Source organism: Falco cherrug, chromosome 2 (assembly GCF_023634085.1).
Source record: "Falco cherrug isolate bFalChe1 chromosome 2, bFalChe1.pri, whole genome shotgun sequence".
Taxonomy (NCBI): domain Eukaryota; kingdom Metazoa; phylum Chordata; class Aves; order Falconiformes; family Falconidae; genus Falco; species Falco cherrug.
In genome coordinates, this window is record NC_073698.1 from 110,743,940 (window position 1) to 111,032,297 (window position 288,358).

General features: G+C 38.3%; 1 protein-coding gene and 1 long non-coding RNA gene across 5 annotated transcripts; one reads left to right on the plus strand and one right to left on the minus strand.

Annotated features, from left to right (window-relative positions):
- Window positions 1-62,029: 62,029 nt before the first annotated feature.
- GBE1 (1,4-alpha-glucan branching enzyme 1) lies at window positions 62,030-229,319 on the minus strand. 2 transcript variants are annotated; one of them, XM_055701155.1, is made up of 17 exons: window positions 229,072-229,319; window positions 189,875-190,044; window positions 180,663-180,778; window positions 161,104-161,229; window positions 158,990-159,125; window positions 156,494-156,584; window positions 155,132-155,341; window positions 129,660-129,775; window positions 129,279-129,406; window positions 125,496-125,594; window positions 122,581-122,691; window positions 119,475-119,646; window positions 87,975-88,159; window positions 86,736-86,866; window positions 74,489-74,606; window positions 72,664-72,726; window positions 62,030-64,064 (listed from the first exon to the last, which is right to left on the minus strand). In XM_055701155.1, exons 1-17 carry the CDS (start codon window positions 229,173-229,175, stop codon window positions 64,008-64,010), a joined length of 2,133 nt encoding a protein of 710 aa, XP_055557130.1. In that variant the 5' UTR covers window positions 229,176-229,319; the 3' UTR covers window positions 62,030-64,007. The 2 variants fall into 2 exon arrangements, with proteins under 2 accessions (XP_055557130.1, XP_055557131.1); XM_055701156.1 differs by lacking the exon at window positions 72,664-72,726.
- LOC129735315 (uncharacterized) lies at window positions 227,445-242,149 on the plus strand. Of its 3 annotated transcripts, XR_008730749.1 has the most exons (3): window positions 227,533-229,103; window positions 230,042-230,167; window positions 239,314-242,149. It is a non-coding gene; the product is annotated as an uncharacterized LOC129735315 (long non-coding RNA). The 3 variants fall into 3 exon arrangements; XR_008730748.1 differs by lacking the exon at window positions 230,042-230,167 and having other exon boundaries at window positions 227,445-229,103; XR_008730750.1 differs by lacking the exons at window positions 227,533-229,103; window positions 230,042-230,167 and adding an exon at window positions 229,406-229,541.
- The last annotated feature ends 46,209 nt before the right edge of the window (window positions 242,150-288,358 follow it).

Sequence of the window (288,358 nt, forward strand, 5' to 3'; positions counted from 1 at the left end):
GCTGAGGGACATGACTCTTCCCTCCATGACCCAGTACAGCCAGTGGTTAGTGAATTCATTTTCCAGTGAAGCCGTTTGAGACCAGTGGTGGAGCTAACAAGCTTACCTGTCTCAGGCTCCCACAGGAGGGGTAAAGACAGCTTTTCTGTCCCTCTCCTACCCTAAAGGATGCTAGGCTAGGTTACTGTTTTAATGAAAATGCGTCGCCACCCCCCGCCCCCACCAATGCTTTTAAAATTACAATAGCAATATACATAGGCTAGGATGATTTAAAAAAGGGTACCTGTTCCTGTTATTGATGTCCAGAACAAAGCCTCAACCAATGAAAAAAAGTGCTTGCTTTTCCTTTTTCATTAAAAACTGTGGAATAAAGAGACTGATCAATTTTATTCCTCGACAGTCTTTAAAGTATGGCTGTCTAGCTTGTGGCAAAAGAGAAGCTTAGCATATGGTGATTTTTATCCCAAAGATGAGTCCTTCCCCACTGTTTGAGGATTCTTTTTTCCTTCCCCCAAAAAAACAACATTTGATAGCTAATTCCTGACTGAACTGCACACGGTTGCCTTACACCATACAGCGTGACCCAGATATGTAGCTTACTGCTTTGCAGAGCACATTCTCTTGCACTGACAGACAAATCAGTTTCTTGTGGCTGCTTAAAAATAGCTGCTATAGCTGTTGAAGAAGTTCTCTGCAAGTGCAGCCGAAACATGAAATTGTGAGAGTAATCCACCACGCTCCCAACAAGCCAAAGGACAGCCTGATGCACATGCATCCACCAACCCCCACATGCAACCCCACTGGCATAGCAACAAAGCTGAAAAATCCTCGAGGTACAGCGAGGGCAGTCAGCAGCACTAACATGGTTAGTCAAGGGGATCTGCTTGTTTTCCTCACGCAGACATGTGAAGCACAAGTATCGCTCAACTTGGGCACTCCTCTTAACTGGGTCATCTCTGCTGTAGGCCCTAAGCTGACATAAAAGCCTTTGATCCATGCTAATGCTGTCAAAGCTGCCCCAATAATCTTGTCACTTTTCCTTAGGTGCCAGCATAACTGGGCTTGGCCAAGAGGTAACTCACCTGCTTGTGTCTATGCCGTAGCTTGTAGCTGAGGGTGCCTGTTCCATTTCACTCTTATGCCACGTTCCATTACAGGCAAGCCCTTAAGTACACCCGAATAGGTAAAAAAGGCTTGCCCAAATGATATTTTTTCCCCACGCTGAGAACATTAAAGACCAAACAATGATAAATAAGTGAGAAGAGTCTCCTTCTACCTAACCTGACTTAACACAATATTTCTCCTCAGACGTTCCCCTAAACCTTTTGGCACTGGAAGCCCTAAAATACAAGCAACAAACATTACAAAAGAGCTAGCGGTAGTAGAGTTGGCTGTAGAAACTAGTGGAGTAAGGGGATCTCAAATGTAATCCTTCACCTAGTCAATATACTGTTTCTACGGTATCTCTAAAATGAGCGCTGCCTGCTTTTGGGGTGTGGTGTGGTTTATTTTATTTGTTTGTTTCAAAAGACTGAGGAAGTCACCAGAAAATGGAAGCTGGTGATGGTGACTACCTGATTTTTGCTACCTATCCTCCTTTCTGATGTGAAAATAATATTTTTTATTTGTGCATGTTGTGTGCCATAAGGCCTATGATGGATGTCTTTAAAGGCCAATATAAGCCTCAAGTGAAAAACTTGAGCTGTGCAAGAAAACATCTTCAGAAATGTTAATTCATCCACTGGAGTAATTAGGTCAGTAAAGACTATGAGAAGGTAAACTATTCTTGCTAAGTGTTTAATCACTTGGGATGAATAGGAAGTATGTGCACATATAAACACTAATGAAAAGAGCAATTCTGTAGCGATTGATTCCCCTGAAAATATCATACTGGACTTAGACTATCTACCCATTCAATTTGATGGGTATGTTTTTTAAATTCTAGCATATTTTCCTTGAAGCCTGTCAGATCTTGAATATTCACAGTAAGTTAGTCAGGGTAGGCTAAAGGCAGTAAAAAGAAAATGAAACTCCTTTCACAAGTTAAGTTTTGTGGCACGTGCTACAGACGGGAGATCAAGTTCTTACCAGAATAATCTATTCTGACCTTAAAAACCTTTTGAACAATGTGAAAAAACTAGTATGCCTAGGTTTTTCTCCACACTGCATACTGTCCTGAATGAAATATTTTAAATGGTTCTCCAACCATTATAAGCAAGATTTTTTTTTTTACCACTTGTCCACCCCAGTCATTTTAAAATAAAAAGTTAATTACAAATTAAAGTGTTTTACCCTTATTACTTCATAACACAGCAAAAAGTAAATATTCTCTCAGTTACAGCACACTAGATTACATGAAAAAGACAAAAGAAATGGAATATTTTTTCTGCTGCTTTTCATTGAAGACACCATTGTTGTTTTTTTTTAATTTCTTTATATCTTTACACACTGCATAATGTTATCCCCACTTTACTCTTACTAGGGAGATCAGTCAGACAAACTCATTTCCCCACGGGTACTAATTCTAGTGGCTTGTCCTCCAAATCAATAAGAAACAAGCCAGCTCTAGTCTGGAAGCCAGAGTGATGCGGAGTTCAATCCAAACTGAAATGCTGTGTTTGTCATCCAGCTTATGGCAGGGTCAGCCCTGAATTCATGCACTTGTGAAGCTTCTAGATCCCAGCTGATCGTCTCCAAGCGTGGGCTGAACGGATGCATGACTGCCTCTGTCACAGGAATACTAAATCACTGAAATTGATGCTCATGTTATACAGAGGCTGCATATTTGTAGCCTACTTCTGAGCCAGTTCTGCTTGCTGGGATTTGGCATCTTAAGATGGCCTCACAGATACTTCTTTTGGCAGCTCCAGCCTTAAGCCTCTTCTTCCCTTGCATCTCCTGTGTCTGTTATGCTCCAGTAATACCACCCATGTCAGTAATCAGTACAGTTTGTGGAAGCTGTGCAGGAAGCCTCCAATTAATTGATACTAGTATTGCAACACTGGTGCAAAGGTGGCCTTAGTGGTATTCAAGCAATAAACCAGAAAAGAGGATGAGTAATTGCTGAAATTAATTGTTGTTAAAAAAAGAGGGAGGAGCGGAGGGGACAAAAGAGTGCTTACTCCCAGAGTGCTTACTCCTGCTAAACTGCAAATACACTGTTAGCAGCTAACTTTAACCCTTTTCAGAGCTGCTCTGAACTCAATAAAAGCAGGTGCAGATCCTTTAAATGCAGGCTAATCACTTCCATGATGAGGATCATCATTTCCAGTATCATTATCAGGAGAATTAGTGGGAACATCACAGTTCCCAGCATCTTTCACTTCATTTCTGGCAGCATCCATGGCGCAGTGCTGCTGAAGCTAATTCCTCAGCTAGATCAATGCAGGATGGTTATCTGCTCTCAGCTGACAGATTTACCTTTAACTTGCCACTGGAACTACCAGGCTTTTAACCAGCTGCAGATTATTTGTCTTTGAAAAAGGAACGCCAAATAAAAATACCAGCCATTTCATTCAAGATTACTCCCATATAAGATACTTAAGCTACAAGAATGTCTTTTGTTTCATATACTGCACGTACAAAATCCAAGAAGACTTATTGGAATTTTCCTACTACTTTTGATGAGCTGCCAGAACCTACACGCAGAAAGCAGAATGGGTAAATAGTAGCAGTCATTTACAGTTCTGCAAGTATCTTATACTCAATACTTAGGAACCTACAAAATATTAATAAAAGAAAACCTCAGTGTTTTACTAAATGACATCAAGTATTCCTTCAATAAAATGGTCTGTCACTTTTGACTTCAAATCAACACCTAGCTTTTAGCTAATACATGCTTCATTGGTAAGATTTAGTTGTATTTCTGTAAAAGGCAATACTTATTTAATGAAGCCTCCCAATATCTTTTTGGAATCAATAAATATACTCATTATTCTTAAGATGAAAAAACAAGGCACAGAGTTTCTGTCATAAAACATAAAAGGAGTTTATAAAATAAACTCCTTGACTTTATTAACCTATGGCATGGTTACAGGAATCCACACCACTCTCACACTTGCTCTATCAATAATCCTTAAAGCTTTCTATCTTACTAACCATCGTCATGCAAATTTAGAACACTTCATAGAGGAGACAGCATTCAAAAAAATCTTCAAGACATCGGTGAAGCAAAAGACTTAGATTGGAACCACCTGCCTTTATGCTCTCCCATGACTCAGAAAATTGCCAGAATTTTAGAAAGGCAAGAACCTCTTGAACTGAAATAGGAGTTGCTTCCATTTATATTATTCTAAATAAAGAAGAAGGGGTAGGGGGGGTGAGGGTGGAGAAAAAAAAAAAAAAAAAAAAAGAAAAAAAGAAGAAACTAAGAAGAAACTGCCGTGCTGCCTGGCACTGCGATAGATGGTTTACATTATAATTCATTATAGGTATGTAGCAAATCCCCAAGTCTTAAAACCTGTGACAATTCAGGTTAATCTTATCTCTGCAATTCATATCTAGTAGAAAACCTAGTAGTTGTATCAGTCACTTTAAAACAAATCTCCTTAAGAACTGATCATATTTTTATTTTTCTGCAGCTCTGGAAACGCACACTAATGGCACAACTCCATTATTACCATGAAGCTGTCATCTAATTCGTATATTCTGGTTGTTCTCCAATGCTAATCATGCCTCTAGCAAACCAGATCTCAACCTATTAGCACAGATTTTAATCATATCTCTCTCCTTTTTCTCTCTCTTTTTATTTTTTATATTATCCCTTTTCAAGTGTTTTCTTTTTTGGTCAGACATTACATTTAAGTTGATGCAATAACATAAAACATAAAACATGAACATAAAAACCTGTATTATATCAAAGGGCAATAAATACATTTAACTTACAGATTTATTTCTTTTTTAGCCATGTGTTCTTCCCAGTCACACTCCAAGGTTTATTGTAATACATCTGGCTAAACAATCTTGTTTTATTTTTCAGCAAAAATATGGATTCTTGCTGACAGCAAAATTTTAGTGTAGAAGTATTGGAAAGTAATATCTGTTCACTACAACAAGGTCCCCTGAATCCATGCTATCAACCAGAAGCCTGTTGTGGGCCATTTGTTTTGTCTTTTTTCCCACTCTTTCTCTCTTAAGCAAGTGTAATTGGAGCAGGAGCAAAAAGGCATCCTTGAAGGACAGGTCTTGAATGGCCAGCCTTCAAAAATGTTAAGCAGTATATATTACCTGACTTATAGCATCCAAACAGTCTGCCTCAATTCCCTCTTACATGAGAAGACTGTCTGTCTCACATTTCAGTTGCATTTTGACAGCTGGAGTTTCCTTTAAGGTCTCAGAAATGAGAATATTTCCTGACCCAATACACCTGTTCCCATTAAAAAAAAAAAAAAAAAAAAAAAAAAGAAAGAAATAATAACAATCTCAAAACACACGAGCAAGAAATTATTCTTTACTAAGACAATTCATCTTGAGCTCAGAAAATCAGACATCTTTTGAACAGAGCTGGATGTATTTCCTTTGAAGTAAGCATGAAATCTCAGCAAAATACACCCGTCCAAATTCTTATTTATCCACAGCAGGTTTTATGAGAAAGGTGTTTAAATCCCTTATGGAGCATATTGAAATGGAGGAATACATATTTAGCTGATCTGAACTATCACCACAGTAAGAGCTGAAAAGCAAAAGAACCAGTGAGCAAGCTCAGCCAGGGATGGGGTACTCACTGACTCCAATATAATTGTGGTGGCACTTCAAAGAGCAAAGACAGAAGCACAGGTGTTTAATTTAACAGAAATGAGAGTTGAAGTGATGCCTGCACTCCAGTCAACAAATCCAGTCAACAAAGTCACGAGACCAGTAGACTCTCTTCTTCATGTACCCCAGACACCCATCTGACCTTTGTAGGCACTGAAACAGATCCATAAGCCTATTTGGGCACTTACTTCCTAATGATTATTATAAAATGGGATAACTCAACTCTTTTGTCGAGCTTGTAGGTTGTTCAGAAATGGCCTGAATCATCATGCACTATCCCACACCTACTGTAACTGAACTCATTGGTGGAGGGTGACAGAAGGCCTTGACCAATGCAAAAAAAATAAGCACACTTGGTAGAACAAGCTGCAGGAGTTGCATTTGTTTGCCACAGCTGGAGTGATACTGGCCTTCCATGTTTAGCAGCACTTCAGCTCACCATACTGTAGCGATTCAGTCTTCGCTTCTTTGAGTCCATCTCTCTCTGCTTTTACCTCATCTTGACCCTTGCTTATTCTCAACCTCTTTAAGCTTTTACCCAGGAGAGGCTTAGGAACACATAAGAGAGGATGTTCCAGCAGTAGGGGGCTTCTCGGGTACTTTGGTCGGAGGTGATTTATTAAAATTCAATAAGTACAAATATTCTTCAAATAGATGCAATAGTGCCTCAGGATGTGTTATACAATAATGATTTAAGGCACGTATACATACTCATGCAACACACATATTTGCCTGTCATAGAGATAACTTTCTTCAAATCAACATAGTTGTGACAAGTTGATCATGACAACTCAAGAATCAGAGAGGAAAACAGGAAGCTCTAAAGAATGAATTATTGTCTTTCAAGTGGTTGTGTATTTTGCCTTAAAAAAAATAATATTGTAGCATAACAGATAAGCATCCTTGTGTATCTAGATCCAGAATCTTTCTCCTCAGTTACTGATATTGATCAGATGGGCTATAAAAGAAAGTGTCCACGTGTTCTTCATATGCTTGTATTATCTTCAATGCATGCTCTGCCCTGAGTTGATCAGGATCAGCAAACTTTCCTTATTATGTAAATGGTCAGTGTAGCAAAGATAAAAACTAACTATGAAGAGCATCCTGTTCATCAAACATTATGTCAGGAGAGATCATGAACCCAGAGCAACAGTGATGGATTTCTCAAAGCCTTCAGAAGCATCAACCATATAGAGTCCATGACCTGGACCAACAGAGTACAGTGGAAATAACAACAAAATGTGAACAGAAATCCAATTTGAAGTAGAAGTTGACCTGAAGGATATTAGCTGTCAGCCACTTTAAATTTAATTTCTATCTGTGTGTTCTCTTATGAGCAACTATCCTCCAGATGGGAAGCTTCGGCATAAATTTTTGTTGGGACCATTTCAAACACACTATGTATGCACTGAATCACAATAGTGTTTCAGTGAGGCAAGTGTTTAAGAACACATTTGAAATAAAAGTGAAAGCAAGATATTTTTTTGATCTAAAGAAAAAAAAGCATGACAAGAAAAAATGGCTCAGTTCATATCTGAAACTAAAAGGAAATTCACCAGCTATTAACATGAAAACGTTATGTATATTGAAAAGTCAAGTTATTTTTTCATAAGATATGATAAAGACAAAATGATCCACGTATCACCCTGACTTAAGCATGTCATTATTATTCTTTACACCTGAGAATACAGACGATTTTCACTTTAGAGGCCTAAAAATCTAGAGGAACATACCTTACATACTCATCCCCATTTATGCAATTTTGCTTGGGAATTTCATAATGAACTTCTAGTTTACATCAACCTGAAACAGCTTAAAATGCTAAAGATCTAGTTTAATATATATTCTAGGCTGTTGAAATCTGGAGGGTATGTGTAATATATAACAAGTATCAGAACAAACTAAACCCAGGATACCTGCTGTAAGATAGCCAACACAGGAGATGACACTGACCTTTTTCTCTCGTGCTGCTCTGCCCTGTAATGAAAGGGGGCAGAAAACTAGACTTCCAGTTTTGCCAGATTCAGAACACTGTCTGATAAAGGAGCATCATCTTCAGGGAATCAACGCTGAGCCAGGATCTATTTATCAATACAAATAGCCTATAATTTTTAATTGTAAATATTTTTTTTAAAACTTATTAGACAAGCCTAGAAGGGATCTGACCTTTTTGCTATAGTATACCTTGAGCATCCACTCCCTCTAATGTAGAATGAATTTAAGGATTGGAAGCATAGACCTTACTCATTGGCCTGGATTTACTTGTAAGGGAAAAGGAAATTTCCAAAACATCCCTGCAAAAACCCTTGAAAATCAGGCTGGTAAATCTATCCTTCATGAATGCCAGCTAGTACCAACAGGACAGGGAGCAATGAATTCTTTTAAACTGAATCCTAAACATTGTTGTCTAAATAGAGATTCCAAAGGGGACTGTAAAAAGTGGTAATTTATCTTGAAGTCACTTAAGAGAAGCTGTTTCAGATAACAAAACAAAATTGCCTGAGAGTTTCTTGCTGATACTGTACATATTCCAGATTATGACAAAAAAGCCTCACCCTTATCTACCATATTTATTAAATCGAACATTGATCTATGCTCAGACATCTAAGGGTTTAACTTGATCTTCACTAAGTCTAGGAAAACATTTGCATCTCTGTGTCTCTTACCACAGGCAAAGAATTCCACCACCCCGAAACACCCTTAATCTGCAAAATGCGTCTATGAATTAATTGAAGTTTTATGAAAAAAACGTATTGCCTTCTTAAAAGCAGAATGTCTGTACAGCAATAGTGTCTCCTCAGGTAAAATGTCAGGCAAAAGGATGCCTGACCATGCCACCACACAGCTGGAAGAGCACACAGTGCCTCTCCAGTTCTAAAGGCAGCACCCGTATTGTCCAAAGGTCCAGGCTCTTCTATTCCTTCATCATCTCATATCTTTCAATGCAAGTCTATTTAAAAGCCTCAAGGCTTGCAGTCTTAGTGAAGGCTGCAAAAGTGGAGCAAAAAAACCCATTCCAATACATTTTAAAAAGCCAAGAGGTGCTTCATGGGGAAAAAATGCACGTGAAAAATAATTTGCAACCTGCCTGCTCTCAGCATTCTTTTTCTAACTTTTCTCTTAAATACAATAGCGACAATAGACTGACTCTAGAGGATTAAAAAGAAAAAAAAGCTGGTATGACTTTAATGTCATAGCTGTTTGAAACATTCACCTTTCATAGATGGCAAGGAGTTGCTGTTAATAATTTTATGACATTATTAATAACTTACATTAAATTTGACCTAAATGACTAAATCAATGCTCTTCAAAATCAGGGTTATGCCTTCATCTAGTACCATATGAAGTCACATGCCTAATTTCACGGTGGTGAGTCATCCCCTCTTATTCAGTGCATCTATGTCCATAAAGAGCACTGCAGCAGTGCATTAGACACCCAAGCTCATTCCAAGCACAGTATACACCAGGGCAGAGCTCTTGGATTTCAAAAACATTGCAGCTGTGTTGGGAAGGTATCACAATTTGTTGAACTGATATACTGTTTCTGGTTATAAAAACAGAGTATTGAATACTGCTGCAGGGATCTGATGCGGTTTGCTGCGCTATATACTAAAGGCATCTAAATAAAACAAATCTGACGTTGTTCACAACCTCATTTAAAGGCCTTGTCTGCTGTGGAAAACTATATCATGCTAGAATATGGCTTGAGGAATACTAGGAATTAGGAGAGGTTTAAATGCACCATATCAAGAAGGACTGCTAAATTTAGCAGTATGTCAGATAGTCACGGTTAATTCAAGATTTAATCTTTGCTAACACTGAGTACAATCCATTTGAAGAGATCGCATTTTTTCAAAAGAAAGAAGCTTCTCTGTCCTAACAAGTAATGACTGATCCAAAAAATATTCCCAGCAAAAACAAGAGTACTTGTACTACTACTGGTCATTAGGTCAAGACACACTGTAGTCTTCACCACAATGTTTACCCTCAACCTGTGGATAACTGGCTAGCTGAAAAAGTTCACATAGACATAGTCCAGCTGGCTGGACAAAAATGCACATTGCTCTCAGCTTGTCTGAAGTAAAGCAAAAATACACTGTCTTTGGCTGTCCTTGTTACACAGTAACAGGAAGATTTCGGTGGGAAAAGAATGTTGCAGGTGGGAACAGATAACTACAGAAGAGAAACTAGGGGCGGGCTTGGTATTTAGGCAACTAACCAATAATGAGCTTAACTTTTGTAATATGTATGAGCTAATTATAACAAGGCATAAAAGGTGACTGTAAGGGACAATAAACGAAGTCTGCTGATCACTCATATTGAGCGACTGTGTCTTCCCTCCGTCGCGACATCAACCTAATACTAAAACGCCATCCTTTACTAAGATTTCTATTGTATTATTTACTACATTATGTAAGCCTATAAAAGCTTTTCTTTTTTTTTTTTCCTCCCTGCTATGGGTTTGCTCTGTGTGTGCAGTCACATTTTATACTGCCTTCAGTACTTGAGCTGACGGGGTGCTCCAGCATGATGTGATTTTTACTAAAAAGCCAGGACTGGGCAGGTCACACACACTCTGCTAACTTCTCCAACTCCCCCATGAACGCAGGATGAGAAGACTCTGCAAAGGCAAGTAATTAAAAAGCTGCATAAAGCTCTGTATGGAGTTGTATACTCCTTACCATCCTCAAGGCACAGAAGCTAACAAAAGGAATGATTTCAAGAAAGCATATACCAAGCTAACAAATAAACAACAAAAAAAAAAATCCTTTCAAGCTCTAGCCCCATTTAGTCATTCTGTACATAAGACTCGTTGTAGGTCTAGCACCTATAATGTCAGCTTTAGGGGTATTTCATATTCAGCCTTCCCGTGTACGACAGTGTGCAGTGATTTATATGTAGATTCCATAGCAGTGAAAATCAGGACAAGAGCTTCCATTCAGACCTTGGATGGAAGCCAGCCAAATGTAATTATAAATGGAATTAGGAAGAGTCATCTGCTTCTACCCATCTATTCTAAGATTTTATTGGGAAAAAAAATGGTAAGAAAGATAACAAGCATGCTGAGAATCTCTGTTAGGCCTCTGTGTAGAACCTCTGTTCTGCACATCTTTTACTCTGCACTCTATTTTAGCTTTTTTTTTTTTTTTAAGGTTATATTTCAATACTGCCTTCCTGAAAGAACAAAATTTTTCTATCTTTCTTTAAAATAAAGCAAACACTGTATAGCCAGGTCTTGAAGGGGTAGAAAAGTCAAAGCACACATAATAGACAAATGAACTGTTTACTACAATGTAGTAATTAGAACGCTGAGGTTTCTCCTTGTTGCCACTCTGTGCATATATTATGATCCCAAATGAACAGCCTATATTTTCAAACACCACACAAAGTGAATTTCCAGCAGAGCTACAAAAAAGATTGGGAAAAATCACCTTGCAAGTCAGTTCACTTTATTTTTAAAAGCTCACCAAGGTCACAAGCCCAAGGAAAGCTTAATTAAAGTCGATGGAAGATGCAGAAGCGAGGCAGAAAGAATAAGATGGCAAGAAAAATCATTTTTTAAAACATATTAGATTATGTGAAGCCAGAGAGGCTTGACACCATCGATTTCAGAAATGGGTTAAAGATAAGGAACCAAGTATTGTAGGAATTACAATGAGGCAAGGCTGGGCTGGGAAAATCTGCTACATACATCCACTCTCTAATTCCAAGAGATACAATGAAGGCTAAGACTTAAGGGTGCCTAAACCCAATAGACTTTCATTAGGAGCCACATACTTAATGCCTGGGGCTCCATTGAAAAAAACCCACAACACACCAGTCATGTTACTGAGCAAACTTTTCTCTTGTTAATTGCCAGTAAAAATCACAATATTCTGCACACCTCCCCCGCCACAATGCTACCTCATTGTTTTACCTATGCCACTCTACCCCCACTGCTAGTCCTGGAAAAGATGTGATCATAATTATTTCTTCTCCAAGAAAACAAACATAGCTTGCCAGCAAGCTGAGAAGCTGCCTTAGGAAGGAATAGAAAATGAAACAACCCCCAGGCTGAACTAGCACTTATTATGCATAAAAATATTGGCAACACGTGATACTTTCAAGAAGCTTACTTTCAGCAACCAAAAAAGCTTCTACAAGTAATATGGAGTTACATTTAAAGCAGACTTAAAACTGTAATCTTAAACTGACTTGGATGATGTAAGGTCAATGCTCAAAGGCGTAATCCCCATCAACAGAGCTATTTTCATTATCGGGGTGAAGATTTTGCATCTTAACCTCTAAGACACTCAACACTCCAAGCACTCATTGTCCACCAGTGCATTCTGCGGCACTTAGCAACACAACACAGGGACAAAAGCTGGGTTTGAGATAAAGAATGGGAATACCTCACATGCTGTCTGCCAGCTGTAGTTAGCAAGGCCAACTACAAACTTTGGAAACCAGCATAAAGGAAAGTCTTCTAAGGGTTTGCACAGAAACACAGAGGTCTGGGAGCCCATGCACCACTGAACTCAGCGGCCAGGTGCATTTGTAGAATGAAGATGAGGAAGGGTCTATGTTCAAAGAACTCCCCAGAATTTCCCAGGTAGTTTTCAGATGAAAGGTGAATAGGATTATTCCTTTGCTTTTTAAATAGCAAAACAATGATTGCTCTTTTTGGAAAAGCATTTGAAAATGCAATTCAGTATTTTATAATGCAGAGCTAAGACTCTTGAGGAAGCAGAAGAGCTGTCTGATGCTAGCATGTTAACTGCTTTTTAGCTTGAGGCTGTGCTGGCTAGAGGAATATTAGATTTTCAATCTATTTTTACTGGCCCCTCTGTTGTTTTCCAGATGTGCATATTGAATATTCGTTTCAAACAGTAATACTTAATCTGAATAAAATATAAGTAGTTAAGAATTACACAGACAATTATTTAAAAACAAAAAACAACACCAAAGCACAATATGGATGAGTTAAAGGGCTGCACATATACATATGTGCATATACAGCTTGCCTTCAGGAAAACGCAACACTTGCTCGATAGCCAGATAAAGTACGAGTATTAGGAAGTTACATCCACCTGAAAATACTGGAGAACTTTGAAGTGACCTGATTTCTCTTAGAATCATCTGTCTTATTATTAGCCAAGGAAAGAATTTAGCCAAATACCAATACTGTAATAGGTTCAATACTACTACATTCACGAAATGCATTCTCACTGTTGATTTGGCCACGCTGACTTGCATGTTGACCACCAGTCAAGATACTCTCATTACTACTGAAGCCATTACTTCTTAAGTAGCACATGAACTATACATTTACTACTGCCATTTGTCCTGTATATAGGCTATGTAGAGCAAACTATTAAATAAATAAATTGTTCACAAACATACTTTTATTTTTATGAATCTGACTGCAGGTCATAATTATTTGGAGATCTTATGTCAGCAACGTTTGGCCTATGACATGCTCTGAAAGCGTATTTAGAGAACTAATATTGCTGTTTGTAGTAGGTCACCTTGGGATATGTTTCTGCTCTTTTCTTTCTTGATGATATATTTCATTATATTTATGTACATTCATGAAGGAAAGAGACTGAAGCAAAGGCAATCAAAGGAAGCCAAGTTAATGTATTAAAAAGTTTGAGGGGTATGGGCTTTTCTTTTCCAAAACCATGTCTTTCTGGGCCACTTTATATATCTCTGGCCAGATGTTTTGGATTATTTTAAGGAAGTTAGATGCAATCCTAAATGTTCAGATTGTTATTTCAAGAATACGTAGCTGTGTCACTTGGAGTCAAGTGTACGTGAAAGGTTTCTGCTTCAGCTGATGTCAAGCTGTGCGATGAGGTGCCTGGCCACACAGATGTACCTCTTTGTATGGCATAGGGATGCCTTCGGCAATTCCTGGCCTCGCCACACATTCCTGGCCACATCATGACTCTCAGCATCATAAGGTAACTTTTAATGTGTGTACCTGGTGAGCTGACTGGAGCTACCTCACACCCTGCTGAGGAAGGGTCTATGGTTAATGCAAACTTGCTCACTGCTGCAGCTCAGGGGGCTGCTTGACTCACACTGCAGTCTGAGTGAGAGCAGAATAGCTTTCCTCACAGACTCCTCTGTCAACATGGTGCAGCAGCATTTTGATTGCACAGAAAGAGCATGCATGAATATTTTGGTCTTCACAGTCCTATTACTTACCTCTCTTCACCAGGACCGCTGTGACAAGCTAGCTGATTAACTGTGTCCAGCCCTCCCCAAGGAACTAAAGGGAAGTACCCATATGTATTACAAGAATAATACCTTCTTGCTGAACGTCTGGAAAATTGTGTTTCAGTGAAGATTTTCTTGGTTCAAAGAAAAACTCTTTTGATATATCTTCCTTATTCATTGGCAGATATCACCTGCACACAAGTGGCAGAAAACAGCAAAGGCAGAGGGATGTGCAGGAAGAGAGAGGAAATTTCTTTCAGCAGGCTCTCCTAGATCTTGTTTAGATATTCAAGAACAAGATTCAAATTGTTATCAACACCATGTCCTTCTCAGCCCACCAAGACCATTCTTTTTGGGAAGAAATGTACAATAGACAGAAAGAAAGAGAGATAGTATAGAAAAAAACACAATGACGATAGATTAACTGTCACCCTAGGGAAGGATATAAAAGAATTTTTACAATGGGGCTGTTAAAACATCTGATCTAGAACGAGTTTCCTATAATTATTCTAAAAAGCAAAATATTACCTATGTCTCATCATTGGAGATACTGAATTGCTATATGGAGTATTGAATTGCTCTATGGAGATATGCAATAGAGGTAGTTGGGACAACAAGGGACTGGGTTTCATAGAATCATTTAGGTTGGAAAAGACCCTTAAGATCATCGAGCGCAACCATTAACCCAGCACTGCCAAGTCCACCACTAAACTTTATCCCTAAACGCCACATCTACATGTCTTAAATACCTCCAGGGATGGTGACTCAACCACTTCCCTGGGCAGCCTGTTCCAACGCTTGGTAACCCCTCCAGTGAAGACATTTTTTCCTTGTATCATGGCCCATTCTTACTCTGAGTTCTAACCTAAGGAAGAGAGAGTGAACAGGGGAAGAGAGAGAACAGTGCCTTTTGACAAATTTAATTGGGAAACCAAAAATCTATTACTTTTACTTTTACCTGAAAAGGATTCAATATACTATGAAACAGATTTCAGCTTGCAACCTAAAAATCTAATTCTAATAAACTTTTGTACAAATAAAATTTCACTCACACAAATACAAATATTTGTGAAAAGATAGATATAAAAGGCAGGAAAACATGGCCAGCTGTTTCACTTTCCAAACAATTCCAAATATTTGTGATTTATTTTTCCTGTTATTTGCCCACCTTTAAGTTGAACTTGAAGCCTAATTATTCATAGCCTTTAGGTGAAAGCACAAAGGTATTTGTTCCAGGTAGGCTAAAGCAATTCTCTGTCTACACAACACAGAAGTTTTACCATTTAGTTTGTTGAGCTCTATAATCCCTTACCAGACTCTAAATACTACACCTACATTAAAAGACATAACCTTTTAAAGACACCTTAATTTTGCTTCTAGATATTAAGCTGGCACAGTGGATTGACAACTTTGGCTTTTTATGTTTTTCATGGGGCACTTCATTTAAAATCTCCCATGTCAGGCTCAGGCAGTTCTCACAGTACTCCATAACGTGAAAATCTGATGCCAGAAACTGCCCTTATAACCGTAACTCTTAACAGTGATGATTAAATGAGAGAGAAAAGCCACTTCTACTTTGTCTTTAGTTTTGATAGGGTAATAGACACAGTGTAATCTTAGTGAAAACCAGGGATGCAAAGCATGGTTTGATCCTGGAAGTCATTTCATTGCTGGAAATGGATGCTTTCTGGAATAATGCCCAGTGAACTGCAACTTTCACAAAGTCAAGAGACTGTCCTATTAAATCTAAAAGGTTGGCTTGGCTGGTATGCAGTAGGGATGGTACTCAAATTACAAAAGTAAGATTGACTTATTAGGACATTTTTATCTGCTGGAATGATGGTCCACCTTTTGCTCTGTTCTGCTGAACGACCGTGCTCCTAATCAGATCTTTATGCCTAAGGAGGTATATGACTGACACCAGGCAAGTGTCAGCCCAGAGATCATGAGGCGCATGGCAGAATTATTATCACTTATTTTTCCCCATTTAGGAACTAAAAGCACATATAGCGTTTAAACATTTAACAGGAATATTACTTTCTTTCCAGGACTGACTTTTATGCTGCGTGACCCATTCCTTTCTCTGGTATGAAGCTTCCTGCTCACTTACCCGTGATGAATTATGAGGAAGAAGGCAGAACATAATCTAAATTGTATTAAAACCCAAGGTATACATCCACAAAGTACAGGAAGTAGGGGAAAGGAGTTGCTGTGAAGTTTTCTGAGAATTTTCTGAGCATTTGTGCAGGACTTGGCCCATTACCAGAAACCCCATACGGGATGCTGTTTCATTGCATCTTGATGGCTAACTCTAAAGTGACTTCTGTGGTCCCAAATAGAAGTTTGCATTCCACAACATTCCAATCTTTCTCTGAGGAAAGCAGCCAGAGGTACACCAACCCCATTATCTCCACAGCCCTCCTGTTTCTACAGGAAAGAAATCTAGCAAGCTGGACAAGAGCCACATAACATCTCAGCTGGTGACAGAGCACCTAGGTTGCATGGTGGAGTGCACTCAAAGGTCATATCGAAAAAAAATGATTGGACTTGGTCATGTAATTCCTTCTCCTATGCTAGCATCTCAGAAATACTTGTTGCAGAGCCAGGTCTTGCCCTTACTTGGTAGTCAGCAAAGAATACTAAGTCATGTGATTTCACAGATATTGGAGGTGCCACCTGGCCATCTCCATCCTCATTCTCCTTCAGTCTCAGACTGAAAATGAGAATGAAACTGAAAGAGGAAATTAGCCCTTAGGTCGCAAGTATGAACATGTGAATGGGATCTGTGTCACCAGTGCAAACAGCTTATTTCTGCTCTTCCTTGAAAGCATTCTGGAAAAGTAGTGTCAGATTCCTAAACCTTGTTCTTAGTTTTAATGAGCAAGAGACAATAACACTGAAAGGACTTGTACATTTCAAGTTGCAATACATCAGGCTGTCAAAAACATTGAAATGCTACATACCCTAATCTTTTTCTCACTCACCATAGCACAGTCAGTACAATTATCTTGTGGCAGAAAATTGGGGAAAAAGAGTAAATTAGCTTATAAAAGCTATAAAATCTGCATTGCAGGTTGTCCCATTTCTTATTAAAACTAAATAAAAGAATATTATGAAAGAAAATATGGATGTGATTTTTTAACAAGCCTACTTCTTCTTTCCGCAGCATTGCAAATGCTTTTGGTGCACAGTCATGACATAATCTGTAACACTATCGGTGACAAGGAAAGAAGAATAATAAAACTGGATGAGGCCTGTAATTTTAGAACCAATATGTAACAGCAAACAAATCTGATGGAAAATGCCATTAATGGTGATTGTTTGCTTGCCAAAGGTATGAAGGTCAGGAAAAACACTGGATAAAATTTAAAAGATGGGAATACATAGTGGGAGAAAATAAAATTTGCTATTCATGCAGATACATTTCTCAGTCAGCATGAGATTCTCTTTGCATCTTTAAAGTGTTAAGTGTACTCTTCACTAAAAATAATTAATGGTAAATAATTTGAAAAATCTTACCTCTTTTTAGGTCCCTGGTGTTTATGGCACTTTTCAAAACTGCCATGCCGAACTCGTCAACCTCTAACTGCTCACGGAAGCGCAAGAGCCACATGCAATGCTTGGATACTCCATCACCAAGAGCCTTCTATCATAATTTTAGAGGTACAAACCTAAAAGCACATGGACAAATCCAGAAATAAATGAGTAAAATCCCGTTTGGTCTTGTCAGCATTGTTAAGTGAGGAAAGTGAGAAGAAAATACTAGAAACGCAGGCTGAGATGACATATTTGAGCATTTTATATAAAACTGTGAAAAAATAGGCTATTTTTTGTCAGCAATGGAGCACTCTTTTGGAAGCTGAGAGCTGTGTGTGCCTATGCCCTAAATATAATGAAGTTCATCGTTTTAGAATAGGGCTCTTAGGGGTTGTTAAAATAGCTAAACATTTGTCAGTCTTAACACTTACTTCCACCAAGGTGATAAAAGAAATTATTCCAAAATTCAGTTGTCCAGAGTTTATATATCAGGTAAGTTTTGGATTTTGTTTTGCTCCTGAAGGACTTTGTAGTGAGCAATGATCTTTAGGAGATCTGCTAACGATTCTCCATGGCTGCAGTCTGTTGCGGCTCTGGAACAGATGAAACAAGTGCCGTGATTCAGTTATTTTCTCTAAACATATTACTTTTAACTGTTCATTTGGTTTGGAGTCTGATTCTACTTTTAGTCAGGCCATTGAATTGCCAGTGAATCCACAAAAACTAATTCTATTCTTAAAAATTACCTTCTGATAGTGCTTTTGCAGCTATAGTAACTTAAGGATGCAAGCCAGACTAAGTTTTTAGGATTGATGCTACCTTTTATTGGGCCGATATTAAACTATATGCCTTTATTTCCACCAACACCATTTATCCATAGAGACTCTGGTGCTGGATTGGGATTAATAATTTGGTGCTTCTCTTTCTCAGCGTAAAACCAGAGTATGTTCACTTGGGTAAACCACATCCATTGTTTTTTCCTAGAAGTTGAATGAAACTATCATGGATAATATCTAAAACCACAAGCATCTGCTGAATGCAACGTACCTGTGCTCATACCTACCCTAAACTGTGAGGCTGTTCGTGCTGTGGTGCCCTTCACGCACCGACCCGGCAGGAGATCCCCTGGCTGCCCACCAGCACCATGACCTCTCCTGGCTTCATCACAACAAAACCACGTGGGACATAGGAAGACTCATGCCAAAGTCTCATCTTTAGGTAGACTTAGTGAGTGGCTGAGGCACATAACTCAGGAGCGCAGGACTTCTTGATGACATGTTGGAGATAAATCTTCAGCGTATTTGTTTCCAGACTGAGCTGAAGGAGCATCGTTTCTTAACTAGATAGGCAAGTGTTTCTGTGGGTGAATTATGCACAGAGAGGCAGTTATGTACTATGGTAATGGAAGCCATAAAAGATCTACAAAACAGTTGCTTCTGTAATTATATCATCCATCTCAGGGGAATCAAGAAAAAAAACTGCAAATGGACGCTTTTGAAAATGAAGAAAAATTAAGCGGTAAAGAAATGTTTAAAACCCACACATGGTAAATAAGTTTTCCTTTAATAGACTGAATACTTTGTCCTTAAAACAAACAAACAAACAAACCAACCATGAAAGCTGGAGTTACTCACTTAGTACTCACTTGGTCTATTCTGCCTGGCTTAGAATAAGAAGTTTAGGAATTTCAAACAAGATTTGAATGAGGTTTTTTAATTATTATTTATCAGTTATCTTCCATCATATGAAAGCCCACAAACAGATGAATGATAATTAGCCATTTCATATTTGGACTGGTTGGTGCATTATTCACGTGTACAAAATTTAGCAAGTCTTTGTTGTTGCTCCCGTCCTTTTAGGAAGGCTAAAATGGCTTTTGTTAGTTCACTCTGGCACCCTCCTACTTGAAAATATCTTTTTCCAATTAGATAAGGCTCCTTTGTTTCTGTGCAATACCACCACTGTGCAGATTAGGGAAGGCGTTTGACTGTATTGGTGAGCCCTGCACAAGGGGCTGCCTTCAACATCTACATTTAATCGATTTTATAAACACAAAGAAGACCTTGAAAAGCAAATTCATACTGAAGTGGCTAAGCCTTTTCTGTACATCCCTCTAAACTTCAGCTTTCAATTCCAACTAAGAAAGATCATATTCTTCATGAAGTATTCTCCCCTCTTTTTTGGTGATTAACTATAGAATGCAGTAAAGTGCCTGATGTACCACATTAAGAAGGATGCTAAGCGGTTTACAAGTCTCAGTAATTAATGACTATTTTTATCACAGAGAATATAGACTGCTTTCTTATATCTATCTGAAACTCAATATAAGCCTCTACAAGCCTCCAGGCTGCATAATTGGTGCAATAGAGCTGAAAATGAGATGGAGGATATAATACAGCTCAAGTAATCCTGCCTTTAGCTGAAATGGAACAGTGGAGGCTCTGAGCATCCAGAAATGTTGTTTCCACTAAGATTTAAAGCCAGCCAGCTGCCGGCTGCTGTAGTGAAAATTGTAGTGTTATTTACTTTCCTTGGTATATTTCAAATATTTAAAGTAAGACAACAAGATTTATGGGCATTTTTTTTTATCTCTAGCAACTTAAGCAATGTATACTTTCACATTTTTTTCTTGTTAGGGGACAAATGTGAGTATATTCTTCATAAAAGTTTCAATTCAAGCACTCTGGAAATTACCTCAGGTTACAACATCCTGGAAATGAAGAAATTGGTTTTACCTTCTCTACGCAGTAGCTGTAAGAAGTAAAATCTTTTTTAAATCATAATGGGTTTATAAAGGGTTTAGAGGACAGAAGGGAACATTGAAAAGGTTTACGCGGTGGTGACATTTTAAGATTGAAAGAGAGTGCTTGTTATACAGAGACCTGATGAAATCTGTCAGGTTGGGATTTACTGTTCAGCACATTTACCTCAGATGTAAAAAAAAAAAAAAAAGAAAAAGTTAAAAACCATAAAGTAAAAAAAGCCCATCGATCTCACCTTCTATTACTTTAGTTTGCATTGCAGAAAAGATTGGAATGGACCAATGATGATAATGACAAAATAATTAGTCTACTTTTCTGTATTTCTTTATGTCACTTATTAGTAAATTGTAGTAGTAAATAGTATATTGTATCTCCTTTCTCTGTGAGAGCATTGGAAACAATCCCTAAATGCAGTGTTCTGGCTGAAATATATTCAGTTTAGTTTTCCTCGATTTTTTTTATCTCCAGAGAAATCTTGGTTATTTGAAAGTCGGAACAGATGAAGTACAGTCTATAACCTATGCTTTTGGATAAGGATTATCGGGGGGGGTTTTGGGTTTTTTTTTGTTTTTTAATTGTGTGCAAGGAACCTAGCAGAGTAGAGCCCTGGGGCACCACTGTAAAACAATCATTAAATAACATTAAACCTATGGCAAGGGAAAAGGAATCAGTATAATCATTGTACATCTTTCCTCCCAGATCCACCCTTAGCCTACAGTCTAGCTCTTGGTCTGCTGGAAATGCCATCTTCTGATTGCAAGGGAAAAATCTGTTAACGGTTCTGCTATTGCCACAGTCCTAACTGTGTTTGTCCTCGTGACAGATACATTATCATGTTCTGCTTCATCATCTCTGTCGCAAAAATAAGAACACTGATTTTCTATCTCAGGGATACATTGTGTGCTTTCATTAGTGATAGTCATGCATTTTGGCACTGCTGGACTGAAAACGATGTGGAACAGCAGAACTGTTTAATAATGCTGAATGATATTTAGAGGCTTCCTGACTCCTGCTCAGAAAGTACAACCACCTCTCAGAACAGAGGACTGGTAGGCAATCACTAGGCAGTGTGCTTCGTCCAAATGAGCTATGTAAGTAAGCTCTCCTAACACTTTGGCCACAGCGGCCCTTCTTTGCTACTAAGGGAACTGCTGTCGTGCTACAAACCATACTTCATGATCACTTACACATTAAACTTTTGTCCTTGGACAACACTGTGGGACTGTGACCAGAGACTGTCTGGAAGAAACTGGGCAGCCAGCAGTAGCTGGTAAACTTACTGTTACCTCCATGACCTGGACTTAATTCATAAAAAAAATGGATTTCAGCTTAGACCTTAGAGAAAAGAACAATTTACCCTACAAGAAAATATACACCTTTCTCGGTGCTTTCAACCACAACATGGATAGGTTAATAAAAACACATTGATCTCAGAGACCCTGAAATTCTGTATTTTGCTGATTTTAACCTAGGCAGAGTGTCACTCAGAGCTATGAGAATTCATTTTCAAATGCAAAGATGGTGAGACATCCTGTTCTTTGTAGATGCACAGGTCTCACCTTGGTATCTGAAGATGCTTCCTTTCATGGCCCAGCATGGACCTCAAAAGGAAACCTACGCCTTGTATTCATCTCTTCTGTGTACTGCATCTTTTATGTATTATTTTGCCTTTATGGATTACACTGCCAAAGAATTGCTAGGTATTATGCAAAGAGATAATATAGAATGTTATGCTAAAAACTGGTTTAGCACACTTACATTAAGTCAGTGTTATCAAATATGCTTTGGTATTCACTGTGGCATAGAGAAATGCTTCCCCTTTTTATGTTAAATTTTTACAGTTTTTCCAGCATCAGATTTGAACTGCTTTGCCTGGCTGGTTTTTTCAAGCCCCAGGTGAACTAGGAGTGGGGGAAACTTTCATCAAATGGAAATTTTGTGAACCTCACATTATTTTCTTTGGTTCACAAAGCCCGTTTGACTCTATGAAGCATTTCCTACAGGAATTTAAGACTACTTTTTCCGAGAGGTGACTTTACTTGTAAGAGACAGACTTGTGAGCTGCAGAAAGTTTTGATGATGTTTCTGGAGCTATAGGTGACCAAGGGAACAGTAGTTTGATTAAAAGGAATGCAGTATTGCTACAGAAAACCTTCAATTAAAAGAAAGGAAAAAAAAAAAAAGGCGAGGAGCAGGACTGAAAATCCACTAATAAAAAAAGTGATAGAGCTGTCCTTTTGAGAACATGTTCTCATTCATGTCTTGAAATAACTTGTTAAAATTTTGTTTTTATTACTAAAATCTCTCCAATTTGCTCTGTAGGTCTTCATAGATTTAACATTTGTATATTTAAATACTCACCTTTCTAGTACCATCTTTTTCTTTGGAGTTCTCAGCAACGTTATCTACTCAGTATCGCTTAATTTACTTTTCCTTTTCCTTCTCAATATTTTCCCTTTGTTTCCTCACTGTCTTGGCCTATTTTTAAGAACAGATTCTCTTATTCTGAGAAGGTGAATTCATCAGCGTACACATTAGAATTAAGTTTTCAAAATCAACCCACAGGGGAACAGAGACACAACAACCTTTAGCACTGTCATACAACTCTCCCTTCCTTGCAAAAAAAGCTCAAGATGACAATATTGCTGGCTCGGTATTTATATATATACACACACAGCTACTGGCTTTTAACATCTCCTACACCTTTATGTGGAATGCAGGATGGCATACAGAGAGATTACTCATTACACCCAAGTTTAACAGACTTCCGTCGTGGGGAGAAAGTTCTGTTAAAAACATCTTTAAACATTTACTTTGTCAAATCAATTCTTGCAGGTAAATGCAGAGATCCTAAAGCTCAGTAATGCAGAACTGTGCATTGGGTTATCCATTTCTGAATGTTATGGAAACATAAATGTTGGAAATGGTGCCACCTGCCCACAAGATAATGTGTACCTGCGCTTTTTGAAGCAGACTGCCTGCAGACCTGCATCATCAAAGATGTATTTGACGCATCAGGGTGGTGCTAGGGAGAAGAAGAGAAAAAAAAAAAAAAAGGAAAAAAGTTATCTGCAATCAGGAAATAATTATGGAAGAGGACAGTTATTCTGTAATATATTATTAAAACCATAGAATCTGTATCTGCTGAGAGCATTAGATGCCATATAAACTGTACAAGGGTGATAGTCAAGGCAGCATGTGAATAATCTGACTAGGTCAGTGTGGGAAACTGATCCAAGAGGCTCAGAAGGTGGGAGGCTCGCAGGAAAACATGCATTTGTTTTCCCATAAGATTATCAGGCCCAGCTTGGCACATCCAGTCACCTGGAATTCCATGAACTTCCTCTGTCCTACTGAAGTACAACACAGTCTCACACTGCATGCAGAAGACTAGGAGAAGCGTTTACATTTCAACTAGTTTGACCTTGATATGTCCACAGTGTAAACTCTGACCCAGTCTAGGTCTGCCTTCACAAACCCACCATGTCCCACTGCCACGTGTACTGGTCTGCAGTGGCAAAGGCAGGGGACAGGCAGCTCTGCTACCTCTCCCCAGGGAATCAGCAGTGCCACACATCAAAGGGCGACACAGAAACCAGCGGGGAGCTCACACGCACTGCCAGGCAAAAAGGTGACTTCTTTTACTTCAGTGAGCCTGCAGCCTCGTAGGCCAAGGGAAGGAAAAATGCTGAGATGGTTCTGCTGTTTCCCATGTGAAAGTTATTTATGTATTTTTGCCAGTCTAGCACTATGTGTGTGTATATATATATATAGAGAGAGAGAGGCATGGTGCACCTGTGTGGGTGCATCTGCACAGGAGAGTGCATGAGAGCATCACCAGGTGCACAAGAGCTGAGGACCAGCTCTGCCACCACAGCACTGCACAGCACAGGAAAGGCCATTTAAATTCATGCTGGCATGGCAATACAGCACCTGGGGCATCTCTACAGACCTCCATGTTGCTCTGAAAGGATGTACCATGCCAGCCAGCCTCAGCTCTGACCCCCCTTGGTGCATCACATTGCAACAGAGCCCTGTACTTATGTTCAGAAACTCAGACATCAAGATGCTCTATTTTTGCAGTTTTGCTCAAGAAGGGCATTTGTGTATAGCCTGAACCGGACACAGTCACTTGTACTTTGGTGTCTGGGATTTCAAACAGAAGGGAACGGAGCTTTTATCAGGGAGAGGGAGGGATCAGGAAGCAGGTAACGGAGCGATGCCCTCGAGGAAGAGACAGGGCGCTGACCTCTCCTCTCCCCTTCCAGCCAGTGCCGTAAGCAGGCTGGTTGCATTTAACGTGGCTGCTGAGCAGCAGGCCTAGCCACCATCCGCACACCAACAGGAAAAAGATAAGACAAAAACAGTAAAGAACCAGTATTTATTTGTGTAGTTAAAGGAGACTAAAATGCGGTAGAAATACCTAATCTCCGCAAGAAATCCCGTAACCAATTTCCAACATGATTAAACTCGCATGGTTGCAAAATGAAACAATCTAATCAACAGTTTGTGTTCTAATTACGTCTACCTGGTCTTGAAATATTTCTGAGCTTGTTTATATCCCCAGGCCTTTTTATCTTGACGTATTGTAAAATCATTTCTAAAATGAATCAAGTAATGTGTTTTTCTTTCCGTGGCAGGTACAGTGTTGTGAGCACAGGGAGGTTCAGAGACCACTGCTATGACATGATGATTGAAAATCTCAGGCAAGTGGGGGGAGCAATGGAGAGGGAAATGAAAGTGCTCAAGGGGAAGAAACATACCTAGTGCTGGAAACAGAAGGAAAATACACTGTATACAAATGAGTGTACAGCAGACTAACAGGATAAGAAGAAACCGTACAGTGCAGGAAAAGAAGGGAGAGCAGAGAGATGAAGGCAGGGAAATCAGAGGCACCTAGAAGTAGGATGGAGGTAGTGGAGAAAATTCAAGGCTCCCTTTAAATTACCATCAATTAAGTGTCAAAAATTCACATTTCTATCTCTTACTCACACTGTATTATTTTATTCATTTAAGCATTTCTTTAAACCTGAGCTTTGCTCTCATAATCATAGGAGTTCAAACAGTTAATGATGGTTCGTTGAGAAGGAGATGGATGAGAGGCAACATATTAACATAGCTGAATAGTTAATACTGTAAAACACGTATTAAGTTATTTCCAAAAGATAGTGAAGGACAGGGGTTTCGGAAAGTGGAAAAATGGTGCTCTATTTTGCTGTACAGCAAAGGTTTTGATCATGATACTGGCTTCTGGATGCTACAGCAACACAGAGCATTAACAAATATGGCCATGGCAGTAGGAAAAGACAACATGCTTTAAATTTGAAAGGCTAGAGTTTTTACCCTTAATACTTTTACCAGCAGACTAATCACATAAATGATGAAGAGGGAAAAAGAAATGCAAACTTTCAAGGTTTTATTTTCCATTATAAATTCTTATAAACCCCAAATTACTTAAAAAACATTTCCCCACACACATACACATTTTAATTCCAAGGTTATGATTTAAATCAAGCGTGCTTCCTGGAGTGCTGAAAATCAAAAGGATCTCTAGCATACAGCCAGAGTCCCAATTAGAAAAGCTCCAGACAAAACACTGCACACTGCTGCCCCTCATTTGTTTAACAATAAGGACTTACCTCAGGTAAGAAAATGGACAGTTACTTTTAATAAATACGACATGAGCAAGGCCATTTGGACAGGGGAAAAGGCAGAGGAGATACCTTTCAACCAACAAACAAGCAATTTTATGCACTTGTTTGAAGGCAAAGATTACTACATTCTTTAACACTCATAAACGCTTCAGAGTTTCATTGCGAAACACTAGCTCCCCTGCTTTCTTGTTTCTGTGTGTATCCAGAAGCAGATACTGCAGGAGAAGATACAAGAATTCCTTGTTTAACGTATGTGGAATAAAATTCACTGCATAAAAGCTTTTTACTCCTCATCTTTTTAGTTTTAGATCACTGAGATTTAATGCCTTTCCCATCATTAGTCACTGTTAATAATAGCAACTTTTTATTATTGAGATCAGTATCTGAGAGGATGGTCTGCCCTCATCGAGAAGCAGCAGGGTTCTGAAATTTTGGCAGGCTTCCTCTGAAGCACATCTAGTGGCCCTTCACTGCAAATAGGTATTCAAAGAGATCAGCTGGAAAACTGAAGAGATTAAAAAAATATTGTTTTGCTAATGACCTCTATATTGTGATCAAAACAAACAAAAAAAAAAGAAAAAAAAAAGAAAAAGAAAACAAACAGCAGCTCTACGAGCTGTCACCAGGAAATATCATGGGTGCAACTTCAGAGCTAGAAGAGAGGAAAAGCCTGGCTCAGACTTCCACATTTACTTTGTACAGGCCAGGAGCATGCAGTAAGATTAAAACCACCTTTCCATGTGGACTAATTGGCTTTGCTGAGAAACCACTGTGTAATACTCACATCCCACAGGAGATTTTCCCAAGGTCTAAAGGGCCTCGGGTGCCTGGTCCAAAGGCAAAGCAGGAAGAGGCTTGGAGAACAATTCGTTATGGGGGAATGCCAGCAGGGATCAGACTAAGATGGTCTCCTCAACAGTTAAGAGGCAGAAGGAAAATGAGAGCAAAACAAAAAAAAAAAAAAAAAAGGAACAAAAAAATTATCTGGGTTAAAAAAAATAAGCAATCCACAGTTTTAGAATAAGGCTAGAAATTCCCAGAAGTACTTACACAACCTAAATGGCTTTCGTTCAAGTCTACCAGTGCCTATAACACAACACAGAGACACTTAGACTACCTTTATACTAGGGCAGGCCTGATTACAGCTAAAAATCTAACTGTGGCTGCACAGACGGCAGCATCTAATCACTTATCTTCTTTGCCTCTCCTCGTCTCCACTGACTCCAATGTATGTATTACCTGAAGTGTTCAAATCTCATTTTGTTTGTGTACTCCACCTTTAAGAAGCTGTCTGAGCTTATTGAGGCTTTGCTGTTTCTCCAAACACAGGAAGACAGAGAAACAGGCTGATTATAAACCTTCAATTATGCAAAAAGTTGGTTTAGTTGCTGATGATTTATATGTTGTTTGATATTTATAGGTCATCTTAAACGTTAACATTTAAATTATTTGAGAAATTCTGACTCTTAAATTGGCTGTTTCAATAACATTATTGCTGCTGACTCCCTCGAGTGCTTGTGCTCTTAGTTTCCTGATTTTAATTATTAATCCACCACCGCACGTTGCATTTCTCTGTAGCAACAGAAAGGTTAATATTCATAACTGATTTTTTAGGTTATTTTTAAAGGCAGGAGAGGAATAGTGCAGGGGAAGATGGAGGAGGGAATCAAGTTTTAATTACTTGTTAATATTGCTATCTAGGTTGCTGAGCTGATTGCAGCTCTGCTTCTTCCCAGGCTCTTTAAGTGCCCATCCAGAAGTGCAATTCCACTGGAGGCTGAACATCGCTCCCTGCCCCTCCGAAATTACCTCTGTGACAGCTGCTTTTGGGAATCTGTGACCAGCAGCTTTTATAATACTAGTCTGCTGAAGTAATAAATGAAGCAAGGTATTAGAGAATCGTTCATAAAAAAAGCAAGCCTATACACACATGTAGTCTCATCTAATCTTATGCTTCATTACAATACAAATAAGGCAGACCAGCTTTTTTTCTGCGGTTAGGAAGGACCAGATTCAACTTCCACGCTCTAGAAAGCCACAGAGCCTGTTGGAGACCCCAGCTTCTCTCAGCTCTATTCCTTAGTGTCTCTCAGACTGATATTTCTCCTGAGGGAAATCTAGACTTAAACAACTGCCACAATTTCTTTCCTGCTGCCTATTTCTGATTCTCCGGAAAGTGCGAAAGGCTTTTTATTCTCTCCTCCCTCAAGCCACACTAAGAAATCTTCCTCTCTCTCACCTAGGTTCTCCTTCACAGACTTGACTCCACATTTATTATCAGAATGTAATATTTAGTCCTTTCTCAACAACAGATGTACTCAACTACATCATTTATTGTATAGAGCAGTTGAAGTGGGAAAGAGGAAAAGGAGAAAATCCTTTTACTAGCAATCTTTCCTCCAGTTTTTTCTTCAGGAAAAGGTAAAAGCAGTTCACAATTAGTCAAGTGTAGAACTTGAATCAAAGCTCTGAGTTGCCTGAGACAGATCTCTCTAAGTCCCTGCACAACCTCTCTGTGTTCAGATGGGGAGGCTCCTCCTGAAATTCTCACTTCCATTCTACTTTGAAAATAAAGATGTAAAAGGACCAAACTTGTACCTTCCTGTCTTTTAAACATACAAAAGAAATTTAGACCCCCTTACTTCTGCGCCAGTTTAAATCCTCGGTCCATGCAGAACAAGACCAGAGGCCACTTGCTTCCACTGCCCATTCTCCTTCTATTGCCCTCAGAGATGCACCAACAGGAGCTATAGGGTATAAAGTTTTCCCTAGGAAACTGAGATAACTGGGATCTAAAAGGTATCTCAGCAGATATTTACGGACAACAGGGTGGGATACATACTATAATATTTTTCCTCATCGTACCCAAAGGTTCAGGATCATCTTTGTACTAAAAAAGCCCCAGATCACAAGCATTACTCAACTAAAATTAAAATTTTAATGTTTACTTGGCACTCCTCCTGTATTCAGTCATGCAAAATGCATTCTAAAGCCCATTCTGCCAGGTTTTAAAGTGATGTGACTACAGTCCTGCCACAAAAGTTAAATGCCCATTGCACCATTGCAGTCCTGACAAGAACCCCATGTCTAAGTGATGAACAAGCAAACTAAGGATCAGAGATCTTTTTTACCTTTTTTTTTTTTTTTTTTTTTTTTTTTTGAGGAGGAGGGGTGGAATTTGATGTGATAAGATGTTTTTATTACCTTGTAGGATTGTTAACGGAATTCCTTTCTACAGAATGAACCTCATTAGCACCATCACTGCTACTCTATTTTACTTATTTTCTTTTTAAGTAGAAATGTCTTTGTTTTCAAAATTATAAAGCTTTGTTTAACTACCTGTTAAGATACAGGTAGGCCCTAGGAAGAAAAATCATTACTGTGCGCTCATTCCTCGTATTTTAGATAGTTTCAATCATCTATATTCACAAAAGGACATTTACCTATGGCTTTGATTCACTTGTTTTTCTTTACTGTAAAGATGATGCACATACTTATTATGCAGCACCATTTGAAAAGTCTTTTTTATGTTCTACATCAAAAAGATGGAGTGACTTAAAGTCTTGCTATACACACACAAGGTAAAAATTCTAGCCTGTAAACTGCAAGTCCATTTGAAATCGTTTTTTCAGCTCAGAAAAATTATGAAACTAACCTCAGCTTATTCCCTGTCACCCGTCAAATCATACACACCTGCCCATAGTTTCATGCAGAAAGATCTAACTAAGGTTGTGTACAGACAAAATACTTGCAGAGATACGAATGCGATGTTTCTCTGAAGACTTTGAAGTGTTATTTCTGCTCTGCCAGAGACCTCTAGATGGCATACTTTGGTAAACTTTTATGATTACACACATTTTGGCCTCTGCAGTTTACACTGTTTTCACCAATGTTTTTGAATTAATCTACTGTAATGACTGTCAGCTTAATGAGTTATTAAAAGATATTCTTGCTTTTGTAGTGCAAAGTGTAGCAAAAATAAAATAAATAACATTTCATTTATTACAAAAGTTCCTGGAATAAAATATATTCCTCTCTCTTTCTGAACTGCATTGCAGGCTCTAGGGAAAATAAAAGCAACAGTATTTCAAGCAATAAAATATTTTCTCAAACAGGACACGTGCCTGCAAAAATGACAGTAACCTATCTTCCTCCTGAAGTCAGTAAGATCTTTATAAATAAGAACTTCACAAAGTTTGAATAGTTTATCTGGTAGGGATCTCTGAATGGTTTTATAAGCAGAACATCTAGTAAACAAAATGGAAACTTGCTGCTAGGAACCCTGCTTAGTATTACATCAGAATGCTGCATTAATTTGTAGTAGACCCCCAAATGTCAGTCTCATACAAATTCCTATAAAACACAGGCTCTCTGTTACTGCTACATGGAGGCATTTGGCTATAACCTATCTTTCAATGCTATGCACTTTGCAGAATGAGATCCCAGCAGCAAGGCAACCTGTCTGGAAAAGGGTAAGTCAAAGAGATGCCAAATGTCGCTGCCTTCAGACAAGGTGATAACGTCCAATTATAAGTATTTATATATCTATAAAAATATACATATCTACACACATCTATGAACTGAGACTCTTCTGCACCAACTCTGCCCATGAGAACTGGACCCAAACACTGTGATTACCGCATGGTTTATCTCCCCAAGTCACAGAAAAGCAACGCTAGTACAGGCTCTCTAGGACACAGAGTCATCTTAGGCCCAGATTTCCCACTGAACAGTGCAAGGTCTGGGCTGGTTCCCTCATGCCCATGCTGCTTCCAAGCCTTCATCAGTGCAGGAGGGCTGAGGGCTGCGCACAACCACGTGCTGCCGGTTCCCAGACCATCAACATGCAGCCTGCCTTCTCTGCACACGCATGCTGCTTTCTCACCTCCACTTGACTGAAGGTGCCTCCCCAGTCACCTCTTGTACTCCCTGACCTCAGCTGCCACACTCCTCCCTTCCTCCTCTTCCTGCAAAGTCCTAAAGGCTTTGAAAAAGACAACAGAGAACTTCTACCTCCCTCCCAGGAAGCTCTCAAACATTTAACTGGATTATAGATCCTGACCCGCACAAAGCTGCGTAATAATTATTGCTCCGGGGTATGTCTGCAACTCTACACACTTTGTTTTGGAATGTAGATGTGAGGTGAGCAGATTTGAAAACCTAACCCAGAAAACTGAATCATTAGTTATGTTTGATTCAATAAGTATGCAAGTGTTTAGCTTTTTAACCCCCCAAACTTAAGCCATATATGACCTCTTCTCTGTATTCTAGCAGTTGGAATCTACTACATGCCTTATTCAGAATACCGTAGGAAAAAAAAAAATAAATGAACAAACGCTATATAAAAAATAACAAGCCAAAAATACCCTGGGGTTATTGCAAACTCCAGCAGATTTTTGCAGGTGTTCTGGGCTTCAACAGCACAGTGAGACTTTTTCATTCATGTTCTGCCTGCTTCCTGGAAAACAGCACTGATGTGAATATCCAAGCTAAAGAAAACAAAACCCAATGTATATTTCAAAAAGAGAACTGTTTTATATCCCATTGATTATTATATAGCTGTGTTCACAATCTGTGCCTAGGCATCTCAGGCATGTTGAACTGTTCAAGCATAAAGAGAGCCAAGATTATTTATAGTTCTTTTGTGTCATATTGGCTGAGACTACGTTTCAATTGGACAAATAATAGGGCCCAAGGTGATACATACTATAATATTAATAGAGGGGCAGAGGGAGAAATTACCAAATTGAAGTGCTTGGAATTCTACAACCTATAGCAAGAACAACCAATGTCATAAGAAAGTCATTTCTCTCTAACAACGCATGGATTCAGGTTCCTTTTAATCATTTTGTCTAGTTGTGTACTCTGTTTTATGATGGTTTAATTGTAGCTGTACTTCAAATGTGGTGCACTGATGGGGGACAGCAGGGGAGCATTAGGCATAAAATTTAACTGCAAAGCTCAATGCAATCCTAATTATGGTGCTGCTATGATACCTCCATAATTACTCATTCTTATCCACTGGCTCTACTAAAATAATTCACAAGACAAAAAGCAAGCTGAGAATGCCAGCATTGTCACTGCAGTCCAAATCTGGACAGGACTAAAACATGTGATGGTTGGCTTTTTGACACACACGTCCCTCCACAAAATTTACAGAATCCTTATTTTAAGTACTCTGTTTCTGTATAATTCAAAAATCATCTAAACTAGCTTGGAGGAAATGTGGAAGTGAGAAACGCCTGAAATCTTATCTTTCTCAGCTGTCTCTGTGTGAACTGTGTTAGTTGCTTTTAGGAAGTCAGGATCCACAGTCGTGCAGGACTTGGGAACCTTTTTAGCACACGCAAGCAGCTTACACTTTTCCTCTTAAAAATAGCTAGAAATAGAAGTGGAACTTGTGCCACTATTTTTCTAACAACTTAGGAGCAGTGCATTGCATTTATGGACAAAATAAATAAGCATTGTCATGCCTTCGTCCCTCTCTAGACCAGGACTGCAGCGACAGGGCTGGCATCCTCAGCTTGCTTCTTGTCTTGTGAAACACTAAGTGGAGACAGTGGATGGGGAAGAGTAACGATAAATGTATCATAGCAGTGCAGTAATTAGGATTGCACCGGGTTTTGCACTTGATTTGGGAAGCATGGATCAATCTTCAGTCCTCCCTTTGCCTGGGGAATGCCCTTATCACGGGACTGTGGAGACAATTCTTCACTTTTTCTGAAGACTGGCCAATGTAGCCTCCAGCTTCCCAACTAGGACACTTTCATGGGAAAGAACAGGTGAGGGTTTGCATTCCTCAGGCAGAGGATCATTTAAAACTCTAACCTTCACATCGTAATGCAGTGGGTGTGTATCACATCTACCCCTCAGTATTAGTTCCTCCTTTTATTTCCAGCCACATTTCAAGCCTAGACAACTACATATTTTTTTATAAAGACAGCAATCTTGACTACACTCATAGAAAAAAAACACATCTCTAGCTACCTTGAATAGTCCTCTAAAAAAGCCCCATAGGTATGGATTCACAGGCCCTTCAGTACCAAGACAGTTATTCTGTGCACTGCACTCTTGTACTTGTGATCCATTTCACATGATTTTGTGTTTTATAGTTTATGTCTCAAAGTATGATAAGGGCTGGAGGAGCTACAGAGAATCACAGAATCATTTAGGTTGGAAAAGACCTTTAAAATCATCAAGTCCAACGATTAACCCAGGACTGCCAGGTCCACCACTAAACCATGTCCCTAAGCACCACATCTACTTATTTTTTGAACACGTTCCAGGGATGGTGATTCCACCACCTCCCTGGGCAGCCTCTTCCAATGTTTCACCACCCTTCTAGCGAAGACATTTTTTTCTTAACATCCAATCTAAACCTCCCCTGCCATAACTTGAGGCCGCTTCCTCTTGTTCTGTCCCTTGTTACCTGGGAGAAGAGACCGACCCCACCTTCCTACAGCCCCTGTCAGGCAGCTGCAGAGAGCGATAAGGTCCCTCCCAGCCTCCTTTTCTCCAGACTAAACTCCCCCAGCTCCCTCAGCCGCTCCTCATCAGCCTTGTGCTCCAGACCCTTCCCCAGCTCCATTGCCCGTCTCTGAACACGCTCCAGCACTTCAAGTGTCTTTGCTGTAGTGAGTGGCCCAAACTGAACTCAGTGTTCAAGGTGCAGCCTCACCAGTGCTGAGTACAGGGGGATGATCACTTCTCTTGTCCTGCTGGTCACGCTGTTTCTGATACAAGTCAGGATTCTTGGCCACTGGGCACACTGCTGGCTCGTGTTCAGCTGGCCACCAGCCAGCACCCCAGGCCCTTTCCCACCAGGCACCTTCCCAGCTGCTCTGCCCCAGCCTGCAGCGCTGGTGGGGTGGTTGTGACCCAAGGGCAGGACCCGGCACTGAGCCTTGTTCAACCTCATACAGTTGGCCTCGGCCCATCAGTCCAGCCTGTCCAGATCCCTCTGCAGAGCCTCCTGCCCTCCAGCAGATCAACACTCCACTGCCAAAATTGGTGTCATCTGCAAACTGAGGGTGCACTCAATCCCCTTGTCCAGATCATCAATAGAGATATTAAACAGAACTGGCCGCAGCTCTGAGCCCTGGGGACACCACTTGTGACTGGCCACCAGCTGGATGTAACTCCATTCACCACCGCTCTTTGGGCTCGGCCATCCAGCCAGCTTTTAACCCAACATAGAGTGCACCTGTCCAAGCCATGAGCAGCCAGTTTCTTTGGGAGAATGCTGTGGGAGGCTGTGTCAAAGGCACAGGCAGACAGCATCCACACCCTTTCCCTTGCTCACTAGGCAGGTCATCTTGTCATAGAAGGAGATCAGGTTCATCAAGCAGGACCTGCCTTTCATAAGCCCATGCTGGCTGGGTCTGATCCCCTGGCTGTTCTGCACATGCTTCAGGATGATCTGCTCCATAACTTTCCCTGGCACTGAGGTCAGGCTGACAGGCCTGTAGTTCCCTGGATCCTCCTTCCTGCCCTTCTTGTAGATGGGCATCCCAACTGGCTAACCTCCAGTCTGCTGGGACCTCCCCAGTTAGCCAGGACTGTTGATAAATGATGGGGAGTGGCTTGGCGAGCTCCTTCACCAGCTCCCTCAGTACCCTCGTGTGGATCCCATCTGGCCCCGTAGACTTGTGCGTGTCCAAGTGCAGAAGCAGGTCACTGACCATTTCCTCCTGGACTGTGAGGACATTTTGCTCCTCATCCCAGACTTCCAGCTCAGGAGGCTGAGTATCCTGAGGGTAACTGGTCTTGCTATTAAAGAATGATACAAAGACGACATTAAGTACCTCAGCCTTTTCCTCACCCTTTGTGGCAACATTCCTCGCTGAATCCAATAAAGGATGCAGATTCTCCTTGGCCCTCCTTTTGTTTCTAATGTATTTGTAAAAAAAAAAAAAAAATAAATGTTATCTTTTACAGCAGTGGCCAATCTGAGCTCTAGCTGGGCTTTCTCCTTTCTAATTTTCTCCCTGCATAACTTCATAACATAACTCCCAATAACCTGTAACACATGCCCTGAGGTATGTAAAATGGCAGCAATCTCTTCTATCACAAAAAGGTTAAAAGCACTTGTTTTGGGTGCACAGAAAAGCTTGAGGAGAATTTCCAAACTCTCATTGTTGCATCTCAGCCTTTGTGCCTTCTAACTTTTAGAGCAGTTTAGGTAGGATACAAAACCATTTATTGAACCATGAAGCAAGAGATCTTTAAATGTTGGGGAGGGTAACAACAGAGAAACAGATTTCCTCTAGTGGTGATAACTCCAAGTCATTAAAAAACTCCATAGCTTGGTTTGAAATAATAAGCTTTAGGAATATTTTGGAAGCAGTGAAATTTTTTTTTCCTGTTTCTATGTTTTTCCCTTCTAAAAGCAAAGACTACAGACTTCACAAACCCTAAACCAACGTATAAACAGATTGTCCAATACTAACATAAACAATAAGTTTGCAGCGCTGTCCCTGCTCAGCTCATCCATTTCCAGAGTGCAAGGCTGGCTGATAGGTACTGACAGCAAAGGTTAGATCAAGTTCCCAATCTGCTCGAGGGTGCTTAAAAGATTAGTACCCAGGGACTTAATACTATCGAAAGTACTTGATTCTCTCTGCTACTTCTAGGTTATTATGAGGAGCTTCTTCCCTCTGCCTACACAACAGCAAAATACCGAAACAAAGGTAAAATCAGGCACACTTGTTTCATTTCCTGATTCTTTCACAGCTGATTTCTGAAAATTGAGGCCCATTTCTCTTAGTCAAACTTGTGAACCGATCTGAACTCAAAAGGCAGAGCTACTGACCAATGTATTGGAGGCTGAGGTCAACTACAACTCTAGAATATGCATTGTTGACTCTAAATATGGTTACTGTGAAACAAATGCACATTTTTAAAGTAACCCCCAAAAATATTCCTGAATCAATTTTTTCCTTAAAAAACAATGTGGACCCCCACTTCTATTATATATGCATATACACATATAGATATATATACAATGCATGTATATATACACAACATTAGTGTTCCCTGAAGTGTTTTCTAAATGTGAATTAAAATTCAAAGATACCCTTTTATGCACCCTGACAAAGCAAGGCAAAGGAAGTTTAAACACTTTTCCCTGAAGTTGGGTTAAAAGTTATCTGACTGTCAACAGACATCTATAATGTAGATGGATAGGTGAGAGCTAGTCAACTAGACTTTTATTATAGTCAGCACAAAAACAGGCTTATTCAGAGTATGATTGATCTCAGCTGAAGGTAGAGGTCTAGATGAGACTAAAGGTCTAAAAATCTGGTAAGAGAAATAACTCTCTAGCCCATTTGCAGATCCATCTCATAATATGAAAAATGGCAGCAGATTTGCATTAACAAAGAAAAACAAGTAAAATTCAAACATGTTCAGAACTTAAACCTACAACCTGTACTGGAATTATCTCTGTCTTGCTTTTTCTTAAGACCTAAAAATCAAATAGCAAATCATCCCTTAAACAGCATATTGACAGCTCTTCTGATTCAAAAACATATGGAGAAATCCAAAGTTTCAAAATTTTCTTTGCTCTCAAAAATATCATTTCTGATCTGAAGCCAATCATGGAACACAGCAAACCAAAAGGGATTTGGCTGAGGAAGCGGTGAACAACTGAAGTGAGAATGGTTAGTGAAACACAGCCCTAAATACAGTCATACTGCATCAGTGCAATATGTATATTTCAGAAGTAAACTTGTTACTAAGAAAGCTTTTTAAAATACATGTATTTATAATGGAAAAATTCCTGAAGAAACACATTATCTATCATTTCTTTATATTATATTTTTTCCCCCTATGTGTCTGGAGAATACCCACCTACTGCCCGTTACCTATTGTAAGCGTAGCAGCAAAGGACTGGATAACTGCACACGCCTGTAGCAAACAGGGAGCAAGGGAGACGTTACAGATGCATGGAGACACGTTCAGGAAGATACAGCACAAACAGAAGAAGAACTAAAAATGTGGTAATTTTTTTCTGAAAAATGAATGACATCCATGGCTCACGCAAAGTGTTCCATTTCATTATTAGTTTTTCACAGACAAAAGGTAAAGTGCACTAAGAAAACTCCTAAGCCTGAGTTGTTTCAGTAATACAGAACAGAAATAAAAGTCTAAATCTCCATATGTAATTTATTCAATGAACAAATGTTTCCTGTCTACTGTAAAAATACTCATATATACATAGGGGGGAAATGGATAATTATGGTGGTGACCTATGTTATTTATCTAAGAAGGAAAATTCGATGCACAAAGGTAAATTTTGTGTATTCTGTAGGAACAAATCATTCTACTTACCCTTTAACAATCCATTGTGACTTTTTTTTTGCCAGTAGTTCAAACAAACAGCTGAGGGTATTTGGTAGTTAACTACAAGTTTCAAGGTGCAAAATTCAGCTATCAGTTTGTTTCTTCTGAAAAAAAAAAAAAAATCAGAACATTCAAATGATCTTGTTGGCTTTGTCTTATATTTCCTATGTAAACCTGATATTTTAGGATCCAGAATAAACACTGATAGTATTAACTAGTAATGGCTGATACAGGCCCCATGATGCTAAAATGTGAATGCTCCAGCAAACCAGGCCATTACATTAGATTCCTACCCACTACGCTGCCAATAAGGCAAATCCAATGATTTCATTTATATAAATAAGTGCTGTTATTTACAGATAATGGAAGCCTAAGCTACTCGGTGTGCAGTAGGCCATTGGAGAAACAAAACAAAAATAAAGCACATTGCAGAAGAATCAAACAACCGTGCAGTTCCATGTTTGGGTTATACAGAGAGTGGCCATGGTTTCTGGTGACTAGCGTGAGCACGCAGGTGAACAGTAACTGCATGGATAAACAAATGTTTGCAGTATCATTCGGATATTGAAAAAGTGGCCCACAGACCAAACCTGCACAACCTTGAGCATAAGTAGGCTTTTTTTTTTTTCTTTCTTTTTCCTTTTAATGCCTGCATGTCCCAGATAAAGCTGTACTACCTGCAGCCAGTGACTAGAACAAATGAATTGGTTCAAAGGGCCATTGTGAGGTGCTCTTTTACTATACGACAAAGTACCATTTTTCCTTTGCATGCTCAATGCCATCTCTAATCTAAAGCAATTGCTCTAAGGTGCCAGATGTATACAGCACGACAGCCAGCAACAGCAAGTAACATTAATCTGCTTCCTCCAGATACTAAATGTTGCTGGACAGAAAACTCATGCCATATTCTGCCTGTGTCCCACCATTCCAGAAGAATTTCTAAAAATTCCAGATGTTGCTTCTCAAATAACCACAGCAATTCTGTAATGAATGTGGCACTAAGGAGAGAAAAGTAACGGAGATTCATTCAGTAAAGAAAATAACAGTAATGCAAGTGGGTTCAAATACATGCTTTAGTTTTGGACAGGTCATGAAGCTGAATTTTTGCCCTGCCACTGCAGCAAAGATGTTTAGCTGATCACCCAGCAGATTTCAAACCACCACAGTTTACAGTGCAACCCTGCAGTGTAAACGGAAGTAGTTGCTGATTTACACTGAAGTTACTTATACTCTGCAGCTGAGGGCAATAACTTTCTCTGCTGTCTTACGCAAGCTACCCATGCTCAAGTAGAAACCCAGGGGACAGAGTGAAAAGTAGTACATAAGGGGATTATTAATAAATGATCCTAGAATCAACTGTTTGCCAGAAGATGGAGGACTCCACATGTCATGCTCGAAAGTGGGCAAAATACTAGAAAAAGCAGTGAATGTGGATGCTGGGTTCTCAGGCTCCATGTCAAAGGTCTCTGAAGCCTCACTAGTACTTCCCCGAGGTTAGAAAAAATAAATATTGAAAAACATTTAAATATGTGAAAGGCACAAAATACTGGGGGGAAGAAATGGCTTTGTTGGCAGCTCAAACCACCTGTGATGAGCAGGTACTCCAGCCTCCAAAAGGCCAGTGTGAGGCAAACCTTGAAAACTCCGAGAGCTTTGCCGTTGGCTCTCTTCTTGTCTCTGCCTGGGGGACTGACAGTTTAAGTGGTACAGCAAACGGAATTACCATTAGGAAGCTTGCGGAGAAAAGTTAACGTCTCGGATTATCAGGACTCACATAGCATAAGGCTTAGAGGAATGAAAGTGAACCATGATGTTAGCAGCCAGACCATTTGGTATCACTGAGGAAACACCATCCCACCAGCAGAAACTACCACACAGGCACGGCGAAGCCTTTTCCACCTTCTGAAACATGACAGTTTTCTCCCAACAGCAACAGCATAAAGGTACCTGAGATTAATCTAACTGGAGGGTTTTTTTTGTTTGGTTGGTTGTTTTTTTTTTTTTTCATATAAAACCAGTTAAGAAAGGAGAGCCCACCTCCAGGCCAAGGTGCAGCCGAGCAGAGTGAGGCCTGGCGGCCACTGTTCATTAAAGAGGCAAAAAAAAATCTCCTGCTTCCAATGCACAACTTTAGAGGCCACATCTCAGATGGTGGAAATGAAAAAGATTAGTGCAGCTTCACCGATTGTACTGAAGTTATCTTACTAAAGGTGTTCTTCCAAAATCTACCACACCACTCAAAGTGATGAGAAACGGCTGGGCTGCCATGCGCTTAACATGGCAGGGACAGAGAGGAACTAGGAGTCAGCGTCAGCGAACAAGAGAGATCGAAGCACAGTTGCCTTTTTAGTCAAAAAAGGGCCTGATTTCAGTACTTTATTTGCAGCATTGCCATCAGCCATGACCTTGGAAAGGTCACTTCTTTGCTTTGCTCTTTTGCCTTCCCCCCTGTAGAGCAGCTTGAGAGCGGCTGCTTATGTACCAGTGTCATCTAAAACCTACAAGTTATTCTTGCAACCTACCATCTTTCATAATTCAATTTGATGGATGCAATTTTGATTTTAAACCGTGTTTTAAGTCTTTCACATATCTCACTAGAAGCACAGCTCTTATTTTTAAAGAAAGACTTGACTTCTTTGTTGTTAATAGTACAAGATGTATCTGTTCCTCACTAATATCTGTGATGTAGAATTTAATTTACTTTCCACCATTTTACTTTTAATTATTGCAAGACTCCCAAGCAATAAACTGAAGCAACATATTGATGGGACAAGCCTTTTAAATGAGACATAATAATTATTAATTACAACTTAAAAGTCCCTAGAAGCACTTTTTTGCTATAAATACTGGCTGACTTCAAAAGCTGGAAAAGACTAGCATTGTGTAACAGTCAATTAATTAGATATATACTGCAGATACCTTTGTTAATGAGTTTGATTATTAACAGAGCAACTCTCAGATTGAAATATTGACTCAAGTGTTAGCATCCACTTCCCCCCCCCCCCCCCCCCAAGGATGAATATATTAGCATGTACAGACCACCTAATTAAATTGCAAATTATTATTTTCTCTAACGTGTAGTGTATAGTGTATGTGTAATTCACATTTTACACTTCTACAAACAGCTCAGCTAGGTGGCAAAACCTTAAATCACCCACAAAGGCAAACAATCTTTTGCATTTCTTTGCTCTGTTCTTTTCTGTGGAACATGACAGAATTTTATTGTTAGCCTGAACAGGAGAACAGGATTGTAAAATAGCACGCCTGTCATGAGTAAATCAACAGTGTACCCTTCATAAAACGTATTATGAAAATGCTTAGCAAGTCTCTGTTTTAATCCCAAGAATGTTTGGGAAATGGTAATTCTTTTTCAGAATGAATGTCTCCACAGGTAGCAAACTTTGTCAGTTTTGTGAAAGAGCTTTTAATTACCTGCGTTTAATTGAGTCTTGCATATACACATTGGGAAAAAAGTTATGAGGTTTCCTGAGTCTACAGCATAGCTCACAATAAATCGCTCTTTTCTCTATTTACCAACCCCACCTACTGTCTTTGAGCCATTGTTTGTTGGTGTTTTGTTTTGTTTTTTTTCTTTTCAAGAAAAATGAAAAGCACAGAGATATGGTCTTGTGGTATCAGTGAAAGCAGCAAGCAAGGGCCAGGGATTAAGGCATGTGGTCAGAACAGGATAAGTCAATTTTCTTCTTGGCTGTACCAGTTAAACAGTAGGAACTGGACAAGCCATGTCACCCTCTGTTTGGTATTTGCATCAGTGTAAATACAAGTACTTTCCTCATTTCTGTTGCAGTCTTCTGGGAAGTGGAAAACCAAAACCTGCCATATAGGTGTAAACCAGTGTGTGACTGCTTTGTAAAAGACCAAACACCAACTCATGCTAAGATAAAACTAAGCATGCATTTTCTAGTTTGCTTCTATTTGCAAATTGGATTAACTTTAGAAAAATCCCGTAATTTCCAACTGTGGTCACAACTTTCTGCAAAATGAAAAGGAAGGGAAGACAGGTGACTAGATGCTTGAAGAAAAATGCAAATATTTGAATTGCAGTCGCACCCAGAGGTCCCAGGAAAGACCAGTAGAAAAGCGCCTCAGTTCTGATATGCTGCTCTCAGTGGATAGGATAGAGTAGCTCTAGTATTATTTTTGCCAATTAGTGTCTTAGTTGGCTCTTTGTTTTACACAAGACATGAAAACTTTTTTTTGTTTTTGAGAAGTCAGAGCACAGAACACATTAAGAATAAAGTGTTAAACATACTCAGGACTTGACTGCACTGGCTGTAACTGTGGGCTCCAATATCTTCATGATTGAGAAGGGTGATGCTGCAGTGAGAAAGGATTTTTCTGCATTGTTACCTCAGGTAGTGTTTACCAGGATAAAAACCACTAAAATATATGTGATGCTAACTGCAAAATGAATTGGTGATGTCTAATTTCTGCAAGAAAAGCCACAGAAAACATAAACCATACAACCTTGACAGATCCTTCCTCCCGCTCCTTAGCTCTTGACCTCATGAAATTATGATACAAAGCAAGGCAAAACCAAACATATATATATATATATAAAAAACACCCACAAACCTGGCACAAGACTGTGGTACTAACTGTACAGGTATACTAATCTCTCAAAAAATTGTATATTAAAAGTGGCTTTAATTCCTTGCGAAAACTTTAAGGCATCCTCCTTGGGGGGCAAAAAGAATAAAAATCTTACTGAGAGAGACAGAGAGTATCCTAATCATATTTATTCTCAGTTCTTCTCCCTAGCCCTAATTAGAAGGGGATATTTGCATTGAAACAATCTCTTTCTCTCCTTCATTCATTTGATCAACTGCTTATCCCTCACCTGGAGCCATAATCTCTTGTCTGTAGCTTCATAATCTTCAGCACTGCTAAAAGGATTAGGCATCCAGGTGAAGCATAAACAGCGGGAACAGATGATCACATAGGAAAAAAATACTATTCTGATTTTTCAGATGCTGCTTTCCCCACTGGTAATTAAGTAAAAAGAAACTCTAATCATACCTCCTCTTTGACAGTAAAGGAGCATCCCTGCAAACATAAAAGAAAAAATACCCTAAACCTTTAAGACACAGGTTTTAAAATAACTCTCCCCCAAATTACAACTGCATGAAAATACAAAATTAATAGTATAAAGAGAATAAGAAGATTAAAAGAAGAGTGAGAGAGAGAAAGAGAGAGAGATTCTAACGCTTTAACAAAACTGCTGCAATCTTTACAATGCAAATATTTTCCATTCTGAAAATAGATGTCTTTTCCCTCTGGGCTTTCTAAAAGAATGGCAAAGCTGAACTGGGGGTGGGAAGGTTACATTCTCAGTCCATAGTTTTCACTGGGCAAGACTGAGTCTTCCTCTTTACAGCCCATGCTCATTCCTTTTATAACGTTTCAGGGCATTTTTCGCATCCAACTTTTTTTTTTTTTTTTTTTTTTTTTTTTTGTTAAGGCCAGTATACTTGTTGAAGTAAAACACAGTGTTGCCATAACCTTCCACTGTGATCAAGAATCATTATGATTATTTGTGCTCATTAAAAATGGATGAGCAAAACTTTTGTAAAATTCAATATGCTTTTCAAAATGCTAAGACTGAAATATAGCAAATTCATGCCCTTTTGACACACCCTTTTCATCTGATTTTGGAGTAGTTTCTTTTGTTACTTACCATTTCAGTTTTCCTTCAACTAGACTTCTGACATTAAGCTCAAATACAGCTCTTGCTAACACACTGTAAAACTGGAAAATTATCAGAAATTGCTTTGATTGCCTAATTTTGTGAAAAAAGAAAAATATTTTGAAATGCATTATGCTTTTTTTTATTAAGCCTAGATATGCAATAACTTTTACAAAAGCCAAACAATGGCAGATGAATACGACTTTTGCTTATTCATTTGCAATTCTATGTGGGAATTGGGTAGTCTCTCTCTGAAGCAGGCAGCATCACCTGGAAAATGAAGCCACCGGAGAAGTGAAAAAGAAAGTCAAGGGATTCAAAAACATATACATCTTCATACCTCCCCTCTTCCCTTCAAGTTAAACATGGTCCTACTTACTTATCTACTAATATTGTCTGAGGCTTAACGGTGTTGATTCCTTCCCTATCAGCTTAATGAGGAATAGTTATGTTTCTCTCCATCACTAGCTTATGGAGAGTCCCAGCAAGCAAAGCAAGCAAGCTAAAACCTGTTCCTGAGAACTTTACTGTCTCTTTTATCAATTAGAATAAAATCTAGTAAGTGACTGGATATAATAGGTGGCATAACATTGTAAAAGTTTTAAAAGTCTGCAAAAATCCCAGTCAAATATAGATTGAGTTAACATAGTTTTACTGATCTAACCAGTCCTTTCAGTACTCCTACCGACAATATACAGACAGCGTCTAGAGAGCCGTCAGAAGACTAGCTGAGCAGACAAAAATGAACACCTGAGCCAGGGGAGCTGATATTTGCCTACGCTTACATTTCTTCTGAACAGCTCTTTAAAATCTTACCATTTAGCAAAATTGACTGAAAAATAACACCCCAACGGATCCAGACTTTACCTGGCAGTTCTCTCTACTACACTGTTACAGACAACTTCAAGCACTCATTGTCAGGCATAGATATACCAGGGGCATGAAACTGGCAGCAAAAATTCAGCGACGTAGCAATGGTTTCGGCAAGACGGAAGGCATGTGCTGACAAGGTGGCGAGGGCTGCTTCAGCTGGTATACACATAATCAGTACTTCAATCTAAGGTTAAGCCTATTTCAATACAAAATAAAACTGCAACACAATAAATAGAATTGAACAATGAAAATAATGCAAAAGGACACAGTCTAGGGGGATTTTTTCCTTTCTTTATTTTTCTTCTTTTTTTTTTTCCCCCTGTTAAAACAACACCAGTCCTGCAGAAGATGCATTCACTGCCTGGAGGTTTACAGGGAAAGTTACCCTACCTGAGCTATTTGCTGTGATCTCAAAAAAAAAAAACAAACAACCCCAAAACCAACCAAAAAAACCCAACCCTCAACTCCAGCTGTGGTCAAAGGCACAGGTACCTTCTAAATGTGGGAACGGCTGTGAGCAGGGATTGCTGCACAGGCAGCCACAGCACTGGGCTCATTCCCCTTGCTCCTCGGAGCAGCCCCAGGCCACTGACCTTCCAGAGTAAGCTGCAAAGCTCATTTCTTCCCTTGGGTCACAGAAATGGAAAAGTGACTTGGAAGGCAAAGACCTGAAACTGAAAAGGCTATGATATGGAACAAGCTGCTTTTTTCCCCTCTTTGGCATTTATATTCATTGCTTTAATCACAGGGTATACCAGAAAAGCCTAGAATCTAGGACAGATGCCTTAAATGCCATACATAACTCCAACCAACTAAACACCTCAGAAAATTGGAACATCATCAGTGATTGCTCAGGAACTAATTAACAAGAAAGGACAAAAATCACTGAAAATGTGCTATTTGGCCAAGAATTGACTAAAACGCAAAGTGTGGAAAAGAGAGTAGGTGTGCTTTAATGAAACACTCAACATTTAAAGGCTACAAGTACCTAGGAAGGAGGCAAAGTTATACTTTCCCAGACTTCCTTAAACAAAAAAGAAAAGCTACACAAATTTAGACATCATTATTAAAAAAAATAATCTGTTTTTGAGCAGCAGAGTTTTAAAAATATTCATATGTAATTATGAAAGAGTGAAGGCATCAGATTATAGAAAAGAAGAACTTAAATTAACCTGGGCTTTATACTAAATATTAATTTTTCAAAACCAAATCCACCACCTATGCTGTTCAACCAAGAAAATACTGAAGACGGGTGTGTCATATATATCACTTGAAAAGTGCTGTTGCCCAAGCACTTGTAAGTTGCTGAAAATAAGGATCTTTTTAAAGGTTACAGCTTGTACACGTTTTCATTTTTCAGAGTACGCATAAAATCCTCTTAATGTTAGCACGCAACATTTAACAGCCATATAAGGTTCAAGAACAAAGACCAGCTAATACATTGCTTTATAGCAAATAGAAAAAGCAGTCCTTAAATTTGGTAACTTATTAATTAGAAAACAACAGAGAAAAAGGAACTAAAATACACTAGAGAAAAAATAAAATTATAGAACGACAATTTGATATTCAACACTTCCACAAGATAAATATAATAAAAGGTATCAGATTTATGTTGCTAGAGAGTGGATATTCAGTACTGAACAGCACGTAATCTTTCTTAGCAAAGAAGAAACTGTGTTCTTATTGAATCTCAATTGATTTGTGCTACATTGCTGCCAACACAGACAAATACAACAGATTAGTAAAGGAGAAAATGCTTATTTTTTATATATATATATCTCAGGATAAAACACGATCCATCATCCATGAAAGCACATACTGTGTGTCTCAGCTGAAACTGCTTCTTGCAACTGTCTGATCTAGACTATTCACCTGGTCAGTCTCAGCAGGTTTGGTGCCTTGGTGGGTATTCTGAAACCTATTAGTGCTGTTTGGGCATCACCTCCTCCTGTTCTGGTGCACAGTCAAGGAAATTTGGCTCTGACACAGGTGGAAACAGAACAACATGCATGCACAGGAGTGCACAGAAGGGAACAAGGTGGATGAAAACAACAGAACGAATGACACAGCGAGTGGGGAAAGTAGCAACAAGTTTCCCAGCATAAAGGGTTAAAACCTTTCCTCTTTCAATACTAACTTCAACTGATCTGCCAAAGTCTATTTAACTGTCTTCCCTGTCCTCAAGGTTGTTATTTTTTTGGGGGGGGTGTGTGGGTTTTTTGTTTGTTTTGGTTTGTTTGTTTCTAATGTTGACAAAGAATATAATAAAAGACTTTCACTATTCAGTTCATGTAGGTTCCATTTCTGACTTGTTACCTTTCACCAACTAATTAAGAAAGCTTCCCCCTCTCTTGCTTCACTCACAGTCCTAAGCGCAGTCCACAGCTGCATCAAAATTCTTCCTGTCTGGGTTAAACCAGTGTGTCTTCAACTTCTACCATTTCCCATCAACATTCATCATGCTGGAGTACTCCACACCCGCCTGAGTTCCAGGCATAAGCTCATGGTGAAGGCACCACGGTCTGCACTGAAACACTTGCCTACCCAAACACCGGCCAAGGAGCAGTTCAGGGGCTCAGTGGCAGGGCAATTGTGATGTTTCCAACCACTCTGGTTTTCTCCCTCCTTTCCACTGCTCTTTTAATTATTCTAATCTGTGTTTGCAGTTAAGTAGCACGTTAGGTTCTTAAAATCATTGTAGTGGTGCAGGTAATATCTTGACTCTCTATTAAATAACACAACTGTGCGTCTGCCCTACAAGGATTGCTAATCCTGACCAGCATGGTTCATTCTGAGAGCACACCAACAGGCTGCAAATGAGACAAAAATACATGCACTGAGAATGTCTTGTTAGCATGTAATAACATCGATATGGTTACACAGACTAATCTTTTCACAAGGATTTAGGGAGATCTACTGGTAACATTTGAGGAAAGAACTAAACAGCTCTTAAAAAAAAAAAAAAACAAAACAGGAAAAAAGAAAACACTGGGAATAAAGGAAAAAAAACCAGGGGAAAAAAAGAAAAATCCAGGGAAAAAAAAAGAAAAAGAAAAATCCAGGGAAAAAAAAAGAAAAAGAAAAATCCAGGGGAAAAAAAAAAAAAAAACAAAAACAAAACAGGAGAGAAAAAAAAACCACACAGGGAAAAAAAGAAAAGAAAAAAAACAGGAAAAAAAGAAAAAAACGGGGGTGGGGTGGGGTGGTGAGGCGGGGGAGAAAAAAAGAGGGAAATAAAGGCTGATACATCCAAAAGCCCTACTGTCAATAATACATATCTGCCTATACATGGTAACTTAAGAGAAACAAGAGAAGTACCAATACTTAACCCATTCTAAAGACTGCAGACTAAAAAAAAGTACTATCATGGCTTAGCAGGGACATGGAGTAGATGAACTAAATAATCAACTTCCAGCATCTTATATAGAAACACTGGAAAGCTAGATTTCTAGTTTTTTATGTGAAGGTTCTATTGCTTGTTAGCTCAAGTGTTTAAGCTCTCTGTTCTTTTAGTTCAAAAATGTTTGTTAGATTTTGTAGTCCATTAATCCAACCATCTCAGAATTGCTACTGAAGCTAGAAAACCTCAGAAGGCAAGGGAAAAAAATTAAAAACAAATTAATATGGGAAGATGAGATAAATCAAGTAGTGTAGTCAAGAGTAAATTATCAAAAGATCTTTTATCGGAAATGAATAATTTTTTTCTACTTCAAGAGGAACCCATTAATTCTCTTCCCCCCCTCCATCCCTCTAGCATGATTGTAGTTCAAGCACCATAATATAAAAATAGGCTTATTAAGGTTTGAAATGTGTTTAACTCACATCACAAGCACCACAGTCCTTCAAAATTTAATTTAAATATATATATATAAATCAGGACAGCATAAAAGGGTTTGCACTTGACAATAATTAATGGGAAAACATATTTATGATTGACAAACAGTAAGCAAAAGGGAGCCAGAAAATAAATGGCATGGGTTGGATTTGGCAATCTCTGACAGTACTGTGACTAGTTTCATTGACCTTATGAGAGATTTTGCAGCTTTCCCTACAGAGTCATTCCAGTTGGGCTTTTGTTGTTGTTGCTGCTGTTTGTTTCTTTTTTCCCCAAAAAGACAAGATGTAGAAGGCCCAGTGTGATTTAATGTAAGTCAAGCAGAGTGATTCTTGACTATCTGTACGTCAATTCTATATGACACTGAGCTCTCCAGTCCAGAAGAAAAAGGAAAAATGATAAGCATACAACATATACTCAACTTTAAGGCTGTTATCTCACTGGCACCCCTCAGTTTAAATATTTGCTTAAATTTATTTCTAGATTGGCAAAAGAGTAGTTTTGGGGCATGGCAGCATCGCATTGACATGCAGCGTCTGACCCGTGAACCATTTTGCAGTGCCTTATACCACATGCTAAGACATCTTCATTTTACTTACTCACTTCAGCACAATCCTGGGCACCTCTCTCCCCTTTTCTCTTCTGAAGTAATTACCAGATGAGGAAGAAAAGGTTCCTCAGGCCAACGCTGCACTGTGCTAAAGGGAACATCCAAGGCACTGCCATTCCTGACAGCAAGTATCTGAGCACGCACAGATACCACAACCAAAACACACCACAGCAAACACAGACGCGGGGCAGTTAGCTGTCGTGGTTATCAAACATCACGAGACAACAGGCACAACGTTCTTAGTGACCTCTGCGGACAGAGGTTTTTAGAGAGCTTGCAATCAAATAACTAGGTCACTCGCCACACAGCAGATTGGTGATACAGCAAAAATACTAAGAAAGGTAAAAGTCAAGTAATAAAAAAGATATGTTTGCCAATCATTAGCAGCTCTTATTAGATGATCATTATATGGCTGATAGCTATCTATCCATATATATTAGGATCGGTAGGAACCCACATCTGTTCCATAATCCATACACAGTTTGATGAGGTAGGCAGAATTTTAGCACTAATTTACAATATTAAGAGACTTCTGAATAGTGTAAGTATACTTAGTCTTGAATTCTGCCTTCTACTTCATGTAATTCTGATCCTAAGGTATCAGAGTTAATGGTAATGACACCTCCATATTACAAAGAAAAAACCACAGCCTTAAGGAGGAAATGTATTAATTCCCACTGACCTAGAATTTCTGATCCCAGAACTTTCCTGATGGACTACATTCACTTGCTTAAGGGAAGCTAGTTCAATGAAAGATTCAGAAGAAACTACTGAACAAACAAATGGCTTTGAAACTACTTGAGCTACAGCATTCGAGATTACACAGACTCAGTGGCTGCTTTAGCAAGTTGTCAGGACAACAGTTTCACTTGATATTTAAATAAGTATACTTAATGCGAAAGAAATATACAGGCATGCGATGTTTGCCTGTCTGTATGTTTTCCTTAATGAGTGCACAGCCTATAAAAAAAGTCGTATTAGTAGAAATCCCAAACAGAAAGATCAGCCTTTTCATCTTGTTCCTGAAAAAAAGAAATCTTTGTAAATAGACTGATTGATCGCATGTTAAGGAAGGTTTTGTTATTGATTTATTTTGCAGAAATGTCTAGGAATTTCATAAATAAACCAGAACTTCTTTGTGTTAGGTCTGTTCAGGCACACAGAAACAAGCTGTTCCTGACCCTAGAAAGGATGTAATTAATATCAATGCAATTTTCCTGCACTCCAATAGCATGAGAGATGCATATTTGTGTGCGCATACATATGCCATACATGCACTTAGAAACATACACACACTTTTCCTGTGGAGAACATCCTGCTTAGGGGGGGAAAGCTGTTCAGGATTATGACACAGTTTGACCGTTCAGCCAAACCAATAGAGACAGGATTGCACATACAACCACCACATGGCCCTTTGAGACAGCATGGATCCGCAGGTGGGTTACAGGACAGCCCTAAAAACGGGACAGCAGGGGATGCAGATACAGTAGGGCCAGGTATTGCAGATCATAGGACAAACTCAATGCTTTAGCACCACTTGCACTTCAGGCCATGGCATTGCTTAAGTCACAGATGTAAACTAGCGACACATGCAAGTCAAGCTGTGTCACCTTGAAGCCAAACGGGTGGCTGAGGCCACTGGCGGGCACGAAGCCCAGCTGCTGTCTTGCTCAGCACCCGAGGCACAACCTTGGCTGCTCACCTCTCTGACAGGTACCCCGACCCACAGAAAGAAAGATACCCCAGGTGCAGGGGCTGCCCTGCTGCATTAAATGCTGTTTTGTTGGCACAGGTGACCAACAATTCTGGGGGCACTAGAAATTCTACCCCAGACATCTCACCTCCCACACGGGTGTAACTCATCACTAGGGCTGAGACTCACAATGTTTTTTCTGAACCAACAGGCATTTGGGTATTTCACACCAACCTTACCACTGCTTTGTAAGAGGACAGTCATTTTGCATCTAGGTCTGTATCACATTAACACTGAGACCTCTAAAAATGACAACTGGACCCTTGGCAACACTAGTCCGTCAGTTGTTCTGTTCTTCAGCTGTTTCAAAATTAACCTTGTTATTTTAGGTCAAATGGAATGCTTCAAGTATTACAAAGCATTGTTTACTTTGGTAGCAAAAGATCAAAACTGTTAATGTGATCCTTAAATATTTGTACACTATCGGTGTGCTGAATAAACCAATACATTCAATTATTCACCCAGAGAGGAGACACTGAGCTCTACTTAGAGAAGAAAATCCATTCTAGTTATTGATGGATTTTTATGAAAACTGAATGATAACTTCTCCTGAAGGACTGGAATGAGAATGAGAGCTTTAATATTTTTGCTTAGCTCTCTTAAAAATTTTCCAAGATAATTTTTTTAAGCTTTAATGGAAGTTAATCTGTACTTATAAATAATTTTTGCTTTCTCTGGTATCAACTGAATACATAAACAGGGATTACTCTATAAGCAACAAATGTATTTGAAGTCAATATTTCCTAACTGTGTTGTAATCTATAGTCAGCAGGGCCAGAACCTGACACTGTGCAGAAGTTTGTGTCTGAAATTCCTTGAAATAAGCATGAATGTCTGAGCTGCTGTTATTCAGCTGATGTGCCTCTATAAGCATCAGGTTCACAGAACCGCTGCAGCCATCACAGTACTGACCTCTGTGTGAGGTTTTCCAATGAAAAATAATACTAACTCTTCTTCCTGCAGGTCCTTCCATAATCTTGATTTTAGTGCCTGGCACAGGGATACAAGCATTTACATAGGCTTTGGATTAACAAAGTAGTTTGGATAACCTTGATGATTTAATTTATACTTAAATGAAATTAATTTTTGGTTATATTAAAGGTATATTTGATATAAACTGTAGATATCCACAGTGTATGGATAGCTACAGTAGGCATATTTAGTGTATTTATATAGGAAAAAGAAGTTAATCTTAGGGAAATCAAACAGTCTCATATGCAGTGCCAGAGCACACGCTAGTTATATATCCCAGTATATACAGCAACCACATCCTTTGAGTAGGAATAGCTTTACATTTACTGGTATGCATCACAGCTTCCCCGGAGTCACTAAAGATCACATGTGCTGGCCATGTAAAGACCAGCCTGTGGTCTCTGCATCGGTTCACGCTGTGCCAATGAAAGGCCTGGCAAGAGACGGCAGAAAGCTCGCAGTGCCTTGGAAACACCCAGCACTCTCCTTCACCATGACCCACCTGCGCTGCCTTCAGCTGGAAGAGGCTGGGACAGCACGTGCCCAGCAGGCGACAGTGCCCAGCGCAGCCTTGGTGACCTCCTTGCACCGGTGTGCTACTTTCATCCCAAGCTGGCAGAATACTGGAACACAAGAAAACATGCCCACATTTCTTCTTCTCACCTGTCAGTTGCCAGCAAGGGTAAGGGAGGTTGTTATTCCTGTGACTCCACAACAGTTCTCTCGTGACTTCTGGGATAATCCTTACCCTGCAGCCACCTGATGCCTGGGCAACGTATGCTTCCAGTGACCAGGTATGGGGAGCACCTGCAGGTTTCCTTTTACCTGCTCCAAAAATACACTTTTGCCTATCTCTGGGCCTAAGAGTGACTAGCCAGGCAAGAGCCAGTTGGTTCTGAGGCTCCAACTGGGAATCCGCTGCAAAGCTGAAAAAGAGGGCTCGCATGGTGAAAAGCACAGTACAACCTTTTATGGGCTCCATTTCATACCTTTGATGTTTAACATAAAACATGATACCCTCCCCAATTACTCTATTTGCTAGAGCATTACCGCACTATGATGAAATGCAGCTGAAAGTAAGCAAAATAAAATATGTGAAGGGCATCAAGGGCAGTATTCATCCCATCTAATTCACAGGTGGGCTCTTCCTGACTGCAATTAAGTAAGGAAGAACTTAGTAAGAGAAAGACATCGCAATATCTGGAAGCAGTGAATCCTTGTATCAGCAGAGTACTGGAATGTAAATCCTGAAATATATCCTCTATGTGACAATGATATCCTCTATACGCATAGCAGGCCAAGACCACTTCTCCTGTGGTTTTGCTGGAGACACAGATCATCCCCCACAATCCCTTATGTGAACATGTTTGTGGCACAAGGAAGCATCAAACTCAACGACGACTGAAAATGAATTCCTCGTTTTGAGCTTATGGCAACCCTTAGGTGCAGGAGACTGGAAATGAGACTCTTTAGGGCATGGGGGGAGTTAACTGTTTCACAATGTGCTGCTAAATAAAATTTAAAAAAAACCCCAAACTCTTACACCCCCCCCCCCCCCAACAAACCACACACCCCCACCAACCCCCACCCCCCCCACCCCCAAACAAACCAAAAAACAACATAAGACTTGTTAGCTTTTAAATATCTTCCCGCACATGAAGATAAATTTGTCTCAGCTAAAAAAAATCCTCCCAAACCGAACTACATCTGCCATCCAAACATCCTGTTGGTAATGATTTTGTGCACTGAATTGTTACGTATACTACTTCAATTCCTAAATCTGCATTTCAGATGAAAAAGTGCAAAATAAGGTTTAGCAAATTAGATATTAAAGATTTTGCTACTGACTGCGGTTTCTGTTACATTAGACAAGCACATTATTCGCCTTAGCAGGCAGAAGAACAATGACTAAAGGCTGTTATTATGCCATAACGGCTACAGGAGGATAACTGTAAAAATAATTGTAGATTCACAACATCAGTTCTGTGTAAACATTTTCAGAAACATTTCTGTCTCTTTAATTTCGTTTGCAATGTTACATAAAGAACAGGGCTTAAGCCAACAAATATAGATTGACAGTAGTAGAGTCTTGCAAATGTAGCTTAATAGACCAGTGCTATTATTTCTACGTCAATGTTTGCAAATATTTTAGGAACACATCAAAGTAGCTGCTGCTGAGCTCCTCAAGCTACTGTTACATGTGGTTTGGGCAGTATACTGCGGATCAGACGCAGTCTCATCTCCTGTGCTGAAAAGCCGTACCTCCGTGTGTAATTTGAAGCTTCACAACAGAAGATTTATTAGATGCATGTGGGAAGTCCTTGCAGCAGGTGGAAGTCATGCATGGAAATACTGGAGTCTAATCAAATTACATACGAAGGAACAAGCAGAGTGCTTTTGGAGAAGAGACTGTTGTTTAGTTCCACCTCTGAAGAATCTACTTTTTCATCCCAAAGCTACTCTGGGAACCGAGTTAGCATGGAAGGTGGAGACCACCAGGGGTCTTGCTTCAAAACTGCCTATTACTTCTCTGAACCAGATCATTGTTGTAGATGCCGACCTGCAGAGATACCAAACCATGTGCAGCACTTTATCTTTCTGAACTCTACTACCGCTTTTTTGTTATCACTTCTAAGAAATTCAGGCCTTTTAGGCCTAGACATCTAGAAAAATGTCATGTAGTATTATGACACACCACTTGGTTAATTAGGCAGTATAATTTGCGGAAATACTGTGCAGCAGTAGGTTGACGTTGCTAGTGATGCGATTTAAGAGATGCAGAAAGAAATAGAAGCTGGTACAAAATACTGCAGAATGTGTGCTTAAAAAAATAAAGCCCAGTTGATCAAGTTTCTGTGACCAAAAGATACATCAACAGAAGATGTAAAAGCAAGAGAAACAGCTTCACTGCGGACACCAGATATATCTGGATACTTATTGCCTCCCTGTTCCACATGGATTCCTGTCACATGCAGTCCATCCCCAGGCAAAACTGACATCCCCATAAGCAGGATTATCCCATAGGCACCTCTGCTGGCTGCTTGCATCTTCTGCCAGCAGCAGTCACTTTGAAAAACAGGATGAGCACTTGATTGATTCAGTAAGAACTGGAAGAGTTAATAAACAGTAAATTGTGTGTGTGTGTGTGTGTTGTGTGCTTGAGGTTTCATATCCATGTTTACCGTGGCAATTCTGTGATCTGAGTTCTTGACATCATACTTCTAATCCCTAGAGTATATGCAGTACCTGTGTACTAGTTGGGACATAACCAACTCTCCTGCAAGAGATGGGAAGGGGGTGGATTTGCCTGCACTAATCCAGCAGGTTGCAGCAGGGTTCACATCAACTCTGACACTTTCACTGGGCATCAAAGCAACCTCAGCAGGTGATGCGTCTTCGCAAGCCCTTCTTTACCTTCATACTTTGTTTTCCTTCCCCCAGTGCCGAAAGCTGTACCCAGCGAGTTGTGGAACGATTCTCTCAAATCCTGGGCAAGTCTTCTGCCACACACCAGCTTTTCAGAGTAGACCTGTATGGGGCACAAACGAAACAGACTTCGAAATATATGCAAGGATATGCTCAGAGTTACAATTTTTCCTCACAGGGAAAATTCTCTACCAGCCACATGCAAGCATTGCTCAGCAGATGACATGGAGGAATAAATTTAAGAAGCTGAAGATGGTTCATCTGCACATCTCTGATTGCAGTTTACATCTGCACTGTTACAGTAATTACTGTGAAAGCAACGGCTGAAACATCACTACCAACCCTTTCAGGTCACGGACAGCCCTGAAAAGGAGCCACCAAAGCAGGGTGACGGCATCTGTAAAATCTGGGGAAGTTAGGAGTTAGAAGGTGGGCCTCTTGTGACCGTTAAGGATAAAGTAAAACATGGGCCAACATACTTATTTGTGCTGCAGTCCCCTTTGTCTCCAAGCATCCAAGAGATTTGGCCTTAACAGACCTTTAGATGGGTCAAACCCCTTGTAAATACCTGCATCAACATTTTTATTGTTTCATATAGTTTATTTTTTTAAATTTAAAATATTTTATTTCTTAAATTAAATAACATATTTAAATTTTATTTAAAATACCCCCTTTGCTGGGTGGTGGAAGCCAGAGAAATAGGAAGGGATTAAGGACGCAAGGGCTGTTTAGAAGGTCCATATGGTTTGATGCATAGACAGAAAACAGCTAGAGGCATGCAAGACTAAGCATGGTGCAGTCCTGCGAGGTGGCAGGACTCTGTAGGGAGCACAAGCACACCAGACACCTGCCTACATTATCCAAAATAAACTGGAAGATTCACAAGCTCTGTTCAGAAAAAAAACAAAAGCAGGCAAGCCAGGTTGAAACCTATGTCTAGCATCAAAGCATGTCATGGCTTGAAACCCATCAAGGCTGTTAATACTAAAGGTCAGTGTATTTAATTAGCCATAGGAATGCCTACCTATGGATTACAGCCAATGAAACATCAGCAATTATCTTTCATGTTTAAACAACCTTGCACAGTGTTTTACATAACAAGGTATGTATCACCACTCAGGTTTAAACGGGACTATTACAATCAACCACTATAATAAGTATGCACTGCAAGGCAAGAACTTCCTGATGAGAGCTTCTATAGCAACAGCAGATGCATAACTCTGGGATATTTGCTCCTTTTATGTTTTGTACCAGAAATAACATGAAGTTTTCAGAAAAAAAGTAACTGTGCAGCGATGGAAGACAAGGATTCACGTCCCTCCACTCCATCAGTACTTAAATCCTACAAAGAACTTGGTAATTAGATGTCTTTTTTTTTTTTTTTTTCTTTCTTGAAATGAGAAAAGTTGTCCCTAGGTAATTTCTAGCTATACATCAATATGGTTTTATGTTCCCTTTAATGTGTGTGTGTGCGCACTTGACGATAGCATTTCTAGGGGTGCATTAACACCAGTGATACCTCACACTTACCTACATCCACAGGAAAAGATAAAAAAATAAAAAAAAAAAAGAAGAAAAAGGCTAAAATTGCATTATATATATCTGAATTTTTCGTTATCACTTCCTACCTGCTATCCCCAGTTAGGGAAACCATGTTCAACTTGTTTTAAAATAATTAATCACATTAATGAATGATTTCTTTAGGATTTTTTTTAAAAAAACACATCATCGCCATGAAGGACAAGTGGCCACAGTATTAATCCATGAATATGGTGTATTGTATTACACTTGTTCAGTAAGTTTGAGGAACAGGGGCTGGTAGATCCAGGAGGTTATTGAAAACTAGAAGGAAGAGTTAGTTCTGTGTCATAGCAGGCTGTTACACGGCACAACTAGAAAAAACACATACAGTCATCGTACAGATGCAGCACAGTCATCCTCATTACCAAGTTGTAGGAAGACCGAGATATCTATCAGTTGTGAAGAGCCTGTTTTCCAGCTTTATGTATTTTGGCAGCCTTATGCCATTAAAGAGAATTAGATCTCTGCCAAATCAGTTTTCCACTCCATCACATGGCATCACCAGCATTTGTGCAAGCAGCACCGCTGGGACAGCTTGACCCATCTGGGGAAGAGGATGCTGAGGCCAGCAGCCTGGCCAAATTGCTGCCTGCCAACCCTCCCCAACAGGCACTAGGCAGAAGTTACACAGCTGATTTGAATTTTAGAAGCCAAAGGAGGCCTGTGGAAAGCTAACCCTATAGCCCTAGCATTTTACATGCTTATTAAAAAAAAAAAAATAATTCTTATTTTCAGAACAGTACAGGGATTCGCTTATGCAATGCAAAGTCCCCTCCACACAGCTGCCTACACTAACAACGATAAGAACTGTTAGTGTCCATGCTTTGCACGTAATGCAAGCACTGACTTTGCTTAGTATTCTTAGTTTTACAGAAATACTCTGGGTGGAGGTTTTGACAAATATCTTTCTATGAAAACGCTCACTTGTCATAATCCAGTATTTTTCAGGAAAAAATCCCATATTTGAAATCTTGGGACATTTTTTTCCTTGGGGAAAGAGTTTTCTGCACAAACCCCCAGTCCTTTATGCCATACAGCCATCCTGCTCCATTTCATGAAGTGATCAACACTAGTTCCTTCACATAAACAATCCTGGATAGAAAAATACATTTCAGTTTTTGGACATGATGTGTTTACATAATTGGCTTTCTCATGCTAGTCTAAAGACGTGCTTTTTTTTTTTTTTTTTTTCTGCCAGACAGGGTTCGCTGTTTGACAAAAACATGCCACACAAAAATTAAAAATAAGTGGAATTGCAAAGGCAGGAATTTAAGTGGTGTTTAACAAAACCATCAGGTATCTTAAGCCTCCCCTCTCACCCCTACCCTAGAAACCCCCAACCCAAAGCTAACCTCGCCTTATTACTGAAGACTGAAAACTGCAATCGCCTCAAACATTCCTACGTACTACTTACACAGGTTACAGAATAGAGAAAGACTCAAAGTGTTGCCCTTGGTCTAATAGCACTGTCATGAAAAAAGACAAAAACCCCACAGAAGCAGTGGTCAATACATGAAAGGAGCTTTGTACAGAAGTTACCATTTCACACGTTCTAAAGATCAGGTTTTCATTTCAGTTAATTTTCTGTATCTTTACTGTACCAGAAGGTAGTCTTTTGATAGAAGGTTAGGGTTTTGGTGGGGTTTTTTCCACTTTTAATAGTGAATAACATTTTACAAAGGAATTTACATTAAAAATTACTTAGATCTTGAAGTAGAGAAGTATCGTTACACTTTTATAAATGCATAATCATGTGCTACTTCTACAAAAGAACTGGTCCAAGAACTTTTAGCATGAAATATACTGAGTACATAGACTTCATCTGATCATTCACACAGGTAACACTTTAACAGCAGGATAATTAAACTACTGCAGTTACCTTGCTCCCCAGTAAACACGAGATACACTCAGTATTTTGTGAAAGGCAACCAAGCAAGGTTGGGATTCACCCTCTACCTTTTCCTTCAAATGACTTGAAGTGGCTTTATCTACTTTCACTTTTCCAGCCAATTTCCTTCTGAGGTGGACAGCTCACTCAGTTTTTGGTGGACGTAGTGGGTTGATCCCAGCAAACAGCCAAACACCCTCACAAGCTGCTCGCTCACTCCCCTCTCCTTCAGGATGGGGAGGAAATGGAAGGTGAAATATGTGGATCAAGCTAATACTTTAACAAGGAAAGCGAAAGCTGCATGTGCCGGCAAAGCAGAAATAGGAATTCACTGATGACTTCCCATCAGCAGGAGATGTCCAGCCACTTTCTGGCAAGGGGTAAGGGGGGGCAGAGTAGGAAACGAAAAGCCTTCACATTGTACAAGCACCACTTAGCAACAGCCAAAACCACTGATATTTTATCAACACAGTTTCAGGCACAAACCCACAACACAACACCATAGGTGACTCCATCCCAGCTAGACCCAGTACAGCAGGACAGCTAGCTGCTTGTCCCCAACCCCTCTTTCCATTCAAAAGAGTAGAAAATAGACCAGAGTTGGTACCTTTGCTACAAAAGACACAAGGAAACTACTGGAAAGTAGCAGGGGAAAAAAGTACTGTGGGGAAAACACTATAATGTTATAGCATTTGCAGCCCAGTTTCTTCAGTGTTCACAGACATACCTTTCTTTCTAAAGGCACTGTATGTATTTTGTCATAAACCTCATACCCTGACCAAAGACTGAAAATTCAGTGCATTAAATTTACATCATCCTATCACAGACTGTCCTTGTGTAACACATTTGCGTTGTGATTTGTGAGGTACAGTCAGAAGAAACAAGCAAGTTTGGAGGGAGTTCCCCCCCAGTGTTTAACAATGCTGAAGATTATCTTGGAGTCAAATGGCATGGGTGATTACTGCTGCATCAGTTTTAATCCCCCCCAATATTCTGAGAAATTATTGTCTCTGTCTTAACTTAGAAGACAGTTTTCAGAACTAGTTCAATTAAACACTTAGATCTTTTTTCAGGGTTCAGAATAGTTTTGTAAAGAAGCAAAAATATCAGCTAAGCTGACACCTATTACTTCAATGCCTACAAGTTCTTACATTTTTTCCTAATTCATTTTAGGCTTTAATTTACCATGAATATCCAAGAGTTACTTATATTTACAGGGTACATATTGTACTCACAGGCATGAAAAACATAATTTGTCTCATCTAATGAGTCACCATTAGCTTTTGTTTCTACCTTTCCGTAAGCAGAATATTTTTAACATATTCAACTGCAGTTATTTTTACCCAACGATTTATATAATTCTTTTTAATAAGAGCATTCATATGTCAGCCTATCACTATTACTGTAACTTATTTTCAGATAAAACAAAAATGAAAAAAGCCTATGTAAAGCAAGCATTCCTCAAAAAGAAAAAAAAATGTTTCTATAAAGGCAAACATGACCAAAACTTATGAATATTCTTTTTTTAAATGCTCATGAAACTTTCAGAAAGATGCCATTTCTCTCAAGAATTTGAATAAAACTCTAAAATCTAAAGAGAGTTAAAATGTATATTTGGCATAAGAGACAGGTCTCTCTTACAGCAAATAACCTACACCCTCAAACCCCTCTAAACACTTGCACCATATACTATGAGGTGTGAAAACGCACACATGTGCAGAGTTTTCCTTGGCAAAAAAGTTCATGTTAATTGTTAGAAAGCTCAGAGAATCACAGAATCATTGGAAAAGACCTTTAAGATCATCACGTTCAACCATTAACCCAGCACTGCCAGGTCCATCACTAAACCATGTCCCTAATCTACGTGTTTTTAGACACCTGCAGGGATGGTGATTCCACCACCTCCCTGGGCAGCCTGTTATAATGCTTCACCAACCTTCCAGTGGGAATATTTTTCCTAACATCCAATCTAAACCTCCCCTGGTGTAACTTGATGCTTTTTCCTCTTGTCCAGTCCCTTGTTACCTGGGAGAAGAGACCGACCCCCCCTGCCTACAGCCCCTGTCAGGCAGCTGCAGAGAGCGATAAGGTCCCCCCTGAGCCTGCTCCTCTCCAGGCTGAGCACCCCCAGCTCCCTCAGCCGCTCCTCATCAGCCTTGTGCTCCAGACCCCTCCCCAGCTCCGTTGCCCATCTCTGGACACGTTCCAGCACCTCAGGGTCTCTCCTGCTGTGAGTGGCCCAAAACTGAACCCAGGGTTCAAGGTGCGGCCCCACCAGCACCCAGCACAGGGGGCCGAGATCACTTCCCTAAGATGCCACTTACAGGCTGATCTTTATGAAAGTCAGATCCTAGCTAACGTATGATGTATGAAAATATTTAAATACATCTTCACCTCTGTAGCAGCCCCCCAACAATGACAACATTACCAGTTTGGAAATGTTAGTCAATAAGGGAACTCTTTAAATGCTGAATACTTAAATTCCTCAGAAATTATCGATCAGAAGACAGACCACAGACCTCAACATATACAGAACAGAAAATCCTCATCTATTTAAGTCAAAGGAAATAATTTCTGATGCTCACTGAGTTAACCTTCACCCTTCACTACTTAACTAGTAAAGTTGGATTTGAGTTCTGAGAAGGAAGACTTTTAAACAAAATGGAAGTTCTTCCTTTAACCATTAATAGACAGTTAAGAACCCAGAGTCATGAAATAACTGGTGAAAACAAAACTTTTTCAAGTTGTTTAAAATATTAAACAGCGACAGATTAATATGGAAAAATACCACCTTGCATCATGTGCGAGTACCATATAATTGCTTGCCTAGTCTGGTATCTTACTGTTCATACAGCTGGTCTCCCTTTGTCAGAGGATTAGCTACACCATGTTCTCGTATTTCAGAGCAAATGGTTAACAAATTATTTACCAAAAACCAAACAAACAAAAACCAAACAGAAAGGCCAAACAGTTTGTCCATTAAAATCTGTTTTCCAGAAGTACTCACCAAGGTGAAATAACCTCTGTATTCTTCATCTTCAAAATAAACCTCAGGACAGTAAGACTTGAATTGTGGGAGGAGGAGAAAACAGCCAGGAAATCAGAACTTACTGCTCATAGAATACACCAGTCTAGTGGCTGCCCGCCTGTTACCGTAAAAATAACCTGGCCTGGAGAACCTGAATTACTCAGTACAAAGAACCACTCAGCACATGTGATGCCTGATGGAGGGAAGGTCAGCCCGAATCTTTAGATAAACCGGCAGGTGAGGATGCACTTGAGTTCTCATCGACTGTTAGAGAGACCACAGAGCAACAATTTATGGGGCCAGAGCTACCAAGAATTGCCAGTGTTCTTTCAGGTGACAGGTAAGTACATATTTCGAAGGGCAGAAATACAAATCCTTATTGGCCCTTTGCACTAAGAGAGGTTATCTTTAAAGAATGTTCCTCCGCGATGTCTGAATCTCTGTGGAAAGCTTTGTGCCCAGGGATACATCACCACAGACCATTTCATTAACTTCTGTGACAGAGCTAAACTATCCTATTTGACTGAAGAGTGCTGACTTGAGGTGCAGCCATGCAAAAAAGCTCTGGAAGTCGTGTGCTTCTCGGAACGTGTCTGACACTTCAACCAGTCATGGTGACAGGCAGCTACAAACCTCAGTGCGTAGCGGTAAGGAGGGGCATTAGCTGAGGTCTTGCAATCTGAGCGTGGTGCTAGGCAGAAGGTGAAACGGCAGTAGCTGAATTCCTCTTCATAACCCATCAGGATACAAGGAGCCGGAGGAAGAAATTATCTTTTCATGAGTATTGCAAGGGAAAACTTTTCAGCCTCGCAAAACGGGCATGAGCATACCCATCGTTAGAATGAAGGTTGACTTAAAAAATCCCAGTTGTTACGCTTCCTATATTTTATATGTTCATCTTGAAAATCTTGTAGTCTGCTTTTATTAATCTATCTCAAAACAGAAGAAAAACATGCACAGGACAAATATTCTGCCAATCTCATTAGACTTTTTCTGACCAAGACAAGTTCCTGATTTCAAGATGGAGCAAAATCTAATATTCTCCTCTGGTGTTAAGACTACTGTGCAATGCTTTTACAGTACAAACAATGAAATCATATATGCATTTATTTTATCCTCCTCAGAGTTTATTTTGCATGTAATTTTACACAGTTTATACTTCACATCATACATTTATTCCTTCTCTTGGGAAAAAAGTAATAATAAAAAAAAAAGTTTGACACAGACACTTGCCTTGGATTACATTTTGAAACCTGGAACTGGTGCCGGTAAAAAAACAAACCACCCTATAAAACATATTAGATCAATACAATGTAAATATAACATGTATTAGAAGTTGCTCGTTATTTCACTACAAGGAAAACAATCTAGGAAAAAAAAAAGATATTCAGTTCCAGTTGCTAAAACATTTCAGTGTATTTTCTTTAAAGTCTTAGTGTAACAGGAATGCTTTTATTAGCCCACTACCAAACCATGATCAAAGTGGCATAGAGGAAAATGAAGCATGATCCTAAACAGTATTACAGTATTCAACTGCAATATGAAATTCTGTCACACAGAACACAGCAGACTGGGGATGTTCATAAAGTCGTTTCAGTGTGTACTTGGCAAAAGACTGTTTTCCATCATGCTGCATTATTCCATCCCTTATTTTGCTTAAGAAGTAAGCCACAAGTAAGCATTCCAAGAACTGTTGAATAAATTTTCAGTGTTGGCACAACTATTCAGTAATTTACACAATGGTTCACATAGGAAACTGGGTAAAATTATGACTTGGAAATGGTCACGGACATCTTCCTCTTTGGCTACTTTAAAAGTTAGAAAATTCAGATTTGTACAAAAGACATTCATTTTCCGAACCAATTCAAATATGTTTTTAAATAAATGGAACAAAATAAAGCATGTCTCGTTAATTTGGTATTAATTTTCCAGAATACTCTGCAATACATTTTCAAATATACAAAATCTTACTCTTTACAAAAAAAAGTTGTAGCTCATGAAGGAACTCACTTGAATAATCTTAGCAGCACTCCAATAATTAACTACCTTGGTTTTATCGAAAAAACACCTTAGTTTGATCGCTGTATTTTGAGACTGCTTCTTCATGAGAAGCAATGTTTCAAAAGTTATAAAAGTGCAAGAACATCATCATGTTCCAAGCTGAAAGGCAGCTTCTGGAAATAGTGAAATCAGTATTGCAAGGTCCTAACGCTAGTGAAATAAATGCAATGGGAAGAATTACATTTTAAGTACATCTTCCAGTGTGGTATCATTGCAGTAAGAACAAAACACTCTTCTCACTGAACATTTTAGTCATCTAAATAAAATAGTCGTATCATTTTTTCCAGCTGTAGCAAGTGAGATGCACAGACTAAGTGATTTTATTGGGATCAAATAAGCAACACACACAATAGCATCAGCAGGTCGCCCGTCAATCCCGCCTGCTTGTTTTGCTCTTCAGCATTTTTGTGCAACTTTAATGACATAAAAAATGGCTAAGTACAATACTCTCAGAGGACCTTCTCATCCATTTGGATAAACATTTCTAATTCCATGTTGGACTTCATTGAAGAAGAGGAGCCTCAAATTAGGTCCCACAAACCGTTAAGGCTGCCTTTTAGCCAAAAACTTCTGTTTTATTTAAGCAAACTACTTACTTTTAGTAAGAAGCATTAATATATAATGAACATTTGAATTCACTATCAGAATGAGGATTACAAGAAATTACAAACTTTGGAGCAGGATCACTCTTGTTATTCCTGATAAAATTCTGTAAACAACAGTTTAATAGAGAATACCTGCTGCTTTGCAATATCTTAAGTGTAATTTTGTACTACTAGAACTACAAAACCAACATTTTCCTTTCTGCCTCTTTTGTAAAGTTTCCTCAAAAGAGGTTCTAGCAAGTCAAGAGCTCTGCAATTATATGCGAATATTAATCTTACATTTTAAACACCTAATAATACTATACTCAGTTTCAGAAAGCTTCCTTAGAGCAAGTTTTGTTATACTTAGTACTAGTACAGCGTATCAGCACTTCTTCTATGACTTGCTTCTTCAGTGATAGTTAGAGAGAACTTCATTTTGGGATATCCATATTCTGAAGCACAATTGCCACTCTGCTTGGAATGTACACCTAGTAAAAATATGACAAGAACAAGAATAGCTGAAAAAAACATCAGCCTCGCAGGATACAATTTCTATATAACAATATGTGAAAAAAAAACACAACCAAACAACAAACCCAACGTGAAATATTTAAGCTGTTAATAATTTGTCATTTGTGCAGTGTTGTGGGTCACATTAATCACATTTAAAGCGTGACTATTGACTGCTTAGTGCCCAGGAGTGAATAACACAAGATAATCTAAAAGTTTAAAAGACAGCTTCATTGCACTCTCTCCTCTTTTCCTTTTTTTTTTTTTTTTTTAAATATTACCTTGCTATGTTTTCAAGTAGCTACCAGTAGAGGGCCTCATACGACTTACAATGACCAGTTTCAAAAACCTGAGCACATTCAGGTCCACGGACTGTACAATGATAAACGACACTTTTGCAACACTTCTGCTGTGAATTAAAGTTGCCTCAAGGTCTGTGATGTAATTTCATACAGGTAAATACAAGCAATATGACACAGCAATGTATTCTTCTCATGCCTGGCTTCTATGGAGTTTCAGTGTCTGAGAATAAAACTTACTCCCAAACCAAGACAGATTCAAAATTAACCATTAAATTATTGCATTTTTCTTACTCTTTTTTCCTGATTACCATGAAAAAAACCCAAACATATATAATCAAAAGACTCCTCATAGATCACAGGAGAACTTGTGGCAATATATTTTACATGACATTCTTTTCAAGAAGAGTGGAGTCAAAAATCTGAAAACAAGACCGATATGTACTATCTACCAATTACGCTGATATATGGTACTCCATCAATTGTCAAGTGTATGAATGTGTTTGCTGAACAAGTCAATAAAAATGCAATTATAAAAGGTAACACAAGATTGAAGATTATTGGCTTCATTCTGACAACATCCTCTTTTAGACTATCCTTCATCCCTGTGGAATGCCTAATATTCTGCAATTTCAACAACGTTATCTGCTAACTAGAGCCTGATGGCATGAAAGGCTTTCATAGTTTTCAAAACACAACACGGAAGTAAAGCAAAAAGCTTTAGGAAAAGGAGAAAAAGGAAAAGAACAGCTGATCTTCATTGAACCAGACAAAGCTATGTCCAATGCTTCTTGAAAGGCAGCGAACATAATGATTTCCCCTAAGGTTTCAGTGATAAATAGCATCTACAAATCTGTGCAGGGCACGAAACACTTAATGAAGTCAACTAAAGAACATATAGATAAAGGACAGATTTTAAAGCTGTATTGAGAAATTCAGTGCTCTGGGTTTGTATGATGAAGTGAGAAGGGAGAAGGAACGAACAAGTAATTCTAAGAAAGAATGTGTAAAAAGTTACTTAAAGGAACAAAAATTAACATTAATACAGGACACAGCAGTTCTCAATTATATTCTGGTCAATAATATGTCAGATCCTAGGAGGAGTAAATTAGTCCAGTCCCTTTAAAGTCAATTTATATCAGCTGAGAATCTGAGAGCAGTGTGGAAGCATCCCACTCGCTACCACTTCATTGCCAATCAGAATTTTAAAACTTGTTTTAAGCACAATTTTTGAACTTGTGCAAATGATTGCATTTAGACTGATGACAGGTATGTTTTCTGTTTGCCATAACGAGATGTAACTGCCAGTTTATTACTTTGCTCACTATTTTTTCCTTACCTGGGCAAATTAAACATGAGTTTTAGCGGTTTTTGTCTTGATGGCTTTCTTGCTAAATCATAGAAGAGCCACTTATGGCATAATTTCCTAATCTCACCTATTCCTTTCATTGTCAGTGCAACCATCTTTAAGGTTTAAATAAAACTGCAAGAAGCAGCAGAACGATGAGGGCATGAACAATGACTAAATATTAATTATTGGTTAAATGTATTAATAATTATTAAATATTACTATTAATTATTCATTCCACTGCTGTAATTTTTTTTAAACAGGAAAAATACGACACAAGTATTAGATAATTCTTGTTACAAATGAATTGGGATTATTCCTTCCCATCAGCCCAACAGTAGTTCCATAAATACTACAGTGTATATACGCTCTGGCCTTCTTAAAGTAGAACACAGAACATTCGTGTGTGTGTAAACGTGACCAATGAGGTTGGAAAGATTGCTCCTTTCCTGAGGTAAGGTGAAATCTGGGGGATTATCTGCCCAGGATCCCAGTGGGGTTTTCAGCCATCTCGGCCCAGATTTCTCACCTTCACCCCTTGCTCTTCAGACACCCTGAATCCCAGAACTTCTTCAGCCTTTCCACTCCAGTATTACCCCTTTTCTTTCAGCACCTCTCAGCTGGAACTACCTGTATTAACAGCCCCACAAGTTTAAATTTATTTCCTCTTTTTCCTGAGTGTCCAGAGGTGTAACTGGGCAGACTGTGCTCCAACCATATGCTACAATTTGCCACCAAGTGGCACAATTAAAAAACATCAGGAATCCATTACTGACAGGACAAGTTGAAATGCAAGCATCTTACTGTATGTTTGAGTTCAAACACTTTCAAATATATAAAACCATGGATAATCCTTTCTTAAAAGCTAATTAGTAACATTAGGTATATTTTAATTAACGTCTCTGATTTAGATTAGGAACCCTGCTTACATATAATATTTTAAACCACTTTTCTAATTCATATCAAAACACATACATACAGTACTTATTATAAATGCGCAATAGAATACAATAAAAGGCTTGCATCCCCAGATGCCAAAACGTATAGATTCTGTTGTATTACTCACTTCTGTCTTCCTTAAATACTGAAAGAAATGTCAACTATATTAGTTTTTGCATTTTCTAGGTAAAAGGTTTTTTTCCTCTCCTTTTTCTTTAAGTTATTTAGGTCCACATTATAATAAAGAAATTTAAAGAGAATTTCAACACACTGAAATGTATTAATGAAGATACCTGTCCTGACACGCTGTGACATGTCTGTGACATGCTCCATTCAATTTAACCTAGTATCCAGCATAACCCTGGTCCTTTTCAGTCAGGCTGCTACTCAGCTAGTAGGTTTTTAATCTTTACTGATGTATGGGACTCCTCTGCAGAATGTTTCTTCATTAATTTTTATGAAGTTTCTGTTGGCTAAATCCTCAAATTTATCAAGATGTGTCTGGATTGGACCTCTAACATTCAATTTATCAACCGTTCACTTTAACTCAGTGTCACCTACAAATCTGCTGAGGGTAACGCTCTGTCTCATCATTCACAAGTCACCGCTGAAGATTCCAAACACTAACAGTCCTGAGAACAATTCCTAGGACACCCTCCCTAATACCGGTCAACAACTGGACACTGAGCCTCTGACAACAAAAACTGTAGCAGCCCAACCAGCTTTTAACCCACCTAACAATCTTCTTATCCAGCCTGTATTTCCTCAGCTCCCAAGTAAGAATGCTGCAGGAGAAAAAGCTGGAAGTCTCATCACTGCATCACCTGCAGCAACCTCATGCACACAGCTGGAGTAATTTAATCACAGAAAGCCATCGGGCTGAGCATGCATCTTCTGGCTTTGCTAAACCCGGGTGGCTTTCTGGTTGACCCATCTCATATACCCCACTTGCCTGGATATGGATTCCACGAGAAGGTGGTCCTTGACTTCTCAAGGGACCGAGGGGAGAGGCAGGCTGGCCTACACATCCCTCAGCCATCCTTTCACTTTCACTACAGCCTTTGGGCTGTTTTTGTTGTCAGAGATTTCCCCTGAACCACTAAGACTTTTCACAATGATACCCCGCGGCCTTGCAATCACATCACTCAACTCTTTCCAAATCTCTGGGTGTATCCCACCTATAGATAGCATCTATAAGATGTCCCTAACCTATAGCTCTCCTGCTACTTTCTTTTCAGTAGCAGACTGGCACACAAAAGGGTCTGAGAGCAAGCTTTGCCCTGGGAGCCTGAGGTAAAAAAAGGCACTGAATACTCCCGTGCTGCCCACAGCACCCATCACAGGCTTGACTCCTCCAACAAGGGACCTGCATCTCTTCTTAAGCTGCCTTTCCTATTAGTATACTTGAAGGATCATCATCTTGCCACTCTTTGGTGATCTCCAGCTGGTTTATATATATTTATATGTAGTACATGGCCTGACATCTACACTCACCTATCTATAGATAAGCAGAATAAAAGTATATAGAGGTGTCCCGATTAAAGCCCTCACAGGAAACCTAGGTATTCATCAGTAAAAGGGATTATCAAAAGATACAGCATTTTTGATGTTTTTCTGTACCCTAGGAAGAAGGTCTCAGAACTTTATTCTTGTCTTCCCTTCTCCCTTTCATACACTGTTGCTGAATTATACGCTTCCAATTACGAGCCTCGGTTCTACTGATCCCTGCTCTTCTAACCTGCTTCTTTCTGATCACAATTTTTATCCCATTCACATTGTCTTCACCATTTGACAAGGCTCACTTGATGAACGTGGAGAGAAGTGAAAACCCAAAGTACAGAATACTAAAGAGGATACATCCATAGTTAACCAATGGATGTCTCTACTACCATTCGGAAAGACTACCATCCTCTGAATTTCTCCTCTGCTCCAGGCTTTCTGTGTTCACCTTAAATGCCCTTCCCAGCTCTCTGTTCCCTACTGGGCTCATCCACTTTGGAAAGGGCCTCAGGAGACCCAGCCTGCCTGGTTGGTCTGGTGAAGGCAGGTCAGTGATGAGCTCAGACAGCGTTACTCAGGGCTTCAGATGGTCTCAATGAACCATCCGTCTGCTTTCTACACCAGCTGCTTACTCAGCACCTCAGGTCTCTAAGGTGGCACACAAACTCCACTGTTTTAGAAAACCACACACAGGAAGGCTTGCAAGGCCTTTTCTGGTGGCGAAGTGGAATATGGGGAAGGGAGAGCATCAGATCTGTTTGGGACAGGCTTAGGATGACTCAGCTGTAAATATAAATTTTTGACAAAGTTAACGTTCAAACATTTAGTCATCAGACTATCGTTGAGAGTCTTTTTATTCTCAATGAGTACTCAGCAGGAATGAAGTGAAATAATTGCAGCTGACTGCACAGGCAGATGTGCTAACAGTGAGGAAGATGGAGGATGGGAATGTTGTTTATAAATCAAATACATACAAAATTGTTTTTTTGTCATCACCTCTGACCTTTTTACACTGCAGGTCCATCCAAACTATGAGGCAGTTACGCTGTCTGACACTAGGCAAATCTCACACAGATCAAAGCTTCTGGCACCAAAATACTATAGCCACTCCAACACAGAAACAAAAAAGATTTATTACGATCAACCTGTTTCCCACCAATGTACACAGCGGTCTGTCAAGACCACAGTCCATTCACGTAGGCTATCTCACAAACAGGGAAAAACCAAATGGTACTACTGCTCCTTGCCAGGAATACAAGCTACTTCTCAGCCATACAAATGCTTACTCCTTGTACTTTTTTTCTGTAACTATCCAGATATTTCAAGCAATGAGAGATCAGAAAAGCTAAGAATAATACAAGAATACCAAACACAAGAAGCACTTGTGAACAACAGCAGCTATAAGCAGAAATCCCACCTTACATATATTGGGAGAGATCTACAATACACAGCAATTTCCAAATGTATCTAAATACCCACCAGCAAGAACTTTTGCAAATGACAACTGCTACTTTCAGATCTGTCAGACTAGATTCAGTACCAGGTGCAAGCACAACTGAAACTGGCTGGAACTGCAATGGACTAGTCTTCATCCCACTTTCAGGGTTGGAAAACACCAAGCTCTAAAAATAATTTCAAGGTCATTTTGCAACAGATGGGAGAATTACTAGAACTCAGAGCTAGATCAGGCAGTGTGGAAAAATATTTCATATTGCATATTGCAGCTGGTAGATGCAGAAGGCAATGTCACAAGAGTCTGTGCCAAAATTATCCCAAACTTTTAATTAAAATGAGGGCTTTAGACAATCTCGTGTTTCTGTATCACTACTAATCGTCAGACACTGACAGTATTCTGAGAATGTAATTAACCATCAATGAATAAAATACATGATAGTTTTTGCTTTCTGACTATAATTTGTTATACAAAACCCCAGACATTTCGATTTTCATTTTGTCAGATATCGCATATGACAAAGAAGGTATGCTTAAAATAATGTGAAGTTCTGCCTTCCAATTTGTTTTTCAATTTACAGCTGTACAGCATGAATATGCAGAAAATCATTTCTCAGACTGTCTTGCTTCATTTATGCAAAAGAAGTCCATACACTGCACAGGCTGTATCTCAAAATTTCTTCTCTATTACCTTCTGCACTCCTTCAGGTTAAGAAACAGTACTTTAAAAAGACAACAAAACCTCCTTGCGAACACAAACCAGCAGACTAAAAAATAAAATAGGATGAAAGAAAACGACTAACAGAATAACTTTGAAATCATTACACTCGCTCGTGGTTTTAAGAAGTCAAAACAATCAATAAATGTGAACAAATGAATTTGTAAGCCTTAATCATCAAGGGGTAAAAATAACAAAAGACCTGGCTGGAATCAAAGTATCTCTGATTCCCCTAGTTAATGCAGTTACTTTTCTCACTACTTTCATTCATATAACCTGTACATCTGTACGTATCAGGGGAGAAAACAGTTAAAGACTAAACCAGTCCCTTAAAATTCAATACATAAATCCTTGTCATGAAAGTTATTCAAATGAGTATTTTCAAATTTAAGGTCACTAAAAGCTTTTAGATCATTTCAGTCTATGTGAGTATTTTGTCAATAGACTCAAGGAAGCAGGAAGTTGCTCTTTGACATTGAATAGTATACATTAAGGTCAAGGTTGAAACCCAACCCAGCAACAAGGATATCCTTAAAATAAACTATGTAATTTCAGTTTCATTTAATGTGAAAAGATTATATTGGTAGATGCCAAAAATAGAGAATCAGAAAAAAACAGTACTGGGGACAGGGGGAAAGGAATACTTTGACATCAATTTATTTTTTAAATAATTGGAAAAGAACTACAGAAAAAGTAATTCTATAAAAAAACAATTGTATTGCCCATTAAATTGCATACTACGTTGCCAATGACACGACATACTCTGCATTATTCCATTTACCCTGTTTATGACTCAGATCTGTTGGTGCACAAAGTATCCAAGCGTAACCCCCCCCTGTTTTCATATATAAATCCTAACTGTTGGTGTGGTGTGGTACAAAAATATGAGTTACTAGGACACACATTGATATCTAGCTCCACTAGAGTAAAATTCAGTCAAGTCCGGATACCTTAGAAAAGACTGACAAAACATTTTGAACGATTAATGTTATGAAGAAACAGTTCTTCCCTCCCTGCCCCTGCCAGCCCGAAATCTTAAGTTTCACACGCAACTACAACAGCCAAGTAAGGTATCGACAAACTACTTCATACATACAGGGGCACTAGGATCTGAGAGGAGGTGAAATGTGTGTGCAACACCTAAACTGCATCTTGCAAAGAGATGATAAGACATAAGCAAACCTGAAAGTTTATAGAAGCATTGAAAGAGCACACCACTTCCATAGAACATCCCTCAAAAAAGACTATTAGGAGAATACCACAGTGCAGAAGTAAACAGAAATAAAACTGTGGTAAAGAGAGTCTATTTTCACAATGACAAAGTGGTTAAGAGCTTGTTATTAGAAAGTTTGATTACATGGAAAGTTATGTACATTTCATATCCTTGTTAACAATCCAGAACCGAGCAAGCAGTGAAATGGAAAAATTAGATTATAATAATTATTTAAATCAGTCATATTACAAAGGACATGTTCTGTGCATTTTTTCTACAGTTTTGAAGGAGTATGTGATGATTTTGAAATCTTGTCCTCTGCAGCATTACTGCACAAACCTGAATCATCATCTGTTCATCAACAATATTTGACAGCGAAATGCCTAGCGGTCCCTACACAGCCTCCTCTTCAGCCAGGGTTCTTTGCTCCAGGAATTCTGTATCTCCCTTCTTCTCATTTTGCAATGTCACTTTGAATATTTCTTTCATTAGGTGATGTTTTTAGAATGAATCGTGTCACATCTAATCTTCTATTTTTGTAACACATTTGTGCGCTATTTAAGCTTGACTTGAGCAGCAGAATTATTGCATGTGATTTCGTTTTGTCATGTTTTGCTGGGAATGTTTTGCTGACAGTGTTTACTTACCTTAAGGGAGGTGTATCTGTCACTACAATAGTATTTTGTTCATGTTTGTGGTAGAGGAGAAACTAACATTTTTGAAACCAGAAACTTAGGTCTTATGCATTATGTAAAAAGAATAAGGTAATTGTTAAACAGCAGGAAAAGAACGTTTATGAGTTTATTGGGGTGAAATCTTAAATTTAAAAAAAAAAAAAAAATCCGAGGGGAAGACTTCTACTTGCACCTTAGAAACTGCAACGGACTAAAGTAACTCCCAAGGATGACTGCTTACTGAAGAATTGGGATGTAAATTGCTGTTTAAAATAAAACTTTGCTATTTTGTTGTAAAATAGCAGCTGGAAGTATTTACTGTAACTTTTTTTCTTTCTTACTTGGAGTTCAATCCTGCTGAACTATTTAGTCAGGTTTTCCAGGTTTTTTTTCCTCAATTACTTTTACTTGGTGTCCTTTTACTAGAATTTTACCTCTATGTGGTGCTTGGGGCATCTTCTGGGGTGTTGGCTGAAGGTGGTCTGTGAATTGGATTGCTGAAGGACATAAAAGAAAGTTAACGTGACCCATGCTGCTGGGTTTCTTTCCAACTCAGAAGTGCGATTGCCATGCCACAGTTTATGCTGCAAATGTGCATTTGTTGCTTTACTTGTCACATGCCTTATCTTCCACATGCTTCTAGTAAATTGCATCTTCACATCTTGATGCATTTTTTTTTCTGTCTTGAATGACTCGCACTCACCATCTAAGATTCTAAATATGAAATATACATTCCAAATTACAGTTAATTGGACTGCAAAAGTTAAGTTAGTGGCAAAAAAATTAAGATGCTCTCCAACCACCAAAGCAAGGTATTTAAATTGGACACATGAAGCAAGAATTCTGGAAGCATTAATTTGCTACGTAATCTTCAGGAATGAAATCTTAGAGCCTTAGTCTGTGTACAAATGGGCACAGAAACCTACCCATGCTACAAGGGCACTTTCACACACAGACATTTCACAAAAAAAAAATGTTCCCAAGAACCTTTACACAAGCATGATGAAGGCACAGGAATTCTTTCATTTAACGACACTATTTTAAAACAAGCAAATGAGAGAAATACCAATGCCCTGAATACAACGAAATAGCAAGTGTGAGAGAGAAAGAGATTAAAAGTGACAATAAATCTCAGGAGTTTAGATCTCATGAGAGACGTTAAGATGTGACACTAGGAATTGATGTCTCCATTCTGTCATGGAAGAGGAGTGGTCCACACAAATCAGTGCAGAGAGTCCATTTTTTGTAGCCTGTTAAAATTGTATAACTTATTTATAGATGTTTATGTATATAAATATACCCAGGCATAGAGATAATGACCTTTCACCCATGTGTATGTTTTAGTTATGAAAAATCTAGTCAGCAATATAAGCATTCTCAGAACTTTCTCAGTGGTCAGCCTTAATTCATTACCTTTTTACATTTTATTCTGTTGTGCTTGTGAACATATACACACAAATATATGCACATACATACAGAAATAATGGGAAATAGGTGTACACATACACATATATAAAGAATGGGAAAAACAACATTTTTAAATTGTTACTTGTGATAAGTGATTATGATTTGAAGAGTAATTTGAAAAGGTAAATTTTTTATTAGTCACCATCTCAGCTAACAGAAATTGTACGTAAGGATATGCCTCCCACTTCAACTGAAGTGATTTGTGGGAAAGTCTTTATATGCTATTCATACCACTTCAGGACTGGAAATTCTTGATGTGAACAGAGTAGTTCTGTTACATTTTGCAAAGTTTTTCTGTAAACTGAGGAGGAGAAAGCCAGCTGGCAAACACATAATTTGCTCTAATTTGTGTTTATGGAGTTAGGGAAATGATATTAAGAAAACAATGCAAGATTCAGTTTCTACAGAGCTTTAAATCACAAAGCAAGCATGAAGATGGAGTTTCTCAGACATGAAAATACAGCAAATTATGATTAAAACATCATTAAAAATGACTATTCAAAAGCATATTAGAATGTTTTCATGCATGTTGGCAAGGAATGTTGCGTGCCAAAAGAGTGCATGCAAATTTAAATGTAACGTCAAAAGAGAAAAAGATCAGTTAACATTATCAGTCATAATCAACTCATAACATTGTAATCTCTACTGTATTCATAAAAAGGCTAATTTCAGAAAACAAAATTTTAAAAAACCCACCCATCCCCCCAAATACTCTTGGAATAAGCACTGCATTTCAAAAGTTATTCAGACAAAAATAGAATAAAACACACCCCCAAAAACAACCTTACTTACCATAAGTGAATTAGGTCGATAATTGTGAGGATATTCTTCAGAGAAGTATTCTGTACTGTGGTCCAGCCTTTGATGTCCTCCATATTCTGCAGCATCAGAATCCAGAAGGATTTTATACTTAGAAACAACCATTAAGGAATATGCCAAATTACTGTTAAATGGGAAATAAAGAAAAAAACCCAAAACAACAAACTAGAAGAAGAAGAACTGCTGCAACATAAGTCATGCTAATATACTCAATATAAAGCACAAATAACAACGAAAAAAAAAAATCTAAGAAAACTTAGAGTGGAAAGAACATACCGAATATACAGAAGCTGTGTCATTTTGTCCTGAAAAATTCATCGTAGCATAGTGACTCCTAGTAAAGAAAGTACCTTCCAGTCTCTTCTGGAATATTCCACGAATGTTAAGTTTACAGTATTACGGTAGATATGCATAGCACTTTTTGTGATGAACTAGACTAAAAATGTACCATTAAACAAAATTAGTGGATTTGAACTGCATTTAAGAAGTTACATAATTGTGACAGTCAAAAGCAATCTGTGTTTAGCACTATTTTACAGTCTGTCATAGCCTGATTAAGCGTTAATGAGAAAAGCACAAAATTTTACAGAAGAAAAGCCCACAACTTTTGAGAGTTTTTCAGAAAGGTTTGAATATTATAGCACAGAGGAACAAAAGAAAGCTTCTATTTAAAAGACCACCTTTTAAGAGACAAACATTCTGACTTCAGTTGTTAAATGGGGTGAGTTATTTAAAAAAGTGTAATGAGCTGGAATACCTGTACAGATACTCAAAAGGATTCAAACAGATTTAGCAAAAAATAAGATAAAAAAACAGCTGAAAGAAGAAAATTGAAATATGTAAGGAAATAAATGGGTAACTAAAGAGCTAACACATTTGAAAATCAGTTTCTTCTTACGTGGGACAACAAAAAATAGAATGTTTTAATTTTTATGATTATTTCAGTACTTTTGAATTTCTTCTTTGACATAATTAAAACATCCCTCTCCCTCCTGAAGTTACAACCTAAAGCCTCACTCTCCACTCCCCACCACCCAAAACATAGAGGGAAGTAACAGTGCTCTACAATCCACAATCTGACTCCCTAATTTCACACCATGGAAGAACCTTGTTCTGCTAGAACTTGTATTTATGAGGATTAGGGAAGAGTGAAGCAACACTCTTTCAAGTCAGTCGTTCTTAAACTTTGCTTGGGTTTTTGTGTTTGCTCAACCTTTTGAGAACAGGCCTGCTCAAAAACCTAAGGATTTTGGTATTAACAGAATTGTTTTTAAGTCTTTTTACACTACTCTCTATCAGATGAGTTTAGGAAATTTCCCAACCACTAGTCTTACTGACTTAAATCTCTAGCAACAAGAAACACTGGAGCATGACATAATACAAAAAGTACCCTAAAAGTAACTAAATTTACTGAGATATTTCAGTCTAGAAAATTGCACAGCTTTTGCTGACAGAAAGCAAAGAAGAAGAAAAATAGATGTACATGAGGAAAAAAAGCAAAGCTGTCAATTAGCTACTGCATCACTAATGTTAAGTAATCCCTCCCCCACAAGTATATGCAGGAAAATGAGAAAAAGGTTCAGAACTGCCAAGTTAGTTGTTGATTTGTAGAGGGCAGGTGCCGAAAGGGAGAAAAAGCAGATCACCACATTCTGTGGAAAAATCTTCATGTTTATTACATACGTTAAAAAAAAAAAACCCACAAAAAAACCCCTGGGAAAATTAAACTTTCCCAGCTTTAGTCCTCAACGTCCTATATATGCACTACATATATACCTCCCTGCCCCCTTTATTTTATAAACACATTCAAATTACTATTCATTTGTTGTCAGAAACTACAACTTCTAGTTACTCTCTCCGACGCCCTTTCAAACCTAGTATCAGCAATGGCTGCTACTACTCCACTGTGTATTTTATTAACATGACGGGAATGTCTCCTGCAACCAAGCATTTCACTCTTTGCCTCTGTGATCTACACAATACATTAAATTTAAGAATGTATCAATGTTACTTAAAGCCCTGACATTTCTAATGATTCCCTCAGAACTATTTACAGCAAATGCAATTGTTATGGATATGCTAATTTTAAAACAATTTATCCCATTTCCTTAATCCCAGCTATAAAAGTATGTCTGGCAGTGCGCTCTAGCAATACAAAGTTAGTATCACTGCCTCTCCACACCTCACAACACAGCTTATCTGGCATAAATACTGTTAACCAGATCCTGAATAATGGGCTCAAAAAGAATTTTAAGATCTTCAGAAATTATATATGTCTCGGGAAAAAATAACTAGTTCGGTATACAAGCCCATCTGCCTTCCAACTCAAACCTCACAGAAAAGCTGCTTTTCACATTTCAGATTTTTACGAGCATCGAGGCTTTTGAAGACTACTTTCACGAAAACATTAAACAGTTGTGCATTTTAATTAAGCACAGAATAGAAGTATTTTCTTTGCAGTGGTCCCTCTTGTTTCAGTGACAGAATGCTGGAAATACTAACCTGTACTCTGAGACAAAAAAAGCCCAATTTCTGCTCAGTTTGATGCTCTGACTGAATTTCCCAACCGCTACAGTGGAGGAGAGTAGCAAAAGCCATGAACACTTGCATAGACAGAGCTGGAAATGGAAAGGCTGTCATTATCTACCACATTAACTACTGAATTACTATGCTTTTATGATGTTTTGAAATACATATTTTAACACAATTTTTTATTTTATCTCATGCATTTTAATGATGCATAAAACACCACTAAGTAAATGCAAATCATAAAATAAGATAATTTGTATTTTGTTCCTCAAACCTGACTACTTATAAAAGAATCCAAGTGCTATTTGTGAGGGTGATGGTCCAGCATAATTAAAAGCTTTGCAGAACAGGTAAGAACTTCGACTGATGCGTTGTAAAATAATGTAAGGATTATTGAGTATTTATAAAGAAACTGCTCTTTTCTATATGGTCTGGTTTGACTCACATAAACATCTATCACAAATCAAATACATTTAAATAACATTAAGTATATCGGGTCCTCTGTTTTAGCAGCTAGCATAGAAGGAGCATACATCTGAATGATCTTCAATATTGTAATAAATGGATTCTCAGAGGTCAGGCTGAATAAACTGACAAAGCGATGTAGAATAACTCACGCTAGCATTTAACAGCTGAATATACAAGACTTTCCAACTTTGCTCATTAAAAAAAGTCACTAAGTCAATAATGTAGAAGACTTGAAATTACTGAGGAGCAACCCTTATGAAGTGTGGATTAGCAACCTATCATTAACGCACCAAATTTCCTTGCACTATTTTGATTTAGAAAATTAAACACAAAAATAGCTTCTCCGGTTTGGTTCACGGTTCTCATTTGTTTTCTTGTGGGTTTGGTTTTTCTGGTTTGGTTTTGTGTGGTGGTTTTTTTTTTTTTTTTTTTTTTTAAACATTTATTCATCTTTAAGAACTTTTCTGATAGAAAAAACACACAAAGCTGCTATTCAGATAAGCCACTGCTAAGAATTTGCAAGTTAATGAGAGAAGAGAGCTCACCTAAGCAATAAAGGTGACCTTCACTTACCACAGGATTTTAGCCACAGAAGGGTAAGGCACAGTATTCAAGAGCAAGCCTAAAGGAGAGAACACAAAGATCCCGTCATAGGATGGGATCAACTCAGACTGGAAGGCACCTCTGGAAGCCAGCTACAGGCTCAGACCAGATTGCTCAGGGCTTCATCCAGTAAGCTCTTGAAAACATCCAAAGATGGAGCCTGCACAACTTCTCTGGGCAACCTGTTCCAACACTTGCTTGATGTCAGCACCGTGGACAACTTTCCCTTAGGAAAGACAAGATCTCTGCTATTAGACTTGTAGCTAGGAAAGTCGTACCTAGATTGCAATAATCCCCATCCTGACTGGGTACTCCAGATTTTCACTGGTAGTTACCGGCACCATGATCTACATTTTCTCCCACGTGTCTTTTGCTATTGAGAGTATGCTATTCATTGCTTGTTTCTCAGAAGTATGTAAAAAAAAAAAACCTGTTGGAAAAAGTGTCCAGATGGAGAGCTCACCAGGATGACAATGAAGATGACATATGATTTTCATGTACAAAGGCACTAGCTGGCTTGAGAAGTCAAAGGCAACAGTAATGAGCCAGGGCCAAAGGAATATATTCACCCTACAGAAAGCAAGAACAGATAAGCTGTCCTGACAGCAATTTTCACTGACAAAATACTACCTGTAAAATAGAAGAAGAGGTCCTGGCAACAAACAAAGACAAGAAACAAAATGAGAAAAAGGAAAGCCAAGCACACCAACAGCTGTAGAACTGACACTCATTATTCTTAAGATGGATCGAAAAAAGGGAAAGGATACCAAAGACCAGCAATTTCTTGAAGAAATCAATTTTGTAAAAAGCAAGCTATGGACATAAGCATATTTATGATTATTTATATGCATTCAGAACAAGAAATACAGCCACAGGTCAATATGGCTAATTAATAAACTTTTCATTCACCTCATATCCTAAAAATGAAGTCTAATGAAAGTGGAAACTAGATTTTCAAGCCAGGCATAAAAGAATACAAAGACAATAATGCAGAAACTAAAGGGACAAAATATATGCTATTAAAACACAGTAAGGCAAACAAGAACTCAGTCATTAAATGCACCATAAACACAGGGAAGATGAAGGGAAGTACAGCTGCAAGGAGGCCTGTAAAGAGCTTGAAGTGGTTAGGCCCTTCTGTTTTCAATAATTTTTGAATTTCACTGAGAAAACTAGCATAATTAATTTCCAGATGAAGGGTGCCTCTGTTCCTACTCTCCGCACACTCCTCATTTTGGAGAAGACTAAGGGGTCAACCTACAACTGAGAAAAAGCATATTAGAGAGTATTTGGCTTAATTTTCTAATTAAACACCTCAGCCTGATGAACTTGAGCTCACGATATTTAGAAGATAGTTTAAGTCATTTAGCACTCAACTCATGGCACAGTACTGGGGAGGAAGGGGGTACTATTGTCTTTTTGCTTCAGCCAAATATGGATGCTTTCTGCTTAAACCAAATATAAATTTAGACACGTGTAAATCCATATTGCCTTGTAATCACGAATGTTGATTTACTTCCGTGCCAAGATAACAAGCTTTGTATAAGAAAGGGGTGGTGGTGGATATACATATATAGCTTAATTGTAGTGGGACTTCCAACGCTTCATAAAAAATGTTTTTTTTAAAAAAATAATGGTGTGGGTTCTTATGGAAGGGAAAAGGAGTTATCTCTGAAATCTCTAAGCCTCTTTCCTGTTCTTTCTCCCTCCTTTCATCCATTTTAACTTTGAATAGAGGAAAGGTTTTCATATTGAAGTTTTACTGCAGACAGGCCTCTAGAACCAAATACTACCCCACAGAAGGGTCTAGTCAGTTAAAAAATAAAAAAAATGGGAACTTAATGGTTCCCCTGTTAACATTCAAACTTTTACCTACAATCAGAGAACTAGAGAGAGCTGACCTAGGACTGGATTATTCACCTATCTTAAAACTGAAGCAAATTAGGCAGAAATAATTTGCTAGCTCAAGCTGCCTGTTTCTCATGAAAAGGCTTCTGAAAGAGCATAATTTATGAAGTAAATTCCAGCATGAGCATAGAGATGTTTTCCTTTTTCTTTTGTACAATGAAACAGAAATTGGCAATAGCATATGCCACAGTAAGAGTTACGCAGGCTCACAGTGCTGGAAACTTGTGCCTTTTGCTATGCAGACTGAAGACGGATACCCACATTAGTATGCTGTATTTCTTATCGGCGCCTATTAACCTTAACCTATCAACTACCTTGGTAGAATGTAGCATTTGGCGGATGCTGAATTAAGTCCTTTGTCTCCAGGTGCCAGACACCCCCTGAATTCTAACAGGCAGGGACAGTTACACAACCACACTTCAAAGCAGCCTGCAAAGCGGTGGCTCTGCCTTCAGCGATCGCCCGCCACTGACTCATCCAAGTGACCTTATTTGCTCATTAGAAGCTCTAGGTGCAGGTTGCAAATGTCAGAGAGCCTGAATTGATGTGGGGTTTTTTTCTTTCTTCCTTTTTTTTTTTTTCCCCAAAAGTACACTTTTGCAGCATTTTGATGACAATATTTGTAATACCTCAGGTCTCACCCAGGTATTTGCTTATGGACACTCTGACTTCAAATATATTTATGCACTCTAAATTCATACCAACAATAAGTGTACCACTCCAGCATTCATTCACTCCAGCATTGCAATGCTTTGGTGTGTCACACTATGTAAAAATGGCAACATTTGTAACAAAGTAACTATTTTTTTCCATTATTTTTTTCCTGCTTGCACTTTAGCAGTATATGGTAACATGAAGTGTCAAGATACAAATACAGATAAGCTATGTATTGCTCAATAACATTTACGGACCTTTAGGCTCACATAAATTTAAGGTCTCAGTCCTTGAATAGCTCACATTAGGGTGCATCATCTCAGGAGAACAAGATGTAGACCGGAGCAACCCAATGTCAAGGAAAGTAAGTTAGAGAGAAGTCTGTAGCGTAAAAGGGAAGAAAAACTGACTCCGACTCCAAGCCAGCTGAAACTTTTCATATAGCTACGACTGTCCCCCTGTTAAGAAAAAGACCTTCCAAACCACGTGGGACCAGAAGGACTGTAACGCCTACTGACTGCCACCTCTCTTATGAAAGTACAATAAGGTTTGCTATGCGAGCAGCCTACAAATAAAGAACAGCTGAAAGCAGAATGATATTTTCAGTGACATCAGAACAGAGGACTGCCTACAAAAATGTAAGCTGGAGAGGCAGGAATCTTTATCTCTTACCATACCTGGTAACATATCTGAGAAGATACACATGACAGCAGCTTAGTGATATATATTACTATAATATACTGATAGGCCAAAGCCATCCACTTAATAAAGGCAAATTTAATGACGTGTTACATGCACTAATTAAACTAATTCAATCCACTAAAACTTAAACTTAGGTTGTGAAAGAATCATCACATTTCCCACAATTCCCAATACGATTCAAATAAATGTTTCATTAAAAATAATTTAATCAACATATTATAGCAATCTGCTCTTCAGGCTTATTCAGTAACCGCCTCAGAGTATCAAATTAAATTCTCAAAAAAAACCCCAAACAATAATAATACACTCTTGCTTTTAAGTACTTCTGCTTCATGTTTAAGTTCCAAAGGGATTGTAAGGAATTCCTTTTAAAGTGGAGAAGTTGTTCTGAAAACTTAATGTCACATGTGACCGTATTTCCTAGTTATAGCTCACATGTGACCGTATTGTCTAATTATAGGACACTTTTTTTTATTACTATTATTTTATTTTAAATCTGTATTGGGTCTGGCTGAGCCCCACAGCAGCCCTCGCCGTGCTGTGCTTGTACCGGTACCCAGAGAGGTGGTGATAACACACCCGTGTTTTGGCTGCTGCTGGGCAGCGCTCGCACAGCACCAGGGCTGTCTCTCCAGCATCCCCCCCTGCCACCAGTGGGCTGGGGGTGGGCAGGACCTTGTGGGGGGACACAGCCAGGACAGCTGACCCAAAGTGACCAAAAGGATATTCCATACCATATGACGTCTGCTCAGCAATAGAAGCCAAGAGAGAGGAGGAAGAAGGAGGGGGCATTCGTTACTTACGATGTTTGTCTTCCAGAGCAAGAGCTACGCATACTGAAGCCCAGCTTCCTGGGAAGCAGCTGAGCATCACCTCCTGATGGGAAGTAGGGAATAACATCTTTTGTTTTCCTTTGTTTCTCCAGGTGTGACTTTTTGCTATTGCTTCAGCTGCCTTTATCTTAACCCACAAATGTTTTTTTTTCAATCTCGTTTTCTCCCCCCACGTTCTGCTGAGGAAGGGAGTGATATAGCAGCTTGGTGGGCAACTGGCATCCAGCCCAAGATCAACCCACCGCAAAATCTCAGATTAAAAGGTTCTATTATAAAACTATACATAAAATTCATGGCTCTAATTGCAGTACAAGAGTCAGAAAGAAAGTTAGTCAACATTAAAACACTCCATGTATTTAAAGAAAATAGATACTAAACCTCAGCCTTCTGGATGTTGGCAGGGAAGAAGAAAGAATGCTGACAGCAAGAATAGGAGGGCAATGTGGTTATTAAATTCGGGGTATGTTTCACTTGAAAAATGATACTATAAACAGTTCTTTGTTGCTTCTATAATACAAATGTGTGACTACTCTAGAAGACTGAGCAGCAATAAGGAAACTGTGATTATTTTTGTTTGCCTGATGCAAAGTACTGTTCAAGTCAGCCATTCTTAAATAATAGGTTAGAAATCTCAGCCAAGAGAGACTTAGCATGTTTAAAAGAAATGAACACACATAAGTTACATCTCTTGTGGTTAGGTGGAGTATAAAATGGACTTCTATAGACTTGTGTTGATACACTTAGCCAAAACCTCGTTGAAGTACCAAAACAAACCCCAATCTCTGTCATGTTCTGGAAATCATGCTATCCTTTTGCACTGTTTCACTTTCACTAGTCTTAGGAAGATTACAGAAACAGCGAAGGTTAGCCCCTGTTTACTGCTAACAGCTTATGTAGCTACCAACACTACACAAACTAAGTAGATCAAAATCTGAATAGCACTGTCACCCACATGTTAATTTTTCCTTTTGATCTTGCAACCAGAGGAGAATTGAATATAATGCAGAATGTTTAGAGTGTGCTGCTACAAAAAGAATAAAACATATTACACACGGACTCCTCACCTTTGAGGAGCAAGGCAGTTTTAGTTCCTCTTTCATCACATGCTACAATACCTGAAACGTGCTGTCACTTTAGACCATGCATACGGTTCGTTACCACTACCCAGCTAAGCAAAGGATGCTTCGGGAACTGCTGTAACAATTCTGCTTTTGAGGTCAGTTTCAGAGAAGTGTTTTAGTGACCAACTGCATCTTCTCCATTCTAATGACAAAGTACTAGGTATGTCTAGTTTAGTTAAGCTGACGTTCCCTGAAAATAAGCAATTATGATGACAAGTGTATAAGCGCATCCTATATCAGCTATCACTAAGATGTCAGCAGTCCTCTAACAGACTCGGTGGTACCTTCACAACGCCAGAAGCAAACATTTACACAGAGGAATGGGACAACGGACAGATTCTGTCTTCATTACCAACAAAAAAAATACTGAGAATGCAACTGGTAGTTACAGTACTGCTTAGCTTTCTCCTAGACAGAAGTGAAAAATTTAGGTATGTTCAAGGTGTTTATAGCCATCTTACTGTCCAAGGACTTCACTAGCAACAGGCACTAAACAGAAGTGAGATGTTTATGCTGTAGGCACCAGGGTATGTCATCTTTTTTTATGAACTTCCTTTAGAAAAGAAGTTCCAATGCTTAATCCATGTTATGACTTTGGATAAGTACACAGTGACCTTTTTAATATAAATAATAAATAAGCTTTGCAGATAAAATGAGATCTTAACATAACTGAGACGTATTTCAAAGGCCAAAGAGAAAAGCAACCCCCCCCCAACACTTACAAGCCAAATCAAAAGGTTTCGACCTAAGTTAAACTTGCTTTTTCATTTTCCCTCCGTTGTTATTTTCTCCTTTTTATGCATAACAGCTAAAGAAGAAATATGATTTTTATATCATCAACAGAAACCACAGCAACTTCCTACATTTTGTTTCAGGGAAGTCTGATGAAGATACATTAAATCTGCTTTTATAAGCTAAAACTACAGATTTGGGGTAGACAAAAGTATTTGCTAAAAACAAACAGACCCAATTCTAGCAGTGTCTTCATGAGATTATTTTTTTCCATCTGAAAGGACTTTTTTTTATTCTCCTGGCATGGGAAACACTGCTATGTTCACCTTGAGGGACAACATTGCGAAACACTGCAGGTTTTGAAACCTGAAGATCATTTCAGGCCAGCTCTGTGAACCAGAACTTGCACAGTCTTTTGCAATATGTCTGCCTTAGTATATGTATTATTCAGAATGATTTGCATCTTCAGAATCTGAGATACTGGAAGCAAGAGAAGGTTCCTACCTTCAGACTTAAAAATCCAAGGTTAAATCAGGCTGAGAGCCAGCTGGCAACAGTTCCCTCCCAGAGGGTTTTCAGGAATTTCCCCTGGTTCGCGCACTAAACCCCCCCCAGAATAAAATGAATAGGGGAAGGCTGTAGAAAAGGTGATTTATGGGAAGAGTCTATATTTGCAATTCCCAAGTGAGTACACTAAATTAAAAGAACTACCTCCTCTCAGAGTTGCAAACAGTACAGTACCATAAAAGGGGACAGATGCTTCCTTAACCAAATGAACAAGGCTCTCAGCAGAGGTGAAGGTACACTATGTTTCACACAGAAGAGCAGCAGCATTTAAAGCCCTCCGTTACCACCAAAGGCAGCTGAGCATATCACACATGGAGGACAGAGAACCACGAAATCCACTGTTTGCTTGGGGAAGGAGAGGTTAGTCAGATGAAACCTGAACAAATGCAAACACACTGTTGGTAACTGGCAGTTTCATTAGCTATAAAAACTTTAGGTTAGTGAATGAAAAGCTAATCTGGATCTTTATGCTTTAATAAGGGCCTTTCAAATTTAAACTCTCTATAAGTTATGATGTAAATAAAATTATACTGCACACACTTAAAAGACAAGGATGTGTATTGACACTAACATATTAAAATATGATATAAACTGCAAATATGAAATATCATCTGTATGCTTTGTTTATATCACATTGGGAACACGCGTGAGCTGTTGTTTAATCTCACCTTAGCTTTAATTGCCAAGGAGTAGAATTTTTGTAGCAATGTGTGCAGGGCACTTACCCAGAAAACCCAATGCCTAGGTACCCAATTAATTTAGCAGAAACCAGAAAATGAACTTAGGAAAACAGCCTCATATATAATCTTAATTAAATACAAGCCTGATTAAGATGTGCTATGGAAAAGAGAAAAAAGTGATAGAAAAGTTAATGAGTGAGATTTAAAAAAAAATATTTCTTAGGCATTTCTGATAATTGAACCTCTAGCATCTTTGAAAAAGAAAGGCAGAGCGCAAACAACAAAATGTGGACTGGATTTAATTGTATCTGTATAAGTATCAGAGCAGAAAAGTCACACCAATTCTGTTATGTGTAGTCCTTAACACTGAACGTACACCTTTTCCATCTCCAGAACTCAAGGAATTCCATGCAAGACAGATGAAGTGTAGTAGCAGCAACTTAAACAGGTGGATACCTGAAGGCTATGTCAATCAAGCATCAGTATATGTCACAACACCAGATCAAAATTTTACGACTCCAATTTAGTACCCCGTTCTACCTTTGTCAGGAGTTGCAGTAGCAGCACAGAGGTAGCAGCAGAAAGCACTGAAGAAGGTGTGATGGACTTGAATGTTTCTAAACCAGAATCCTGCAGGTCCTGAGACCCCGTAGGTCAGTTCAATGGTGCTCAGGAGTTAGTTAATACACTGAACTAAGGCAGCTGAAATAGGGCAGTAGTTTCCTGAAATTGCTGGTAAATAAAAAGAGAGTTGTTAAAAACTGGAACTGCAGTGCCTTAAACTGACACAGCCAGATTCACTAGATTGTTTGTCAAAGGATTTGAAACAAACTGAATTTGGGCAAATTAAATTCCTCTGGCAAGTTGGCTTTTTTTTTTTTTTTTTTAATCTCCCACAATTCTACGAATTTGGACACAAATGCAAAGCCAGCCAATGACTCAAGAGTAATCACTCACTGCTCAGCTGAGCTAAGAGCACATTCTTGGTCCACCCAGTTGTAGAGCAGAAATTGTACGACTGTCCCAATGAAGGTTTAAGCTAATGAATTTTCCTGTGTGACTGCGTGTGCAGCCTCATCTTACCGTGGTCTCTTCTGTAGTTCATTTCAGGAGTAGGAGTCACTTGCTTTTTCATGCCTCAACATATTCCAAAAAACAAGGCGTTACAAGGAAAACTTAATACGTAGTCTTTCAGTTGGGATTTTACTTTTGGGTTCTACAAAATGACCTCTTATGAAGAAGGCAAATTTCTAAATTAGTTTTTGATGTACAACTAGAGAATTAAAGCAAGATTATACTGATGATGAGTAAGTGGTTTCTTACCTTGTAACTACAGTTTGCATTCATATTAGAAAACAGAAAAAAAATCAGTTTTCGACTTCTAAAACTTTTCTGTACAAACAAACAGCAATTAAAAGGATATTTTCCTGGAGTTTCAATACCCACTCTGTAGTCCACATAACTTTGATATGGATGGAAGTTGAAAATAAAAATGAGACCTGCTCTCTCAAATGCTATGACCTTATTGGATTCATGCTTTTCACTCACAAAGGCCTAAGAAAGAAAGGGAAGAAAAAAAACCCCAATACAATATTTTATTTCTAACTGAATTAAAAAAAAAAAAAAAAAAAAAAAAAGAAAAAACCTATGGCTTCTATATCTCATTTCAAGTAAAAATGTCAAACATTCAAGCATAAGGGCATTAACACGCAAAACGAAATTGTTTACCTATGTGATGTCTTATAAAATTTTTGATTCCTAAACTATAGCTTAATTTTTATAAGGCAATATAAAATTAAAGAGGTAGGAGCACATTAGGTACAGAGCACTTGAAAAGATCTTGCTTATAGACTGGTAATATGGTCTTTTTATCACACTTTCCTCAAGCAAAAAAAAAAAGATTCCTTTCATGAACCCAAATCTTCAGTCTACTTGTTATGGGGATCTGCATCACACATACTGTTAGTAATTAGAAAATGAAGCACTGGCTATGTTTTTTTGTTTGTTTTGTGAAATCTATGTGAGAAATAGCTTTGATAAGCCACATTAAATTGCTGTACATACCACCTTTGTTCTATTTGCTAAAGCCATGAATAACAAGACATCCATTTTAAAAAAATTCTTTAAAGTGAATTATGGCTAGCGTGACATAATTAAATACTGAGAAATTATAATAATTGAGTTGCTTTGATAAAAAGTATAATGCAATATTTGGGTTAAACCAGGCAAATACAAAAGTGACAGTCTGAAGACCAGGAGACTATAGTCTCCTATATATAACTAGGAGTGTTTTCTCAGTAACAGAAATTATTTATATAAAGTAAATAGTCAGAACAATTTACACTTTCCCAAGGCAATCCTTGGATTGGATTACAGACAATTTTATAGTTTGCTTTATCCAATCTACAGTTACTAACTAAAAATAGCAAAAATAACAGGAAAAGAGCTTGCTATGAAGCTAAAAGGAGACTTTCAGATTTCTATTATCTATGGAACATATTTCAGTGACATGTTTTGACAACTTGAAATATACGGTGGGGCATTACTCAGTGCATAATAAAGTGCTGTTTAAGATTTCTGCATGCAAATTTGGTATTGTTGTTATTCTGAACATGTACCCAACTGGTGACTAAAAACTTATCATTTAGTATATACAGCTTACCGGGGGAGATGCAAGCCAGCCAAATCTTTCCTCCAATTTATTCATATCTCTATCAAATGCGTTTAGGAATCTATAGCGGAGAAGATGATCCTCAGTAAGATTAAACTGTCTTCTGGCATAGTGGTAGCTCTCATTATTTCCTTTTCTGGGGAAGTCAAGCCATTCTGGATGTCCAAATTCGTTGCCTGTATTTAAAAATATTAAGGATCTGTGAAATCACGTGCTAAAAATACACTACAATTGCAGAAGTAGAAAGGAAATATACGTTACAAGTTTTAAATTCCAAAGAACAGTTCTCCATATATAAATTGCCATTTTATTATTAAGATGTCTTTCGGAATTTTCATGCTTGTTAACAGGTTTGTTTGGCCAATAAAACTACCTGAGCAAAAATATCCATGCACTCCAGGGGAAGTATAAAGTGGTGAAAGAATTATAAACTCTGTGCTAGCATGCCATGATTAAAATTTTCTCATTCCCATCCCTTAATAAGGGCAACAGAAATTCAGTCAACCATGATACAAATTTTAGAGTCACCATGAAACTTAAAAACGTCACTTTAACAGTAGAAATCCATTGTTTTAAGCACTTAGCAGAAAGCAGCGCTACCATTGACATAACCACAGAGACAGAAACCTCCCATTGTATCAATTAAACTTCAAACAATCAGAAGACCAGTTGGAAGCACTGTAACAACTTTCTTTTTACTTTTTATCCTGGCTATAAATACTGTTGCCATTGTTTCCAGTGGTATAAAAATAACTGCTAAAAAGATGACTTGAACTGTGGTTCCTCACACCCTAGAAAAACTCAAAAAGACCTCTTTTTTTCAGGTAGCAGGATAAGTTATAGAGAGCAAAGCACAATGCTTAACGAGGACACATTCAGGATTTCATATCCAAAACAAGTGACTTAAGGGGCGGGACGACGCAGGGATCTAACAGGGTGCATCAATTCAGCAACCTGGCAAGGGCAGCTCCTTTTCCAAACGCAACACTCAGTGTCACAAGCACCAGAGACACCTTTCAGGCTGGGGTGAATCTCGCTTGGACACTGAGCTCCTCTGCGTGCCCACCAGTTCAGGTCCCTTTGAGCGTGTGTAAACACCGTTGCATTTCCTACAGCAGTAATGCTTCACAAGTTTGCCGGTCCTGATTTCTAGCCCACACAACTACTGAATAGACTTCACTTTAAGACAAGGAATAGGTTTATTCAGACTTAGATCACGCTTCATTAAAAGAGACGGGAAAAAAGTTGTAATTTAATCAAGAAAAAGCTTAGCTTCTCTTCTGTAGAATCTCTGAAGCAAACCTCAGCTGTCAAGGGTAAAGATTCCCAGCAACACCTCATTTGGGACTCACTATTTTGAATTATTCATGTATCCAAGGTTTTCTTATTTTATATACTGTCATTATTACAGTTTGAGACAAATCCAAATGGACTTAATGGCTCTAACTTGTGCTATAACCTGCTGCCTAGCAAGCTCTCAGGCATTTTGGGCTATTCATGTTACACAGGATTAAGATGTCTAAAGTACCTTGAAAGTTAAACACACATTTCAAAGCCTATGATAGCCGATTCCTCACAAACATTGCCGAGATTACGGATATCACCTACTCACCATAAAACTGAGGCAACAAATGGTCCACCTGGAAATAGGTATGGAAAGCAATATGATCAAATTTAAGAGGGCTTCTACTTTTTTTTTTTTTTTTAAAAAAAAAAAAAAAAAAAAAAAAGACTCAAACACTTCTACAAGCAGTTCCTCAAGTTTTGTCAATAAACTGGAGTTCTGTGGGCAGACGAGGGGCAGGGAGGCTGAGAGAAGACGAACGTGTCCTGGATGGGTACCCGTGTGTGCAGCCTCCATCGCTGTCTCGCACAGCCTGCGCTGCCTGCAAGGCCTGGAGGATACGGTCAGCAGTGACCGCTATGAATTTAGATTTTCCAAGTGATTTTTATGTATTTCCATGCTTCACAGGAACAATGAACAGAGAACAAAGGAGAAAGGCTGCATATATACTTAGGAGAATCCTTCACAGCAGTATCTGTTTTGTAAACGAACTGACAAGTTGTAAATTAAATTTCCCATTCAGAAGCTAAACCTCTAGATTTCATATTCAGCTCGAAAGCAGAGACAAATATAAAAGAATCAGAATCACAGCAGGACTTTGAAAATGACCTTGGAATAATGCTGGACTGAGCTCTTAAACTGCGCTAACAATGTGGTATGGGAAACGAGGAAAGATATTGCTACAAAACAGACACTGTACCTAACCAAATTCAATATTCTCTTAAGAGCCGGGCAAGGTATTACCTTCTTTCATGATCTGCGCGCTATTGATAGACTACACCAGGTAGCTCAGTTAAAGATAGAAAAAAAACCACCAGAAAGTCAGAGATTATATGTATCTTGAAAAGATAGCCAAGGAAATTGTACCTATTTGTTCAAGAAAAACATAAAAATGGAGGAAATAAGAAATAGAAGAGAGTGAATAAACTAAACTAGCCCATCATTTCAATAGCATATTTCACTGTAAGCAGAGCACATCTCCATGTTTATACCATACACCGACGCGCCCGCCTCCACTCACTTTGCCTATTTCCCCACCACAGTAACTATAGTGCTGTTGGAATGCTGTGGTTTTGTTTTTTTTTAAAGAACAATATAAGTGCAGCAAAATGCAGAAAACCAGTATTAATTTCCTAACCATTACTAATGGCCACGAAGACAAAAAAAAGAGATTTAACACAATGCAGCAACTTGATAGAAGATTAAATTACTTGCTGATGTCAGAAAAACATGTTGAACATTTAAAAGTGCTCGCACTTGAAACATCTGTTTCCATGGGCACCTTCTGGACAATGTACTTGTGAGCTTTTTGTACATGTTTCTTGATTTCTTTTTATAGAAAGAAAAATAGAAGTTCATAAATTAGAGCAGAATGAATTCAAGTAGGCTTTTTGGTTATGTTTTTAATATATGGTACAGGGAAAAGTAACTCCTAAGATGCAAGCAGGCCTTCCAATAACCTCCCAAGAGTGCTTCTGCACTGGAGATGCATTAAGGCTACTCATCCTTCAATAAAAAATACATATCTGATACTATTCTTTTTTAAATTGCTATTTTCCCCTAATTTATAATGAATGAGGGGACGGTCTAGGAAAGGGAAGGTCCAGATAACTGACCAACACTTACTTCTAAAGGTAACTAATGGTACCTGCGAAGCATGCACTGTCCCCTTCCCCATATTCTACTCCATTTTTTAAAAGAATCAGCAACATTCAGTTCTTGACGACTGTGAAAGCCTCTAAGCACAGAAGTATTACTCAGATTTCTCTTCCTGTAATTAATTTTCTGTTTGATGTAAAGGTCCAAACTACAGATTGACAAGAAGCCAGCTGCTATAAATGACACAAATCAAGACAAAGGAATGAATGTGGGTGAGGCAGAGAACAAAGCTGAAATTAACTCAAATTTTGATTAAAAAACCAAAAGAAAACAACAACAACAAAAAGATCATTGAAGTGCAACGCATACTAACTTTATCTAGGAATTAATTCAAGTTTGCCATTTCCTACTTATTGCGTATATTAAACAACTTCACTATGTACGAGCCTACAAGATCACAATTTCAACAAATACCTAGTACTATAATGAAAATGTACACCACACTTGTTTATTAGAACAAGTTAGAAATGCATTTACACCACAAAGTAGTTATGTTGATGACTGCTTTGAAGCTGTGCGCCACAGGTCATTAAAGTTTTCTTGATCTCTCTTCTTCAGGCATCTGTGCTAGCAATTCTCTCTCAAAAAGTCAGGCTAAGCAGAACTGAAGGCATATTTAAAAGATGCAGCAGGCAGTGTCAAGAGATGCCTGTTATTTTGGTTTGTTTGTATTTTGAATTAAGCATGACATTAAATACTTTAAAAGCAGTTAAAGCAAGTAGTTAATTTGATACATCAAAGGTGAGAAGTTTAATTAGGTGTATAAGGCTGAACAAGTTTTTAAATGATCTAAAATACTGTAAAAAGATCCTATTTAAAGCTGATAAGCTGGAGCCTAGACACTTTGGGACAGAATTTCAACCCAAGTTGCACCTTAAAGTATTTCTATCATAGTGGAATTACAGCAAATTATGCAAGCCAGATAATCAACTTCTCCAGGAGTTGCAACCGTTTTAACTTCACTACCTTTGTGAACAATGATGACAATAAAACAATCTGCAGATTATACACAGAATCAATGTAAATCAGATGTAGACAGCATTTGGGCATTTATCATTATTTCAAAAAATAAATATTTCAAACAATTAATCCTGATTTTCCCAAGTCATGAACATTTTGGGTATTACACAATTCTGATAATTTTATTTACTCATGTTTGTACCAAAACTAGTTCTTACTATTCATACTACCAAATCCAAATAAAAATCTCCATACTGCTTTCGAATTATGAGAGAATGAGCTTCATTACAAACATTAATTTAATCTTGCCATCCATGTAACAATGCAATAAAGTGAAATTCAAAATGGACTACTCCTGAAAGACTTGGGTTAGATGACTTGGAGACCTCCGTATTTTTTTAACCTCTCTAGCACTGTTATTCAGTAACATATTGGCCCAGTAAAGACTAACCAAATCAATTCAGGTTAACAATTATGTCATAATTCCTGCATCAAACACAGGCTAGAGGAAATCTCATGCACGAGGTAATGGTGGGAAGAGAGGTACTGGTAAATCCAGGTTTGTGAGAAAAGTATTTTTCTCCCGTTTTCTGAAAATACCAGATATTGTTTCCTTCCAATCTATGGTAAGACAAAAATCAGGATAAATACCGTATTTGTTTTGAAACTCGGATCTTCCATATCTCCCACAGGAGTAGGGAGTGGACACAACCTTGCCTGTATTAAATGATCAAAGAATGCATCTCTTCTGCTGCGATACAGTCATGAAAAAACACAGGCATGTCCCTAATGTATCAGAGACATGGAAAGTAAAGAGTCCTTACAACGGTACCCTAGCTCACACCAGGGATACAGTACTCTACCCACAGGAGCTGACAAGAAGAACCAGGCCAACTACAGAATGAAATCTGGAGGAATTTCCTGGGATGTCTGACTTGTTGCTCCAAGAAAAAAAATCTCTCAGTTGATCTAGAAATGTAGTTTCTAGTCCTCCCACCAGAATAACATTGATTTTATTTACATAGCACTGCAAGAAGGCTTCTATTATAATTACTTTTACAGCCTCCCTTTTCTTCTTTAGTACTTCTCTATCTCAACTGTTACCACAGCAATCTCAATCACGACTGTTACCTTTCCCCCTCTCCCCTTACAGACGATACTTCACACATTCAGCTAACATGGAAGCCTGTACTGCATTTTCACACAGTCAGCATAGGTAGGTAGCACTTTTAAATTTCCTGCCTATCATTTTAATATCCAAGCCTTTAAATAATGAACATTCTCCTACTGAGGTTTTAAGCCTCCCTCTGCCCTGAGAAATTGTGAAGAAAATGATGGTAGTCCTCTGCAACATCATAAGGATCAAACCGCAATACTAACGGCAATTTCTTACAAATTCTATGATTACTTGTTGAAGCTCTGAATTAAAAAACAAACAAAAAAAGCCCCAAACAAACAAAAACACACATCAAGAAAACCACCCAACCAAAGGCAAATCACATTATAAAAAAAATCCTTCAACATAACCTGAAATAAATTTTCAGAATGTTATCCTTAGATATATGAACCAGCTTTTTGATAACTATATGTAGCTGTGAAACTTTCTGTGTAAGATCGTTTCATAAAAGAAGATCTGTGTGTTGGGGAATATCAGCTCTGGCAAAACCTTCATTGGGACAATATATTCTTCATCTCTTCTTTCGAGACTTTTATATTGAAAACTTAAAACTGGGTCACAGATAAACCGCTTATGGATTCAAAGAATTTGGGACCACAGGTAGGGTGTAGGAGGCTTGCTTGTTACAATCCTGGAGACTCTGCAGATGACCCTCCTCCCTTGACTTAACTGTCTAAAATTAGTTTCTATTCTTACTTTCTAAGAAATGAAAATGTAGCTTTTCAAATCATAACGATTAAAGAACAGCATAAAAAAAATTACGAACCCATGTAAACTGTGCGTATATAAACACATTCATGACAAAGCTTTTGGCAACAGAAAGTCGTACAACATAGCTCAGCAGGAAAATGTTAACTTTAGAAGCTATATTAATCTAAGTGTTTCATTACTTTTTAAACTTTTATAAAAAGGGCATTTCTGGTTACTGACCTTTTCTCCTCTGAAAGAGATACCTTTGTAGTACACATCACTTATAATAAATGCCTTTTGTCAAAGTAAACAGATCGGCCTTATTATTCCCTCAGTCATTAAGGCAAACAGGCACAGGTTAATACAAACAAATCATCCAGGAAAGCAAATATTTTGCTATCAGAGACTGTTTAAATTCAAGAGACTTCATGATTTACTATTTTTTTTAATAGAAGCTGACAAATCCTTCTGAGCCTGTGTTCTTACAAGATACTGTACTAAATTTATACTACTGTTAAAGATCCAGTACTCTTATTTTCTTATTTTAATATACCAGCCTTCTCAAATTACATCACGCTATTGCTTTTTACACAGGTTGTCAAGCCAGATAAATAGTTAATCTTTACTTGTGAGTAGATGTCATGAAGTCGTTCCTCTCTACGAGACAATCTGGGGGTTTTTTTACACATATTGCAACCTGCAAGATTTAACTAGCTTTTTTTTTATACTATAAAATATTTAGCTGACCAAAGCACTTTCAAAGTTTAGTGGTATTTCTAAAATACTCTCTTTGAATCATATTGATTACAATCTGTTCCTAACACATCCTATTTAGCAAATAAGGAAGGAACAGAAATTCTATTAGAAGACATTTCTCCCAGCCAGTTATGGTACGTTCTTCTCTCCCCTACATCTTCATTTTAAACTGGAAAAAGCAATTTTTCAGTTTACTGAAATTTGAATTCAGTAATTAATTTACTGAACCAATATGTAATCAATTTACTGAAAACTGAGCTCAAGAGGAAAATACTGTTGTAAAGTAAAAGAGAAACCGAAGAAATCAACTCCCATCTCAAACTTCTCTGAAATATGTTTTACTTAATCTCAGATAGATTAATTCCCTCATAGTTCCCATCTTCAACAATCTTCTTTTAAATAGCTCTAAGCCAGCTGATGGACCCTCGTATGCCATAGCCCAAGAGGAGCTAGCTTGGTTACCCAAAGCTCTTGCTGTCTTACATGTCAGGTGAGATTTTGATAACATCTAAGCACAGTTCACCCGCCTCTTAAAAAATATTTCAAATGAAATATATCTTCAGGATTGTGGTACACTAACAAATTACTTGCTTCTCTCCTGTTCCCCCTGCCTATCAAGGCTGGCCTGTTTTCAATCATTTCCTACTGATGTTAAAAAGTAGGAGCTACCATACTGTACAATATTATAATGTTGATAAAACAGTTCCAAGTTCCTAAAGGAGGTAATTTTCCAACTGTTCCAACAAGAGTTCTCACCATACCAAAGTGCATTCTTTGATCCTGATATTTCAAGCGTACACCTCCCTTTTGTCAGATCAAGTACACAAAACCCCAAGTAACAGGAAAACAAGCAATTCTGCTCCGAAGCACCAACTCTATACCTGTATTAGGAAAGGCTGGATGGCTGAGGAGCTTGCTTACATGGAGGAGTACCCAGGAGCAGACACAGTGGACAGACTATGGCATTGCTTGCTATGATTTACTTTACCTTTCAACAGAAGGACAGTGTATGATTGTTATGCCAGCATGTTTGTATTTAGTAGAACTATATTTACGCAGAAAAAAAAAAAAACACAAACCCATTCTCTGGAATAAATAATTCTTTCATTTACTTATATGCAGTGCTCCATCAAAAGAGTATTCAATGAAATATTAGTAGTGTCATTGGTAAGAGTATCCAGTTCCTAGGGGCGGATGAATGTTTTCCCTTGAATTATTTAGTGAGCAGAGCTAAAGAGTTTCTACAGCCTTAGTAAAAATGAGGGACTGACTCAGACACTGCGACATTGCCACTATGCTCTATGTGTAACATACATGCACACTATACATTATTTAGTTAACCACTTGGAAGAGCTCACTAAAATATTTAGAAACAGAAATGTTCTACAAAACATTTCAAAGGTTAAAAAAACCCCAACAAAACAAACCAACAAAAACACCCACCTCAAACCCACAAAACCTATGACAAGAAATTTCCTGAACAGAAGATGTGGTCAGAGAAGTTCCAGCTAGATCTTTCGGTGTGTGTATTGACTGGTACCACAACTGACGGGTTAAAAACCAAATCAAGGACCAGACTGGAACAGCAAAAGGTCACACAAAGATGGCAAACATTTTGCCATAATATATTCAAGAAAGAGCGGTCATCTTACTGGTGTCAGAAAGTCCAGAATTTCATCCTCTAGTTTTGAAAGACTAAAGGATTATGTTGCTAAAAAGAAACAAAACGTGAACTGAAGAGATCATTTGAATAGTATTTGATAATAGTAAAGTTCAAGCTTTTCATATGATGCAAATCAAAAAAGAAAGTTCAGTAATATACTGTTATTGCTATAAGAAATCCAGTTAAAAATAAATAATTATGCATTTGTTAACAGCACAAAATAAGAAAATTTGAAATTAACATTTGGACTAATTAAAAAAGCAGCTCATAAATTAAAAAAAAAAAACAAAAACCAAAGAACAAAAAACCAACAAAAAGCTACCAGGTTGCCTTTGGAGGCTGAGCTTTCAGCAGAAACTTAATGGCACTACAGGGAGGACTACAATAGATGGCAAACAGCAAAGATGTCTGGGAAGACAACTTTTTGCAAGACTGTAGTATGTCAGATGTTCTTGCAATCTTCTCATGCCAGCTGAATATAAAAGGAGTTGTTAAATTTCTCATTTATTCAAAACAGAAAACTTTTTAAAGTGACAGATGTCAGGGCTCTTCAATATATAAATATTAACAAAGTGACAGTCACATATACCAACAGAGACACCTTCAACTTCCAAAATGTTATAACACTTCCAAAGAAAAGAAAGCTTTATACTTTCACAAACAAATATTAACACAGCAGTATCCCTTCACCCAGTTCTAGACAACTATTTCAAGCAAATAAACAGAAAGGAAAATACATGAGTCTTGTTCCATAGAACTGGCAACTTACCATTTGGTAAGGTGGTGACAGGGAAAAAAAGGTCGTTTTGTGAGAGAAGGAGCAAAATGCTCCTGGAAATAAAACAAAACAAGTAAAAAGAAAAATAAGGAGAAAAAAAAAAAAAAAGAAAAAAGTAGTACACAGTACAGTCTAGCATAAAAAGTCAACAAAGAAGATGGATTGTGAGAAGCCATGCAGGCTGTGGAGAAGTCCTTTGAAGGAAAAGAGACATAAGGATGGAGAAGTGGGCAGTAGTGAAAGACAAAGTAGAACACTAGGATGACAGTGTTTAAATTCAACAGTCTTATCTGGGGTGGGGGAAAGACAAAGAAGTAGCAAAGTATGCTTGCATAAGTCATATCCAAAAAGATAACTTAGTAGTTAACATTGTACGATTAATTTTTTTGCACATGCACAGATACCCACCTTACCCCTACTAGCCTGACTGCAGACAGCCTACTCACGCAATCCTCAAAAAAGGTAAAAATGATGCACAGAGAACATAAGCTCTCTTGTCTTCAGACACTATTCAAATGTCCACAGAGTCCACCTGCAACTCTTATAACATGTATTCTGGGAAACTGTCTCCTTTATTTTATATACATTATTACACGTACAACAAATATTTGCATCTACATAAAATACAGTTCATACACAGAATTGATGTAACAAGGAAACAAAAAGGTAGATAAGGCACTGACTGGGAACTCGTTCCGCTGTCCACAAATCAGGCTTGTCATCCTTATGCCAAAGAAGAAAAAAACCCCAAAACACCAAAGTCTTGCCTTCCTGAAACAGTTCAAATCAGCCATGAGAGAATACTTCTGGATCCAGCTCTGAACCTTTTCTGACCTATTGTTCTCCAACAAGTATGTTCCAGATTCCTCCTAGAATCAGTACCACTCGTAAGTGATAAGCTCATGTAAAGCTTCCTCCTGCCCTCAACCTGAGGCTAGCTCATCCCTATCATGCCGAGAATGTATTTATAAATTTCCTAAAAACCATTTGTTTTAAAAATCATCTTCAAGACCTTCACAATTTTATACATTTTCCATATGCCATTGTTTTCAGTGGGCTTGGGCACTCCAAGATATTTTCAAAATGCGATGTGGTTATTGTAGAAGTCTCTGAGAAGGCACAGCATCGTACTGCTAGCTACAACACCCTTTCCTGCAAGAGACAGAGAACCCCAAACAGCCAGTACAGCAGCTGAAGTAAGTAGTACCTGGGCACTGTGGCACAGTTAAGAGTCCAGAGACTTACCTCTGACGTGCTCAGTTCTCAAGACTGTGGCTGCCGATGTTAGACTCCTTTGATGTAAAAACAAAACAAAGAAAAAAGAAAATCCGAAGTATTTCTAAGTTCACAAACCAGATATGCTTCAATGTATCTAAGGAAACAGTTATATTTTTATTCTGAATGTTACAGAAGTCATTTGTGAATTTGCAAGCTGCAAGGAGTATTCTGCAGGACTGTGCACTGTTTCAAAACAACCTATTACTGTAACGTCTCACCACTGTGAGCTTACATATATACAAATGTATGTATACATAATAAATATGTATAATTAAAACTTATATTAAAAATATAATCAAATAGTCTGTTTCTAAACACTTCTACACAACATCTGAATTCTTAGGTGCAACCAATATCTAACTCGAGCCATACCTTAGGTATGCAAGGATGTTTGCTTAAAAATTATTTGGAAAAAAAACAGAAAAATGGTAAAATCAAGCAGAAAAACAGCCTCAGAGCTAAGTGTACTGCACGTCAGCTAGTCCTATTCCGGTATGTTTCATTTGTGACATTCTCCCCATAAAAGACTCCACTGCCACAGCGACCATGCTATCCATGCGTTTTTCAGCATTTTGGATGTGCTGCCTGCCTACTCACCCCTCGACCTGTCAGTGCAAGATATATGAGATAATAGTTCATACTGGCTGATTACCACTGTTGTTTTCAAATGTATATTTTCTAGATTTATACAAGGGTAGCCAGGTTGAAAACATGTTTTGCACTTCAAACCCAAGGTACCAGCATCGCGACAGACCTCACTTGAGGGACTTTTCACATTTTCTGATTGCATCTCATTGATACCTATTACTACACAGATCTGCTTCACTTATAAATTTACCCTGGAGTCAGAGAAGCCTGTTTGTGAGTGTGGTCCTTAGCAGGTCCTTCAGAAATGTATCATACGACATGTCCTAGCACTACACTGCTCTGAGATATGGAATAAATTAGGAAGTTGTGCAGAGCTCCTGAAGAAACAGCAAGAAAGGAATCTGATGTACTTGTGATAGATGCCAGCACATCTCGGCATGGCATGCTGACTGGCACACAAACGTTCTGTCCTTAAATAGCCCAGGTTTTACAGTCCAGCTCAGTTCTGATGAATGTAAAATTAACTGATCTGCTGTGAGTGAATGCAACCCCTCTATAATTACGTTTGGACATAGTTTAGCCTCTAAGATATGTTGTAAACTTCAAAGGCCTTCTCTGAGTCCTTGGACAAAAAAACCCCAACCAACCAACCAAAAAACACCGCAAAAAAACAAACTTCCCAAAAACCAACAGAGAAACCGGCACGGAAAGTAAAAGTCAGTATCCTAATCTCAAAACAATTTATAGAAATAAAAGGAGTACAAAATCTGACACAAAGTTGTAATATTTATGCAGAAAATCTTCATGTTAGCAGAGAATTTCAGCACACTGAAGTGCGAAAAAACAGTAAAACGATTCCAAAACAAGCTATGCATCACATCTGGTAAGAAACTTTTTACATTAAAATCCTTGCAGGTTCCTAACTCAGCATTTAAACATTATGGCAACATACGTCAAAAGTTTTTGAACATAATCGCATCTTTCAATTATTTACTGTTTAGAAAATACAGATCAGCAAGATACAGACCTATTTTCAAAGCTTTCATTTGAGTGTTTTAAATATTAAGAATTTGACATCACATCTCCAATGTAATGCATGTAGTACTTGGCTAGTAAATCCAAACACACTGCTAAGAAGAAAGGCTAATGTTATGACCCAGAATTGCATACTAACAACATTTCAGAATGTGAAAAACCCTCCAAAATGAGAAGAGTTGCAAATGTTTCAAAGTCAGGTTTCTTTTACAGCATTCTCTCAAAATAATTTGTTTCAGTAAACAGACTTGCCTCAGTGAGCTGATGAAAAAAAAACATAGCCCTGGCAAAATCCAGCATTCTTACCATTCAGCACAGTGTATTTTCCTTCTACTGTTTCTTCAGTTCTACTGCTTAGGAGGAAAACATTTAAATTTTTATTGTACTTCTACCTTGCAGCAAAGGAATCTACAAGGCTGATGCTAAATAATCATGCACTGAGGATTTAAGGTTAGATCAGGTTGGTTTGGTTTTAGCTTTTTTGTTGGTTTGTTTGTGTGTTGGGGGGAGGGTTGTTGCCATTTTTTTGGTCCCCCTTTTTTTTTTTTTTCAGTACACAGCAGATGAAAATAAAGCCAACTATTGACACTGAAAAAGACTGGCCAACTATCCCCTTTGCTTCAGGACTACTGCTGTGGGATGAATGAAATATTAGCAATCTGTAAAATTCAAACATGCTGGAGAAAACATAAATACAAGACCCACACTTTGAGAATCCTCTATTTTGCTAATAGTAACACAGTCCTGAGACAGTATATGTTGGTCAACCAACGTGCTTTCCTGTACAGTTATTAAAGTGATACGTGAGAAAAGAAGATTCATTAGGAGAGCTGTATGTGTAGACCAGGGGTCCTCAAGCTTTTTAAACAGGGGACGGCGCGCGGATGAAGTGGCAGGGAGTCATCTGCGGCTGCTTGGTTTCCCCCCGCAACCCCCAGCGGGGTCTGTAAATCCCAGGGGCCGGATTGAGGACCCTGGGGGGCTGTATTCAGCTCGTGGGCCGTAGTTTGAGGACCCCTGGTGTAGACAAAGGACTCTGAGTGTGGGCAACAAGTAAAATCACATACATGCCTCATACTGCTGCTCTGAACGGCTCATACTCAACCATTTTCAGACAGCATAGGCCGCATGAGCTGCAAGAGGTAAATGGGTCCAAAATATACTCCAGGTATGTACGCTTCAGTTTACCAGTTGATAGGTAGCATGACTGGATTTAGTCAACCCAACAGCAGAGTTTGAAGAAAGGAGAAAGCAACAAGTTAATCAGACCCAGCAGAAACTGGAAAGCCATTATTTTATAAAAAAGCCGAGATGCTGCATGAGGAGTGGCAGAGGCCCTTACTGAGCTCAGGGCTAGTCGAGGTTGGACTACCCTGCCACTCACAGGGACTGGGAGGCAAAAATCCAGTTGAAGGTCCGAGCCAGCAGCCACTGCCTCCTACAGCTTTACGATATTGCTTATCAGCTGCTCCATGCTACCTTGTGAGGAGATAAGCAACCCCCCCAGAAGTCCAGGCTGGCTCACTTGGGCTGCCTGCGGCAACCAGCAGAAACTGCGGCCAGTTCTCCAAGCACAACTGTTGACCCACAAAACTGCAACATGTCACCAAGAGTGATGTTGCTCTCATTTACAACCCCTAGTCTCACTTCCAGCACCAAACAGCAGAGTAACCCCGCATAAGGTAGTATCTTTGCAAAGAGTGATGAGATCTGTGTCTGGTTGCTAGCCAGCACATGTCAGTTCAATGTTTTCTAACTCCATTTAAAGGCAAAGCAAAACACCAACCCCAAATCAGAACACGTCACAGTACGATGTGCTACTTTTTTCGGCATTTCCACTCACACCAACACAGTGCTTCCGTACGATTTGCTGAAGTTTCAGAAGGAATTTTTATTTAGTCACTCAAGTGAAAACACATTGCTGTTGGAAAAAAAACCCCATCTAACAGTAGTGCAGACAGATTCTTGTTAATCAGACAACAGACTGAAGTGGTTAAAGAAGAATGATACTAACTGGAGTCAAAACTAACTACTTACGCTAGGAAAGCACAAGCCTGCCAAAACCTCCTTGTGCCAAGCATATTTTGAACAACCTGAGGAGGAAAGGAGAAGCCTCAAGAATTTCAAATTCTCATTTGCACGATGCCAAATTAAACAGTACATGTACATTTCGATTCATTTTCCTGCTGCTTACTAGTAAATAGATGAAAACAGTTCTATGAACAGTTCAAACTCTATCAAGTGGAAATAATTTCCTGATCTCTCATCTCACAAAACCTTGCCTTTTCATCTTAATTTGGAAAGAAAACTAGCTTTGAAATGTATCGATATTCCAAAGAACAAAACTGCGGCTTTGCAGAGTATGTTTCAAAAGCAGTATCCTCAGTGGTTCACAAATATTTATGTTGGTATAAACATAATTATTGTGTATATCCAAACAACATCCCCCATCAATTTACCTACTTCACCTATTCATTGTTTCAGTCTTCTTTCCCCCAACTTGTTAATTGTTTTCGTTAGTTTGTTGATAGTTTTTGTTGGATTTGTTGGGTGGGGTTTTTTTTGAGATTTGTTGGGTTGTGGGTTTTTTTTGTGGGGTTTTTTTTTCTTATGTAAGAATATTAAAAAAATGAAAGAAGGTGCCTGGTTTATTTAAGACTCTACCAGGACACTTGAAATCAATTTTTCTAAGTGATGTTTATTAGTCTTAGCATAGTTCCAAAGTGCCAGTATAGTGACAGCATAATCTGTTGCAAGATCTCTGCTCATTACAGTCAATCATAACCAGGACACCTAAGGCAAGGTTAGCTATACTGTTGGGTTGGGTTGTTTTTGGTTTTTGGTTTGGTTTTTTATTTGGTTTTTTTCCTATGTTGAAATGAATGTTGAAGCTTACACATTTGTTTTTTGAGAAAGAACTGTTAGAGATCAATAGTCAGGGCCTCTGGTACTTTGCCATGCCACAAAAGGGCCAGGTTTTAAGAAGAGTCACATCTGCCTAATGATTGACTGAACTATTTAAGACTATCAGTCAGGTCAGCTGTTCAGTCACAGAACAGAAACAGTACGATGCAAACTGAAATGCCTTGCCTGTCCGTAAATGAGACCTACTAATGAAGGTGCACAAAAGGTACGTATTAATAAGCAAAACCTTCCGATGATCTCATTCTGACCTGTTCAAGGCAGTAATTGCCCTGGCGTTCTCTCTCCCTCTCACTGGAACAGGGACCAAGTCTGACACAGTTTTCAAAGAAATATTCTGAACTTTTTGAAAGATCTAATGTGTCTGTCGGATGGAGGGTGACTGCACCTGCATGATGTTAAAGATCAGAATTCATTTAAAATCATTGAGATGTGCTGCTTCCACAAAGTACTTAGTCTTGGAACACTTGCTACGTTAGCTCTTAAAATTCAGCATGGCTTTGCAATTGCTTCACGTGGACGTTATGCATACACATTTTATATGGCTGGAAGTGTTACAAAATTTGATTTTAAACATCTCAATCCTCATCCCCTAACCATCGTTATTCACATCTCAGCGTATAATGAACAAAAAACAACAAAAAAGGAAAATTAAAATATAATAGCAACATAATGCTTGCATATTTTTAAAATACTTTTATGACTGTTTACAACACCAGAACAGTACATAGCATAAAGACAGGCTATAATTAAGAACCAGTCTCTGAAGAGCATTGCTTTCTAATACTAATCTACAATTAATTACATCAGACAGCAAGAACTTCTGATGCCATGCTTTTAGACTATGAAATAAAACCCCTGATTAGAATGGTTTTGGCACTGTGCAGACTTCGTAACTTCATGAAGCATGTCCCTGTTTGAGTAATGGAGGACGGTGCTGTCAGTACGGATGTGCACGTGGAAAGTGCAGTTAATGCGAAGGCTAGGGCAGATGGTAAAGAGTATCCTGATGAATGGATGGGCTTGATTTACGGGTGTACAAGATAGTCTTGACTCACCTGTACGTTAAAGCAGCGTCGACACAACTGAGACATGGCTGAAAGGAGAAAAACAATACAGGGCAAGAGAAAACAGAGGAAAGAAGAAAAAACACTTAGCAGGTTTAGATAAAGTCCATCAGGCAATAGCTTTGAAAGAAAACTGCTCCTCAAATAAAGACCGGAATTAGAGAATCCGTAGTGATGGCACCTTTGCTATGAGTAGCAAGTGATTTATAAAATAGCCTCCAAAATCTGTAAGATCAGAGAGTAATTGCCCAGTGAGGCCTTCGTGGTATTTTTTGTTTGCATGTGGGGAGACAGGAAAAAAACACCAAAACAGATGCATCTTGCAATATTGAGAGAACAAGCTTAAAACAAGATGTTTGTTAAAATTTTAAAAAATAATAGGGAAACATACAAAACAGACTGTAACTGAAGGTTACCACATTCTTTGAAAAATCAGTTGCAGCAGAAAATGTCCTTTCTGCATGTTTCGTTACCCTTTCACATCCCCCTCCCCTTGGATTTCTGAATAGGGCATGCCTCAAAGGAACAGCTTTAAGAGACATCAGAAGATCCACAAGATGCACTGGCTTAAATGGCACGATTCCACTCCCTTCAGGTAACCATTCTTACTGCACACAAAGACCAGAGGAAAGATTTTGGCCATCTGCCCTCCAATAATATGTCTTTTAGGAGATTTTAAGAGGTACTCTGAGTATCATCAAGCAGAGCTGCTGCCAGTTTTGTATTTCACCTACCAATACTCAGGTTTTAGTATAGAATTGTCCAAATAACTAGGAAATCCCAGACCCACTAAAACACTCCAACACTTCCTGATGATTGCTACATTACATACGTAACTCCAGATACACATCAGCCCATACATTATCGTCCTGGTTTTGACTGGGACGGAGTTAATTTTCTTCTCAGTAGCCGGAGCAGGGCTGTGTTTTGGGTGTGGTGTGAGAGCAATGCTGATGGCACACGGATGGGGTTGGTTGGTGCTGGGTGATGTTCATACTGAGTCAAGGACTTCTCAGGTTCTCAGGCCCTGCCAGGGAGAGGGCTGGGGGGGACGGGGAACTGGGAGGGGACACAGCCAGGACAGCTGACCCGAACTGGCCAAAGGGATACTCCATACCAAGGAACGTCATGCTGAGTATATAAGCCAGGGGAAGGAGGAAGGGGGGGACATTTGGCATTATGGCGATGGTCTGCACTATGAACCCATGACATTGTTTCAAAGAAACAGAGCTTCACCGTGAGCTATAATCTCTCTTCATTTCATTATACGGCGGCTCTTTCTTTCCAGATCACAGTTATCCCTTCTGATTTTGAAATTCAACAATTTGCTGCATACACAGATGCAAACATGACAGTATTCATCCTACAGTAAAAACACATTTTAATTAGCCCTAAGACTTGAACCAGCTGAAGGCATAACAAAGCTGGGAGCCTTTCAAGACATAACCGTCTCAGGTTGTCCTTGTGATACGAAGTTAATAGATACAAAATAAAATGACACTACTGAATGAGAACCAGAGCAGAAATTCTAGATCCTATTACAACTGCTTAAAAAAATAATAAAATTTTATTTTCTTTTTCTGGTTTTAAAACAAATACTTCTGAACTAGCTGTGAAAAACAATATAAGCAATCTCATTTAAGCAGCCACCTCCAATTTTTTTCCTTGAGCAATTTTTTACTAAAATATTTTAGTACATAGTGCTCCTTTTTCCCTACTCCAAAGTTTCATGTAATTGTTAGAATTTATTTTGTATACTGTGTTCATTAATTACTTTAAAACATTATTTCCCAAAATAGAATTCCACGTCACTGAAATATGTACGTGTTCAAAGGACTATACTTCATGGTGTCATTGCACTGTATAAAGAAGTGATACAGCTTGCTTAGGGCCTAAGCGGAAAATGGATTGCAACCGTATTAGGAGGCACATAATGCTTTTTGTACCTTTAAGACAAAAATTCTCTGTCAAAGGAAAAAAACTAACTTTGATTTCAGGGGAAGGGAAAAAAAAAAAAAGAGAAAGCCGGCTTCAATGTCAAAAGTGTGTTGTGTTACAACTGTTTGAGGATAGCCAAATATGTACAAACACTAAGATGATTTCTCCTCTCCCCCCTCCAGCAATGCTGTACGGAAATTCAAAGTGAAAAAAGCAAAACACAAAACAGAGACAAGAAACCGTTAGAGATTACTTGTACAAAGACATTTTGAATTGGACATATGAAATATTTCTCAGTAATGATTTTTCATTCATCTTGCTGAAGTGATAAAAGCTTTGCACAGATCTTCTTTAAAAAAAAAGGAAAATAACTCTGAAACAAGTACAATTACATCTTTATCTGCGAAAAATTATTTGCCAATGTCATTACTCATTCTCTTTTATTCCATTTCATTCCTTTATACAGCCACACTATGCTGGTAACTTATTTCACTACTTTGTTATTTAGATCTTAATGGGCACATTTTATTGTAAGAAAACAACATATCCTTTGAAAGCCTGATACTGCACGGAACAGTGGGAGGGAGGAAGAGAGAGACAGAGCCCGTAACATCAGTCCAGTAAAAATTTCTCATGTCCCTGAGCCCAGACTCTTGGTATCTCAGATACAGCTTGCATCACCCTCATAAAACGGGAGATGGAAAACACAAACAAACAAATCTTACAAAAAGAAAAGATATGCTACAACTTCTAAACACAATATACTCACTAATGCTTTCTACAGGCTTTTCTCAAAATACATTTATTGTAGAAATACTTCCAGTGCTAGTGTTCCTGTATTTACAGTGAGGCACTGAGGAAGAACCCTTCTGTCACACATCACACTGTTTACTGTCCCTTGTTCTGCAGTGCCTGGTCTCTCTCAGTATTTTAACATATTCATATAACAGAAAACACCATAAATCAGATAGATACTAGAGAGAACAGAATGCGTAGACAGCTCCTTTAAGATAAATTTTATTTATTTCTACAGGTCTCTTCCTGTATTTACATTTTCAGAGCCAAGCAATGGATTTAGACCTGGATTCTCGTGTGCAGGGTACAAACCAAGCAATAGCCTTTCACACAGGAAACTAAAAATTAAAAATACAGTCTTTCTGACCTAAAAATATAAATGCAACTAGTAAATAGGAAAAGGGACTTTCACAGGTTTTCTGAAAATTTCAATTATGTGTAGTTAAACTCCAGAAAATGAAGACTTTTAAATTAAGAGACTCCCTGCTTCATTATTTTGATCGAGATACCCCCTTCTTTCCCATAAGTAGGAAGGCAGCATATCAATAAATAGCTTACTATACTTCTAAGACTAGTCACAACCAGCATCATAATGAATGTATAGCATTATGGATTTTTGTTCACACACCTCCCCCCACCCCAAACAGAACAACAAATTTCACATACTAGAGAAGTCTGCACAAATAAGACAAGTTTTCTTTACATTTACTGAAATTAATATGTCAAAATTCTGGCATACTTATCAACTTAGGGGCTTTGAGTAGTCATAGTAAATCTGACATAAAAAGGCATGGTACAGTTTATAGCATATCTTCTAAAACTAAGGATTAAATTGCCAGGGGGAGGATGGTAGCAACTGTTGTGACAAAGCCAGCAATAAAATCAAACTTAAAACAAAAATACACTCTTCACTTGAAGAGATTGATTGGGCTAAACTTCCAATTTCTCCTTTGAATAGCATCTCCAGGCAGGAATAAGAATAACCCCAAAGAGCACCTCCATTACTTTGTTCTAGATCCTTTATTTCTCTGATCGGCAGAAATCAGTGCTGTAGCGCCAAAACACTTGCAAGTATGACACGTGTTAAGGTCTGAGTGAGTATATGTAAGGCCCACATTGCGATAAAATTTAGAAACAAGGTAACCTACTATTTCAAATACACTATTGCCATATAGGATATCTTCAGTAGTATTTGCTAGGTTATCTTTTCTTTTTCTCCAAACGATAAATAAAAAGTGTGAATCATTAGGAAAGAAATGAAAAGCTAGATGAGATTTTAAAATATATTGAAAAATTAGAGGGCTTTAAAGAATGAACTATTCACATATTCAAAAAGGTCTGCATAAAAGCTGCGTAAGTACAGCTAAATAGAACATAAGGAGGAAAAAAGCACAGTAACATGAGTGAAGACTTACTGAAAATAGACTGTAGATTTACACAGTATTTTGTTATTTATAAAGAGCTAGCACCCTCACTATGCTAGCTTAGATGAAAGAAAAAATTGGAGTTATGGAAGTCTATCTAAATTCAGCCTCCTGCACTTTCCCCTTCAAGCAATATTATGCACAATTCCTCACTTTCTAAGATGGTAGCATCCTTTACAAACTAAAAAAACAATCACAAAAATAAGCATAAAAGCTCAGCCTCAACCAATTTTTTGGTTTGTTTTTAAAAGGTCATATACACACACTCCCCCAGACCTAGAGAGAACACATCCACAAAAGACACCTAAACAGAAATCTACAGCAAAAGAATTTTTTTTTTTTAAAAGGTGGTTTTACTTCATGATACATATCAATTAGTAAGAAGCACACATCACAATCCCAAAGTATGCACTTTTCACAAATTTAAGGAGTACAAGATAAATGGTGGAAAGCATATTGCCAATATTGTACATTAAAATGGATTAATGTTTTCCTTCAGATCTCCCTTTCTTGCATTGATATTTGGAAATAAGGCTGCACATTTCTTCATTATGAAGATAAAGGTTATGAGCTTAGGCTGCACAAAGAACTGATTTATAATACAAACAAAGATGATCTAAGCTTTCCTGCAGTATTTTGTGTTAATGGTTAGCTCAATTAAAAATAAAAAAATAAAATATGAGCTTAAGGAGCTGTTTCATAATCAATGGATGGACTCAAATTAGGTGTGGATTACTAGATTGCTTTTAAATAATGTCTCTAAAAAATGCTATTTAAGAAGCTATTCAATAGAAATACCTTGCTTGCAGGATCTGCTCTGAATTTCACAAAAACACCTGAATAACTATCCCAACCAAGTAAAAGTTCTAGGCTTCTGGCCATAAACAGATGCCATGAAAAGACCGTACCAGCACTCTTGGCTTTGTGAATAATCCTCGGTTCTCCTTGAGATGTTAGTCACTTCTCCTGCTACTCCTCCAGCCCTGCAATTTTACGTAATAAATGAAGACGTAGTCTTTTGTATTCAGCAAGACATACCAACTCAAGAGGTACATGTACTATTCACAAGAAAAAGAACACCCCCCCAAACATTAATTCTCTTTTCAGCCAAAACTAATTCTACCCTCTTCCTAAACTCCCTTACTAATTTATTCCACCATAAATTCCTCCTCTCCCTTCTTGACAACTTACTAAAATCAGCTCTATATTCATACACAAGATTAACCTCGTAACACTTAACTCTGAAGTAACACTAAAATACCTCATTTTCACTGTATTTTTATCGATTTCCATGAGCTCACAGAAATAATTCACCCTGCATTATGTAGAGGAATGCATCTTTTTAGTGGGAAAGATAAAGCGACTGTCCTGGGTTAATGGAGCCTGCAGCTCCACTCCAATCCCACCCTGACTGCGTGCCTCCTTCGCCCCCACGTTCTCCTGGTCTGCCCTCTGCCTTGCACGCGTTTCCTCCCTCTAACACCAACACATAGCTACCTCTCTCTGACTGCTACCATATAAAAGCATTTTTCCATTAAATCTCTTGACATATGGAAGCACACCAAACGGGTTAGAGTGCTTTCAGATCTTCTTTTTATAAACCTCAACAAGGTTATAATACAACGGAAACGTACTTCAAACCAAAGCACGTAGTCTATGCCTGCAGTGATAAATTCTAGTAACTTTTGAAGCCTGCACAGTTGTAAATTTCAAACTGAAGATCTCAAAAGACATCCAAGAAAGGCAGGTTGACTTTATTATAAAGGATGCTATAATGTGCTTTACTCTGCAGATTTTACCACTTCATAGGAAAATTTGCATAGAAAATACATTATCTCTTGAAGATCAGTGCAAATTCGACTACAATGTTGTTTAAATTCTTATTCTAGTAAATTCCTGAGTGAGCATTGGCTTGATGGCCTCAGAAAATTAAGACAATGAGCAGATTTCAAGCTAATAAATAGGGCTTGTGAAAATAGGAAGTTCTTGAACTCATAAAGACATCTTCTTTTTATTCCAATGTCATCACAAAGTATTATCTCAGTTTAAACTACATTGATTTGGGGAATTAATGACACCACTGAGATGAACTCATTTCAAATTACCACAACCGCGCACATTAAAATCCAAATTGGAATGTATGCCTAAGGATCTATTATTCAGACTTTACTAATACAAAATGTCACCTGCTCAGTCATGTCTCAAAACAACAATTCCTTACTGAATTACGTGTGGGGTTTAATTCTATTTGGCTCTCTATCGCCCGAAACAAGTCTGGGAAAGAAAAATGCATTGCCAGTGGTAGGGTTGCTGATTAACAGATTCTTATGCATGCTCTTACACCAGCTCACGAGATTCCTGTTGCTAAATTACTTGATTGGGATGTAAAGGGAAACACGGTTTGGGTCACCTCTCTCTCACTTTAAAAGCCAGTCTACAAAGTATAAACAGGAAGAATTTTTTTTCCTCTTTGGCAGATGGTTTTTGGACAAAATAGATCCATTTTTCTCTTGGCCATGCAATCACTAAACCCTTTCCAGATTACCAAGTACAGACTAACTGAAAAAAAAGTAGAAATGAAACAGAGCTGGGTGTGGTAAGAGGCGGCTGTAGCTTCATTTCAGCATTGGGGGTTTCAGAAAGAAGTAACTCAAAACAAAAGGAGTATTAATAAATTATCAGCATTGAAATTGTATGAAGTACAGTGAGCAGCAGGGAAAGAAAAGACAAAAGCTTTCATACGAACACGTTTACCACTGTTTCAAAGGGGCATGCTGACCCCTTTCCCCTGCTCTTACACACAAAGGTCTTGCACAGATTTAGTTTTTATCAGGCTGACCATTTCTGTAGACATCTAGCATTCAGGAGATGAGTGGCCTCCTGTGCTAAGCATGTCATTAGTGATGTTGATAAACTAGAAAATAAACATTACGCTTTTGCTTTGTGACAAGGCAGAAGCTAAGATCTGTGTGAAAACTACATGTCATTACACGAATTTATTGAAGCAGCACAACAGAGGGAAAAAAACCCCAAACAAGACTAGTTTTTCTCAAAAAGGCCAGCTAATGGTTTTTGGTAATCTAGAGTGGCTACCTGGATACTGAAAATCCAGTCTTTCCTACAGATCAACTTAATATTTACGGGAAAACCAAAAAATATTGTTGTCTTCCTTATAGTCTTGCACCATCTTTCAACCAAGAAGTCTTGGAAGCATAAGGCTATAGGTTAGCTATAATAAGTATAGCTAATCTATTGTTCTGAATACATGCAGTGATGGACCATATCTTCATGTGACCATAAGAAAAACACATACACATCCCCAAAAGTGCTTTCTACTCAGAAAAGGGGACCAGATAGATCTTTTTTTTCTCTGAAGAGGCATTATAACAAAACAATCACAAAGACATTTTTACGTACCTGACAATGTCAAGGCTCTTCTAAAGCACTAATCGTTAACAGAGTCCATAGGATAAACCTAGCTTTGTAAAATTTTTAGAATAATTACAATACGTAATATTTTAAAGCACTTCATGACTATATAAAGAGAAAACATTTGAAGCATTTTGTCTGAATCCAAGTTCTCCACAGCATAGAAAGTGTGACTACACTTAATTGCTTACACATTTAATGAATCTTTATAGAAACCTTTTCATATAGCATCACAGAATTTAGGTTAGAAAAGACCTTTGAGATCATCAAGTCCACCTGTTAACACAGGATTGCCAACTCCATCAGTAAACCATGTCCCTCTAAGTACAGCACCCACACATTTTTTTGAACACATTCCAGGGATGGTGATTCCACACTTCCCTGGGCAGCCCCTTCCAATGCTTCACCACCCTTCTAGTGAAGACATTTTCCCTAACATCCAATCTAAACCTCCCCTGCTGCAACTTGAAGCCATTTTCTCTTGTCCAGTCCCTTGTTACCTGGGAGAAGAGACCGACCCCCCCCGCCTACAGCCCCTGTCAGGCAGCTGCAGAGAGCGATAAGGTCCCCCCTGAGCCTGCTCCTCTCCAGGCTGAGCACCCCCAGCTCCCTCAGCCGCTCCTCATCAGCCTTGTGCTCCAGACCCCTCCCCAGCTCCGTTGCCCGTCTCTGGACACGCTCCAGCGCCTCAACGTGCCTCCTGCAGTGAGGGGCCCAAAGCTGAACACAGGATCCCAGGTGCGGCCTCACCAGTGCCCAGCACAGGGGGACGGTCCCTGCCCTGGTCCTGCTGGCCACACATTTTCAGATGCATACATATATATGTGTGTGTATATATACACACACAAGATCAATTTTCAATATAGTATCAAATTTATAGAAAATGATCACACGTTCATACTAACAGTCAATAATGTTCTCTCCTCTACCAAATTCTTAATTTTGGACACCTGAAGAATAACCAAAACAGTTTATTATGTACAAATATGTGCATTTATATGCACAACTCCCAGTAAATTTGAGATACATTTTTAAGATGCTTTTTATGTTGCTTACATACTGAATTGAAAAAGCAAAGGAGTCTGAAAGTGAGGTAAACCTTTTGATTTTAAGTTTATTTGAATTCAAGGTGAAGAAACTGGAAACAAAATATAATTAATCCAAAATATTGTAGTCTTCATATTTTTCTTTGACTATTGAGATTTGTTGGGGTTGTTTTTTCCATAAAAGACAGCTAATTAAAACTAATGCCATCTGTATACGGTTTAATTATAGTTTACTGAAAAGTGTTTTTGCATTTAGTAGCTATGGATAAAAACACATTTATGAAAGAATAAAATAACAGCCATGCCCTACAGAGTTAAAAATCCAGATGTGGAAAAGGTTTTTCATAGGAATATGACTGTCATAATTTCTACAATAAATTATAATTTTGAATGCTTGAAAATAGAAACTCCTCCAAAAACCTGTGCTGAAAGTATGAAGTTATAATATATAGAGGCCTGTTAGTGTGATTGTTCTTCAAAACAACAATAAAGCAAAAATGAAGGCTGTCATGCAGACAGAAATGGAACTCGTTTCTAACATAACTTCAATATATTTATATTACAACTTCATTTATTATTCCTTAGCAAGTCCTCAGACCACACCAACTATTGTATCAGTAGACTAGGTTGGATGCACTTACACATGGTGACAAAAGATGCTACAAGATGCAAGGCAATGGACGGAGTCATGAACAAAGCCTAAGACATTAGCAGAAGTCTCAATAACATCACCATAGTAAAATGATGGTACTTAGCATAATAAAAATATCTGTAGTTCCCAAAACAATTTAACTGAGGCTTAAAAATCCAGTCTCTTTATACCAGTAACAGAAAAATCACTAGAAAACTACCCATTCTTTAAAACAAAACACCTAGTAACTGAAACAAAATGTCAGAATGGCTTTATATATTACATACAAATCAACTTCACCTATAATACTGTAGTATCTGATACCCGCAGACTTAACACTTAGGAACAAACCAAGGAAACATCATCTGAAACTCTGAAAGAAGAAAGGAGCACCCACACACAACAGCTACTGCAATTTAGACAATTCTTTCTCCTGCCCCGGAAAATCCTGCCTGGACTTCAATCCATGAACACATCTGGAGGAACTTTGATTTTTGTGCAGTTCTGAGGATCCCGTTGGCCACGAAGGCTTCTGTTTCAAGGTTCCTGACCTGAGAAGCCATAGTGTAGACACTGATCCACCATCACATATGTAGACTGGTGCTAGTGCCTATTTTATTTTTAAATTACATACATGCGTGTGGATCTTTCTTCTTTACCCTCTCAAAGAGGAAGCAGAATCAATTCCCAGAACACATTTCTAGTTGAACATATTTAAATTTGTGAAGAGAAGGTAGGATTAGACAGGGTTGTGTGTTCAGTTTTCTAAATTACAAGACAGTCTTTCCCAGTCCCTCTAATGGGTTTTGAGCAAGTGTAGAAATGAACTGTGTTGCAATCAACTCTGTTTAAATGAACAATAGATATTAACAGTTTGCAGCTCTAGATGTTCTGGAACAGACTAGACTCTCAAACCAGTTACTGAAGCCTAATGTATATATATGGATTCTTCCCTCTGTCACTGCCTGTCCCAAGCTGTGACGGAGGGCATACAGGGTACTATGCAACAAAGTTGTAGGTGGTCTGTCACCACAGGACAGGAAATCTATGACAAACTATGTGCAAGATTTCAGACTACACCCTTCTTGTTTTCTGCCTTAAAATGAAAGTAATTGTTTCTGTCAGACTGCCGTGAATTTAAAGCGCATGGTAGAACTGGCAGCACAGAAAGCACATTTGTCAGGTATACTAGGTAAGCATATTAAGAAGGATGACTTCAAATTACAGATCCTAATCCACAGCCCTTACCAAGTGCGCACTTCAAGCTGGTTTATCAAAAGGAGTTGACTGAAGAGAGAGAGTTTAAAGAGCATTTGCTGTTGCAGGGCCTTTGAGGTAATGGTCTAAAATGTCATGCTGTAACCAGTGCACAGCAGTAATACGCACAAGAAAGCGTACAGGGGAGAGGAAAAAAAAACAACTGTAAAATTTCAAAGTGATTGCCTTGCAACATGTCTAAGAAAACAAAAGCCCCTTAGGTTTAAGCTAAATATTCTTGGGTTTGATTCAATTTCTTTTTTATCTAGAATAGGTAGCAATAAAAGTAGTATTTCAGATAATGTTTTAAGTAACATTCCCATTCGTATTGTAAATTATATTGTATAATCTTTATTTCACATTTCTAATATTTAAAAAGTAAATTGTATGTACATTTCCCACCCTGATATTAGCGCTACTCATATCAACACCACTCCTTTTGTTTGTCAACATATTTTCAAAAGCCTTGTTACAAAATCCTTTAGTTTAACAATAAATAATTGAATGGAAAAATTATCTTTCTCTCTCCAAAATACTTAAAGGAATAGATGATGCATACCAATTTGCCTTATTTTTAAGGCCAAAGAGAGAATAAGTCTCATCATACCTAACCATTAGACAAGAAACTGGTTTAGTTCAGCCAAGAAAACCCCTAAACATAGAGAAAGTAGATAAATTACTGTGTAAGTGAACTAACGAGTAGGAAAAGAAAGCTTTACAAGATAAATTCAGTATTGGTGAAACAGAAGTAAATGTCAATGCAAATGGTAACACCATCAGCCAATGGTCGTGATTGCAAAAAAATGTGCTAGTTACTACAAATCACTTTCTAGCTTAACTATACATATAAAACAAGTTGTTTTGCAGGGGATGAAACTTGGTCTCTGAAGTCCTAATTAAGACATGTTTTACTGTAGAAAAGCCATGAAAAATAGTGCTAGAGGTTCATGTAGGAACTAATCTCCATTTCAATAAATGGATTGGAGTTTAAGCCAATTTTAAATGAAGAAGAAAGCAAGAAAACTAATGTTAGCAAGCTGAAAAGCAAGACTCTACTAAACCACTAAACGTTTTTGCTATGAAGGATCAATCCCAAGGACCTAAAATGCTATTTAAGGCCCCCTGGACTGGATCTTATGTCTATTTCAGGCAAGAAAGCAGCTACCCTTACTTGTCTAAATCTAGATAGACGAACAGATGTATCCTGCAAGGTACGGAGAGAACACGGAAACAAGCTCACTGAAGAACACCTTTCACATGTCCTGCATGGCTTCCCTAAGTGCGGGGCGCAGGTAACAAGCATGAGAATAGAAAAAGAACATTTGAAGGAAAGGAACAATTACAGCTGTCTACAGATTTTCTTCAAGGACAGGATGGAAAATGAAGCCAAAGAAAAATGAAGGTATGTCAACACAGCACAGTTTTGTAGTGCTAAGTTCAACTATTATTTTCAAGAAATATGTGAGAGTAGTTACATTGAAGTTAAACATCGTCTAGTAGGTAACAATAGTGGTCAGTTCATTTTCAAGGTGAGATCAAAAGATTCCTGTAGTATTCTGGAAGTCTTGTAACAGCTTCTGTTAGTCCTTGTTTAGAAATTGAGGAAGTAGACTCAAACCTTAAGCCTTTTTGTTACTTTGTAGGGGGTTAAATTGACAATAAAGATTTTTAGTCAGATAGAGGGAGCTTATTTTGAATTTGCCTTCAAATTCTCATATTAAACAGGGAAAATATCTATGTCTCCAAATATTTTTTCATGTAATTTTCTGATTTTAAGGTAATATCAGGTACATATTGTATTTCAATATCACCACAATTGCAAACAAAAATAAGTACAACTACAAGGTGTTTTCCTACTATTAAAAAAAAAAATTACTTCCAGTATTTAATACAGGCACATACTGTGAATGCTTGGGGCTTTCTCTTTAAGCGTCATATAAGTTCAGAAAATCAAGTGTGTATTATCTGTGTGTATTATCAACATCTTCACAGAAGCTTAGCTGTAGAGGAAGAATGAAGCATCACCCCTGTGCTCCTACTAAAGTACTGTGCAGAGGAACTTGTAATTTTTATGATTTCCTAAAGTCATATAACATCTTCTGACCAGTACTGGCCAGACTCAGTATTAAAATCTCCATCTAAAACAGAAGCCAGGTTGAACAAACTACAGCTACATCAGAATTGTTGCTCCCTACCTGCTTTGAAAGCAGAGGATTTAGACATAGCACAAGTTTCAAAACAATTGCTACCTTTTTTTTTTACTATTGCTATTAAATAAACTGGCCTTCCAGAGTGTTCATTCACTACAGCAGGATGTTTATCATTGTCATGCTCATTTTTGGCCAAGCATACAGAGTTCTCCCCTTTCTGGGTTAAGTCTTCCATGACAGATGGGCACATGGAGCCCAAGAGATTATTTGCAAAGCTGCACAGAAAACTGACATACAGACCAGAGGAAAGAATGCTCCCAACGGTTTGTGTTACAAGGGAATGAATTCACTGAAATGACAAAACTTTCCCATTCACATTTCTGTTTGTATACATCATTGATTGTCTATACCAGGATATAAGCAATTGGGAAGGAAAATAAAAGTCTTCAGTGAAAATTAAACATCCAGAAACACAAAAACCAAGAACAACTTCCAGGATCTTTGCAGTGTTTTTTTATAGACACCTGTAAGATGGGCAAAGAATGGTCCCCTGTGAAAAGTGAGAAAATGGGAGAAAGCCAGTACCAGTGTTTGGTGTTCAGTGGGGCACAACTTCTCTCAACAGGAATCTGCTTGCATGTATGGAGTACAAATGATACTCCAACACAGGTGTAATTAAACATTACTCCAGATCTTCAAAAGAAATTTCAACATACATTCAGGAAGACAGATTTCCACTCCCAATACATTTTTTAGAAACAATTTTTTTCATAAGGTGAGCAAAGCATTGAGAAAGCAGAGTGTTGCTTTGGTGTCTCTAATCTGCAGAAAAAGAAGATACAAGATATTTACGGAAGGACCATGGGAAGCACAGAGGCACCTGGAATACCTTCTCCAGGTGCTGTGAAAGCAGATTTCCAGTCCTCCCCACACCCTACAGGAGGCTTCCCTTCCTCCCCCTCAGCATTCACTGAAAACTGACAGCTGAAGAACTCGTTTGTCTCTGTGTTCACTTAAATAGACAGCAAGCTGCAACATGCATTTTGAGTACACCGGACTGCAAGCATTCTGAGCGTATGTTTTCTCCTCCAACATTTATTACAATCTCTTCACCTTTTACATATAGCAAACTATAACGTAGTTACTGAAACATATGCAGTACCCAAGGATACACAATATTAATTGCTCAATCAACCTGCACTAACACACTGAAATCAACACGTCACATTGGATTACTGTTATTTTTCTAACCTTACCAAGTCAATTTGGGGCATATTTTTTACACACTTGCTTCCTTAACTATTGTAGTATCACTAGTTTGATTACATCATACCTTGCACATTTTGGTGCCTGGCTACACACTTCACATTTATTTTATTGACTTTTCTTCACTGTCAGGGAAAAATTCTGCGTTTTTTTGGAAACAGTAGTTTTACTAGTATATCATATACTGAATTGATTTGTTCTGTACTGAAGTTGCTTTAATTCTTATTAAGAAAACCCCAAAACATGGTATTTTTTGAGTGTTCTTCTAATACCAAGGAAGAAAATGTATCAGTACAGACATGCTTAAATAATAAGGCAATGGTCCATTTCAATGTTCGCCAGTTGTTTAATTAGAAAAATATATTTTTAAATATACTATGATGGAAGAAAGGCAATATATATCCAACAATCCTTCATCTTGATAATACAAATTATTCAATAATAAAAGCTGAAAGCAGCATTAAGCCAGAACTTATATAATTTTCAAGTGTTTCATTGTCAGAAAACTGAGCTGGTCACTTACAGCACATGTTCAGCCTTTTTTTCCCCATGAGACTTTCACAACTGCTATACAGAACTTGTCACACCACATTACAGATTTATGGTTTTTACTATAAAGTAAGGATTAATTTAAAAAGAAATTAAGGAACATGAATATGGTAAAAAGCATCAAGCATAAATAGCTTCAGCATTTTGTATAAAACCAAGAACATGATTCAACTTTTTAAGATGACTGCTTGGAACTGTAACTTGCGGATTAAATGTGCTTAACTATTACACGTTCTTGTAGCACTAGTACTTAGGAAGCAATGCGACAACTGTATTTTACCACTTACAAACAACAAAAAAGTATTGCTAACTCTTACTATTTCCATGCTTCCATAGCAGGATGTGCCTTTGATCTTTATGATTTGTCCTTGCCTACTATATTAAGCCTCTGTTATTCAATAAGAAACAAGGCAATACAATTCAACTGATTCCAGACTCCTTCCTGGCAACTACTAACTGAAATAAGCAAGAGCTATCTTTAGTAAATTCACTGTTACCCTAAAACATTTAGGAAAGTAGAATAGACACGAAAGACAACCCAGCTGTGTAAGGCAAGGCTTACCACATAAAAAACTCACAGAACAATAATTAAAATACTAGTCTGAGTTGTAAATCAGAGTAACCTGAACTAGAGCTTAACACATTTTTAGGAACCACACTGATTTTATTTTCTTGTCTGATAATATATCTTACAGACAGAAAAACAATGCATATTACCTTTTGTACTAAATCCTTATAAAAGCATTTACGCTCCAAACTTCAGAATTGTGATAAATACAGTGGATATAAGATGATGTCGGATCGTTTTATTTCCCTGCCAAGCATTCTGTAGATGAGAAAATAAAAGACTTATTCCTAAGATTACTTACCCATGAAGTTCAGATAGCTCTCTCCTCCAAGTGCATGAGTAATGAGACGAATCATTTTATGAAGCTGTATTCCACGATCAATAACTGCAGTAAGAGGTGAGAGCACACTCATGTTTGTATACATTTCTGCATCCATCAGTCGAAACGCCAAGGTCTTATCACCAACAAGCGCCTGTAACAGTTACAAATAAACACATGAGGAGAACTCTTGGGTGTACTAGATGTGTTTAACTTTTTTTTTTTTTTTTTTTAAAGCAGGCACTCTGTCGTAAGGGGAGGACTCGAGAGATTGTTGAAGAGTTAAGGATATGGCTCGATGTGCACAATCTAGTCCCTGTTCATAAAGAAAACATCCTGCCACCGCCACTGATCACCAGGTCACAGTGACCCTCGCTTCCAGTTACTGCAACTTTGTATTGTGGGATGTGTAATCACGTGGGCATGATATCTATAATCTGCTGCCAAAAAGAGACAGCATGTAAATTGAGGCAGGGACATCCCCGAGCTGAGTCTCAACTGGATGCCAGACGGGACCATCTGTTTTCCCCTTGCAACCCTCCACATGGTTACTGGAGCTCTCCCCACGCCGATGGGAGTGCGGGTATATGATCCACAAACCAATAGCTGTCTAACCCCTGTTGTGCTCCTACATTTCACCTGATGGGATCAAACTGCACAACCACTTCTGAGAACCTTCTTGCCTACAGATATCAAATGTGAAATGTTAGTGTCAACTCAATATGCCACAAGTGACCTACCACTTTGTAATTTTTACAGAAAATAAGAAAGCAAAAATCCTAGGTAAAGTTCCTGGGATGTACAAATAATGGGCTATTAACAACACTCCTGATTTAGAGACACAGATTGAATATGAAACGGTCATTTATATGCAATCAAAAATGTGATTGGTTTTCTGTGATTTCACACAAGAGAAAACACAAACTAGTAATTCTGACTAAAAACAGCAACTGAATTCCTAACTAGGTAGTGCTTACTGTTATTTGAGAAAGGCCACACAAATGCTATGTAACAAGAATTACTCCAATATATTAGCACGAAGGTAGCTGAAAACATTTTGGAGCATTTATATGTAAAATAGCTAATTTTTGTTCAATTAGCCTAATTCTCATTTTATACTCTAGCATGAAAACTCACTACATTCCAGGGAGACAGCTGAGTTGTAAACCAGTCTAGCTAAAAAGCACTATCATCCTTTAATTTTCCATCTAACAATGTAACACCATACGTAGATTATTCCCTCAAGTAAAAAATAATATTTAAAGGCAAAATTCCTACGCAACCATAGCAAGACTGAAGACTGCAGTGAACAGCTGCGAAGAAGAACTGTTCTCTGGACTCAGAATGTACCTTTTGTTAGTGTCATTTAATATCCCCCTAATCTTCCAATTAGAAGGTGTTCATGTTTTCTATGCCAGCCATGATTTTATGAACTGTTATCCTTCCCCTTTCAATCATCTCTTCTACCCTGAAGAGTCTTAGTCTATTTAGTTTTCTTCTCATGAAAAGGAATTCACACCCAGTATTAATCTTACTAACTCACTCACAGCATTTTTCCCAGTTATGCTGTATATCTTTTGAGATACAGGACCAAATCTGCCTCCAACATTCAAGATGCTACAAACCATGAAAGACTACAGTGGCATAATAATTTTTCTCTTCATTCCACTCATAATAATTTCAGTACTATATCTGCCTTTTTTTTTTTTTTTTACAGCTATAAGCACGGAGTTGCTATTTTCACACACTTGATATAACCACAAGGCCCTGTATGACTGGTAACAGTCAGCTCGTAGCCCCATTGTAACATATAAGTAGCTAGAATTGTTTCAGTCCTTCACATGCATCACTTACAAGTATCTTCAGACCGAATTTTATCTACACTCCCATTTTGTTTCTCTGTCCTAACTTTTCACATATCATTCTCATGTATGTCAGCAATAATTGGTTTTTTTGTTTGTGGGTTTTGGGGTTTTTTTTAATCAAAATAAATAGATCTTCTTTCCAAGTATGAGATTCTAAAACAAAAATACATGGTGTTACGGAAAACAACTAAATTGATAAAATCCAGCATGAAATAAATGAGAGCAACAGTAATGTTATATGTCATGCCTTAGGATGAAGAATTAGCCTTTATAAAAGCAAATAAGCACAGAATAATATACATTTCCAAGTAATGCCTGAAGCTCTTTACCAGGACTGGGACTCTACTGTCATGCCTTAAGTGAACACTGTGTAACAGTCTCCGAGGTAAGCGTGTAAATAGCTACACAAAATTAAGCTGATAAAGTCAGAATTCTCTTCTTAAAATAAAATACATGCCTTGTTTTAGACATTTCTGTTGACTTTTATTATAGAAACTATAGGAAGTAGAATGTCAGCTTCTTATGTAGAAGAAAATGTTGAAGGTACATTACTTAAACCTTTTATTAGAAAATGTTTTGTGGTGGGTTTTTTTAAGTTCCTAATTTTAAAATTCTCAACCAACGTGACTTCTGATTCTTCAGAAACAACCATTACAAAGACTGTGGGAGGTGAGTGTTATCAAAACTATTCATTTCTTTTTCATTTTCCCATATACAGAACCATTACAATTGCTGTGTTTTGAACCAAACTGTTAAAGAATATTTCATTTAGATCTCAAAAAAGGATGTCTGCAATCCCTCTGGAGAGGAAAACATTTTCTTGAAAGGAATACAAATCTCAAACACTGATTCAGTGAACAAATATGCTAAATTGTGATACTGTTTAAGATTATCATAAATGGTGCTCCAGTTTACTTTATGGAAACCAGATTTTCCAAAGTATGGATTAGATGCCTTCAAATGTCTTATGACAGGCAGGCATAACAGGAATAATTTTTCATTTCTTAAGAACCACAAAACTGAAAAACAACACCCACCTACTCCAAGCAAGAATCCTTTATTAAGAAGGAGGATCAGAAGAAACCCCAATAATTAAAACAAAACAAACCAAACAGTAGTTCAGATCTACCTGTCTCTGTTGCCTATTCTTCTCAACCCTTGCCTCATTTTGTCTCTAAACCTCATCTTTTACTTGCTTATATATAAACAAACAGATAAAATACCTGGTCATGACTCTCTGCATATGCAATGTATTTTTCTTCATACCGTCTGTTTGTTAATGTATGCACAATATTGCCCATATTCCAGTCTTCATCTTTCAGCTCCTTAATAATCTGCAGAAATTAAGGGAAAGACCACCAAAAAGTTATTGCTGTTTCAACTAAAAGCACATTACTACTTTTCTTCATTATCTTGGTGCAGAAAGTTCCCATGGATTGTGAACTGTTACTTCTCCTATTCCCAAGTTTTGAAGTTGTGAGCTTTCTCTGATAATCCAAAGAGATTTCTTCTTTTCAGTTCCACTACCTAAACATAATAAATAGGACACTTTGTCTCTCCTGTACTTCCATGTATAAGCAAGGACAATGGGACTTGCCATCCACCATGCGAATCCCCTGATACACAGGCAATGTGACTGGCAGGAGCTGCAAAAAAGCACTGCACCAAAAACTAGGAAGAAACATGTGGGCATGTATCTACCTACACACAATACTGAAAGAAGTTCAAGCAACCCTGGCACACGGCGGCTTCTAATTACAGCTTAACCACGGGGCTGACTGGTGGAGAATGTATCACTACAAGACAGCACTATGCTATTGCCAGGAAGCGCACAATAACATCAGAAGGTACTTAGCACAGGGACTTGCACTTTCCCCTGATCTGTGCATTCCCAGTCAGTTCCAAACCCAAAGCTTTGTAATACAAAACAAGCTTTACATTTTTTGCCATGCTAGCTCCTGATTTCTAGCAATTTAAACCACATCAATAGTAACTTTCTGCCCGACATGATACTACTTCCTCGCTCTTCTCAATTTAGTCCAATTTCAGTCTTAGGCCCTTCATTTTTCTTTAGAGACCTCCATTGACCACTACAACTTAAAAACATATATGGAAATATATGGACATAAAAACAGAAGTGATAAAAAGGCAGTAACACCAAGATAGTTAATACAATGCTGTAAAACAACATTCTGGTTGTAACTGGCCATGTATTCCTAAACAGCCTTTTTTTCTTTTCCTTTTCTTTTTTTCTTTTGACTCCAAAAATTCTACTTCTGAACACATTCAGGTCCCTGTGCATCATCATATTACGTACTACATCTATCTTTAATCTGAACTAGTAGAGCCACTGTCATGGCAAACAGCTTATCTTTCTTACTTCTACAAATTCTTTGGAATTACTTCATGGAACCCTGGAGATCCTTCAAGTTTAAAACTGATTTTAGGAAGCTGCCTAGAAAACTTGCTATTAACAGGTACGTACTTACAAGCTGGAGAGAAAGGGGAGCAAGCAGTCTAGGACAGTTTAATAACAGCTGATAGACTGTTTCTAAACTTTTCCCTTCCAATTGTTTCAGCTTTATTTTTGCCTCCAGAAATGTGGTAAATGAATTACGTGCATCATCTCCTTCTCTAACTCAAGGTCTTCTGTCGTGGTTGCTTATTTGCAGCTTCCTTAGCTAGAAGCTCCTGCCTGCATGACCCTATGTTCCTGCACAATCGACACATTCCTAAATAACTGGAGTCTGCTGGGAAACAGCCTGGAGTATCATAGCTGAATTTACACCTGTCAGCATGCCAAGCATCCACCTGCTGTCTCACTTAAGTACCTGCTTAGGCTGGAAGATGTTTTTCTCCAGTTAAGAATGGAATTTACTGCAGAGTAGGTACGATTCCTCTCCAAGTATTGCAAATTAAAACAAACAGACCGTATCAGAGACTACTAAATTAGATTATCAATCTTTTGCCCATGTAAAATTCTACACTGTGGGGTTTTTTTTTTCTTTGTAATATGAACCTGGCCACTTGTATTTTGTCTACCTAGGGAACTGCTCATCTCTGCCTGTCCTAAAGCATGGTAAGGAAGTTGTAGGCGTAAAGGAGAAGGGAAAAAAGGAAAAAAATAAAATAATGATCACAACAAGGTGAAGGTGTTTCTTATTACTACAGAAATATGAGCCCTCACTGCATTCCAGGATCTAAATTACACACTCTGAAGTTTAGTGATGCTGTCCCTGTTGGAAAACCTGGCAAGTTTGTCTTCTGAATGAAAAGAGGTTTGAAAACTGTTTTTCAATCAGCTCTTCACCACCCAGTTACCAAAGTGAAAGATGCTGAAAGATAAGTTAATTTGCTTTTTATTTTAAGCTACTCAGTGTATTTATTAAAGCATTAATGCTCATATGAAACATTTATTGTTTCAGATCATCATGACAGCCTGAGGGATTTGGATGCAATCTTCTATCTAACCGAAAAACATTCTCTAAAACATCAGTAAAAGCCTATTGAGATCATTTAGTGTTTTACTGCTTTTCTTGTGATCCTCTGTATTGAGGAAAAGGTGATTTAAATCCTTATCGTAGTCAGTGTTTATTAGTATATTACTGTTCTTGAAGAGCATTTACAGATTTTTATTATTCCTTTTTAACCTTACTATACTGTTCGCTGTTGTTTCTATAATTCACTTATGTTTACTTTGGTTAAACTTTCAGCTCTACCTATGTTCAGTGCCAACTACTATGCCAAATTTCAGGAGGGTTCCTTGCATGTTGCTGGGGTGGCTGTTTTTGGTTTGTTTGTTTTTTAATATGTGTATGCATACAGTTAACTTATCTACCTGTTCACATGCAATATAAACTAAATATTCTATAGTTGTTGCAAGACACAGGTTATCACAAATAAAACAAGTGTCAGACAGAATGAAAAGAACAGCCCCTGAACTTCTGAAACCTACAGGATATCTGACAGCTCTCATTTCAGCCACTAATTCCTGTGCTTGAGCCTGTCAGAATTTATTTTAATAGGACATTAACAGAAGAGAGAGTAAAAATTGCCAGTAGGATTGAGAAGTATTTTTGTGTATGCACAGAAACATCCCACCTTGAAGAGTAGAACATATTTTTAAAAAAGTTCTCACCTGTATCCATTTATCTGGAATAGCCATGGCTAGTCGATAATCGAAACCCCCTCCTCCCTCTGCAACGGGACGACAAAGAGCTGGCATTCCAGAAACATCCTTAAATAAAATAATAATAAAAACCACAATATCATTTGCACAGCATTGCAATTATTAGTTCAGATTGTCTACCATACAGTAATACTTCTGTGAAGCTGTTTATAGTTTACAGAGTGTTTGTACAGACTGACCAGTGTAAAGGAGGAGAAAAAAACCAAAACAAAACAGTGAGTGATTATTACACCCAGATTTGCTGTTTGAATGCAAAAGTTAAGATGGAAAATCATTAGGACTTTTCTCATCAAACACTCTAGTACAAAATATTTTAACAGAGTAGATATTTGAGCAGGAAGAGACCTCAGTAGATGCAGAATTTGAAACAATCAGCTCTCAAGAGCCAAGTGATCAATAGAAAGTAGTCTACAAAAGACAAATTAAACCTTCATTTTTTAATTGATATTTTGTATTAAAAATGACATAAGAAGAAAAGGTTGAATATAAAGCAGTGTAAGGAAGAAAAATACAATATCTACTCTTTTCCTAAATGCACAAACCCAAAACTATTGATCCAGGTAGCCCTGGAAAGTGACGTGCTCTTACAGCATAATTTTCCGGTTTCATATTGATGGAGGCTGAACATCCTTAAATTCGTATTCAAAGTTATTAAAATATTTATTTAACCATTTTATAAGGCAATTTATCTCCATAGCATTCTTTTTCTAAAGTTAATCTGTACAGAGAATGAAAATCTCCAATAATTGCAGAATGTCTATCAGTACTCAATTTTATTAACTTATGTCAGTGAGAAGGCATTCTACGACAATGTTTATGGATTAACATATATCTCTTCCGTCTACACAACAGAACTTATGAAATTAAATTCTGACTAGAACCAGGGCTTAATTAGGACGCTCTGGTATTCTGGATTCAATCCAGTTTTAAATCCAATTGCTGCATTAGACAATGAAAAAGCTATTTGCACTTTAAGTTACACACAGACGGGCATACACACATACGCAAGTCCAGCCCCCACACCCGCCCTCCAATACTGACACAAGCGAGGAGGCGGATCACATCATCATGAAGCTCATGGCTGGAATCCTGGAGGCAGAAGGCAGGGCTGCCACCCAGAGACACCCTGACTGCAGGAATCTCGACAGCAAGCTCAGGAATTTCAGCAAGGGCAACTGTTAACTCCTGCCCCTGGGATGGATCAACCCTTGCATCCAGCCAGGCTGGGAAGCAGCTCTGCTGGGAAGATGGTGGGGATCTGGGCTGGCAGCAAGCTGAGCAGAAGCCAGCAGCCTGCCCTGGCAGCAGGGATGGCCAGCAGCATCTCCTGGCCAGCTGGGTGAAGAGCAAAGCCAGAAGATCAAAGGAGGCGATTATCCTCCTTCATTCAGCAGTCATTACATCGCACAGACAACTGCATCCACGGTCCACATGCTGTAAATACCAAACAATGAAGCAGAAATTCCTTCCACACTTTTAGGTATTATAAAAGGAAGTTCAATAGCTCGCCTAAATCTGTCCAGAAGTATAAAAACAGACTAATGCTCTCTGAATTATGCAGAACAAGATGATCTGAAACTAAAGCCTTTCTCTCCGATGCTATGAAGACTACGTGGACAAGGACTGACTGTGAGATTTAAGTAGCTCCCATCTACTTCATTCAGAGAATCACAGCATGGTTGGGGCTGGAAGGGACCTCTGGAGATCATCTAGCCCAACCCCCGCTAACGCAGGGTCACCTGGAACAGGTTGCACAGGTTCCATCCAGGAGAGTTTTAAATGTCTCCAGAGAAGGAGACTCCACAGCCTCTCTGGGCAGCCTGTGCCAGAGTCTGTCACCCTCAGGGTAAAGAATTTTTTCCTCATAGTCAGATGGAACTTCTTGTGTTGCAGTTATTGCCCATTGCCCCATGGTGTACCTTCGCTGGGCAGCGCTGAAAAGAGCCTAGAGCATCCTCTTAATGCTCACCCTTAAGGTATTTGTGTAAGTTGATAAGATGGCACAATTCTCAAAGTCAGATTTTTAGGAAGTAAAATTCCAAATGTAGTACTATTTATTTCTATCTAAAGCTTTTACCTGAACACAAAAAAAAATGATTCAGTGTTAATTGTTCAGTATATATTCCAACTAATGTAAAGAGCCAATGCCTAAGCATTTGTTCAGATTCAGTTTTAAATGAGCTGAATATAAAAAAACCCCAGAAATCATAGCGGTAGAGGTTTTTTGCCTGTTTGTTTTTATGCTACTTTAGGCATGATGTAACTTTACCTAACGTTTTTTTCTTCTCATAACACAAAACTTTAATTACAGCTATATTTAGAAGGCCAAAATCAAAACCAAGTATATAGTCAGTAATACCTAAAAACTTAGAAATTACTAAGACAGCAAATAAACAGAATATTAAAAAGCGGTAAAAATAAGCAGCAAAATAATTAAGGTATGTATTACAATCAGTTATGGATAGACAAAAACATTTCTCATGTGGCGCTCATTCCATCATCATTATAGGCAAGCAGACATTCTTCATTGTCTTTCATAATTTTCAATTATGTCAATAGTTCCTCCTTCTGAAATTCTCCTTTAACCATGCAGTACATTGATCAATCCTCTGTTTTGTGTACTGACTCCCCCAGGCAGAAAATGATATATTGAAATAGAAGCAGTTTTCAACTCAAGCAAGAGAAACCGAAGACACATCTTACTAAGAAAAAACTTTTAGGCCAGGTAATACAAGCAGAGCGAACTCAGAATTTCATTGGTAAGAATGCTTATAATCTAAAGCCACCTAGAAAATGCACAAATTTTACTTCAAATACACATATAGCTCAATGAAACTGTCTCAAGTTTACTAGTGACTGCTCACCAGACGCTGTTTTTGATAGCTTATCATTAAACTTTTACAAGTTGTTGTCTAGAATATAAAACTTTACCATAAGTAAAAAATGAAGTTAAGCAGTATTTTGTTTTCTGATGATAAATAGGTAACACTTAAGTAATACAAAGTTTTATTAGAAATCAAGATAGATATCAGAAGGATGCAATTCTTTAAATGAAAAGAATTATTTAAATATAGTAACATAATAATCCTCAAGGTTTAAATTATTTTTTTTTTTCTTTTAAATAAAAATATTAGAGAAAACATACCTATTCATAGAACTTCAATGCTCTGGTGTTTTGTACCATTAGAATTTCCATGTGCCAACAGTCAAAAATTGATCTCAATCAACTCATAATATAGTCTATTTACTCCCTCAGAGACTTGAATAAAATTAATACTAAATTTAAATTAGCATGCACATTCAACATTTATAATTTTAGCACATTTATTTTGAAGGGGAATTATCAGTTGTGCCAACGTAATTCAAAATATGCAAAACCACACTAGGGCTGTTAATCTTTAGTACCATGAATCGCTAGTGACAAATGGCAATCATGCAAAGGCAATAAATTAATAAAAACCAATCTCATTACAAGTTCAAGGAGATGAAGAGAAGAAAAAAAAAAAGAAATCCTCACATTAATTAATGACCCATTAATGCAGAGAATATTCCCAAAGTGCATATTCCAGTTGTCTTTCCCCACAAGACGAAATCTGTCCACTAATTAATACCTCTGAGCTCATGTCACTACTTCAGTACCTGAAGTGTGACTTGACAATTAACCGGAAATTCACATCCCAAAGCAAACTAATCAATATTAACGTCACTGAGGATGGCAAATTCTGATCTTACCTCCGCTATGGTTATGCATTCTGGATGCAAGAATTTAATCATGTGGTTGGCCAGCATGAGATAACACAAAGCATCTTCATCCACTTGTAGGCCAAAATATTCATTGTAATCTCCACTGAATCCTGTGCCTAATGAGACAGGAAGTTTTAAAGGTCACAGTCACTTAAACAAACAAACAAGGAAACAACATAGCTATTTTGTAATATGCCTTTTTGTAAGCACCAAATTTATTCCTAGTTTCAGATCTATCCATATAGCAGCACAACAAGATATTAGCACATCTGGAATTTTTTGAGCATTCCAGTGAACTTTATAGCACTATTTCCACAGCAGCTGAGATGCAACAAGACTGTTGAGATTAGAGTTGCTTAAATTACTTACCAATCCCATGATGGTGATACAACATAGATGTAACACCATCAAACCGGAATCCATCAAAGCGATAGTCTTCAATCCACATTCTCAAATTAGACAGAAGGAATCTCAAAACTTCCCAGCTGAAATAACATGAATGTATTTGAAAAGCTTTAGAAACCTGGGATCAACTAGAGTTCCTTATACCATGCTCCCCACTTGCACAACCAGTACGTGTACTGGACGTCTTACCACTTTAATGCCTCCTTCCCCATTTTCAATTAGCCTTTTCCTAAAATGTTTTTCTTCCTTAAATCTTTGTCTTTTACTGCACGTAATTTTAAGAGTGCAAATACAGGTTTAAGAAAAATTGTCAACTAAGTATACAGACACCTAATAATAGGTGACTGTTTGAACACATATACTACATTTAGTACCCATACTGGCACTGTACTTCACCTCTCTAAAGATGGTTATACTCTGTAGGAAAAGATCTTACAGAAACGGGAAGAAAATCATAACAGGAAAGATATCTTGTCCAAGATTTTAAGGATTAACAGAAATTTTTAGGCATAATAAAGTTGAAAAGCTGTTTTCCAATGCTCACCACCCCCCCCCCCCCCCACCCCCCAATTATTTAAAAATCACCAGTAGATTACCAAATCACCTACTGTGTTGTAAATTTGCACATTTGAAGAGTAAACCAACTTATGGAAGCTGAGGAGGTATTTTCTGAAATTCAGAACAACAGGAATGGGGTACAGCACACACACAAAGCACAGACATGAAATCAATTTTTTTATATATATATATATATATAAAGAGGTTCCAAAGTGAGCAAGCACACAGAGGCATTTGTGAACAAAATTCATATTGAAGAACAAAACAGTTGCAGGAACAGTCTTCCTACTGTTCATCACATTCTCTTCCAGGACACTGGTCTCAACAGCTTCAAAAGACCCCCATACCTTCTCTTCACTGTTCACCCTCCATGTCACTACCCTGGTGCCACCCCTGGCACAGGCTGCCCCAGGTGCATCTCCTGCAAGCTATGGCTCCAAAGAGTTCACCAATCAGCCAACCATGTGAGGTACTGAAACTTGTTTTGCCCACGTATGCGACACTTGTCAATGTTCTCCCTAATCCATTTCCCAAGACAGCGTATCCACGACGACACTTTCTACCAAGTTTCTGTTCAGAGAAGAATGCAAGCTACCCAGCAGCATGCAGGGTCTCACCAACCATCCTCTGGTGGGTGAGACTGAAGGGGTACACCGAGCAACAAAGCAGTCAGCATCACTCTTAAAATTTCCCGATGCAAGTAGTTGGCATAAGGCAGTGAAGGAAACCCTTTCTACGCTTTATTTAACAGACATCAGCAACAGTAGACTCATGAGGCAATTGTGACGAGGAAAACCTCCATTTTGACAAAACAAATGTCCCTGCCTTCCTCCCTCCCTTCCAAAACCTTCCTCATACGAGGGGTGCTATAACTCTGGAGTTGATGGCATTACATGAAACAATGGGGAGGCTGTGGGCACACCATAAAGCTGGCAAAATCCTCATCTCACCAAAGAGCCAGTTCTTATTTATTTCAATAGGACTATAATATTTCTCCTTTTCTTTTCATGTACTGCACACAGATACTACACTTGTGCATATAAAGAGCTAAATATTACCACATCAAAAACTCCGAATTTAGGAAATGTGATTCAGTCCAATGTGAACTGCCTCAGTTCAGTACCTTTTCTGAGCATGCACGAATGACAAGATTTTTTCTTCCACCATCACGTTCCCCTGCCTTGCCCCAAATAATCCCATTCACAAGACGACACTATACTAGGAAGATGTCAGGAGCTTGTCTACAGAACCCTTTATATATTTTTTTTTTATTTCTCAGGTGAGATGATTTGCAATGAACGAATGAGAGAGATTGCTCTGATATTGAAGGGAACAGAAAGGTATCAAAAGTCCTGCAAGCTGGTCACAAAAATACAACTCTCTGCAAATGTTCACTGCATCCTTTTCTGACCCAGCATCAAATTTGCAGAAAGCTATTTGCTGCAAGCTAAACACTGTGAGCAAAGTCAAAGCAGTAGCTGCATTGCAATAAAAATACTCTCATAAAGAATTAAGATAATGCATGTACAAAGAGTAGATTAATTGCTACGAGCACCAGCCAGACTTAAAATTTACTTCTCCTCATTACAGACTGCCTGATTACATAACCTTGAAGTTCTTAACATAGCAAAGAGGATTTGTACATTTGTAAAACATACACAGGAGTCCCAAAATGGATAAGAAATGTAATTTTTTCCACCATTTTTGGCACTGAAGATTGTTATTTTGAAAAAAATGGACAATCAGTATGAAAATAAATCGTAATGACTTACATGAAAAAGTGACTACAGATAAGAACAAACAAGATGAATTTGTTGAACCAAAAGATTAGTTAGCAAATTGATGAGATCAAAAACCTGAGTAGGAGCAGCAGATGTTTTCCAAGCATCTGATTGCACATGGGAGAGAAGATTGTAAATAAATAAATAAACATATTAACTCTGATTTCTAAACTTGGAAAAATTTGGTTTTAGGATAATTTCTAGGAAGGATGTCAAATACTAGCAACCATATTGACTTTTAGAGAGATAACTACACAGCTCTGTAACACGAGCCAGAATAATAGTATTTTTGAAATATGCAAATCACACAAACCATATAGAGATTCATTATTTCATCCAAGTCAATTTGTTTATGGGAGCAGCAGCATTAGAAATAGAAGTTGACAGAAGTAACAAATAACTTTGCAGAATGCCAGTGGAGGCCAGAATCATAGCATAATTGAAATACATCCACAATAGACAATAATTCACAAACATTTCTAAAAGAAGTACATTCTCGTAATTTTACAGACAGATATGGAAACAGGATAGCATTCATTAAGAATGTAATTTCTTCTGGGCAAAAGCCATATCTGAAATTATATCCTAAGAGTATCTCACATTTTTGCATACCATAAAATTGAGAAAGTTCTTTCATTGCATGCATGCATGAACTAAGAGAGGAAAATATATCCCGTATTATCATTAAGGAAGAGACTGATTTACACTAAGAAATTTAAGTCATTCAGAATTCACTCAGACATCGTTCAAAACAAAGGTGGTGTTCGCAGAGAAGTCTTGGTTTTTTTCCCCTCCCCTTTGGGGCCAACTGGTCACACATTTTAAAAACTGAATTCTCATTTGAAAAAGTAAAATGAGTACATACTTAGATGACCTGGTTTCATTAGGTGGCAAGAATTTTAACAACTTTCCTGTATTAGGTCAGCAGAAAACCTGTGAAATTGCTTACAAGTCACACCCATCATTTACTTTTTTCCTCCCGTACTAATAAAAAAGCAAAATAATGATTCACTGTAAGAATTCTAAATTCCTGTCCATAATGACCATGAAATATTTAGATGCAAGTAAAGCATTTAAATAATTTAATTTTGTCACTAAGGAGAAAAAATAATATTGATTGTACCTAAAACAGTTTGAAGCTGTAATTCTTGAACCATATTAATGTTGACATTCAGGAACTGCATTTATGCTTATATTCTAGAAAGTGAGCGGAACTGCTGACCTTACAAGAATCTAGATTTTTATGATTATTTACCTGTTTTCAGTTCTTAGTATTTAATTAACTTGACACATAGTAGCGCTGAATTGCTTAAACACTACTTTTCAAATCATCCCCAAACTTTTCAACAGCTGACTGGCTTAAATTCCACTAATGGATTGATAAACATTAAGAAACTGGCACTCAGTCTGATAATGCTAAATTTCACAGAATCTGGTACAAGTTATTTTACGAACTAAACATCCAGATTTGATACAGGGATGTTCTTCACTCACTGCTGTTAACCAGTTTGCCTGTTATCTAGCTGCACTTTCTTTGATCAGAGTGATACAAAAGCATACCCAGTCTTATCCTATTTGGAAAAACCACAACAAAAAGAATAAACTCTCTGTATTTCAACATACTTCATTTACATGGAAAAGTAATTCCTCACTGTCCTCTAGGTAATATTGTTGCCAAGACCTCAAGCTACCTCTAGCTGTAAAAGACTGAGAAGTTGAAGCAGTGCAGCAGGTGCCTGCTTTTTAGTCAAGGGACAATCCTGACTCACGCTGTTAAGACTGCTGTCCATACCTGCGCTCCTAATTACACCGAACACCACTCTGTGGGAACAGACACATTTCTCTCACTCAACAGAACATGATACAGTTGTTAACAGACCTAAAGAGCTTTTGCTTGGTGATCCAAGCTGCATTATGTGTCCAAAACGAACTGTGCAGACAACAAACCAAAGAGTTGCCCGCCTGGGGTATATGATAATTTGCGAGTAGAAGAGGTCAGAAGCAACATGTCACTTTCCCTGGATCAATCCCAAGAAGAGAAGCAGTGAATTAACTTTTTCCCTACAATAACAGCTAGAGGCGCCCATGTAGAGTGCTACTTTTTCTGGACCTGGGACTTCTGAAAGGACACTGCATGACTGCACCCCATACAGCCAGAAAAGAAACAAGTTGTTCTATTCAGCAATGCTAAGCTTACTCACATTTCAAAGTTAATACTTGCACACAAAATAACTTTTAAGAAAAAAGCTTACTCTGAAAACAAGTAATACTAATTAATAGCAGTGGCATAAATATCCATAGATGAGAAATTACAGAAGACTAAACTTTCAGCGTAAGACACTATTTTTTACATTATTTTAAAATAAATAGAAAACAACTGACAAAAATCATGAGGACAGTCTTCTCGACACTCCAACTCCCAGATGCAGGAAAATTTAGCTGGTAAGTTTTCAGAATGGCTGCAACATACTTGCAGCATTCTTGAATTCTTCTTCACAGTGCCACGGTATTTTGGATATCATTAAAATAAATTCATATGATGAAACGGATTTTTTTTAAACATCCCTACCAAAGGCAACCAACCCAAAAGACAATCAGTGTGGTCAAGATCCCTTTGGCCAAGCAGTTCAAGCCATTGCACTGTGAAGGTGATCTGGGGACCAAGACAGAACCTACAGGTTAGATGCCTAAGTCGTAGAGGTCTCTATTTCTCGCCCATCAGGTCTCTATTTCTCGCCCATCACAATCTTGTACACGGACAAGGCTTGAAATTAACACTTTCAGTAGCAGTAGATCTCTGCTTACAGAAAGCTTGGAAAGAAGTTACCTATACCATATGGATAACTGCACTTTCTTAGGCAAGCTAATGGGGATAGCTCCCACTTCTCTAAGTCGCCCACTGCTCCTGGCTCAAGACTTCCTTAACAGAGAGCTTGGATCATTAAAGAATATTTATCTATATCTTTCAGTATCATATATCAATGATAAAGAGCCACTTTTTTTTTTCTTGACGTCTCTGAATTTAAAATAAATATTCTTTAAACCTAGCTCCCTGAGCTTTTTCCTCAGATTTATCAAATATCCTAATTACTACCCCACTGTCTTCTCATTCCCCACTTAGTGCTTACAATCAATTGCTTATCACTTTACCTCTGTTCTCAAACAAACCTTGTTTGTTTTAAGGAGAAATGGATCCATACCACGGCCTTTGTGTTTCACTTTATTAGATTACGTGTGCTTTGCTACCTGTATAGAATTCGTAACGCTGGAACAGCTTATATATTGAGATAGAGCAAAGGTGTACACAGTGCCATACAAAAGACATGTAACTTTTGATCTTTGGTCTGCAAAGCAGCATTCTCTCTTAAATGACATTTCAAATAAAGAAGCATTAAATAACACAAGTAATGGTGCATGACGGATCTCAAGAGTTTTACCTTTCCTTAAGGTCCAGTATGACACCAAAAACATTAAAAAAAGTTTCATTTGCCAATTAGATCACTTAGACTAAAAATTTCATGGCCAACTCTCCTTACAACTAATGAAATGTTCTCACTTAGGAAATCCTGATGGACATTGTAGACTCTCAGGATCCAACCATGGAACAAAGAGGACCCACTACTGAAAAAGAATGCACATACATCGCTACAAGTAGATGAAGGGTTTTGACAAACTGTAATTGCTATGCAATAACAACTTTAAAATCATCAGCCTGTTCAGGTTCATGCATGAGTAGACAGTACTCTGACATCAGTAAGGGAAGAAGATCCTACACTGAGGACACATGAAAGCATCTGAACTATAAGGAAATAAATGAATAAAGAACACAACATCTGAAATCAGAAAAGACAAGCAAAGCTGACCAGGTACTAAAAGGCAGGCATTTGAAAGCATACCCAATCTTAACCTCAGCAGGTACAGGGACAACATCCCTCTGAAGCAGGGCTAGATTACCTGAGCTGCCAAACATTAACACATTTGTGTCTGTCCTAGAGAACCACCTTACTAACTCACAGAAGAGCAGAGTCTGCACCAGAACACAGTAAGTGTTCTAAACTGGTCTGAAGTACAGTCTGCCCCACGGCCAGAGGAGGGTGCAGTCCCTATATGCAAGTCTGAAACACTCTATCAAGTAAATGGGATGGGGTCTCAGTAGGACTTTGTCACTGTGAAAAATCAGTGTAAAAGTTGCTTGTAATTCACAGCCAATGCTGTGGCTCTCAGGAATCTCTCACTACCCAAAGAGACAATGAAAAAAAGCTAACCAGCCCTCATGGACTTAAAGCAAAGACCTACAGGAAGACACGTCATTCCTAATTTATGTTGTCACAGTGAGGTGACAAAATGTCACACACAATGCATGTGACCCGTTAATGGTCCCTTTCGATCTGTTTCTGGTCAGGTATTTGAGTATCAACCCCAACACTAAATCTATCACCCGTGAGAAGAGCAGTGCTGGCAGCAAAACCCAGCCCTTCTTGGGATCAATGTCCAGAAACCGTCAGACACATAGTGACTGGCATCACGGAGCCAGACAGCAGCCTCCACTGGGAAGTAAGATCCTTCTGCACAGCAATGCAAAAGGTCAGGGCTTTTTGCTTTGTTTTTGTTTTCAACAAAAAGGGTGCTTAAATCTAGGAATGGTCACTGATAGCAGTCCTCTTCCCAGTAGGAGCTGAACTTCTGATGAACTGCTTAAGCAGCTTTCCCGACCACAGCAGTTGCCATTAGGCAGTTGATTTCCCTAAAAGTGAAGTTCCCAAATGGCTTGAGCTTAGGGTAAACAATCTCACCGCTTTGTATAAAACTGGGTAGACAGGAGAAGGTAGACGCAAACATTACCAGATGGGGGTAAACCAGTCATGTTTTTAAGGAAGTCAAGATTCTGTCTTTCCATATTCCAAGATGGTATTAGGTAATCTTGAACTCGAGTTTTCAGGCACGTATTTCTCACAGTTATTAAATGCCTTTCACTCATAGAGAGAATAATATCAAATTAAGGTGAAAGACAGGTGGCTGCAGGAATGAAAGACCTTTCACAGCCACTTGTTCTCAGTTTTGAGCATTTTTACAGAAGGATACAGACCTTTGAAAAGGGCTGATAGGAAAAAAAATGATTTCTATATTTTTACAGGATATTATTCCATTAGGTTAAGACTGTATAAGAGGCAAAAATGCTAAAAATAAAACCCCATAGGTGACCAGTGCCTCACTACTATAAGCAGTATGAAGTAAGAGGTGGGTGAGACCCTCCATTAGGCATAAATCTGTGCTGGAGAAACACTGGAATCTTGCATTTGTAAAGATTAAATGAACAGTGAACATGTAACCTGGGCATATCTAAATCCAGGAAGGTGGTTTTATTCTTAGCCACAGAAATTAAGGAATTATGTCATCATAATTAGAAAGCCAATGACATTACGTTATTACAAAGCTATCACATAAGTCACTGAAAGACTAAAATCTTTCCTGTAACAATTAAAACTAATGGATGCTTTTAACAATACTTGCTGCAGACATCTTTGCTAAAGCATTAACATCCCATTCCCTAAATCAAGATGGAAAAGCTCAAAAGTATTTCAGAATATCAAGGCCAGTCGTCAGGAAAACATTCCTTAATCATTTAAGTAGAGTTTTAAAAAGTCATGAGAAGTTTAAGTGAAGGAAGGATTATTTTCAAATTTGGAAGAACTTGTTCAGTGAAGATATGAAGCCCTTTCACAAACTAAATCATACTGGCTTCTATTAGGCAACATAAAAGTTAATACTGGTAAATTAATTGCATACAGGATTGCATAATTATTTCTATACTGCCCTTTTCATGGGCAAAACTCCAATTCTGCAGAAGCCACTGGCAAATATATATATAATTTTATACTTTTCTATTTAAAAATTCTAAAAAAACAAAACACTGGTTATTATATCATGTATTTTGTGACATCCAATAATCAAGCTGTAATTTGATATTCTGAGAAGTGAATAAATATAAAATACCAAAATACTAAGAAATAAAAATAACCAAAATAGTTTTCCTGGTTTAATCATGGTTAAAAAAAAAAAATCATTTAAGTATAGCTTTTGATTTTTTAAATGTAAACAAGCACAGCAGCTTTGAAGGTGCAGAGGATTTTCCATTTTAGTTAAAATCGAAACTCTACAGTGCCATGGCAGACAGAATACCCCTTCTGGAAACACTAATCCTGATCCCTACAAATCCAGTGTTATGCGGGGAGAAAGACTTTCATGCACTATGCTGTAAACAATGTAATAGCAATATGCATTTATTAGCCTTGATTCATATTCAGCAATTACTTTGGGAAAAATATTTCTTAGAAATAGACACATCCTTTATTCAAATACAAGCAGTAGTTTTAAATTCTCCAAGAACATGTTTACTTCTTTTTTCCCCCCAATGCTATTTCATCTGTTGGCACAAAGCAGCACTATACAGTAAGGTCCTTCAGGAGCTAGTGGCACAGATGATACAATAGAGAGGTCAGTTAGGGTGACTGAACATGTGCCAGGTAAACAGTGATAGATAGCCTAACATTTTGTCCAGGGGGGAGGGGGAAAAAACCAACCAACCAAAACAAACAAACAAACAAAAAAAAAAAGGGAAAGAATAAAATGAGAGTATGTATTTCTGCTTGCACGTTCTCCCAAAGTCATTATAACTGGCCCTGGGGACACAGTGCTGTGCGTCCTCGGCAGCTGACTCCTCTCAAGCACTAGCAAGGTAAGAGCAGCCCCAGCCTTGCACTGTGTGAACTCTACTCCAAGTGCTGAACGCTGATCATCTGCTCATCCAATTCCAGATCAGAAGCGCTATTCCTACCATACACACAGACATGTGCACACACCAAGAATGTTACAGGTATCTGAAAACGTAAGATGATTTGCACATAAAAAAAGCAAGCTTTCTTTGCTGAATATCGGGTGTGGGCTCAACCCAGAAAGGAGCAAGATTCTGATGATATGGTCAGGAAGCGACTTACTACTCTGACTTAATTTTGAAGTGCTGAGACGTTCGATCAATGTTTTGGAAAGATCCATCATCTTAATTCAGCAGGTTGATTCTGCATAGACTAGCTCTATTGTATTTTGTCAATGAATTAAACAGACTTATGAATATTCACAACTTTAATGAAATGCCATTTGCACAAAAAGACAAATTTTCCCCTCAGACGAACTATGGACCTATATATATATAGGTTTATTATATCTAATAAGCAGCAGTGTCCTAGACAAATTTTTCAAGCTAGTTCTATCTACACCAGTAAGAGTAAACTAAATAATAGTAAATAAAGCATTCAGTTATTTGCCATAAAAATGGAAGCAATAATTCAAGTATTACTCAGTGAAAGTTATGTCCTGCAAAATGTGAATATAAGAACAGCCTTGGAGGCAAAACAGATAGGTAGTTATTGTAATGAAATTCAATATTCTTCATGGTTTTTGCTCAGAGTGCTTCCTAAAATAAATAGGGGGGAAAGAAAAAAGTACTGAAGACAATTACCTGCAGTTTCAACAGAGCCTCCACAACACACAACACACACATTTTAAAATTTAAAAACCCTTTAGAGTGCTGATAAAGCCTATATAGATTCCAGCTACAATTTGGATAAAATTAGGACAGTACCACTCATGTTCTAACCAAGTAAATTATACACTAATAAAAATATTTAAGAACATTTAAGATTATTTTCATCCAAAATAAACTTCTTAGCGAATACTACATTTCTTTAGTCACATAATCAACCCAGCATATTAACCAACAAAACCTGTTCTTCTGCAACTTGCAACTAAATCACAACTTTTCAAATGTACCATCAGGATTTTGCACACAGTTTAATGCAACTCACAACTTCCAGAATTGAACAAAGATTTCAAAACATTTTGAAGTATTTTACTGTTCAGCACTGGGATCGCTTTCAAATTAAATCTAAATGTAGTGTAGGAATAGCCAACAAACTATTACATATCAGGTGACTCACAATCTTAAAGAGACCGTTACCCTGAACAGCAGGATACAGCTGGAACCATAGTTCAGAAAACAGCACCAGAGGTAAAAAAGGGACTTGTGAAGAATCAAATGTCCAGAGAGATTTAACTTCTTTGTTGTGAGGTGTTTTTCTCCCCTGAAATACTATGCTATTATACACACGTATAAAAATAGAAAACAATCATCCTTGACTTTCTATATTCCCTAAACAGAAAGGCAAAACTATACTCAATCAATTCATACCATTAGCAGTAACAAAATACCAAACGTGGCAAATTGTTAATATTTTTAAGCTCTAATTACTCAAAACCATCTTATTTAATGTATGAAACAATGTTTTTTATAAACCTAATCTCATTTATTACTTTAAAGTACTGGTTCCCAAACCAACACTCCCACAACTGACTTCAAGGGGACACTGAGGACAGCATCTGGTTCACCACCCTCCCCTCAGCATTTCCTACCTGACCACCTGCTCCCAGCCTTCTGCCTGAAGTAGTAAGCAGAAGCATGGCTGTCTCCTGCAATCATGCAGTTTAACCACAGCTGAGAAATGCTGCTGCGACCTCCACCCAAGCCAAGGTAAGATTTTGAGCATGCTGCCTCCTTCAAACACGCAGAAACCAAAGTTACAGCTGACAAAGTACCAGCCCCTCTCTTTGCCGGTGGTAAACATGATGTGTAAGAATGCCAGCCTGAAAACAAACACGCAGGCACACACAAAATATTTAAAGTATTGGTATTATGCCATTTCCAAATGAAAATACAGACTGTTTTCATTTGAATTCAGGTGGAAGTTTTGGTGTTACTAATGACGATGAATAGCAACAGGAGTTTAAGAAGCAAAGACATAAATTTCTTCATAGAAGAGACCAAAACACCTAAACAAAAGCATTGAAGTGAAGCCAGATCACCAGAGCTCTGCCCTTGAAAAAAATTCAATATTAATATAAATATATCACCAAATATCTAGTTTTCCAAAGATTAATTGCATTGATGATTGAGAAGTCTTTTCTGTATGCAGATGACAGTGAACTATAGTCGCTACAATGGTAACACAAAGACTCAATTCATATATACCACGAATACAGTAACAAAACCGTATCAATCTACCATTCAGTGTTCATATGCTATTACAGATTACTTTTTTGAAAACAGGTAATTACCTTGAAAATCAAAAATCAAAACATTAATCCTCAAGCAATGAACTGTGTCAGCTACTTCTTACGTTAACATAGCAAACCCAGTCTCATAAGGAATAATTATCATTACATACAGAAGCCTGAAAAGGGGGTCACTTGCATTTTACCATCCCAGGAGACCTACTTAGAAGAAAATACTATCTGAATATCCTTTTCACTTTAGTCTCTCAGACATTGGCATATTGGACCCCTGAAGTATCAGTTGCCTGTCTGTATTTTGCTGACCAAAGGTCTACCCTGCCCTTCCTCCCAACTGGACAGCTGGTAGCAATGCTAAATCTGTAAAAGAACGAGAAAATCTTAAGACAGGTCAAAGTGTTAATTATCAATTGTCATTAAAATACAGACATTACAGGAGGCTTCTAAGATACTGACTCCAAGTCCTGAATGGTAATTTACAGACTTCCTCCCTGGGGGAAGCAGGAGGTAAGGGAAGTTCACTCTCCAAACTAATATTAGCTAACAGAAAGCTCAGATTACTTCCTCTAAAACCTGTAGATTTTATCCTCAGCATAAACAATTGTTCTGGATATAGTCCAAAATGTTCTTTCCAGCGCCATGGGACAAGACTGCTCAGTTGCATGACAGACTTTGGCATAAAGGGCAGAAAAGTTTGTACAACGAAACCTTCAAAGAAAAAGAAGAGTTCCAGTGGAAGGCTCTGTGAGCCTGAAGACTGTCCCATTCCATCCCTAGCAGGAGATTCAGGAAATGACTGTGGAGGTAAGCAGCCATCTGGCAAAACACTTACATGTGCATCAGCCCCTATTATCTTTCAGCAAGCACAAAATGCAAAGCTGTTGCATTTGCACAAAACAGCACACAAGATCAGAAGTAGAGGGTTCCTATTAAATACGAATCCGCTCTTAAGTGCACAGCAGTATTTCTCAATTTGCTGCACTTTTTAAATGCTTCAGGAATGTAATTAAAGAAAGATATCAGCTCATCTTAAGCTGTGCCAATAGAATTGAGAGCTTGCAAATGTACTGCTTTCTGCATGCTTCATAAATACTTTTCCACGTAAGAGAACGGAAAAATGGGTTTGTATTCAAAGACAGGATTTATCTTGATTTCTTACTAGAAACTATCATTTCAGCTACATAATTTGCACTTCATGAAGATTAATACAAGAACAATAAGCACATTTATAACATTGTTACAGTAACTTTAGTATATAATATGTAGCAAGATATTATTTGAATTGTCTCTGGCAAAAATAGCTACAACAATTTTTTTATTGACTCACAGCTATACTTTATCTATGATTCTCTTTTTAAAGAATTAAGCACCTGTTTTAAAACCTTTTGCGATCTGAACATATGTTTTAACATACCCACTCTTTCTATAGCCACCAAATTTTAAGTTCCACCAAAGACATGGGAAAGATACTGTTCAAAAATGTATTCAGCTGTACTCGCACTAATCCTCTGATATTAAATTGTGACAATGGAAATCCCAAATAATATCTTGAAGATATTCAGATTTAGGATAATCAGTGTCCTTAAATTAGATATAAATTACAAAAAGCATAAACCACTATTTACAGCTTATTTGGAAAACTTTTTAAAAACAAAACACTCCTCCACACCTCAAAAATCTTTGAGTACTGTATCTACATTTTCAAGTCAACACAGAATTGGAAAGTCACAAGGCAATGCAACAGTATCTTTTGATCACTTTAAAATTAACTTACATTGCTGAAAGATGTCCGATTAGTGCACTAGAACTTGTGTATTAACCACAGAATGGTTTGGGTTGGAAGGGACCTTAAAGACCATCTAGTCCAACCCCCCTGCCAACAGGCAGGGTCATCTTCAGCTAGACCAGGTCGCTCAAAGCCCCATCCAACCTGATCTTGAACATTTCCAGGGATGGAGCATCCACAACTTATCTGGGAAACCTGTTCCAGCGTCTCGCCAAATCTATCATAGAAAGTTTCCTCCTTATGTCCAATTTAAATCTACCTTCTTACAGTTTAAGAAGGTTGCCCCTTCTCCAGCCACCACAGGCGTTGGTAAAATGTCTGTCTTCCTTAAAAGCCCCCTTTAAGTTCTGAAGGGCCATGGTAAGGTCTCCCCCGAGCCTCCTCTTCTCAAGGCTAAACAATCCCAACTCTTTCAGCCTTTCTTCACAGGAGAGGTAGTCTAGCCCTCTGATCATCTTTGTAGCCCTCTTCTGGGCCCAATCCAATATGTTCACATCTGTCTTGTGCTGAGGGCCCCAGAACTGCATGCAGTACTCCAGGCAGGGCCTTGTGAGAGCAGAGTAGGTGGGTGGAATCATCTCCCTCAACCTACTGGCCATGCTTCCTTTTATGCAACCTGGGGTGTCACTGGCTTTCTGGGCTGCAAGCACACATTGCCAGTTCATGTCTAATTTTTCACCCACCAGTACTGTCCCCAAGTCCTTATCCACCCACAGAGATGCCACAGTGAAAAAAGCCTAAAAATCTGGATTAATATGCAATAAAACCACTCAAACCAGAAGACAAGGGGAGAAAAATCACTGAATTTTATTTTTCTCCACTGTTTGGCTGACTGATTACTCAGATTCACCAGTTCTAAGAACATAGAAAGTATGTAGGCAATTCAACATCGAGCTAAATTTCAACAATTTCACCTATCTTTGTTGTCTGCAAGACCAACTGTATGTTTAGCAATTTGAAAACTAATGCTATTCATTTCCTTAAACACCAGCTTTAAGTACTTGTTTCTGAAAGTCTAAGCTTAAACCATTTCAAACGAAATAAATTTAAAAAGAAACTCATCAATTCTAAATTACATAATTCAGAATAAGAAGTGGTTTTGGCTTGTAGCTGCAACTACTTTTAGATCTGCAAAAATAGTCATTATTTTAGACAACCTTGGTACATGAAGCAATGAAGTATTTGTAAAAATGTCCTTGGCGTGAACATTTCTACTTGTTATTTATTATTCTAATTATTTACCATTCTGACTAATGTGGTGTCATCATAAATGAAACAAAAACTTAATTGTTTTTCCCTTTTTTTTTTTTTTTCCTTCATGAGAGAAAGGAGGGGAGGGAAGGGAAGGGAAGCCAAGGGGGAATTTAGCACTGTCTCCACTTGCTTGCAAAATGTCAGGGTATGGAAATGTAACACTGACCAAAACAAATGTCCCAACTGAATAGTCCTCATAGGCATAATTTTATTTCCAATTATAGCCTAATAATAAATGGATTCTTTCCTCAAAACACACAAATTTCTTGGTGACTTTTATATTTCTTTTTAGTTTTTTTATTATTATTTTCTTTATATTTCTTTTATACTTAGGTATACTACTGCTACTAAGCCTGTGCTAAAATGTGTTCTAAAACCTCACCCCCAAATTAAAGGCATGCTACAGTGTTAATAAAACGTTACTGAATAACAGAAGGGGGGAAAAGCTGATCACTGTAAAGCACTGAAGAAAATGGTAAATGATAATGTCAATCTCTGAAGCTTTGTGGGTTGAAAATACAAGCCCCAGTGTCTAGCTGTGCAGGACGCGCATTGTGACAGGGTGAAAGGAATACGGCTTTACTCAACATCACGAAGTGACAAATTCTACGGTGCTTACATAAATCCCTCCAGCCAAGAAGGGGTTCTCTAATGTGCTTATTTAATTGGGAAAATGACAACAGTCATTACTTTACTTTCATTACATATATTAAAGGAAAAGATAATAAAGACAGAATAAGAATAAAGAAAGCCAAGGGCATTCCCCCTTTCATGGTGGAGCCCTCTGATATATACACTCTCTTCAACAGCCTTCCACAATGCCTAAATATCTTATATATACAACCCCCCCACACTTCCACTTAGTAGTTATCCAGAGAACTCCACTCTCAACTCTTTGTTTGAACAGATGAGACTGTCTCAACCAGAATAACTTTTCTCCTACAGAAGACAAGCAGTAGAGCACATAGCAGTGACTTCTTATATGTATGTACATTTTCATTCTTGTGTTTATTTGTTCATATGTATCTATACCTATAACTACATTTGACAGGACTTGCTGCATAATAATTAGATTGAAGAAATCAAGAAGTCTACAGAGTATTACTTGTACACTTTCCTCACTCCCAACCAAACTCATTAATTGTAGTAGAATAACTTAAAAAACCCTTCTGTGTCAACTATCTGAACTTGTAAAAATCACTTCTACAACTATGAATTTCTTTTGTTTCTAAGTAATTTTATACCAATATTTAAAAGATTTTAAGGAACTGTCCCACAGATATATAAAAATATTGGGTAAAGAATTAGCCTCCTTATCATAGAGGAGATACAGGGAAGAACCAGGACAAATAGATGTCTGATTGCAAATCTCATGGCGAACCAGAGAATTCTAGGAAGCTACCTTTTTACAAGGAACTGCCTAAATCAAATGCACAGGAAAAAAGGTAGCCAAGCAAGTTTAGTGGAATATGCTTTTTTTTTTTTTGGAGAAAAAAAAAAAAGTTGAACTCTTTTTCCAAACCTGGTTTACAACAATTTGCTCTGTTCCCAGGGATAAAGCTTTTCATACAACATTTTCCTTATTCATTAGGACATATTTGACATGATACACTATTTCAGTTCTTCAGAATTGCAATATAACCATATCAGCCAGAACAGAACCTAAAAGAAAAATCAGCAAAAGCTACTCTCAGTCCATTCATTACTATTGCAATGTGATCACAGCTGAACCAGTTAATGTAGCTTCATTAAAATTTCACCAATAATTTTGTATGTATGAAGTCTAATAAAATTTATCTCAGTAACACATTAGTTCCAAAATCAAAGTCATTTTGGCATTTAAATAATCCTAAAGAGAACATCCATGTAAAGTGGAATGAGTCCATATAAATCCTCCTTCAATTTGTGCACAGAATCACCAACATAGTCCCATCCAAAACTGATCTCTGCCAGTGGCTACAGCTAGGAAGCAATTTGGTAGTACAGAGCAGCGGTACCACCTGAAGTGGCAGGCTGCCCAGCTCTGTTGGATACGTTGACACCCATTTTCCATTTCAATCAACTTCTAGGGATGGGAACTCAGTCTTTATGCTAGTCCATGAAATGGCACTCCTCACACAAACATGGCAGCCCTTTCAGAACTGAAAGTAATATAACAGATTGACACAGTTATTTGCAGATCATTTCTGATCTGTTGGCCATAAATGCACTACTGACTTTCAGAAATGCATACAACATTTTGATAGTTGTTTTCTACTTTGTAGATGTAGTAGTTGTTTTATCCCGTTATCAACTTTCTCCAATGAGCTTTTAAAAATGGACTTCAAGTGGATCTGTACGTTATACAACATATATACATTAGAATTATAAACAAAAAAGAAAGGCAAGTAAAGAAAGGACAATAGTCCTAATGATCCCATCTTCTTTCCCTGCCATGAGCAGTATTATGCTTAATCTTCCTCCAGCCTAGAACTTCTTTGGATGAAACCCTACTATAAGAAAGTCAACATTCTCCATTTCATTTGGAGATTTTCTTTACGACCTGTCCCTCATCTCAAATTTATACAACCATCACCATTTTTCCCAGACAATCTTCCATTCACGACAGATACGCTCACGTAACCTGCTGCAGCAATCACCCAAGAATGCTGTAAAAGCTGTCAATTTACATGTGGACTACTAAATGCAAGATCATTATTGCATTTAGACTGATGAAGAATGATTCTCGGCAGTGTGTTGAATCTTGTCTAATTTTAGATCTTTATTGAAATATCATAATCAACCTCAAGAAAGAGTGACTGAGTCTATTCAAGATATGATTGAATTTAATTGGCTATAAGCGGTGACCTCTATATTGCAAAATACACTACCTGACAAAATTTAGAACAATTGACTGCAATTTCTCAGTATGCCTTTTCTTCACTTATCAATATATTGCTTCATTACTATACCACTTTTTGTGCAGCTAAATTTCAGAACCTGCACACAAAGCTCTGGTTTCTATGTTATAGGTTAACATGAGGCACTTCAAAGAAAATTACATATATTCTTAAGTGAAGCTCTGTTTCAGAGCATCTGTGGATTTAAAGCCTCCCAGAATGTGATCTCAATCTAAGCACAGCGTAGTAAAACAATTAAGCTTCTAGATGAATGTTTAATTAAAAATATAAAGCAATTCTACAACAGGTCTAGACTGCATATACCATAAATCATAAGCTCATGGATAGTACTTTTTTTGTGCTATTATTTTAGTTGTTCTGATTATATTTGCAGTAAGTTCCGATGTATCATCCCTTCTGTCAATGCTTCGGTATTCATTCCCTTCAAGAAAGGCAATTTATTAACTGCAATGTCCCCATACTTGAAAGTACTTATTTGTTAACGTACACAATGATTACTAATAAAAGGAAATACAAACAAACAAAGATTTTGAAATACATGTAAAGTCTTAAGGTTTAAGTTTTATAAAATACTTTTGTGCCTTTACAGTCACCCTCTAAAGCCAGTCTGTTAGAAGCAGAATGATAGGAACATATGCAGGCAGGTTTTTAAAAGTCAGTCTGTAATCAAAATAATTACATTTATGAACTCTGGGGGGAAAAAAAAAAATATTTCACTCACTATTACACCACAAGCAGTGCTTCCTTAAAAAAGTCATTAAAAAACAATCTTTGCCAACCAAATCCAATTCCAATGCATTTATGGGGATCTCTAAATACAGAGCTTTCTTAAACTAATTTAGTGAAGGAAGACTGGCAGGAAATGAATTAAAATGAGCATAGCTGAAGGTTTTTTCATCATGAAACACAACTTGTATCCCTGTTCTTACTGTAATTACCCTAGAATCAATAATATACCAAAAAATCCATCACATGACTGATAATCTAGCTCATTGACAACTATCACGGCATTACCCTTAAACTAGTTGGAATTACAGCCAAGGTATCTCTCCAACGAATACATATCTGTGACAAACATGACATACCACTGGATGTCATTACTACTTCATAAATGCATCTGGAAGAACGTCATCTGTACCTGACTAAATCCTCAGAATCTGCAGAAAACACTTCAGTGACTACACTTACACTCCAGAAAGTCAGCTCTTTTGTGTGACACATTAATTCTTTTGTAACTTTCCGCTCGTATATTTCCCTCTCCCCTACCTCCCGACTGGGGGATCAACTGTGTCCCAGAAGTTGTATAGTTTAAACTTCTAAGGAAATTACTTAGTTGAGGGAAAGCTGCAAAAAAGTCTTTCGATGCAAGCTATGCAAAGAAAGGTAAAGTTACAAACAAAGACAGGTTTGTTAGTAGCTCAAAGATTCAAAGGGAAGAACACAGAAAGGTGCAAAACTGTAAAAGAAAATCATACGGAGCCTGAAGAGGATAACCCAGCACCATCAAGGAACTGTTACAAGTAGTAGCAGCCTCCTTTCTCCCATCTGACTGATGCCTGCCTGGCCAGCAGGGACTCTCCTGGTGTCTTATTGGAAGCTATGAGTGTACTAGCAGTTTTTATGTCATACCTATCCTTTGTGGGTGTTAACTAATAAGCAATAGTTCGCAGAAAATGCATGAATAAAGCAACTCTGAGATGGATGGTAAGAACACACATACCATGGTATCTGCATTTTGTAACTCATGTCGATATGCTGACTTCCCTTTAGTGCATTAGGCAAGGAACCATAATCTTTAACACCATTGTACTTCACAAAGCATCAATTATAATATTGTTTATTTTGTAATTATAAATAAATTTTATATTTTATATAGAAATGTATCACAAAAATAAATTATGTCAATTTAAAATGCTAAATGTGCAAGTGTTGTAGAGTAGCAGCATATCCATTTCTTCCTGAAAACCAACTGTCACAAACCATTGGTGATGCTCTCACATAAGGCAACAAGTTCTTACTTCCACAGATATTTAGGAGAGCTCATTTGACTGTAGGCTACTTAAAAAAAAAGTCTCTATTAGCTATGTTAAGAGAATTATGAGCCCATAAAGGTAGCCCTACTAACCAAGCACTAATCTAAGAGATGTATTTTACACCAGTGGCAGCCAAGGATTGGGGAAGTTGGCAATCAGAAGAAAGGTAAAGAACAGCTATTGAAGGAAAAAAATTAAACGCTGACCTTAACAGATGCTGCTAAAGATGTTAGAAGATCAACATGTCAAAAGATCAACATGTCTTTAAGGAGTCAGATCCTAAGATGAAGTAAATTGCTATCTATTGACATCAGCGTACCTTTTTCCCCCACAAAATACACCATGAAGTCCACGCAGGATTTAAGCACTGGGTGGCAGAAGAGGCCACTGTCTCAGCATTCAAACACGGGTGTGCAGTGCCATCTCAGATGCAAGAAAGCACCGGAGATAAGCAGAGAGGCTGGACCACAGGATCGGGAAGAGAAGCTTCAGGTGACCCGCACTGCTCTGGAGGGCCAAACTGGAGGACAGGCCACCTAAACCAGAACTAAACCACATGCTTTGGTACCTGACAGCTGCCCTATTTCTGCCGCACTGACAGCAGGGCTAAATGCAGTTTCAGAACTACACTAGTTTATAACCCACGTTAAGAAGAACTGAAAGAAAGAGTAGCAGCACACTGAGCCACGATCAGCTGCTCCACCAACAGTTCAGAAGACCAAGCTGGAGAAAACATCTGGTTAGGCAGCAGGGGACCAGCATGTCATCTATTGCCCTGATGTAAACTGGCTCGTGGGACACAGTGTTTATTCTCTGAACTCTTATCTACCTGGAGCATTTCAAAGCACATTTGGTATGGATGTCACTTGAGACTTCATAAAATCGAAGGAGAAAGAAAAGACTAAAGAAAAGAACAGATTTTTCCCATTACATGACTTAAGTAGATTTCATTTCCTCTACAGCGCTTACAAGCCTTAATTCCCAAAACAGAGAATATCGTCAACAAATACGAACAGCACCTGTATGTGGACAGGCCAAAGGATTCCCACTAGTTGTGATTTGGTGCCTTCACAGAAGAAGCAAAGCATGGACACATAAAATCCAGTCTAAAAAAAAAGCACTGAAAACAGGGCCTGAAAAAAGATGGCAGGGATGTCTGCTGGCGCCAGAACCTTCTGACTAACATCATCTCTTGCTGATTGTACTGATGCATTCTAGGACAGACTGTAATTAAAACCAGAATGTAATTCAACCTCTGACTTCTATACCCAATTCTTCTAGATTGAGCAAGAACTTAAAATTTTGGCAAAGTGCTCAGCTGAAAAGGGTCACAGTATTAAAAAAAAAAAAAAACCACCAAAAAAAAAACCCCACAAAAAAACACCACACAAAAAAACCCCATAAACCAAACACAAAACCTAGGGCATCACATGATCTCTGCCGAGTTTTACTTCTACCATTATTTCTAAAGGCTCACAGAAATGTACCAGTACGCATATTATCCCTTAGAATTGGATTTTAAAAGTGTAGAAACTAACAAAGTCTAATCAGAAAAGAGGAATACAGAGCCTTAAAAATCAAAACAGTACTCTCTAATCTCAATAAGCCTAGAAAGGCAGCATCACTTACACATTTTAATTACGTAGTGTTTGGAAAAAAAAAAAAAACAACCACACAAAGAAAAACCAAACCCACAACCAAAAACTTATCTTTGCTAGGTAATACCTTGTTGTCAATTCTTTTTAAGTTGTTTTGCCTGATTAGTATTTTAGACACATTGCTGTACAGAGAAATGAATTTAAATCAAAACAATCAACCAATCTACTTGTGATCCCACCTGGTCTCCTGGGTCTACAGCATCACTTCTAATGAACTCGGCAGCTGAATAATCTTCAAATATGATTTTAGGAAGGAGAAATTGTTATACTTACCTTGTGCTAAATTAATTACAAGCAGAATATTTATTAAAGATGGGACGGTGTTTACATGTATTTCGAGTGAGCTATCTTAAAAAGGATCACAACAGAGACAAGGCACTTAATTTGCCACAAAATTAATTAGACAGTGCCAGCTAGACTGCAGGTCCAGAGTTTCTGGCATCCCTTTTGCCTTACAGCATTTCCCTTTCATGAATTTACAGGCAGGAAAGCCACATTTTCAATAGGAACCAAGACAAAAGATATGAAAGTTTCAATCCTCACTCAGGCTTTGTGGTTTTGGTTTGGCTGCTGGGGGGGGGTGGGGGATGGGCATGGACAGAACCAGGAGGGGATGAAGATCAGTGAGAGGAAAACTGATCAAACAAACACATTTGAGGAAAAAAACCGCCCAGTTCCAGGTTTTAGAAAAAAACTGGGAAGACGTGCCAAAATTATGACAGTGGAAGTTTACTTGTGAATCCATTTTTGCTGGTTTTCTATAGCAGAATTCATAATACTTGTCTTGAAAAAAGTTAAACTGAAAATGTTCTTTTACTTAGCCAGTTATTTTTTACAATTAAGCCAGAATATTACCTTCAAATTCTCACTTTACTGCAACTGAGGTTTTATTCTCCTGTGACACCACCTTGAACAGCATCATTTAACCTGCTGTTTACAATTTACCAAAAAGTTGAGTGTTTGTACACTTGTATAAACACAGATTTTGAAAAAGAAAAATAAATAATGCTACTGCTCTTTAAGTCTTGTCTCAAAGTCCACAATACAACATGTCTTCATCTTCTTAAATTGCACTGTGGTGCAAGACACAACATCCAGGTTGTCCTTTTAATAGTTTTGCTGATGGTTTTCTCGAAGCTACTCTCTACTTACATGAACAATATTAAAAAAACAGTATTTAAAACACACCATGGATATAGTCTTTTTTGTGTGTGGATATAGATCTTTCGCCACCTTCTGTTATGGCAAGTATTCACAGTCCCCTTCCCAAACAACTGAATAATCTTGCAAATGCCGGGAGACAAATTTACTTACATCTTGGCTTTCAAAGAAAATGTAAACAGACTAAACTGATAAAGCAATTGTTTCTTAATCTCTTTCATGGCAGAGAATTAGTTTCTCTCAATTCCTAAGTAAATCGAGCATTCTTTGTATTTGATGTTTAAGTACCTGTAGAATTAACAGTTCTTCCCACTACAGAAGGAACAGGATTTAGTACCAGCACTGTATGAGCTGAAGAGATTTGTCTCAGAAAGCAAACGTTTCTGTATACCATTCAGTAGATTGTGTTTGCTGTCATTTATTTTCAGCAAACTTTGGACATCTGCAAGCAACTTGAGAGTCTCTCATAGATTTTTATACTCCCCTCTTTCAGACTAGAGCTGCTCACTTGCTGGTATGAAATTTAGCAGGCACACCAATAAAGCCTAAATGGAAAAATAAGGAACATTTTAAATGAAACATCTGTTCTGATTCTTTCCCAATTTTGTTTGGGTCCTGTACCCACAAATAAGATGGAAAAAAAATTCAAAACATTTTTTAATCAGTTCTGAGCAACTTAAAATAAACATGGTTTTTATATCCTTTAAATCTTAAAATCTGGCTATAAACACACATAGAATATTTAGTGTTTCAGATATTAGGACTAAAGAAGCCCTAAATGACCAAAACCAGTTCACTGCATAGCCTCCTGTGCTTGAAAGGGAAGAGGCATTTCCCCAGAAGTTTAGAAAAGGAAATCCAAACACATTGCATTTCACTAGAGGTCAGGGCACAAGCAACAACGCACAAGAGAGCCTCAGTGTTCCAGAGCATATTTTTTTTTTTTTTTTTTTTTTTTACTCAGTTTAGAGCATAGATTCAATTTCTCTGGTCTCTGTTATTTCCTAATCTCTTCTTTCCTCTTCACAGCTCTTTCCACTCCTCCTTTCCAGTGTTCAGTCTGGCATCTATTCCAATCAAATAGGATGAAAAGTAACTGCAGCAGTGTCCCTCCCAAAAAGTACAGGCACATTCCACAGACTGAATGGACCCATGTAGAAAATGCTTCAGTTCTGAATAAAAGCTTAACATTGCTAAGTGGTATCTAGAAAGCAGCTTCTTGTTTCTTTCGTTTACAGATTCTTCCAAAACACTCAATACCAGCATCACTTTCTTTTCCAATAGGAAGAAGCTGCCTCTGCTTGGAACAGAGAAAGGTCCATAATTGCATTCAATTTACTTTCTCACGGGAGAAGTCGGTACCACACACTTGTTGATCATACATAAGGATAAAATGAAATAAAGTGCAAAATAACATTGTATTGACATTAAATCTTTGAGATTATCTGAAATAGTGTTTGGGTATTGGTTTAAAGATCAACAGGAAGAAACTCAAACAGGAAATTATTATTAGACATACTATTTTTATAATAATTAATCACAATTCAAAAAGGCCCCCTGAATTAATCAGTTAAATTTTCCCAAATAATAATAAACAGCTCATCCTATTAAGTAACATAGTGTGTAAGTCACTTATTACACTTACCACTTGGTTTAATTGAAATTGTGAGGTACTGTGCAAGAGTTTCCATTAAACACTTCACCTATGCTATGTAACATTACCTCTGAGACAGTGACCACCTTAAACAGTTACAACCCCTATAAATCATGAAACTGTCAGCTCAAGAGTATAGCCTAATGAGTACAAGAAGAAAAATCTTTTTTGGCAACAAACTGAACATACATCATTGTGAACCAAGGTTTAAGGACATCTGCAACATAAGCATATCCAGTTAATGGCAATTCAATGCAAGTGAGGGAAAAAACCAAGGGAAAATACAGTAAACTGAACTTGCAACACACAAAACCTAACAGGTAACAACAGACCAGAACTCTACAGTTGCTGAGTGACAAGCCACCGAAGGGACCACTCAAGCGTGACCCTGAAACGGTTAAAACTGAACTTTAATTGATAAGACAGGCAAAAAAAGGTTATCATACATCTCAAGGAGCAGGGGAAAGGCAAATTTATCACAATAATAAGAGCTGAGCGACACTGTATAGAATTGCTTAAAAAGTGGTTTAAGGAGATTGTGGGGTTGCACAAAAGCTTTGTGTGATGCTTAGGGGAAGAGTCAAAGATAAGGAAAGGAAGGAATCAAGGTGGTTCAAGGAACGAACAAACATGGGAAAACTGGGAGAGACTGAAATTAACTGGCTGCCTGTGTCTGTTTTTTCATTTAAGCTACTGAAATATTTAGCATACAAGATAAACCCCCGTCCATGTTTCAGCTGCAGGGTGAGCGAGCAAGTGGCTGTGTGGTTTGGTTGCCAGCCGGGGTTAAACCACGACACCCCCTCACCTCCAATACCTCAGAGAATACAGTGTAAATAATATTAAACGTTAATCATCAACTAGCACTAACATGTGTTTTGATGCACTATATTTACACTAGTTAATTAAATGCACCCAGGCTGGGTCCCTAGAACTGCCTACTGCAAATGACCCATGTATTATCTCTATTGATCAGCCTCTGGAAGCTCTTTGGAACATTTTTTTGTTCCAAAAAGTTTTTGCTACATTTCAATAATCTGACAGTTTGACAACACATTTCCAAAGCTTACAAGTTTTCTTCTGCTTTTCTTACTCTCTTATTTATTTTTCTATATAAAAATATATATAATCTATAAATATATAATATGAAAATACAAATCTATTTTTATAGTCAAGTATATAAATATACACCTATAGAATAAATATTTCAATAGGTATCTATAAATAAAAATACTGAAATCTATTTTAAAAAAAAGTAACTACATAATATGATTATATAATACATACAGCGCACATGGTATATAATACATATATATGTAGCCATAGATGACGGAAGAATAACAAAACCTAAATACTCTTATTTAGTGTTAGATTTTAAGTGTTCAGCAAAGTAAAAGATTTTGACTCAGCATATTGGAACTGTTGAACAACCCAAATGACTTTTCCAGTTTGGTGAATACTGTAGTTTTAATAGAACTGCTAAGAAATAATAACCACTAACACAACTGAAGCGACATTTTGTACTTACTTTGCATAGTCAAAGAGCCTGCTGTCCCAGAGCTGATGAGTTCCTTTAGGACCAGAATGGAAGAAACAAGAATCTGTACCATCAAATTTGTTGAGACCGTCTTCAGAGTTTTTTGATGCATGGCTGTGCACAACGTCCAGCAGGACAGTGATGCCCATTGAGTGAGCAACGTCAATCATTTCTTTCAGGTCGTCTGGAGTTCCATAACGGCTATCGGTATGAAAATGTAATGTGTTATGAATGGTGCAATCTGAACTTAAGCTGACAGTACTAAACATTACTCATAAAAACTACATCAAAGTCAGCAGTTCTTCATCACCTAGTTTCCAGTTGTATACAGGTTATTTTTTCAGCCTCTTATGTAGTAGGTATTGATTAAAAACTGACAATTGAAACAATTTTTTGAATACAAAAATTACATGACGTATGCGTGCAATGTTCTGCGGGAAGTTTCAAAGTTTTATTCTTCCCTTTTTATCTGTTAATACATCAAATTCAGCATAAAAGATAACTGATACAACTTAAAGCTTTTATTTAAAATTGAACACTTCCTCTTCAATATATTTACATTACTGAAATGAACTAATCCATAGTGATTACAAAAGTAAATGTACACTCATGAAAGTCCCCAAAATATACCATCTGCTGTTGTCCTGCTTAGTTATTTGTTTTATGTACTATATTATTTCACAACTTGTTTATAACTAAGGATTTTTATCTCCTATATCTGGCACACCTTTCTTTCAAATAAGAAAGGAAATTTTAACTGGCTATCTAAATGGATCCTGGTTGTCACTTGAGTTGCAATAAGATATTAAAAAAAGAAAAAAAGAAAACAAACAAACCAGAAATACTCACCACAAACACACAACATTGAGGTTTATCATAATTTTCTTAACAATTACCTGAATAAATTTTCCACCTATTTTCACCCTAGGCCTCAAAGTACAGTCATTTACAAGTGTGGGGAAAAAGTTCCCGCACAACACAGAGCCATGATTTTAATCAAGTGTATTATGAACAAGTAGCGTACGGTTCTGTTTATCATGTTTGTTACTGCCAAGAATTCCACAACACAAAACCCATGCACGCATTGACTGCTGAAGGTAGATTAGCTGGAATATGCTATGACAGCTGAAGTTACTTATATCCTTTTTGTTTGTATCCTATAAGAAGTATTCCACAGAACAGCTGATCACTATGGCAAATTGATTTCAGATTTAAGAGGAAGCTACAGCAAATATCTAAGCCATTACTTTTATCTTCCCATTAAACACTGGCAAACATACACATACAAGGATATTGATTTCAATGGATAAGAAGATAAAACAACAGAGAAAATGCTGAAGTACTTAAACCTACCTTGATGCTGCAAAGAAGCTTGTGACCTGATAACCAAAACTGGCATAGTATGCATGTTCCATAATAGCCATCAGCTGGACACAGTTATATCCTAGAAAAATAGAAGAAATTAAACAAACCAACCCATTCCCTTAAGGATAGTTAAAAGAGGCTTCAACACCTGTGATATATCCATTCCAGTATTCTCTCATTTTAGCTGCTTCTAACATTAATGATTAACAACTAAAGATCCAGTCTCTTTCAATACAGAATTCTATCTAATAGTTTACACTTACACGATTTTCCACAACAAATGGAATGGTCAATTTGTTACGTGATCTACATATAACTAGGTTTACTGGATCTCTCAGATTTAGAAAGCAGTAAGTGATAGGTAAAAATAATTTCAATTTAACTTCAGAATACTGACTATGCCAATCTGCACGTCCTGAACTTCCACTTCACTGACACTCGCAGTGAGGGGGTGTGGGGGTAGTCACTGGCTACAACGTACTATACCTTATACCCCATGGAAGCTTTTTTTTTTTTACCACTTCAAAAACACTTTTTCGCACTTTAATGATTACATTTCCCCTCTACAAGAGTCTTTCAGAAAAGAGAAAACACTGAAGTAATGTGGTTTTGGTTTGAGTTTAACAAAGGCAGTACAGCAGGGTCAGGGACACGCGTGTATCACCCAAGATAGTTCAGTACAATATTAAGGGAGAGAAACCTGAAGGCAAAACAATATACTAATGGTGAAGCCACAATACTTGCCACATATCTTAACTAAAGCTATCTTTATTAGCAGTAAGTACCCCAGATAGCTAGCAAGTGAGGACTATCAGCAAAAGATAACCTGCACCTGTGTTGAGTCTGTCAAGACTCTCACCACTACCTGCCACTTCCCTTTATTTGTTTAAGCAAAATCTTCACTTAACTATTTTCTTTAGACAAGACACCAGTTTCTTTTTTATTGTTCTTGGCTTTGTTTCTGAATTCTGCAGCTATAGAAGAGTTATTAGGAGATAGCTGGCATGAGCCCAGCAATTTGTCTTTCATTGCTGTTTTATAATATAGGCTCATTGCACTTATTTTTATTTACAGCTTTTTTTATATATAAACAGCAACATAGCATCAAATAAATCTCATTTGATTTGCTTGCTATCTATTTTGCTATTTTTCATGCACGTACTCCTACAAACTATTAAAATCTTAGCATTCTTAAATACTGATGTCTTTAAGCTTGTCCTAACAAGAAAGACATTCCAAAATCGAATCTAATGACCCTTAAATATACATTAAAAAAAAAAAGGCTTAATTCCCACAGTGCTTGCTTACTGTAAATAAGAACAAACATTATAATTTCTGTATACAGCAACTAAATTTGATATTGCTTTTATTTTGTAGTATATCAACCCTTTCATGACATTTCTCCTCCCCGAGGGAAAATCTGTAGGTAAAGCAGAAAGCTTTCATAATTCTGTTAAACATATTAACCTCCTGGAACAACTGAAATTCTTTGGCAGAAAGGAAGTCACAGGTACCTAATGTGGAATCCTAATTAACTTTTTCTTCAGGGCCTCCAGGCATGCAAACTCTTCTCATCTCACCTGCAAGCTCAACTTCATCCACAAAGCAAAAGCCACATTCTGTGACACACTTACTCAACAAGTAAACCTACAAGCCTACTATGGCCTCTTCAGACACTCTGATAAATAATTTTAAAACCAAACAACACAAGCACAGCCACTAAACTCAGAGGTCTCAGCTATGGATGTCACAATTATTTTACAGTGGAGTGTAACAAGCAGTTATTTACCAAGCAGTAAGGGCCAGCAAGTTCTAATATTGTCCATTACAGAAAAAATGCAAAGACACCACAGGAAAAAAATAACCAACAAACAGAAACTGAGGTGAACAGTTTTGCTGTGCTGCCCAAGATAATCATGCCAGCTGTTTCATACACCCCCTCCAATATAGTAGCAGTTCCTTTCCAAAAGAGCATTACTCTGCGTTTGAAGTTTCCATATTCTGATACTTCATAGCAACTGTTCGGGGTCAAAAAAGTTAGCATACTTATTCTGGCAAACAGAAAGGACAATCCTTTCTATCCAGATACTTGTCTTTCCTTCGAATCAAAATTTACATTAGTAGAACCAATTGAGAGCACAATATTTTCTGAAGACAAATCTCACAAAAACAGGTCCTTTTTTAAGTTAAAAGCAAACCATGCCAAAAGCAAACTGCCCCATAACATTTATCTAGGCTTTTGCAATCACAATTTACTTAAAAAAAAATCTGTGGAATGAATTTTGATGCACATATCCTACTTCAGTCTTTGTTTCTTCTTTGTAGATTTCACTTGTTCATAATTTTGTGCTGCCCTACGATTCTATTTTTGTAGTACATATAATTGGAAAACAGGAAAAAGTACAGACTTGATAATTCTCTTTTCTAATAAGAGCACGGGCCCATAAAATTTTTATCTCTGCAAGTATCTCTGTTATTACTTACCAAGATCCTTTATTCTAGGTAGTACATTGTATGTGAAGTTTTTGTAAGAAGCTACTTTCCCTTCTGGGGAAGCAATCCCCACATGAGATTCATAGATTCTTAGGCTTTTTAATCTCTTGGGGGAAGGATGCTTATGCTATAAGGAAAAAAAAAGTTGTCATTAGGAACAGCTTGGAAGTGTCATCACAACCTAGTAATCTGCACAGGGCAAAAAACAATTTAAGAGTAGTTTTGTTTTGTTCTTCCTCTAAGAGCACAAATGTTTTAGAGATAATTAAGCCTTCTAAACTGTTAGAACAAGTGTCCATTTCAAATTAACATTCTTCATGAACAAGAAACCGGACATCCATGATTCAACACTTTTCTTATAGCCTTTTTAAATTACATTTAAGTGTACAAACTCAGAGCAGTCATTGTACTATAAAGTTCTTCTGAAATACTATGAAGTTTATTTGAAAATAAAAGATGACAATAGAAAAACATGTGGGTTTTTTTTAAGCATACCTGCTTTGTGCAGGTATTTGAAGCTGTTCTGCCTTCTCTAAACTAAAATTTATGAATATTTTTAGTCCTAAAGAACACAGTTCCACAGCACAGAATCATCTATATTCCAATTATGTAGGATTAAAAAAATAAACTAACATAAAATCCCATCTGTAGGTGAGTACACAGTATTTCTTGATCGGTGAAAATATTTAAAGAATACAGAGGCAACCGAAGTTCCTCACAAAACCTCGTCCTTAAACTTGAAGAACAGTTTACACTTGATTGGATTTCATTTGTTAAAATAAAAGCCTTGTCTGAAGAAACTTAGGAAAACTACTGATTAAAACCTGGTTTTTTCCCCAGAAGTTTTCTCTTTTCCTCCCTCTCCCAATTAAAAAAAAAGTTAGTTTTATATTTTATTTGTTTGTTTAATATTCAAGTGAAATTTTGAAAAGTTAGAACAAACCCAGTAAAAAACGTACATGTACATGAACAGAAATTAAAGGGACAATGTGAAGAATAAGAAGTTCAGATTGACATTTGTCCCCTGTATTTTACCTCCACTGGGCAACTCTCCTATTCATGAAAGAACTTAAATATCTTTTTTCTGCCTTAACGCAGTAAGGCCTTATCCACACCCTAAATGTTCTCGCTTCCTTTCCACTCTAGGTCATACAAATGACTGTGTTTCCAATTACCTCCCCATTCCTCTTCTTGTAGAGGATCTAGGTGTCACACAGCATCATCGGTAGAGAGCAGGTCTCTAAATTCATACAAACTATACATATAAATAATAAAGTTAGTGGATTATGGTTTTGGTTGGTTGTTTGGGTTTTCCTTTTTTTTTTTTTTAATGAGACTTTCCAGGTGAGTTACCCTTTCTCTGTCAAGCAGATACTTCATAATTTGAGGTGGGCACTACAATTTAACTCGACCCAGAGACTGCAGTACCTCTAATACAGAAGCCTGTGTATCTTTTTTTTAGGGAAAGCTCCAAAAAGTATATCATATGAAATATCACTCAGTCTGAAGTTTTGGAACATTCTCCCAGGATATTTTTCCTATATCCTGTAAAGATTTGTCCCCCTTATTGCAGTGAACAAGAACAGGGCTTTAAAAATTGATAAATGGATTTTTCTGACATGAAGAAACTAGGATTTGACTGGAGTGCGAGCACCTTACTTTGGAAAGCTTCTTCTGACTTCATATGGCATTGACTTTTTTGTGGAGTACTGAACTTTGTGCAGGTAACTCTTAAACCCAGTTCTGATAATTCCCTGTTCTCTTCTATACCAGGAAGGGCTGCCCAGTCCTGGAATAGTTATTGAGCTTGTCTAGCACGTGGGAAGCCAAGTTTAAAATACCACTTTAATGGGCAACTACTATTTATATAGTCTATGAGAGACTGAAGAAGTAGCTCAAGAACATCCGTCACTGAAGTCACTTTTTTCTGTCAAACCCATGAATAAATCCCCTTCACTTCTCAGGTAGCTACTTTACGTAGCTCACTACCCTCTTTGTGCAGAACAATTTTTCCTTTTTTTTTTCCTCCCCTCCCCAAGCAGGTATACAAAGATGACACAATACATGGTTTTATGCACCTTTTGAAAGTAATATTTAAACCTTACTATATATGACTCTGGTGGATTCCAGTGTACCCAATCGTAATTCACTTTGTCTTCATCACGGACTACATATCTTGCCCAAGGTGAAATACGATAGAGGAGTTCGCCATTTTGAGCACGGATCACCACCTATAAAAAAAACGCAACATATGCATGCAGTCACATATAATTCATGTAACAGCTCCTATGTAAACCATAGCAGAGAATGAAACAGTACACTACACAGAAATTTAATTTCAAGAACATACAAATATACAATGCATGTCAAGACAAGGAAGAATGACCCTGTTCACAGAGATGATTTACAAAAGAATAGCAAACCAAGCATGTCAGACACAGGACTGATGTTCACGAGCGGGAGCTGAAAGGTGAGGAGATATATATATATAAGCTTCACATAAGTTATGGGAGACAGAGCCCTACAAAATGGATTAGTGTTAGGTTCCCTAATTTCCACTGTCATTGCTATTTCCCTGCCATGTTCCTATAAATTTAAATAGACATACAGTGTAATGCCATCAAGATGAGTACTGAGATTTGTTTACTTGGCAAACAATCTAGTAAGCCAGTTTTAATATCTTGATTCCTTCCTCTTTTCTATGCTCTGTGAGTCTTGACCAATATCATATAGGTTAACACAAGAAGCACAGGACAGCTTTCAGGTCAAGAAGAGGGAAAAAGAGTAAAATTTAAATGGCTGGTTTACTTTTGCTGCCTTTCAGTTTCTCTGGATGACTCCACCATTCTAATGGCAAAACAAAATATTACCAAATGGTTTACCTTCTCTATTTTATAATGAGAGATGAAAAATGACAATTATTATCAATTCCTTCAAAAAGCTCATAAAACTTCACCAGAAAAAGTGACCAAACACAACAAACCTAGGAGTTCCATAATTTTACACAACAAAAGCAAAATTCAAATAATTACTAGGATAACATTGTCCTGGGACTTTGCAGAAGACAATCTGTCTGAGGAGTTGGAAAATTTGAACAGGTCATCTCTGCTTTATTGAGTAATTAATGTAATCTGTACCTTATAAAATACCCTTGGGAAAGGGTATGAGAATGAAGGGGTGGAAGGCCGTGTTGCTGACTAAGAAAGCGTTGCACATTTAGGAGCTAGGGACAACGGGTCCATGCTGTGCTGCACATGTCCCTTGGCTGCAGGACAACCTCAGCCACCCCAGTGGAACACTGGGGCCTGGAGGCACCTGCCCCTTCGTACCGGCAACTACGCCACCTGCATGGCCTTGCCTTTGCCTAAAAGTACAGCAAGAAATTCTCATGGGAACACGCTCAGGAGAAGAGTTGTTTTCCTGTATGGAAATTATATACTAGCTGGAATGACCAAAAGGGAGAGCTCCTCTCCAAGAACAGGATCTGCTCCACACAGCATGCCATGAGAAAAAATCTGCCAAGGCACCGTATGATGCCACAGTAACACAGGTTGCCCAGCTTTTGCAGGTGACTTGCTCACTGTCAGTATTCCCCCTCTTACTCTGTCTCATTGAAGCTGTACCCGACTGAAGCCAACTGCTGTCAGGCCTTTCCTCTTGAGATGCAGAAAGAACCCTGCTTCATCTCTCCCACCACACCTCCCCCTTTCCTCTGTGCAGAAGGAACAGCAGCACTCTGGTTTTGCTTGGTATTCTGGCTGCCATCGAAATGGTAACACAGGAGGTTTGCCAATTTGAAACCCAGAAATGTACAAGCAAGTGAAGTCCTGAAATTCAGCATTCCAATTTTGTTACGAAGTTGAAGGTTGCTTTTTTCTGGTTTGGTTGTTGGTTTGGGCAGACTCCTTTTTTTTGTAGGGAGAGAGCTATGAACATCATAAGAAGCCTCAGATGGAAAGGGGGGTGGGGGGTGAGCTGAGCTTCCCCCCCCCCCCCCCCCCCCCCCCCCGTTACTTTTTTATCTAAAACGTGACTTCTCTTTGTTCTCAATTCCTAACAAGCAGCCTGGAAGAAAACTATCGAAGAATTGCCTTTTCACCTGTGGCAAGTGTCTCATTTTGATAGGTTATCTGTATCCTTAACCCAACCACAGGAGAAAATCAAATGAAAATATGTATACACAGTAGGTTAATGGAAGTTGATAAAGCAAGGAGGTATGATTGCTGTGTCTCAGTGTATATTACTATAACTGACAACTTGGAACAGGTTTTATAAGAAGTAGTAATTGAGACTAACCACCTAAACAGCAAAAGACAAGAAGAGGTTAGTGAAAACACTGTACAGGTGCATCAAAAATTTCTTCTGTTAACTATGCTAGAAAAGCTCGCCAAAAGGGTATTTCTGCAAATTATGTCAACACTATGAAGATCCTCCTAGCTGACTGCACTGAAAATTTGCAAGTTACTCTTAAAATAATAAGAATTATCTCCACTTTCTGATATCACACTTCTGATGGTGCTATTCCTCATTTTCTTAATTTGTCCCAATTTACCCATCACAGAAATAAGATAATTACTGCATATAATAACCATACCTAGCTACTCATGTTATCATGAGTTATCATGTTATCATGTTACTTTTTCTCTAACATTCTAATGTAATTTATAATAGACAGATTTATGAGGGGTGGGCACACTTTAAGAAATATGGAATAATTAATGTAAATTCAGAACATTAGATGCAGTACTAGTTTAATACAAAAGTGATACTGGAGGGGGAAAAAGTTTATTTATTATGAGATACTAAAACCAGTCATACATACTCTTTAATATAGTCCTTTAAGCAATGAAAAACACTTAAGAAAAACAGAGAACAGAAACACACGGAAATGAGCAACCCCTTATTTCCCTTTAACCCACACTTCTACAGTTATGCTGCACATGTTAATTAACCGTATCTCTGCATCCCACCCTTCTGACATCATGTGAGAACTTTTGTTGTTCTGTAGTCACACAACTCAAACTGACCATATTTTCCCTCATTTCTGACACCTCAGTGTACTTGATTTACCAGTTTTGCAGAAGTCATTTTGTTTTAGTACTAGTTTACCTTTTATTCAAAGCATCTGTCAGATCAAGTTTAATGGTTAGACTTTTCAGGAACTGAGAGAGTCATAGTAACTTGTACAAGTTCCTACCAACTTCCACAGCCAGAATTTTAATAGCTACAACAAACTTCCTAGAAGCAGAGGCTTCAGTGTATTTGTCATATATTGTGATAGTAACAATGTAGAGCCATAAACAGGTGGTGCTAATGTACCACATTCCACAAGGGTTGAGTTTACACACTTAACGGTCCTAACAGACTTACGAGCCTGCTCTATTGTAAGGTTCACAATCTGAATGTTTGTGTTTCATCTCTATTTCAGAACTTTAAAACTTCAGTTTTGTTATGCAAAAACGTAAGAAATGTCCAAAGTTCTAAAGAAAAGGATACATTTATCCAACAACAGAAGTCATATAACTCAACCGCGCAAACGTCAGAAAAATCTCTAAAACAGCGGGGGGGAATACTTATTCTAAACAAGTATTCAGAAAATTTTCACATCAGGCTTTTTTCACAGTGTAGGCCTTCTTAAAGAATATGTAGTAAATATATCCAGTCATGGTTGTATCTGGATGAACCTCACCATAAAGGCAGAAACCTCAAATTTTGCTCAGGGGCGGCTGTCATTTTTTAACATCATGAGTTGTGTACAGAGAAAACACAGTCAAGGGGAACACAGCTAACCCAGAACAGGAATTGTCACAACTCTGAAGCTGGTAAAGCTGAATCTTCTCTGGTTTATGAGACCATAATCAACATAGTTTCCTTAGACCTCTATCAAGCAATCCCCAACACTTTTACTGCTTCTTTCCTATGCTTGCTCAACCCTTTTTTTAATTTTATGTGAATCCCATTTACTGCATCTTTCCTTTCCTTAATTACAAAGCTCTATACTCAATCAACTTCTTAATCCTCTCTCCTGATACTGTAGAAAGTTGATTAATAGGTTAAAGTAGAAAGACTTCAGATAATACTTTCTAAAGTTTCTTGAGACACAACTCCCACACCATCAGGCTTAGCTGTGGCATGACAAAAAAAATAACAACTGCAAAAGTTGAATGGTACACTAAAATTAATAGCAATTCAGCCCAAGACTGATAAAAATAACTCTAATGGAAACAATCCAAGAACCTTCACTTGCATATTTGCTTTGGCGTTTCTTGAAATAATTAATCAAAATAATTTAGGTTGGAAAAGACCTTTAAGATCATCAAGCCCAACTGTTAACCCAGGATAACTGATAACCCAAGTCAATCACTAAACCACCTCCTTAAACACCACATTTACACATTTTTTAAATGCTTCCAGGGATGGTGATTCCATCATCTCCCTGGGCAGCTTCACCTGACCACCTTTTCAGTGAAGAATCTTTTCCTAATATCCAATCTAAACCTCCCCTGACACAACTTGAAGATGCTTCCTTTTGTACAATCATTTGTTATCCAGGAGAAGAGACCTACCCCCACCTGGCTCCTTTCAGGCAGCTTCAGAGTGACAAGGTTCCCCTTGAGCCTCCTTTTCTCCAGGCTAAACAACCCCAGTTCCCCCAGCCGCTTCTCATGAGACTTGTGCTCCAGACCCTTCTCCAGCTTCACTGCCCTTCTCTGGACACGCTCCAGCACCTCTACATCTCGCTTGTAGTGAGGGGCCCAAAACCAAACACAGTGTTTGAGGTGCAGCCTCACCAGTGCCAACTATAGGGGGACGATCACTGCCCTTGTCCTGCTGGCCACACTATTTTGGGTACATGCCAGGATGCTGTTGGCCTCCTTGGCTACCTGGGCACACTGCTGGCTTGTGTTCAGCTGGCCACCAGCCAGCACCCCCAGGTCCTTTCCCACCAGGCAGCTTCCCAGCCGCTCTGCCCCAGCCTGCAGCGCTGGTGGGGTGGTTGTGACCCAAGGGCAGGACCCGGCACTGAGTCTTGTTAAACCTCATACAGTTGGCCTCAGCCCATCAGTCCAGCCTGTCCAGATCCCTCTGCAGAGCCTCCTGCCCTCCAGCAGATCAACACTCCACCGCCAAAGTTGATGTCATCTACAGACTTACTGAGGGTGCACCCAATCCCCTTGTCCAAATCACTGACAAAGATATTAAGCAGAACTGGCCCCAGCACTGAGCCCTGGGGACACCACTTGTGACCGGCCACCAGCTGGATGTAACTCCATTCGCCACCACCCTTTGGGCTGAGCCGTCCAGCCAGTGTCTTACCCCGCAGAGTACACCCATGCAAGCTGTGAGTAGCCAGTTTTAACTCCAAAAAAAAAAAAAAAAAAAAAAGGTTGTCATAAAACAGGTAAATATAAAACACACACTTAAAACTTAAAGACAGATAAAAAAATCTTGCTTCACTCACCCCACACTACTACTTGTGGTCCATTCAGATATAAAAGGTAGCTGCCATGTAAAATCTGAACCTTCTGCTACAGATTATATATATGTATAAAGAATACTGAAAATATTCATTACAGAGACCTTTTGGCAAAGTGCCTATGAGTCTATTTAGCAGATACTGTACTTTTGCTCCAAATTTGCTTATTGTACTCATCTCAAACTAATTCTTAAAACTTATGATGCATAGCCTAAGCTAGCTACCACTTAGTTCATCAACATGTTATAGATGAGTTTACATTTTCTAATTAGCTCAACAATCTTCTCTAAAGAACATATATAAAATTATGATGTTCATTAAAACAGCTTCCTCAACTGGCCTTGGGATTTACTTACTTCATTTTTAAGAGGTGTGCCCCTGCTGTTTCCTTAAGGTATATGAGGAGGCACATTATACCATTTGATACAAACACTACAGCTCCTATTAAATAAAGCTTTAAAAATGCACACTAGTACAGAATGAAATGCATTTGTTAAGTGGACCAAGGAAACTGGAAAAAGTTTAACCTCTAATTACAACTAACCTGTTTGTTTTCCACTTATTTAAGCTTTAGTTAAAGAAAATCCAGGTAAACAGTCACTGTATTTTTTTCACTTTTTCTGGCTTCTAAAAATATGTAACAGAGCATATATCTTGCTGGCTTTTAAGAACATTATAGAGAATACAGATACAGTTGCTAGAAAAAAAAAAAAAAATCACAGTTAAACCTAGCCGACACATACAATAAATAATCCAGTTATCTACCTGCATTATGGCTTACCCTTGGCTTTCTTCAGATTTTAGTCACCTTTTAAATGCTTACGAATATGAGCTATGTAAAATTGTCAGGGAAGAGAAGAAATGTTGGTCACTATAGAAAACACTCCAACAAGAGGACAAGTGCAGAGGGAAAAAGGATATTCAAGTTTCCTAGGCAAAATAATATACTCTCTTCAGTCTGTGTGTTTAAGCTGTTAAAATAGTCAAAACTAAGTTAAGAAGAAATCTACATATCAAGAGTTACATTTACACTGCCCAAATTTAGGACAGAAAAGCAAAGACAAAAAACAGATGAAGAGAACTTACACCATCTTCATTAAACATCTCCTTGTCTGAAACGTAAGAAGAGGACTACTTGATTATCAAACTGCTTAATACACAGGCAACAATTTTGTTGTTGTCATTGTGAAGAGGGGGAAGACCCTTGCAACAGCTAATCTGTTTAGAACTCTGTACTAAAGTCTTTTTTCCCTGCTTCCCCAAAGTCTCCAAGTTGGCTTACCCATTGGAAATTTCTAACAAGACTTTGGAAAATTTGAAGTTAGTCATGCAGAAATTGCCTATATTAACACTAGATATAGCTCATCTGCACAGTTTGGGAGTTTTTTCCCCTCCTCTAGCAGTAAAAACATTCACACAATAATATATAAAAACTCAAAATCCTTGATAACTTTTGAATGTCACATGATTCTGGCTTCCAGTCAAAATATCAGTGTAAATACATGTAAATAAATGCCCTCACATAAATAAGTGTCAGAAAGACAGAGTGAAAACATCCTTCACAATTTGACATTAAAACATCAGTTTGGTCTAAAAATGGACAGGGCACAGATACACAATTAATATAAGCACAATCATAAAACAACAAAAGAGCTTAACCTAAGCTTCTCATCCTTTGTATGTAAAGGTTAAAAATATGTGGGTTTGTTTGCATTTCCATTACAGGGACTTTGAGTGTATTTTCAACACTTCTGCCTATTTATGTTAAGCTCACTCAAAAGTTTAGCATCCAAAACTGCTGTAATTAGCGCAGCGGATTTCACAGATGAGTACACCCAAGGTAGGGAGAACATGCTCTGGTAACCTGAGGTTTAAGGCATCAATGCTGCTGAAGTGATTAATTTTGAAGTATTTTATTCAGATCTGAATAAAAATCACTAGAAAAAACTGCAACGTATGGCTGCAATAAAAGCAAACATATAGCCAACAATGGCTGGCTTTTAAGCTATGTAAAAACTCGTGTGCAAAGGTGCATTTCAATTTGCAAGATGCTGGATTGCTGGAACACAAAGCAGGACCAAAATCTCACAATGACAATGTGCTCCATGTCTGTCCCACTAGATTATAGGCAAATTATGAAATGGGGAATAAGACATAGGACAAAATTAAGTACAGTTGTTTACGGGTCCATTTTGATGATGTTTAAAACTCTCAAAAGCAGTTAAGGAGAAACCATCACTCTGAGGGCAGTCTGGAGACATATAGAAAAAGCAATAACACACCGGAACAATTCAGAAGCTAAAATAGGTTTCATCTAATTTAATGGTGCTTCCAATGCAGGACAAGTAAGATTCAGGGCCCTTGATTTTCAGAGACATTGAAAATTTTTGAGACTCGCATATCCCACTGTTCTGCCTTGCCAAAATAGCATGAGTCTTTCATATCACCTACAGCACATCTGCCAACCCACTCTGGATGTCTCAGGGAATTTACAGGAAAACTCAGCACTGATGTTCAGGCAACTTCCAACTCGCTGTGACTCGGTGAAATTTGTTGACTTTTTATGAACAGAAGCCAAACTTTTTTTTTCTTAAATTATCTGTAACAATAAAAAGTCTGAAAGCTTTGTAAGTCTAACAACTTCAACAGTTTAGCCAGAAATGCAAATTTAGATAAAATGTAAACCCATGTATAAAATGGCACTTAATATGGTTGTGCTATTGATATGACAGATTAAACTGTGCAGTCACAGGCCACAAAACACCACCTTTAAAATCCATTTTTATGAATATCCCCTTTCTTTCTTTCTTTTCGTGTTTGCCTACCTTCATATTCTCTTCACATCAGCTTCATTTGGCTACCTTGTCTTCCAGTGTACACATACACAGTTCTTCAGAACAGTGTGGGAGAATAACTCAAGTGACAGTTACATAGGGGATCAGACAATTTCTCTGCTAAACGTCCACTCCTTTAGCTTTCAGTTCCCGCATCTAAGGCAGACCAATTCCATGTGAGAGCATTGCATTTAACTATGATGCGTCCCCGTTGTCTGCTTCTGTTTTCACTGATGATGACACAGGATCAAACATCAGAAATAAAAATAAGCCATGCTGTCTTGATAACTCCTTATTTTTCAAATATTTATTTTCATTTAATACTAGAATCTGCTGAACATTTTTTATAAAAAGAATAAAGAATTAACACTGATACTTTTGCAGTTCGGGAAATTTGTTATACAGCGGTTTGCCATTTATACTTGTTGCAGAGAAGAAGATGAAGTGGTGACAACTAGATAACTGATTAATATATGCAAGCCAATAAAAAGCTCTGAAACATTGTATTATTATTTCATTACTTTAATAGCTTGAAAGCACTCAGAATGATTGTTGGTATATGCGGCTTTTAATACAATAATGAAATTAAATTGGCCATCAAACCAACAATAGCTAATATATTGAGAGTGAACCAGGTTTAAGAGAAATATAGAAAAATCAGTGTCTTATTTCTACAAGGGCAATAAGCCAATATTCCAATATTTTACAATTTACAGCATTTCATTAGCTTGTTATTTATAAACTTCTGACAAGATTATTCCAATGTAAAAGCTGCAAGAACACAGGTGGAAACAGCACCTCATCTCAATAACATGCACCTGATTTGAAAGTTCAAACCAAAACCTAAAAGCATGACACAATTATGTCTTCAAGATTCTCTAGGAAGTTTATGTCAGATGCTGCAATAACATAAACAGGTTTTTCCATGATATGAAATTTATTAGAAACTAAACATCCAGGTATTTCCACCCCTCAAGCTGTTCTAGGAGTATATGAAGAAGGAAAACAACTGCTTGTACACTAAGATATTTTTTAGTATAATATACACTGTAGACAAAGAAAAGTTTACTTTTTTACTTTTGCAAAAATACAGTAACCAAGAGAAAGCACTACAAATTTACAGGAATACAAAAGAATCTGAACCAATTAGAATTATTCTCTCCAAAACTACATACCTAGGACACTGCTGCTTTAAGAAAACCTGGTCTTAGATTTTAGTCCATAAATGCAGTTCAGTTTCAAAGACAGTTCCTTCATTCAAGTCACTGATAATATCCTGCTACAAGATCATATTTCCTTTTTTTTTTAATTGTTCATTTTTTTCTCAGCCCCTTCAAGCTGCTACAGAAACAGAGGTGAAGCTTTACTATCAGCTGAAAATACCTTTCCCTGTACACGTTAGCTGTGTACCTTTCTTCCACGAAGCATATCCAATCCTAAATTTAGCACCCAAGACAGGATAGACAGCTCTGATGATCTTTTGCTAGCAGATTATGTAAATTGAGCTCATTTACGTAAATAAGTAAAATCACATCGCCATCCCTGCCTTCTGCACGCACAAAGAGGAAACCCCAGGGCAAGTATTACCATTCTCTTTCTACAGGTCATACTGGTTTGTGAGAGAAGCACTGGAGTCTAGAGGCAATGTTCTTGCATGCCTGTTTTTTAATACATGGCATGATAAATAACGATACATGTTTTTTAATACAGCAGAACACTTCCCAGTAAGGTAATGCAAACTGCTGCAGAACCCAGTTCCTTGCATGACACAGTTTGCTTTAAAAAAGATTTAGATAAAAATACAAAATTCTGACAAAAATTTGGGATAGAACAGGACTGTTAAGAGCTTTATTCTGGAATTACCTCATTCAACCCAACAGATTGTAGAGACCAGATAGAACATTTGCCTCTTTAATAGTGTCAGAAATAGGCAAGGAATGAAGAAGTGAACACAGCGGCTGCACTAGTGCCTTACTCTACTTGCTGCTGCACAGCCCTGCCTAACAAGGCTCAGGAGAGGCAGCAAGGAGGAAAAGGGATCAGAAGCTGTTCAACACTTCAGCTTCCCCTATCCAGGAGTCCCTTCCCAAACGGACCCTGCTCCCCAACCGGTGGGGGAGGAGGCATGGGCAGTGGGCTATCTTCCCAGAACTCACCTTCTGCTGAAAAACTTTACCATACTCTATTCCTGCTGCTCCAAATAAACACAAAATCAAGTGTATATGTCAAGGTGCTTGCAGTCAACGAAATTATTTCCTAACATGCAAATTGAATATAAACCTTGAAAAGAAGTTTTGGAAAGAACGGACAGCACATTGCTTCTGCCAGGCTGTTCTTCCTACCTTGCAAAACAGTCACACTAGAAAGAAAAAGTAAGCAAACACTCTAGTCACTTTACTACAAGTATCCCTTTCTCCAATGTTTTTTTCCTTATCAATTTCAGATTACTGTCAAAATTAAGCCAGTGGAGACAAAGCTGTCTGGTTGGTTTGTTGTTTTTTTACTTCCAAGCAATTTTCTGGCAAAGAAATCTACTGAAAGGACAAGTATTTAAATGAAATATTGAAAAAAACCCCAAAAACCTCCTTAGCTATCAGACACATAGTAATACTTCTCAGGTAGTTTACATGTTTAATTAAGTTCTGCAGAGGAGTCTACATGGTTCAGAAGCCATTGGAAGCGGGATCTATTTGCTGTACAGATTATTTTTCTGTAAATATATCATGACATCAGCTACTAGACTCTAAACTTATTAGGGATATTAAATATTTGTTCACAATTCCCCCTTCTTTCCCCTTCCCTTCTCCCCTGGGGAAAGTAAATAATTTTTTTTAAAACTAAAAATAATCGATTTAAAAGAAGCAAAAGTCTATCTTCAAAGCCAAGTCATGAAGTCATGCCTTGATTTTCCAAAAGAGGGAGATATAGCTCCACTTTTGAATTAAGTATTTCAATTGCAGTGAAGAATCAAATAACATGTTTAACTAGTTTACTAGATCAGATTTTAAAAGAAAGCTTTTGCTTTTTTATTGCCATGCTTTTCTTAGAAAACTAAGATAAATTAGTAAATACTAACAAATGATACAGAAAATACTATATCCTCTATTTGAATATAAAAAAAAAAATCAAAAGATGGAGACAGTAGCCTAGTATTATAAAAATATCTACGCAGATAAGAGATAAAAATACCATAGGAAAACCAAACTCTTAAAATCCAAGAAAACATAGGAGAGTTCTTAAAAGTAAAAGCAATATCACATGGAAACATTCCCAATAGATTTCAACAGGCACAAGTGTAGACAGAGTACTTCACTTAATCATCTTGTACTATCCTAAAAATACACGGATTTCTATAAGATGAAACAATAGGCTTTATAACTGTTAGCTACACAAAGATGGCATTATTAGGTATTGAGGAACAGCCAGTTTATTAAAAAAAACAACAAAAAAAACCTCCAAAAAACACCACATGTATCTATGCTGCAGGACAGCATTCAAACTTTTCTTTCAGTCTAGATTCCAGATTTTGAAAAAGGTTTTCAAAATCAAGTAAGTGGAACCTCAAATAGAAAGTTCAAGAAATATTTTTTTCCTCACTGGGACTTATCCAGAATCAAGTTACTATAACAACAGTGATGTAGGTCAAAGACTATAAAAATTTGTATGCATAATATAAAAGCATTCGTATATGTATTGTATAACTGAGAGGCTCGGGGTATGAAAGCATGGTTTGAAAAGCAGCCATAATAAAGCACATTACACACAATAAGTGTAACTTATTAGAGTTGTTTCAAGCCATGTCAAGTAGAAAAGAAGCTGCTGAAGTATGTAATAGGGGCACCCAAGCATTAAGTATTACTTATCCTCAACAGTAAAGCATTTGTATAAAGGACAACTGCTGCATAATGCACCTTGCGGTTGGGTGGCTGTGGCACAGCATGCTTGCTTTTTGATGCTCCCATTCACGGCTGGTTCAAAGTGACAGTGAAACTTCTGTTGGGGATGGGGCAGGTTATGTTCAACACCTCCACTTCCTGCTACATACCCCCGAGGTGTCTTACAACTGGGGTAGCCTACAGCCCCAAATGGTCCTTCCACTGTCCTCTCCCTCCCATTGCTGTCATCTCTGACAGCTCAAGTCCCGAACACCTTAGGTCACTCTCTCTTTGATGGATAATAATAATAATAAAAATAGTAATAGTCAATAATAATAATAATAGTAATAATAACGATATCAGTATTATTATTGTTACAGTAAAAGATGCAGAGTATTGTGATCTGTTCCCTCTGTTCTGAGGTCTTCTGCCATGGATGAGCTCACCTGATCCTCTCCACACATTAAGTGCATTAATTCAACTACTTTCTGATATTCCGAAGTGGCATACCATACATACTTTATCATAATGTCTCAGAAGAGTACTCATGCAACTCTGGTGCTGGCTGTATTGCCAGTACAGATTCCATCTGACAAGACTTGGGCATCCAAGATGTGAAGTAAGTCCATTAGAATACCAAAGTTTACCTTCCATTTTCTCCTTGACCCATAATCTTCTCTTAACAAATACAGCTGGGGAAGTATGTACCAGTAAGTCATGCTGAAGAGAGTCTGAGAAGCTTTACCTAATTAGCGGCCCTATCTTCAAAACAAAAACAATTCTCCTAAAAAAACAGGCATGTTTATATATACTTAATATAGACTCCCAGGTTTCAGATTCCAGTTCAACACCCCCCTTCTCTTTAAAATCTCTTTTCCTCCAAAAAACCTTCACATTTTGCTTTAACACGCAGCTAATATCAATTGAAACAGTTAAGTGTTCTGTATGGATAAACTAAAAGGCAAGTCTTTTTAAATAGCAAAACTTCCTACCAAAGAATTGTGCAGTCTTCAAGTCACAGGAGAACTAAGCCTGCCAAAATAACTCAACAAGAAAATTCTGAAGTGCTGAGCTTGGTCGGAAAAAAAGGCTCCAAAGAGCAACAGTCCACTGCATTACAATGCTTCATTGCTGCTACCACTGTCCTATGAGCCCATAAGTTGCACATTGTTTACCAAACCCAAACAGGCCAAGTCAGGAGACCATTTACCTCCCAATGAGATAACAACTCTTCCTGCCAGTAAACCTAATCTGTAACCCAGAGAGGTCTACAATAACTTGCTTAAGGGTCATGGCTCACAATCAAGCAATGAAACATGAAGGGTATTGCCACAGATTTAACTAATGCTTTACTTTCCATTCAGCAGCACTGATGCCAAGAAATGTACATATTAGATGACGTAAGTCCTGTTCTCTACAGTTTAAAATACCAGAAATACCAGGAATGCCACATCTGCTCCTTCTTGCACATAGGTTACATACCACGATGATGCAGAACACTTGTTTCATTCACTGTTCAACTTCGCAGACCTGATGATTTTTATGTTTTTCCATCCTACACACCATTTAAGACATGAAATTTATGTGACATGGAACTTAAACTATGATCAATGATATTCCCTGCTTCCCTGGCCCTCCCCCCCACCCCCCGCTGCCAGCTAAGGTGAAAACAAGAAACATTAGAAGTGTTTATATTTGTATACGTTAGAAAACACTGAATACTTCCTCAAGAAGCTTCCTGTTGAAATCAGGTTTCGTATCTCTGCTAGGGTTACCTAGAACTCCCTCTGTAAAGGCTGTCTGACTGCACATAACTGATTTCACAATGAGAAAGAACAATCAGCCACAGGAATCATGTCCCAGGGAAGAGGTGGACTGCCCAGCAGAGGACACTTTCAAGATTCAGCTGGACAGGGTGCCGGGCCACACTGTGGTTTTGCCAAGAAAGGTTGGACCAAGTGATCCTTGTGGTCCCTTCCAACCTGCTATTCTATGATTCTATTTACATCTTATGCTACAGAATGCTCACTGCAACTTTAATATTTCTATACCTACCATCCTAATCACCCACCTGTTTTCCATTATTAAAAAGCTTCCTGGATTTTCACACTCTCATTAAAAAACGCCTTCACGTTTTGACTGCAGACTACTTGAAGCACATGAGACCTGAACTCAGAGCCAGCCTGATACTATGCTGCTGGACTTCCCGATCAGCAGGGTCAGCTGCAGCACCATCTACTTCATCAGTGACAGTAATTACACTTGATGAATTTTACGAACGGTGGTTCCCTGACACTGATTAACCTACCAGCTCACCATATTTGATTCCTTTTCAAGGTTTACAAGTTAAACACAGAGCATGCAGATCTACTACAAAGTATAGGACACAGCAGGGAAAATTGTAAGGATTAAGTTCTAAGAATATTCTTTGCAACTAACTTCCCTCTCCCCAGCAACTCATGGATACAAATGTACTTTAAGATACTCTAACCACGATTAATCTGTTAAGTGTTCTGACTCAAAGTAGTCCCTCCTTCGCACACTTTAATATTAAAAAGGTTTACACATTTGGACAGGAAAACCACTCAAACCCAATAGTAGTGAACTTTTAAAACATTTTGTACAAACTGATTAAAAAAAATTGTGACACTGTTCCTCACGCCAGCACCAATTTTGTATTCAACTTGGCACCTGTAACTACTGTTCAGCCATCACTGAAAGTACACAAACACGCAAGACTGGAATATCAACAGAAAAATATTGTGTTAACAAGCGCACAAGATACCAAATCTATTCACCTCATCACAATAAAAAATACTCCCTCGAAAAACTATAAAGTTTACCATTAGAAGAAATATATATATATACACATAAACACATATATGTGTGTGAAGGAAGAAAGGATATATATTTAGCAAATAATGGCATGCAGAGTTTTTGAAGTTTCTACTGTTTTCTGAGGTGACCTTTCCTGGCAATACTTGTGTTATTTGTTCCCTGAGCTGTTTATGATTACTTCTGTCAGCATACACAGAGAAATTATGAAGGCTGCTATGGTTTCCAGAAATGATTGTTAAAACCCAATTAAAATGAACTATAGAAAAGGGTTTCCTTTATTGTTGGGATTTGTTGTGTTGTTTGTGGGTTTTTTTTTTTACTTTCACCTATCTACACTCAATTATATAAACGCTATCTGAGAAAGCTACCTATTTGTAATTAACTCATGGCTTCAAAAATGTAATAAGAAACCAACAGATTTAGTCATTGATATTTTACCGACAGCTTCCTAATGCTAATGCTTACCTCACTCTTGGTAAAAGCTGCATTATGGAGGCATGTCAGCCATCCTGAACCTTGCCTTCATAACACCAGAGAAGCAAGCCAGAATTATTTACATTACACTAGATTTTGTGAATATACAAGTGATATTTAGTTGTATACAGTGTTTTAATTTCATGCACCTACCCAGCATATTGTCAGATAAATATATTAATATATAAAACTATTGTTCTGCCAAATCATTTCAGAAATCACAGGTCTACTATCATTACTAGAAAGTTGAACAATTACTACTATTTTAGTATATCCTCTCCAGTTCACAGAAGAAAATATGGTGGTTCTGCTACACAGATCTCATCCTATTCAATGTTCACGGGCAGCAGGTAACTCAATCATAATTGCCAATATGTAGTAGGACTGTAGTAGAAGTACTGATCTCACTATCTTTTCTTATTTAGCTGTGTGAAAATATTTTAAAAGTTAATCATTAGCCATGAATTTGGAAATTATACTCATCTGTTTGAATTTTCATTGGCTTCTATTTGCCAATTGTTCTGCAGTTTCTGTGTTGTTTCCTGGCATTCCTATAAAGAATATTAAACGAGTTCTCCACTGCAGATACTAAGATCTCAATTTTTACTGGTACTGTCCCCATCCCTAAACTCCACTGTCACTACTTCAAAATTAGGATCTTATGGTCTACAGTGAAAACTTAATTTACAGGTATTTTTAAGCAGTTGAAAAACTCATTCATAAATAAACAGTAATAGAACAAAGCGGAACAGATTAAACTCCTGCATGCATATGACAACATATGACTTGCTAAAGAAGCCTATCTGTGTTAATTTTTCTAAAAGCTTGCTGTATACTGTGAAAACATAATCAAGAATACTCTGACAATGAAGGAAGAATTCAGTCATTTTAAACCATGAAAGAAGATAAGCACATTTGCCCCCAACTGCCATCACTGTTAGAATGACAAACACGTTAACATTTAAAGAAACTCTGGTTGTCCCAGACTATCTTTCAAACTATCCTCAGCAGAATAAAGAAAGAGAGGTAAAAAGGCTTGATCTATTAAAGCACGAAGTTTGTTTTTTAATCTGTGCTCAGCTCAGCTTATGAAATCTGTCAGAAGTTTAAGGGGGGGGGGGGAGCAAACACCACACATCCACAACAGCAACTCTGTTTGTTCACTTAACTAACTCTAAGCTCCCAACTGATCCACAGATAAAAAAAAAATTACCTTTTTCTAGCAGGCAACCTTAGTTTTCAGATGGATGTCATTACCCACAAGGGAGTCATAAGCATCCATCCCTTCACACAGAAACGTATCAGAAGATCTATAGCAGGTTTTTTAATTACTCACCTTCTTCAATGTTTGTATTTACTTATGAGAAGACTGCCTGAAGAGCTACAGCAGACAGTCTACTACTATTGATAACAGGCAAACGTTTGACCTCTGCTCCTCATTTATTTTCCTACAAAAATATTTTGTGACCTGATCTAAATTAGTGTCACCAGCTAAACTCCATCCATTTCCCATTCTGGCTTAGAAATTACTTATTTAAAAGGAGTGACCTTGTCACCATTTCAGAACTTGGCATTCGCTTGCATAGAACTAAAGATGAAAACAGTGTAGACAGAAGCTAAAGATAAGGACCTTCTGGAGGAGACTTTTTCCCCCTAGGAGATTAATCAAATCTTTGCAAAAATATCTAAAGTTGACTACTTTAACTTAAATATTTAAGAATAATATTTGTAGAAGAAACTTCAAAGCCTGTGATTCCCTTATGCTGCTTTAGTAAATCAAAAAAGGGACTACCTTCACTACCAAAAAGAAATACTGTTGTTGCCTAGTCTAGTGCACGCAGGCAACAGTGCCTTTGGCTCTGCAATCTGCATAGTAATTTCCATTTACAGACAACTCAATATTCTCAGCTTCTACATGAACAATGAACTGCAAAACTATGCTCTACCACATGAATGCCTGTGTTCCCTAAAATAAACTTATGAACAATCATAATCTAACAGAACCGTGTAGTTCAAAGAAAACTTACAGAACAGCAGCAGTCTTCTGAACCCATTAGTGGAATGAGAGAGGATAAAAAGATCAGCCATAGCATAAGGGTAGGATACATGTCTAACGTGTGGAATATTCCAATCTCCTTCCAGCTTTTGTAACGGATAAATCATTTTAGAACTACCTTAACTGGAGACATTTTTCCACGTTAATTATACCATCCAAATACATTGAAAGTACACGTCATGATGTGTTAAGATTCAGTTGTGTCGACACCATGGAACAAAAACAAAGTGTCATGAAAGATTATTAGCAAAGTTACAGATGAGGCTGGGAGCAGTTCCATATGGATGAAGTCATCAATTATGATTATGTACACTTGTGTATCAAGTTTCTAAATCTTCACTTTTTTTTTTTATTAAGACAAGAATATGCACAATAAAAAGCAAACCTATGTCACAGGCAGACAGAACAGTACAGCCTCACGAGCCTCTTCCAAGAGGAAAATAAAACTCACATTCTGCTCTGCCAGCAGGAGCCTCATGGCTTTTCAGGAGACTCAGAACAAATACAGAACTACAGCACATCTTACTAGTACATCAGTACCAAGAGTAATCAGTAGTCAAAAATTCTGCATGCTAACCAAATTATGCATAATGCAATCTTTGCTTTATGGAGTTCATATGCCAAAGAAAATGATGAATGGACACAGAAAAAGTACTATAAAGATGTCTGCCTCAAAAACAGGAGATACGACCGGTGCTTATATAGGTTGACAGACAAAAAAAAAAATCTTTAATTTTTCCAAACATGTTCAAGAATATATGCTTTTTGCTATTTTGTTAATAATGGTCAGCGCTCTTCATCATTCACACCTCTCACCTCTACAATGACAGCATAATATTCTACAGTAGGTGAGCTCAACAGTTTTGTAGACAGAATGGAAAAGGTAAATTTAGTAACAACCGAAAAAATCTAACCTACTTACATCTCAAAACTGTGGAAAATACTAAGTAACCATTCTGCAGTCTCATACATTATTGCATAATCACTGTATTTCCACGTTTCAGATGGCTGTTTCTTTCCTACTCTGTAAAATAAAAACAGCTTTTTCATCCTTGAATGATTATTCCTAAATTTCAATTTATCCATATTTATTACTGGGATAATTTCAAGGCCATAACAAAAGGCATAAAGATAAGCACACACATCAAGTAAGCATTTTCAGAACATTTTTATGCATATCTTTGTTTCAGCACATTTCTTGTTTACCTAAGCTGATTTTCAGCAGAAAAAGTAGGATTTTTCCAATGTGGTTTTTTTTGTGGGTGGAAGCCCTGAAAATACAGCAGTATTATACAAATGTTCCAGTTTCTTAATTTTCCTAGTCTATAAATTATTTCAGTATATTTCTTAACTAGTCATCACTGTCCTCTGTTAGCATCTGATACCTCTGCAACTCAAGCTCTGACTGCAACAATTTAAAAACCTCAGAAGTACAACTCTGAAAATTATTCACCCAGGAATAAGAAACAATACTGATGGTTAGTTGTCATTATGTATATCTACACTGTGTAAAACTGTGGCATTTGAGAGTTCAAAGAAACTTTCCATTGATTCCTGGAAGAATGGATTTTATGCTCATGGATACCCACAAAATACAACTAAGTTTTCCCTGCACCTGTATTTAGTTTAACTTACTTAAGCCTACTGCTCAATACCATTAATTCCTAAAGGACAGGCAGTTTTACAAAGTTACACATACCATTAAAGCAACACAAAAAGATCACCTGAAAAGCCATGATTAAAAACATCACAAACATGACAAAGGTATTGAGATTTGAATAGGATCTTAAATCTTAAGAAGCTGCATCAAATACAGAAAGATGTTTATATATTACTTCTTATTTTTCAAATTCTCAAAATTTAAAAACTGTTTTCATCTTGTAATGTGATACAATACACTATGTCCATATTTCAGCCCCATATGCCTGTTCCTAAGAGTCATGAAGAGAGATGTTGATGTTTCACTCACTGAGGTAACATTGTATAAGGATAAACTGATTCTGCTTCTAAAAACAATTTAATGAAGATAAAGTTATTTAAAAGAAAACAAAAAGGACAATTGAGTAAGAAGGGTTACAAGAATTGGACAGAGTAATTCTAGAATCAACACCTTTAGCTTTGATCCGTGGGCCACAGGAGGATAACCATCTTGTCCAGGTGGGATGAACAACTCCCACTTCCCATATTCCATCTTCTTATATGGATGAGAAAATGGATTCCAGCCATCTGCAATGTAAGAAATAATACTAAGTGTATTTATCTTCAAATGTGTCCAATTACAATTCAAAGGTATAACAGCTTGTTCCACCTTTTTCAGAATTAACCTCAGTGACAGCAGACTTTTTTTATCTGGTACTACCATAAACATTCAAAAAGAGGCTCAATAAAATGGCTAATATTTTCACTAGGGAACTATACTCCAATTCTAATTTGACAATGAATAAATTATTTCTACTTCACCTCTCTGATGAAAGTCAAAATAACCTCCTACTCCCCCCCAAAAAATATTGATTTTAATACCACAATATCACAGTGGTATGAAAATTAATGGATTAAAAGTAATGTTTAATGTAGATTTAAAACTTTAAAAAAAAATAAACATTAAAAAAACCTTCACATCCTAAACAAGCCAGTAGAAATATTTGTTACAATACTATGGAAAAAAAACTAATCAGAGCTGCTGTTGATTATAGAGAGGGGAAGCAGACAAAATGTAACCAAAACCACCTCCAGAAACTGAACACTCAAACCAGGTTTGGACACACACGCTGCTCACTCCCTCTATTTTGACAAGTTGATATCCTATTAATAACACTCATTAAGTGTATAATATAGGAAAAATAAAGGGGAAACAGCAGACAAATTTGATAGTAATGGCTAAGAAACCACACAATATCAGACAGTGACACTGCAGCCAGGAAATCTGGCCTGAAATGATGCAGTTCTAATTAAGCAAGTCTTGAAGAAGACTCCTTTTTCATTTAAAAAAGTTTACTGGATTTAGTAACTTAGCTTAGATTCCGTAATTCAAGGTTCTTTGTCCCCTTTGGATTTACTGAGCACTGGAAACATGCAAGATTGGTCATTATGACATGCCCAACTGAACAGACACCTTCCAAGAAGGTCTTGTGTGTCTGTATGCATGTTCCAGGTTAACTGGTATGAATGAGACTGAATAAAAAGCTTCTGAAATGACAGACCTAGGCAATGTAATTATTTCTAGAAGGAAGTGGCAAGCCAAGTTTGAGAATTACTTTTTTTGTTTGTTTGTTTGTTTTGCCTCAAAACCCACCTGTCTCACATAGTTCAAGGCAACAGAGACTCCTAAGCTCACAAGAAACCTATCAACAAAGAAAATTGAATTGCAAGACACTGAAGTGTCACAGCACTCCCCAAACTAGCCAGCTGCAACAAGGTCTTTTACTACCTCATACCAGCATACTCTTCATGCTAGTCCCTCTGATGCCTTCTCCTCCTCTCTCCTCACCCAGGACATGTGTTCCCTCTTCCCTCTCTCTTCACTGGCTCTCAACCCCTTAACAGAACCAGCCACAGCTGCACCTTATCTACAACCTGTCACCCCTGAGGCCAACCCACGGCTGTATATTATCAATGCTAATTAACCCAGCTTCATTCTTCTACATTAAAGCAAGACATGCTAATCTCCCTTCATGCTAATCTATTTGCATGCCATCTCCTGTCATGTAAATACCAAAAACCCAAACACACCTCAATGAAAGAAGAATAAGCAGCCTTCCATGATCTCCTATTTACAGGAGGTACAGTGCATGATCTTAAGCAGGTACTCTGTAACAGCTAACAAGCTGTTCACACCCTAAACTGTAGTTCCCTGACTAGTTTAAGCTAGTGTAAATCAATATTGCTGCTAAGTATGGTAGTCATGGTTAACAGCAATTCAATAAAAAAACTGGACGTGCCACTGGAGCAGGATCATCGCCTTTGGCACCATCGAAATCACAACAGGGGAGGCAGAAAAGTGAAAAAGTTGCATTCATCAACATACATATTTTCCTAAACATCAGTAATCAAAAATATTATTTGCTGTGAAACAAATCAGTATTTGGATGTCTTGAGTTTCAGAGAAAAACTAGGCTGCTTCCAAAGTAAGTTGCTAGTTGCTCTTAGACAACTGTTTAAACCTGAGACCTGTCAGTCTTCAAGGAACAAAGCTGAAAGGCACAAATCAAATGGGCTAGACAATGTGACAAAAATAACCATGTACAGCAAATATTCTAGTACCTGTTCGCTACTGTAAAATGAACAGTGTCAAAACCAGTGAAGAGATTATTCTAACAGAACATTTACCATGCTCGAACACAGAAATACAATTAACTTGGTACTCTACTTAGATGATACCTTATTTGTGATAAAAGCTATTTGGATAGTGCAGACAAAATACACAAATTAGCAGAAGGAAAGTATTTACTAAACTATTGCTTAACAGCAGAATGGCTTGTATGTTAGTAAGATTTAGATGGGTCTTCCCCCTTGGTTTTACTCTAAAGTACAAGAAATAAAGAAACAAACAGTACCATCTACTAAGGCTACTAAGACCAATATTGACCAAACAACACCTTCCCAACAAAGCAATACTCCTTAAAAAAAAAAGCCAAAACTGCAAACAATATATACAGTGGTTATATACACCGTAATACATATATTTATTTCAGGGAATCATAAAAAGATGTAGAATATACATCACCAGAATTTTGGGGCTGGGGGGGGTGGGGGGCGCGGGGTGGGGCAGAGTTAAAACTGATATTTTCTTTTAAATTGCAAACATCTAAACTGTCTGAAATAAACAATTCAGGCAAAAATCGGAAAACAGAAGAAAGATGAAAAAGTAACAAACATCTTCAGTTGCAAGAAGACTGCTTTAAGGAACCTGTTCCTGTCAGGATTTCTGATAGTCAACACCTTCTTATGGGAATTACCACCAACTCTTTCTTCTCCTCCTGCCCTCGAGATATCTGATCATCTTCATTGCTTTTCATGAACCTCTTTCCTACTGAGCGATATCTCTTGATTGCAGCACATGAAGTGAACCAAATAAGCCAAGTGATGACTTGCTAATACTGAGCAAAATAAAAAGTTACAGCAAAGGCCTCTAGGCCCAGTCTCTAGAAAACTCACTTGGGAAAATTGCCTGAAGTTGAGTTCATTACATATACCAAACCTGCTGCATTCTTACATTACCCCCAAAAAAATTCTTATGACCTCTGTTAAAACCACCTCTCTTTCCTCCTTTAGAAGGGAAAATGGTTGCATCTCTCCACCCATTTAAGCATCTCTGCTCTCCACAGGCAGCTTTAACAATTCTGCCCAAGCTGCTTACACCTTTCTCTCCACCTGCTACCAACACCAGGTGCTCCTGTTAATCCTTCCTCTTCTCAGCCACCCTCCTTCAGTACTGGCTGCCCACGGTTCATGATTTAAGAACAACTGCAAAGCAATACCCATCTGTCCCACACAATCCTACTTAAAACCACTGTTTACTAGTTACCCCTGGAGAGGAACTCATTTAGGAAGGTTATAACAGCAAGTACTGCTTTGTTTTAAGGAAAGAGATACGAAAAGTTCAAACACCCTGAAAACTGAAGGCTGCCTTCAAAGAACCAGCACCTCAGGCTTCTCTCAGTTTTGCTGCTTAGTTTTCATATTTTTCAGCAAAACATAGCCAAAAATGCCTTGGGGCAGGAGGGTGGGCGGAGAAGCCTAACCAACCAAAAACTGAATAGAAGACTATTCAGAAGTTGAAAATATAAAGACAAAAGAAATAGCTTGAGAACAGGGACTTTGAAGACTCTGTCAATAGCTACAAACAGAAAAAGCCTGAGAAGATTACCAGCAGAATTTCAAATAATCAGCTTGAATAGGTTTTAGGAAAAAATGACACCACAGAGAACCCGTAAGACATACACAACAAGACCTTCTATTCAAAAGTTCAGGCCCCAGATATCTCTTAAGCAAACACGGAAGACACCTTGATTAGTCTGGTACTTTTAGTTTCTCTCATCTCTGTGAGTAGATCTTGCGAAACCAGCCAATTATTTAAATATTACATCCTACCTCAGCAACACGAGGCATGAGGGAACTTCTTGCTCAGAACAGCACACTTCACATGCTAAAGAATCATGAACTGAGCATTAATCTAGAACGGAATTCAAAGCTCTAATAGCTTGGATTCTACCTTCTATCATTAAAAAAAATTAAATGCAATACTTCTGACTAAATCATAAATTTAAGTGACTTCTTCCATCTCCTGATTTTGTTTTCACGTCGACAAGTATATAGCCATACAGCTCTGAGGCTCATGGCTTCACTTGGAGTTTCATATCAGAAATTAACCTTCCTCTTGCTTCTCATAGGGGAAAAAAGTACTTGTTGCATATTGACCAAATCATTTGCTTGTTCCAATGTAAGAGCTGATACATCAGTGCAACGTAACTATTTTTTCAAAAGTGAAAAAACTTCATAAACTGAGGTTGAACTCTCAAGTGCAATAAACTCACCTCAATTGTATTTGCACATTCTACATACTTCTGATCAACTGAAAGATGCTCAAAGAGAATACAGAGACCAGCAAGCATTCACACAGCTTCCTTGAGGAAAAGATATCAGACAAACAGCAGTTCAGACAAGGGAAGTGGCATCAAAATCCCACTATCCCACAAGATACCTTTATATCATTTGCTTGGAATATGAAATCAGAACATAAATGGAGAGATTCTCTAAGGACACTATACTGTTCTACATAGTGGCCAATTAGATCTTCCTCCTTCTACACTGCCTGATTTCCAACAGCTCAATAGCAGGGTCATTAACATTATCTGCTTAAAAAGTGATTAAACAGCTCAAACGCTGACATAAAAAACAAATGTCATTACTTCTCACATAGGATGTCTCCCTGGATAATAATAACAGGTTATACTTCAGTCTACTTAGTGCTTTCAGTTGTCTGCAGCCACAGAAGTGTAGAACTATTTGACTTTACTCATGAAATCTAGGTGTTTTTCTATAAAAAGCTTTGAAGAAAGTAAAGTTGGGTATAATATCATTGTAATACCTAGTCTGCATTTCAGTAAATGTTTGAGTCAAGTCTGTGGGGAAAAAAATAAATCATTCTAAAGTAAGAAAAGTTTCCAGTCAGCTGTCAGATACCCAAATTTTGAGGGCTGGTAGCTTAAGCTCCTCTTTCTTCACTCTGAAGGAAGCCTGTCAGAGTTCAAGTAATAAATAAACCTTCTCCCAAAACCGGCCAGCCCATCCTCCCTCTACCACCAGGAGAAGCCTTCCCCACTAGTGCAAGAAAAAGGAAACAGAAATGGAATCAAACACATTCCAGAGGGATCAACATTTCAGACCTAATGATAGCTGGGAGGGAGGGAAAGGAAGACAGAGAAAAGTAAAAAGGGAACTAAAGAACAGAAATCACAAGCATGACTTCCAAATTAGCATATACATTCTTACCCTTTCAAGGTTCTTAAAGCCAGTAACTTTTAATTTTTTTTAAATTCAAATATTGTTTACAGATAACCTACTGAGTCTCTGCATGGCCAAATACAATTTTGTGTGTTTTAATTCCCAAACAAATTCTTTGGGTTACCCTTAAAACTTGATGGTCACTGGCTGACTTTGAAATAGTCAATTGTAAAGTAACAATAAATGGCCAGTAGTCACCAAGTTCCTCAGCAATATAGCATGCAAATAAAATATTCAGTGTGTTATCGCTGCAAGTTTTTAAGGTAGCTATAACATTGATACTACCTCTAGTATCAGAAATTCAGCTAATTGCCTCACGCATTTGATTTACTGAGATGCTAAAAGTACTACTTGACAAATCTTAATGGTTTTGGATGTTCATTTAGTACTATTTCAGATAAGCATCATACCAGAATACCAACAGTCATAATACTGTTTTCTCTCCAATTATGGAGTTTTAAAGAACAGACAAAGAACACTGAAAGTATTGGTATTTTCTTGAATTTATGTTTTCCATTCTCCAATTCAATTACCAATTTGAGTGCTACTACTAAATTTTACCTGTTTTCCAGAAGAGACAGCAATACTAAGAATTATTCTAGAAATAGGAGCTGTCTCACTCATTACAAGTGTCTCAGAATGAGGTACAAAAATACCATAATTTGGGGCAAAATACCTTATTATTAAAGCTTTTATTGTCTGCTATAAGGCATAAAATCCATTCACAAAAAACTTGACCTTTGCAGGACTGAGGCTTCACATGTATATCATTACAGAAACAAATTATTCATGTTTATCTTAAGCTCAGTTTAATTATAAATTCTGAAAGAATTTTATGTTTTCTGTAACACAACCTGACCTTGCTATAATTTTTACAAGGTTTCGATCCTCAAAAACTTAGCAGATTAAATAGCAAGGGCATTTTGTTTCTTTTTTTTGCATCTTTCCAACAAACATCTGAGAGATTCACAGAGAAAACACTGCTATCCATATCCTTACAAGAGAACTAAAAAAAGAAAGCATGAACTGACAGGGTTTTATATTATATACCATCATATTTCAGTTTAAAACCTAAAGAGCTATTGTCATTTAAGTTCCATGTTTGTTGCTTTGTATAAGATATCCAGCTTCCCCCCGCATGGTTCAATTACAGTTCTCTTTATAAAGCTTTTTTATAAAAAAAATCTTATCAAAAGCAATCCTGATATTCAATTTAAATACAATATAATCATAAATTTCATTTGAGACTTTAACCTGCTTGAAAACTTAAAGAAAGGTTAAAGGGATTCAGTTTTAATTAAACATATCCGTAGCAACCTGAATCTAAATCTTAGGGTTCTGCAACCCAAATTCGCATCAGAATATTATTACACTGAATGACAATCATCCATTCCTCTAGGCTTTCAGAGTACATTATCTTCCCTTTTGGGAATGAATACTTTACCATGACTGATGAATATGATACATAGAACGAACAGTTCTTCCATGTTAAAAGTGAATTTCTTTTTAGTTTCTTCACTCCTTATTGCCACATTTCATTAGCATCTATATACAACCACTCTGTATTAGTCCTAAATTTCTGCTTCATATGATGTATTACATGAAATATTTTAAATGAAGTAGAGTTTAGAAAACCGTTCCAGTTTTTAGCAACTGTATTCAGGTATACACGTACTTCTCCTCCTAACCTACCATGCCAATTTACAAGTTATATTCTCTTTAAAAACTGATTTTAGATACTAATTTCATTGAAAGCTTGTTTTTAAAATGGCCATCTATTAAAATACATAATTAAAACAAATGAATTCTAGTCTCCAACCATGTTGACAAATTTAACTTAAAGACTATCATACCCATCTCATCACAAAAACCTTGAACAATGGGTAGGATTGCAGCAAATAGAAGAGGGGTAAAGAGGAGAATATTCTGTGTGTCTATACATGCAAAGTTGAGCTGTCAAAAATAGCCTCATCTAGCTGTCTTGCAGTCAGTACTGATAGCTGAAATCACTGCTATCTAGCAGCAGGTGAACTATACTCATGATTCGTTATTCAGTTTTGAATCAGAGGGCATATCTGATTCCCATATTAAAACTCAAGTACTACTACTATTTTATCAATGTCTATTCCAATAAAAAGACAAGGAGTGTTTTCAAGGAAACTATCATTCACTACGTTAACCATATCAAACAGGATCATGGCTGAAAACAGTTTTCTGTTTGCATTCTGCATCAAAATCAAAAGATTTTTTTAAAAATAATCATTGTTTGTAGACAGACCCTCCTATTGAGTTCTTAAAATTAAAAGAAAAAATGCAAAGTTCTGAAAATTAAAATAGACGCATTTTATTACTTTGTTGGGAAACTGAAGCATGACATGAATATTTAAACAATTTGCTTATTCTATTTGTATCGATCTTGGGACTATGGAAAAACAGTACTAAACCAGATTGCTATGAAGCATTGAAAAAACCTTAACAATGCATCTGAAAAACACTGCTAGGATAGTCCACTTCTTTCTTTATTACTGCCCACATTTTTGCAGAAGATAACCACAGTACCTTAGAAAGCACCACCAGATACTACAACTAATGGCATATGTAATAAGTCTTATCATTGTTAAATTATATAAGCACATGTGATTTCAGGTTCCTAACTTCCTCAAATACAGAGTTTGTCCTTTTAATAGTTTCTTCAAACAGAGGTAAGGAAGAAGGAAAACTCAATATTTAACTTTTTGTTTAAGCAGTAGTTAACTGCCTCAAATTGGCAATTCATGTACTCTTTTGTAACGCAAATACACACACTGAGTTGACCAGATCAGTATTTCCACAAACCAAAAGTTGGGTAAGTAACACTGTGTGTGTCTGAAATGCAGTTCAATAAACAAAAGCATTTCACAAATAGAAGTTCCAGTTCAGTAAGAACCAGCAACGAAACTCCTATACCTTGATGGACTAATACCTAACACCCTGAAGAAGGGATAGAGAGCTGAAAGGTTAAAACAACTCCACCCCCGCAACCCACAAGGGAAAAAAAAAAAAAAAAAAGAAAAAAAAAAGAGCACAGCATTAGTATTGCAGGATTTAAAAGCAAAAATAAAAATGCATGTCACCTCCATTTAAGAATTTTCAGAACGATTTGAATGTAGCTAACCTTCCAAATGAGGAGCAAATTTATATTTTTGTCTCAGGTTCAAAGTAAGTGAATCATCTTCCTGGTTCTTGAGTAAGCAACACAATTTCTCCATGTAATCCTGTCACCTTCCTCTTCTGCTAATATCCCTCCTTCTCCTCCCCTCAAACCAGCACATCAACTACTCTTTCATAAATATGTTTGATTTTAGATTACCCTTTTCCAGCATGACTTTTGTCTACACTCTCATGATGAGTGGGAATTCTGAAGGGCCTTGGGCCTTGGACAACACTGTTTTTAGATTAGTAAAATAACATAAAGCCAATTATTACACTTTGATTTCTCTGCATACAGTTTTATAGAAGCTTAACTGTAGAGCTTTAGGAAGAACCTCAGGTAATTTAGACACAGTCTACAGATGAAGTGTAATTGGGCTAGATCCTTTACACAAGTCATCATCTAACGGGTATTAGAAGAAAAAAAAAATACACACAATACTGACCATACAACTGAAACATGTACATTCTAAGGCTACTACAATGTAGAGTAAAACCAGTATTAGTTTCAGCCACGATACACGTTTTCACTATCAGAATTTCCTCATTGATTAAAAATTGTCTTTAAGCAAAGAAGGTAATGATCTAAAACATAGTGCAGAAAAGAAGAAATATTCCTAAAATACTTACTGAAGTCACCTGCGAGAAACACTGCTTCTGCTCCTGGTGCCCACTCTTTGCAATATATTCCGCCATCCACAAACTGATTAACTCCAAAGGTTTTGTAACTTTTTGAAAATTTGTCAAGGCCGCCTTCACTTTCTTCAATGTTCTTCAAGCGGTTATAAAACAGAGAATACCTTTCAATGAAAACAGATAAGACCTTTTAGAAAGTGCCTTTCTTACATAAACAAGTGTAAGAACACTAAAAAAAAAAAAATTACATGAGACACACTGTCACACTATGTCCTAAGACTACAATATCAGATGCGCTGTTCCCTACAGAAATAGAAAAAAATACCAAATACAAGCCATACAATTTTTCCCATGGTTGTTACACAGTGCAAAGTTGTAGTCTTCGTATTTGTCTGTATTTTCTCTACTTTATGGGAATGGTTTGCACTGTAAATCCAAGACTACAACTCCTGATTGGCAACCAAGAAATCATAGTATTACTACACAACAGGAGAACTTCACACTCTGAACAGCCCAGCACTTTTTCCCCCCATCTTATTAATATTGGACACAGGCCTCCTAGGGAGAATTGTATAGGCCTGCTACATCTCTCACAGTCAGTTTTAATAGGCAATTTCAGGACACTGAAAAGTTTGCAGTATAGCATGTAAGTATGGATAAACTAGTCTGGCACTTAAAGAAAGCAGCTCCTTGGGCAACCTCTTTACAGCAACCGTCAGCATCACTCTGCAGACCCCTGACACTTCAGTGATTTGGAAAACAAAATTACCACTTCGCAAAAGTAATTGTTTGGATCATACCCTACTTATACCAGTAGGACTTAAAATGCCTTAAACCTCTAATGAAGAAGTTTGCTAGCAACAGCTTGGAGATTTTTGACATATTTTGCTGTTTTTCTCCAAGAAGTTCCCGTAACAAGAAACACACACCACGTATACCATATAAACAAGAGGGTCAACTCTGACTCCTAAAACGTGAGCTATTATGTGAAGAACCGCAGCTTAAAGCTTCAGTTGAGCATTTAATTAATAAAGGTAATGTTATTTTAACTTAACCAGTAAATAGACATTAATCCTCTACTTTGGAGTAATTAAAGGCCAATTCTAAAATGAAACTTTGAAACAAATCAGAGCATTAAGTCCTGACACTGCAAATAGGCTACCTCTTAAAAAAAAAAAAACCAAACAAAAAAAACAAAAAAAACACAAAACCGAAAAAAACCCAAACATAACATTTAAAGGGGTTTTTTTTGTTTTAAATAAGACATCGCCACTGTAATTAGAAATGTGTTTGTGTTCTCCACAAATGGAAAGGAGTCTCCTGAAATGTATAAAAAATAATAAAATAATAATACCAGCAAGAACAACTTGTCTGCCTCATTACTGTATTTTGGAAAAGGAAATAAAGAGGCAGAACAGCACTATGGGTTAACACCCTTTTGGTTTAAAAAAAAAAAGAAGAAAAAGAAGAAGAAAGGTAGCCTGTTTGCGATGTCTATTTATTGGTTAAGGTAAAATAACATTACCTATATTAATTTTGAGCACTATGACGACTTTCAAGGTTAATCTCCCAGCAAGTTTTTATTATGAGGACTAATGCTCACCTTTAAAGACAGTAAGATTTGAACATGTCTCAGGATACACTACAGCAAAAACACTTACACATTTTTGCCCATCCACCTGCACCATTCCTTTCAAATTTGCTCATGGGTATAATCCTGGTAAGTGCATTACTAACTACTACTGTGGTGGTGATCAATTTCATTTATAGCGCTTGAGGTAGAATATTTTGTCAGATTCCCAAGTATAATTGTATTACATACATGCACAAACCCAGCTGACTCACAAGTTTTAATAAACTGCAATCACAGAAAAAAAATAATATAAATAAAGTTTAAATACAGAAAAACAGAACAAGTCACAAACAGCCTCAGAAGTTCAACACAGGATGTTTGGTAAAGGCAAAATTACTCCATTATTGAAGGGGTCTCCCGGCACGGGGTAGGGGGTGGGACGTATTTTCATCTGTATAGCTTTAAAGTTTTAGGCCTTCCTTTAAAACATATCTGTTATATTCTACGAGACAACAGTGTTATCTGCAAATTCCTATTTCTCAGCCATACATAAGCTGTTTCAAAATTGCTGTCTGTCAAATATATTATTTTTAACTATTTCCACTGCAGCTGAAGCAGGAACCTTTCTCTATATGCTATAGACAGCTGTTGTAACTCCAAAAAAGATCTTAGTGCAGCAATAAGTTTGACAGACTTAAAATAGAAAAGGTGTTTTGGAATAGGTTATCTACTCAAAATTAATCCTTTTCTCCCCATACTTGGTACAAATACATTTTCACAGCTTTAAGAACACCTTTGGCTGGATGTGGTATTTCCCACATTCAGAAAGAAGCAGAGTAAGTGGCAAGCTTCACCTTGAACTCTAAGTCAGTAGTACATAACTTAGAAAGCTGGAGAGGAAGGAAATGATACATTTATTAACACAGAAGAACAGCAGGTCAGAAGGACTGAAATATCTGTGCAGAAAAGAAAACCGCTATGATAACACTTCATATAACCTAGAGGTGCACACACACTGATGGCTTACTGCTGCTCCTCGGTGAGTCCTCCCTAGCAAAGAAGAATCAAGCCCATTCATCTCATTCTGAGGAAATAAGCAGCAAACAAATTTTGAATTTGAGAGTGAGTTTATGGGTTGGCTGGGATGAAAACGGACTTTCACAAAGCAATTATGTGATTTATGTCTTTGGGGGAAAATCACTGACAGTAATACACACATTGTAAGCTCTGGATTCTTGTTACAGAAGCAGTAAGAGCACATCCACCATTTCAGCTTTTGTCTTTAAGTAAATCCAAAGTTTAAGCGATCAAAGAGATCGTGGCCCAAAGAGACCATGACACTTAATAAGTGAAATGATCATGAGTATTACTGTAAAAGACTGCTCTTTTGGCTCACTTTGCAATAGTGGTAAACAATATCATGTGCTCAATAAAAATCATGTATTTTGGGGGACGGGTTCAGGGGTCAAGGAAGGGAGCAGATTAGAAAAGTTGTTGACCAAGGATTTAAAATATTACTGCAATAATAGCTTTTTATATAGGACAGATTTTGTACAAGTAATACAGCATCATGTACACTCAGTAACAATGCTCCTTCAATATTCAAAGCATATTGCTTGTGTCAGAGCAAGTAAATTCAGGTGTTACTGGTACACCATCACTGCAGAAATCATGATTTTTGAAACAGCTAATGCTCTTCAGAATTGTTTTTAAATTATAATATTGAAAGCATTCAGGTTTTATTATTTTTAACCACCTCCTGAAATTAGCAAATATAGAACTTTAGTTTGCTCTAAGTTCACAAAAAAACCCAACAGCTTTTGAAATGTATCAATTCCTTGTGCTGTGAACTATTCCAAAAACCCATCTCAGGACATGAGACATCTGGGTTACCCATCACAGAAGGTCCTGTAAAACAGCAGAAGCATAGTTCTGCATCCTGTTGCTGCTTTAAAGGATGGAGTTAAGTGTGTGCTTCATGATCTGGATTTAGGAAACACAAGGTTTTGCTTTCACAGAAATTTCAGCTTTGATTTCTACATTACCGAGGCTTGTTAAACTTTTTTATCTTCCAAACTGAAATCCCAAGATTACACACAGAAGATGACAGGAAAACATTTTTTTGTTCAACTGGGTCCAAAGATCTATATTGTTCACTAATAACATACAAGTGCTAAAAGAGGAGAGCTAGACATTAGATTGGTAAAACTGTATTTTGTGATCCCCTCTTAACACTGAAAGTTATGTCATGTTCAGTTATGCCTATATACTCATATGACACATATATATGTAGTCAGACAGACTCTGGACACATGGGACGCATTTCAAAGGTGAAACAATCCTGTAAGATTCTGGACATACGAACAGAGTCAACAGCAGCATCCAGAGCTACAAGTCAGGACAAAAGGCTGACCTCTGCCTTCATACTTCTCAATTCACAGTTTAATGACTGCAAAGTCTTTTAAGATTTTTCTGTTTCCCTGCATTGAAATTGACACTGAAGAGGATTACAAGGTAAAAAGTGTACTAAATATGCCTTGAAAAGTACAACCTTTAACTCTGGGACAAAAAAAACAAATGGAGCAACAACAGGATCCACAGAACTTCAGGTATAGAGGAGTCTGAAGTAAATGGAAAAAGTTGTACAATAAGTCCCTTACTACAGCCAAGTACAACACAACACATCTAACAAGTGCAGAAGACAGCAGAAGAGGGCTGCTTTCAGTGTATTCCTTGCTCCTGAAGTTCTTACAAAACAACAATGGGTTTTAAAACTAAAATACCAAAGCTAGGTGTTTTCTTCAGTTACTGGAAAGAAAGACTTCACAGTCTTCACATTTTCCCAAGCACACATAAACCCAGCTTGAAACAAGGCATTTGGTAACAGAATGCTACTTTTACACCAGCATTTTTTCCACTTCTCTACCACTGTTTCACTGTGAAATACTGGTAATCGTAAACATCATTTGAAACAGGGTCACAACAGTCTTTTCCTATTGTTACATTCATAATTTGTAACACAGCATTGCTTTAAATCCCACGCTTTATATGCAGCTTTGTTTAAAGCCTTACAATAGAAGTGTAGGAATTGGCTGACTTTTCATCAAAGCAGGATTAAAACATCAAACATGAATTAGTATAATGGCTACCCAGAAAGCAAGCATCTTGCCAATAAAATAACCTTCACAGTGAAGGAGTAAAGACAATACCAACTCACTAGCTACTCCAAGGTCTTAGATTTCAGGTGAAAAACACCCTCAAACATTTTGTCTTATGGATACCTGGAAATCTATAAGTTATACAAGTCAAGTTATACAGTTATCAGAGAAGAAGATCAGAGGAAAAGATGGCATGAAAACTTTCAGTTCAATGAAAAGCTATACAGTTCTTAGCAAATAAATAGAACACTGTTGCTTTTGATAACCATGATATACAAAACTCTCCTGATGCTGTAGTTCCTATCACCCCTGACTTCATTCAGCTACTGATCCCATTAAAACTCTCAGGCATATGTTAAAATTAGTAGCTTCAGTATGAAGCATAAGAATAAAAAAGCTAAGCCTGCCCCTTCCTTCCCAAAGTCAACTGCCTTAGTGAAATAACACTTTTGGCAGACCATGGAAGTCTCATGGTAAATCAGAATACTGAATTAAGGCTCCACATAAAGCTTTCAGGTCTTTATTCATCCAAGCAACCACACGTACTAACTCCTTCCTGACCACCTTGTAAAATGACGGAAAGGTATTCCAATATCTTAAACTTTAGAAACTAAAGCTAATCTGGTTAAATCCAAAAGTTCTGTTTATTAATCTAAACTGAAACTAGTATAAACAAAAAATTCCTTAGCAGCATACATGATACCCTCATCTAATCAGTCTGGTGCTGAACTCCAAGACAGCTGCAAAGCTTCAAGGCATTTTTATGCCCATTCTCATGTTTTTCTAAAGTTGTAGTTACTGGAGTTTATAGAACAGTCAATCAGCTTATTTTAAAACCTGTGGTATCAACACTGAAATGAATCACTGTGGTCCCTCTTCTGCTTTTGGTGCTGATCTTAGTAGCTATTCATGTTTTAGATTCATTTTTTCCACACCAGCTTTTATGTCATGATTTATTTCTACAATATTGGTCCATTAATTAATGCTAATTTATACAAAACATGAAAAAATAGGAGAGACTTTGGTAATGGTATCTGGTGTCCATATGGAAAGCCCAATTCTGCAGATACCAGAAGGAAAAGGATATGAAAGAAAATGCCCAGTAAGGTGCTCTGCGTAGCCAAATCCTCCCATTTTCCAATAAATACAACATTTACAGTAATACCAGTGTTAAAAACAAAGCTACAGTCCAAAAGAAAAGAAAACTCTCCGCTACTTAAATTTGTTATATTTCTTCACATTTCTTCCAAGGCAGGTGTTGGAAGGACTAAAATATCAAAAGCAGAAAGGGAAAAATGGTTTGTTTTCCCCTTTTCCTCCTCAGTTAAACAAAAAACGTTAAGAAATGTTTCAGATTTCATGATACCACTTATCCTATTTATCAGCTCAATCCTGAAGCCTCTTAGGGGAATGCTGCCTCTTATTTTCAACCTTCCACTCTTCCCTGCCGCAGAAGAAGCTGTATCAGCATTACAGTAAAGCAGGGAATAGGAAAGCAAAGAGGCCATCAAATCCTGTCCTGTATCATCACTGATGTATCACGAACAACACTATTCATAAAGTTACTAAGATTTCTGAACTCCATTTTCAAAACTGCCTTGGGTCTTCCCACACTTATTACTATGACTGGAAAACTGCTATAGTGCTCTGCTGAAATCATAGGTTCTTCCCAAAATCCCTACACAGCAGCTCTGTTTAGCAGCTAACATACCATCACCCTCTGCTCCAAAGTTACACTGACCTGAAATTCTCCTGCAGCTTTCCAGTCACAGTACCACAGCGTCAAGAATAGGGCTCTGTTGATTCTCTGGGGATTTATGTTAGGGTGTGGTTGTTTGTTGGTTTTTTTTATTATTTTAAAGGATTCATAAGTCTTGTAAACAAGAATGCAACCCATCACAGCTCTGGAACAATACTGAGATAGCATGCTGGGTTCCGAGTTGGTGAATGAAGCTCACTACAATAGTGCAGGAAGACTGGGGCCAGTGGTGTGGAAAAGAAGTCAGGCAGTGTGAAACTCATATTCACCCACTGAGGTGGTAAACCCACTTTATGTGGACCATTCCCTGTTTTGGTATAGATCCACTCTTATCTCGTGATCCCTGTGGACAATCAAAAGGGTCAAAAAACTAACAAAAAATCCAAATCACAGTATAGATGCGCCACACTTTCACCAGCATAATACCTCCATAGGAGAAGGAATAAACTGCAACAATTTTTAAAGGTTTATTTTCCTACAATAATGTATTAGTCAAATAATGTATTTCTCAAATAAAGCCACACTTTGAAATCTGGCAAATAACTAACCAAAATTGCCCATTTTAGTTCTGATAGTCTACTGTAGGAACATAAGAAAGGATTAAAAGCTAGTTCTGAATTATATACCAGGAAAGGCTGAGAGGCTGCAGTTCTCCTTCTGATATCACAGGCAGCCCATTCTTTGGAGAATGATGTCCAAAATCTTGGAATGCTGTCATCAGCTAGCAATGATGGGTATCATCTAAGGCCCTACACCAAATGTGTAAACAGCAACTGCTTCCCTGAAAAAACCTTGATAGCTACAGAAGAGGAACCGTTTGAATCTGAAGATGTGATGTTAACACTTAGGTCAAACTTCTCTACTTAAGCAGCTTTTAGCACTATGCATCCAGTCAAAAAAGTTCATCTGCAGCAGTAAAGTTTGCTCAGAAAACTGTTATCAAATCAGAATCCCCTGTGGCCTGCCACAGCCCTCAGGGTAACCAGTCAAATTCAAAAAGCAACATTTCATAGAGCCTGCCTATACAATAGGAATTCCTGCCTGCAACTTTGATCCGATGCATCTATACAGAGCCACATGGTCCAGGCTCACTGGATGAGGGGCACCAGCTTTTTGATCTCCACCTTGCAGTCCACTGTGTGCAACAGGTATCTTTAACCACCATTAGTAAATCACAGAAGTGGTAATTGCCACTTCACGATGCCAGCTGTAAGGTCTCTGATAAAGACTGTGCTGTACTCTCATTGAGTTTTCCTGGAAAGCCAGAGTAGAATTAATTTCTTTCAAGGCAGTCAAAGGAAGAGCACACGGGAATATGAAACTGGACAATCCTGAAACAATCATCACTAATAATACCCATTTCTATTCCTGCTGTGATCCCTACCACTTCAAAGAAAAAAAGAAAAGAAAATGAAAAGATGAAAATAGAGGTTTAAAATGTAGATGCAACGACTCTGAATATTTCAAAATAAAGAGTATAAGGCCATTCACAAATTACCTTTTCTAATATTGCTGCTATTACTTTGAAGATGCACTTACAAACACTTTCATTGACACCAAAGCCAATGCAAAGTCCCTGCTCAGATTAGGAGTCCCTGATTCTCATCTTCTCCTTTACTCTGTGTTGATTATTTCCACAAACTGTCATCATTCAGCTGCTTAGAAGGGAAAGGATTGAAGGAAGACAGCAATAGGATGGATCAAGCTCTTCCTAAAGCAACTTTCTGCAGCCCAACAAATCAAATGCATCAGACCGTGCTGCACTAGAATTACATGGCAGAAGCAAATTCCTGTTTGCAGTTGCTTCTTCAACTTCATTTGTCACTAGTGAAAGTGTATCAAAACAGAAGCCTTGAATTTTATTTCATTCTTTTCTCCACCTCCCTTTCCTCACTTTTCACTACATTATTCAGAGGATTACACAAAGTAATCACACTTAAGGAAAATAGTAAAGGCACAGTAAATCTCAGGTAGGTATGACTACTTCAGAACAGCAGATTTACTGTATTTTAACACAAATCAACTTTATAGTTTTAGATTACAGACTTGCACTTTCTGTATAGAGAAGTCCTGTCTCATTCAGGTAATCTTTTTAATATGCATTTAAATAGATTAAGCAACCCCTGAACACATGCAACTTTTGAAGTGTTAGAAGAATTCTGAGAGATATGTTCTATGGGATAGCAATGGCTAATGTTAAGAGATCCAGAAAGAGATGATAATATAATTTTGCTTTTCTGCAGGTTAAAAGTAAAGATCTTACATGTTTCTGAAATCATGATCTTAAGAAGTCTGTGTGAGGCTAAAACTGAATTTCCCAGAGGTTCTAGTTGCTCTATTAAAAATATTCACTACACAAGTATTTTGCTTTTCTCCAAAGTCAGAGGCAATTTAACATACATTTTCAGCTGAAAACTAAGGATTCTTCAGGTTGTCCAATAATATTTAGTTCCTCTCAGGTATAATAAAATTAACTCTTACCCAAATAATTTGGGGATCCAGTTATTCCAATAAGGAACTTACACAGTTAAACCATTTCTGTTACAATACCTACCAAAGAAACAATCTGTTATTAGTTACTAAAGACTCCATGAGGCAGAGAACTCAAAATCCAGCAAGAGAAGCAAAAACATCAAAAGCAACTTTTCCAATTTCTCTACTCCGCAGATAGTAAATAAATCCAAACTCTCCTTGGATGTTCCATGATTTCAGTATGGAGAGGTAACACAGCTTTGTGTCTCCAACTAAATGCAGTATCTTAAAAATTAAATATTTGCTTGTGGATAATTAATAAATAATCACTTGCTTTTCTTGAAGTTATTCATACAGGTCAAGTGACCAATTCAGCACCAACTTTTTCTAATGCAATTTAAAGTACAGTGATATGCAAGTCAAGCCCCAACAACAACAGGCAGTCTGGTACGTAGGAACGCAACAAAACATAAAAACTGCCAGAAAACAAAGGGAAACTACAGAGTTTTTCTTGACATCTTACCAGCAGTTGCTGTTTCTAACAGAGAGGTAAAGACCTGTAAGCTATGAAGTCTAATAAAGATAAATACCTTTCAGTAGTATTTTAAGAAGATTATTTGCTGACTTCAGTTCTGGCACTGTGCTTTCTGCACAATGCAGGGGACTAGAAGCAAGCCTCTTCCCTGCTTTAAACACTAGCATAATTTAGTGGCTTCACCAGCATTTGACAGCTGTAGTGTTTTTGCCATCAGCTTTGTAATAAACATGCACGGTGCTCAATTTGGACCCAAATGCAGGAGTGATTACAAGATGTATCAAATGCAAACTTAATGCAATCATTCAGCAATAATTGCTCCACTGACCTAAGCCAATCCCACTCCTAAGAAAACCCTTCCCCACAATATTTAGCAGCTCTTACCCACTCCACATGTTTGTTCATCTATCACCCCCTTCAGTTTATTAGAAACACATGGATGCACCCCACAGTATAAGTGTAACAAATTACTAGTGTTTAAAAGGACCAAGAGGCAATTTATTTTCCATCAGAAGCCTAGTAAACTATTTAGAGACATCAATTCAAGTGAGAGGGAAGACAGAGAAGTGTATACCTAAGTATTAACACTTGCTACAAGAAAGCCATTTTATCTTTTACCCACTACTGAGATAAAAGGTATATAGTCACTTTTACCCTAAACTAAAAGACACCCTCAAATAAAAACACGGCTGCCCCAAAAAACTGTATGATACCAAGCTATGTTACAACCGCCCCAAAGAGCACAGCTATGTATATTCTGTACCTGCCAAAGCACTCAAGACAGCTTCCATGTCATGAGGGAACAGTCAAATAAAACACCAATTTCAAAATAATGGGAGTTCTATATGTTTTTCCCTGTATATAAGGAAACAAAGTAGCATAGCATACCAGTACATACCAGTATCATGTCATTTATTTAGTTCTACACACTGAACATTTATCAGATAAACACTTTACAGCTGAGATTTCTTCATTGAATAGTCATTGTGTCACTATCCCTCTGCTAAGTAGTCTTAATTATGCATGAATTGTACACTATAAACTCTCTTCTACCTACAGTAATTTCCTTCTCAGTTGTGATGATATCCAAAGCAAGTTGATGGAGTTCTTTTTGAATTAACGTAACTACAGAGAAACTCCATCATATTTGAGCAGAAAGCTGCAGAAGCGTAGAGATATTTTTTTTCTTGGAATCAGTAGACTAAGACTGCGTTAGCTCATGTTTCATATTACACAAGAGAAAATAAACTGAAAGGTCAGTTGAACAGTTACAGCATTGCCCTTTTCCAAGGTAATCAGCGGAGCATGTAGCAAAGACATGAACACAAGCGTGACTGGAAAGACAGTAGCTGATAAAGAGGCTTTTGCTGCCAAAAGTATGTGGGACAAAATACCACTCTCAATGCCCGTTGAGGAGCGTGGCATACTGCAGGCCTTACTTCAGTAACTCTGATTTATTACTTTAATTTGAAATTGTGTTCTCGTTAAACATTCAGGTTTTCATACTGCCAAAACACACTAGAATATATAATACTGAACATTAATCACATTCTCAGGTAAGCCACAGGAACAGTATCATTATTAATTTGTTTGCAATAGCGACAATAGAGTCAAAATTTCATCTGGTTTACTAGTCCATTTTTACTTTAAGTACACAAATTTTTCTTGTTATGCAGTACTATTTAACAGGAAACTGTAAGGTAGATTTCCCCCCTGTATGAAAAGCAGTTTATTTTTCCTCTTAGAAGCATGCAGTTATTAGTGGAACCTTCCAAAACAGTTTCTACTCATATTAACATACACTTCAAAACACCTTAACCTGGAAACAATTCACTCAAATGTTTTATTTATCAGAATTATTTTTAATGAAGCTCCAAATAAAAGCATATCAATTCCCATTTGATTCCACGGCCAACTATTTCTAACAGACTATCTTTGTATTAATAGATATCAAGGTCTAGTTGGAGGAAAGTCAATGGTTCCCACAGCACCAGTACAAAGCTGGAATTGAAACACAAACTAAAAGCAGTAGCTACGAAGAGCCTTCAGGGGAAAAAAACCCACAGAATTTCTTAAAAAGAATTGTGACATGCCTTTTGGTGGGGAAATGTTATTATCTCTTGCAGGTCTTCTAACCTGGAAGTGTCAGTCAGTATCATTTCTATAGCAATTATCTGTGTGGTGAGATGCAAGTCCGCACACTTCCTATGGGTTGTAAAAGCTCTGACCTAGTGACAAGATAGTGTGGACTTAAGTAACTAATAAATTTTGTTTCAGTTGTTTAAATAAATCTGATTTGAATTCTGTGGATGGTGAGGTGTTTTTAGTAGCCTGCCACAGCAGTAAACATAAGCAGTCATCTCTTTCTTTTCAAATTTGGATTTCAAGTCTACTGCATGAGTTTGGCTTCCATGTTCTTAGTAATGTTGCAAGTAACATTAACTGGCGTAAATGAAGCTCAACACAATGCCAAGAAAGACTTACCTTTCTAAATAAACGCCCAAGAAGTTAAGAATCAAAAGTTTAGTTGTCTACCAAACGGGAAAAAGCTTTTAATTCAGAAGCCACTTCTGATTATTTCAAATAAAACACCATATATTCCTCCCTACCCTTTGCCACCCAACCCACTTTAGCAGGCACATTACATAGTTATTATTGAATTGTTATTTGAATTTCCTAACAGAAAACCGCACAGCTGCTCTAGGCACAACTTCATGTTAATTTCCACAACTCCTACTTTACCTCCCCTTAAAATATGTTCCAGAAATTAAAAACAAAGTCTTGATTTAATGGATCAGATCAATAGCTTATATATTCAAGCAGTTCGCTATTTGAAAGTTACATTAGAAAGTTAAATAAAATCTTGTCATCCCCTGATAACCATCAAACTAACAAAAATCCCCCTTGCTACAAGGCTGCTTCCTTGTCAAATCTGAACAGAATTAAATGCATAGCCATCTTAAGAGGCTGCCAAAAAGTTGGCTAGAGAAGTACCCACAGCAACACCCGGCTGCTTTACTACCCCATCAGACCTTGCTCCCTGTAACAGTATTCCTCTCACCCTAGTGTGACTCAAAACCTACAGTATTCCACCCAATTAAATAACTCCTTAATTCCTATTAGTTTAGCCTCAATTTTAGGATGTGCATGTATTCATACACTATTTAAAAAAAGGTGGTTGGTTTTCCCTATTTTGCACACAAATAATACTCCCAATGTAGGTTTCTTCCTGGTCTTCAAGTACTTGTCACCAATTTTGGATTACATCTCTGTTATTTAACTGAGAACAAAGAAAATTTCATAGTGGTCCCATAGTGGTTCAAGAAAGAAAAGCATGTGTGAAGTTTCTACATATAAAGAATAGATAGAAAAACCAGTACTAAACACAGGATGGGAAAGAAAGGTATACTTTCGCTTTTGCTGCTGACCACTGTGCCAGTTTTGACCAATCTTCACTGGTTTGATCAGGGAGTGTTTTGTTTTCTATTTAGGCTCAGTAGATGTATGGAGCTATTCACACAGACCACACATTCAACTCACCAAGCACACCTGGTCTGCTAGCTGGGTTCCCTGTAATGCCAAAGAAGAAAAGCAGCCCTTTTAGAAGACAGTTTTAAGGAAGAAAATCTTACCTCCGGGGAGTGGAAAACAGGATCTGGAGGGATTTGAGGGTGGCAGCAGGAACACCACTGAGCTACTTTTCCTTCTACATTATCATACCAGCTTCAGATGCCTTAGCAGAAGCACCGCATTGGCTTCACAGCACAAGCTTATCTAAATTTAATTCTTAACTGCTTTCACTGCAGACAGGACCAACAAGGAAAGCCAACCACTCTTAAACATTTATACAGTCCACAATGCAAAGCGTTTATAATTTAGTATCAACATACTAGAAGTATAATTAGAATTTGTGTCCTTAACAAATGTCTGCTCAAATAGTCCCAGGCAATCAAGTCTATTCCCACAGAAGACGAGCAAGCAAAAATCATGCACTGCTGTTGCCTGCTGCTGTGAATAGCTGTATACAACAGCTTACTTCACTTAACGGCCAAACATTTTCAAGGTGCCGTCTAAAAGCTGCTCTCTTTCCAGACTTCAGTAAGAGTGAGTATAAAGTTAAGAAATACGAGTTATTAATCAATTTGTACCATAATCCAGAAAAGAGAAGCATGATCTTCAATCTCTCAGTAATTATTTTGAATATTCAAGTGTCTTTAGAAAACAGAAGATTTCAGATTTACATAGCTCAGCCGTTCTTCTGAAACATTAAGCTACTGTATCTACAGATCTTTAATCTGACTAAAACTGTATTAATTGCTGCATGCCAAAAACATATTAAGCACTTAACTGCAGAAAGCACTACTTGGCAGTTGTTGGATTCACCTCAACCACATACCCACCTCATACGATTTAAGCTCATAAACACGTATGACAAAGCTTCCAAGACACCTGCCTTCCGATGGGATTGTAGCTGTATTTGCTGTTAGCGAGGAAACCCAATAATCATGCAAGTCACCATTACTTTGCAGCTTCCAAGCATGTTAATCTCTTATCTATAATAAGACTCATCTGTCACATTAGAAAGCTTATGATTCAAGGTTTGAATTGATATGCCTAAAGAACATTGTAAACAAAAGAGAGGGGGGAGTATTATCTTACACTGCATTACTATGTAGGACTCATAGGTCACCTACCATAAATGACACAAGACTTGGTGAGACAGTGAGGTGTACATCAGAATGTTAAATATATGAAGTGGTGAGGTAACCTGGGACACCACAGAAAGCCACTCGCCACAATTCAGGGGATTATGTAGAAGGTGGAAGCAAAATCCCACAAACAGAAAGCCTGGTATTGGCAGCTTTAGTCATCCCGATATGCTGCACACCCGAGTGCAATCACAGTCTTCCTCTTATAAAATACTATTGGGAAAGCTTCAGAGATCATGGAATACTAGCATCTGGCTACTACCAGGAGGTAAGAAATACAAGAAGAACAAGCTATCTACTAGGTAGAGAAAATCCTGGTTTTACCAATTCAGATTCATCTGGCCTGCTTAAGACTCTATATGCACCCTCTAAAACAACTACTAAAGTTAAGAGAAGTCTCCCATACCAGATTTTCACATAAACTTTATTTACACAGAACCTTTTGTATACAAAATTAATACTACCAGGCATTCGCTTCAGATGGATAAATTTAAAACAGCAAAAAGGTCAAGCTATATTGGATAGGATTTCCCTTTTTCATGAATTGCCACCCTCGCTAGGACATTCCTATGACTATTTAGCATGTTTTTTTCCTCTTTATAGAAGAATTTAGACAATTTACACTTGCTGACCTGCTTGAAAATTTGTATTTTAAAGTACCTCTCTCTTTTTAAAGTACAAAATAGAAAAAGGAGTGTAGTATACTCTTGACTGAAAAAAAAATGTAAATACATACCAGATTATCTACAAATCTGGATGTTTACATTAGGTATATACCATCCTTCTTTCTCCTCTCTCCCACCTGAAACACATACAACAGAACATAAAAGTAATAATGTCTTTTATTGGAACCAAGCCTAGAAAAACACTGCTAGCTCCAATTGTCAGCCTGGAGAGCTGCCAAAGTAAAGCCTACAAACTGAAGCCAAGCAGGACAACAGGTTAGTCCCAAAGCCTCCGTCGGCACAGCCTCCTTATTTGAGGTCAACTTGATACACACCAACACAAGGGAATAACAAAGGAAAACCATGAGCCAACAACTTTAGGAATTCACAGTCTGTCAGGAAATTAACCTCTTCATTTATGAACTATGCATCAAGAATAAAGCTGGCAAAGACTTCTGAGGCATCATGGAAGAAAAAAATAGTTAGGTATGTAACAAATTAACGTGTTTATTTTTTTCATCACAATATATTCATTACATCAGAGTAGCTTGGATATTTATTAGTCCATAAATAAATCTATAATCTGTGAATTGTATATATTGCCTCCAACATTCCATATTTTAACAACTTCTTCTTCTCGAGAGCCTGAACTCATGTTCAGCTTCTACAAGGCTACACGTACATTAGCATCTATAGGTGTAATCTCCTGTTCTTTCCCTCCTAACACACACAGTTTGCATGCTGCCAGTTAAAAGCCTTTTTCAGTTGTCATCTGAATTAGTACAAGATGAAAGATTTCAGTGTAAAACATATGCAAAAATTGACAGAGGGGGTGCCAATTAGATAGAAGAAAAAAAAAAAATTTGCTTAGGACCAGCACCCCAGAGAGGGTGCAGAATCTTCTCTGTAGGTTTGACACCCAAGAGAGCAAAATCCTGAACAATCCAGTCCCAATTCAACACCGACCTGGTTCTAAGCAGGAGGCTGGGTCACAGAGCATTCAGAGGTCCCCCCAACCAGAACTGCTCTGTGAATATTTAGCACTTTACACTTACTGAAGCTATCCAGTTCTGCTTAAGAAAAAACAAAGAACATGGCAAGATATATAAAAACAATGCAGATAATGACAGAAACACTACAAGCAAATGCCAAAGCATTCTAACATAACTTAGATTACTGGCAATCACATACACCTCCCCTAAGCTTGCATTAAGTTTTCTTTGTATATCTATGCACATAGATAAAGGAATTCCACAGTGCTAAAACAGACAAAAAACATGGACAACGCAGCCCAGCTGCTACCTTGAAACAAGTTTTGCTATTGCTGTTAGGCAATTTTTCCTTAAATACCTTATTCACATGTAAGTTTTTGCCATGTAAATTTAAAATGAGTTAAAGTAGCTACTGACATGTGTAAGCTGAACTTTTATCTGTTTTTGTTACATTTTTACATTACATATTACATTGTTACATTTTGTTACATTTACCTGTAAAATGTTACAATAACCACATATTCACAAGGAACTGATAGACCTAGTTATGTCTATTTTCGTTCCTTACATACAAGTTCTATAATTGCATAGTAAACACTATATATGTATTTGTGTGTATACACATACAATGTTTACTTTATAGATCTATAGCTATGGTAGTGTTTCAAAGCATTCTGGAAATGTGAACCAATTTAATATGCACATGAAATCCAGAGTTCCTAGCACCAAAGTATAAAACATTTTGGGTGGGGGATTACGGATGCAAGTTTGTATTCATACTGGACATTATCCAATAATATAGATTATTTTTTTTCTTCTTCTTTCTGAACCTTTTTAACCACATGGTGCAATTTTTGAGTCTTTCTTCCCAGGTAATTAATGAGAACAAAAGACAATCCATATCCCTGAGTATTCTGCAATAGAGGGGGCCAAACCTTCAGGAAAGGTAATGCTACCATGTCTCCTTCCTGAACTGAAGCATAGAACTGCTGTTCAACAGTGTTTTATCTCTACGGAAAAGGGATGCCTTATTTTCTATCTCACCAAAATCAGCAGGAATGCAAAGCTACCACATCTTATGTACCTTGATGATGAGCAATCCCCCTGTAATTGCAACTGTCAGCCTCTCTTTTATGCTACCAATGGGATTCCTAACATAAAATTGTGGCAATATATGACTTACAAAACCTAGGACCTTACCCTACACTTCAGCCAGATTTTGGTAACTTTAAATCAAGTTCATCAGCCTTAAAACTTGAAAATCAGTGCTTTAAAATCCTGAATAATCAATGGGGCAGAGGGGAAGTCCTTTACAAAGGACAACAAGTCTTCAGGATAGAAAATAACTTAATTCTAACTTTTTAAGTCAGCCACAATGTTCTTTGAGGCTTTTGAAAAGGTATTCATTACTGTTTGGGGCAGTTCCGTTCAACATGTTTGTCTTCTTTCGCAGGCCTCCCTTAAGACAGAACAGCATACTTCTACACCACCAGGGAGGGAACCGGAGGACAGTCTGACTCACTGCAGTGTGATGGCTACAATTATTTTAATGCCCACATATTACACAGTCTCTCATGCAGCAAAGGGCTGCAACTATGCATCTCCCTCATTTTAAGATCTCTTGAAAGAAGCCTGGATTCTTATAGTCCATCATTCATTTACTCCAAGAAAAAAATCTTAATTATTATCACATTTTTCTAAGATGAGCATTTAGTGCCTTTAAGAATGTGCGTGCTAAATGAACTATATTTCAAACGTTAAGCCATAGACCATCAGCAGGTGCACCGTTTGACAAAGTTTACAGATACCTTTGTTCAGAAAGCCCTGGTGTGCCGTTCCAATGCATTATGTCACACAATACACTTGCATTTGGTTATGACAAAAAGCTTTCAGCAACAGACCAGAGAGGTAAGAGATTCCCATAGAAAGTCCCTTCTCACTACCAGTCCTTTAGCAGAGGTCAGATACATAAATGCAGGCCAGAACCATGGCCTCTTTCTCAAACCCAAAAAATCACACAGCTGGCACAGTTAAGTTTCACGTCCCACATGGAGTCACAGTAGCAAGAAAAGCTCATTCAAGCTTACCAACACATGAGTTAGAGGTGCTGTATCATCTAAGTGTGAGGAGAAGAATAATAAGCAAGTTTCAGGTCTAAACTGAACATACGTTCTTCTTTCCCCTTATATGCAGTGTACATACAGCTGAATAAAAAAAAAAAATTCCACTTGCCACATGACTTCTTGAGAGAAACTTTGTAAGATTATCAATTGTTCCTAATTAAGTATAACGTTTCAGATTGCTTACTGAGAAGAATCTGCAATTAAAACAAAATGTTGAAGGCACATCAGTATATGTAACAAACAGCATGAACAAAGACTGATTTGGACAGTATTAAAGAACTCAAATTGGTAATTCATCACTCTTCTGTAGTACTAAAGAGCTGCTAGAATTGCACTGCATTTACATTACACTTTCATTTTAGGGAGCTCGCATCTATAAGCCAACACAGTAGGATTTCAACTTCCATACATTGTATAACACTGTTCTGTTAAGACCCTTTAACAGCATACAGGACCCAGCCAGCAGAGTCTACTTCCCCACCAGCCCTCCCGTTCAGCTCTTCTGCAGCACAGGCCCCTGGCACTTCCTAGCTCCAGAGCAAGTGCCAAGCACAGGCCCACAGCCGGGACCTCACTTGCTCTTTGCCCACAACCTTCCCTTTTAGCACGACCTTTCCCCTCCCCTTCTTCACCTCAGTTTGGAGCAAAGACAGGCTTTAAACTCCCCAAGCAACAGGGTTACTTTTCTCCATATAGTTCTCAAAACAAGCACAAGTGTCCATGATACATAATTCTATGAATCTCACCAAACAGCTTACACATAACCAAGATTAGAAACAAACAAAACCAAAACAACCACCAAAAAAAACCCCAAAAAACCTAAATGAAATCCATTCTGTTAAAACTTTAAGGTAGCATGAAGGTAAAGGCTGTTCTCTCATTCACTCATTATTTACATATTAAGTTATTAGGCAAAACAGGTAAGCAGTTCCAAAATAAGTATTTTGGCAAAGGCAGATGCCTATTAACATGATTGGCAGTGAACATGACATGCAACTTTTTATTAAAACAAACAGAATGCAAGGCTTACGCTTTTAAAACTAAATCTTGTCACATTAGTGGTCAACTTGCTCTTTCTAGATAAAATTTCAGCACCAGGCAACCTCCATATTTGCCTTAAGAATAAATTCAGAGTAGCAACTAGTTGTTAGTGTTCTGGGTCTGTTTGGGTGTGGCTTTGGTTTGTTGGTGGGGTTTTTTTGGGGGGTGGAGGGTGGTGGTGGGGTGGGGGTGGAGGGTGGTGGTGGGGTGGGGGTGGTGAAAGCAACAGAAACTAACCCAGCTTGCTTAATTATTAATTTCCTTTTCGGTTTGTTCTCTCAGAAACAGAAATACTATTAGAAGTAAATTTAATTTGCACCCAGGACAGCTATTCTGAAGACCATTCAGTGAACTGCAAAGATTGCCAACATAAAGAGTCAAAAAAATCCTCACTGCTTGGACAGTTCACAGAGAGATTCAAAGAGAGAAATTCAGATAAACCCATTCCCCAAAAAAGTCACAATGCACATGCACACAAACAGTGCCCCTCCCCATGAAATCCATGAATAGCATACCTTGGACACAACTGAAGAGCCAAATTCATTTAATTGCATTAACAACATTGAAGACTGAAGAACAAATGCTGCCATAATTTTAGTTTGTGTTTGTAATCTCCGTTATTTGTGACCTGTATGTTCCAATCCCAGCAGCTCCCTACAAACTGCCAACATCCTCTACTCCCTCACCCCCAACAGTTCTCTTTAAGTTTCAGCAGTATGCAGCATGTTCTGATTAATGTATTGTAATAAAACTGAAATATTAAGTTATATCAATGATACACAATCAGCAATTGGTATGATATAATTTGCTCCAGAAATATTTTTGTTCTGAAAATTTAAAGACACAAGCCGGATGTGCCATAGACATTACAGGTTACAGAAACCACTCAAAAAAACCAGTTCTAGATTACTACCAAGTACATAGGTCTTTGATTATAATTTCCATCTTTCTGAGATCTTTTTCTTCCTTTGTAATTAATGCTCCGGAGGGAATTTCCTCCAGTACCTTATAAGCTGACGTGCTGCAGTTGGCAAAAGAGAGATTTGCTATCAGCCTCAGAATCCCAAAACTCCCTGAAGACTATGAAGTGCCAGCTTGCACACCCACAATACGTGCTATGGATTGTTCCCTGTGTAAAAAATACACAACAAATCCTTACAAGGAAGATGAAAAATGGTTCTGGTGGCAGGAGGAAGCAAGAATAAGGGAATTAATGTGAACAGCAAACCCAAGATGCAATACAGAGTATTTCCTAAGAGCTGAAAACACAAAAAAAAAGTTTGTATATTTTACCCTTTCATACTATTTAGTTAATGTAAGATTCCTCTTGAAATAATCGTGGGGGTTTTGTACTATCAAAAATTTGCCGTAACACCTTTTTTGTTTGGCTGAGTTTTGGTAAGGTATAAACATTTTCCATAATATAGGGCATCCACTGGAGTCCTGACATGATCATACCCAATAAAAAGCACATCATGAAAGTGAATAAACTATCCTTTTAAGATTTGACAGTTACCTGTATTTCCAGGAATATAACAAATAGCAGTTACTTGATTCCACCTACTAATAGAAATTCCTTAGCAATACCTAATCAGGATATCATAACAGTAAGAATTTGTGAAGAGTCACACTGAAACACACTGTTATTCTACCTGAAGGTTGATAGTCATCCTGCTTACATGCACATGATACAATGACACAATTATTTAAGCTCCCCGCATTTGACCAGCTCTCATCAGCTATCACAGCAGAGCACAAAGGAATGAGCCAGCAGAAGCAATACTCTACCACAAACGTTATTGAGATTCTGTGTGATCTGCAATTATAGTGTCACTGCAATAACCATCATGAAAAGTAACACTACAGGTTGCAATTACAACCTGTTTGTTCCACTCATCTTATAACCACCCTAACTATTATTAAAAAAAACTAACCACAAACAACCCCCACACCACACACTTCCCCTTCATAGCTGGAAAATAGAACAGAAAACAGGAAAAGGCTGACACTTCCCAGAAAAAGATGTAATCCAAGGTTTTGTCACAACCTCTAGAGGTGGTCTGCAAATCTTCACTCCATGTTTCCCTTTCCCTCTGCTCTCAAGGTCTCCCTTTTTCTTGGCTCTCGCTCCCATCCACCCTTTTTCTTCTCGTTGAGGCAATGTTGTTTTTTTAAAGTCTCAAAAAAAAGTTACTTAACAAGAATTTAAATCCATATTAGAATAGGCACTGCATGTGTATGTGTAGGAAATTCCACTGGCTTCTAACAAAATTTGCTTTGGCTGTATTATGAAAAGTAGAAGCAGCAAAGTATATTAGAATCTTGTGGTAGCATACGCAACAGTTACCCTCAACAGGCCACCATCTATCCAGGCTTCCAAGTCAGTAATTTTTGAAACATTAGATTTGAAATCTGACATCCTACACTGCAGACCAGCTTGTTTGCTAGGGATATTTTAGCATCTTTTAATATGTATCTGTCATTCAAGTAAGGTCATACCTGTATCTTTTTAAAACCCCTAAAAAATTCAATTTTCATAATCTTGATACCTGAAGTAAAGAATAGAGGAAGCAACAATAAAGCCAACAAAAAACATTGTACTTATATAGTACAATGCACACATATCAAGAAGTACTAGAAGAGAGCACAGTTTTTTCACCAGCTAGCAAGTTTTCTAAATGTGCTCGGGGAAGGAGGAAAAAAAAAAGACATCTGCACAGCCTGGCAAACACTTGGTAAGCAGCTGAGTTACAGACACTTATTTATAGCTAAATAAGCCCTCAAAGCTTCATTTTAACCCCCCCCCACACACACACATACAGTCCATACTGTCTCATACGGCATGAACAAAAACAATGACACATCCCCCAGCTATACTTCCCACTTTATTCCATATCACAAAGGGACCTTTCCCAAGTTTACCTGTCAAGACCACAATTTTCTCTTTACTTCAGTTTCCTTAGTTTCTTTCATAGTTTACAAGTGGATCAGTTGATGAAAGAGTATCAATAGAAATAAAAGGAGAAAAGAAAATCTTAAGCCAAAGCTTCTAATGTAACAAATGATGCATGCATTGCCAAAATGCATGTACAACACTAGTGCCATCTCTACTGTTTTCTAGATGCCTGTTTACAGCTTACAGGCTATTAGATTTTTATACTACTAGGTGAAAGCTCATACCCTACTGATTTTTGAGGTTTCTACAATACCTCTTCTCTTCTGTAGGGGAAAGCAAACCACAGCAGGAATATCACACTGATGAAGTGGAGCGACACCCAGAACACTCTTGACTTTAAATGTTTTTCATGTCCTTCCTTTCTACTTGGATAGACCTATTCATGAAGTCTCAGTCTTGGTTAGCCTATTCTGGACAAAGCTTTATAAAAAGCCAGTAAAGTCATTTACAAGCTACAGGGGATTGAAGACCTTCTTTGCATGGACATTTGAGAATCAAAAACTTCAGCAAAACAGATTCAGGAAGCTAATCCACTAGAGACAGATATTAAAAACCGCAACACCCAATACCTCCACAAATAAACCTTTCTGGTTTAAAATAAATAAAAACACTCAGACATATGAAAAAAATTACTGATATATACCACTACAAACTATGAAATACATTACAAAACCAGCCACAAATCACTGTTTATTCCTACTCTTCTGTTACACAGTTTCTCTGCCACAAGAACTGTTGGTGCCTCAACACAACAACAACAACAAGCAGCTTATCCTCTTTTTTGCTCCTAATCATCACTTATGCTTTTGCATGATCAGGAACATCAAAGCTAGGGTTTGGAGCCATCATAAGAAAATTATATTTGTTTTTGCCATAAGGAAACAGATGTCAGCTTTCAACCACTCCAACAACGTGGTAAACAAGTTGATTTAGTAATTTTAAGGTTTTATGCCATTGTTTCTCTGACACAGTTCTGTTTTACCATCCTGCTCCAACTAGCAGCACTCACAGAGATACCAAAAGTAATGCTACTAAAAAAAAAAAAAAACCAACAACCACAAAAACAAAAAACAAACACATAACAACGCACAGACAGAAAAAAAAAAACACCAAACCACAAACCAAAACACAAACATCAAAACACAGTACAAGCAATTTCAGGTCTTTATTTTCCTGTTTCTTCTCAACTAATCATCATGATGGCACTTGATTTATGGAACACCAAAGGCTAAAACATATACCCGTTCAACTCAACAATATGTATGTTTTGTGCTTGTATTAAATACTGTAACAGACATGATGGTAAGCAGCATGTTGTCTGATACCTATCCTAGAGTAATATTGACAGAATGAGTGCCAGAAAAGGTTCCAGAGTCTGAAAGCCTTCTCCCCTCTGACAAATCCCTGGACTTCTTACAGTTCCTGGCAGCCAACCCACACAGCCTGGAAAGATGAACATGAAAAACTTAGGAAACAGAATAAGGCAACAATACAACAAAGAATCTTGACTTTGTCAGAACATCTGTTGTTTTGAACACACAAGGACTGGACAGATAAAACAGTTTGGAAAACATCAAAAAGATACAAAAACCACTGCAGTTTACTGCTGTCCTCAGCACAGACTAAATGTTGTTGCTTCTATTAGACAAGCCTCATCAAGCATTTTAAGAAAACCTATCTGTGAAGGAATCTCAGCGGCATTTTTACGTATATGCTGCTGAACAAGGGTTAACAATACCAAGAGCAGCCTTTGCAACAAATGACCCACAGTAACTCGTAGAGCCAAATACCCAAAGTCCAATATGTTTCCTTTCAGTGAAGTCCACAAGTTGTAGAAGTGTGGTGTCAAAATTTGTACTTCAGTCAGTGACAGTAACATCTAAAGGACCTACACAGGTGTACCTAGAAGCTGTCTCTGACTTTACAAAATGTGAAGTTTAGTGTTATAAAACCAGGTTTACATTAGAAGTGCTTGTTAATGTATTAGCAAATGCTGCTCTCGAGCAATATCATTTTTACTGCAAAAGTCCTTAGTGCAGATGCCATTAGACCAAGGAATTCATAACTACAAGGTTTTTTTGGGTTGGAGTGGGCACCACCACCAACCTGTATTATCAAAAGCATGCTCCTGCACCTATAAACTGTATTTACTGTACAATCACTTCTCCAACATTGTATGCTATACTGACAATGTCTTTCTGTGGACTTTCTACTTCAATACCTCTGTTTTTTGGTTTCCCTGCCAAGCAATGCAAAGATCAGCCAACCTACACCCCAGAACTGACCAAGCATTTTTGAGAAAACAGTTATAATTGAACAACTTTAACTGACAGGTACAGGATTTGCAGCAAACTATACTGATCCCGCTACGTAAAGACAAACAAGCTGTTCAAAGGCATATCTGGAAAAGAATCAGATCTTGACAGACTTGGCATTTCCTAGCTCTGCAGGGCCTGGGAGATGTTTCTGTCAAAAGTCATTATGGTCAAGGTGTTCTACAAGGACACTTAATGGACATAATTGCCACTTACAGTTACCTCCATTTTAAGTTGGAAACCACTCAAAGCCAACCATCGCTGTGGCTGAAAGCTCAGTCTGATGCCTACTTTGATGACAATACATTATTTATGATATTAGGGAAGGTGATGCCTTACATCTTGTTCTGCAGTTCAAAGCCCACATCTCAGATGAAGTTTTTGCTTCTGCTATTAAAGAAAGTGCGGGTTTTGTTTCTGTAATTGTTTCTACTATTTACTGTTAAGCAAAAACCCAAATAGCTTGGCCAAAATACACAATGGCTGATAGTCACACTCAAAGACATCAATCGTTATCTTATAATACTCAGTCCATAACTTCATGGTCCAAAAGAGATCCTATTCAGAAGGCAAAGATACTTTAATCCAGTCATTGTTATTGTGCAGTAACAACATTCCTGGTTTACTGGCTGTGCTAAAACAGTTGACATTCAAGCGCTGTTTAGGTCCAAATTTGCTAAATTTTCAAGAGAGAATAATCATTAGGTCTATTCAGGTACCTAACCTTTTAGTAAAGCTTTTCACGTCATTCTCACAATTCTCAAGTTGTAGCTGAAATACATATATCTCCATACACAAATTGACTGTGCTCTTCTTGGTTTTACCAGCTGTGGAACCTACAGACAACTTCTACCAGTTAAAGGTGTCAAGGACTAGGTTAACTTCTGTACTATGAGCACTATTTTTTCATCTGTTATCAGTCCATGGAAAAAGCAGCATACTGCTTTCTTCAGAAAAAGTGCATTTTTGAACAATCAGACCTATAGATTGAGTCTTCTGGTGCTGTTAAGAACTTTATAAGCATGAAGGAACTTGTATTTTTATCATGCAATCAAAAAAAGTTAAGATAAGCAGTTTAAGTTTAAACAATACATGCATGAAACCTGTTGAAACAAATTACACTGGAAGCCTTGCAGAAACATTGTATTTGAGGAGCTGGTGGCATTGAACAGACCCTTATCTGCTCTGTTGGGCCTCATACTTTTGGCCTGAGAAGCCTGAACGTTAGCATCAGTAGCCAGACACTGCACAGGAACCAGCTAGAGTGTCCCATGCCAGTCTGTAAGGACAAAATTTATGTGAAACTACAGTATTATCACTCTATAGATTGTCTGGTAGGTAACATCTCCAACCTCCCCCAGTTCTTGCCCTCATTCTGCAAACTTCAGCTTTTTATCCATGATCTACCTTAGGAACAGGAAAAAAATACACAATCATAAATTACTCTTTTATACACTGACTTTATAATCCAAGGCCCCTTTTCTAAAAAAAAAAAAAACAAAACAACAAAACCCACAACCTCATGGCAGCTAACCCTGAACTTCCGAGGAAAGCTCTGCATACACCTACCATCAAGATCATGTGGCACCTAAAACTGTGAGGGCAGGGGAGGAAGATGAAGAGGTTGTCTACAATTTTGAGGTGGTTTTATTTACATTAATTTACAATGTTTAAGTTTATTAAGATTAATAATAAATAATCAGATTTATGAAGTCATACATTTATTTTAGGATAACAAGAATTAGCTAGAAAAAGATTTTCTGTCCAGAATTTTTTGATGATACAAAGGAAACCCAAAGAAGTTTAGCAAGCAAATCTAAATGCTAACAACTGTTTAGAATTTTCTGTCTGAAAGAACCAATCACTGTAATCACATTCAAATTACATCACAATAGCATTACTATTAAAAAATCTGTTTGCTGCTCTTTTAAAAAAAAAGACTGTTAGGAGCCTGTTTCTTTGGGGTTTTTTTCTTAAATACTTTCCAATTGTTGTAAACAGGACTAAAATAAAGCAGCAATTATTTAAAAAAAGCTTTAAAGTGTTTATAAAATTAAGCATCAAGGAACTTGCTCTTATTAGAAAACTCATATCAAATATGCCATAGACTAAGTCAATGAGTTGCATAAGCCAGTTAAACTTGCGAATGAACCTCAATGGAGGCTGTACATACACATGCTACCTAGAAAGACCTCCGAAAAAAACTCTGTGTGTATATACACTTGTGCATTAAGTACATAAAGTGCAATTAATAAAGATATTTTATGTATTTTCCCCAAAAGCTATAAAGGAAGCTGTACAGCAAAGGAGAAGCTAGATTTCACACTCAAATCAAAAACTTTTACACCACTGAAAGCTAAGATGCAACTACCTACCTTGAATTTTGCACAAAGAAACAGCTACCTAATGTTCATCAAGTGACATCATCTCCACACAGCCCAGGTACAAGCCTTTCTTTAAAAATCTTCAGGGATCCCCTCTTCTTCCCCCTGCCCCTCCCCCCCCCCCCCTTCTTTTTATTGGGGATGGAGGGGGCTAAGGGGGAGGGGAAAAAAACCACAACCCTTTCTGATACTGTCACCTGTATGAAAACGCTACCTTAAGGCAGCAATGCCTGTTTCAATTTGCTTTCTTCAAGAAAGGGAAAAAGCCACTTGAACAACAGTTCATAGCTAAATGCTGTTTTGCTAGTCTGCTGTCTCTCTCCCATCCCTTTGGAGTTTGCCAATGAAAACATTATTTTTCTACTGGTGCTACATGCTGAAATTAGTTCAGTATCTCACAAGTACCTGCTGTTGTTCAAAACAACTGCTAGCCAGTGGCAAGAAAGTAGCCCAGAGCTGAACAAAGAAGGAAGCACAGGGGCAAAGAGGCTAGCACCCTAACTGAAAAAAAACAGGGGCAAGCAGATATGACTATTTAGCTTCCTAAAGACCAGACAAAAGGGACAAGATAGTACAGCCATCATACTACTTGCAAGATGAAAAATTCAAAATTATTGCTACACTGGTTATTTTTTTAAGCTATATTTTTCTAAACCACTTCCTCTTCAAGTGAGAATGAAAAATTTACAGAACACATCTGATCCCTACTGAAAGAAAGGGAAATGAAACACCTTTCCCAACTGACTATGCTTCACTGGAAAACTTCATATACATGTTCATAGAGTCCATGCCACTGGTAATATGACAGTACTGGACACATACTATTTACTCCATCTATTGAACTTGAAAGATAAGATAATCCATGAGCTTTCCAAAGATCAAGTAAAAGTTTGGGAGTACATGGCAACTGAGAGAGAGGATGCTTGTTCAGACAGTAGATTTGAGTCACCTGGCTCATTCAGCATGCCAGTTTTACCCTGTTCTCCACTACTTTAACATTTTCATAAAAAAAAACAACAACAACAAAAAAAAAGATGCAGTCTAAACAGACCCTGAAGTTGTAAAGCATGTCTTTTTTTTTTTTTTTTTCAGCTATGTTCCCTCCTGTCTTCCAAAGCCAGGGTTTTCCCCCATTTCTCTCATATTTTTTCTAGGGACAGTAAGGCAGTGGAGGGTGGCAATTGCAGAAGGGTGGGACTAAGATGATGTAACATCAGATGGTAAGTCCAAGCAAAATACGAACTGAGGAAGTATCTAGGAACTGAGAAAAAAAAGCTTTTATTTGCATTAAGTTCTTACCTTTATGTACAAAGTATACAGACTGTGATATTTCCATCAGTTCTTCCTAATTTTTGCTTCTCAAAAAAGGTGGATTTTAGCTTTAACCTTTGGAAAGTCCCTTCACCAGCTCCTGTCCCAACCCACTGCATCTACTATTTCACAAATGCTTCTATGTGGAGTCATTGCTACTGTTTGCGTAACAATACAAAGCTATTGTGCAAGTATTTACAACCGGCATGCTACCCAAATTTTCTCTGAAAAGTTGGCACACCAAAGCAGTATGCAGCACTTCATATTTCTATTACACTTTAACAATTTCCTAGAGGAGTGGCATTTGGCAGGAAGAACTGTTTATGTAGGACAAATTAAATCTTGCTGAAAGTGATCAAAGATTCATAATTTCAAAATGAGCTGCATAAGTCTTGGAATGGAAAGAACTAATTAACTTACGGCTTACCAACCCCTGTCAAACCAGAAACATTTATACTGTGGGTATTTACCACAGCAGGTATCAAACAATTATGTTAACAGTAAGACTTGCCTGCATAAACAGGGATGTCCAAGGGCATTTTAGACAGTGTAAAATACCCAAATTATCTGCTTAAGCCTAGCACATATAACAGAATTTAATAAACTACTTTTTTTTTTTTTTTTTTTTTGCTGGGATAGCAGGTACAGTACAATCAGGTTGCCCCCTAAAGCTGCTAAAATGAGCTGCTGACTCCTATGTTTATGCAACGAACTCATTCTAGATGGGCTATTTCCAAACAGCTGTGGTAGTGCAGTGTGTTTTCATTTAAAACATAGAGTAACTCAGCATGATTTTAAGAGGAGTCTTTCAGATTATTCCCCCTTGGCCCTCCCACCTTTCCTCCAAAGCATCTTATCAAATGTTTATACATCCAATAGCTTAGATCTCATGATGTCATCACACTCACATGTGACCATAGGGAATACCTGGAGGCACACATCCTGCACATGCATGTACCCTGCCTATCAGTGTCACACTAGAAAAAAAGAGTGCCCTCAAAGCATAAGTCTGACTCCACACACACTGCTGGCATAGAGTTCAGCAACCATATAATGCATTGTTTTGTCAAAAAAAATCTCCACACAAACTGTAATAAAACTACCTACATCTATTTGTGATCAGCACTAGAAGTTTATTGTCCACTTGTCCCAATACAATGCCTCCTAAAGGGCCTTCTCTATCAGCTCCCTCTTGAAAAGGATGAGTGCAAATGAAGGTCAGACACTAAACATTGCCCAATAACAGCAAAATAAATCTCCTCCAGTCGCAAATCTTTGCAATGTTATTTAACTACGCTTTGAGATCAGCAAAGTCTGTCTGTGTATGTTAGCTTACCCACATTTCTATAAGCCTTTTCTTGACCAAAAAGGTAGGGGGTTGTTTGGTTTTGAGTGGGAGGAATTAAAGAAGAAACACTCATCAAATTGAAGTCCACACTCTCATGAGGTAATACTTTAGTAGGATTTCTCCACTTTTCTACTCCTACCATAAAGGACATCATCCTTACTTCAGTGTCTCATACCAGCATCACCTGGAAGTGAGAGGACCCAGAGGTCCAACCTCCCTTTAAGAACTGTGGAACACACAAATGGAGACAAATCACTTAATGAACACAAGACTAGTTCAAGTAACCAGGGCTGAAACTCACATTTTCTATGCCATGAACTATACACTTAGAAGTTAATTTTGTGTGACCCAGCATCACTCAATTCCTTTTGCAGATCTAGGCTACTTGTTTCTTTTAACTTAGCATAACCTTTTAGCAGTGGTACCCCTACATTGCAGAGAGTAGGTCCACCCTTACTGGAATGTCATGCCCCACTGAAATTATTTTCTCTCCCTATCACTAAGCTCAAGGGTGGACATGCTAGCACAAAGCCAGGCAACACAAAAAAACAGAACAGCAAGGATATGAAGGAACCACAATCATATTATGCCTGGGCAACAGCTCCAAAGAAAAAAGGAGGGCGTCAAATAGAAAGCATTAGAGCTACCACTACCTTCAAGTAATATCAGTCAACAGAATCAGAGCTGCATGATTAAAGAAACTGTCAGTAAGGCTTGGTTTTGGTTTTGAGTTTTGGTGGTTCTGTTTGGGGTGGTTTTTTGTTTTTTGTTTTGTTTTTTGTTTTTTTGTTTTTTTTTTTGGGGGGGGGGTTATAAGTATACCAAGAGATAGGTTAAAATAAATGTAGCATTAGAAATATCCAGATTAACAGAACAGTTTCAAGATGTTCACATAAGTGAACTGCTTTGCCTGGGTCATTAGACAGATCTTCAGATATCTACTCCAAGAGCTCAAGGGCCTACACTAGAATTGAATCACAACAGCTGCCCAGGTAACGCTCATTGGTAAGGTGCTTCCAACAGCAACATGAGGCAAAACAGACTGTTCTGTGCAGCTTGGAGGCCTGTTCTTCACAGCACAGCCAGGAATTGCCACTAATAACCGGCCTTCAATGTGTTAACATGAGGTGCTCTAAGAATGTCAAATAAATTGTCAGGTACTTGGGGAAGAAGCAACCATACTATAGCTAAAACCTTTTTCTTTTTTGCAGAATAATGTTTTCTTCCAGAGGAAAACTCATATTTTAAACATTTTAAATACAAAAATCTGATCTTGTCGCACTTGACACACTGCCTTAAGACTTTATATTCTTTTTAAGTTAATGAAGCAGAGTTTCAGAACTACAAAGTAAACTGAAGCATGAATGAGAGGTTTTAGATCTCTGACACTGCACAAGTGAAAAGGAGCTTCTTTTGTAGAAGCCAGAAGATGAAGGAGCAGCTACAATTAGAAGGCATAGTGGGAGTTAATAGAAGGTAACAGGGAGACTGAGAGGCAAGAGTAGTGTGTATACATAAATAGTGAAACTGAACAGGGGAAGAAAAGCATCTTCATGCAATAGGATGCTGACTTAAGACAATCCTCCACAACAAGAACACCTTCTTTACAGCTTAGAAGTATTAAAGAAACACACACAATTACTTGAATTTAAAGTATTCAGCAAGACAAGGCTTTTCCTCACTATTATAGTGAGACAGTAATTAGATTCCTGGTCACATAATCTATTTTTTAAAAATTCTGGGCAAATTCTCAGAGCCCATTCAACATTCTCAGACATGCTAACACTGTGTAATAGAGCTGAGGGGGCCTCCACTCAGCTTTTCAAAGAGTACTTAGCATGAATACATACAGAGGCAACTGCCTGGCTAACAAAAAGCAATTACCTGCATCCTAATACTTCCCTGCCTTTTTGTAAAGCTAGCAGCTATTAAGACAATTGCCAACTTGAATCTTTCAATGAGGACTATGACCAGATACACATATACTACATGCACACTGTCCTATGTAACTACTTCCTCACAGACTTAAAGTTATCAGTGATGCAGTCAGCTGTGCTTGTCAGGGTTACTAATCCCAATGCACAAGAGCACACCAGACAACTATAATGCAGAAGCATATATCCCATTAAACTGATAGGTATTGGTTTCTATAGGGCTCTTAAAATCATTCTGAGTAGTCCAGCAGAAGTCAATGCCATCAAAAAAAAAAAAAAAAGGAAAAAAAAGAAAAATACAGCAGTGTATGACATTGTTTTTCGTGGACATTCAGTTTCACATGCCCAATACAGCAGCCTGTATGAGGCAGAAAAGGAAAATCCCGTTTTTCTAAGTTAGAATCATGGCTCCCTACACAGATGACACACAGTAGTTGTGTTAATTCTGTGACAGATCTTACTCCAGCCTTTCCCACTTCCTGTCATCATCTAAAACTGGGATTCCACCTGGGTGACTCTTCAACTTTCATTCCCAAACTTGCCAGACCCCAATAGCTGCCTTCCTACTTAGTCTTACTGAACCCAACTCAACACCTTTTCATTTTCAATACCTCAGTCAAGTACCCACAACTGTGCACCTCTTAAAATAAGAAGAGGGAAAAAAAAAAAAAGCGCAGAACCATCAAAAAGCAAAAAGCTGCAGTAATGTGATATTACGTAGACACGAACAGAAAAATGGCAAGTACTTCCCTTTTGTAAGAGTGGAGGGGTCTAAGAACACTACCAGGAACCTATGAAATAACTGACAGACATCTTTTTAATTGATCTAGCTACAAAAGCTACAGAGTAGATGTTCCTGTCTTCTCAACCAAAAACTCACCAAAACTTCAGAAGAAATGGGACATCCTCTCTCTCCCTCAACCCATACCGACAACCAAGAACTATGGCCAGTATTCTGCCTAGCTGAACAAATCGGTGTCCTGTTTGAAGGTTTAATCAAGATAAAGACTGAAGCTGTGCACTGGTACATTTTCACCTATTTACTCTATAAATTGAACGGGTAAAAAAGAAAAGCTTTCACTGAGTATTGTGTAGTCAGTACATTACAGAGGCAGTTGCAGAGGCTGGTAAAATATAATAAGCCACGCATGTTGTTATAGCAGAAAATTCTAATGGGCAGCACTTTCTAACACCAGTTTGTAACTCCATAAAATGCAATTACACCGCAGGCATTAATGGTTTTAATTGAACCAATTATGTTCTAAGAGGTAAAAGACTAAAAATACATACTAAATTATACAAAGTCTTTAGCCTAAATAACACTTGGGAGTTAACAAAATACTTGCGCGAAAACGTTATCACAGATGGTCAAACAGTGTAGCACAGTGATACCCTATGCAAACACTCATCACTTGTGGGTTTTTTTCTTTGTTTGTTTGAAGTAGATTCTTATTTTAAGCTCTGAATAGTGTGTGTTTGGGTCAAGGCTGAATGGTTCACTATATATACACTGGAAGGATGTAGCCCCTCACCAAAGAAAATACCACACAGACACTCAGGGTCAAATTGAGGTATTCAGAGAAAGAAAAAAAATACCAATTTCTGTTTTCCCCATGAGTACCATTTGCAACAATATGCCTATGCATGACAAAGAACGGAAGAGGGAATGTGACCAGACATCTCCTTCTTCCCACTTGTCACGCATTTAACTATGGTAGTCCATACTCCATGCTTAGAACTTAACTAGGTCCTGCCATTTAATTTTAGGCATGACTTCTTTAGAGAAACACTTTGTTCCCACCAGAGCACCCATTCAGTGTTTCTCAAAGATTAAAAAAAAAAAGAAAAAAAAAAAAAATGGAAGAAAGTGAACTGTGTAAAGCAGGAAGCTCAAACTTCACAAGATGTTAAAGGAGACAGTCTTTGAAACCAAAAGGAAAATTTTTAGAACTTGAGGCAACATCATGATTCATTCCATCATTAATCTGGTAATTCTTAAATTGAATCACAGTAATTACACTACACTGGAGAACCCAGGCTGATGTTTAACATCCCCCTCTGGCCAAAATAAAGAAAAATAAAAGAATGTGCAAAGATCTCAGTATTAGGCATTCTGCCATGTAGACATGGTCACTGTCCCTGGGGTGAAGTGGCACAGCACAGGGTAGGAGAGGTGGGTGTGAACTTCAGCGAGGTAGGCCTGCACCTGCTCAAGGCAGAGGCAAGTAAGGACAAGCTAAAGCCTCTGTAGAAAGCCAGCTTCTTGTTCCTGGTCTGTCTTCTACTACCTCTGGCACATAAGGTAGGGTCAGAGAAAGCTGAGTTTCTGGGGACTAGAGATGAAAAAGCTAACACGAGGGGGCATGGGTTGTTGATCTCCACTTACAGTCTTAAGCTATCTAAAGAGACAGGTAATGGAGGGACAGTGCCCAGAGCAAAGAATGAGCCAGGCTCTCCTCCAAGGCACACGGCAAAAAAAGAGCAGAAGTAACAGATGAAGTTGCAGCAAGGGCAGTTATAGTATTAAAAAAGAAATTTGCACCATGATAGTAGCCAAACCAGGGAGAAACTGCCAAAGGAGGCTGTGGAAGTGCATTCTCAGAGACCTAGCACAACCCAACAAACCCCTGGGCAACTCAATCCAACACCAGAAATGGCCCTGCTTTGAGTGTGAGAATCCATCGTAATCAAGTTGACTGTGCATCCTACAAGAGTCATGTATAAACAGCCATAAAATTTTCCACTAGCAATAATCTGGCTGTACTAACACAGTGCTATGGATAAAACTGCAGCCAGGCTCAAGCTCAAAGGGCGAGTTAACAACATGCCGATGTCACTGCCAAGAACAGACCCTAAATCTTTCATTCCCCCTCCCTTTTATAGAAGAACATACCGTTACTAAGCAAGACAAAGGAAGGACTAATTTTATGTTTCTGCACAAGGCACAGTATAATGATGTCAACAGACAAATGTTTAAAAAGCTTTGTTTCTCAAGCATTCTTAATCCTCTGGTCAAAATCCCCGATTTTTATTTCTCTAGGCAATACATGGTATGATAGCTATAAGCTACAAAATTCCTATCAGTCCTTAAATATTTTCTTTAATATTAAAGGAAGGTAAAGATCACTGCACATTATTAAGAAGGAATTTAGACTACTACCGAAAAAGTACCCATACACACCGTATTTGATTAAGTTTGTTTTACTCCTTTCCCAAAGCTTCCTAATCCAAGCAAGTAAAACACTTTTGATGCTACAGGGTGCCAGGCACAACAGCTGCCTCGTGTCCCCTTCACCAGGAACACCTCAACCTTCTGAACTGACAGACCACCTGTATCTTTGTTGTTTAAACTATCCAAATGGCAAAAAATGCCACTGGACAGGCGTATCAGGAACAACGTTAGATAGAGAAAACCAGCCAGTGGTATCAGAAGAGATTACTTGTTCAGCAGTTGAGTGGCATCACTTCTATCCAGTTTTCCTACTCTACAAGAGTAAATGAATTGCTAATACTAAGTATGTATTAAGAATTAGTCCTTCTGCCCTGCCCATGATAAGGCCATGGCAAACAGTTGACAGCTAATACACAGGTTTGCTTAACAGCACATATTCCTGGTTCCTTCATCACAGCCTTTCCTACACTATATGTGGGATACACCTGATCCATTGGGTTACTTAATGACAGGCCCCACAAATGCATGATCAAGTTCATGCATTTACAATAATTATTACCTTTCTAGAGGCATACGAGTTTACTGCCAGTAGGATTTAAGATTAGTAGCTGCAACTTCACTCTGTACATACACTTGAAGCTCCAAAGGTAAATATATTTACATGTATTTCTGCTTCTAGACAGCTTGCCAGGTTTTTCTGCTTTGTACTTTTTCTTCAAGGATTAGTTATGCAAGTGTCATATCATTATGTAACTGTATTAATCATGGAATTGTTTAAGCTGGAAAAGACCTAAGAGCAAATCCAACCATATCCACATAGCATTCAACTCAGACTGCTTTCATTTTTAACTACCATCTCAAAAAGGGGCCAGGAAAGACACACAACAGAGGATCAGACAAGTGGACCACATTCATACAATGACCAGTTAAACACATCATGATCCTTCAGCCTAGGACAAAGATCACCTAGCTCCACACTGCTCAGGATTTCACAGACACAGTGAACAAAGTTGTGCAGGGCTGCTGACCGCCTCCTCCAGTACAAGAATTAAAAAAAAAATAAGCAAAACCCATATACTAGAGACCCCAGAGAACTGGCTCTTCACACATGCAGCAACGAGGCTGCAAAACTCCTTTCTCCTGGGCACTCCTGATGCAAGACCTCTAGACAAAAATGCACCTCAAGCTATTAAATACAGATTGAATCACAATTCATGGAAGCTAGGATGAGCACTGCATGGATACACCAACAGGTATTTCCCTGTGCTTATACTCCTCCTCCTTGGCACTCTCTACCATCCACAGGATAAAAGACAGGACAGGCTTGTTGTTTGGGCGTAGAATAAGACATTCAGTTTATCACAGGTTGTCACAAAAGTTTTCCTTCAAACTACCTAACAGTATACACGGTTCCACAGTATTCTATGTTAATTAACCAGTTTGAGGTTCAGAAGCCAGGAAGGGACAAGATACAAACAGGATCATCTGAACTTCTGTGGTCAAGATGGATGAACCTCATAAGTACACAAAAGTTTTGCAAACTCACTGTGTTCAGCACAGCTGTACTATCCTCAGAAATACAAACACCATCATCCAGTACCCTCAGGGTACTCAGCCCCCTGAGCTGGAAGTCTGAGACAAGGAGCAGAATGAAGTCCCCATATTCCAGAAGGAAACAGTTAGTGGCCTGCTGCTCCACTTGGACACTCACAAGTCTACAGGACCAGATGGGATCCACACGAGGGTACTGAGGGAGCTGGTGAAGGAGCTCGCCAAGCCACTCCCCATCATTTATCAACAGTCCTGGCTAACTGGGGAGGTCCCAGCAGGCTGGAGGTTAGCCAATGGGAAGTGCATCTACAAGGAGGAGGATTCGGGAAACTACAGGCCTGTCAGCCTGACCTAAGTGCCAGGAAAAGTTATGGAACCGATTACCCTGAGTGCCATCATATCAGGCCCAGCCAGCATGGGTTTATGAAAGGCAAGTCCTGCTTGACAAACATGATCTCCTTCTGCAAAAAGACGACCCACCCAGTGGGCAAAGGAAAGGCTGTGGATGCTTTTCTACCTGGACTTCAGTAAAGCCTTTGACATGGTCTCCCACAACATTCTCCTGAACAAACCGTCTGCTCAGGGCTTGGATGGGTGTACTCCACACTGGGTAAAAAGCTGGCTGGATGGCCAAGTCCAAAGAGCGGTGGTGAATGGAGTTACATCCAGCTGGTGGCCGGTCATAAGTAGCACCCCCAGGGCTCAGAGCTGGGGCCAGTTCTGTTTAATATCTCTATTGATGATCTGGACAAGGAGATTGAGTGCACCCTCAGTTTGCAGATGACACCAAGTTTGGTGGTGCAGTGTTGATATCCTTGAGGGCAGGAGGCTCTGCAGAGGGATCTGGACAGGCTGGACTGATGGGCCGAGGCCAACTGTATGAGGTTCAACAAGGCTCAGTGCTGGGTCCTGCACCTGGGTCATAATCACCCTACCCAATGCTATGAGCTTTGGGCAGAGCAGCTGGAAAGCTGCCTGGAGGAAAAGGACCTGGGAATGCTGGCTGAACATAAGCCAGCAGTGTGCCCAGGTGGCCAAGAAGGCCAACAGCACCCTGGCTTTTATCTGAAACATTGTGGCCAGCAGGACAAAGGAAATTATTACTCCCCTGCACTCAGCACTGGTGAGGCTGCACCTTGAACACTGTGTTCAGTTTTGGGCCCCTCACTAGAAGAGGGATGTAGAAGTGCTGGAGCATGTCCCAAGAATGCTTTGCAGGTTCTGGTGAAGGATCTAGATTACAAGTCTTAGGACAAGTGGCTAGGGGAACTGGAGTTTAGCCTGGAGAAAAGGGAGGCTCAGGGGGGACCTTATTATGCTCTACAACTACCTAAAAGGAGGCTGTAGGCAGCTGGGGGTAGGTCTCTTCTCCCAAATAAAAAGTGACAGGAGAAGAGGAAACAGCCTCAAGTTATGCCAGGGGAGGTCTACATTGGATATTAAGAAAAATTTCTTCACTGAAAGGGTAGTCAAGCATTGGAACAGCTGCCCAGGGAGGCAGTAGAATCACCATCCCTGAAGGTGTTTAAGAAACACATAGATGTGGTGCTTAGGGACATAGTTTAGTGATAGACTTGGCAGTCCTCAGTTAGCAGTTGGACTTAATGATCTTAAAGGTCTTTTCCACCCTAAAAAAAAAATAATCTATGATTCTATCATCAATGTGACCATTTATATGGCAAGCACATTTGGAAAGCCCAAATACTCTAATAAATGGCTTTATTAAGAGCCAGAGCCACCCACTTATTCCTTCCTACGCTCAGGCACCTCACTGGAAGAATTAAGTGTTTTACAGCACTGCATACATTACCCACGCTTGCCAGGAATCATTGTTTAAACCACTACACTATTCTATCATTAAGAGATTACATTTCAGAAAATGCTGTGTAAATCTAGTAGTTTACCAAATCCTTAATCCCATTTTACATGATCTAGCCTTACCACTATTCTCTGCCAGAACCCAACAGGACACCTGGTAACATGAAACCAAAAGCACTGTGTAATACAGTAAAGGAAAAAAAAAAAAAAAAAATCAAAATCCCTTTTGCTTCTCTCCCACATACACAGACTTTTCCAGACTTCTGGGATACAGGGCACTGGTCAGTACTAGAGTTTTGATTATCAGGGGACCGGTAGTGAAACACAACATAGAAAGTTGCACCATAAAAGCTCCCAATTACGGTTTTCAAACGGCCGGTGAGGCTTTAGCAGTTTCTCAAGGCCGGCAGTTCTGCTGGGCAGGACGCAGGTCGCCTCTGCCCGAGCTGCTGCTGGCAGGCTCTCGCCCAGGCCTGCTGCCCGTCCTGGTCAGAGGGTTGGTGTCGCAGCTGCCGGCGAGAGGGAAAAAAAAAAAATGAAAAAAAAAAAAAATGTTCACACTGGCAACCTGAAACCACCCTAACGCACACTGTCATCGGTTGGAGGTCTGCGAACAGCTGAGTTAGGGATTTAGGGATCTCTCCAAAAACGCACCTAAAGGAAAATTCTCCAGAAAGAGGTGGTTCAGGAGCAGTTTATTTACAGGTTCTGGCAGCTGGATTTAAAACCGTTTTTACTAGCGACAGCGGTTCGGCTAAAACACCCTCATCAGCGGCCCCCGGCGCTCGCCGCCGCGGCGCACCTGCCTGCGCTGCCAGGGCCAGGCTCCCCGTGAGCCAGCCCACCCCCCCCAGCCGTAACGAAGCCATGCCGCTGTTAGGCGGGCCCCAGGGGGGCAACGAAGACGCCCGAAGCGCCAGAGAGGCCACGGGGGCCGGGACGGCCCAGTCACCGCCACCACCGGCGACGCCAGCGGAGAGGCCCGCGGCGGAGGCCTCCTCGCAGCGGCCCGCCCTACGCGGCTCTGGAGGCCCCGCCGCGTCCCGACGGCGGCTCCGCCCGCGGTGGAGGCGCCTCCGTCGGAAGTGCCGGCACGAAACCCCGCTCCGGGTCCGTCCCCCCCGCCGCCACCGGGGCGGGAAGCGGAGCCGCCCCGGCGCTGGCTGAGGGACGGCCCCCGCCGCGACGGGGAGGGGAGAGGAGGGAGGGGGAGGGGACACCGCCCGCCCCGCCGCTCCCCCCGCCCGCCCCGGCGCCCCCAGAGGCGGGCGGTCGCCGCCTGCTCGCCCGCCGCCCCTCGCCCTGCCGAGGAGGCGCTCCCCTCCCCGCGGCACAGGCCTAGGCCGCCGGCGGGCGGGCCGGGGCGGGGCGGTACCTGCGCTGGAAGTCCGACTCGAAGGGGGCCAGGTAGGGGTCCCGCTCCAGCAGCTGCGGCAGCTTCACCGGCTGCGGGGACTGCGTGCAGGTGGCGGCCGCCATCTTGCCCGCCGCGGGATCCGCGCCGTGCCGCGCCGCCGCTATATACACTCGGGGAGGGGGGCCGGGGAGGGCGGGCGAGGCGCCCCCTGCCTCTCACCGCCCGGCGCCGCCCACCGGCCGGGGCAGCCCGCCGGGGCCGGGAGGCGGCCGCCTCCACCGCCCCTCCCCGCCCGCCGTGCCAGCCGCCCGGGCCGCGCCGCGGTGCCCCCGCCACCCCCACCCCCCCCCGCAGCACCCGTGGCGGCGGTGTCGGTGTGCCGAGGGGGCTGCGGGAGCCGAGGGGCGAGCGGATCGGGGGCACGCTGCCTCCCCTCGGCGCGGACGAGCGAGCGATTTGGTGTCGCTGCCCCGGCTTTGCCCGCAGGGGTTGGTAGCGCGCAGGGGGGTGGTAAAAAAGCCCTTCTCCGAACGGCGCGGGGTGCCGGCGCGGGCGGGCCGGGCCGGAGCCGCGGCGCTGGCGGAGCCGCCCCTGGGGGGAGGGAGGGAGCGCCGGGGCCTTCGCCGCGGGGCCCCGGGCGGCGGCCCGGAGTGCGGGTCTGAGAGGCTGGGCGGGGGTGAGGGGCGAGCTGCGCGCCGGCGGTACGGCGGGGAGGAGGTGGCGGTGGGAGCCGAGCCCCCGCGCTGGGCAGGGCAAGGGCCGGCAGGAGGGGGTGTCTGCCGCCGCTCGGCGGTCCCCGGTTTGTTTTCTTAGTGCCACTTTGATGTCTTTTGTCAGTGTGTCTGCTGCCGGGGGAACTCTGCGTTCCCACACGCACACACACGCAAAAATAACAAAAAAACACATCACCCCCCCCACCCCCCCTTCCCCTCCCGCCAGATTTGGTGTCATCATGAGTGCTGGAATAAATTTCTGGACTGTTTCGTAGGGTGCTGGCGTGCTCACAGACGAGCTCAGCAAAACAAGACTCCGGGGGCATCCATGAGTTCTCATAAACACCGTGTCCGAACAGCAAAATGTCGCTGTACCGGACACATAACGAATCCTAAACAAAGTAAGATTAATTCAGCTGATCCTGATGTAGCTCTAAATGCTGAATAGCACAGGTAGATTGCTGTGGAAGTTTTTGACCTAATATCAGCATGTCTGGTTTTTGGATAGGCCACCAAATATCCAAGGCAACTAATCACTAGCCTGACCATGCCTCTAGGCCAGCATTTAAGCACTTTTATTTAAGGTCCAGCAATTTTGCTTTGTTTAGACATGTAGTGAGAACGTTTATTTAGAGGCCTCTTTTGAATGCTTTTCAGCCAGGGTTTATAAACTTTTTAGCTCCTAGATACTTTTCCTCATTTCCACAACCGTCTCTTAAATTTTTATCCTCAGTTTGTAGCTCATCTCCCCTATCTTAGCTTCCTCTGAATTTTAGCACTGCTTTGCCTTCCTGTCTGCCAGATAACTAACAGCACAGCATGTAATGAACACCAGCAATTCATTTATTACTTTATTCAACACTGGCTACGTGAGATTTTCCATAATTATTTGTTTCATCAACAATATATGTTTAACTATTTCCTTCCTTCAAGCAGTTTCTAACTACGCATACAAAAATCCAAGTACTTTTGTCCTTTTTTTTCCTTATGGAGTGCAACAAGTATTCCCAGTCCGAAGAATGTGTAGGGCAATGCTCATAGTGTTTGCTATAGCAGTTGCCACAGCAGGAGCCCCAAGTGGTTTTTGCTTCCTTATTGAAAGCTGCGATAGATCAGGATTATTTTTTTCCCCAGTGTCTACCATTTCTTCAGGCTCACTTGAGACTGAGAACCTGTTTTTAAAATTACAGGTGCTTCTCAAAACTTCCTGCATGGCAGTGCTTTCAGTGCCTGTGCTAAACCAAAATTTAACAACTCTTGCCATCTTATTCTTGCTAATTGCAAACTGTGTGTATCATGTTCTTTTGCGAATGTGTCACTCATTCTCACAGTTAACTAATCTGGCAAACTAAAAGGGGAGAAATTCCAGCTGCTTATCAAGAGCCAGGAAATTGGGGTTTTACAATAGTTACGTGTTACCTGTGCTGCTACTTTGGGGCTTCCAGGTATTTGGTACTGGAGAGTTCGCCTGCTGTTGAAGTGGAGGTAGGAGAGCAATTCACTGTGATTCACAAACCTAGGAAACAAGAGCTTCACTCATAGCACAGTCTCTTTGGTTGTCTTCGTTGTCAGGAAGCTCAAGCAAGTTTGCAGCATCATTTTTACCTGTTTGGCATAAACAAAGTAGAGAGATTTATAAATCAGCATTAGCAATTGTGTAAACAGTAGGAATATATCTGTGACTTTTGGGTTCTGAAAGACAGGGACTCCTTTTTAACCTTTGGGAGATTTCCAGTTGAAATGACATAGTATTCAGCCTCACATCCAAGCAACCTTGAACTTCAGGAAGTTAAACTCTGCAAACAGGCCCTGTCCCTATAATAGAAAAAGCCCAAATGCTACATTTAACACTCTGTGAACTGGGAAATTGATAACCACATCATTTTTATCTACTCATGTTCCAGTTTACAACTTGAGCATGATTTTATTTGCCTGCTTTGTCACCAGTAACTCAAAGATACTAAGGCATATATTGTTGTGATCATCCGTTACACCATGATCTAGCTGAGACTCAAAAGCCGAGACTGGCTTTCAGGAGACTGCCATTTAGTCCTCTACCTGGAGGCAAAAATGGCAGTTCAAACAATGAATATTGTCCCAACAGCTGAATGCATCTTTGTGCATTTGTCAGAGATCGATACAAAGCTGGCAGCTGCTGCTGCCAGCAGAAGTAGGAAGAGGAGGACTGCAGTAACTGCTCTTCTGCGGGACAGCAGTGGATCATATAGGAGTGAAGTCTAAGCCGTGTGTCTGACACTCAGTTACCACTGAGGCTGAAGTGTATCAATCTGCTCCAGGTTTTCAAAGGATGCTCATGCTTAAGTTATGTATATTTTAAAATGTTGCATAGAAATGCTGAGCAGGAACTGTTTAGTTACAATTATTATAATATCAATTTAGGGGTTTTTTAATATGCAAAGTTCAAATAGAAATAAAAGTTTTGCATTAAAGAACATTCAAGATCTGGAAGGCATTGAATAAGGAGAAAAATGGCTACTCTTGTCATGCAGTGCCTCCATTTTGATTCACTAATATTTTGCATTTATTTTGCAAAAGATAACAGAGATGCTAAACTGTAGGACCTGGGTTAGGAATTTTTTTTTTTTCTTTAAGGCACTGGTTCATATTCTCCCCTATCAACAGTGACGATTTCTATCTCAGCTAGAATGGATCTACGTGGTCTGTGGCTCTTGCGGAGCCAGTTCCTGAGCTCCAGGTGCTTCTAAACCAAGTGGCTCAGAGCAGACCTGGACCCTGGTCCTGACCTGGCTCTGTAAGACACTTCCAGACCTGTCAGTCATCTTTGGGGTACAGGATTCTGCACTACAGCTGTTATGCACTACTGCTACTTTCTAGGCTGACCCAATCCCACAGGTGTGAGATAAATAGCTAGTTCATACATGAGTTACAGTGTGGTTCCTGCCATACCGGTTCTGGGATTGCCCAGTATATGGTGAGGGTTTTCTGGAGTTATCTTCGAGCCTACAGGGAGAGAAAGAGTCCAATGGACAAGGGTGATGTATGCCCAGTTTTTATTCCAATATAGGCGTAAATGGGGCATCACAAACATCCATCCCTGGACACTACAGTGTGGTCCCAAATACCACAAAGTACTCATTAACCTATTTCATCAGCTGTGCTCCATTTTAGCTGAGGGCAGTCCATAGACTCTTAGTTTCATCCATCTGAGAAGACATAGCAGGTACCAAAGACAGCAAAATATTTTTAACTCTGCTGCTGAGAACATGTAAGAATTACCAATTTCTCAAAGTGACAAGGCACAAGGCATGTCCTTTGTATGTTCCCAACTCCTCCCAGTTCCTTTTCCTGAAAGCCTTCTTAGATCTAGGTGTGGTTGGCCCACTTTGCTTGCTTACATGTGAGAAGATGTATGCATTTTTTATTGCCATTGCACCTTTTGATGTCAAAGATGAGAAGCAGTCCACAACCAAGGACTGAGACACACAGGAACACAAGGTTTCCCCTGTACTTGTACTGGATCCCACAGTGGGCACTATCAAGAAAAGGTGTTCCTGTGGACAGAGGTGGCTGTTCAAAAAAAACTGTGTATCATTATTCCAGAAGAATGGATTCTTGAAGTATTCCCTATGTCCTTTATAAAGATGTCAGACATCTGAGCATGTTACAGTACACTTTGCAGCTTCCCACCTTTGGACTGATTACTGCAAGTTAAACACGTAACACACAATGGAGCTCGAAATTTGAAGGAAAACTAGTTTATCTTGCCACATTGGCCAGCCACACTTACCCCTATTATTTGTTCAAGAATCCATAAGGAACTAGTTGCATAGTTGTCATCCAGATCCAATACAAATGCCCCCCTTAAAAAAAAAAAAATCGTTTATCTTGGTAGTCTTCTGAGACAGGTCAAACATGGGGAATGGAGATTAAACAAGCTACTTATCCCTATCTTTGGATTCTCCAAGGTGAGATACATAGGAGAAAAAAAATGGTCAGTGTTGCACAGCTGCTGCCAGAGCTAGACCTCAGCAGCATGTAACAGTTCCATAATTAAAACTGCACTTCCAGCAAGGATTCAATTATGTGATTACATATGAAGAACAAAGCACATATCCTTAAAAACTGCAGCAAACATTCCAAGAATCCATTAGTACATCTGTTAATTAGTTTATAGGTTTGGGGGTTTCATTTTTTGATTTGAGTCTTTTAAGAAATGGAGGCTGTTCACTGAGGCTGTCTTCTAAGGTCTTACCTCTGCCCTGGCATGGTATCAGGAGCTTTAAATAACAACACATCTTTAAAAATCAAAATTAGTGTACTATCTGAAATACTAAAAAGCCAGTTTCAGGGTTGTCAAATTCCAGTAAGGGCAGCTAATGGGAATGCCATTTGCACTTACCATTCAGACCAAAACGAAAACACATTCCAACAACCTGAATGCCCTAGATAATGGCTGCTTCTTGTGTTCACAATATTGCAGTATTATTATGATTTGGTGTCCTTATTTTGTATAACAGAGTATCAAAAACATGTAAATATCTTTCAGTTATTTACACAGTAATCAAGACACTTCAAAGTGTGATACCAATTAAATATCAGCAGATGTAGAACAGTATTTGTTGTGAAAATGCCTGAGCCTCACTAAAAAAAGGATTTAATTTAGCAGAAACTCTTTAGTTTCAAGTAAGAATTTGTGAAGCACTTTACAGACACAAAATACAGAAAAGCTTTAGGAATATTGTAATATTTTTGGATGTATATACTCTGTTGTATTTGTGCCTTGTATATGTATTGCTCAAAAGTGATTACTGCCAATAGTACCAACCTTCTGCAGCTGCCAATACTGCTGATTCCTGGTATTTACATACGTGTTTATGTCTTGGGGGAAGAACATAAAACATTTGGGATTCTCTCCTTAATGCCATACCCACAATAGTTGGTAACTCACCACTGTCTTACCAATGTGTGTTTCTCTCTAACACTTAGCAAATAAGTAGCTTGAGCTCTCCAGAATAGTTGTCCCAGAGGAACGTGCCCACAATTACTGCAGTGGGCTTCTGTAACAATCTGTTGGTATTAAACAGCTGATTAATACTAGCCAAATATTGTATGGTTTATATCCAATACACTTCAAATTAAGAATTAACCACCACCGCTTCAGCAGCAGTTTTGCTTTCTTGTTCGTTGGCAGGTCTTTCCTAAAATCTCTGAGAAATTATCTTACCTAGGAGGTTTCTTCAAGGCTGGTTGCGTGGTCTCACATTCCTCCCTGAAACACTGTGGGCATTTAGGCTGTCTGGCCTTTTACTCAGAAAAGAAAGTGAGGTTGCCAGGTATTGGTTTGGAGGGTAACACATCTAATCCGGGGGGAGGTCAAGTGAGGTGAGAAGAAAGGAGGAGATGCATATTGCTAATGCTCTGACAGCTCTGTCAATATAAATCCATTAGTATGTGTAGGACTATTTTAGTTTTCAAAAAGCAGCATAGTACCTAAGTCACATTCATGAATTTTAGTGTGCACTGGGTTCACCACAGTAAAAGCAGATGAATCCAGTGCAAATCATGTGTGAAATGCAGAGCTTTTGGAAGTCCAAAATGGTTTCCGCAGACAGTCTTTTAGGTCCTGGCAGTATTAATTGTGGTTTAGTTTTTGATGGCAGTCGGTGGGAATTGCCCGAATCAGTTCTCAGGTGTGACCAGTAGTGTTTTGAATGAACAGAAAGACAGGGACAAGATCCTTAGTGCTATGTTCAAAATCTTGCTGTAGGCAGAAGAGAACGCCATATATAGAACTAGGAATTTACTGTGAATCCAGTAAATATTTTAACAGTATAATTGTTGAAATTATCTGATTAATATGGGAAAAACCCCACCCTCATTAATAGTGCAATTTAACTTGTTATAAAGAAAGCTTTCTAGCACCTATGCATTTTCTTTTACTGTCATGCCCCCCCTTCCTGGTATGCCTCTGGGTCCTAAGGCTGACAAAGTCTTCCTTGGGCAGATGGGGGCATATGTGTTAACGACAATCTGCCACACACAGCCTGATGTTCACTCCTCAGTTTTTAGGTTCTCAGCTGAAATCTGACAACCACACAACAGGCTTTCCCAGATGTAGTTGACGTTAAGGATGCTGTTGGTCATGCAGGGACTGCCCAGGCCTGTCAGATCCTTTCTCCCAGTGGTACTCACAGACACAAGCTCACATGGGTTTAGCAATAGTCACTTGGGCGCTAGGCAAGCAATGACAATGGCAAAAAAATCACATGTACAGGGGTAAAATTACCCTTTTTGGTAGATGGTCTGCTTAACACAGGCTAGTCATTACGTGAGTCCAGCAGAAATGTTGCAAACTCTGTGATGACTCAAAGCTTTTTAACAGGGCTGAATGGTGGCTCTTGAAAATGACCATTTTTTCCTGTGTGGTCTTGTGTGATGGTAACACTTAAGGGTCTTAAGCATATAATGATATATAACCATTGTAAAAACACCAAAGCTGGTATAAACAACTAAAATTACAACTGTAGGGTGTAAAGCTAAATTCAGGTTTCTGTAGATGTTGGAAACCATGGTCTTACTTTCAAGGTAATGATGTAATTTGTATCTTTACATTGCATGTGTGCCTATCACTGGGTGTGTTGCACAGTGAGATAGTTCACTATCATTTCTGGATGTATATTGAACATAAGCAAATCCTACAATGACACAGTGACTGGAGCAATTTCATAATCACATCTTGGTCATATTCTGATCTAAGCAATTGTCAAAACATTGAAAACTAATATCCTTACATATGTAATGCATGTCTTGAGGTGTTGTTTTTCTGGAATATGCCTAAAGATACTATGAAGAACATCTATCATGTTCAATAATCCATCTTCATATGTGCACACCTCTGATCTCAGAAATGCTATAGTAATAGATCTCCAAAGTTACCTGATTAGCTCTAGTTGAATAATTAAGTACAGTTTTGTATTATAAACATAAGTAACATTTTGTTACCCGGTCAGCTTAGGGACTCCTGATTTCCACCATTTTCTACATGTCTTTAAAATATCCCCAGTTCAGTAAGTGAAGGCGCAGTCTTCACAGTCCCAATGGTACAGAGCTACACTTACAGATAGGCAATTCATTGCTGTAGGTATTGTATTGAACGCAACACAGTTTTCCATAGGAAATATTTTTATACCTTGATGATTCACCTTTTCTTCCTAGAGCACTCAAAATTCTGTATTTTGTAAAGATAGAAAGCTTCATACAAGATAAATGTGCATCCATGCACAGAGACACATTTTTGTTAGGAATATAGATATTCATAGGTTAGCAAGAAGTACGTCTGTCTTCACACAGAGAAACAGATTTTCTCTTGCTTGGAGGTGAATCCTTTAGGTTGGATCCTTTGTCTCTTATTACCTAGGTTTGTATTTTGCTCTTGTTTTTAAACTTAGCCATGGCATTTGAGTTAAAATAAAAGTAATATGACTTTCACTTTTCCTATATGCATGTATCATAATAAAAATATGCAGTAAACGAAGCAATATGCAGCTTACAATGCATACATTTGGAAGGGATTGCTTATACTGTGCTATCTGTGGAAGATAAAATAAGCAAATATTATTATTAATAGTTATGTTAGTTATTCAGGCTACAGCACCTCCCTCTGTATGAGTTTGTGAGGATATCCAGGATAATTAGCTGCATTTCTGTTTCCTGATTACTTTAAGTTGAAGTACATAGTAATGGTATCTATCTAATGGTAAACTATCTAGTAAGAAAGTTTACCTCCTATTATTAGATAACTTTAGTAATTCCCCTGTCTGTTTTTGTTTTGCTTTGATTCCATCTCTTCTTTGTAAAAAAGAGCTAAACATTTATAGTTTAATTCAAATAGCAATCTTTACAATTATATGCAATTTTTCATCTTAAGATATTAATTGCAATATGCGGATAACTTTTGGGTTTCCAAGTTAATGTGATCCCAGTTCCATTAGAGAGGTTTAAGGGCTGATGGCACTCAGTCAGCATTCCTCAGTTTCAAACACTCTTCCTTTCTGACGTCTCTTTGAGCCTTTTGTTTATGTCTCAAAATTCTCCCTGGATGTTGGATTCAGTCACCGAATCCTACTCAAGAAATGGTTGATATCACTGCCCCGTCTGATTTAACCAGACACTCAGTGCAGGTATTTCTCACATTTGTGTGATCAGCTCCTGCAGCAGGGTATTGTGCACCAGAAGTCAACACTTCTCAGAGTGGTTCTGGTTTCTCCTGGTTGATCATTCAGCTTCTTTGTTAAGCACTTCATTTGCTTCCTCTGCCTGCTTATTCAGAATAGCCTTCTGAACCGCACAGATCACAACCCGTGCCAGGTATTCGATCTTTTTGCATTATATTATCTTCTCAGGCAACATCCAGGCTCTTCATTTTCCGCTTGTCCTATAGTTCCACCAGGACAGCAGGCCATCCCCAATGATCAGGTTGTACTTTGTTGTTTGTAAATGTGAGGTGTAAGCAATTAATTGCCTTTTTTCATATGCCAGTCTTCAGTTAGTGATCTGGTAGGGGGTAGTTGGAAATACTGTCCTAGTACTACATCTCTTCCCCAGTTTTCTCACATTTCCATGTGTGTGTTTGTGCTGGGTCTGACTGTTCCCTTACTACACTATTTCCTACCACTGTATACATGTATGGACTACTTTTCTGCCTCTTTTTGTCACCTCCCTTTTTCCACTTTTACCAAAGAAGAATATTTGAGAGTAAATGCTGACAAAAATAAGTTTTTACAGTTGCTAAGTCATACACTCTCATAGATTTTTTTGTTTGTTTTTCTTGTTCATTGTTATTTAGTGTTCCCTAGATCACTTCTTCTTTCATACAGGTTGCTAGCTCATTCCATACTGTGCCAGTATCTATAGGCTGTAAAGCTAAATGCATTTTTGTGTCCTGGACATCCTCTACAGCTCTTTAAATGTACCCTGGTCTTAATTCAAAGCTTGTGCATCTCTACTGTGTACAATACTTTTGAACAGAAGCCTGACAACTTTTTTCTGCTTCTAATACATCTCTGCTTTCTTCTGGCTTGTGATCATCCAGATGATACAATCTTTCAAATTCTGGTCTTCCTTTTAAAGCTCAGTGTTACACATCCACTAATAGTAGGCAGTTGCTACTGCAGGAGCTGACAGATTTGCAAGAATCTGAACCTCAAAGACTTAGTCCCTGATTAGTATGCCATTCCCTCAGCTCAGCAATTTCTTCCAGAAAGGAGAGGAGGATGGATGTTTCTAGGAGTAGAGTGGGCATGTCTAGCAAGGGGTTGAATGTGGTTTTCTTCTTCCTTTATTCCCCTGTAGGTGTACCTCATTTTGTCCTATACAGATAAGCCGTAATAAAAGCAAAGCCTGTACTCAGCTGGGTCAAAAGAAAGAAGCAGAGACAGAGATCTCTGATCACCAAGGAATATGATCAGTGGTTTTTAAAACAAGTACCAACAAACTTTGGGCTTCCATCCAGTGTCCACCTATCACCAGCTTTCTCTGACTGCCATCTATTTTCTCTTTCTTTCAGATTTTCAAACTGCATCACAGAGACTGCCATTTACCCAGGCAAGGCTTGCCTGGAGTGAGTCGCAACCAGATCACAGAGCAATGTAATTACTGTTTCTCTGCTTTCATCAGACCATTAGTGATCCTGAATCACCTGAGCTGACCAAAACTCATTGATTTTACTGTAAATAAGATACCTGCCAGGACACAGGAATTCACACCTGCTGCATTCCTGGTCTTCTGAGATGACTATAGGCTTCCACCTACAAAAGGTTTTGCAGAGGGTTAGTTGCTCACTAACATACTGGAAGGCTTCACAGAAGGGGTTGTCCACCTTCTCTACTGATTTGCTACACTGAAAATGTTATGTACTATACCATATACATAGCACTAAGAATTAGTCCAGTAAATATTCTAACAGTCAAAATTATCTGTTTAATGTAGAAAAGCCTAACTTTTCTTACATTATGGTCACCTTTCCAGTGTGCCTCTAGGCCCTGAGGTTGGCAGTTTAAGTATTCCTGGTGCAGAGGGAGAGGGCTTGCTTTGTGACCAGTCATCAGCCCCTGAGGTCTTCACAAGAACAGCAACGATGGTCATGTTGGAGGGCTCCAAGTCCTCAGGCTTGGGTACATTTAGTGTTATATTTTAAACCTTTTCCCTACACCATCTGCTTCCCACTCATTGATTCCCAGCTAGTTTGAATTTTGCACAATATCTTTACTCCAGGGCTCTCAGCAGGTATCTGCCATCCTCTGCAATTTTATTCCACTATTATACAAACATTAACTCTACTAAAATCAGTAGTTTCAGCAATATAAAACTGTGATTCCTTAGTGGAAAATCCAGAAGACAGGTTAGAGAGCAGTGGTTGATTTTTCAAATTCATAGTAGTTTTGCTGAAATACATAGTCAGCGAAGCTGTATAAACTGGAGGTCATTGCATCATTAAGTTCAAATTTGTCATTTAGCTACTGAAGGAAAGCATCTATAAATGGAAGACATCATGAACATTTATAATGTTGCAGTACAAAGGCCCATTTTGCAGTCTGCCTGCAATTTAGTAATTTGTCAATATACAATATAAAAAACTTGAGTCCAGTATCTCTTCCAATTTGTTCTGTTTTTCAGGATTTGCCAAAATTAATGTTACAATTCTGACACAGGCTATGAAAAGCCTTATATCCATGACTGTTGGGGCCATTAGCAAATCAGCTGATTGTATGCTATTCTTTTAACATTAACCAACTGTTCTTAGATAAATATGCTGTAGAAATACTTAAGTATTCAAAATGCTCTGTTGTGGTGAAAAATTACAAATAATTTTATGTCTTGTTTAATTCCAAGTTTTTTTCCTCAAAGAATCTGAAATATGAATTATTGTAGTAGGATAGATGACAATATGTGGACTAGTGGGTATACTGAGTCCCTGGAACACATCTGCCATTTACTTTGTGTCATCACTGACTCTAGTAACACGGTATTCTAGGCAAAATTAGTGTTATATATTTGTGCCTTAATATCAACCTTCTATAAATTTAACTTTTTTTTTTTTTTTATCAGTGGTACAGTTCACTTTCTCTGGTTAGTCAGGTGAGCAGTAGTCAAATACCAACTGTATTAGTACACTATAATGAAGGAATACTTTCAAAAGTCTTTCATGTATTACCCCCATTAAAACTTAGTCTGACAAACCACACTAAGGCCTCCCCTGACATTTTTTCTGATGGTCATTACCTGGCTCTTATACCAGTTGCAGTAAAGACATTTATTTATTTAAATGAAGATATTTCTTCATTCATGAGAACATTGTCTGAATTATTAGAATTATTTGTTCTATCTCCTCCTTCCACTGGTTTAGCTGCACACAGTTAAAATACTGAATTGCTCTTACAGTTCATGAATTATCTGTTGCTTCTTGACCTATGCGCTCCTTCAGCTGTCTCCTGAGTAACTCCTATGTTGTCATCTGTTTCAACACATGCACAAGAAAAACCCACAAAGGTTTCCATCCTGGGAGCTGAGTCATTCTCTAAATCAGGATCATCATCCTGTGAACAAATAATCTTCCTCTGCAGAACTTAAGGGCAAGTATTACCTATGTGATTTTACATAGGATGTTTTAGCTTCTCTTACTTTAAATTACTTGCGTGTCTGACTGAAAAGCACATAATTTAGCAGTATCCACTAAAATTTTCTCTGTATTCATATCATATAGGTTACATAATGCCAAAAATGTCTTTATCCTTCTTAGTTCTGTGTTCTGTTTATTCCTTTATTTTTTAATCAGTTGTCATTTCAAAATATACTTACATCTTTAATGGCTTGATTTTTGTATGTACATCTAATTTCTGTGAACTATTAGTATGTTCCTGTCATCCAGGAAACCTCGAGTTCTCAAGGAACATAACCTCCTCTACAATAAAATATTTTCTCCAATCATACCATTAAAAGACACTCACAGTGAATATCAATCTGTCTTAAGTCATCCAATATACCTAACATTTAAAAGGGCTAACTAATGAGGGCATATATTAGACAACCTGAAAGTGAGGAAAAAGCAAGACCAAGTGTTTGCTTCTTATCTTTTTCTTAACACTATGAAATACCATCTATATTTTTTGTATTTTTAAATGAACAGACTTGCTTTTAATCTCTGTGCTTGCCAAAAATATATACTCTGGTATGTTGAAACCACTCTAGCACTACTACAAGTTATTAACACTATGATTTTTCCTATTTATGTCTAAAATGCTGGGTCATTTGCAGCTCTGAATAAGATTTACATGAAGACTTCTCCAGAGCTCCATGTTTCACTTGTAATACATTGCTTGAAAAAAAACGTTTCGGCTAATTTTGCCAGTGTTATTTTCATGTGTTAGCAATTTTTATGCCCGCTCTGTTTTTATAACTACTGCCTTCATTAAATTTGTAATTGCCAAAATTAATACTTTTTTAGTTTTTTCTCTTGCTTTATTTGCTTTCATGTTTATCTTCTCTTATCACTTGTCCAGCTTTTTTTTTGTTTTAATATGATTTTTTTCTGTAGGTTTTTTTTTTGTTTTGGTTTTTTTTCTTGTGGGGGTTGTGTTGTTTTGGGGGGTTTTTTTGTTTTTTTTTTTTTACAGTAAGTCATGTGGCATTGATATCCATAAAGGAATTTAAAGTTACACAGAAGAAAATTGAGCCCCATGCTGATGGATGAGACAGGCTTTATGGTTTCTCCATGATCTCATTGCATGTTGGTAAAGGGACAGGACTGTGGAATACGAGATACAAGTGTCATCAAAATATTTCCCTGGTTTTGTAAGGAGTTGCACAAGGACTCATTCCTTCTCTGTAAAATGAAGCATGGGTATTCATAACTGTAAAAAAACCCAACACTACCAACAACAGGAAAATAATGCTTGTATGTTGTTTCTTGTTTTTCTATTTTCCTTTCTATAGAATGAAGTATACATATTCCTATTAAAAAAAAAAAAAAAAACCAACTATCACCAGTTGTCTACTGTTTTTCTTAAATCTAGAAATGTTTTGCAGATTCGACTTAAAACATTAGTCAGGTGTCTTGCCTAGTTTTTCATGTTTAGAATAAACTGAAGTATTTCAGCTTTTAGCATCTGTCCTGTTTGTTCACATGATTTGATTTGTATGTTGGGGACCAATTTTTCATAAACAGCAAGACCTCTTTCAACACTAACACAATAGTGGGGAACTGAGGTACGTTCTGTTTATTTCTGTAGTGAATTACACTCATTTTATAACCTGTTCAATACTGAGAAACATGAAAACAAATCTTTATTACAAATTTGAATCAGGTACTTTGTGCCTTTCAGGTTAATATATTTTACGTACTGCTTTGAGTGCAAGTTTGCATATTAACTGAAAGAGGTTTGATTAGCTTTATTCTCTTCATTCTTTTCAAAAAAGTCTTTTGCATTGTATATTAGCTCTATTAGTAAAAAGTATAAAGTCTTCTCTGATAACTTTCTGTTACATTAGAGAAGATTCAACAAAGCCTTTAATTTCTTTTGTCTTACATTGTAAGCCTGGATAGTTAAGAAAAAAAAAAATCCTCCAAAAATATGGTATCTGAATGTAAATATAATACTGTCATCCACAGTTATAATATGCAGAGGTTATAGCTGTGTGAGCTATTTAAAAATCAAAAGCAGTGCATTCAGAATGTAGTCATGTTTGGAGGAGCAGTACATAGAAGTTATCCCTCAAGAACATATCCTTTTAAAGGGTAACCAAATATAATTATTTCATGTGGTGCAGTATAATTGAGATGACTTGGAATTCCCCATCTTGTAACACTTTTAATTTAGCTGTTAAGTTTGACAGGGTAAGGTTAAATCTCCTTCTCCTATCACGGGTTAGGAAATACTTTTAGTGCTAAGAATAGCTCATTAAAGGTGGATGGTAAGTGTCCTTTTCCAATGTACCTATTAATTACCATAACACTCAGTGAATTTATCTTTGCTGGCGCAATGATATACCTTTCTGCTGTATCAATGAAAACTGAGTTTCCTGTTGATTAAAACTGTCACTTGCCTGGAATAACTAGATCCAATGAAGTAAAAACATGGACAGTGGAGAAAGATTTCGTAAAAATACATGGTTCTGTTCTAAGCAAAACAGCACCTATTTCTTTTTAGAGAGAATTTGAATTGAACACAGGACTTTCGAGTCAGTAAGCTCAGATGATCTGTTCCACTGTTGTTGTGAACCTCATATGACCCTCCGCTGCATTACTGACTTTGCAGCAACATCACTGATGGCAGAAAACACATCAGTAAGAAAACTTACCAACGTGCTTGAGGTGAGCAGTGCCAGGGACATCTGCAGCCTGAAGGCAGAGGTAAAACACTTCTTTCCTCATACAATACACGTGGAAAATTGTTGGTAAGGAAGAAGGACTAGAGAATATGTATCACTTACCCTTTCCTGTATTCTCCGCCCCAGCACAGAGGGAATCACTGTGTAACCACAGTTTAAGATGTATGCTGCAATGCCTACCTACTTCTGTTCAATCTGAAACACTTTTTTGACCTACCTCCCAGTGTGTGGCACACTGTAAGTAGGACATATTCCTAAGAAATTAGTAATATGTGCAGCCTTACTTGACTTTTCCTGGGCAGGCAGGTGTCCAGCCATCCCCCGGAGAGCAGGGCTCCATCACACGTAACACTTACTTGGGAAGACAAATGCCATAGCACCAAATGTCCCTTCCCCCCCCCCCCTTCCTTCTTCCCCCAGCTTATATACTCGGCATGATATCCTATGGTATGGAATATCCCTTTGGCTTGTTTGGGTCACCTGTTGTGGCTGTGTCCCCTCCCAATTCCTCATGCCCCTCCAGCCCTCTCGTTGGCAGGGCCTGAGAAGCCCTCGACATCTGTGTGCCATCAACATTGCTCTCACACAGCACAGCACCAGCTACTAAGAAGAACATTAACTCTATCCCAGTCCCAGCTGAAACCAGGACAAAAGCACACGGTACTGGGGGGGGAAATGCTAAATAAACAATCTCAGCATAATTAGGGAGAAGATTAGCTAAAGAGGCTGTTATGCAAAGAAAATATACCACTGGTGCTGCAGAGGTGAAGAAAAGTTAAAAAAAAAACATGTATAATTTAGAATGCTTTATTTTCATGCTTTTAATAAAAAGTCACAGTATCTTACTGGAACTTGGCCAATTTTTCAACAAAAACCTAAGCAAAACCATGACACAGTTATTTAGATACTTAACTGTGGCTGGCTCTGGTGTTGAAGGGAAATACAAAGCATTAATTCTTCCAGAAACTTTTCCTCCAGTTGTTTCAAATCTTTTCTATGAGTTCAAAATCTTGTCTGTGCATTGGTTTTGGTCTGTAGTAGCCCACAATCTGGGACTAGCATTCATATTTGGAAATCTGAGTTCCTTTGGCTTGTTTTGACCGAACTTGCATGATATTCCTGTTAGCTGTGGATACTTCGCACATTGCTGGTGCTAGATGTTACAGCATGGCTAGTTCAATTGCTGTTTTGAGTGATTTTTGTGACGGCCATTTAAAATTTGTTGGTTCTGTAAATGTGTGACCATCAAAACCCAAAAGGAACAGTAAATTACTGAGCATGTTCTTTTACCAATTTGACCAGATATTCCCAGAAAAAAATTTAAGCATTCAGTGAGTGACAGATAGCAGTGCCTTTATATCCAGTAGTACTGTTTCCCACGGGACAAGAACAGTTGCTGGACCTTGCCTCTACCTAATCTCTTCAGTGCACAGTCTTTCTGACTGACAGGGCTCTGCCTGCGTATTGCTGTAGCAGAACTCCCCTGAGATGCTCTCCTTTAAACCTGATGAGCCTACAGCATCCCATTTTCTTTATTTCTGCATTTAAATCTCCGTCTCAGAAGCGCATCCCTTAAATGGCTGGATTTCAGTATGTTTGAGTCTTTGCTGCTCTAGAGATGCTAGGCACCTACCTGCTTCCAGGGCTGGGTTTGCCCTGAGTTTTGATTGTAAAACTTAAAAATGGGAAAGCAGGGCCATAACCTGGAGATAGGCAAAGTAGGTCATTCCACAGTTAATAATTCCACCATTTCTCTTTTCGTAATTCTTGATATATTCTTGGAAATATCGCTAGTCATAGTCTGGTTCTCTGCTTCCTTGATTCTTTGATTAATTTCAAGCAAATTCATCAGAAAAATATCAAGCAGTTAAACTGAGATATATGTAATATTCATGAAGCAGATATCACCCCAAGTTCCAATAAAGCCAGAGGCATTTATGCTGCTGGTTAGCTTTCGCTCAGCATAAGGAAAGATCAAATTATGAACTTTCACTACAGTTGTTAGAGAAACCTAAGGCTGTTTATTTTAACTACTACATTAACTAAACATGATTGGTTTTAATGAATGATTCTTGGTAGCATTACAAATGGCAAAAGAATTATTTTTGGAGGACCTGATCCTTTAGCCACCCCAGGCAGCCAGCTTATGTTCCTTCCTTCTCAGAGACACATCTGTGGTAGAAGTGGTGGCAATCTGAGGCCTCAGAAGAGTTCTCAAGGTACAGCTCACAGATAAACCAGTTTACTGTAGTTTCCTAATCTACTTCATGCCACTCTACAGTATTACATTCATCCTTCTCACCCTCGGGACTTACTTTTCTTTTTTTTTAACCTGCCATACCTAAAGGTAAGTTACAGCACTTACTTAATCCTGAAGACCGACGATGTTAATTGGGCATCTAATTCTGTCTTATCTGCGGTGTTCTTCATGCTCTTAGGATACCTGAGTGCACCTGGATCCCAGAGCAGAGGCCTGAACATGTATTTTTCTGTGTTGCACCCAGCTCCTCCCTTGACCCATTATTAGTGGCACATTACACAGTGAATCAGATGTGAGTCCCACGATATTTCTTCTCATTCTCTTTCTAAGTAAGAGCAGATATATGCTCGAGACTGTTTTGATATTTATTGCCTTAGTTAAAGCATAATTAGCTCCATGAGAAAGGAGGGGATTAACCACCTCCACTTTAGCTGAGACCTCTATAACCTTTACATTTCAGGCTTCTCTTTGGTTCTTCAGCTCTTTCAATTACCAGTCAAGGAGGGGTTTAAGTCTGCAATATAATAATACTTGCAATTACTAGTAAATAGCATTTTACAGCATTAACTAGTTTGTCCTTACCACATCCTTTTCAGAGGTAGGCAAAGAAACGTTATTATCCTCATTTTACAAACACATTGATTAAGTGACTTACCTAAAGGGCACACATCAATTTCAATGTCAGTGCCAGGATTAGCACAGAGAAAATTCTGCATTGCAGCCACAGAAAAAAGTGATCTTATTATCAAGTCCACCCCCCTTGGAAAAAAGCAATCACTTCTCAGATGGGTAGCCTAGATAGCATTTACCTGCTTCACACCCCCTAGTGCCTGTATGCTTTGTCCACCTGTTAAGCTGCTCCTTGATGATGGCTGGAAATGGTTCCCAGTATTGTCTCTAACATGGGAAGTTTTTTCTATCCGCCTCCTGGTTTCAATCCAAGGGCTGGAAAGCACTGACTGGAGAACCTGTGGAACTCCCACATGGGTGGCTGGGCTTGTGGAGGCAGCGGGTGAGGGAAGGAAGAGTAGCTCATGCTGTTCTCTGAAGGGCAACGTGAAAATGAGCAATGATTTTAGGAAGCAGCAGGGGCAGGATTAGGAAGAAAATAGGAAGAATTTCCACCACTTTAAGAGAATTTTTTTTGCTTCTCCAGCTAAACAAAATTTTCAATTTTTAGGTTATATACAAAAGGTAGCATTCTCTTTTCTATTGCTGCTGTAGCTACTGTTTGGAACTTGTGGTAGTTGCTGGAACTAGAACTCTGGAAGTTGAGTCTTCAGCTGTAAAATCCAGTTGCATCTCTAGTCCTCAATCTGTTGAGCTATTGGGTAAATGCTCCGTTTTAAAGCTCCTGTTTTTAAATTTAGAAGGAATTTTGGATTTGGTCTCCATTGTCTCGTTTAGACAGATTATGTCTGTGTTCATCTCCTGACCGATGAGCAACACAGACGTTACTGCATGCGTGTGCTATGTATGAGAAATGAAAGTACAACAAGTAACATCATAGCACACAAAAACTTGTTAAACATAATTGTGTATCTAATGTTAAAAACCTGCTCTGTTTAAAAGTAGTTATTTCTAAGGAAAAATATGATGGTGGCTGTATTTTCCCCTCCAGAACAAGTCTGGAAGAATTAATGCTTTCTATTTCCCTTCCTGGAAAAAAAAAAAAAACCACCAGAAACTCAAGACAGCACTTGTAATAGCTAATTAAGGCAATCCATGTGTAAGGGTGGCAATGGTTTTTTTTTCTGATTTAGGTACAGTTCACAAGATCTTTCTGACTCAACTTCTAAATGTGACAGAAAATCAAAATAATCGTAAATCTTTTGAACTGCAGTAGTACAGTTCATCAGCAGATTCACAAATCTGTCATTGAAGCCTGCAGTGTCATTTGCCAACACCTGAATTTGACCTAGTCATTGAAGCTGATACTGTGCCAATGTCTGAAAGCAGATACATTGAAAAATTGTCCAGCATTTATGATAGATACTGGTATTTCAAACCAGACTCCCAGGCAATGAATTATATTCTTAATAAGCATACGTGACAAAGTTAAATTTAGAAGTAGAATTTGAAATAGTTGCCAAGTTTTTAACTGAAGGTCATTTGTATTATGTTTTTTTAAACCCACTCACATGTAGACACAGGAAACTTGTGAACTTACCTTGAAAATACTGCAGATATTATTAGCCATATGAACTGTACATTTGCCTTTTTTTCTGGCTTTTAAAAGATTATTTCTTGCATAAAACTAACATCATTCAGTTTATTGTTTGTAAGTCACCTGTAGATTGCAGTATCAGAATTAATAGGTTTATGCCTGTCAGAGTATTATTTTCATTATTCGTTAACGCAACAAAAAAAAATAAAGCATCTTTCTAAATGAACACTTAACCATGTGTGTTTTCTTGGCATTCCATTGGCTCGGTCTTCTGTACAATGCTAGTCTTTACTCTTCCATCACAGAATTATTAAGGTGTCATATACAGCAGGGGTAAGTTTAGCTGCATTAAGCTGTGATAGAGGATTAATCTCACCTAGTGAAAAAGCAAAACATGGCTGGATGGCCATAGATGTGATTATGTGTTCTGAAGCCTGATAAATATTGTATCACGCCACAACTTAAGATGCTCAAGGGCTTCACAACCTTAATTGTGTTTTAGTGATGGCAGATCTGTTCAATTATGCACTCTGGCTTCTTAAAAAAAAAAAAAAAAAAAGGCACTTCAGTCTCTGATATTGTGGTACGTCTCACCTGCAGGACTGCTGCAGTATTTGGGATAAGCCCTAATTGTATTGAGTGGTAGTTTTGGGTGCTAAGAAATGTAAACCAAAGGCTTCTGCGTTGGGAGAAACCCAACATAACTGAACATATAATCAAGAATAAACCAAGAGTAAGTAATAAGAAGGACAATAAACTAATGGTAGATAGTGTTTGCAGGAAAATGACATGTTTTCTTCTCTTTAGCTTGCACGTTCTGTGGAGCAAGTAGCATCTAGTGTTTTCTGAGGTGTGTTATACTGCACTGTGGAAACCTCAGTTGTGGTTGACCCTTAGGTAATATGACGAACGTGACTGTTGAAAAGAAGTTTTCTTATAGTTTTTTCTGTGTTGTAATTTGCTTCTCAAACTCTGTACTACCTCCTCACTAAAATAAATTAATGATTTTGACTAGGCACTTGGATTCCAATCTACTGAAGGACTGAGAAGCATGCCTATGCCCATCTTCTGAAACTTTTTAACAGTCTCATTGCCTTTGATGAAACTTCTCACATGATGAGTCGCAGGCATGCTTTAGTATTTCACAGGATTAAGACTTCAGCCATTTTTCCTTTCTTTGCATTTATTTCTAAGACCTAGCTTCTTAAAACTGTACTGGGTCGATGATACTTGAGCATTTTATCTTTTTTTTTTGGCTCGGTTTTCTTACTCAGTGTTCACTGATAACTCATCTCTCTCATTCACTTCCAGAATCCACTCATGATTTTAATAAATGTTTCAAGTCAGAGCATGTAAATGAAATTAAATATTCAGCTCTGCTTCCAAAAGAAGTTAAAATTACCTAGTGAACATACAGTCTGATGCAGTAAAAGCTTTATTTTTACTTTCAGAAGCCCTTACAAACAGCAGTATTTGTATTTGTCCAGAAAAACAGTTTGTGCAGGAGCTATGGGTGAAATTCTCTTTGCTTCTCATTTGCAGTAAGTCAGGCTGGCTGATCAAAACACTCCCTTGTGGCCTGAAAAAAATCTCTGATGTATTTTGAAGCTTATGATTGCAGCATCAGATCAATGATACGTTATCTTTGTTTCAAAAGAACAATCCTCTGTGATCATTACTACTGCATTAGGTGATCATTTTAAATTAACACAACACAAAACAATTTCAAAAAATCCATCATATTCTTATCTCCAGTGTTCCAATTTTAAATATGGAAAAAGTGGAGTCAGGACATGGGTATTTGCAGGAAGGTGGCTTGTGTTTCACAACCAACCCCTCTGTGGTGGGGTGACCCTGGCTGGACACCAGTTGCCCACCAAAGCTGCTCTGTCACTGCCCTCCTCAGCTGGGCAGGGGAGAGAAAATACAATGGTCCAGATAAGGACAGGGAGATTGCTTAGCAGTTACAGTCATGGGCAAAATAGACTTGACTTTGGGAAAATTAGTTTAAATTATTGCCAATCAAATCAGAGTAGGGTAATGACAAATAAACCCAAAACTTAAACCCCCTTCCCCCCACCCGTCCCTTCTCCCCGGCTCAGCTCCACTCCCGGTGTCTCTACCTCCGGCCCCCCCAGCAGCGCCGGGCCGGGCCGGGGCTGGGGTCAGTCCCTCACAGCTGTCCCTGCCGCCCCTGCCCCCCATGGGGAGGCTCCTCGCCCCCTGCCCCTGCCCCAGCCCGGGGCCCTGCCAGGGCGCAGCCCCCCAGGCCCAGCCGGCCCCAGGGGGGTCCCCGCGGGGTCCCCAGCCCGGGCTCCTCTCCCCGCGGGGCCACGGGCCCTGCCAGGAGCTGCCCCAGCGCCGCTGCCCGCGGGTCACAGCCCCCTGCGGGCACCCCCTGCCCCGGGGGGGTCCTGCCCGGGCTGCGGGGGGGAGCTGCTCCCCCGGGGGCTCCATGGGCTGGGGGCACGGCCCGCCTGGCCGGGGGCTTCTCCAGGGGCTGCCGGGGGGTCTCTGCTGCGGCGCCTGGAGCCCCCCGGCCTCCTCCTGCCCCGGCCTGGGGGGCTGCGGGGCTGGGGCTCTCGCACGCTCTCAGGCCTCTCTGGCTGCTCTCGCTCTGGGTTTTGGGGTCCCCCCCCCTTAAACCCCCCCCGAGGCGCTGCCCCCGCGGCTGCCGGGCTCGGCCTCGGCCAGCGGCGGGTCCGTCCCAGAGCCGCTGCCACGGGCCCTGTGGGACATGGGGGCAGCTGCTGGCAGCTTCTCACAGGGGCCGCCCCTGCAGCCCCGCACCAGCACCTTGCCACCCAGACCCAGTACACCCTCCATTATCTCACGGTGCTTTTCAAATAAATTATTTCATGTAACTCACAATTTCTAAAGGGATTTGAAGGTTATTGCATTCCATTCATTTCCAAGTAGATTGGAAACTAAAAATAAAAAGTAATGACTCAGAGCTTACCTTTCCTGACTCTGGAGCTGGAATGGTAAATATTTAATAAGGGAAACTCTCCTTCCGACATTTTGTTCTTTGTCTTTCTCAGTAATAAAAAGCAAAATTAATTTCGGAGCACACAGTTGTCCAGGTACCACACTCATGGTTTTCATAGTACAGATGCATAATCCCCATCCTGCAAAAACATGAGGATTTTTACTGATTATAATAGCGCCGATAAAGACAGTGAGAATATAATTGAAGAGCTACTATTCACTGTTGAAAAAAATCACCTAGGTATATAATCTTTCCCTTCATGCAATGCAATGGCTAAATGGACTGAAAAGACCTGTTACCGTATACTTTACTGTCTTGATATAACTGGAACATTTGCAAACATGATATATATATTCTACAGATTACAGTATTTATTTTAAAATATATATAGAATATACATGTATATAAATATTATTCAGGTACTCTTGAGAGCAGTGGGCACAGTGCAGCATTTGTACATCAGCCCACCTTTCAAACAGGGAAAACTACAAAGGCATAAGGCTGACAATCTTACTTCTTTCTTTGCAAGGTCTGAATAGATGAATATAATTTCTTTCTAATTCCAATTGTTAAAAGACTTCTACCTAGAAGGAAAACCTGTTAAGAGGAAACATACGATGCTTTGTGCATAACCAAGTGAACAAAAGAATCTTTTTACCAGAAGCCATCATCCCAAGGAGGTGCTGCATCTCCTTTGGAAAATATCTCTCAGAATAGCACAATATATTTGGCTCAAGGTAAGAGATAAATAAGGATGTGCCATCAGGGAGAGAAGCATGAATACAGAGTACGAGGGAGCAAGTACGAATAAAAAGGCCAGGCTGGTTATTTCAGCTCCCTCTCCAATCACCTTCCCACACTGTCAGATCCACACAGGCCACAGCTCACATCCTTGGTCTCTGTCTGAATGATTTCAAAGACCCTTTTATTTATCTTCCTTAAGAAGGAAAAATATTATCTTGTAGAAACTAGCTGGCATAAAAATGGTAAGTCTCCACAAATCTTTATAGATCCTAAGAGCTCCCCACCAAAATCAAATGCATGTACCATAGGCACTGGAAGTCCGAAGTTGTTCTTAAAATGACTTACACATATTCCTCTGCTAGAAGAAAATGTGAGCTGGGTTAGGGGTAATCTCAATTCAACAGCCCCCCGGACTCAGATTACTTACCCTACTTCTTACCGGGCCTTCCCATGGCAACACAACCGTGGTGGAGCCTTGGCATGCCAGTGCCAGGCGCACTCAGATTGCTTGGTAAGTGCACGTCACTCAGGAGCCACAGGCTGCCCATCCCATGTGCACCCAGCTTGCTGTTCTCAATAAAACCACAAGTAAACCAAAGCGTACCTTGAAAATCCTCACTGCAAATTAAACAGGTTTTTCCTTCTGCTCTGTGACTGTTGTAAGAAGCTGTTGTCCTTGCCCTTTGGCTCTGCAAAGTACAAGAAAATGCTTTCTGCTAGTAGCATTAAGACAGAGATTTCCGTCTTTCACAAACCAGCTAACAGGCTACATCAGTAGTAAAAGACAGAGCATGGTCCACAATTACGTGTGCATGGCAACCATGTTGCTATATTGAAGATACCTTTAAATTACCTCCTGTGGCTACTGCTGCCTGACTGCTAAAGGTGTCATGAAAATCTGCATGGTGCCAAACTCACCTTGGCATCTGGTTTGATAACCAGACCTAGCTAACATTGCTAGCTAAAGTTTAGCTGAAGCTAAATTGCCAGTTACCCACTTTAAAGCTATCTTAAGAGCATCTGCACTGACCTGCAGTTCATACATCTTAAAGATACATTATGGATGATGCAATTGCTGTTCATCAGATTTATTTTTTTTAATTATTTTTTTTTCCCCTCAGGTATACTAAAACTGGGATTGTATTGATCAGCTCTGGTTCAGACCTGTTCTAAATTGCATCCAGGATTAGATTTTAGTTTAAATTCTACAACAGATATAAAAGACAACTCACAAAGTTCAGAGAGACATCTGGATTCTCCTAAAGTTCACAGATGATTGAATCTTTTGGTCTGAGACTATTTCTAGTTCAAATCTAGTGGTATTCCTAGGAAATTCTTGTGCCTGAAAAATGCAATTTCTTGATAACTTGCACTGCAAGCTTTCTTTACTTTTAGCTTTCCAAACTTTGTTAAGGTGAAACAGACATGAATAAATTCTTCATAAAGAGATAAACCATAATTTTTTCCTTAAAAATACATTTTTCCCACCAGAGTCAGGATGCCTTGGGAAGGCTGCGTGGGGGAAAGCTGCTATCTTTAATTAGCTCCTGTTTCTGCGTAAGCATGGTAGGAGAAGATGTTTACATACTTTACTTTTCTGACATTTATTTCTCTGAATCGGGGGAAGGGCAAGAGGAAGCTTAGAGAGTAGTAGACGGACCCAAGTGGAGCAGTCTTAATGGAACAGTTATAGCTTCATTTGATCCTCCAAATGGTGCCAACCGAGATTATATCTGTTGGATCTGTATTCCTTGGCTAGGAATCTAACATTTAATTTCTCTAATCTCTCCCAAGACAGACTAATGATGTTACCAAACCTTTCCAAACCCTGTGAACTACTCACAACAATATTATTAGCGTTATTACTTTTCTCCTGTTTGCAAAAAATGGGTGATCTGGGAGTCCAAGCACAAAAGCCAAAGTGTCAGAGGTACTGCTATTTCCTTCTGCAGGCTCAATAGTAACTCCTTGAGCTGAACAGAAGACTGGCTCTTGTATTCCCCAACGGAAAATTTTCAGTGGTGCTAATTAAATAGTGTGCATGGCTCCAGGTTACGGCAAGTCACCTATCACTTACAGTCTAGTGCTGTTGACTGTAATTGTTATTGTTTAGCTATCTGTTTGAAATTGCCTGTAAGATAAATGCAACAATTTTCAGAAGACCATTCTGCATCAGCAGTCATACTTACCACTTTATCCCTACGTCTTCAAGTAAGTAATACCATGCCTCATTATGTCTATGTGCAAAATGTGAGAAAAAAGGTGAAATTACTTTTACAAAATTGCACAGCAAATCAGTAGGAGAATGAGGAAAAAGCCAAATCCCTCCTCCCTCCCAGCAGCCCGCCACTTGCCCTTTCTCTTGGACCAACTTGAGAACAAGTTTGGTGACTGCATGCTTGCTGCAGTGCATTTGTTTGTATTGTCTTGGTGGGAATTTAATTTCACAGCATCACATGCTACCAACACAAGCGTGTCATTGCAATTTAGCATGCATTTTGTTGGTGTGTTCTATATCTCATTAAAGTCTCATTTCCGTAGCCAATACCATATGCCACTCATCTGTAGCAAAGCTCTTAAATGTAATGAAAAAGGTATAATCACAAACGAGAAAGAAACTGTTGACCAGCAGCCGACAGATATTCAAGTTCCACACAACACTATTGAAAGAAACTATATTGCAAGAGCAATCCTTTTAAAACTTCTAGCATCACTGCTAGGAAAAAATTGTTGATCTTGGAGGTGCTCTTCAGTCATTCCTGAGCCGCACAGTGACATTACAGGATTCTCAGATCACCAGACAATGCTGTGTCAGTGCGTAGGAAAAAGATCAATTTCTAACTTGTTTTTTTTGAACTGAGAAGACAGTTTCAAATTATTGCTATGCTGTACTGAAAACTTTATGTTTTCAAAAATACTAGTTTAAAAGTAAATATTCTGAAAATACTTTGAGAATATTAAGCCACTTTCTTCAATCTGCCTATTAGCTCTTCTTTCCCCCAGATTTTGATTGGTTTTGTTTCAATTCATGATGGGATTTTTAGGTTTTTTTCCTGCCAATAGGGAAATACACAGATACTTTTTAGAGAATGATAATTTAATGAAAAATAATCATTAGAAAAGAAAAATAAAAGTATTAGTGGTAATCAGCAGTAGAAGATGACATTAGTCAGGTTCTGTCTTCAGACATGTGAAGATACTTACCACAAATCCATGTGAAATATGGCTGGATTAGGTAACAAATCAAGTTTAGAAACAGGTCCAGAGGGATAGGTTCTAGCTGCTCAGCACTGGTGCTGAACCTTTAATTCCTAAAGTTAGATAGAGGTGCTAGTCCTGAAAGCAGCTCTATATGCATAGAACCCTGTCTTCAAGGTAGACGTGTCACTGATACCTAAAAATATCTGTCCAAGAATGTGGGAGTCCACTCCTAAGTAGTGCGTTGCAGGACACAGACCTCAGACACGCCGGGGGCGATGCAGAGGGCAGCCATGGCCAGGCGGTACCCTGAGCCCGGGGCACCATGACAAGGAAGAGTTAGAAATGGAGCCATGGGGGTGGGGAGGCCACGTGGCCAGGAGCACGTGGACCACTAAAGAGAAGAGCTGAGTGAGAGCTGTGAGCAAGCGGGATGCTATTCGCCTGCAGTTTCATCCCCACCTGTGAGAGATAAACCCAAGGACAGGGTTTTTATAAGCAATGTTAGCACTGGTAGATCACCAGCCCCTGTTTCTCACGCATACACCTGTCACCCTGCTGATAGGGGCACTAATTCTGCCCCAGGCACTGGTTTGAGAGCCTGTGGTGGCCACAGCCAGCGAACCCAAAAGGCAAATTTTCATGGGTTGTAATCAACTGGGAGGTCCAATAAAACAAAGGTAACTTTTACCCCTTCAGTATTAACAGCAGCTTATTGAAGTCATGTACCCTGACTCCAGTCCATCTCTAATTAAATCTAAATTAAATTTCACCAAGCAGAATTACCAGGGCCTGATTTTAAGATGGTGATAAATCCTGCTTCCTGATGCTGACTATCTGTTCACTAGAGACAAAGATCCACTGAAGAGCAAATAATTTTGTGCTTTCTTGGTATGTTAGCTCATGTCACAAGAATTAAGCTGGTAGATTTCTTTGAAAAGGCAGTATAATGTACATTTCTATTTATTCACGTTTTAATTGTACAGAGCATAAAATATCTTTGGAACTAAATCAGAGTTCTTGGCATGGGAAAATAGCCATATATTCAAAATCTAAACTTTTCTGTTTCTTTGGTGGGCAGCTTTTTTAAGACATCCTCTTTTCATAGATCTTCCCTTGTCAATGCTCTGTAAACATCCCAATAGTTGCTTTACTAATGGTTGCCTTGGTCTCACTAACATTTTTTTTTCTTTTTTCTGTGAGTATAATCTTTCTTATGCATGTCTTCCATCTGGAAATAAGTTGCACAGAATTAGATGGACCTTTTTAAAAGTGCACAACTTAACATTAAGTTTCAATAAAGCAGTCTTTTTCATTCATTATTTTTTATCCTAAGAGACTCTAAATCTTAATATTTTACTGCCTGAATATACATAGATTACTTCCTTATTTTATCTTTATATTTATATATTCACTTTGAATGAACTTAGATGAAACTTAAAAAGGTTTTGAGGATCACATATACATTGTTTTTTGAATGCTCCTTTCCTTCCATCTGTAAATATTGAATAACAGTCATTTTGTCAATCAAGCCCTGTAATTTTTAGTTAAAAAAAAGGCAATTACCCTTTCATTAATCATTAACAACAAATCTGTATTGTGAAAACAAAATTACTGTATTCTTATGAAAGTACCACTTTCTCTATAAAATTTAGAAGATGACTGATACTTTTATATGCCTCAGTTTCTGAATGCCCGCCTTAAAGCTGAAAGGCCCAGAATACCAGCTGGAAAACAAAGTTATCTAGATGCGGTCAGTGGATCCGTCTAATTCATGCAGTGTATGGTGTTGAGGTATATGATAACACTTTCATTACTTGCCACAATAAAAGTTCACTTCCCTGCTTTGCTTATTATTCTTAGGCTTCCTTACAGCCTTTCTAAAGCATCTGCCTGTGTTCTGTCCGGGCTGACAGGTAGCCTGAAGTCTTTAAGCAATGTTGCCTATTAATCCTTAGCAGTTATTCTGGATTTATTATTTAAAATTATTAAGAAATATCTATTCCAGATGTCTACACAAATCTTCATGTGCTATGTAGATATACTCTGAACTAACAAAGCTATGTCCCATAAATTTTGCTACCTGCAGAAAAAGAGTAAATTAATTCCATACATCTTTTCTTATTATTTATAAGCTGATTCTTAAATAAAGATGCTAACATCTGCCTCTTGCTCCAGATGGTGCAATTTAGCTGCCTATGTTACTCATGAGTTGTTTTCAGTTTTAAACAGATACTTAATCCAGCAACTGTCTTATCAAGAATTCTCCTTTTCTCACAACTGAAACCTAAACTTCATTGCTGCTTTAATTCCCCGAACATGGAGTTTCCTGTCTTGCAGGTCAGAAATACAGGGGGGAAAAAAAATCTTTAATATTTCAGCGCAGCAGTCACCCTCCGGTTACTAGCAAATATTCAGGGAGCAAAATTAATCCAAAATTCTCACAAGGTCTGACAGTATGCAGATAGGACAGATCTGCAGAAACATTTTCTTTTTTTTTTTTCTTTTTTTTCTGCCAGAACACCTGGTCATTGAGTTTACATTTATTTCCAGCCCCTAGGAGTATCACTCCCAGCTTACAGCAAATCCTTTAACACATACAGTAATGCTGTGTCCTTGTCCTAAAATCTGCCCAGGAGGAGGCAGTGAGTAGGCTGCAGCTCTCTGCCAGGACAGACAGTGCTGGATCATGTTTTCCTAGTTAAGAACTTAGTGGGACGGTGCAGCTGCTCCTGGGGAAACTAGAAAAAAAAAAAAAAAAACAAACAACAATATGCATGGGATGTCTTGTAGGAATGTAAAAAAGCACAGCATGTGTAGTTTGGCAAGGTCCTAGCAAAGTTATGGCCCAGATCCACCATATAACTAACCTTCACTGAGATCTTCAGATGTGATCCACCTGTCTCCTGGCATAATGTGGTCATGACTGAAATACGCCTCTGCTAGGTTATGCTGTAGCTGCAATTTTTGAATTGAGGATTTATTGCCAATAGCATATTTTGAAACAATATTAAATCCTAAAAAGTTAGAGTTGTTTCACTTTGATTTTGTAAAATCTTATTTTTATAAAACCAAACTCTCAGACTTATTTTAAAATTTACAGTGTTTGTGAGACCTTCATAATAAAATAATGTGTAGTTGGAGTGAACCCCTTCAGATCAGTAATATATAGCTAGCTAGATTAAAAACAGAGTAAGTGAATGCTTCGCAAGTTATTATGTTAAGAAACATTTGGAAACCTCTGATTCAGGAAGCTTGGTGGAAAAAAATTGCTACGTTTTTTCACTATTTACATGAAAAACACAAATCTGCTTCAACAAATTTTACTTGTGAAGTGATTTTGGATCCAGAAATAATTTGAAACGTAAAATTTAAATGAAGGTAATTTTTTATTTATGATTTTTATTTGCTCTTCTTTTCTGCTGTTGAGGGTTTGGGTTTTTATTTTACTGGCTTGTTTTTTTCTTTGTTTGTTTGTTGTAATTAACATAGGAAAAACATTTGGAATAGTTTAAAAATGATTGGATTTACTGCTTCTGTACCTAAGCTGGTATGTCCTTTCACTATGAAACTTTCCTGAAAGATGAAAAATCTCATCATTCTCCTGTGTCCAGGGAAAATACGATAGCAAAGATGCATAGAAATAGCATAGAAAAAAAGCACAGCCATCTAATCTTGTGGGTGTGTGCTGAGCATCCAGAGTTTTTTACCAAAGTGATTATCACCTGGATCTTGATCAGAGTTTAATTAAAACTACTAAAATAGCTGTTCCAAACAGGAGTAAGCCCAGGAGCAGAACTGATGCCTGAAGAATCTGCAAGTAAAAGACATGTCACCATAGGCAACCAGTGAGCAGGGGATTTGGGATCACATTTTAGACCTAGATGATCAAAACTCATCTCTGTTCCAAGTAATTCTCCCACAGTTAGGCATCTAACCTGAACTACTGAAGTGCCTTAGTGGAAATCTGGTAGCTCTTTAGGCTGGTAGTCAGCCATGAACAAGCGCGGGATAAGGGATACTTTAAGAAACTTCCTGGTCACCTCTTGGCTATTATTTTTTTTTTTTTTTCTCCTTTTACAGTTGACATACGCTTTTGTGAATGGAGAACTGGCGCTTCTGTGTGGTCTTTTGTCTCAGCTGTGAAATGGCAGGGGAGAGGACCCCTGGTCAGCTCTAGAGGCTACAGTCCACTGCACAAGAGCTCTTCTGCTTCTCTTTCTTGGAAGAGGGGCTTGTGTCTTACTAAGCAGTAAGCAGAATTTGCAGTGGAGACTGGAGACACTTGCCAAGCTCTTTGCTGTGGGTGTCATTTTAAGTTACCGATACTGTCAGACAGCTATACCCACATGCCTGGGACAATAAACTCAGAATACCTAAGACCAAGTCAAACAGTCTTTGCAAAACCAGCTTAAATTAAATGCACACTCTCCCTGGGCTTTTTATACAGCTAGCAGAGAAAGAAACACAGGCTGAATTGCTTTCTGGAGGGATGTCAAGTATGAGCTGCTCTCACCGCGTATGTTACCATTCAGAAAACTGGGTTCCCAAATTTTGTTCTCAACTAGGCACCTAGACACAGGCTGAATGAATTGTGGCTACATCTCATGTTGAATTCAACTTGTAGCAAATAACTGAAAAATATCCCACTGTTAACCTTCAGGCATTCAAGAGTCCTTGACTATTTAGCATCTTGTTATTAGGGGGACTTTCATTAATGTGATGTGCCATGATACCCAGTGCAGAATTAAAGATGGGAAATTCCCACTCTTCTGTGAGATTGAGCAGTCACATGACCAAAACAAAACTACATTTAGCAAAGCACTGCTCCACTTGGTTCAGTATGTTCACGCAACATCATGTCATCATAATTCGGCAGATACACAGTTTTTATAAATCTGCTAAGTTATTGCTAAGCTGCCAGTTCAAGCTATTCCCTCTAAATCTCAAAGATCGATATGTTTAAAACTGAAAATGATGGGGTTTTGACTGTTTTCCAACACGCTTTGACAGTGTGTCCCCACCATTCTTTCTTCTGATGCACTTAGGCCATTTTACAGTCAATGAATGATATCTGAAGCTACAGTACAGAACCAAAATCTTCCCAGATACAAATAGCCAATTATAAAATGCAGCTCAGGGTTGAATAAATTCTTTGCTGACCCCATAGGTGATAAACTGATGGCCAAAGGCATGGGTTTCATTATCTGTATCATTATCACAGCTCATATGACTCCCAAGTTAATGCCAGCAATTAGTTTGCTCAGATTTTCTATGAGAAATTTTCTGTATGAACGTACCAAACTACATCCTTATCACTTTGTTCCAGCTTTCTAAGATAGAGGCATAAACACTGTGAATGGCCATATATCTATTGATTATGAGCTTGGACAGACTTAACACCCACACAATAATAAGACATGTCCAAATGAGCATTAGGATCCAAGACAGATCAAGCATGCAGCAATTGTACCTATCAGCCTCATTAGCTAACCCTGACCATCCTTCATGCTTCACAGAGGTGCTTTCTGCATTTTAAAATATCGTTAATGGGGGGAAAACGTGTTTGGGATCTCAAATTATTGCTTCCGTGTAGTGTTTTTCTAATGTATTTCTATGAGCACTGAAACTAGCTGTTCATATTTCATTTGGGTTGCCTTTCTAAACCATCAGATCCACTCCTACATAGCACAATGCTGCACCAGGTATGTCATATACAAAATGAGAAGTGCAACACAGAAATGCCTAGAGACGGCTATTTTTAGAAGTAGCAGTTTAGACTGCTTAGGCTAAAACTTGCATTAGTTTTCCTCCCATACCAGGGGATGCCTTCCATTTATTCATGTCCCCATGAACTTCCTACTTACCATCCCTTCCAATCTTCCCTATATGAGAAAGAGAAGTACTTTCCTGTAGTCCTTGTGCTTTGATAACTAAGGGGTCATCAGAATCAGAGTTACCTAGTTCACAAACCTATCTGGTAAAGCGAATGGATCAAGAGACATTCTGAAATTCCAGTGTTTTCACATTTAGCTTTTCATCACAATGAAATAAAAAATAAGCATATCGAGTGTCTTTGCAATAAGGAAATTATACAAAACATGGGGATGTGTATTCAAATATTCTCTTTTTTGTTTTAGAAAGTATTCACTAAGAGGACAGAATCCTGCCGAATGGTGGTCAGGATACCATGTCCTAGGATGTACAAAAGTAGCATGCAGAGAGATAATTTTACTTTGTTGTTGTGGTATTTTTATATATATATGTAAATGCATATGTACGCTGCTGTAGTTACCAGGCTACAGATTATTCAGAGTCCTTAACTTTCACTGCACCCATTTCAGCTCCTACAAAACAATATACTGTACTGACACGAAGGGAAACATTTTTCAACAAAATATCAGGTACCTTTAGCAGTAGTAGCTTCTGTATCTTTCTAGGTATTGCCAAAGACGAATCTAAATACAAAAGATGCCAAGAAGAATCTAAATACAATAGAAAGTGTTTTTCTGACATTACAAGACAGTGCATTGTGAAGAATGATGCCTTAAACCAGAAGTCAGGCGATTATTTTAGGTATTATACATGAAAGTATCCCTTCTGGTCTATCTCTGCTTGTAAGAACGAACCATTCCAATGCCTGCTTTCAGCCTATAATCCTGCCTTCGTGCCGATTTGAACGAGTATAATATGGCAGGTCCTTTAAACTGGGATCCTGACTGACTGGGTTTTATGAGTGCTCCCTTCAAGGGGCAATTCCAAAATGAAGAGGAGAGAGGAGCCTGCCAGTGAAACAGCGTTATGGCTAAATTTGGGATACTCTGTAATATAAATTACTGAAAAATGAAAACAATCTCACAGAATATCATCGTGTGCGGCAAATGAGCCATGAGAGATTTGGTGGGAAGGATGGAAGGTAATACACCACTATAATAGCTGCACCAGTTTAAGGACAGCCTGTGAACTGAAAGCCCATAACAGCTTTAGTAAATACAAAGTTTGAATGTCAGGAAAGGTCTTACCTACAGTCCTTTAAAACAAAAGGCATACTTCATCTTTTATTAAAGGTTTGATCTCCAACAGCAGACTTCAGCTTTCAATACAGGACTTGCTGATGCTGAAAATCAAAAAGCATTAATTACTTTATGTACACATAAATCCCCAGACTTTTCTGTTTCATTGTTGCTCAATATCTTTGACTATCATTCTGGATAAAGACTTATCATTGACTAGTTATCATTACTTATTGCCTACCACATGTATATAATAGCAGAATCTAAAGGTTCATTTAAATAGAAACAATAGCATGCCCCCCTCCACTGTGCTATTTCTCCAAAGACTAAAACAAGTACTGGCACATACTCTGAGGTCCATTTAATTTGTGAGTAAAATGCTGAGGGCAAGCACAATTTTTTCCACAGACAGATACTGTACATTGCCTTTTCCCTCTCCTTTTCCTTTCCCGCTAACGGCCAGAACCCACCCTTGCCAAATGTGCTATTTTTGTGGTGCGGTAACACATTCTCTGTGTGCAAGAATAAGCAGATTAAGAAATGCTTATCAGAGTGGTGTATTAATAAGCACTCACATTAGGCATTGGTGTATTGTTGGTCAAAGGCTTTATAGGGAGTGTGCCCTGCGCATCAGTCAGGTTTGGCTGGTTGGCAAGAGGCAGCCCGGCAGAGCAGGCAGCAAGGCATGTGTCCGACAGCAGCTCTCACAGGTGAGACAAGACGTGTCCGGGCAGAAAGGCTGCAGCTGCCTGATGCATGGGCACAGGCGGGCACTTCGGCAAAGGGTGGGAATGTGCCAGCAGTCTTCAAGGGTGCTGAACATCAATCTCAGTGTGGTGCTTCAAATGAAGGCTGAGGGATGCAGCACTGCCCAAAAGTGAAAATGCCGGCTGCCACTGAATTAATTTTGGGTTTATTTCAGAAGTATAAAAGGATGAAGGAGGACCACACACCATCTGAAAATAAGGACATATGCTGCCAATGTCACCCCCAAAAAAGTGACATTAAAAAAATTACTTGCAAACATATAACTGCATATTACTTGCTGGACAGTGAGGTGGTGTTCCCAGTATGTCTCCCTTACTCCAAGCACTGGAAGAAGTAAAAATAAAACATTTTCTAAAGCTCTGTTATAAATGAGGAGCTTTCAGATGGCTTAGAAGGGCTTGTTTGCAGGAACTCATCCCTCATAAAAGGCTTGTTGCTGCTCTAGGGAGGAGTAAAATAGCTACTGATGACATTCAAATCATGATCTGTCTTCTCAGCCATTAATTTTAAATATGATTCATACTCCATTATGCTCTGGAAACCAAAGAAATTATCCTTTATTGTGTCTAGCCATTTTTCATCACTATGTACTCATAATGACCAATTTTACTCTTCTCTTCTGATATGTGCTTGAAAATGTGCAAAAATTAACCCCGATGTTTACATTTGCCTTTAATTCAGCTTCATAAGCATTTCCCACTGTAAATATATATTTATACAATAGAACAGAATTATTAGCATCCAACATATATAAACAACATTAGCTTTTAAATTGCTAAAATATTAGGGTTCGTAAATTAGAAACAAGTCCAAGTACAGGGAACAAACACTACTGAACTTTATCTTGCTTAAACACAAATCCAAATAAAAATATACATTTGAAGGACTGTCCAAACCTATCTTAGGGCATTTTAATAACCATGGAAGTGATGTCCAAAAATGGATAGGTTTGTTATAGTCATACTCATTTGCAATATCAATATATTTTTAGTTTTGGTTCTGTTTGTTCTGTTTTGTTTTTAAACAGATCACAGAAAAAGGTTTTGGCTTAAGTTTTCAAAATCTAGATGCAACTCCTTGTTTCAGCTATGTGAATTTGTACAAATCAATTACTCTCACTGTGACTCAAAATCCCACCTGTAAAATGGAGATTTTCATTACCTATTTCCAAACAAAACAGATATGCTGCACTAAACTGAGACACCGCTTCCTTCACCATTTAAGAGACAGGGTGCATCCTCCTAACTTTTGAGGCAGGGGCAGCTCTGAACCCCAAGTTGAGGCAAAGTTCTTCCTTGAAACCTGTACAAGAGGTGATGTTACTCTGCTGTAACTCTCATTAAGCTTTATTCACGGGGTGCACAGCAATGAAATACTATTTTTAAAGTCCCTCCCTCCCTGTGCAACCCCATACTCACTGAGGAACCCCACTGAGTGTGGTGGGGCTGCCTGTACCAGGGGGTGCCACGTGGCCTGCAGCAGGGAAGAACAGCATCACTCTTGGTCATCAGAGTATTAAATAAATAACGAGACAAGATCACGGAGTTAATTCTCACAACACACAGTTCAGTTTGATAAGTATCTGATGGATTAGGATGAAGAAGTAAATAATATTTATTATCCCTACCTACTTATTAAATGGTAGCTGAATGAAAGCAATAAGCAGAGCATGACATGAAGCATCCTCAAAGACAATGTAATTTCCATTCCTGTCTGTCCGGCATAAGAGTTCATGGGTATCAGTGGTTGAGTCAATTGGTGCTGGGTTTATAAAAAAAAAAAAAAAGTCTCATTACTTTTAAAATAATGGCAATGAGTGCTGGGCATAACAATGCTTACAAATGTGTGGTTTTTTTTCTCCAGAGTAAGGAAAATAAGGACTTACTCTACCATTTAGGGATAGCAAATGGTATTATGCAGCTCATACAGCTTGTCACACGTGAAGCAAATCCCACGCCTCCCACAACTATGAGCTTCAGAGAGCACATTTCCAGCTTAATCACTGAGATTCAACTTTAAATTAAGTTATTGATGGATTGCAAATAAAAATGAGCCTTGAAGAGGGGAAGCTAGCCCTATTTTTAAAACCTTAAAATTGCTACAAGAAAAGAGGGATGATGTATAGGTGTTTGGGGTGTCAGTGTCAACGTGTTGGCAGCAGCAGGGCTGCAGGTGTAGCCTCTGTAAGAAAAGTCCAGGGGCTGCTCTTTCCTGGACATAGCCAGCTCCACAATGGACCCACCACAAGACACAGCTGAGCCCATCAGCCAAACTGGTGGCACCTCTGGCAAAACATAGTTAAGGAAGGGAAGAAAAAGCTGGACAGAGAGAAAAAAGGAACAAAAATAGCATAGCAAACCACGCTGTGAACGCCAAGGTGAGAGAAGAAGGAAGGGGAAGAGCAGCCTATGGAAAGCACCACACTGAAGGAGATATCCAAACTTCATCCATGGAAAACCGCACAGTAGAGTAGGTGAATATGCCCTGAAAAAACTGTGGCCCACGCAGGAGCAGGTTCATCCTGAAGGACTGCAGTCTGTGGGAAGGACCCACGCTGGAGCAGGGGAAAAGTGTGAGGAGGAAGGAACTGCAGAGAGGAGCCGTTATGGACTGACCACAGCCCCTGTTCCCCATGCCCCCTTCACCGCTCATCAGCAGGAGGTGGAGGAGGGGGGAAGGAAGGAGTGAAGCTGAGCCTGAGAAGAAGGGCTGGGGTAAGGGGAAAGCATTTTTGTTCTTATTTCTCACCATCCAACTCCAATTTAAACGGAAAAAAAAAAATAATATTCCCCAAGTTGAGTCTGTTTTGCCTGTGACTAATTGGTGAGTGATCTCCTGGTCCTTACCTTGACCCATGAGCTTTTCCGTTTTATCTTCTCCCCCTGTCCTGTTGAGGAGGCAGAATGAGAGAGTGGCTGTCCAGGTGTCTGGCCTTTAGGCAAGGTCAACCCACCACAATAGACAACTAAGTTTTAGAACTGATCCTGAGTAAAGTCCTGGAAGATCTGCATAAATTCTGAATGTGAATACACAGAAACAGCATTAATCCAAACACTGATACCTGTAGGATCAAGTAAGGGTGCTCATGAAAAAAAGGCAGGAGTTCTTAGAATTATTATTACAAAGATAATCTAATTTCCCTTCTATCCAGATTTTTCAAGATTTACTTGATGAGATCCCTCTTTGGCCATTAACAGATTCTAAGTCATGATTGGGTTGAATTTGGGATGCCAAGAGAAAAAGGTAATAAAGCAAGACTAAGTCTTCTCAAGATGATATTGTCAAGAGAGAAAGACATTTGTGGAACTGTGGAAAAGGCAGGAGGGTTCTGACAATATGACCTTTGGCATAATTTATAAATTGCCACTCTAAGTTCAAAATTACTCATTAAAGCAAGCTGTTCCATGATTCAGTTTAAATTTTGTCATTACTTCAAAACTGATGGATTCTATGGTTTAACCCTTATACCATTTGTTCTGAAAAATGGAAAACAAGCTTCTGCAATAGTCATTTTGAAGAAAACCACATGACAATTTCATTCCAAGAATACTTCCATGCTATTGAGACTTTTCTCCTTGTTTTTCCTTCCATGTATGTATTTGTTTCATCACATGTTTACTTTAATTCAATAAGCGTGCTATATCATTTTGTTCAACCTTAGGTACTTCCAGTTTTTGTAACAGTAACTTTAAGAACAGAAGGTTACCATATGAGGCTGAAAGTTTGTTAGAAGGTAGGAGTAAGTACCAAAAAACTTGTTTAGCATAGTCTACACATAGAGAAGTCAACATACCAATACTGTGACTGCATCACCAACTGTATGAAGCCACCAGAAATAAGGAAAACATATAGCAGAAACTGAGACAAGCAGCTGGAAAAAAGAGAAGGGGAAAGAAAAAAGTGAGTTGTTTCTGGAACAGACAATTCAATGGAAAAGTCTGAATTTAATTTCTACTGGGTTCAGCTTTCTCTGCAGTTTTATAAATTACAGTTGATTATACAAGAACGTAACTGATCCATACTGCATTTTCCTAATCGAAATAAAAAGGCATCAAATATTGGTTACCTGACTAAATAAAATAAAGGTAAAACCATATCATTTTCTACATCAATTGTTCTTATGAGTAATAAATTTACATGATGCTCACCAGTCACAGTAATTGCTTCCAGTATCAATCTTTCATTTATCCTCGAGACATTTCTGTTTTGTTAAAAAAAAAAAAAAAAAAAAAAAAAAAAAAAAAAGTAGCATTTTAAGGAAAATATTGAAGTTGGTTTTCAATTTATCTTGCATTAATAATCCAGATCCTCACTTAAAATTGTTCCCATTTTGACCTCTGACTTGTCAGACTAGCAAGGAGACAAGCTATCCGTGCTACCCAAGTGACTTCTTGGTATGTAAAGGTACCCTGTCCTGCTATGACACCTAGCTTGCTTAAAGCCAAAAAACTTGACCCCTCCAGACATTTTGTGTATTAAGTCATTTAAAACAGTACCAGAACAATAAATAACTTGTAGAAACCAGTAAAGACAATTTAATTGCTGAATAGAATTTCTGGGCTGGAAAACCATATGAAGATTTTGCGTATACTTTCTCATAAGCCTTTGGAAAAATAGAGACAAATTGGAAAGCAAGCAACCAATGTCTCGTGCAGCCACTTTCCCCTTGCCTTTTTTTATCCTATCTCAAATGAGTGATAAAATTAAAATGAACGCTAAAGCAACACAACATGAACCAATCTATGAATATATTAACATCCTAAAAATGGTTCACATGCCTGAACAGGAACACAATGAAGAGGGGAAAAAAAGTTAATCTAATTATAAAACTTCTGACCATTAAGTTATTTATGTTGCGGATATTTGCCATGATTCTTTGCAAAGCTTTAAATATGTAATCTAAGAAAATACTTTTTTCTGGAAAATGACTGAGATGACTGGTGATAAAAAATTAAAAAGAATTATATAGAAGTGAATGTATGGCATCATTTGATGTAATTCAGCAATTGAAATTGCCTTACTATTGTTAGCAGTTAAAAACCACTTTTCTCAAGTGATCACCATCTATTTCCAGAACTATTTGGGGTAATATGCACAATTCAGAATGATGCTGAAATTATTCTGTGAAGCAGCTCAGGAAAAGATATTCGGATATTCATTTATTAAGTGTCAGCTGGGATCTTGCGAGGTTAGAAGGCTACACACTGCAAAAAATTTACTGTATATAAACTGACCTCAACAGAGCTCTAATTTCCAGAAAATGTAACCAGAGAACAACATCATGCACTGGTTTGCATTCAATAGTATTACATGGGACAGAATATGTATATGCAGTACACTAAATATACCGATTACAAGTGTCTTGTATTTTGTTCTTTCCTTTTTCACTGCCCTTCAATAATGATTACTTTTGTAATGCTATTTAATTTATTAAATATACAACTCCATAAAAATGATGCCACTAAGTTAAAATGTTTTTGGATCAAACTTGTGAGATAACCCTTCTTCAACCTTGAACTGGCCTTGCCTCTGTTCACTCTATACTCTTCTTTGGTTTAACCCTATATTATTTTGTATTTGTGAAAGTTTATCCATGTCAAGGAGGCAAAAGCAGAGCTTTAGCTCTTTTGCTTCACACGTCTTACTGGAAAAAAAACCCCAAACTGTTACATTCTCTGTACCTATGCTATTTCTTTTGTTATTACTGGAAAAGAAGTCTTCTAAATTGCTAAAAAAAGCCAACTTTTTATTTTTCAGTGAAAACCTGAAATAAAATCTTGAAAAAACCCCCCATGGGTAGTATGGGAAAAAAATCCTATATTTTCGTTAAGGGGAAAAAAATACTGTTGTGGTCAATGTTATTTGTACTTTATTCTACCCCTAAAAAAAGGGCTTAAGCTGACTTCAAAAATTTCAATATTTCACATGCACTGAGTCATACAGAATCTTCTCTAGTGCTTATATTGGAGCATTTCCATATGGGTTTTCATGCCATGTCTAGCTCTTATGCTTCCTTGGCTTTTCAAGCTTGGGAAAACAGAGTAGCCGTTCTGGGGTACACACTATCTAGCACCCCAGTCTCTCCTAGGACATCAGATGGGGAAGAGGAGGAATCTCAGGAAAAAAAATGCCATAATTATACACTTCGCTGAGTGGGAAGTTTATCGCACAAAGAGGTTTTTCTAGGCCATGGCAAAAGTTCCCTCACTTTGAGACAGACCGTAGAAGGGTCTTAGCATAATGGAAATTAAGATACAGCTGCCTGTTTTTGACGTCTCCTGCACACGCTAAGAGAGAGCAGTCATTCTCTCTTATATATGTTTGGTTTGTATACCCTGACATTTTCTTAATAGACTTCTCAGTTGTAAAAAAGATGTCAGTTAAATATAATTTTACTACTCATAAATGTATATTTCAACTCGTACAAAGAAGCCATTCAAAGTTTTGCTATACAACAGCATCCACAGAACTAAATACATTTATCTTTTTAGTATTAAGAGATGCCTTTATTGTTGTAAGTGTGGTGTGGTGAGAGCTGTAGTTCTCAGAGTGCTCGTTGTGCCATGTGGCTGGCACATGTGGCGTGCTCCATGCCACAGATCCTATGTATCAGTTATCAATCACATCTCTCATGTCGGTCTATTACCTTCTGCTGGAAATAACTGGCATATTCTCATCTTCTTAACTGCTGGTGTAAGTCCTACTTGGCCATGCTTTTTACGCTTATGAACTTCTGTGCATCACATTGAGAATACCATACAGATACACATATGCTCACATATATATGTCCACACATGTACATGTAATCTGTATCAAAGCAGTAGTGCAGATGCATTTTATTCAGCTTTAAATAGAAATTCGGTAGTGCAGTTGTAGATATACTGTGTATTGCTCTTGGCAGTGCTAAAAATAAGTAATTTGGATTAAACATTTTCAAGTAGAACATTTTATAACTTAAATAATATTATTTTTATTCAAGATCCCATTTGGTTTAATGCAATTTGTCTGAGAGCATGCACTAATTTCTGTTCTCAGCATAGCCCTGGGAGGATAAAAATGTTAAATACAATTCTTTATGGGTTTTAAGGTATCATCTTGTCTTATTTAGAGGAGATTATCACTACCCAGTGAGGCTTATGTGCAGATAGCATTCATGATTATGAGTGTATGTATAAGAAAAATACTGAAAGTATCATGTAACAGGCTTGACTATATTCCATATAAGTAGCTATCGAATTCGAGCAAGTATCATAAAGTATCAGCAGTTTCTCATTTTCTTAACAGTTAGAGCTTTTGGTCAAGCAAACTGCTTTTCTTATGTGTAACAAGATTTATTGCAGTAAGTTGTTAAACTGAAAGTTTAATTTAAGTAGTTAAATTGAAAAGCTCTGCTAATTGAAAGTGGAAGATACACAGTATACCAAAAGTATGAGTGAGGAGTAAATTACAGATAAAAGGACTGACAAGAAAGAACCTATGTAGATGGTTTGATGTTTACAAATCGGTTCTTAATATAATACGTAATTTTGTCTTGATTTTCTGTCTTCATTGCCTTCAGTGAAAGTAGTGAATGGATTCTCACTGTTATAAGTGAAAGCCAAATATAGTCTGCAGAAATTATTTTTGTCAAATTTAAACAAAGCATGCTGAAAAATGTTCTCAAATTTTCACCTTCGGTTTAACCTTCTCTTTAACATTTATAGCTCTTTCGCAAAGCCTAACAACAGAAAGAGTACCTGTAATTCTTTCTGCCAGTCTATCAAAATCTTGAGCTTCCTCTATAGAATGAAAATACCAGGCTTTTTTCACAGTTTATAAATACATTTGACTCCACATCTGTTGTGAGTTACCTGTTTGCTTCTGACTGGTAAAAAGTTAAACAAAGTGACTTTTAATTGTAGCCTTGAAACTTAAAAATGAAAAGTTTAAAAATAGGTGAAACCAATCATTTATTGCAGAAAGCTGAGGGCAGTTCTAAAGTTCAAGAAGCTTTTCAAAAAGGTAAAATGAATGTAATCTTTATGAGAAATGTCAATTTTATTCTGGGCAACTGCAGTCAAAACAAGAGGGTTTTAGCTGGTACAGTTAAGAATCGTATGCTCAGAAAACTAAAAGAAGGAAATAATATGGGGAAAGGTTAACATCTTGACATTAAATTATGGGCTTTAATAAAAATTATGGTATGTTTTTACATGATCAGGTATAACTGACTACTATGGCAGGTAATAAAACACAAATGAAAAGACTCGTTTAATCTGTCAGTCTCTGGTTGCAGTAGAGCTCTGCAAGAAGCCTAAATGTGTGGGTCTTTGAACTGAGCTAAATCACTCTGTGAAATAAACATTTTTTACTTTCAAAGTCTCTGTACTATAGGTAAAAGTATCACATTCAGGCTGGTTTGTTTTGTTCAGTAGCATAGAAAATTCCAGTCCAAGTTTCAGAGGCTAGCCCCTGCCTTTTATGACACCTTCTGTAAGTTTTTTTAATTGCATATTTTGATTACTTACATTATTAAATGCATATATGATTACATAATTCCAATATAGTCTTTAAACCATATAAATTAATCGTTTGTGAGCTGTAGTTTAGATTACTTCTTTTTATTTATTTATTTATTTAGAAAAAAATATTTTTCTAGAAAAAATACTGCATTAGTGTAGTCATTAACAGCAATTTAATAGATTTTTTAATGTCTTTAAAACACAAAACAATTACTAACTGTAAGTAAGGAAAATAATTCAATGAGTGTCTGAGCAGCTAAATCTGCTCTGTATAGTCTAATAGTTTCCCTCACACCGAGAGTGACTAAATAGATAAAGCCAATGGGAGATAAGTACCTGACTTGTTAGAGATCCTTGAAAATCTCAGCTGGTGTTCATCAGAATCATTAGATGCTTAAATTCCTTAGGGAATCCCGATAATTCTTTCTACAGACATCTATATATGGCTGATTTGATGTATAGGAAAAGTCTCAGTGCAGTTTTCTGATTAAAGTTGCTCTTCTCATAAGCATGCTTGGCAAAAGCAATGCCTTTCAAATCTCCAGTATTATTAAAATGGTTTTTCAACTTCCTTGTTGCTGTGAAATCGTTACAAAGAAGCTTGCACTAGTAAAGCTCATTTCCACACTGGCAGGGAAATAACTGTACTGGTATTAGGCATATTCCTAATGATACAGCTTTGCCCACAAATGGGCTACGCATAACCCAGTGGTTTAAAAAAACACGTAACAACCTCATGTACAAAACCTGAAAGGTTTTGTATTTGAAAACTGTTCATACTTTAGCGTTAAGCAGCATTAATTCCACCTGTGATTAACTTGCTCTAATTTTGGACTCACAGGGTTTTAAGTTGGAACTTCAGCGCTGAGATAAGCCTGAAAACATGCCTTAAACTGACACGTATTTTACATACTTTGGAATTCATTTGCTCAGAAAAGGCATTATATGAAGTCAAAGCTGCACATAGGACCTATACATATTTTAAAGTAGTGCTGTCACTGAGTGTGGCTATCAACGGCTACGAGCTGTTCAGAAGGGACAGGTGAGGATGGAGGGGCAGAGGGGTTGCCCTCTACGTCAAGAAATAGATGAGCTGACGCTGAAGAAGAGCCACGAGCAGGTTGAAAGCTTGTGGGTAAGAATTAGAGACTGAGGCAACAAAGGGAACCTTGTGGTTGGTATTTACTACAGGCTGCCCATGAAGGGGAGCATATTGACTAAGCCTTCTTACTCCAGGTACAAAAGGCATCGTACTCATAGGTTCTAGTCCTGCTGGAGGACTTCAGCCACCCTGGCATCTGCTGGAGAAGTAGCATGGTGAGCTGTAGGCGATACGGGAGACTCCTGGAAGTGCATTGAGAATAACTTCTTATCCCAGGCAACAGCTCTAGCAGAGGGGACGGGTTACTGGACCTCTTGGTCACCGATGCAAGTGAGCTAATTAGTGACCTCAAGACTAGAATCACAGTCTGGGTTGCAGCAATCGTGTACTGCTGGAGTTCAGTCCTGAGAAATATGACTCATGAAAAGCATAAAGTCAGGATCCTGAATTTTAGGAAAACAAACTACCAGCTGTTCAAAGAGTTAGTCAATAGGACCCCCAGGGAAACTTCCCTCAGACACAAGGAAACAACAGCAGTGGCAGATCTTTAAGGATGCTTTCCATAAAGCGCAAGAGCTCTTAATCCCTCTGTGTAAGAAATCAGGAAAGGAAGGCAGAGACTGCCATGGAAGAGTCAAGACCTGCTGGCCAACTTAAAGGGCAAGAAGGAAACACAGAGGCAGTGGAAGCAGGGACTGCTATCCTGAGAAGAGTATAAGGACGTTGCCCAGTTTTGGAGCGATGAGGTCAGGAAGGCCAAGGTGCAGCTGGTGATGAACTTGGCAAGGGACACAAAGAATAATAAGGTCTTCTTTGGGTTTATCAGCCAGAAAAGGAAGGTCAAAGAGAGCATACACCCCTGATGAACACAACTGGCAAACTGGTAACAACGGACAAGGAGAAGGCTGAGGTACTCAACAACGCTTTTGCTTCAGTCTTCACTGGCAATCCTATTCCTCCCACACCTCTCAAGTGGATGGACCTCAAGGCAGGGACCGGGGGAGCAAAGTCCCTCCCACTGTGAGAGATTGGGTTCGAGATTGCCTGAGGAACCTATGGGACCTGACAAGATGCATCCCAGACTTTTTTAGTAGGGCCTGTAGTGATAGGACGAGGCATAATAGTTTTAAGCTAAAAGAACGTAGATTCAGAATAGACATAAGGAAGAAATTTTCTATAATGTGGGTGGTGAGACACCGGAAAAGGTTGCAGACAGACGTGATAGATGCTCCATCCCTGGAAACATTCAAGGTCAGGTTGGACGGGGTTCTGAGCAACCTGATCTAGTTGAAGATGTCCCTGATTATTGCAGGGTGGTTGGAGGAGGTGACCTTTGAAGGTCTCTCCCACCTCAAAGCATTCTATGATTCTGTTACAACGATGTGACAGAATGTTGCATAATGATAAAGGGTAAATGCTAAAAGGTATACTGTTTAAGAGGAATATGATATTTTCATAAACATTTCTAAATCATTCAGGAAAAAATAGTGATTAAACACATTTTACTCTGTCAGAAAGATAACCCCCAACTTTTTCAAGTTTTTTTGTTATCGTTACAGAGTAAAAACGAAACTATAAAAAGGACAACTGTTGAACAAAAAGAAAAAATTATCTGTATACATTCCACTGAGCAGGTTTCCCGTTTATATTACTGAAGCCATAGTCAAGATCCTTGCTTTTTAATAAACATTTAGAAAACCAGAATGAGAAGATGATATTTTTTCCTATGTATCATGTGTATAAAATATACCTTATATAAAAAATATATATACTTTTCCTTTTCATTCCAGATCAGTGAACCAAATTCTGTTTTGTAGTTTTGTTACATCCTTATATCATGAAGACTTTTACACAGAGAAAAAAAATCAGAGCTATTTGACTTTACATGTATATTTGTGACTTGTTGAACCATGTTTCCCAATACATCCTAAGTGCCTGATACTACCTTATCAAATGAACTAATTATATTTTAAGCGTTGACAATGATATTATTACAATATAAACTATGCATTAGACATAAGTACATTGTAGTAGTGTATCACATCTCCATGAGAAATTAATTATGAAATTGCAAGATATTTTCCAAAAGGACTAGCATTTGTAAGTTTTCAATATTTTGTTCAAATGATAGTAGTGTTGGCTTCTGTGAAAATTACTAGTAAATTCTGTTTTTTTTGTAGCATTAACCTGCATTTTACAATTGGATTTGACTTGCTTAAAGTTTGAAAGTATTTTCTTTTGTACTAGCTACAAAAATTGATGCTAGAGGTTTAAAGAGCAAATCTCTAGGAAAGTTGAAGAGGAAAGTAGAGCTAGAAGTCAGCTGAATTATTTTTTTTTTCCAGATGCAGAAGAAGCTGTGTGAAGCACCTCCAAACAAAATGTACCTTAATGTCTATTTCAAATTATCAAATAATGCCTTCTGTTCTTACTCACGATACTCAGAAAGTACAAAAAAATAAATGCTGGTATGATGACAAGTAGCCCCTGTGAGTAAGTTGCTCTCACAGTGTTCTGACAGGATCCAAAAATGGCCAGATTGTGAAAGCTGCGGGCTGTCTGCTTTGTAGATGACAGGTATCCTGAAGAGAACAAAGTCAAACGCTGCAGCACATGTAGGCCAGGGGTATGACATTGCTGGAGATGTTGTATGCGTTTTGTGACTCTGACAATGGCAATGATAGCAGACTGGAGAACAGAAATTATAGCTGTCTACATGCAGATGTTTGGGGGAAAATTTCCAGCAATATTCACTTATACTTAATAAACTGATAATTCAACTTACTGTAGAGGCCTCTTCTCCATTTTACAAATATTTAGTAATTAAATGTTTGTATAATTTATCTTTCCAAATATATGATACATAAATGTGGATTATTTGTTTATACATTTTTGCTCAGTAAAACAAAAATAATCTGAGTTTTGAAGGCTGGAAAAATACACCCCCATCCCCAGGATACATATTAAATCCCTGTGTAAACGGCAGGATGATAAATAACTTTTATGACAGAAGGTATTGCCATCCAAAACAGCTTTTGAGAAATAGCTTTTTGGAAGAAAAAAAACCCAAAAGAAAACAATAACCACACACACACACACACACACACACACACACACACACACACACACAAACAAACAAACAAAAACAATCAACCCCCCCAAAAAACCAAAACCAAACCACCACCACCACCCTGCCCCCAAAATAGGAAGTGCTAGAACAACATAATCAAAACGCTCCAAGTCCTTTATGATAACACTGATTAAACAGAGGTGATGATCAGCATTTACAAATTAGCAAAGGAAGCTAAAGAGTAAAGCAAGGCTGTGTTATGCCCTGCTACTCTTTGCATTATTGTCTGAATCAAGAGGAAGATGATAATAAATGGCAACTAGACATTTCACTGGCAAACCCATTTAAATGACCTTTACTTCACTGATGACATTAATCAGCAAAAGAACTATATGGTTTTATTAAAAAAAGGCAAAAGAAATGCGTGCCTGTTAATATTCCAGGAATATTGTTAGAAATATTAAGTCTTTTTACTTATCCAGAAAACGAGAGATGCCACAATAATGACATAAAGCATAAAGATGGCCTTTAACAACAAACAGCCTTCAGAGACTTGAAGTATTTTCAGCCACGGACTCATGACCAGCACTGACACAATAATAATTTCCAATACCTCCTCTCCTTCTTTAGAGATATTTCTGGAACACCACAACAGTGAGGAACTTTTCTAGAATTCATTGTTCTTATCAGGAAGGTCTGTAAAATAAATTGGAGAGAACGCACTCTATCTTCTGGAAGTCTAAGGAGTGTGAACAAACTGAACACATCAGATAGGAAACATGAACACGTTTAGATGACAACTTCCACAACAGCCTCAGACTAAAAAGAAAATAATAGCGAGGCTTGCTGAAATCATAGATAGAATAGTAAGCAAAAAGACTTCATCACCACTAGGAGGATCAAAAGTCTAATTAATCTAAGCCCGGAATACCCAGTGACATGTGGTGGATAATTTTGAGAGAGCACAAGGCAAAGACAGACACATCGAAGGCACTGCATGCATTTCTGTTTTCACCAGGATAAAAAGAGATCACTCCAGTGTGAATTACATTTTTACTTCTGAACGTTGATCTCCCCTCGCATTGTGAGCAAGAATAGAGATTAAAAATTAACAGCACCTCTAATATCACAAATAAAGAGTGATAGTTCCTTAATTACTAAGCAATATAATTGAATGCATGTAATAAAAAACCTGCACACTAAACCAGTTTATTTTGCAGTCTGAAATTGTCAACAGGAACTTGGAGGCTATTTAGTCAAGCAATCAATAATAAAACAAATGTTGCCATGACAACTATCATGTTTCAGATACAGTACTTTGTATAACCTTTGGGTTAAATGGACTTTTTAAAAATTTGCTTCGTTTAGAAGTCTCTTCACTACTTTGTCCTCTCCCAAAAAAACTTTAAAACAAGAAGTGAAAATGTCAACTCTATTAGTTTTTTTATACAGTTGAGACAGCCAATTTGCTAGGCTCTGTGTCTACAAATCCAAATTCTAATGCTTACCTGCTTATTGAAGAGTCAGAATTGAGTGGGACATGGCAATAGTCCAACAGCACTTTTTTTTTCCAGGCCACTGGCTATAAAAACTGGCAGCATTCAAAAACTAGTGAAGCTTAGCCACCCTAACATGTTACAAAACCTAAGCTCAGGATGGTCCTTTGGTACACTCTGATGTTGTAAGAGATTTCAAAGGTACGTGTACAGGGTCTTTCATGGCATGAGACTTAAGGCGCCATTCTGGCCCTTTTGAAGGTGAACCCATCTCATCCTCAATATGAATGGTTCCTTAGTGTCAACACAGTGCAAGACCAGCATCCTTGTCACTAGAGTTACAGCCAGGAAAACATCTTTGAGTAATTTCTATGTCTCATCCTAGATGCTGTTTTCCTGGTTCACATTTTCAGCTGAATCACTCCCTCCAAGCTGACTCTACAAGCTACAGGTGGTGTCCAGGCACACCTGTGGCATCTCAATCGGCACTGGGTATCTACATTTTAACAATTAAATCTCATAACTAATTTTTAAGAAACAACCAAGTATTATTTTGACTAGTATCACTTCATTGTTTCTACCTCAGTATTATTAATTTACTGTTTCGTGTCTTCCATATGGGCTACCTGACTTACCTTCTTCCTATATCACAGCCGTGCTGTGGGTGCCCCCTGCTATAGCAGTACCAGGCTACGAGCGTATACACCACCTGCTTCATTCAGGTATCAGCTTCCAGTAAATAAGGGTAAGCTTCTCAGGACAGGAATCATCCCAGTGTCGTGTCTGCATACAAACTTAACTGCAGAAGGGCTTTGGTGTGTGATGGACAACTTTGATGGACAACTTACATATAAGCTATAAGAGGAATGCACAATGTGAAAAAAATAATGGAATGGATAACGTGCAGGTTAAAAGGTGTTCATGAAGAATCAGCGGATGCTTGATACTAGGGTTCTATCTGCATCCCATCTAAACCAACAGGAGAACAGTAATTGGCATCTAAATGAAAGAGAAACACTTCTGACATTCATGAAAGTGAAAGCAAGCAAGGGAGAAAAATTATAGTGTTAAAAACTCTAATTTTAATAAGAATGTGCAAAGTTATGGAAACAGAATCGGGCTTTTGGCAGGGGAGTCAGCAGGCCGAATTTAAATGTTAGTTTTGATCTGTAGTGCAGAATGCATTTGGTAATAAAGGCTAGATACACTTTTTTGTAATAAGTATCCTGTCACATGGTACGATTTATATTCTAATTAGTTTGCAACTCTGTAGCCAGTCCATCTTACAATTAGCTGAGAGATTTTCTTAGCCTAGATTTGATATGAGTAGAATGATTTCTGTCTTTTCTTCCTCCTGTCCTCTTCATTTCTTTACCACCGCCCCCCACCCCCGACCCCGTTAACAGCTCAATAACAAAACCTAAAGGGTAAAAACATCCCAAGTTCTTAAATGACATTAAAGAACACAGCTTTTTCTCCAAAACAAGTTAAAACTATTATTTCTCAGATTACAACATCTGTGATTGATGCATATTGTATAAGAACATTTTGTGCAGATAACAGCATAAAGTTTAAAGTGTTCATAATGGAAAAATCTGATTCAGTACTTTGTGTGAGTCTGAGAGCCATGAAGAATAGCATTATATTCTTTGAGCTAAATTAATCATTTCCACTTCTCTATCACCAATTGTCCATTGATAGATCAATATCACAGACCCTACATTTTAAAGGTATTGTACCATATGTGTTGTACAACAGCTGTTTCTGCAAACACATATAAGACATCACAAACTTTCAGAAGCAATTGCTTTAGGCTGAAACCTGACACAAGGAAATAAACTTATCCACAATAAAACAAATTTAATAGGCATTTCACTCAGGATAAATTCAGCCTTATATCTTAAGATGAGAGCAAGAATTACTTTAACTTAAAAATTTAATACAGCTCTTGACAAAATATGCCAAGTAAGAATACAGATGCTTTGTGACGACCTCTTTTGCCAAAGCAGATTCAGGAGAGAACTACCTGTGGTGTGCCAATTGCTGATGCTGTAAGCAACGACTAAGCACATAACCTTCCATAGCCAAGGTGCTCAAAACTGACTGGCATTATCAGAAGTAAACACTCACAAATGAAGTGCCTTAAAAACATATTGTTCTGTTCAAGAGAAAAAATAAATTGGTGGAAGAGAATTAACAAAATCACGAAATTAGAACATCTTTTAAAGCTACTGATAATTATTCCAATGTATTTTGGGGCAGAGATAAAAATAAAACTTGGCCCTACTTGCTGATGCAGTTTTCTAGTTTTTCATCTTCACTAGAAGGTTTTTCCTGACACATCCTGAGGTATCATTTGTGGTTTTATTTCATAAAAACCCATTAGCAACACACAATTAGCCTGTGATCAAAGTATGGTGCAAACTATGTTTTGTGAGTCAGGATTGGCTACAAAACATAAATTCCAAGTTTAAAATAGTCCTCCTAGACACTAGCTGTTGCCAATAACTATACCAAAAGAATTGTGAGTATAACTGATTTTGAAATAAAAAGCAAACAGCAAGTGGGTTCTCTAATTAAATTACTTTCTGTTTTTACTAATATTTGCAGTGCAACTCGTTGTACGTCACTAAGTTGCATAAATTTCTTAAGAAAATTGTTCTCGCATTTTAAGCATAAGTAGCAGAGCGTATAGATATTGTCTGTGTGTATATATATATACACACACACAAACAGGCATTACAGTAGTCAAAATTTTATCAGCAAACTTTAAGAAAACACTTTTAGTGACCTCAATCCCCAAAAGATAAGTGAGCCAGTATAGATAATATCCTGACAGCCAGGTGCTTTAATTTTTCTTTGTGCTAAAACATACTTTTGGATTCCTTCATTCCCAAAATACTCTCTCTACTCTTGGCAAAATATTTGAAGTTATAAACAGCCATTAATATCACAACAACCCCTATGATATGATAGGCTGTAACAGCTCCCTTGGAGTTCTGCAACCTGCAACATCAATAACCTCTAAATTAAGGTGTTTAATCTTATTAGGGGCAGATTAAGAAAACACTGACATGACAGAATTAGTCTAGCCTCTTAATTATCCCTGGATTATGATATTTGTCTTTCCAAAACAGTATTAGAAGTGAAAGTGAATATATTAAGGAAACTTTGCTCTGCAAGGTTGCGCTGCACAGCATTATCACCTCCCACTCTCCATGTAGACTTCTATGACAGTAAAATAATGCTACTAGCAGCATCAAATCACACTGTTAACCAAAAAAAAAAGGCACATATGGTTAAGCTAGGAATTTAAGCAGAGCTTGGAGGGAGAAGCAGCACATAAACCTTATCAGCAGAGGAGTAACTCTAGGAGGCAATTATAACAAGAACGTGTGAGGCTTATCACCATTTTTCCTCTATTTCTCTCTGCTTCTGACAGTAATTTACTACACGCTTGTGCAAAACCCTATGGATTGGTTTGTATGTGCTGTAACACAAGGTTTGAGCCAAGTTCTACCCAAGAACTCCATGTATCTTCTTCAGAAAAGGAGCGGATAACCATACAGCTCTGAATAATCAGTTCAGAAGCACGAGGGATATAATCTCACTTTTTGGTACTTCTTCGATACATTTGCATTTAAAGCTGGTGAAAAAGATGACAGGTGGGACCAATCTGAGACTAGTTAGGGGCAATAGGTGGCCTCCTTGAGCTATGGTACCTAGAATAGCTACTCTTGGTCTAAAACCTGCACATTGCAAACAGTGCTCCTGAGGGTATTGATATGTGTACATACAGCCTTCAGTGGAGCCAATGTAACATACAGAGGGTTGTCCAATTTGTGAATGGATGCAAAGGAGAACCTCTAGTTTCTGCTTGATCCTATCCTGATTAGAGCTAAAGTCAAGGAACAGAAAAAGGAGAGAGGTACTAAAAGTGCCTCTCACACAAGCTGGATGTAATGTGTCTCATGGCTTGAATAAGAGTACACTTGTGTGTGATTATGATATTTAATCGTGTGATTAAGTATCGGTCAAATCTTCAAGGGCTTATTATGCCTTCTCCTACCCACCTTCCCTCCCCAGGAGAGATGAAAGCAATATGAGGAACATTGAGAGCTTATTTTGTTATTTTTTGCCAGTCTTCAAACTTAGCACTGATTATCATGCACCTCCTTTTCAGGTGCAAACCCAGTGAGAACATACTTGATCTCAAGCAGAAGGTAATCCCAGAAAACTGAACAGTTAAAGTAAAAGAATACCATGCTATAAATAAGGCTTGTCAAGCCACAGCTCAGATGATCTCCCAGTTGGCAAAAAGGGTCATATTTACATAGTTCATAATGTATAACTAAGTAGAAAACTGAAGATAATTATTCATATATAAGGGGAGAATTCTTATTCCCATTCTACTTCCCTAAGTCAGAATATACGGGTTCCAACAGTTCGACCTTTCCTTACTTAAACTAGTGCAAAAATACAAAGTTTTGCCATTTAGCAAAATGAACGTATCAATATAAATCATGCTGCAGAGAAAAATGAGGGCCTGTAACTGGAGTTCTGCTCCTGTTTGGCTCAAGTATGTTCTCTTTTTTTGGCTTTGTGTAAATATGCACTGGCGAGTGCTCATCCATTGCATACTGAAAATCAAAAAGGCTATTTCTACCCTGAAATAAAAATAAATCATATATTCTATTCCAGACTTGACAGCCTTCTCTATAAAGAGACATAGAAAATTGGGATTTTTTTTAAGCCACATCCCACGAATCATCTTGCATGCTCAAATGTCAAGCTGTAATTTACATGAGTCACTGACTATCCAGATTTCTTTGGTGATGTTTTTCTCTAGTTGGATTTGTATCCAAAGTCCATGCACTTCTATCGCATGGAAAACCTTTACCATCTCATGCAAATTATAGGGGAGAAACTAGTTTAAAAATAAAAGCAACAAAGAACTGAAAATCCCAGACAAACACTGTGAAGTAGCAAAGTTGAGAGAGAATTATGTCATTTATAGTTACTGACACATGGTAGCTGCATGCTTAGTTGGATACCAGATACCCCAGTGACACCATTCATACACAAAGCTGGAAGACATCCATTTTCCTCAAATATGTGGGAAATACACAATCCAAGTGCATACTATTTTTACATTTCCTTCTTCCCTGAGTTTCTTGGCTACTCTAGTCCTTCTTGCCACCTTGATATTGGCAAGACACGTACAGTCTGTGTACTTACTTCAGGCATTCAACAATGTCAGCTAATGTGAAGCCAGTCTTCCCATTTCTTGACCTAATTATGCAGTGATACAGGAATGGGAGGGCTTAGTCCCAGGCTGTCCCCTTTTGGGACCTTATCAACTGGTGCAGCTTATAACAGTGGCCATGACAAAGCCAAAGCTGGTGTGTAGTCAGCCAGATAATTAAGCAGCTCTCTGGGAAGCCCACACTCCCTTCCTTTGCTGTTCTCAGAGGAACATGGGTGTAGCAGAAAATGTAGGCTCGTGTTTTCCATGTTTTTTGAATATAATCATTGGCAACACTTAAAATCTGTGACTATTTCTAGCTCGTCAGTAAAGCTTAAAAAAAATGATATAGCCACCTCAGGAGAATACTTTTATTATGCTATCTCCTGAACCAAGCAGTTCCAGCTCATTGGGATTCAAGTAATTAAATGCTCGAGCAACCCCTGCAACTCTAGGCAAGAACACATGGACACAGAGTCAAGTACAGAGTGAGCAAGGCAAATACCGTTCCAACTTCTGCGCTTTCCCATCTGATAGTCAGTTTGGTCATTCTTTACTGCCCACTTGAGATAGTTACTATTAGAGAAGGAACACTGATGAATCATCTTTATGTCTGGTGGTACCACTGCAGTAGATCAGGCTGATCGGCATTTTTTTTGCTTTAGCAAACTTAATCCTCAGTCCAGGAACATACTGCTGAAGTGACACTGGCATAAGACAAAGCTTTTGGATTCTCCAGTGAGTTGGAATCTGTGAATTATTTGTGGCAGAAGGGTATATCTTGGCAGCATTGCTTGATCTGAACTTTGAAAAGCAACACTGAAAGTACACTTTCACAAGGTAGAGGCGCTTGTCCTTTAAAGGTTGAGATGTGTTTCTAGGACTGACAATTTTGCAAATGAGATTTTTTAGAAAAAATAAACTTTTAATTTTCAGAAGTCTCAAAACGTAACTTTTTTTTTTTCCCAATCAAAATCATGAAAGACATCACCATGACCAAATGTTGTCAGAAACTTCTTACAAAGGGTGCTGCATTTTGGATGAGAATCTTGGATATAGCTGCCTCAGTCTGGGTTCCCAAAGGCCATATTTAGGCACTTGTTTGCTCTGAAGAGTGCTGAGCAACCAGCCTCTCAACATGATTTCTTGTAGGTGCCTGGCACCACAGCAACGCAGACAGATGCCTAATTACAGCCTAGGGAGCTCCTCTTCAGGTTGCTTTTTTAGCAAGTCTTGGCCTTTATTTCTTCTTGCAGGTGAGAAACCTTGTCCTTTTCTGTATAACTTTGGAAACATTCACCCTTTCTCTTCCCACTTTTCCTCCCAAGATGAATATATACACACGTACCATTAAGTAAAGCGAATTCCTTGTTTAAAATAATTAAAAATATTATATATGATATAATAAAATAATATATAATACATACATAATAATATTAATACTAGGTATCATTAGGGTTATTATATACACCTTATGGCAGAACGTTTCAAGACAAACCTTCCTTTTCTCGCAGAGATAGTTACAGCTAAAGGAAATGTCAAAATGTGTTTTCCTGTATCTCAGTGTTCCCAGCCGCCAATCCGGAGACGCATGTAGACATGACAAATGTAGCTCTCTGACCATCTGAGTTTTAGTACTCATTACTGCCTGCTGATCTAACATTCCATAAATACCAAGAGCAAAGGTTTTTGTAGTGCTCATTTTTTCTGGTTTTAGAACTAATATTGTTTCATTGGAAATTAATGTTTTTTGTTAATCTGGTAATTAATTTTTAAACATTTAAACAATTAGTTTGAAAAAAAATAGTTTAAAAATGACTAAGAATGAAAGATTGAAATATTTATATTAGAACAAGTTTTAAAAGCCCCATGTTTCAAATTTTATTTCTTTCCCTCCCTCCCCATCTCTCCACTAAGTTTGGCATGACTCTAGGATGGGTTCCATTGTGTATGGTGGGGGGCAGGTGGCATTTGTATTTATTTGCTCTAAAATAATGGAAACAGATGTTAAATAGAAATAAATAATTAATGTGAAAAGCTAAATATCTCCATCATGCCAGGGACTATAAGATGATAGATTCAGAAGAAATGTTTAGGTAAGATAGCTTTAAATTGATCTTTGTGATCCTTATGCTGATACATTTACCCAGATCTGGCAGACTATGCCATATGGATTTTCTAAGACAACAGGTGAATGCAGACCCCAAAGTTTAACAGTCATCTTTGCCCCTGTCCTTTTTGAACTCATTTATATGCAAACATCCGCAGAAATGTGTGGCAATGTTAGCCACAATTTATGCTTAGTGAAAAAGGTTTTCACTTGCTTTAATCTTAGTCTCAAATAATTTCAACGTATGTCCTCTACTTCTCGTATAAACAACCAGGCACTGCTACCTATACCCTTTTCCCTCTATCAATCAATGACTTTTTAGGTCATACCTCCACTCCAGTCACATTTTCCATGTTAAAGAATCCTAGTCTTTTTCACCTGTTCTCACGCAGAAGCCATATTACCCCTGCTGTCCTCCGTGTCCTGGTTTGAGCTGACCCTTTCTGAGATGGGTAAGTGCAATATCACACAGTATTCAAACCTTGGTGTACTGGAAACGTACGTAGTGGTGTAACCTGAGGCTTTTTGACTTCTCATTTTCATAGTAACCTAAGGTCTCTCCTCCATGATACCTTGTTTAAAGTTCATCAGGGCTGCAAGTGTATGCACATATGCATACATATAAACACACATGAAAGTGGGAATATCTACTACTTAGCATGTATTGACACTGTTTCCTACCACTGTGCTATTTAATTGCTCAGAACAGAATGCATCTTTACAGCCAGCTTGGTGTTATCATCTTTAATTTCACAATTCATCCTTTTCTCCAAGTCCAAAACTGGCTTGTGCGTTAAGTGCTGTAAGTCCCAAACACAGGATGTAGGGCTTCATTGATAATGACTTTCTGTTATAAAACCTAACCTCTTCATTATTTATCAGCCAATAAAGACACCTCCTAATGATAATTTCCTGTTTTTCAGGAAGCCGTGTCTTTCAGGGCTTTTACACATAACTAGATAAATGACATGGACTGTATCACCTGTTTCTGTCACACAGAGGGAGAAATGGCTTCCTCTTACAAAAAAACCCCCAAAAAATCCAAAACCAAAAAACCAAAAAAAACCCAAACCCCAAACAACTATCGACTTTCATTTGCTGTATCATATTTATTCATGGGTCTGCTAATTAATTCTCTTCATTTCATAGCTCCTACCAATTTTATTCTCATGGAAATCTGATTTACTTGTTTATATTAACCAGGATTGCTCTGAAGCTTTTTTTAAAAGTTTTTGTCATACTTGCCACTTCTCTTTCCTTGGGTACTGAGGATGATACAAAGAATATATTGCAAACCACAGTTAGCAGTTCAACAGTTTCATATTCATGGGTGAATGACATCTGGTCCTGGCAATTTATTTCTATTCACTCTTTAAATTTGTTTTAAAACCTTTTTAGTGAGGTTTCATCTCATGACAGTTTCTCTCCCCCTCCCCTGTAATGAGAGGCTCCTTCTGCTGTGGAGCTCCTGATCTGTGACACAAGCTGCCTTGAGCTGTGACAAGTATATTATCTATACATGAAGCAGAGGTTTCTTACTCAGCATAAGCTTGGCGCTGCTGTCTTCCCGGGGCCACCTCTTTGGCTAAAACCTGACTTTTTATGGTGGGTTGACCGTGGCCGACAGCTAAGTCCCCAACCAGTCAGTCACTCATTCCCCCTCCATCCCTCCAGTGGGATGGGAGAAAAAATAATAATTAAAAAAAATGCTGAAAACCCATATGTTGAGATAACGACAGTTTCACAAGTAAAGTACCACAGAGACTGCTATGGAGAAAGTTAACTCCATCCCAACTAGGCATGGTACTCTTTTGTAAAAGCCAGCAGCTCCCAGGTGTCAGACGAGGTCAGGGGCTGCCCTGTGTGGGACACAGCCAGCTCCACAACTGACCTGGCACAGCACACAGCTGAGCCTGTCAGCCAAGCTGGTGGCATTTCAAGGAAAGTATAGTTCAGGAAGGCCAGAAAAAAAGTACAAAGAAGGAACAAAATGAAGTGTGAGAAACAACTCTGTGAGGACCAAGGTGAGAAAAGAAGGAGGAGGTGCTCCAGGTGCTGGAGCAAAGCTTCCTCTACAGCCCTTGGAGAGATCATGCGGGAACAGATAGGTGTTCATGCTGCAGCCTGTGGAAGACCCCATGCTAGAGTGATGGATATTTCCTGAAGGAACCGTGGCCCATGGAGAGCCCATGCTGGAACAAGATTATCCTGAAGGACTGCAGCCATGGGAGGGACCCATGCTGGAGCAGGGGAAAAGTGTTATTAAGAGGAAGAAGCAGTGGAAAGGAGCTGTTATGGATTGATCACAACCACACAAGCCCCTACACTGCTTGGAAGGGGGAGGAGATAGAGGAGTGGGGGATGAAGGAGAGAAGCTGAGCCTGGGAAGAAGGGATGGGCGGAGGGAAGATGTTTTAGCTTTTGTCTTTGTTTCTCACTATCAAACTCTAATTTAACTGTCAATAAATTAATTTGCCCCATTAAATAGTATTTCCCAATTAATCAAAGTCAAGTCTGTTTTGCCTGTGACAGTAATTGGTAAGTGATCTCCATGTCTTTATCTCATCCCACGAGATTCTTTTTCCCCCCACTATTTTCTTCCCTATCCTGTTGAGCAGGGGGAATGAGAGAGAAGCTGGGTGGGTGCCTGGCAGCCAGCCAAGGTCAAACCACCACAGTTGTCCATCTTTGTGAGGACATTTCAGCATGAAGAAGGTTCATACTTAAATTCTGCCCCAAAAGGCTAAAGCCAGGGATACCTTTGCACCAGACTTGACTCACAAAAGCTTATCCAGAGTCATCCAAGATATTCCAGCAGGCTTTAGGATTGGCTGGGTTATTTCCTCCTTCCTTTAACCATCTTCGTTACTACCGAGGCACAAAGTCGCAGAACAGAGAGCCATGTGCAATGGTGCACGAATGAGCTGTAGACAGGCAGGGCAGAGCTGCTGACTGGACTATAAAAGCCCAACCTCAGTCAGACTGAGAACTCCACTGGGAATTATCGCTCACAAATCATGAGGAACGAAAGCTTGGCTATAGTACAATTCAACACAAAACATCAAATAAGCACTCTCTTCATTGTCAGTGTCGGTCACATGAGACTTGGAGGTCTGTTGATGAGGACTGTCCACAACAGGCACAGCACTCAGGGCTGACTGAGCTGGAACAAAACCTGCTATTGATGGTGGCATGGAGTAGACAGCCCTCAGACAAGAAAACTGTGACTAACAAGAAATCTTACTTCTCCTTCCCTTTTGTTTTCCTACTGACTAGGAAAGGCCAGAAGGAAAAAAAAAAAAAAAGTATGGTCCTCTTCATCTCAGCCTGTCTGGGCTTAAAAGTGTGGGGGACCCAAGAACATGGATTCCTGCAGTTTAGGCACACACGCTGAAGAGGACCTGGATGTTGAACTCTGTGGGGCCTTGAGAGGCCCAATGTCAAAGGACGTTGTGGCCACAGCTGGTTCCCATCAGTGGGGTGCTGAGGCTTGCAGAAGGAAACAGATGATACCCCACTGGTAGCTTCACAAACTGGAGTCCCTACTTGGGCTTGCTCCCAT

Bases quoted from the DNA above. Each gene is read 5' to 3' on its own strand.
- GBE1 (XM_055701155.1), bottom strand. From the start codon at position 229,175: ATGGCGGCCGCCACCTGCACGCAGTCCCCGCAGCCGGTGAAGCTGCCG. The intron at 129,407-129,659 runs GTAAGTAATTTA...CTGTCTCATTAG, and splicing joins GTATCACCATCATGGGATTG to GCACAGGATTCAGTGGAGAT. The intron at 86,867-87,974 runs GTAAGCTGTATA...TTTCTTTCTTAG, and splicing joins GCTGGCTTGCATCTCCCCCG to GCCTTTGTGAGTGAAAAGCA.